Source organism: Lepidochelys olivacea (genome assembly GCF_965140295.1).
Source record: "Lepidochelys olivacea isolate rLepOli2 genome assembly, chromosome: 9".
Taxonomy (NCBI): Eukaryota; Metazoa; Chordata; order Testudines; family Cheloniidae; genus Lepidochelys; species Lepidochelys olivacea.
Window position 1 is genome coordinate 62,712,498 of NC_140419.1, and position 238,429 is coordinate 62,950,926.

The following is a 238,429-nucleotide window of genomic DNA, read 5'->3' on the forward strand; positions in this document are numbered from 1 at the left end:
GTTCTGATCTAATTGCACTAACGCAAAAGTCACACTCTCTGCAAGTCCAACCCTCTAATGGGGATTCCACACCCAGGTGAAATCTGCTGGATTGTATTTGAATTGCAGTAAAGTCTAAGAGCTCTTCTCATCTCCTGGGACCCCCATGGCGCTAGGCGCTGTACAATCACAGAACAAAGAGACAGTCCCTGCCCCAAGAGCTCATGCTCAAAAAATAAGACAAGAGACAGTGGATGTACACACACAGATGGGGGAGTACAAGGAATCGATGTTTCTACCATTTCCCCAAACAACACATTTCCCCAGCTACCTGTAACCCTCTGTGCTCCACTCCAGCTGCCAATCCTGTTCTCTGACTTCAGATGGGTTCCTGCCCCTCCAACTTGATTAGCAAACAAGTTTGAAGTGGCTAGTGTTATTGTGATTAGAGCAAAGGATGCAAGAAGAATTAGCCAGTTATTTGAGAGGCTTCTGGTTAGCGTTGGACACTGCAATGAGTGGACATGGCTACCAAGTGAATGGCAAATGGATTCTTACTAGTGCGGTAATGATAGGGACCTAGACAAATTGGAGGATTGGGCCAAAAGAAATCTGATGAGGTTCAACAAGGACAAGTGCAGAGTCCTGCACTTAGGACGGAAGAACCCAATGCACCGCTACAGACTAGGGACCGAATGGCTAACCAAAGCCCGCGGCTGTACACGCTAGCTTAGCATTTTAGTAGACACCATATAACTGCAACCTCACTCATGGAGCAGTATCAGTGATTTCCAGGGAGCTTAGCATCCAGGGTTCTCACTGCTACTTCATCACCACTGAGCGCTTGCATGATTTAAGGATCGGGCCATCAGATTGCCAGTTACATGCCACATCAGCCCGGGCCACCCTAGTATACACAACAAAGAGAGCTGATATTTGAAACGTGTTTATTTTTTGCTTAATCATTGCTTGATCTCCTTGAGCAGTGGGAAATCTTCTTCTCTGGTGGACAATGGAAATCGATAGAAGCATCTCCTTGCTCACATGCTTATGAACTAAGTGATAGCCATGTGTGGGATCGGGAAACAATTCTTCCTCCCGCAGGGCAGATTGGCAGCAACCCTCGGGGTTTTCACCTTCCCCTGTAGTGGGGGGGGGGGGGGCCACTTGCCAGGATTATCTGGTATATCTCACTTCATAGTTTCCCTGCCTTGCAGGGGCCTGGGGCACCAGTGCCCCTCAGTCCCTCCTATTCTCAGCCAGTGGCAGGTAATAGTCAAGTCTCCTGTGGGCTGGAACACTTTGGTCTAATTTCAGTTATGGGGCTTAGTGTGCGAGTGCTGGGATCTGTGAAATACAGAAGATCAGGCCTTAAACTCTCTGACTCCTGAGCTGGCGTAATCAGTGTAGCAAGGGCTCTGTGCTGATTCATACCACGAACGGAGTTACACCAAGGATGAGCTTGGCTCCCAGTGTAGTTTTCCTGGTCGGGGTGGTGCATACATGTAGATTTCACCTCTCTCCCATAGCAATCTGAGAACACTACTGCTAGGGTGAAGCGCAGCGGTCGACAGCAGCAGTTTGGGTTCTCAGAACTCACAAGTGTCTGCTGTACATGCTGTTCCCCCAAGTCCTGTGACGGGGAATTCAGAGTACGAAGCAAGCAGCACCCCACCCCAGCCGGCGCTGGCAGCGGCACAGCCTGAGGGCTCTGTTGCTGCTCAGCCAGGTTGAGTGCAGGGCAGTGCATGTCATCCCTATGGGCTGACGGCGGTGTACATTATAACCACCATGCTGCAGTTCAGTGCCCCGTGAAGAACTAGATGAGGGCTATAAAGCCACTGCCCCATGGTAGAGGAGGCAGAGATGCACCATGCACAGCAGGAGCCACCAAAGGGATCCAGAGAGTGGATTGAGAACCCTGAAGCCAAGCCCCCTGAACTTTTGGATCTTGATTCAGATCCAAACGCTGCTGTTCAGGCCCATCCCTGGTTTCCTCATTGCTGCTTCTCTTTGTTTTTCATAAGTCCTGACCTGAGTTCTTGTGCCAGGCTGATTTTCACTCTGCATTGTAGAGGACATCCCATGCATGCAAACCCGATCAGAGTGGCAGCCAAGGGTTGCAGAACATCATTATTTCCTTGTTCTCGGTAGCTGCTTGGCCATGCTCCAGATCTATTTTTGATCCGAGATATTAAAGAGATACAGAGGCGGGCATGTGTGAATGAATGTGTGCGCATTTGCATGTATATGTGAGTGCATGCATGTGTGTGTATTTGCCTGTGCACATGCCTGTGAGTGTGTGTGTGCATTTGTGTTGGTGTGTACAAGTGCAGTTGGGAGTATGTGTGTGGGCGTGTATGCATGCATGCATCCGGATGTATTTGTGAGATGTCTGTGCAGGTGTGTGTGTGTATACGCGAGTGCATTTGGGCGTGGGGGTGCGCATGTGAGCGCTTTTGTGGCTGCCTGACTCTGCACGCTCCAAGTCATTTTCCCAACACCCATTTATTTACTACCAGGTTTAATCTTTGCAAACAGTTTGAGTCATTTCTTCGGGGAATTGTGCTTTCCCACAGCTCATTCCTTGTGAGCCATGCAACTCACTAAGGCAAAGGGCTGGCAGTATCATGCACAGGAACGACCTGTCTTCGTCAACCGAGATTCCTGAAAGCTTTATGGGTGGGCATCTTCCCCTCCCCCGCTGCTCCACTACCTTAGGCTAATTCACTCCCGACCTACTTCCCCACCCTCCTCCCAGCTTTATGTAAATCTGTGAGTTGTGCAGGGAGTGCGGGATGGCAGAGGCATGTTGAGCGAGCTTTCTCGGTGACAGGCCATTAGCCCCTGAGCTGTGGGAACAGCAAGGATTTCAGCACTCTGGGCTGTCCAGCTAGCAGGGGGCACCAGCCCTCAAGTGGAAGAAAAAATATTTTTATTTCTAATTAATTAATAGATAAATTAGTTACTTAATGTTACTTGGCCCTTCTCCAGACCCCATAGATCTCAGAGGACTTTGCAACCACTAACAGTAGCCCTGAGAGGCATATCAAGTATCCTTAACCCTTTTACTGCCCCTTTCTTCAGATTCCCTTCTCAGTCCCACGTGGGAGGCAGTGGACTAACTGGGCCTCTCCCTTTACCCTGGTTGTGCACTCACCTGTAAAAGTGAGTGAAAGTTTATAAAGTGTGAAGAACCTACAGCGTGGAATGGCGATGGGAAAAGGTGCAAAAGTGAGACTGAAAGTCTGGATTAGTCCAAACAAAAAGGCCTCCTGAGCAAAGATTGTGCCTGGGAATCAAGAAAAGTGTGGGGCTGGAAATCAGCGAACCAAAATCAGTGCGTTGGAAATGAGGCCTAATTAAGGGATCACTCTCCCTTTGGGGGACCTCACAAAAAGACTGTTTGGGGGTGGGGCTGCCTCCTGCGACACTGGTTCACTGAAGGATGAGAAAAGGAGAAGGAATGAGCTTCACCATCCAGACTGTTACCCCATGATGGCTGCTACCCCCACCATCTCCTGGGAGCCTGGACCATCTTCATCCTATTCCTGAAAAATGTCCTGACCAGGCCAGGTCAAAGAAAGGGACCCAAGCGACATCACCCTTTGGCTAAATCCTGACCAGCAAGGGGCGTGTCCTTTTCCTTCCACACTTTATTTCGTTTCTTTCTTAGCCCTCACCTTTTGCTTTCTGTTTAATAAAAGTCTGGCTCAGCTGACCAAGTCTGTATATTTTGCAACACTGCTGTAAGCCTGTGACCAGAAAGAGACTGCTCTGTGCAATAACCTAAACAGCCCGATGCTGGTACCAGTTTGCCAGGTCTCAGAGCAGCTGATCAGAGCATGGGCTGGGCCTGTGTTTTTCCAGTAGTGAGCTGGCAAGTAAGAGGCAATGCCAGAGACAGACGCTGCACTTTCTATTTCCCTTTTCATCTTAAAGGGAACAAGGTTGGACTTCAACCAGGCCAGCTCTACTCCATTTCCACTAACTTTTTCTCTTTTCCCCAAAAAGGACAATTATCCCCTTTAATACCATCTAAAAAACTGTCAATCCGGGAGGTTTTTTCTTCTAAAAAACTCTCTCCAACTAAAAGGGAAAGGAAACAAGGAATGTTGTTAAAATTAAGGCCTTAACACTCCATATTGCAAATGCTTCACCTGTTTTTCGGTATCCTTAACAAAAGGTTAAAAAGGTGTTTAAGGTGCATTTGCCATGGTAATAAGCAGGCTGAGGTTTCTGTATACCAAACCCCAAGTCTTGTTTAACAGTGTTTAATGTTGACAGTAACAGGGTCAATGTTAACACTGATTCTTGGGCCCTTTATTCCACCTAAATTAATACAAACACACTGTTGCCACTGCAATGGAGTTGGGCTGTATTTTGCAATCAAAGTCTGCCTTTCTCAGAGTATCTCCACCTCCCAGCCCCACCTTAAAAACAAACCAGCATTCTCGTATTTATCTGCTGCAAATATAGCTGTCAGGAAACCTGTGCTGTAGTGTAATGGACTTCTCCAGACTGTAATTTGATCCAGGGTCTATGCAGACCTTCTACACCACAATATGGTGTCAGAAGTGTGCTCACCAGCGCCTTCATATGTGTGATGGCTGCATCACATTGCAGTAACCATGTTCATACTGGAGCTGGGCAATTTCCCCCCACCCCTGCATTTTTCAGGGCACCAAAACTACTTGCATATTTTCGAATTCAGGTCAAGTTTGGGAAATAGTTTTGCCTAGAAAAAAAAAAGAGGAACAAAAAATGCAGACGTTTCTAAACATTTTGTTTTGACATTTTCTAAACAAACACTTGAGACATTTTGTTTTCAAAATGTCAATTTGAACTGACATTCAACATGTTTTGTTTGACCCAAATTAATTTTTTTTCAGATTTTTATTTTGGCAAGAAAACCCCCAAATTAGTTAGTTTTAGTTCTAAACTGACTTTTTTCATTGAATCAAAGAATTTAATTATTTGATCCACTCAGATCCACTTCATCCAGTAATCGCTTCAGGGGTTCTGGAACACTGATGGACATGTTTCAAAGTTTGCAAAATTTTAAATCAGAATTTCAATCTGACAATAACAAAAGCTATAGGGAAAAAAATGTTTGCAGAAAATTTGTTTTCCCCTCCATTTTCAACTAGCTGTAGGAGGCAGAGCCTTGATTTTAGATGATAGACAGGTAATTATAATAGAGTAAAATAACAAAAATATTTTATAAAAGTAACATCGTACATATATATTTCAGATACAAAATAATTTGCATGATATTGGAGTAATTTTTTTTCCTTTCCAAACCTCACAGCTTCTTCTGTATCTTAAATCCCACCTCAGTTTGGTCACCTCATCTTAAAAAATAAAGAGAAGAAAAAGAAATGACCAAGGAAGAAAGCTAATGATAATTATTATAGGCATTGGCATTTCCCTTTCCTCCCTCTGACTGGCGGTGTGTTAATGGACCACTTCACCTTGAAATGTGTGTTAACTACTTATGCTAAACAATCTGTTCCACCTTGTATTTAGCTGTGACACCCTGAGTATCTTCCCAAGACCTAAAGAAAAGCTCTATGTTCGAAAACATGCCTCCCTCACCAACAGATGTTGGTCCAATAAAAGACATTACCTCCCACACCTTGTCTCTCTCATATCCTGTGGCCGACATGGCTACAACAACATTACAAACATGCTCCTAAGGCAGATCCATACACAGACATCAGCTGGAAGGGAATTTTGTATATGGAGGGATTTTAAAAGCTAGAACTCTTTAATACGGACAGGAAAAGTGCAAGAGGAAATATACTAGAGGGATCAGATCCTCAGCTACAGTAAATTGCCATCACTCCAGTGTGGACTAACGACAGTTTACACCAGCTGAGGATCTTTCTCAAGGTATATAAAACAATGAATGTCACAGGAAAGGCCAACAAGTGTTTAACAATGCAATAATCATAAATAAATATTTCTGTAGGTAATGTATAAGTATCTTATGGAACCCACTGCTGGAGGATATGGTTGAGACAAACAGTACGATTTTTTTAAAACCAAGGTTAGGCACTCAGAAATAAATATAGCATCTGCAGTTATAGCCAGCGGGAATAGCAATTAGAAAGACTTTTTTCAATCCTCATGCTTCAGGGTATAAACTGTTCACTAGCTGGAAACAGGAAGGATTTTGAATCTTGGGTGCTGGTTCATACTCATCTTTAAGTTCAGCTACCTTTATAAGCATGTCCCTAGTTTTTTCTCCAAATGTCTTTCTTTAAAATGCTAGCAGGTTGGCTAGTGAAAATTTTCCCTCAAAACTTTTTTGAGGGAAGATTGGTTTTTCAGATACATTAATTTTTTTTGCAGAAACTGTCTACTTTCTTCAAAAATATCGAATAAAAAAAACAAAAAAATGTTCATCTGAAAAAAAAAAATTCTGGAGTTTGGGCTGGAAATTTTTCAGGTTTTGGACAATAGATTTTCTGGTTTGGTTGCCTAAAACCAAGATTTATATATTTTTCCCCCAATAAATAAATAGATTTTCCAAAAAGTGTTTGTTTGGTTTTTAAAAGAATTTTGGGGGTTTTGATATTTTAACAATAAGTCAAAGTTTTCTGCAAAACTCCCCCCAACCCTCATTTTCCAGCCAGTCTTCTGGTAGGTCTACAGCAACTTGCCTGCTTGCAAGGTTTAACACTGCCTTTCTGATTAGGTTTGTGGTAACTTGTATGGGTTTTTTTAGGCACTTGGACCTATTTAAATTGCCCCTTGCAATTTAAGTATAGCTTATACAGGAATTATAGTAAATATTTTCAGACATAGAAATAAAACGTGCAATTGTTAGGAACTATTATACTTTAACTATAGATTAGATACCAGCAGAATCTGCTTGTGCCTATACTAAATGCCTAGGCCCAAATCCTGAGAGCTATTTAGGCTAGGGTTGCCAATTTTCTAATTGCACAAAACTGAACACCCTAGCCCCGCCCCCTGCCCTGCCCCTACCCCACACCTTCTCTGAGGCCACGCCTCCCACTCACTCCAGCCCCTGTTCCCTCATTTGCTCATTCTCCCCCACCTTCACTCATTTTCACTGGGCTAGAGCAGGGGGTTGGAGTGCAGGAGCGGGTCCGGGGGCTGGGAGGGAGTTAGGGTGCGGGAGGGGGTTCCGACCTGGGGCAGAAGGGTCAGGGTGCGGGGTCCGACTGGGCGGCGCTTACCTCAGGTGGCTCCAGTCCAGTGGGGCTAAGGCAGGCTCCCTGCCTGTCCTGGCTCCACACTGCTCCTGGAAGCGGCCGGCATGTCCAGCCCCTAGGCAGTTCCCAGCCAATGGGAGCTGTGGAGCTGGCACTCAAGGCAGCGGGCAGTGCGCGGAGCTTCCTTGGCTTCCCCTGTGCCTAGGGGCCACAGGGACATGCTGGTTGCTCCCAGGAGCTGTGCAGAACCAGGGCAGGCAGCATGCCTGCCTTAGCCCCGCTGCACTGCCGACTGGACTTTTAAAGGCCCAGTCAGCAGTGCTGACTGGAGCTGCTAGGGTCCCTTTTCAGCTGGGTGTTCTGGTCAAAAACCGGATGCCTAGCAACCCTAATTTAGGTTCCTAGCTAATAAAACACAAAAAGGCCCCAATCCTGTAAATTCTGCTGCGCCTGTAAAGAGCACCACGGAAATCAACAGAGCTCTGCATGGACAAAGTGTAATTAGGGTTTATTTTCAAAGCAGGAGACTCAGCTGCCATGCTGTCTGTTGTAATAATTTTATTTCTGTTGGACCACACAAGCAGCGCGCTGTTGTCTTAAACTCTCTGCTGTCCTCCAAATCCCTCTGCTCCATCAGAGCCCTCAACCACAGATGTCTGGCGCAGGAGAGTATTGCTTTTGGGTCTCAGCAGCACCAGCTTACTCTCCCTGTGCCGTTAACCCCACCCCACCACAACACCTGTTTGCATAGAACATGCATCCAAATGCTTGGAGAAATTAAAAAACAGGCTCAACTCAAATGCCCTCTGGGTCCCCTTGCCAGCATCTGCTGCCTGCCAGGCCTTCCCACGTCAGCTGTGTTGATTAATGGGCAATTAAATACCTGGCTTTGTATTTTCTTCTTTTTTTAAAGCAACAAAAATGCCTTCTCAGAGCAGAAGGAACAGGTTTGGATGGTGTCTGAGGCCTGATCTGACTTGCAGACGTTGAGCGCTCTCCAGCCTGACGTGGCTTTGTTTCTCCTGGTTCCCACCAATGGGACAGCACACCATGCATGTTGGCTGTATCCTCTGGTGGTGCTTCTGTGGACACGGCTACACCACAGTCACCAGGTGTGATTACAGCCCGTGCAGACAGACCTGAGCTAGCTTTAATCCAGCTCGCTCAGGTACCGGAGCAGCGAAGCTGCAGTAGCATGGGCTTCAGAGCAGGCTAGTGGTGCTGGTAATTACCCAGAGTTCCAGGTGGGCTTGTACCCACCCCCACACCTCCCTGGACCCAATTCGGCAACAGAGATTAAAGCTAGCTCAGGTCTGTCTACTTAAGCTGCAATCAGCCCCATGACTACAGTGCAGACAAACCCTTCAAGACCCTGCTTCAGCGAACCAGCCCAGCTGGGCTCAGACAGGAGGGTAGATGCATCCATTACAATCATCCATAGCTTTTAAGGCCAGAAGGGACCATTATCATCATCTAATCTCACTTCCTGCATTCTACGAGCCATAGAACGTCACAGACTGCTTTAAGTCCATAACGCCTGGCTGAGCTAGGGCGTATCTAGAGGAGGCGAGGTCCTTACCATTTCTATTTTATACCCACAGGTTGGTAACAGCCTCCTACAATCTCCATATCTTTATTCCTGCATTTACTTGGTCCTTTTTCACTTGGCAGCCTTTGATCTCATCCCCCTATTGCCAATCCTGGTTAGTTAAATGGAAGATAACCCACTGCATGCCATCAGCAGAGCAGAGTTTCATTCCCCGACTGCCCATTGATTTTGCACTAGAGGCAGTGATGGAAGCCTCTTTGTTTAGGACTTTTAGCAGACCAAGCGCCGCATTGTAAAATGGGCAGGAGGGAACAATCAGCACTAACAGAAAGCAAAGCCCTGTCCCATCCTAATGCTAGCTCCTATTGGAGAGGTCTTGAGGGCCAGTGGCTGTGTTTTTGCTCCCGGCTCTGGCACTGAGCTGCTGTGTGCTCCAGCTGGTGAGGGCAAGTCACTTACTGCTGTTGATTCCCCTCCCACCCTGTGGCTGTCTTGTCTATCTAGACGCTAAGCTCTTTGTCTCTTAGTGGGTGTTTGTACAGCACCTAGCATAACAGGGGTCTCACAGAGGGCTTCTTGGGGCTGCAAGAACACACATTCCATCTGTTTGAAACAGTCCCCCAGCTTAACACAGCCTTTCTTTTTTACTTGCTACTTTCTTGATCTGGATCAGCGTAATTACTCATGTCAGTGCAGCCCTAGAAACCATCTCTTACTGTTGCAAAATTAAGACCAGGTGGGGACAGCAATATTTTTATGTAGGACCTACACAAAACACTGATCACAGCAAAAGAACAGTGGGTTTTTTATTTTAATTAAAATAGTTGTACTATAGAGGACATAGCCCAACAGACTCTGAGAACGTTATAAGAATTTTCGTTCCATATCAAGTCAAGGCACTTACAGCTTTATTTTGAGTACTGGCAATACAAAAATATGCCCATAAAATCTGCATCCCTTGCTCAAAAATAAACATGTGCTTAAGTATTTTGCTTAATCAAGGACTTAAATTAAGTGGTCATGGTCACAATCAAATGTGCTATTGGGCACCCGTAACTACACTAGCTGAAGCGCTGGCCCACCTTGTTTTCAATCCTTTATTGCTTCTAATCACCACATTTGGCTCAATACAATATTAGCCCTCTCTTTATTTCTTGCCCTTTGCCAAATATGTTTCAGGTCATAAATAAGGCCTGTTAGAATTTATGAACCAAAGAACAAGACAGATTCAGCTCATAACTAGATTGGGGAAAATATGATCTCTTCAAAACAGGTTTTCTTAATCAGATTTGCTGTAGATAGCTGCAGAGGCTTCTTGGCACTGGTTCTTAATCCTGGAATAGCCCATCTTGTCTATTTTGGGAAGCTTTATTGTGTTTAGGGCAGAGCCTGCTTGTTAAAATGAGCCCCCTTAGGAAAGATCAAGCGATAATTTAATTGGGTGAAATTCTCCCTGAGCAGTGCGCCAGGCTGAGGCTTGTTCCTCTGGCAATAACGAATGTGGGAGGTGGACAGAGTTGAAGGCAATAGATCTTGACTGAGCAAGGTGAGAGGCCAGGAGTAAATGCTGAGGTTCTGTTTGACCAGTAGCAGCAGAGCCCAGCTTGCACTTTTGAGCCTCTGGTGCCACACCACCAAAGGGCCCTCTGGAAAGCTGCACCTCTTTCCCCAGTTCCACCCCCCATATTGCAGCCACAGATGAAAGCTTTGTGCTGTCTCTCTGCCCAGAGGTGAATTTCGTGCTGTGCGATCAAGGCAATCCAGGACCATAGGCACACCACACCATGAGGTGCCCCCCCGCTTTGGAGCGGCCAATGAGAGGCACAGGACAGTTCCCACCTCTGAGAGCGGTCGTTGCAGGATGGCTGCAGACTCAGTCTCTGCACCAATTACACTTGGTTTTCCCTGTGCAGGATAGCAACTTATTTTTACATGGGAGCTGAGGTCCCAAACTAACCAGCTGCCTGGGAGCCACCACACGTTCTCGTGTCCAATATTCCCCCAACTGGGGCCAGTTTATTGCTCCTCACAGTGCAAGACAGCCCCTCAAAGCCCACTGTCCATTTATCCCATAGTGCCCGTAGTTCACAACTGTCCCAAACACAGGCCAATGAGACAGCAAGTTACCTCTCTGCTGGTCTCCTCCCCCTCAGTCCTTGCCAGCCACCCAGCCCTGGCTCACCAGCCTCTCCTGCTCTGGAAGGTCAACAGACGAGGACTCCCCTTCCCCCATGCTGGTCTCCTATCCTCAGCCCTTCCGGGCAGCTCCCTCCAGACAGTTCCTCCCTGCACAACTCCCCACTCTCCTCAGGTCTCCCTCCAACTGAGCCCGGCTCTTCCTTTTAAGCCCCTCCCTGGCAACCTACCTCCTACTCAGTTTCTCAGTGTAGGCAGAGTCACTCATTTCCTCCCTTCCTAGTTCCCATGCCTGAGACTCTCCTGCCCTTCCCCCCCTCCCTACCCACCCCCCCAAGTGCTTACCCAGTCCCCCGCCAGGCCTGTTCATTCACTGGGACCCTCTTTCTTAAAGGGGCTCGGTCACCCTTTGGCACGCTGGCGGGGCAGAATGGCAGGTTCCCACATCACAGAGTGGGGTCAGAAGCCGTGCTGAATACCTGGCCCTAGATTCCTGTAGGCTGGGATGGAGGGGACACCATGTCCCAGGGGGAAGGATTAGCAGGCCTTCACCCCCGATTCTATGGGTGAGGAAGGATTTACAGGTCATGGTGGGTCACAAAATACAAGGAAGGCGAGTAGATTCCTCTGTGGTGGGCCAGCTCAGTGACAGGTGTTCAAATACAAGGGAGTGCCAGGTTTTAATGGAAAAAAAGTTGACATGACATAGACAAGCCCTGCGGCTGTTCTTGTTCCCATTTGTGTGTGTGCGAGATACAGTGAACTTGTCTTCTCATGGAGCGTGCTAGGCCGCCTCCCTGCATTGCCTCATCCCTGGCCTTGTATGCACACGCACTCCTCTGCTGTGCCGAGCGGCTACAGCCGGCTGTGCACGGAGCCGAGGGCAGCATGCAAGCGGGGAGCTCTGGCGGGGTTTGGCTGTTGCCTGGCTAACTGCATTAGCATTCCTTCCCGTTCGCTGCCGCTAACTGGATGGGCCCGTCAGGCTGAGCAAGCAGTGCCAGAGTCAGTCCGGCAAGAACAGCACGAGGGCACAGGTGCCACCTGGCTAAGGAGCGCCCTGCACCACACAGCTTCTGATGCACACCCCATTTAGTCATGTCAGCCATCTCCAGCCTGCTCTTAGTGCAGCAGGAATGGATTAACCCTTTGTTGCCCTTGGCCGAGACTAAAATCCTTGCTGCCACTCCATCCACTCCATTTCAAATCAAGAGAGAAACCCTCCCTATCCCCCTCCCTCACAATCTCCATCTCAGCTTCACTCCGCAGCTCTTCCTCTTGCCATCTTACCTTTATGACTCAGCCCCCTCTGGCCGGGTTAGTACATGGTTTCCCCTCCTGGGGGTTACCCAAAATCCTTCTGTACAAACTGGCTTAGACCATCTTCTCCAGCACTGCCCTGATGGTGCCACTTCCCCAGTGGGGAACCCGGGCCTGCCCATGACTCCAGGTTCCAGGGACTCTCAACTCAGCCATTCTGGGCTTTCTTCTCCCAGCCCTCACTGCTCCTTCCCAGGACTGCTTCCTACCACTCCTGGTTCCCCTCCTGGCTCTGGGAGTACCAGCTCCAAACCCTTCCCAGTGAGTGACTGCTGCCCCCTCTCTGGTGCCAGCTTCCTGGCTTATAAAGGCCCCACCTGTTCCTTCTCAACAGTTAAGTTACAGCCCTCCCTGGCTTCTCCTTCAGGTGCAACCTGAGCAGTTAATAGGCCTACCTGGCCACCTCTCCTTCCAGGCCTGTGTGGGATGAACATCCCATCACACTGGTCCACTTAAATTGCAAGCCCTTTGGAGCACTACCACCTACTACTTGGTGTTTGTACAGCACCACGCACAATGGGGCCCCCATTCTTGGTTGGCCCTTAAGCACAACCGTAATAAAGATGATCAATTATAATAAAAGTTTCTTGCCTTTGCCTCATGGGAAGATGTGACACTAGCTCTGAATTATGCAAACCAACTAAGTGTCATGTGAGGATGTACTGCCCCAGTATCCAAGTGATTAGGGTGGAACCACAGGGAAATATGCACCAGAGATTAAAAAAGAAAAGGCAAATGTTATGAATGAATCTGATGTCACCCTTTGCCATCCAGCCAGCTGCCCATTAAGAGAGAAATCTTTGTTTTTTGTTGCCTTGGGGCAGGCAGTTCTTAAGGTGATGTGTCCCTGTTACAGCTGGATGCAGGCTGCAATGAATCTTGCTTGAATATTCTGATACCTGTCAGCTCTGTGTTCTTGGGGAACCAGGGCGCAGTATCCACCCTGTCTGACTCATGAAAGACACCCCACCACCAGCCTCTGCTTGAGCCAAAACCGATCGGAGAAAAGACTTGCAGAGAGCAGTGAAGGGCAGTGGGAGACACGCCTAGACCGCTTCTGACCGGGGCGGGGGGGGGGGCAAGATTAAAGACAACTCCCCTAGCCTCATCTGCATCAAAGATGGGACAGGGAGGCATCTCCATTAGCATACAGAATGGAGAACAGAGATTCCAAGGCAAGAACCACATGGAACTCTGGGACCAGAAAAGCAGGGAAGCACAGCATGATGGGGGAATCTCTGCTCCAGATGTTAATGAACCTACGCCTGCACACACCCAGCTCAGCAGCTATTAGACCAATTCTAGTAATGAATCATTGATTGATATCCAAAATACTGAAGCAGCCTAATTGCATTGTGAGCTCCCTGGAAGGAACTCATCCATAGCCAAGAGTGATCAGCTCCTATTGTCTAGCCTAAAGAAAACCCTTGAATCATCAGTTTACCGATAAACAAATCTAGTGTTCTCCCTTGAACCATTGTTGTTTCCCTACAAAACCCCTACCTATGTTCAAGTAAGTGTTCTGATGCATGGACCCAAACTCCGTCTAAGTTTCACTGGGATTTCATCTGCTCCTAACTGAGTGTGCTGGGGGCTCTGCCTGTCTCCAGCACTCAGGGCCCTGAGCTACCACCATCACCTGGAAACCCCGACCAGTTCAAGCTTCATGGAGCGATGAGATCCTTCCCTCTCTCTCTCTCTGTTTACCTTTCTACCTCAGGTATTAACCTTTAATAAGGTAACTGTTATGTTGGTTCAGGCTCTCCTTGTGTAGTTATCACTATTATTCAATAAATAACTTTTATGGTTAAGCTGGTTGCTTCTCTGTCTCCCTCTGAACTTTACTCTCTTGTGTTTTTAGCTTCCCCATTTACTCTGCAGCAACGCTTCTTTTACCTAAGCTAAAGATCCCTGTAGTGCCCAAAACTCCTGTGTGGTTTGCTCATCAAGTGGGTTACTACCAGAACAATTGTGACATGAAAGTGGGGATAGGGATGTGCTGAACCTGGGACATATGAGGGTGGCAGCTTGGAAGTGCTGCTCGACCCCGTCCACTGAGTCCAGGGGCACATAAGGGTGACAGCCTGGAAGTGCTCTTTGACCCAGCCTGCTCAGGCTTACTCTGTTCTGGTGCGGTAGCTGTGGCACATACGGGTGGCAGCTTGAAAGTGCTGCCTGGCCCAGCCTATTGAGCCCAGGGATATATAAGGGGTCAGCTTGAAAGTGCTGATTGATCCGGTCCACTCAGATTTGCTCTGTTAATGTGTGTGTGTGTGTGTGTGTATTCATCCGGTTCTGGGGCTGGAGGAACCCAGCCCTGGGGAACCTAGGTCCTGCAGAATACCTCCACTGGGAGAGGATTTGCAGAAGGGAGAAATGGAGCTCCCTATGAAAATACAAGTGACACAAGCAGTACATTGATAGAATTACAGAACCCCCCCACAGAAAAGTAACCCTAATAAATGAACATACCCCAAAGTAACGGGCACATCTGGTAACAATTCCTATCAAATCTGATCTATTCCCAGCATTGTAGTATCATGAGTACTTCCCAAGCATTTAACAATAACCATAATCATCTTTCTCTGTGTCTTTCTTCCTTCCCATCTTGTCAGAGAAATCACTTGATAGGATTCTTTTTTGCTAGCATGTATGGATTGCATGTGTGTATGTGACTTGGCGGTTATGTTACTTACCTGTGTGTGAGTGGGTGGGTGCACTGCATATCTGTGTGTGTTTGTGCATGTGAATGAGTGTGTTTATATCTGTGAGGATGTGTGAGAAGAAATTGAGGGAAAGTCACAGACATATGGTCTGTATTTAGTTCTTAACATGAAGAGGTCCATGATCATTCTTCTTCCTTGTGGCAGAGAGTTCCACAGTCTAGCTCCATTTCTCATGAAACTTCTGTCTCCTGCATTCATGAGCGTCCCTTACTAGCCTGGGGTTTACTTGCTCTGGTGGAATATAGCTGTTATGAGAAAGGGCAGTCATGGAGCTGGGGTGACAGGGGTCTGTATCTCCAGTTGCCAGAATTAAGAACCACCACCCCTATTCATTGCAGCCAAGTCCTGTGTCTTCTCTCCAGGAGCATTACAACATCAGCAATCCAAAGAAATGTCATCGTCCCTCAGGCCTTCAATGGCCAGGGACTGTCCCTCCCTACAGGACTCCAGTGCTAATGAGTAAGTGGACAACCTTGCTCCCTTCACCTCTACTGCTCACTGCCTTAAACCACTCTGCTGCTAGGGACTTTGTGAGAGGCACCATCTTGGTTGACACACCAGGGCCTGAAGCAGGAACTTCAAAGCTTCAAAGCTGAGACCATGAGTCTCCACTGCTTGAGCTAAAGAGACTCAGCATCTTAGGTATTTATGTCTGCCACCCCACCCGCCGTAACATCCAATCTCCTCTCAATCTTTACTGCATTTAGCTTCACCACCCCCTGTGAAGTAGGACAGTGCTATTCCCAACTGAGGCACAGAGAAGCTTAGTGACTTGCCCACGGTCACAAGGGAACTCCCAACTGCTAGACTACTGCCCTAACCATTGGCCCTTCCTTCCTCTCACATTGAGAGTTGTCACAGGACCATATCCTCTATGGAGCAGGTACTGAGGGGACACACAATGTGCACTGACCAAGAGGGTAGCTACTTCACTCCAGCTCTGGGCCTTGGCGGCAGCCTGTCTCTGAATGATGAAGCAGAGCATGGGGTGGCTGCCTCTGCTACGCAACGGGTTGTATTTTCTCTTTTCAGAGCAGCTGCCAACGTCCAAGGTACAAAGCAGGTCTGGAATACGTTGGTGAACTGAGGGGCTGAAGTGCTGGCTGAGCCAGCATCCCAAAGAAAGCGGATGGAGAGCTCTCAGCAGCCAGCTGGAAGGAGCTTAGTGGGGTCTGAAAAGGGTCATGTATCTCACCTTCCCAGCAGGAATCCCTGTTCTAAATCCTCCAGGAAGATCAAGTCACCCTTAGCCTTCTGATCTTCATTATTCCTCAGTTTATTATAGCATGAATTAGGGCTGTTGATTAATCACAGTTAATTGGCACAATTCACTCAAAAAAATTAATTTTGATTAATCTCAGCTTGATCACACTGTTAAAGAATAGAATACCAATCAAAATGTATTAACTATTTTTGGATGTTTTTCTACATTTTCAAATATATTGATTTCAATCACAACACAGCATACAAAGTGTGCAGTTCTCACTTTATATTCTTTTTTTTTAGAAATGTTTGCACTGTAAAAATGATAAAAGAAATAGTGTTTTTCATTTCACCTCATCCAAGTACTGTAGTGCATTCTCTTTATCATGGCTTTCTGACAGGGAAGCAAGGGGAAGCCACAAGACAAGAGCGGTCATGCGACCCTCTCCAGCAGTGTGTTTCGGGTGCCCAGGGCAGCCGTCAGAGAGGTAAATCACTGTGGGGCAGGGGGTGGGACTGGGGAAGACCCAACTCCCTACCCTGCACTGGGCTCAGCTGCTAGTCCTGGCTGAGCAGGATGGGACTTCCTCTTCCCCTGCCCGGCATCCGGGGCTGGGTCAGACCCACCCCCCTGCCCCGATTTCTCCCCCAGCTGCAGGAAGCCCTGCAAACTCCCCCTGACCCCACTTGCAGTTCCTGCACCCATCGCTCCTCAGCTGGAGGGCGAGGGATCTTTGTACATCCACCCAACCCCCATGCATCCAGACCCCCTCATACCCAGACACACCCACCAATCCTCACCCCCCTGCACCTGGACCACCCCAATGAGCCCGTGCCTGGACCACCCCGATGAGCCACCCACACCCAGATCCCCACTGAGCCCCAATCAGCTGCACCTGGATCCCCAGCCCACTGAGCCCCACTTCCCCAGCATCTGGACCTCCCATCCGGACCTCCCTGCCAAGCTCTATCCCCCCACATATCCGGATCCCCCACTGAGTTGCCACACCCAGATTGCCCCACACAGAACCCTCTCAACTCACACTAAGGCCCTCCACACTCTGATCCTGCCTTGCTGAGCCAGCCTGCCCACACCTGATGCACCTGCCACGGAGGGGCAGGGCCCTGGGGTATTTCTGGGGCAGACCCAGTCCTTGCGCTGTGTCTGGGTTGGGTGCAGCATTGTGTCTGGGATGGGGGGAGCTGCACAGTGATCTCCAACCTCTGTGCAGCCAGTGCCCTCTGCTCCCTAATGCCATGCTGGAGCCTCCACATTTATCTGACAAATTAAATTTGCAGAATTTTAAAATATTGTGTGAAGAATTTTTAATTTTTTGGTGCAGAATGTCCTCAGGAGTAAACTCCTGTTTGAAGATCAGATCTGGACTTTTCCATTTTCAGCGCTGGAGAATCCACCACAACCCTTTGTAAATTTTCCTATGATCAGTTCCTCTTGCTGTTAAAAGTGTACACCTCATTTCAATCTCAATGTGTCTAGCTTCAAGTTCCAACCATTGGATCTTATTATACCTTTGTCTGTTAGACTGAAGAGCCCATTATCTAATATTGGTTCCCATGGAGAACACAAGCCTCTCGTCAGAGCCCTGTCTCCTCCCAGTCCATCCAGCACGCTGTTTACCAGTTGTCCTGACAACCATGTACATAGTGTTAAGTTTCATCAGGGTAAGAAAGCAAAAGAAGAGGCAAAGAGGCTGGAAATGCTATTAAAGGGTGGGGGCAGGGAAGGGGCTAGTGCGTCTGACAAAGGAAATGCTGCTCTGGAAGCAAAAACCCCTATGACCTTGGGGAGAAAATGGCCTGGGGGGCCGCCACTGCTCAAGCCAGTTCTCTTGCAGGCCAGCAGTCCTCTAGGGGCAGTTCTGACATGTCCTGAGCTGCTGCCATCTGACCAGCTTCCAGCACACAAAGCCTTACCTTTTTTGACCCAAGCAGTTGGCTGATTTTCAAGGTCCTGTGGTTGAGAGGAGAAGCTGGTGATGGAATCAAGTATTTCTTTGACACCATCTTGTTTATTTATAAAGAACATATAAAGTGCGCTGTTCAAGGAAACAAAAAGAATGACCATACGACTCACAGCTCCAAGCTTATTTCCAGCCAACACTCTGCCCCAAAACTCTCTTTAGTGGGACCCTGAGACAGTGCTACCAGTGTTTCTGTGGCTGTGGCCTTGGCTTTCTTCTGCTTCTTTCACATGATGCCCCAGCCTCCATGTCAGTCCCCAGGAAAACTCCTTGAGCTACTTAGTTCAATTTCTACTCAAGCCTTGCGATCTACCTGTGCTTGGTGATGCTCCTATTGTTTCAGCTCCGTGGTTCTGTAAAGAAGATCAGCTGCTATTTATGCTTACCTTGGATGAATGGGTCTTCTACACAGACCAGCTTGGGGCTCCTCTCTTAGGACCCTCCCCGCCACAGGAGTTAACCCCGCCACCACCAATCCCAATTCCTGAACCTTTCTTCAGGCCCTTCCCCGGAAGAGGAAACTCCTCCTAACTCCTCTCCGCAGCTGAGCTCCTTATACTGCCTAGCTCTTCCTCCTCTGGCTAGGTGGCCATTGCAGAAGGTTTTGCTTCACAGAGAGTTGTGACCAGAGCCCTGTGCTTTTTGGTATGACACCTCCACCGGTGGGCGAACTCAGATGCCACGGTGATAACTGAAGTACACAATGGGATGGGAGTTATGTATAAAAGAAATTTTCCCTCTGAACTTTTTTTTTCTTTTTTTTTTTTTTTGACAGCAAATGCTTTTTGGATCAAAGTGAACATTTTCATAAAAGTTTCCTTCATTTTGGTAAAAAAAAAAAAAGAAATAAAGAAAACCTGGACTTTCTAAAGGAAGAATTTTCAGGGAAAAAAATTATTTTGTTTCGGTGGAAGGAAAACAAATGTCACTTTTTCAAAAATTTTAATGAACACGCCTCTTTATCCCAGTGCAGGGGGGAGAAAAGTTAAAAGGCACGAGAAAGTTGGGGAACATTCATTTCAAACTTTTCCCCTCAAAAACAAGAAATAAAATTTCAAACGAAACAGAAAAAATGATTGTAATTTTTTTTTCACACAATATATTTCCCCTTTTCCCAACCAGCTCTAGCCCAGGCAGAGCTGTGAGTGGGAGCGTGTTCTGATGTAATAGCTCTATTACATTGCTCCAGGAGTGTGCATTGTGCCTGCGACTGCACAGCCAGAACAGGACAGTCCCTAACCCAAAGAGCTTAGTTAAGGTAAAGAGCGCCATCTGCTGGTGCAGAGCGTGCAACATTGTTCATAAATTTTCTAGGCCCAATAAAGTTCTCTCAGTTTTGGCGCACTGCAAATGGTGTCCCAATCACACCCACTGAACAGATGGTAAAGCGCTTTGAGGTACATGATGGGAAAGATGGTCCAGGAGACACACCAAGGAGCTAGTCATGATCAGGGATATGTCAGGAGATTCAGCATTTGTTAGGCCTGGGCTGCTAACAGTCAGTGATTCCTGCGGCGGCCCTGTCTGCCTGGGGTGGGAGCAGATCTTGTGTCCCAGCTAGAGCGATTCTGTTCCATAATGTCAACAGGGAGCAAAGCTGGACACAAAGAACCTGTTTCCAGAGGAACTGACCCCAAAAAGGAGGTCATGGACTCTACCCACTGGGAGAGAAGTCAACTCAGGCGATCTACTGGATCAACCCAATTGGGTTCCCTGCTGGTATCTCTGAGGAAAGGGTTGCCATTGTCTTCGCCAACTGGAACTGGCCTCTCCAGCAGCTCAGCAACTGCCCCAAACTGCATCCCACTGCCTGACATCACGCTGGAGTGACTGTCCTGCCAGCATGCATGGACACACATGCACACACGGACACCCCCCTCCTGCCCCCCGCTAGTTCTGGGGCCAGAGCAGCTGAGCTGAAGAAAGAGACTGGAGGAGTTGCGTTATGGCCTTAGAACAAACCAGGGGTCACCAAAGGGAAACAAATTGATGGTTATTCGAGGGAAGGGTGATGAGTTCAGATTCTTCCTTGGAAATAATAATTGAGATGAGAGATCTGTACCTTACCCAAGAGTGCAGTCTGCAGACAGAGCCAGAGCATAGAGAAACTGACCTTGCAGTTAGCAAAGTTACTGTTGGAGTCAGCATCGTTCAGAGGGAAAAATGATGCAGGGCATTTTTAGGACTATAGTTATCCCTGTGTTTGGTTTGATCATTTACCCTTTGCAACTACCCATTTTGCACACAGTCTTGTGGTAGCTGTGCATTTTGAATGCACTGCTGTTCACCTAAAGTGTTTGAAAACCTGGTGCTTAAAGTGTCACTGCTAAGCTTAAGAATTAGCACCCTAACCAAGCTGAAAGAGGAAAGTATGTATTTCTCTGAGCTCTTGTTTCAGGCTGTCAGCCCACATCGCTGTATCGGTTACACTTGGCTTCAGTTTGCATGGAAATGTAGCTGGGGGGGTTTAAGCAAAAGTGTGCATTCTGCAGATGCTGGATGTGTCTTGGGGCTAGATCAAGACCTTAAGCTGGCCAGACCCAGTCAATGGGGAGGGGCCTCAACACCATGCCTCAAGCAAATGTGGTTCCTGGCTAGAGGGCCTGTGGAAACAGCCTGTTTTAAGCAGCTCTTGGTGAATAGTCAGAGAAAGCAAATTTCAAATGTGTAATTGTGAGCATTCACAGTGGAAACCTGATCCTAATGGGTACCTATAGCCAGTCAGGGAGTAGAAACTTATCGAGGGAGCTGTGTGTCCAATCAAAGCAGCTCAGATTTGAAATACTGAATACTCGCTCATGGGCAAGCTACAGGCCAAGAGCTATTTGGCAAGCGCGTTCGGATAGCCAGCACATCAGAGGAAGTGGCTCTCTGCTGAGGAAGAAGCCAAGGAGTTGCTCACAGGTGAAATTCATAACCACCATGCTTTGTTGGGCATTCTCCACTTAGCTTTTCTGGGTTCATCGCCGGCGGGGAATGCTGTGCTCCCAAGCCCAGGCCAATAACCACACCACCCACCCACAACAAATGGCTCTATTTCGCTAGTTTTGTGTAGGAATCCTAAAACATACACATGCACACACATTCCTGCAAATAAATGTAGCCACAGAGAAATAGGAGCCATTGGCCAAAGGGTCCGATATTTAAGACGCCATAGGCAGGTACAATGTAGTTTGGGTGGAGGTGCTAGAGAGCTTACAAAACACAAGGATTCGACAAGTCTGTTGTGCTGTGATTCCCCCTGGCTACCTGGCAGTGGGTTGGCAGCGTAAGAGGGCAATTCATAGATGCCGAGTGGGAAACAAATCCCAAGCTCTCCGTAAAAGCTGATTTTTAAAATTCCCTTTGCCTTTAGCTCCAACACACACAGCCGGTGGGGGCTTTGTGCCTGGCTGGTCCTGGGCTGCTGTATCAGCCTTTTGTAACCACTGGCAGCTGGAGCAAGGATCTGACACAGCCAGCCAGCCAGCTCAACAGCAAGGCCTCTCCTGCCACTTTGCATCCCCTGCCAAGCTTCTGGCTGCAGCCACAGCAATAGCCGTGTGTCTGCTGCACTTGGCTGGCGGCTGGAACGACCCTTTTCTCTTATCTGTAAGGGCTTTCAAGGACTTCTTTGGAATCTTGAATATTTAGTTTGTTTCTGGGTCCGGACCTGACCCCAGCCCCAGCTCCTCGCATCGCCAGGCTGAAGCGGTTTCAAGGGAGGCCCATGGCAGTGTCCCCAGTGGGCACTGGACCCCTTGCTATGAAACACACACAAAGGAGCTCCACTGTATAAACAAGCACAGACATTCCTAACCGAGCAGCCCAGCACAAACACCCCCAATCCTCTGGGGCGGAGGAGCTTTTCCCAGAATCACTGAGGATCTGCCAGACACATCTCGCTGGTCGCATACCCTCCCCCGCTGCTACCGCCATCAGTCACACCTTAAAGCCAGCACGGTTACCTGTGGCCAGAGGTTTGGGAGCAATGCTACAAGCCACCTAGAGCTGGATTTTAAAAGGCATGGAGAAACCCTGGATCCAGTTGTAGTCACTGGGCATGGGGGTTGCATGGTACTTCTGAAAGTCACCCTCCCTTCCCCCTCCGGAATTGATGTACCCACAAATCACTGGCCATGACTGAGACTTTGGGTGTAAACCTCTTGCAGCTGGAGCCAGGCCTGCCCTGCCCCTATTAGCCTCATTTCAGTTGGGTCTCAGGCTGGACAGTTTGCCTAGTGGTAAGTGCTCTGCCTTCAGTTCCCTCACCTGGCCCCTCCCACCCACTTGTGCCAAGGCAGCTGGCTCTGCCCTTGCAGGGATGGGGTCTTTCCAGTCACCCTAGCATCAGCTACCAGCAACTTCAGCCTCATAAGCACTCAGCTGGCAGGTTCCTGGGGAAGGGGCTGGGAGTGGGATGCTGAAGCCAACCCAGCACCTGAGCGGCCAGAATGCTGCACAGAAATGTTGTCTAGTGGGCTACAAGGAGGCCCCGTGTTCTAATCCCAGCTGTGACACTGATTCCCTCTAGGTCCTGGGGAAAGTGGCTTGAGCTCCCCCTGCCTCAGCTTCCCTCTCCATAAAATAGGGATAACATTGCATCCCCGGTAGCCAGTGCTGCATGTGAGGTTAAAGATCTGCCAGAGTCCCCCATAGTGGACTACTGAATCCTGAAGTTATTGTTTAATCTGTGAAGTGCTTTGAGATCCACTGATGAAAAGCCCTTAGAGACGGGCAAAGAATGATCATTAATTATTACAGTGTTGGGCACAGAGATCAAAAGCGTTTAAAAGAACCCACCCATTTCATAGGATATTTATGGCAAAAACTTCTGCAACATTCAGACCGTTCGGTCCCTTCTGCGCTGAGACAGAGCCGCAGGAGCAGGCCTGGGGTTATATTTCTTCTCCCATAGCCAGAGCATGTGGGACTGAATTGTTTAGAATCTCATAGACTTTGTCAGAAGGGACCATCATGAGCATCTAATCTGACCTCCTGCACATCACAGGCACAGAACGTCCCACTCCTGAAATAGACCCCTAACGTCTGGCTGAGTTACCGAAGTCCTCAAATCATCGTTTAAAGACTTCAAGTTACAGAGAATCCACCATTTACTCTAGTTCAAACTTGCAAGTGACCCGTGCCCCCATGCTACAGAGGAAGGTGAACCCCTCCCCCACTCCCGGGTCTCTGCCAAGCTGACCCGAGGGAAAATTCCAAATATGGTGATCAGTTAGACCCAGAGCATGTGGGCAAGACCCACCAGGCAGCTCCCTGGGAACAAATTCTCTATAGTAAGACAAAGTCCTCCCCATCTCGTGTCCCAGCACCAGCTGTTGGAGATATTTGCTGCTGGCAGTCGCAGATGGGCTACATGCCATTGTAGGCAGTCTAGTCCTACCATCCCCTCCATAAACTTATCACACACAGTCCTGAAGCCAGTTAGGGTTTTTGCCCTCCTTTGGAAGGCTGTTCCAGTCCTTCACTCCTTTGATGCTTTGTCTAGCCTGTGCTCGACAGGCACAGGCCAAAGCCTGGTTTGATGGAGGTTGGCCTAACCCACATTTAAATAAAAGATGGGCTCTTGAATTCAAAGTTTACCACATTCAGATCCACGCTTTGAGGGTTCGGGTCTATCTCAGCTTTTAAGCTAATTCTGCCAAACTGGGTTTCATCCCCAGGGCATATGGGATGGGACGTGCCTAGTGAAACCAGATGCCCTGGACTCAGGGCTCGACTGGAAGGAAGGGAGAGAGATCTGCAGAGAGTGGGACTAGCCTTATTAATCATTTTTAAGGCTGCATATTTCCTCTCCATCTGGCTTGGTTCATGGGAGAGGACAGTGGAAAACAACTGGCTCCATCTCTGTGACAGTCAGTGACGTCCCCTGCCCCCTTTCATAGCACAGAGGGGATATTAACCATGTCCCCGCAGGATGGCCTGTCTGAAGTTCAAGGACACTTTGGCCTTGCCTACTCTTAGATTTCCCCCCACCCTGCAAGTTTACCGGTGTGGCTCCCGGCAGCTCAGCACCAGCCATAGCTGGAAGGGTGGAAAGTCCCTGTGCCTCCCAGGTACCACCGTACCATCTAAGCCTGCTCTGCATAAGCAGGGCCGGCTCTCGGCACCAGCAAAACAAGCAGGTGCTTGGGGCGGCACATTTCTAGGGACGGCCTTTTGGCGCCGGCAATGCCGCCCCTAGAAACGTGCCCTCAGCTCGCCTCCGCTCCGCCTCCGCCCGCTCCCCTGAGCGTGCCGCCACCGCTCGGCTTCTGCCCCGTCCCTCCCTCCCAGGCTTGCCACTGTTCGGCGCGGCAAGCCTGGGAGGGAGGAAAAGCCGAGCGGCAGCGCGCTCGGGAGAGGAGGTGGTGGTGGAGTGGAGACGAGCTAGGGCGGGTCGTTGGGTTGCGGTGGGGGAGCCGCAGGAAGCAATGGGGGAGGGGGGGAATGCGGCACGCCCGGGGGAGGAGGCGGGGCCATGGATTGGGGAAGGGGCGGAGTCAGGGCGGAGCCGGGGGGGGCACGAAAAAAAAGCAGGGGCAGCCAAAATTCTTTTTGCTTGGGGCGGCAAAAATCCTAGAGCCGGCCCTGAGCCTAAGATCAGACAGCATGGTGAGCAAACGGCCCCTAGCCCCCTACCCCACGCCCACTGGCCGGAGCACTGCTGAAGCTGCCCCAGCAGTAGCAGTGGGGGGGGACTCTTTTTCAAAATCTTGGTGGTGGCCCAACCTGTACACTCCAGCCTTGCTAGAGGACGGGGCAGTGTTGGAATCAGGACAGCAGACAACCGTGCCGCAAGCCGGTCTCCAGCCCTGGCTGTAGCTGTGGTGCCGACAGACCCTCAGAGCAGAGACTAGTGGTGTCCCAGAGTCCCCAGCAGCCAAGTGTCTCTCAGCCCTGCAAAGAGCCGGAAGGTGCTGTGAATGCTACTTCACCTTGACTTCCTGCAGGAACGAAGACGTTGCCAGAGTCGGTCCCCAGCCGTGAAGAGCAGCAAGTCCTGCGTTAGGCTGGATTGCCCTGCCATGGCGCAGCCTGCCTGATGGGGCGGGAGGAGACAGGGAAAAGCAGCTGGAGCGAATGGGGCTCCTGACACTACAGGATGGGGAGGCCCAGTCTCCACCCCAATCACCGCTAGAATACCCCAGCGGGAGCAGAGGAGGGGGAATTATAGGCAGTCATGTGGGGGATGGGGGTTCAGACAGCGGGTAGGTCTCTGTAAAGGGATGGAGGTTGGGCTTGGCCTAGATCATCCCCAAAGGGGAAGCAGCCAAATCCCCACGTCTCTGCTCAGGCTGCACTATCATGGACATCCAGGGGAGTTGCAGGTGCTCAGTCCTGGGGGCTCCTCTGAATGAGCTGATATCCTAGTGTCGGCAACAGCAGGCCCAAGCCCGACCCAGCGTGGAGTGCCCTCAGCTTCCACTGATGTTACTGGGAGAAGCAGCATGAGCCGCTTGGTAGAGTCCTGGCCTGGGACTCAGGAGAGCTCTGCCGCTGACCTACTGTGTGACCTTCCCTACTCTGTGCCTTAGTTTCCCTTCCTAGCCTGCACCTGTCTTGCCTAGTTAGCCTGTAAGCCCTTTGGAGCAGGGACTTGCTCGCCATGTGTATGTTCAGCACCTACAGCAAAGTCCTGGAGGGAGCCTCTAGAAAACTACTGTACAATAACGAACAGATGTTCAGTGCATCTCAGGATCAAGGTATGAAGCCAGAAAGACATTTGGAAATGAAATTCCTGCCCTCTATGGAAAATGAAGCCATCAGCAGCCTGGCTGGGGGGTAGGAAGCAGTATTCCAACATCCTTTGAAACTATCAAAGGGGCAGCCAGCTCCCAGGGCCTCTTTCCCAGGGTTTGAGATGTGCCCACGGCATACTAGGACAGGACTTCGGGAGCTTAGTCCATGCTGGGAGGATACTCAGGCAGTGCAGCTGTGATCAATGTGCCCTTAAGTTTGGAGTCCCAATATGTCTGTAGAAGTAGATCCCAGTAGCTGGGGATATAAGAGGGCTAAGATCCCATTGGAAGGAAAAATAAAACAACGTTCCCAAGTTTAAAATACCATTTTATTAATTAAAAAAAAAAACAAAAAAACAGTACAACAATCAAACTGGATAAGATCACTCAATACACAGGGTCACAACAACCATCCCATCCAAACCACTTCATCTTCTCTGGGCTGTAGGAGAGCAAGGCCCCAAAAGAGGGTTGAGGGCGGGGGAAGGAGCGATTGCTTGGTCATGCAAACCTACTGCAGGCTTTTACTCTTCCAATCAGTCTTTCTGTAGGGCTAGGATCTGGCTCAGAGCCACTACTGAACTTACCGTTTGCAGGGTGGGCTTGTGTTCCATATGACACATCACTAAAATAATGGACCCAGGGAAAGGTAAGGAGCAGCAGCAGAAAGGATGCAGAGATAGAGATCGGCTAAAACAAATCCACAGCGCGCAGGGAAAGAACTAACCATGAACAGAAAACTCAACCAGAGTCGCGACAACACAGAGCCAGCCAAATCTGCGTTCCCAGCATGTTTCACTGGTGCCATTAACTCTCTGATCACCAGTTAGTAAAAACACACATTAAATGCCACACCAGTAGGGCCAAGAGGATCTCCCAGGCGGGGCTGGGAACACAACCCAATTGGAGGTGGTGGAAGAGCGGTTTTGGTTTGATCCAAAAATAAGAGCAAAACCCAAGAATTTGGGGAGCTGATTTACATACCCGCCCCCTCCCCTGATGCCAACAACTAGGGCATAAAGGGTCCTTGACAGAGAACAGTGAGGGGCCAGATTTACACGAAGCACCCCCCCGCTGAAGGCAAGCTCAGTGAGGTGCTTCTCTCAGGGCGGATGATGCCAGAGGCAGCTAGTGGGGCAGGGCTGGGGAATCAGGTCTGAGCTGCTGGGGGTGGCGGTCCCATTGCAGCTTCTCAGCTGTCTGGGAAGCACCAGACCCAGGAAGCCAGTATGATGCACAGCTGGAAAGGCGAGGGTTTTGAATGGCGTCACATGCCACTTGCACTAAGCGTCCATCATTGCAGCCTTCACATCGCCTGCAGCCCACACAAGCCCACGGCACGCGCGCACTTCGTTATAAGTTATTTAATATTAAAAATAAAATAATAATACTTTTCACTTCATAGCACCTTTCATCCAAGGATCTCAAAGCACTTTGCAAATATCGAAGGAAGCCTCACAACACCCCTGTGAGGTAGGTTAAGTATTATTATCCCCATTTGACAGATGGGGAAAACTGAGGCACAGAGAAAAAATGACTTGCCCAAGGTCACACCGCACGTCTGCGGCAGAGCTGGGAATAGAACCAGGAGTCCTGAGCCCTGCATTTCTGCTCTAAGCACTAGAGAGAATGGTCTTACCAAGTGAAAGTTGGAGAAAGGCCCAGATCCTCACACATGTTTAGGCGCCTAACTTCCATTGATACTAAATGCCTGGGAGAATCTGGGCCCAAGGGGATCTGCCCCTGTTCAAGTCCCATCGCATGCAACTCACATTTGGACCACAACATGTGAAGAGTGTGATCCCCAAAAGCTCCAGCCCTCACCCAATTTCTGTGGTGGGACAGGGGTAGGATAGGAGTGGTGGGGGCTTTGCTCAGACTGCACCCACAACCCCATTGTGGCTGGATGTTCCTGCAGCTCAAGTAACCAGCACTGACATTGTTCACTGATGCTTACGCTGAATGTCATCACTTCAGAGTTACAGGTTTCAGAGTAGCAGCCGTCTTAGTCTGTATTCGCAAAAAGAAAAGGAGTACTTGTGGCACCTTAGAGACTAACCAATTTATTTGAGCATAAGCTTTCGTGAGCTACAGCTCACTTCATCAGATGCTTATGCTCAAATAAATTTGTTAGTCTCTAAGGTGCCACAAGTACTCCTTTTCTTTTTACTTCAGAGTTAATGGCCCATGGATGGATGAGGCAGTTCACACCTCTGCAAGCTCTAATTTCCCGGTCATGTATCTATTGAGTCAGAGACGCAATACTGGATCAGAAGATGCAGGAGACCTGCTCAACCCCAGCTCACACAGCCACTGAGAAAGCGCCAGGTTTGCCTCATCCCCCTCCATTGCATTTTCCCTTTTGAGCCATGTGCAAGCGGAAGCAGAAGTTAAGTACCCCAGCTGGCTTCAAATTGGGAGAAAGCACGGTCTGATTGTTCAGGCATGCCAACAGACGATACCCTAAACAGCACACATCTACTCTGCCTTGGCGCAGACGGGGTGCAGCAAGCCCTGTCTACAGACATAAAGTTTCAAATCACTGCTGGTAAGTCTGATTTGGGCCCAAGTGTGTTGGAAACAGGGTGATTGGGGGGGCTCCAATTCAAGACAGCTTAAAGGGGCTTGGAAGTGCTCAAAACCCACCTCTGGAAATCAGGCCCCTTTAAAAGGACTCTAAAGCTGGTCAATTCTAAAAACTGAGGCACCCAAAGTGACTTTTGAAAATCTTGACTGGTATTTTCATTCCCACGTGGCACAGAAAAACCCCAGAGTTATAATCAGGGCAAGAAACTCAGTTCTAACCCTGGTAAATATCTAGACAAGAACCCGGGGCCTTAACCTTCCCCCCACCCCAGTGTAAAGAGGCAAAAAACCAATCCGCACTAAAACAAATCATATTTCATAACAGTTTAAACACACCGAGTCTATCTACACTGCAATAAAAGGCCCACGACATGGCCGCAGCAGGCCTGGGTCAGCTGACTTAGGCTCATGGAGGTCGGGCTGCAGTACTATAAAATTGCAGTGTAGACATTAGGGCTGGAGCCCGAGCTCTGAGACCCCGCGAAGGGGGTGGGCTCTGAGACTTGGTGCTGCAGGTTTTTAATCACAGTGTAGACATTCCCAAGGGGCGAAATCCTCTGCTGGTGTAAAACTGTCAGCGGTCTATTGACTTCCATGGAACTATGACCATTGACACCAGCTGAGGATCTGGGCCCAGACTATCCAAGGTATTTAGGGGTCTAACACCCATTGATTTCAATGAGAGAAAAGCATCTAAAGACTTTAGAGGATCTGGGCCCTGGCCCGTAGGGCCCAGTTGTCTGAGATTCTCAGCACCCACAACTCAACTGAATCCATGGGAGTGTGGGTGGGCTTGGGGACTACTTTGAAAATCAGGCTCCTGATTATTTTATTTTTCGTAGTGTAGACGGGGCAGTGAGGCCTCCAGCAGTCTGTCTTTGCATGCTCCTAGCTACTGAATCCAGCAGGCAGCGGGTTAGTAGTTTAAGGAGAGGAGGGTGGAATAGAGCAACTGAGCAAGGCTAAGAACCAACTCATCAATAACACCATCTTTCAATGTTTGTGTATTACAGCTAGTCACAATTTGTTCTGCATCCCAAAAATTTGTGCATGTCCAAAAATTGTATGTTCTGGAAACTTTTCATGGATGTTTTATTTGAAATGTATCATTTTCCTACTTTTACTTTTCTCCTTTTCTTTTGTTCCCCTTCTTTTCCTCACCCCCTGCCATTTTCAATGGGAATGGGAAAAAATGAGTTTGTTGAAAAAGACAAATTGAGGGGCCTGGGAGAGGAATAGTGAAAATAAATGGGTTCATTTTGAGCCTTGCAAAAAGAAAACAATTTCAAAACTTTTTCACAAAACCAACTCTATTAATAATGTAATCTTGGCTACTAACACCATCTCGGATCATGGTATCCAAAGGCAATTTGAAGCATCCCATTCTTCCCCATATCATCTGAGTCTGTAGGCCATCTACAGTTCTCGCTGTCTCAACATTGCCAACTCAGGAAGTCAGTTTCACTTCTGGGTTCCCAGCCCTGCAATGTTTGGGCTGCAAACACTTCAAGGGAGGGATTTATTTGTTTAAAGAAATTTTCAAATGTCTACTTCCAAATTCTACTTCCAAAATACTTCCAAATTCTAAATGTAAATGCTATTTTCTTTAGATTTATATTGTTAAAACTCCATAGAAATAGATCTATTGCTCTTAAGTTTTGTAAAAGCCTTTTTTATTTATTTATTGTGTGGGGGGGTGTTGAAATCTAAATTTTGGAACCCAAAACAGTGCTTGACAACTTCTTCCCTTTATAGAGATCACGCCGAGAATCAAGAAAGGGGGATCTGTTTTTACTGGATTGAAACTACGGCCTTTTCCCTCCCACCAACCAAAAGACAAAAAAGCCTCTTTTTAAAAGCAAGACACACACCAATAAAATGCATCTACTTTCCGTATTATTCCCATGTAGAAAAACGTCAAACAGTTTTGTACAAATATCTCACAGCTCAAGATTTTAAAATATTTCATGGTAAAAATCCCAAAGCAAAGCCTGCCCTGCTCAGACAGAGGGGAGCTACCGTTCCCTTTGACGTCTCTTGCCCTCCTCGTTTTCTTGTTGTGCTCTGTTGCATGTGTGTACGTGTGTGTTTTGCACGGATGCTCAGGAAACAGCAGACTGAAGAAATTAAAATCAAAACACATGGCCTGTCAGCTTCCCAGATCTCATCTCAGTATTGCCAACCCCGAGCATTCAAAAATCATGAGGTTTTTATAAAACACGATTTGGGGGGGGGGGGCGGCTTTTTTCACTTGGAGCCTTTAGAGGTCACATGTTCAAAGTTTGCTCCACAACCAGGAAGATAGGAAAAACTTTGCTCTTCAATGAAAGCTGAGATTGTCACCTGAGTCCAGGACCTGCAGCTTTAAGAAAAACACCAAATACAGCCAGAGTTGGCAACACTGAGGCCAGCCAGGTAACAGGGAATGTGGGGGATGGGAAAAGTCTAGGCAGATCTGTGTTCCTGGTAGGCTGAGGATTGAAGTTCAGATGAAATAAGTTTACTTCCCCATGGAGCTAGCTGCCAGCTGCAAAGTGACCCAGATGGAATTTCAAATGCCAGCCTGTCTGGAACCTCACCCTAAACAATTGTCCTGCAGCTTCAAGCTTTGGAAAGGGCAGCAGGCCCTGTGGGATTTTCCCTCATGCAGAAAGACTTGTTCACGCCCTTGGAGGAAGGGACAATGCCTGGGGAGATCATTTCAGAGGAGGGCTGACCTGCGTCAGAGGCAGCGCTTGGGATCTCGCTGCATAACCCGCAGGCGGATAGTGGCCACACACCTCTTCCTCCCCTGCTATGGACTGGCTCCAGGTTCCACTGAGGCGCAAAGGAGCTGCAGTGGGTGGCGAGTTGATCAAAACACAGGCACTGACTTTTGGTTTTGCGGGTGGGTGCTCCTCTCCACCCCCTGCCTCCCGTGCGAGCAGCAGGCAGGGCTTCGGAGGGGGGTGGAGGGAGAGAGGCCAAGTGACGGTGGGGCCTCAGGGTGGAGCAGGGGGTGGAGCACAGGTGGGGCCATGGTCCAGGCACCAGGGCCCACAAAAGATTAATCAGGCCCTGCAGCTGCTGGGCAACCCCTATTTTTTTAAGTGGGTGCTTCAGCCCTGGAGCACCCACAGAGTCGGCACCTATGGATCAAGAGCCTTCTTAAATGAAAGGGACGCGAGTAAGAAAGAGAATCTGCACAGTGAAATGCAGTTGCGGGGCCTACATGAACTCAGCGCTGAGCTGGACTGGGGAGCAAAGGGGAAACAATGTGATAAGCAGAGCCACACGCAGCACCAAACATTTAACGGGACTCCCCAGTCTCTCCCCTTCAGCATATACATCCTGTCAATACCAGGATTGCTGGCAGACTCTTCGCTTTAGCTGGAACACCAGATCCCTAGCCCAGGCTGGTGGCAGGACGAGGATCCGATTTGCCTCATCTTGACGATCTTCTCCTTCCCGTCTCCCTCCCCCCACCAATTCCAGCCACTGCACTCGCCCCCTCTCCCGTGGGCGGCACAGAGGCTGTCTGGCAGGCGCACTCCATCCCTGCATTTGCCAAACTCAAATCCACCAGAGAGAAAGATGCAGACACAAAAAGGCGCATCTGGAAAAGCAGCAAGTTCTTAGCTCCGCCCCTGCAGAAGGGAAGGGGAAAAGCAATTCTTAAAAAAAAATATATATATATATCAACTGTGCACGGACGTGTGTATTTCCAGCCCCGCAGCCCCCCCAAGATCAAGTCCAAAACGATCCAGTACAGAGCCCCATGAGTCCACGCACAGCACGGGGCCGGCTCAGCCTCTGCAGGCCAGACGAGCAATAGAAAAATGCAACAGTCCGTGTCCAGGCTGCTAGGTTTAAGTTAGAAACATATCTACTGTCCTATTCCTTGGCTCTGCAGCGTGGGCAGAATTCAGGGTCCCCCAACCCACCCCCCCTAAAATCAGATAAAATCATCACAGTTCCGTGTTCCGCAAAGTTTTCCCTTTTCTTTGTTCCTCGGGCCCTCCCTCCTCAGGTAACACCACGAGCCCCTTGTCCTCAAGTAATGAGGCCTCTTCGCTAACGGCCAGTTGCCCATGTGCTCATGAAAGACAGAGATCAAGCCAAGGCCAGGCGCGCTCTCCAATGCCAGCAGTACCTCAGGGAGTGCAAGGGATCAGCTAGGACAAGCCACGTTTGATGTGTCGTGGAACAGGAGAGATGGCAGTGCCAGCTTCACAGGAACGGAGCCCTATTGCATCAGCCCGTGGGTAGGAGACGGCCAGCCCCTCGCCGTGAGCCAAACCCCCAATCCAACCCCCAGCAGCAGCCTTCTGCCTGCAGCGACGCCGTCCGGCCAGTCTGATTCACTCCCCCAGGCCAGGGTCGTGCTGGGGCTGTGCACGCATGTGCTGGACACCCACGGTGTTTCCTGACCCAGGAGGGGAAGGTAATGTGCAAAAAAAAAAATCAAAGCCAGATGAAGAGCTGGGTGCCATTTCGAGGAATCCTGGGGCTTTCCAGCCACTGAAGGAAGGGGAGGAGAACAGAAGAGAAGGAGCAGGGCATCTCTCCAGAGCCTCATTCTAGCTCTCATGTGTGTGGTAGGAGGTCTGCTTTCTCAGGTGTGGGCAGCCACAGGTGCCAAGCTGGCATCCAGCCTGCTGCCAGGCTGAATCAAGCTGGGGACGGTGCCTCCCGTCTCGCAGTCTCTCCGCTGTGGCTGGTGAGGCGGGGGTGGGCAGGCGGGGGGGCAGTGGAGGAACCGGAGGCCCTCCCCTTACATCATGATGTGCCGCCGGCGGTGCAGGGCCAGGTGGTCCGAGCGCGAGAAGCTGCGGTCACAGTCCGAGCAGCGAAAGGGCTTGATGCCTGTGTGCTTGCGGAAATGCCGGGTGAGCTCGTCGGAGCGGGCAAACTTCCAGGTGCAGCCTTCCCAGGTGCATTTGTACGGCTTCTCTCCTGCACAGGGAGCAGAGGGGACAGCTCAGTGCTTGGGCACACATCAAACTTCTACCTATTATGGCAGCACCCACTGGCCTCCGTCCAAATTAGGCAGTATCTATTAGGTGCATTATGGTATCACCTATGGCTGTCAGCAGAGATCAGGCATTATTACGTACAAGGGGCATCACAGCAGTACCTACAAGCCTTAACCAAGATCAGATATTAAGGCCTGTAGGCTCTTAATTAGTAATAATGCCTGATCTCAGTTATTTATTAGGTGCATTACAGTAGCATTTACCTAGATCAGGGCTCCATCCTTGCTGCACAGTCACATGGTGAGGACACAGGCCCTGCCTCTTTCCCCCCGCCCCCCCAGGAAGCACTAGGAATGTCTGCTCTCTCCTGGCTCTGTTGGAAGACCTCAGGGAGGTAGAAGCAATCGGAGCATGCTGTGGCTTGGTGGAAGGCTGTTGAACCTTTAACAAAAACTTCCCTTCTCCAAAATGGTATTTAGTCATTGACGCTAAGCAGATGTAACAACATAAAAATCAATCCACAACAAAAACTGCTATAACCCTCTTGGAACGCCTCTGGGCTGGCATTTCCATCACCTCATGCTGTAGGTCTGCCAGCTCGAGTCTAAACCTGAAGAGCTATCTGAGAAACCAGGAGGCTCTGTCAAGACCTAGGCAATCCTGGCTTGAAGGAGCCATGTACCCCTGCAGAGGGTTGTTATTATTGCTGGCATAAGGGAGAGGGGGAGGAGCCTCCATGAGACTGGGGGCTGGAGGAGTTGCTAGGATACTGGAGGGGTGGCTAGGATACTGGCCTGGGTTGCTAGGATACCTGTGTGGGTGGGTAACAGGATGCTGCTATGAGTGTTGTTAGGCTGGCAGGGCAGAGGTGGGAGCAATAGTTAAATGCCCCTTGGCTGCAGGGGTTATGCGCATGCCACGCAAGCATTTCAGAGCATCCGAGTGCTGTTCAAAGCCCCTCTCCCATGATATGAAATGGGGGTAGGCTGGAGAGCAGGGCGACATCCTTTTGTATAGAAATGGATATTTTTGATTATTTTCGGAGGTTTATAACGGAATTTGTTTTCTCTCTCTCCAGCTGGGCTCACAATACTGAGACAAAGCAGCTCTCAGGCAGGGGGACATGAAAAAGAAACAGTGCCAAGGAACGCTTTCAGAATTCCCCACAAAGTTCAAAATACATTGTTTGCTAAAACACTTGGCATGATCCATAGATGTAATCGCACCCAAGTGGCTATGGCTGTGTGGACAGAGACCTAGAACTGGACTCAGTTCACTAGGAAGATAATGCACGGAGCAGAGCAACTGGAATGTCAGGTTTTGCCATTTTAGCAACTATACTGCAGAGCCATGTGCTTATTAGGGCCAGAGAAACCCGTGACAGAAGAGGCCTGCTGATTAGCCATTCCTTGGCCAGCGCAGGAAAGTTCTCTACTCCACGCCCCCCATGGCACTGTCTATTCAGGTTAGACTCCATCCCTTCCCTCTATCCCACAGCTCTCCCTGTTGGTTTTAGGAGAGCTACACTCGCATTCTGCCTGCCTTCGCTGAAGTAGGTTCAGTCGGAGAGCGGCTGCAGAGAGTGTCATTAGAAGATGGAGAGGAAGATTGGCACTAGCCTGGGCTGTGGCCCAGCCAGATTCAATTCTCTGCTCTGCCACTGACTTCCTGTGTGACCGTGGGTAAGTCACTTAGCCACTCTGTGCCTCAATTTCCCCAGCTGTACAATGGGGATAACAACACTGCCCTACAGCACTCGGATGCTGTAAAAGACTGTCAGCTGGTCAGATGCTGCGGTGATGTGGACCAGAGAAATACCAAAGACAGAAAGGATCAAGCAGTGCAATCCCTGCCTCAGTCTGACTGGGAGCGGGCCGGCTTTCTAAGTCTTGGCTCAAACGGCCTCATCAGCTTCAGGTGGATTTGTGTGGAGTAATGGCGCCATCTCGTGGTCAGACAGATTATTGGAGGAGAGGAAAATCAGGAACAGTCAACATGGATTCACCAAGAGCAAGTCATGCCTGACCAACCTGATTGCCTTCTATGATGAGATAACTGGCTCTGTGGATATGGTGAAAGCGGTGGACGTGATATATCTTGACTTTAGCAAAGCTTTTGATACGGTCTCCTACAGTATTGTTGCCAGCAAGTTAAAAAAGTATGCACTGGATGAATGGACTATAAGGTGGATAGAAAGCTGGCTAGATTGTCGGGCTCAATAGGTAGTGATCAATGGCTCGATGTCTAGTTGGCAGCTGGTATCAAGTGGAGTGCCCCAGGGGTCGGTCCTGGGGCCGATTTTGTTCATCATCTTTACCAATGATCTGGATGATGGGATTAATTGCACCCTCAGCAAGTTCACAGATGACACTAAGATGGGGGGAGAAGTAGATATGCTGAAGGGTAGGGATAGGGTCCAGAGTGACCTCGACAAATTAGAGGATTGGGCCAAAAGAAATCTGATGAGGTTCAACAAGGACAAGTGCAGAGTCCTGCACTTAGGACGGAAGAATCCCATGCTACAGGCTGGGGACCAGCTGGCTAAGCAGCAGTTCTGCAGGAAAGGACTTAGGGGTTACAGTGGACAAAAAGCTGGATATGAGTCAGCAGTGTGCCCTGGTTGCCAAGAAGGCCAATGGCATATTGGGCTGTACTAGTAGGAGCATTGCCAGCAGATCGAGGGAAGTGATTATTCCCCTTTATTCGGCACTGGTGAGGCGACACCTGGAGTATTGCGTCCAGTTTTGGTCCCCCCACTACAGAAGGGACGTGGACAAATTGGAGAGAGTCCAGCAGAGGGCAATGAAAATGATTAGGGGACTAGAGCACATGACTTATGAGGAGAGGCTGAGGGAACTGGGGTTATTTAGTCTGCAGAAGAGAAGAGTGAGGGGGGGATTTGATAGCAGCCTTCAATTACCTGAAGGGGGGTTCCAAAGAGGATGGAGCTAGGCTGTTCTCAGTGGTGGCAGATGACAGAACAAGCAGCAATGGTCTCAAGTTGCAGTGGGGGGAGGTCTAGGTTGGATATTCGGAAACACTATTCCACTAGGAGGGTGGTGAAGCACTGGAATGGGTTACCTAGGGAGGTGGTGGAATTTCCATCCTTAGAGGTTTTTAAGGCCTGGCTTGACAAAGCCCTGGCTGGGATGATTTAGTTGGGGTTGGTCCTGCTTTAAGCAGGGGATTGGACTAGATGACCTCCTGAGGTCTCTTCCAACCCTAATATTGTACGATTCTATTATTATAATGCAGTGTTCCCAATGACTCTCTAAAGGAATGGATCTTTCATCCGTGCACCTCATGGATTACGGGATAGGGTCCCAATCCTGCCTTCAGTTACACCCATAAAACCCCCTTCAGAGTTTGGGGGACCCCTTGATCCTACTGAACAACTAATTCAGAGGGGGGAAATCCATCCCCCCCCTTCAGAGAGTATGCAGGCTTTCCTGTTTGCAGAGGTCAGCTGCTGGACTGTGGGGGGCGCTGCCCTGAGATGGGGGCAAGGCAAAGAGATGGATGGATGGCTCAATAGCCCCCTGATTTCTGCAGCCCAGGGAGAAGTGCATTTAACAGCCTCCATCCTGAGCTGATCCCCTCAAGGGGAGGGGATGGAGAGGCCGTGACTCCTCGTGCTGCACTGTACGCAGGCCTATACATTACGGCCTCGCCGGGTGGGGCCAGACGCAGCAGCCAGGAGGGACAGCACTGCATTCTCAGTCAAACACATGTGTGTTAAAGGAGGACAAAAGCCCTCCCCCATGAAGCAGAGCCCGGAACAGCCTAGGGGATCATGGTCAGCAAAAATAAATCCCCTTCTTAGTCCCAAAGGGCTAATGGTCCTGATCCTCAAAGGCATTGATTCCGATTGGAGTTAGGTGCCTAAATGCCTTAGAGGATCCAGGACAATATCCCTCCAGTATGACATGCCATATGTCCCAGTTAGCCCACTCCAGCAGCTCATCTAGCCCACTCCAGCAGCTCATCTGGAAGCCCATGGCACCCAGTCACAAAACTCCTCTTGCCCCCAGGGGATATGAATCTCCTCCCCTGGCCCCCCAGCTCTCAAGGCCACACATTCAAATCCAATTGTAAAGGCTTTCACAGACAACCCAGCACTTGGAAGCTGTGTCCAGAAGGCAGACGTCTGCCCCCGGGTGGTTATCTGAGAACTACACACCCATGCAAGCAGAGCAAGGACAGTACCATACGCAGAGAGAGTCAGGGCCTGTGCAGATTGTGGGCAGGTTGTGAGCCCGGAGCAGCATGGCTCCCTTCGCAATTAACCCTGAGGGCTGGCAGCTGGAATTTCCCTCTAATTAAAAAGCCCCCTTCAACCCAGCCTGGAGTAGGTTGCACATGGCTCACAGCTTTCCAAACTGAGAACCCTGGACTGGAGTCACTGGGCATTTGGGCTCTCCCGGCTGCAGGGCACGGCCCTGCGCCCACTGAGCTGGGCACAGAGAGGCATGAAGCCAAGGTGGAGATAAGCTCAGAGGCCCTTCCTGCCAGACCACAGGATGGACAGGGTCTTGGAGATGCAGGGCATGATCACAGAGTCCCAGGAATGCTGAACTAGGGCACCTCTGGTTTTGTGGGAGGACTTGGTGGGGATCTCAGCTGTGCTGTCTCTGAGGCTGGAGAGCTCACAAAATGGTTCACTAGCCATTGGAGTTAAACCAAGGTGAACAAAACTAAGCCAAACTGGGTTGTGTGTTCCCTGTTACCCCACAGCACTGCCCGCCCTCTGCCTCCTCTGGGGATCTCAGCCCAAATGCACTGTGTAGGAAGGGACACACCAGCTCCCAGTGCAGCTACCTTCGTGCTGGTACACAGAAACCCCTGCCCGGGTGGGGCAGGGAATCTCATCCATCAGGCACTGCCACTCACGGATTGTACTGGAGCCAGTTCAGAGCTGGTGCAAGGTCAGCCCTGGAGCAGCCCCTCCACAGAGCAAGATCAGCACGGGTCCTGGCAGGGCAAGGTTCTGCCCTGCTGATCTTATCCTGTCCCTAGTAGTAAGGGGACCTCAGTGTCCACGGCCCAGCCATGCCTTGGTCTCTGCTATGGTGAGCAGAAAGGCCGTGGGGGGGCGATGGGCCCGTGGGAGATTCCCCCCCGCAGCACCGAGGTCCCCCGGCTGGGCGGTGGGACGGCTCTGGGGCGTAGCCACCCTGGGCTGGCAGCAGCATGGCACAGGCTGCCCCACCGAGCCCTACCTGTATGTATCCTCCTGTGTGCTTTGAGGTGGGAGCTTTTCGTGTACACCTTGTTGCAGCCCTCGAAGTCACACTGGTGAATCCGCCTCTTCTTCAAGTCGGGGGACTCGGCCCGCTGCATCCGGGCCACCGGCGACCGCGACCTGGGCAGGGGGAGACAGCAGTGTCACACAGCGCTGGTTCCTGGGGGCCCCACCCTCTCCCTCCGGGCTGGCACAGCCCCTCGCAGCAGACTACGCCTGACTTGCAGCAACCAGGGAACCATAGCTCCACCCCAGGGATGGCCTTACCTACCACAGCCGGATTCCACCCCCACAATGGGTAGCACCATGCCAGTGCCCTGGGCAGTCATTTATGAAGCAGCTTTGTGCAGCCTCATCAACGTGGGGGAGGGGAAGCCGATACTCCCTCCCCTGCTGGACAGACCCAACAGGCAAGCCTTGCTTTCTCCGCCCCCAGCCCCGTACTACGCAGGTGCCAATCCCAGCTCTATCACCAAGAAGTGGGCCCACCCCAGCCATAGACCAGGGCAGTGTGTGGCTGGCACTCACTCTCTCTGCAGGTCCTGGAAGGGGGCTGAGCTGCTCTCCGTGACGCTGTCCTCGCTGTCACTGTTCATCTCCAGGGGGTACATGGAGCTGGGGTCAATTTTCACTGGGGAGGAAAGAGACCCACTGAAACCGGAGATAGCCCCAGAGCCACATCCCCTTGCTCTGTCCCCAGCTCTGACCAGGAATCAAAGCCACTGCACCATGGGATAACGCTCCCTCTGCTGACCTAGAACCCACAGGGTCCTCCTCCTGGGCTGCAGGGATTGGTCACCTCACCCCTGCCCAGAGCTGTCTGTAACATTGGCCGCCCCAGCACTGGAGCCCTGAGTCCCCTCTCAATCCATCTCTCCTGCCCCTTGCCCAGTCACAGGGACATGAGCCAGCAGCACAAGGGAGCTGCCTGGCACAGCGGGGGGATGGCACTGGATGGGGTGCGGAGGACTGGACAGACAGGGCATTGGAGTGGTGGGGAAGGTTTCCAGCCTGAGCCCACAGCACTTCACCCAGCCCCAGAGCCCAGCTCCGGGGAAAAACCTGCTAATCTGTCTAGCGGGAAGCAGCGCCCCAAGCCAGCAGGGGGTTGGCAGCATCTCAGCCCCCACCAGTCACTCAGAATGGGCTGAGACAGGCCTACCCGTGCTCTGAGGGGCAGCGGGGCCTTCGACACGCCCAGCACAGGAGTCGGTCACAGAGCTGGACAGGGACCGGCTCGCACCCCAGAGCAGGACACCTGGTACAGCTGATGGGGTTGGGGGAGGGGGTTGGCAGCCTGGGCAGGGATGGGGCCCAACAGTTCCCCGGCCCATCCATGGGATCCAGACCCAAGACCCAGGCCCAGCCCCACCACCTCGTCCCCTCCCCACCCCCTGGGCAAGGCACTGGAGCATAGGTGCAGCCATCAGAAAGAGCTCCCCCTCCCCCCGCTCCTGGTTCATTTCAGCTACTCCCGCCCCCCAACTTCCACACGTGTCCCTGGCCAGAGGGGAACCAGCCAGGGCCTCCGACAGGAAGCGCCTGGGAGTTCTCTGCTCACCGGATGGGAGGCAGGAAGCGCTGGGAGTGGGGGGAGCCAGTCTAACTGGAACCAGAGCAGCCTTGGAGCCGGCCGCAGGGGGGGCCTGGGAGGGGAGGTCAAGACCCCACCCTGTGGTGAGGGAGAAGGCAGCCTGCCAAACCCCCCCTTACCCCACTCCCCAGGATGAAGGGCAGACAGACAGCCTCCTCCCACGGCTGACTGACTCACAGCCACTCGACTGTGGAGCCAGGCAGCTCCCCAGCACTGGGGGGCCCGCCTGCCCCGGGCAGGAATCCCAGCTCTGCCATGCAGCTCCGGGCAGTGTGGGAAAGAAACAGGCACTGAGCCCAAGGTGATGGGTGCAGCATGAGAACTGGAACAGATAGGGTGGAGTGGGGCCTGCCAGGCAGTTGTGAGGGGTGGCTGATCCCCTCCCCACAGCCGGGAACCACCCAGCGCCTACCAGTGCTGATCAGCCAGCTGAGAATCAAACCCACCCACAAACACACAGAGAGCAGGGACCCCTCCCAAGCCTCTGACAGGAATCGCACCCATCCCCCAAACACAGAGCTGGGACCCCGCCCAACCCCACCCCCAGCGTACACACAGAGCAGGGAAACTCCCTTCCTCCAGCTCCAGTAGGAATCATGTTCATCTCCCAACTGGGAAAACTCCCCTCCCTCCCCATCTCCCCCAAACAGGACCACCACCCTGCCCCCAACACACTTAGCCAAGAAATAGCCCATTCAGCACCTCCCCTCCATCCTACCCAGGTGGTCCTGAATTCTGGGTATCCGGTTTCACAGGGCCCTGTTGGACAGGCTAAGGGGCCCCAAGCCAAGCTCCCACGCACTGAGGCAACTAGAGTCAGGGACCACCTGTGAAAGCGTGGCTACAAACCCACCCCTCTCCTGCAACTGGGGAGCCCCCCCTGGAGCCTCCCTTGACCAGTCCCATCAGTCCCGGGCACACTGAACTGCCAGCGTCAGGTGCTGAGTGCCGCCCCATACCCCCAGAGAGCAGCTCCCAGGCAGCCAGAGCTCCCAAAGAACAGGGAGGAAGCCAGCTGAGCCAGGCCTTTAGGGAGAAACCCCCTCCCACCCCCACATCAGTAGGCAGGGTCTGATGTGGCTGCACCTTCTCAGGGGTGGGCTCCCGGGCACACATGCTGTGGGTGCAGGGCGATGGTGCAAAGGGTGGGGGAGATTCGGTGCAGAACCATTGGCACCCCACATGGTGCAGGGCTAGGGCATATGGAGAGGGAGCTGCGGGGCCAGTGGAGGGAATGAGGCTGGGAAAGAGGAATGGCAGGGGGAGGGGAAGAAGAGATCCAGAATACACTGGGGGAAATCCCAACTGCCTTGGAGAGAGCAGCTGGGGGACACAGGCTCCGAGCCCGCGGCCTGCTGGCAGGGGGGATCAGCGATGGGACTCTCACAGACACCATGGGCTCTGGTCAGAGACGGGCCAGCAGAGCAGATCCCGACTATGCTAGTGCAGCTGGGACACCCAACAGCCTTTCCGATCGCCAGGCCGGGCCTTGCCTTCCAAAGCACATGCTGCATTTCCCGGGAAGTGACTGAGCACACGGCAGGGCTGACGCAAGCCCGGCTGGAACATGGAGTTAGACACCTAGCCCTGCTCCCTCTTGCTGGGTTTGAACTCGGAGCCCGTGGAGAAGGGACCGCCCACCTACCACTACCACAACTGGCCACTTGGGGTCAGGGGAGCGTCATGCAGCATCATGCACCTACAGGCGAAGGAAGGAGGCAAGGCATTTGCCCGCTGGGCACCACATGATGCCTGCCCATTGCAGCAGTGCCGGCACGCCAGGCTTCCTCCCACACCCAGACAGATGGGCTTCATCACGCTCTGGGAGCGGAGCCAACAGGACCTTATGAAGCCCTGGCTTGGCTGCTGCCTTATGACGCTAGCCCTGGTGAAAGGTACCAGATGGACAGCTCTGCCACGGAAGTGGGTCAGCGGCAGGGCAATCTTCCCCCATGATGCCCCCAGCTGACATGCTTAAGCCCTAACCAGGAAGGATCCCATCTCCAGGGGTCCAGTCTCCATGGCCCAATCTGTCCATGGCTGGGCCAGTTCTGGGATCCCTCCACGGCTCTGCCAATATCCCTCAAATCCCAAGCTACTGCTTCACTCTGCTAGTCCAGTCCTGGGCTCCCCAAGCCTGACCCACAACCCCGCTCCCCCATCTCCCAGTGGTTCCTGGGCCGGGGTCCCCTACCCACTGATCTCTGCCGATGCTCCTCAAATCCTGCCAACACTCCTCAATCCCAACCCACAGCCCTGGGGAAGGGAAGTGAGCCCTTACCAGATCCGGCGTTCTTGCCATCACCGCCGATGAGGGGCACGGTGATGGCGGCGGTGACTCCGTCTGTGGGCATGGTGGTGTAGACCACGGGCAGGGACTGCACCACCACTGGGATGGTCTGTAGATTGCCCATCTTGCTGGGCAGGTTGACCGAGGGGATTGTGTGGATGACGTGCAGGATCTGCTGGCCCCCGCTGCCCTGCGTGGAGGCCAGGATGGAGCCAGGGGACAGCACGGCGGGGATGGCAGACGAAGAGCCCAGCCCCGTGGGTGACATGGAGACCACAGGGGCCTGGATGGGTGGTGCCACCAGCATGGGCGAGGACCTGATGGAGGAGGGCAGCAGGGTGGAGGACTGAAGAGACACCTTGGGCTTGTTGAGTGACAGGTCCACGGGCTCGGCCTGGGGCTGGTTGCAGTCGCTGGCCAGCAGCTCTTCAGGAGGCTCTGTCTTTATGTCAGTCAGCAGCACCGGGGGCTCTATGGAGCTGTCCTCCAGCAGTGATGAGGAGCTCATCTTGGGCAGCACCTTACTCTGGACTGAGCCTGCAGCCTGGGAGAGACAAGAAATCAACAATGAGGGCACCGGGGCGTGGACTGAGTGAGGCCAGCACATGGCACTTCCCAAGCCCTCCACTGGGAGGCACTGCAGCAACTGGTAAGGGAGAAACTGCCCCACACCCTGGGAGGGAGGGAAATACCAGTGTCCCCCATTTTACTCATGGGGAAATTGAGGCACAGAAAGGGGGAAGTGACTTTCCCAAGATCACCCAGCAGATCTAGGAACTGAACCCAAATGTCCAGATTCCCAACCTAGTTCCCCACCCACTGGGCCACACTGCCCAGCATGACAAAAGCTCCATGCAGCAGGGTCAAGGGGCTCTCAAGAAACGCATCCCAGCACTGTAGCTAGTCACGGATAGAGACACACAGGGTACTGGCTCTGTGGTGTGGGAGGGAAGGGTGAGGTAGCTGGAACCAACCACTTCTTCCAGGTCATTTTGCTGGCAGATTGCTAGCGTCTCCCCCGGCACAGACTCACTACACAGGGGACAGGAGGGAGCTGGACTGCAGCCATCAGACGCACAACAGAGCTCAGCCTCTCAACGCCCATCTGTCCAGGTACTGCTATGGCCATGCTCTCCACAGCATTGGAGCACCTGGGGAGGCAGGGGCCAACACTCCCGTCTTCGAGATAAGGAAATTGAGGCACAAAGGGGGAGAGCAGGTTTCCCACTGCTCACAGTGAATCACTGGCAAGGCTGGGAGGGAGCGCCGGAGTCCTGGCTCCCAGTCCTGTGCTCAGACCATGCTGTGGGCATGGGCATCACACCGCTAAGCACTACACTGGATTAGAAGGGAGAGCAGATGCCGGAGACATTCACCCTGCCGTGTTACACCGTAGCCCCAGACGTACCATGGTGTGCGTGGAAGAACCCTTGCATTAACCCTTGCGCTTCCAGAAGGCTAGCATTACCCGCACGCCCACCAACATCCTCCCTCGGGAACGCGGCATGAGAAACAGCAGCATTCATGGGGTAAGCTTGAGAAATTCCTATTCTGGCTTTTTCTGCATTTCGTTTTTAAAAAGAAAGAACTCCTGCCCCGCCAGTTCCAATGGAATGATCCTTCCAATGCACCCAGCCGGTCTGGCATCCCCTCAGCCAGGGGATGGGAGGCAAGAGTCATTCACTGCATGTGTGCCTGTGTGCATGCAGGGAAGAGAGCCCAGATTCGGTAGGAGGGGAGACAAGGAGTGAATCTGGGTCATGGGATGAGCCATTTGGAACCTAAGCTTCGGGACCCGGAGCCAGCCGGGTGGAGCAGCCACACAGAGCTGGCAGAGGGCCACTAGGCTTTAGGCTCCTGGTCTGAGTCAACGATTCTCTCTCGCTCCCATTGCTTCAAAGCGGGGCACTTGCTAAAACACCCGACAAACACCCCATGGATGCTGCCCCGGGGTACCACTTTACCGAGCTTCCTGGTGTGTGGAGAAAAGAGGGGGGAAGGAGAAGAGGGATGACTTCAATCCACAGCCAAACCCTCCCTCCCCTGCCACTCTAGAGCAGACGAGGAGGGGTGGGGTGGGGAAGGGAGGAAGCACAGCTCCAGGCAGCTCCGAAGCCCTGGCCTTTGAAATCAATGTGCTGGACACCCTGACCAAAGTCAATTAGAAAATGAGACTCCCCGCCCACCCACCAGTTCAGCCTGGTTCCCCGGCTAGGCCTGCTGCAGGGCGTGGGGATGGCTCCATGACTCTCTCCAGTAGGGAGACTCCCACATGCTGCAACATGCAATCAGCTCATCTTACACAATGCTTCTGTCACAATCCAGGGCAACTGCACCTGTTAAGTTCCTCAGCCGTCCCCAATCTTGGGTACAGACCTGCATCTCGCTTCCTCCTGGCTAGGGTTTTCCAGGCTGCACAGCTCCCTGCCTGCACTGGGATATTCTGAGCAAGCCAGACTGCCTGAACATGCCAGCGTCTGCTCTGTGCTTGCTCTCCGAAGAGCTGGAATTGCCAGCAATCACAAGCTACCATGCAGCTCTAAGCAAGCACATTTATTCTTAAGGTAAAAGCATCACAGAGACCATGTCTTAAAAACAGTAAAAAAAACTTACACACCTGCTTACCAGAGCTCACTCCCAACTCCAAGGAGGGCTCTGGTAGGAATCAGCCCTCCAAACCCCCCACCACAAGGTCTTTCCTGTGGTTACAAGTGTACAACAGTCCTCAATCAGAATCAGAACAGTTCAGTCTGTCCTTTGATCTTGGCCTCATGTAACAGGTGATCAGCAGACAGAGGTCCACCCACTGCAAAAGACTGGGTTTGTGCATAACTGGGAGTAGGGAATTGCATTCATATCCCTCTACAAATTTCCCAGCAAAACCACTTCACATATATTGTCCCAAAAGACCATTTGTGTCTGCCACATTGTTCAGTATAGTCCTTGGATCATCCAGGCCCATAATAATACTTAACCGTTACAACTACTAGAACAGACTCCAAAGATACTTAAACTTAATTCAATAAGGTTTTTCCAAGGATACTACAGGAAATCGCCATGTCTGTCACAACCTCTCATCCCAAAAGGCCCCACTATACACAGGCAGCAAATGCAGCCACTTCTGGGGTTGAGAGTAGCGGCCAATGAAAACACAGCACAAAGAGATGAAACGAGAGAACAGGAGTATGTTACAAAGGATATAGGGGCAACCACAAAGGGCCAGGGAATTCTGAATATCATGCAAAGCGGAAAGGACCCGGGTGACAAAGGTCTCATCTGAAAAAATTCCACCCAACCCAGCAAAATGTGGTGGAATGCCACTGATGCACCTGGGAAGTTTAGTTTGGCTGACTTGACTCTGCCTGGATCTGAACCGACCCTTGAAAGGAAACAAAGCAGTTCAATCAGTAAGTCATCCCTTCAGTGCTGAGTTAGCCACTGGAGTGACTGACACTGACGAGCTAGACTTGGGTTGAGTGCTGCACTGAACACCTCTACATAGCGGCATCTTATGTCGTAAGCATCCAGAAGAGGCTGCCTAGCTTAGTGCTTAGCTATTTGATGAGTAGGACAAGAAAAGGGTGATTTTTCAGTTCCCCACAAGCTGCTCCCTGGAACGCTCTAGGTGTGATTGCCGAGCGCTATTTGGACACCTTCCACTCCCAGTGACCTTCAGCCATCAGCCTGTGGGTTATGTAATGCTGCAGGAGTAAGGCTAGCACGTGTGTGGATTTTGTTTAAAGGGCAGCTCGCGTCAGAGAATCATTCGCTCCTTGAGTCAGATCTGCTTCTGACACAAACAAGTTGCTATTCCTGTTCGCCCGGCAAAGCCAAGACGGCGGCCTGCATTCTAGTCAACCTCGTGTATCATCAACACCATTGCAGCCGATCGCAGCTCCCAGCTCGCCGTACAGCGGAGAAGCTGAGTGGATTTTCTGATCCCAGGCCTGGTGGTTAGAAATGTCATCTCCTGCCATGCCAAGCTGATGGGGAAGCCCCTTGGGAGGACAGGGAGCGACAGAGAGACCCGGGGAGCAGAGACACTGAGTAACATGTCGCTTCTGACTGGAGCATTCGTTGACACCAGCTTGGGGCCAATGTGCAATGCCAACATGCCATGTGCGGGCTAAGGATTGCACTAGGTCATTACAGTGCTGGCTGCCCATGGGTAAGGGTAGCCTGGGAACTGGACTCCAGCTACCCTCTTTAATGAGGGGGATGAAGGATCTTGTGCTATGGGACTCTCCTGAGCCCCACTGGCATGGCACCCAGGTCTACCTGCTTCTGCCCAAGATAGAAAACGGGATGCAAAATTGTAGACACCTCGCTATTGGTCTCTCAAGGGCTGAGCACTCTCAACTCCCACTGGCTTGCATGGCAGGAAGAAACACTCAGCACCTTCCAGGATCAGGCCGCAGAGCCCTGAGGCTCTGGGGCAGCCTGTAAAGAATGCAGGAACATACTGACAGCATTCAAGAAGGAGTGTAACACCATGGATGAGGGCTCCCAGGCCCAGCCACCACATCCGTGGAGTCACACTGCTCCCAGTTCAAGCCAGCAGGGGAGAGGGAGGTGGTATTACTTGCTGGTTGGTGCAGATGAGCTTGGAGTCAGGACTCCTGGGTTCTATCCCTGCCTCAGTCACTGTGTGACTCACTCTGTGCCTCAGTTTCCCCAACATGGGTCAGGTGATACTCAGCTGCCTGTCGGGAGGTGGCATGAGGTTTAATTAACATTTGGGAAATGCTTTGAGGCCCTCGGCTAGAAATGCAGGTAATGTTTCCACAGAGCAATCTAATCCCATGATTCCCTATGCAGTGACATGGAAATACCCGGCACTTCCATTGGAGGAGAGCTCTCCCCATAAGCGCTCATTGACCCGCCCCTCTCCACACTGACACACCCCATCCAGCTTTTACACACATAGTTTACCAAGGCACAGAGGTGTGACTGACCAGCCAAGGTCACACAGTGACTCCAGGGCAGATCTGGGAATACAGTCCGGGCCTTCCCGCTTCCAGCCTGGGCCCTAACCACAGCCCCGCCCCGCCCAAAACAGCAGACATCCCAGAAGCACAGTCCTCAGGACACTTTCCCCTTGATTTCTGATGTGCCGTCTGGTCCTGTTCAGCAAGAGTGGGTCAGGGCGGGGTGAGGGGGGAAGCTTGGCAGAGGGATTACGCTCAGTAAATCCTCTGTATGGATGGACACACTCCCTCCCCAAAGCATGGACAGATTTGGGATAGCAGCAGTAATGTGGGGCACAGATCAAGGCTCCTCCATCCAGCAACTCACTCCCAGCCCTTTGGCAGAGGAAGAAGCAGAGGGAAGCGGGAAAGGGAAACGCTGGGAGGGGGAGGGAGATGGAGATGGAGACAACCCCCGCTCAGCTGGGAGGTGGCACAGAATGGCTTGTCACCGGGACTTGGAGGAGGTGACTCAAGAAGGGGGCACTGAGATTTGATGCCATAGGGAACATTAAATAATTGGTACTAACCCGCCTCCCCCTGAACATCACAATCTATTGGCAGCCTCAGCAGAGGCATGGTGACACCCTGGAGATGGAGCTCCCCTCTAGATCAGGGTGGGCAGGGAGGAGCCGGCATCCCCGAGTCTGTCCCCCTTCTGGGGATACAGAGGCCTCCAGCGCTGGCAGCCGGGGGCCTTTCACCAGCACTGCTGCATTCACTTTTGAAAGAGCAGCCCCTCCCCTTCCCTTTGCCCAGCAATGCCCCCCAACCGAGTGCAGTCTGAACCAGCCCTGACAGTAGCCAGGGGAACGTATTCTCTGCCTGACCCAGGTCAGGTGCTGCAAGTCCAGGTGCTGGAAGCTTGCCCGAAGAGCTGGGTGCCCTGGCTCTGAGCCAGAAAGAGGCTACTGAAGACCAGGGCCTGCTAGTAGATTTCCACGGCTAACATGGTATGATGCTAGCAGAGCCCCAGAAGCATCCTGATCAGGGCATTTCTGTGCCGTGAGTGCGGCTGGCGTGGTTCATCTCATTGCAGGCTGGTACCTGCATTGCTGGGCCTTAAGAATGTGAAAGGTCTCCTAATGAACCTTAGTCCTAACCTGTATCACACCTTACTAGTCCAGTCCTGTGCTTCTTCGCCTAACACTGCTGTTCGCTGCCCCTCAATCCCAACCCACAGCCCCCACTCCCATCTCACCCTGGTTGCCCTGGGCTCCCCGCACACAGCTCTCTGCTGCCCATCAACCAACCCACAGCCCCGCATCTAGGAGTCCTGGGCTCCCCACACCTCGCTCTTTGCTGCTACTTGATCTAGACTTGCTGGTTATGAGTGCAGGTCCAGTCCTGACCCCTACGCAGCTCACTCCAGACCAGCACCACTGCCATTCCACACCCAAGCCCCTGGATCAGAACTGGGGAAGGGGGCCAGCCTGCAGAATGGCTTTGCAGGGACTGTGATGAGGCTACCATGGTGGATCTCATGCAGGACCTCAGCGAGGATGTGAGCCTTGATCTCTGAAGGCAGAAAGCCAGGGCACTGACCCACCACCTCAGACTGTAGTGCAGGTCTCGAGCAAGGGGGAGATGGCTGTGTGTGCACCTTCGGGGCAATGGCGGGCAGGGGGAGTCCTGCATCATACAAACACCAGCCCCACTCCTATGCAGCCAGACCCCTGCCCCACTGGCTCTGGATGCCAGCCCGCCCAGGGCACTGTGCTCCAGTGCAGGGCCTGGGCTGGGGAGAGGCAGCAGATGGAGCTCACGCATGCTGAGCCTCCACTGGGGGATGGGGAGGGAGTGGGAGGGAGAGAAGGAACAAAAAGCACCCCCCAGCACACCCCCAAGGCATGGAACAGGCCTGCGGGTTGCTATGAGAACTAGATCACGGCTGTGCGCCCAGGGAGCAGCTCATATGTCCAAACTCCATGCCCCTGCAGAATGGCCAGAGGTCACTGGGGCAGATCCAACTCTTCCCTCCCAGCCCCGCCAAGCCACCCACCTTTTTGGCCCTGTGGTTACACCTTAGCGCTGCGCGGTGGGGGGGGGGGGGGGATCCCGTCCCCAGCCAAAAGGTTAAAAGACACGGCCAATCACAGCCCAGAGCAGCATGGGTGAAGTAGTGGGGTACTCAGCTGCCCCCTGGCAGCAATCAGGGGGTTCCTGGGTGGACCAAGGTGGAGCTGGGCTCAGAACCCTGGGCTCTATTCTGAGGGTCCCATAAACATTTACTTGTCAGCTTCCAAAGGGGCCCCCCGACAGACCAGGGTTGCCACCCCCTTCTGATCGTTAGCAAGGCAGCCACAGCGGCCCCAGGCTGGGCACACTGGCTTCGAGTACAAGACGAACCAGCTGGGGCCTGCAGCCTGCGCATGGACCAAGAGAGGCGGCTGGGGAGAGCGCTGGGTCGGTTTATTGTCCCTGCAGGCCCAAGAGATGGGCCAGGTGGGGGTCAACCCGCAGCCCCCGAGGAGACGACCCTCATGGAGCTTGCAGAACATTTGCCCATCCCTGGCTGCGAGGGGGTGCTGCTATGAGAGAGGACGAGGGCTCCCGCCCAGGCCAATTGGACTCCTGTGAGGGGGGCACCAGCTGCCCCTCCCACAGGAGATACAAGAGCAGGGGGTGAGCAGCGATATCCCCTCCCTGCTCACTAGGGGGTGCCCATACCTCTCCCCCACAAGATTCAGTGGGGAAGTCAGCACTGCGCTCCTCTGGGGCTGTGAGGGGGCACCACAGCCTGGCTACGTGGCACAGAGATGTCCTCCAGTGGGTCCAGTTGGCAAGAGGGGAATGGGCAGAGGTAGGAGTTCACTATCTAGGCAAAGCTGTGCTGAGCATCTCCTTGGGGGCGCATTCCCTATCGCTTTCCAGGCTGCTGAGGAACACAAGAGAATCCCACCCAGCCCTTGGCCAGCAGGATGGGGACTGGGAAAGGATGCCAGGGATCTGGGAGAGGGTTAACCTCAGGCACATTAACCCTTCAGGCACAGGGGTGAGTTGCACCAGAAGGTGGCTGGGTTGTGAGGGGAGGTCATTGTCCCAGGGAAGAAGAGGTCTGCAGCCAGGAGGCTGGACTGGGAGCCCAGGATGGAGCCGGTTTTACCCCCAGCTTGGCTGAGCACTAGGAAGCAGCAGGGACTCAGTGGCAGCAGAAGTTGGCACCACCTGGCATGGAGCCCAGGAGTGCTGGCGGCTGATGCCCAAGTGGGGGGAGGAGCAGGAGCCTTTGCAGGATGCTTGCAAAAGGCTGCCGGCATGGCTGGGAGAGGCATGGCTGGGGAAGCCAGGGGCTCAGACGCAACCCTCTCCTCAGATCCCAAACAGGGGGTGGGGGCATGCTGGGAGGAGATGGTCAGACTCACACCCTAACCCAGCCCTGACCTCATGTGCATGAATTGCCCTCCCCCAGTCATCTCCGCGCTCCCAGGACCCTCGCCATATAGGCCGCTGCTCTGGATAGGTGCACTGTCCTGGGTGGCTCTGATGTGCTGCCTGGCTGCGGCCCAAGCCCTTGCAGCCAGCCTGGTGACAAAACAAATCCTTCCCTTGGCAGGCAAGCCGAGACAGGCCCAACCCACGGCTGTCACTCCCGGAGCGGAGCCACCCACACAGAGATCCTGTTGAGAGCCTGCCTGGCTGCCTTCCTTCCCCCTCCCCGCTCCCTGTGGCAGCCACCTTAGCCCCACCGGCTATGTGCAGCCCCAGGCTCTGCTCAGGGCGTCAGCCAGGCCAGGGATTAGCTGCGCTCTGCAGGCCCTGCCTGCCCCCCAACAGTTATAGACAGAGCTGGGCTTGAATCCCAGGGGGGTTAGAAGCCTCCCGGTGCAAGCCACCCACCCCACAGTCTACAGCCTGGCTGATCCACCCACAGAGCCCTTCTCCACCACAGCCCATCCGACACCCCTTGAGATTTATGGCCTCCTTCAGCCATCCCTCTGCTTCCCTTCCCATCTGTTTTCCACACCCAGGCCCCTCCAGCCAGGCAGAGCACAGATTTCTCTTTGATCCAGGCCCCCCACCTATCCCCAAGCCTTTTATCTCCTGGCCAGCCCTGCCTCTCCTGTCAGTCCCACTCTGTGCAGTGCAGGTGTCTCTGACAAAACCATCCACGACAGTTGCTGTCAGGCCTTTTGCTTCACACCCTTCTCCAAAACCAGACACCAAGGCAGGATTCCACAGAGCACCCCCTGTCCCCTCCCTGTTAACTCCTTCCTGCCCACGCTGCTCTGCACATCACTGAGCAACCTGCCCCATGCTGCTCTCTGCCCCCTCTACCGCCAGAGGCTCAGTGCATCACCCCCACCAGCCTCCAAGCTAAAGAGAACAGGGGCTGGGTCCAAGAGTGGAAGCAAGCTGTTATGGTCAATCAGGCATTACTGCTCTGGGCCACCAGGGACAGCACATGGCCAATGCAGGCCAACTCTCAGTGGGAACAGCAAGGGGCCACCATTGAAAGGATCCAGAGACGCCCCCAATGATTTGGGCCTGCAGAGCCAGGCTGGAAGTCTCACAAGCCCAGCCTGTCTTGTGGTATTTCTGCATGGTCAGGGGCTGGGAGGAAGCAGCATGAAATATACAAAGAGTAGTGGGGACAAGGGGTGTGTGTGTGAGGATTTACGGATTGAGTCTTGGGCAAAAACGGGCAGAGGCAGGCTGGTTCTGTTCGACCCAGGCAGAATCTAAGCACAGAGGAAACCTACCTACGCCAAAGGAAGTTGGCAGGAGCAGAGCCTTTCAAGGCCCCGTACGCATGAGCTGTTAACGCTTAGGAAGCTTACTTAACACAAACATATGTGGATAGGATTTTGTGAGTTTCAGTTCTAAGGGTATTTCTTTCCCCTTGAGCAGTGAGTGAATTTAAAAATTCCCTGGCTGGGATTCCAAATATCGAAGCTTTGGGCTACGGTCAGAGGGAAACAGACTGGAGACGAAACGTGAAACTGACCAGCCCTGTTCCAAAGTGCCTGATGGGTTGAAATTGAAGCCAGCTGCCTCAGCCATTAAAAGGAAATCCATGGTTAAAGCTATTTTGTTACAAATCATCTAATCTGTTAGCAGGAATACCAGGAGCATAGGAAGCACCAGACTGGATCAGACCAGTGAGTCCACCCAGCCCCGTATCCTGTCTCTGACAGGTTTCAGAGTAGCAGCTGTGTTAGTCTGTATTTGCAAAAAGAACGGGAGTACTTGTGGCACCTTAGAGACTAACAAAGGTATTTGAGCATAAGCTTTTGTGAGCTGCAGCTCACTTCATCGGACGCATTCCAATGGATGCTTCAGAGAGATGTGCAAGATACCCCCACAAGAGACAGTTATGGGAGAACATGCCCCTACATGATATTTCCTCCCAGCCCCCAAGGTTATGCTTTGAAGCAGGAGGGTTCAGACCCCACTTTGGAGTTTATTGAAGGAAGATTTTTTTATTTTTTTTTAAACCACATACCTTAAGAAGGGGAAGAAAAAAAGAAAAAAAAAAGGAGTGAGGGCCCCAACCGGCTACCACTTGAGTCAACAGGAGATTGGGCACGGATGTCAAAGGAAGCTGAATTGAGCCCCCAAAAGAGCATGTGCTCTCCAGTTAAGGCAGAGCTATTCACTGCCTCATGGTGCACAGATCCCTGTGGGGATTAAGGGATGTTCAAGAACCAAGATATGCTGGTTTGGCATTTCCTTGTAATCACCTGGAAATCCAGCCAGAATGGCTGTGCATGCATAGCCGGGGAACAGCAGCCTTTGTCAGCTAGCTCTGAAATCATTAGCCACGAGCACCATCCCCTCCTGCGGCTCAGCGCAGCAGGAGAGGGGTTAGACAGGAAGTTGCCATGGGCTACAAGGAGCTGTAGCTTTCAACCAGTAAGTGGGATGCATGTGCCAGAGATCATCAGTCTTTAACCACTAGGGGACTCCAAAGCAGCATAGGAATCCTGCAGCCCTCCCCTGGGGGCCTCTGATTTAGGAATACCATTCCCTGGTTATTGACCCAAATTGCCAGGCTGTGTTTGGTGCAGTCAGAACTGCCTGAGTGTGTGTCATAGTCCCTATATATTATCAGCAAAAGGAGATTCTCCATGAGCTCAACGGGTAGTAGTCTGTGCTGTTGGAGCATCACAGTTGCTACCAATTAGTCACAGCATGTGGCCCTGGGAGGCTGTGGAACAGAACTATGAATTCCTAGACAACACAGGCTTATTATAACAGTCCTCTGCCCGCTACTGAGCAAGCTGTGTCCCCACAGCCCCAGAAATGGAGGATTGGGAACCTGTCCTCGAGCCCCAGGTTAGGAACCCAGCAGGCTCCTTTGAAGGAGGTGACCTCCAGGAGTAACTACAAACCTGCCTCAACCTCCCCGGGACAGTGTGAACGGGGAGCCCAATGCCCCTCAAATGAGTGAGAGGGGGAGCTGCTTTTAATGTTCGATCAGAGTCGCAAATGAACAGCAACAGACCCCAGACCCGCTCCCTCATGGAGAAGCCGGGAGGTACAGAGGGGGGCGATGCAAAGGGCTGCCAGCCAGGCTTGTGTCCTGCGAGCAGGAGTTCACCCGGCAAGAAGAGGGTCTGGAAATCCCTGTGTGGTCAACACCATGCCATCCTGCTGAAGTGCTGCCTCAGTGCATTGCCATGTGGCCCTGTGATTCCAGGGGGCCGGGCTCCAGCTGTCCCTTTCAGCAGTGCCTCACAGCGCACTATATCATGCAGCAGCCAACAAACATTCGGAGCACAGACGCTTAGTGTGGACAAAGCCAACAGAGCACATTGATCCCACGGGCAAGATACAGAGACCCCATAGAAAACCCATCTAGAAGGGTCCCCACAAGACGTGCTACAACAGTTGGTAGCAAACTAGCAGCCCAGTCCAGCCTTCCAACCAGCTTCAGTGACCTTACCGTGGGGCTAACTGTCACCCCAGCTTCCAAGATGGGCAATGGGGCCTCACAGCAAGGAGATCCCAGACTCCCAGCACCAAGGGTCAAAGGTCATGGGGACCAAGCGAAGGGTTGCATTCAGAAGTGGCTCCAAAGGAGGAAACATTGCGAGCGCTCTCAGATCCCAGGGATCAGCAGAGATGGAGATGCCAGGAAACTACAAGCCAAGATACAGCAAAGCTCTTTATATTGGAGGCTAACAGCACTGGGAGGACCAGCATTTCACACCAAAGTATTCCACAGGCTTGGCATAAACACACCACAGCTCCTGAGCATCAACACGGGGCTTGAAATCCAGTCTGCAGAACCCTAGCAGCGTATTTATAACACGCTCATTGCTGGGGTATCCGAGCTCAGCCCAGGTGAGAGTTTCCTAGCTCGTTCTCGCTATTTCCTCAGGGACACAGGAGGCGGATCCATGCACAGCAGAGAAGACTACACCAGACCTGACACAGAGCCAAACCTACTGTCCCACACCCATGCACTTCAAAGCCCTGGCTCCTTCCTAAAGCAAGAGATGAGGCCCATGGAATGGAATTGTCTCTCCAGTCTGCTTCAGCATCACCTTTCTCCTCCCTCACAAACCCCCACACACAGACAGCACCAAGCAGGAAAAAACAAACAAACATACTGCACCCCAAAAGACCCTATCAGACATAGGATTCGCACCGCCTGCAACAGCCTCATTCCCCACGTTCCCTCTCGCTGGTATCCAGCAGAGATTCAGGAATCACACTCAAAGCCACAGAAGCTTACATTTCTATAGTGCTCATCCCCAAGGGCCCTTCCACACAGAGATGCAGCCACCACTGGAGTGAAACGTGGCCACTGTTCAACAGCAACATTCCACAAGAGTTCAGGACAGGAAGTGCCAGAACAGAGCGCGTCAGATCATCCAGTCTGACCCACTGTATATCACGTCAAGCCCAACACCCAGAATTCAGCCGAAGTACTGCAGCCCATGGGCAGAAAACAGGAGGGACCAATGTGCACCAATGCCAAGGCCCCTGCAATGGCAGGGAGTTAAGTAAAACCTACCCAGATGATCCTAGCAATTACCCTACAATCCCATATCCAATTGAAACTGCAGGGGAAATGTAGGGAGACACTATGTAGCTATGGTTAGCAAAACTGGAATAAATCCCCATATTAGGGTTAGTATGATGGGATTTGTAACTCTGGGGTTGGACTGACCATCCCAGTATCTCTGCCAAGTTTTCATCTGATGTTCCAGAATTTCAGTTTGCACAAAAGTAAGGCCTTGTCTAGACAGCAAAGGCTGCACTGATTAATCAAGTTTCAGAGTAGCACCCGTGTTAGTCTGTATTCGCAAAAAGAAAAGGAGTACTTGTGGCATCTTAGAGACTAACCAATTTATTTGAGCATAAGCTTTCATGAGCTATAGCTCACTTCATCGGATGCATAAAGTGGAAAAAGCAGTGAGGATGTTTTATACACACAGACCATGAAAAAATGGCTTTTACCAGCAGGAGAGTGGGGTGGGGGGTTTGAAGTGATAAACACCCATTTTTTCATGGACTGTGTGTATAAAACATCCTCACTGCTTTTTCCACTTTATGCATCCGATGAAGTGAGCTGTAGCTCACAAAAGCTTATGCTCAAATAAATTGGTTAATCTCTAAGGTGCCACAAGTACTCCTTTTGATTAATCAAGTGTAGCCTAACCATGGCATCCGCCTAATGTGGGCACAGTTCAATCAGTTTACACCTGGTTTGAGTCGAGTTAGCACAGGCCTGGTCTACACTAGAAAATTGGGTGGGCACAACTACATCACTCAGGAGTGTGTAAAATCCACACCACAGTTACCCCAGTGTAGACAGCACTAGGCCACCGCCATCTTTCCTGCTGGGAGTGTCTACAGCAGCGCAGTGGTTTAAGTGTGGACATGCCCTATGTCTGCTGAGAGCCTGATACAATAGCTCTGAGAGCTGTGAACTGCCCCATTCCCCTCAATGGCCTTGGAATTCGGAGGGCCCAGGAATGATCATTTAAAGGGCAGCACTGTTAGCTACAGAGGAAGCTTCTCCGTCCTCAAGCCCTGAAGCTTCCTGCTAGTTCTTAGTAGCTCAGCCAAAGACACTTGAGGGGTCCCGGATCAGCTGAATTCAGAGCCCCAAGATCCCTATGGATTTCTTTGTCTGGTTTTCCTTGACTCAGCCATAACCAGATTTGCAGAGGACACCACAAGTGGAGGGGGAAGTGCATATGGGAACCTGGAGAGATTGGAACAGCAGGAGTTGCAGGCAACATGGGGAGATTTGGTTACTAATGAATGCAAAGCTCCCGGCCCCCAGAGAAGAGATGAACACAAAGGGGGGGCAGGGAGAAACGTATCCAAACAGCTGCACCCACTGCTTTAAGGCGAGTTTATTTTCCATCCTGTCCTCTTAGCACTGTCCTGACATTGCCTTTCCATGTAATCAGGTGCTGGCCAAGTTCTGGTGGAGAAGCTGTGGAGGCCACATTGGGATGACATTCAGCATTAGGAGTAGCTCCGAGACTGCAAAGGGCTCAGGATTCTGCCTTGGGGAACAACTTTGCACTGACCAACCATTCGGCTCCACAGCAGGCTCAGCTTTCCTGGCGATCGCCAGGTGATAAACTGGGGAGAGGGCATGGGAAAGGCCTGGCAGGCTTTCAGTGACAACGCTGGAGCCTTGAGCCCTCCATGTCTCCCCAGCACACAGACAGTTCAGCCTTCCCATATACCAACCCTGGCTGAAGTTCTGACCTAGAGAGACAGCACTGCCCCAGGGGCAGGCAGAATTCCACCTGCAGCCACCTGGGCTCCACCACTGCTGCCAGCTGGGAACACCTGGCCCCATTTCCCACCAGCTGGTGATGGATCTCCATCCCTCCTAACCAGAACAGGACAAACTCTAGTGACCATGGGGAGAGAGACCCCAGTCCCATCCTGGACCAAATCATAGCCAAGGACACACTTTCTTTGGGACTCAAAGCAGCTGGGGATGGCTTCTGGGGGAGCTGGGGACTCAGTGGGGAGCCCAGAAGGGCTCTGGTGCGGAGGAGAGATCTGAAGTCGGAAGACTTCACACATGGCCAGTCCCAGAGGGGCACCCCAGATCATCCCACTCGCCTTGTCCTCATCCTCAATGATCTCACAAGTGAGAACAGACGGGACATAACAGCCCAGCATTGCTTGTGTATCCTCCCAGTGGGGCCCTTCCCAGGGCTCCCCAGACTGGCCTGTCTAGCTGGGGGGCAGCACGGAGAAGGACTTCTTGGGAGCAGTTAGAGGCATCACTCAGGAGAAAGAAACACTCTTTTATCCCCTCCTTCCCAAGGGCTTTAGCAGCAGGGAGGTCCCTGACTCTTTCTACACCAGGGGCAACCAACATGCAGCCCCGCAGGCTAGATCCAGCCCTCATGAAGTATTGGTGTGGCCCGCATGACGCATATTCAGGCTGTGCAGAATTGTGGCATTCATTTAAAGTATGTTTCTAGCCCTCCTGGCTGCAGAAATAAAATGGGGCCCACATGTAAAGTAAAGGCACAAGGTCTGCCTGAGTCTGCAGACAGCCTTAAACAATAACTCCAAGGGGTGAACAGCCCTGCCCTACTAATCTCACTGGGGTGTCATCTTTAAGGCCTAATGACAACACTTCTATATTAATATTCACTATTCCACTGCCAGATGGAACAGAAAATGGGGGTGGGGGGAATGGTGCCCTCCAGAGGTGGGAGCTGGAAGCTGCTGCAGGGAAGAAAATGCAGAGGGGAAAACAGAGGAGAGGGCAAGGGAAAGGAAAAGAGACAAAGGGGCACTGGCAGCACCCTGAGGGGGAGCAGATCCCCCACTGCATGATGTTGAATGCAACAATAACCACGTGAGGCAAACCTCCCATCCACACTGGGGGACCCCCGCAGAGGGAGGTGTGTGCATATCCTGGACCATAACAAAACCTGGAATACAGCCCAAACACCCCTTCTCCCCGCCAGTCCTCCCTCCTGCTGCTGCCACCCAGTGTCGGCTGAGGGCATCAGGCTCTTAAAGAGCAGGGGAGGCGAGTGGGTGCGGCACACCTTCCTCCTCCTCCTCCCCTCCTTAAAGGGGCAGTGCACACGCCACAAATTGTTCTCCCATCTGCTCCTTAAAGGTCCCCCATGTCCCAGCCCCCTCTTAAAGGGGCAGTGCACCCTGCTGCCTCTGGCCTTGCAGCCCGCTGGAGCTCTTTCTGCTTTGGCCTCCCATGCACCGGCTTTGGGGGAGGAGACAGGCACACACCCATCCCCCTCTCTGCACACACCCGCCCGCCCTCGGAGTCCAAAGGGGACCGGGGACTCAGAGCCCTCCAGGGCTGAGCAACCATCCCATGGCTTTAAGGCCCAGTGGGTGCCCCCTCCTCTCCAGGGCTGCTATGGCAGAGTGGGGGAGGGGGAACTGGGGCCATGCCCAGGACTGGTGCATGTGTGAATTGGGGGGTGAGAACGGCTGTTAAAAAGGAGAAGGGCAGGATCAGGGATGTACCCCGTGAGGGCTTGGGGAGATATCCTGACCCCCCCAGAAAGTAGCTCGCCTACTCCATGCAGCCCTGGAGTACAAGAGTGGAAAATGCCACCCCAGCATTGCAGCCTGCCCCAAGGGGAGCATCCCAGCTCCCCACCAGAGAAGCAGCCAGCCACTTACCGCCCAGCCGGCACGCGGTGGGCTCCTCCGGTACTGCACGGCGCTCATGCTGTCTGCGGGGAGGATCATGCTCCTGAGCCGGGCTCCGAACAGCTGCCCCTCACCACGCGCGAGGTCTGCACGACGCTCCTATTCCTGGCGGCCGGGAGCAGGCAAAGGAGGTGGGATACCAGCCCGTGTGGGTGCAGTCGGGGTCCCCCTGCAAAACCCAGGGCTCTGCGGGCTGGCGGTCAGGGTGGGTCCACCGTTCTCCCTCACCTCCTCCGGCCTGTACACCTGGCAACTTAGCACGCTATCGAGGTCCCTAGATCCTCAGCCAAGTTTCTTCCCCACACGCCTCTCGGGTGAACAGAAGAACGCGGAAGGGGAATTAAAAAAGAACAAAACAAAAAAGGGAGAGATGTGGCCAATGGCGGCACCTTATTATTGATATACGTTCACGTCGGGGTCTGCACAGGCCCAAGCCTTCAGCCTTCCATGGAGATGCACAACCGCGAAGCAGTCAGAGAGCTCTGCTCCTCCACAGAGGAGTCTCTCTCTGAATAAAGAGCTGCCTGCTGCTGGTGTGTCTAGCCTGCCAGCCCTGGGCTGTGAGGTGTGAATAGTCTGACAGCTCCACCCTGGCCTGACCCTGGGTGGAGCTCCTTAAAAGGGACGGGCTGCAGAGAGGGGAGGGAAGGGAGGGGCTGAGTGCCAAGCCAAGCCTGCGGCTGCCGGCTCCTCCCCTGCCGCCAAAGCGTGCCAGTTCGCCTGTCCCCAGGTGGGGACGCCTCGCCGGGCAGCGTTCGGCTCCTTCCCCCAGCCTCCATCCCTTGGCACCCACGCAGAAGCCGCAGCAAAGTGGGTCGTTGCGCCAGCGAGCGCCCGGCGCTTTGGAAGCCAGGAAGGGGCAGGCAGGGAAAGGCAGCCTGACAACTGGTTGCAATATTTAGACACAATGCTCGCCATGGCAACGGCGAGCACACGAGATCCAGCAAGGACGGGGAGGTCACGGTGTGCTCCCCGCAAGGGGACAGACGGGGGAGGGGACTGACGGGGGGGCTAATCAGAGGCTCCCCTTAAAAGAGATAGATCTGGGCTGCACGCTCTCCCGCAGGGAAGGGAAGGAACCTGTAGGTCTGCAGCCTCCCCTCCCAGCAGAAAGGCAGCCCAATGCACGTCTGGCTAGGAGATTCCTGATAGGGCTTGTGCTAAGGGGGGGGGTAGTGGCCTGTGACACCCCCCAAACCTCCCTTCCAGCCACATGCAGGACATGCACACCAGGCCTGAACAGGGCAAGAGAGAGATTCACACATGCGCACTCTCCCCTTTAACTGTGCCCTGGGTAAGACCCCAAAAGGCAGGACCCTTCAGGGCTCCTTGTGGGATGGGGTGATGAGGGAACTCCCCCCAGTCCACCCTTCCCTGAAGTCTGGGGCAAGGGAGAGGGCCCAATAGCAGACATCACTGAGCCAGCACCATTTCTAATGGACTTACACCAAGGAAGCTTCTAAGAGGCAGGACTGCAGTGTGTCTTAAAATCAAACAGCTGGGGCTGCCGGCCTCAGCGGAGCAGACAGCTTATGCCAACCCGTTGGGCATGCAGCCTGCCTCCCACCCGAGAGTCAGCTGCCCCAGGCTACTGCCCAGACCACCCAAATCAGCCAGATTTTCGGGCCTGCCCATGCTGCAAGCACAACAGCGTTTCAGCAGCCAGCTGGCAACGCTCCTTCGACCCAACTGTGACACGCACCACTTGAGAGAGCTCCTTCTGCCTGGCACCCATGGCTGAGCTGTGCGGACAACAGGGCATGCTGGGAAAGTCTGGGCCGCTCTCTCCCCACGCCCGCAGAGCACCCCTGGGGTGCCTAGTGCACACAGCAGGGAGGGAGGAAGAGCCGAGCTGCTGGCACAGGTACCCGTTAGAGGGTTCTGTCCCCAGCACAAATGGACAGTGGGCCAAGCTGGAAGCCAAGGACACGCCAAGCTGAGGCAGCTGACAAGGGGGATAAGGGATTGGTTGGAAACTGGGACAGCAAGTACGTGTGTGGACACAAGCTACATCTGGAAGTGATCACACCCCAAAACAGATACAAGCTCGGAAGCTGTAGAAAAGACAATGCCCCCCCCCGCCCCACACACCTCCCTAGGCCGAACGCTCCTGAGACACCCCACTGCACCTAACTACAACCCCCTCAATGCACTGACGCACCCCCACCCCACCACTCTGAACTCTCGACTCCCCATTCCACCTACTTGCAATGCCCTCTTTGCACTGACACCCCCACTACACCCCCACAACAGCACCATTCTGAACCCCCAACACCAATACCCCCCCACTCCACTGACACACCCCCTACAACAGCACCACACTGAACCCGCCGAGACACCCCATTGCATCTCCCTACAGACCCCCCACTGCACCGACACCCCGCCTACCACAGCACCATGCTAAACCCCCGACACCCCATTGCACCTCCCTTCAACATCCCGCATTGCACTGACCCACCCCCTACACCTACCCCCATGCTGATATTCCCCTGGCACTTCACTGCACTTCTATTCCACATTCTCTCACTGCACCTGTGTAAGGGGACTGTTGCCCCCTTACTAACATTCAGTGGGGGTGTTTTAGTTGCTAGCTCCCACTACTAAAAAGGGGGAAGGGTCGATGGGGAATCAGGACCCTGAGACTGACAGCCCCCAGGAACAATGGCCCCCAGGAACAATGGGGAGAGGCCAAAGCTCCAGGTCAGCCTGAATGACAGGGTGGGCAGGCTAATCAGGGAGTCAGGAGGCCAGGGAGGCCCCGTCCTCCATGTGAGCTGGATTTGCCTGGGTCAGACAGAGTGGGGCTGAGCCAAGGAGAAAGCAGAGGCCCAAGCTAAGCTGGGGAGCAGAGCTGTGCCAGATCCAGAGGGACCAGAAAAGCAGCCCAGAGAGAGCAGACTCTGTCCTAGGAGCAGAGCTGCAGCAACCAGAGCCAGAGGGGCAAAAAAAGCAGCCCAGGAAGCAGGTCAGTGCTGGGAGCAGAGTGACAGAAGCAGCCTGCAGAGCAGACCTGTCCTGGGAGCAGAGCTGCAGCAACCAGAGCCAGAGGGGCCAAAGAAGCAGCCCAGGGAGCTGGAGGCAGAGCAGCAGCCGCAGTGCAGAGACAGAGTGGGGCAGCTGGGGCTGGAGCAGTCCAGAGCTGGGTGCGGTGAGCAGCTGGGGAGAGCGAGGGGGACCCTGGGCAGCAGGCCCAGCACAGGGAGACGCCTCAGCCACGAGGCTCTGCAGGCCAGGCTTGGATCGTAACCTCGACAGGGCGGGGTGACACTGGGAAGAAGGGTCCTACCACTTAGAGCCTGAGAGCACGTGACCACCACCAGAGCAAGTGTCCAACCCACAGCATCCCTGCAGCACAGCCAGGGCCTGAGAAGGTGGCCTGGGAATTACAAGGAACAGACTGTGAAGTGCCCTGACATTGCAGAGACACTGTTTGTGATGTTCCCTGCCACAGAGCGGGTTGATGTGTTTCCTTTAGCCTTTCTCATTATTCCTTATTCTTTTTAAAATTAATTGTTGATTAAATAACTTGCATTTGCTTTAACTTGTATGTAATGGTCAGTGGGTCAGAGAAGTGCCCAGTGCAGAGAGAGTACCCCGGAGTGGGGACACCCTAGGTGTCCTAGGTGACCACAGCAGGGTTGGGGGTCAAGCCCCCCAGGAATCCTGGGCCCAGCCTTGTCGGGGTTACGAGGACTCTTCCAGGCAGGAGAGTGGAAGGGGAGTCCTCAAGGGCAGGGAGGCCACTGGGTAAAGGAAGTGGGAGCAAGGACTCAGATCCTTTCGCTAGCCCACTTCACCAGGGTAGTGCCGAAGCCAGGAAAGTTCCCCACAATAGCGGGACTATTCCCCCGCTTATCACCTGCATACACCGACCTCTCCCCAAAGCACATACCCTCATAACGCTCCCACCCTGCTCCACCCCCACTCTCCGAGGCTCCAGCGCCCCCGCTGCTACCTAGTTTTAACCCCGGCCATGCCACCCTGGCCAGAGGCCGGCTCAGGTACTTGGTTCCAAAGGCAGCATCTGCCCCTCCCGCAGGGCTGAGAGAGGCAGTTGGGGCTGGTAGGCAAGGGTTAAACCAAGCGTGGCCTAACGCAGAGCAGCTGAGAGGTGTGGAGCCAGACACGGCACTGGGGGGCCCTGGCTGCTGCTGCTGACAGGGCTATTTCTCCAGCCCAGGCTAGCTCCAGCCTAGCCCTGCCCTGGCTGTGGGGTGGGAGAGGCAGGGGAACGAAAGGCCTCCCTGACTCCACCCTCCCTGCTCCCAAGCTGAACAAACAAAACCCTCTGGAGCTCCAGCTGGGCAGGAGGCTTGGGGTGGGGGAAGGCAGAATAGAGAGGAGCCTGTGTTCCCCCGGCACCGCTATTCACCCACGTCACCAGGGCTGGCGCAGCGGCTCCAGCCTGGAACGCCACCGCAGCCCCGGCAGCCGCCTCCTGCGGAACCAGGCACCACTGGGCTGGGCCAGGGCCGCACTGGGCCCACAAAAGGCACAGCACGGGGCTGGAGCTATGCGATTGGCAACGGCTGCAGCAGTATCCAAACCAGCCTTATGGTCCTGGCCTCCCCGATCCAGGGCCAGGCTGCTGAAGGGCGAAGGGCCAGCTGAGAAGCCTGGGGCCTTTGGAAGCAGCGGGTTTGGTTGGGGGCCCATCTCTAGTGACAAAGAGAAATAAATCCCATAGCTGCTGACATGAGAGGTTGGGGGGGGGGGAAAGGGGGGCTGAAGCTCCATTCCTTGCTTATTCTGCCAGCTGGGCAACTAGGGCTCCAATAGAGAGGCCACACAACACACCTCTGTCTGCTTCTCTTGGCAGACAGCCAGGGCCAGCCATATGGGGAGTAGAAGCGGGCAGTCTCAGGAGGCATTGAGCTGCGAGGGATAAAATCAGATCCAAGGATGCAGTGGGCACCACCTCCCACTGACAGGTCACTCTGTTCCCTTGTGATCCCTTTAACTACAAAATGCTGGCCCATGTGGCAATGCCCATTCCCAAACCAACGACCGCTCCATGTCACCAGCCCGCTGCCATGCGCTCCCGGGGACGACGCTTAGCGATGGCTCCGCCCTGGAGGTGAAACCTTCTAGAGCAGGCGACTTGAACGGGCAAAGACAGCATCGCCATGCAGACAGTGCCACCCCAGGTTACCAGGCAACCAATGACATCATTCCACCAATGCCAAGAGCACCAATTGCCTCCGAGGCCAGCACAATGACTGCATTCTGTCCTCAGACGTATTTCGGATCTATTTCAATGTCTTGCCAGCCGAGCTGGCAGGGAGAAACTGGTTCGGGCAGCAACCCCACCTCCTGTACCATGGCGAGGCTGGGCTAAGGGGGAATTCCAAAGCTTCTGATGGGTGTGTGAAAATCCCCACTCCAAATTCTACTCCTGGAACCCTGCACTCGAGACTCACTGGGTGCCCCTATCCACCAGCCCTGATGGCCAAGGCAGCCAAGTAGGTCAGTGGTCATCATGGACCAGGGCTCTCATCAGACTGCCCCAAAGTCCTACTGTCCACAGGCTGCCACGGGAGAGCCCTGAAAAGGGCTGGGAGACCTTGGCCACTTGAGGCTTTAGACACGTGATCATCTCCATGATTTTGGGGGGCACTAGGAACCCAACCCAAAGGCTGGGAGCTGCCTCGACATGCAGGGAAAGCAGATTTGCTCTGGTTTATGTAGGATCAGGCTATTTAGATCACGGATGCCTCCTTCCCTCAGCCACAGGTAAGCGGACTGATCCTAGATTGAAAGCTATCCAGTTTCCTAAAGACAAAAAGCCTTGAAGTGGCTCAGCTGAGTTTAGGTCAGGCACAGCTACCATGAGCCATCTATGCCCCAGCACTTTCCCATGATTGGGCCCACTTCATTCCTGCAAGAGCCCATCAGAGTCCCTGGAGAGACACAGGGGAGGGAATTCACCTGCACACAAACAGAGCCCTTCTGAGGGTCTCCAGACTAATCATGAGGGAACTCCTAGCATGCCCGTAGCCCCACCCTCTTCCCCAGCAAATGGGTGCGGTCAGCTTCTCTGCTCTGCAGAGCTCCCATCCCTCCTTGAATGGGCACTCTCTGACCCCGTCCCGCCCCGTAAATGGGTGTGGGCACATTGAAAGCTCTAGGCATGTCCTCATCCACACCTGCGACTGAGCGTATTCCCCTCCCTGCCCTACCCTCCTGGGAATGGACACAGGCACATCTCACAGGCAACCACAAGTGGAGCTCATTTCCTACACACCATTCCCTCCCCCACAACCGCAAGCAAGGGGCGCAAGACCAGACTATGCTGAGATGAAGAGTCACTGACACCAGCTGCCGTGACCCTTAAACAGCCCACACCCAAGGAAGGGCTTGGGGCCGAATCCCTGTCCTGCATTATAGTCTTGGCCCATGAAGTGCTGACATGTCTGTGGCTGGGGTTCCCTGCCAGGTCGAGGCTGCTTCATCTACGTCTCCTGCAGGAGCCCCAAACACATCCAAGAGGGGCTTAAGGCTACAGAGCGGGATCCCCAGCAAACTCTCCTGCCATCTTAGCCCTAACCCATTGCTGAAGTGGGGCCATCAGCCGAGTAACTGGCATCCTGCAGCTACTGCTATCCCAGCACTGTGCCCTTACACAGCTCTGCTCCTGGCCCTCACTCCTGACCTGCACCCTCCCTGCTATCTCAGCTCTGGGGAGCCACAGCTCGAACCACAAGCTGCAATGCATCCCACTCAGGCTGGGAAATATGCCTGGACATGCACTGAGAGCCACGGAGTGGCATGTTTTAAATAAATCGGAGTAAGTAAATACTCCTGTGCAGAGACTAAAATCACATCAATCAATAGGAAACACCCCAAGGGAGTCTGATCCTATAACAGCTGGCCCATTAAGACATCATCTTGACGGGCTCCATATCACTCTTAATAAAGAAGCAGAATCACTGGGGTTCTAACCCCAGGCCCTCCCCATGTCTCAGCTTCCCTCATCTGTAAAATGGGACAGTGACACTTGTGGACCCTTCCTTAGCAACGTGCTTTGAGACCCTCATATGGCTGGGACCCTCGGAGCACATCATCAGGGTAACTTCCCCTCCGACATGTGTTCTCAGGCTGTAGTGAAGCTTCCCAGGACTGCAGCTCGCCCAGCAGGAAGCTCTAGCAGAGATAGGGCATCCGTGCTCTTACCACCACGCCAATTGCTGGCAGTGGATCTAAGGGTAAAGATGCCTGGGCCTCGTCTGTGCTGGGCCGAGTGCTCCCCAAGGACTCTGGCATGGAGCAGGCTTGTGTGAACTTTCCAATATCTGCTCTGCCCAAGCAGAGGTCCTCCCACCCCTCTGCAGCAGCATCTCCCACTGTACAGAGCAGGGCACATTCCAGTTGCTCTCTTGCCCCTCCACACAGCGGGGGAGGGGGACGGGCCCTGGCAGCAGGAGCTCCCCACCCTCACCTTTGCTTGAGGTCAGTGGCCAATTTCCATCCTGCTCCCGCTGAGCCACAGGCACACCCACTTCCTGCACCCCCCCAGCCCCAGCCAATCCGCTCCTTGCCAAGCCCCATCCCTCCTGGTCTCCTGTCCCCTAGGCGGGGGTAGGGGTGGGGAGAGCGCTGAAAGGGATGAAAGCACATTCCTCTTTTGGGGGAGGTTCATTAGCTTCATGCTGGGCTTTGTGTGCCCGTCTATGGGGACTAAAGGGAGGAGGCCTGGTCACTTAATGAGGGGAGCCTATAACATCCATACATCCCACCAGCCAGGCAAAGGGCCTTTGTGGGGAATCCTCCCTGAGGCTGTGTTCATTAGTGTTACAAACAGCTTTCCAAGGCAGCCATGCCTGCATGCACTCCTCATCTACAGCGGCATCAGGGATCCCCTGCTCACCTGCCGCTAGCCCAGGAGCCCAAATGGCATCAAACCCATACAAAGGGCCTAAGCTAGAGTAGTGGTTTTAGATCAGGGGTAGTCAATTATTTTTTGTCAAGGTCCAGACTCCAGAGAAAACAATAACAATATAGAAATAATGATAGTAAGTAGTAAATAGATTTCAGGGTACGTTCAAAAGCATCTGGCAGTCTGGATTTAGCCAGCAGTCTGCCTGTTGATGACCCCACTTTTAGATCCAGTTTAGCCCCCTACTTCATGATGCGTACGGCATCCTTAGCTGGTGGCGCCATGTTTAGAACTCTCTTTCTAGGCCAGCGCACACAGTCCTAATCCAGCCCATCACCCCCTACCCCATGCAGGGCTGCACTGGTGAAAACATCCCCTTTAACACGCCCTTTTGCTCTGGGCCATTAGAGCTTTCCAGCCAACTGGGCCCGATAAGGCTAGCTAGAGAGAAGCCCGCTGCTGATAGACAGCGTAAGCCTGGCAGTGCCACGGGGAGCATCCCCGGCAGTATGCAAAACAGCCGGACACACTCAACCACATCTCGCCCCCCCAGAGACACTGGCCTGCACCTCCAGCACCCATGTGCCTCCTTTGGGTGGCCTGCCTTTGTTGCCTCTGTTTTCCACCACCACCACCCCCAACACTGCTCAGCCCCCTGAGCAATTTTCAGCCAACAAGCCAGGGACATCACTGCCCACCCTTCTGCCAGCCACTCCCCACCGCCTCAGAGTGGCATCCTGTACCCAAAGGAAAAAACAGCCCACAGGAAAAACACTGCCAACCACACCCTCTAGGATAACCTTACACAAGGGCACAGGCCCACAGAGGTTGTATCTGTCCTCGGGTCCACACTGGCTGTAGCATTACAGGGGTGACCCCTGCTTTAACTCAGCATGGGCCAGCCCTACATGCTGCCTGACACAGACCCCGACCCCCTGCACCCCAGCAGCGTGGATTTCTTTGCCAAAGGTGCTGCATCATGGGATGCAAAATGGGTATTACCCCATAGGGAGGCACCTCCATTGTCCTCCTCGATTGCCACCTAGTCAATAGCTCAAAGGATTATGATCAATTAAAGTAAGGGAACAAGGCAAAACAACTTGCAGTCATGTGATCCTGCAAATCAGACCGCTTAGAATGCTAAGGGTGTGACACGTAACCTACCTATCTAGATGTTAATCCAAGGGCTTTTCTGTCTGCCCAGGTGGCTGATGTCCAACAGGAAAGGCCCTTCTGAATGGGATGGGGTAATCATCCCTCAGTGCTCAAGACCAGAACCATGTGGGTGCTATTGCTGAGCAGTGAGTCACGGCTCTGGTCATTACAGTGACCTTACACCTCACTTATTACTCCAGAGCAATGGGAGATGCCTGCCCTATATTTCAGGATATGGTCTACGCTACGGAGACTATACCAGCAGAGCTACGTAGGCATAGCTACACCTGCATAACCCCATAGCATGTATAGAATAATAGAATCATAGAATATCAGGGTTGGAAGGGACCCCAGAAGGTCATCTAGTCCAAGCCCCTGCTCAAAGCAGGACCAATCCCCAACTAAATTATTCCCGCCAGGGCTTTGTCAAGCCTGACCTTAAAAACTTCAAAGGAAGGAGATTCCACCACCACCCTAGGTAACCCATTCCAGTGTTTCACCACCCTCCTAGTGAAAAAGTTTTTCCTAATATCCAACCTAAACCTCCCCAACTGCAACTTGAGACCATTACTCCTTGTTCTGTCATCTGCTACCACTGAGAATAGTCTAGATCCATCCTCTTTGGAACCCCCTTTCAGGTAGTTGAAAGCAGCTATCAAATCCCCCCTCATTCTTCTCTTCCGCAGACTAAACAATCCCAGTTCCCTCAGCCTCTCCTCATAAGTCATGTGTTCCAGTCCCCTAATCATTTTTGTTGCCCTGCGCTGGACTCTTTCCAATTTTTCCACATCCTTCTTGTAGTGTGGGGCCCAAAACTGGACACAGTACTCCAGATGAGGCCTCACCAATGTCGAATAGAGGGGAACAATCACGTCCCTCGATCTGCTGGCAATGCTCCTACTTATACATCCCAAAATGCCATTGGCCTTCTTGACAACAAGGGCACACTGTTGACTCATATCCAGCTTCTCGTCCACTGTAACCCCTAGGTCCTTTTCTGCAGAACTGCTGCCGAGCCATTCGGTCCCTGGTCTGTAGCGGTGCATGGGATTCTTCCATCCTAAGTGCAGGACTCTGCACTTGTCCTTGTTGAACCTCATCAGATTTCTTTTGGCCCAATCCTTTAATTTGTCTAGGGCTCTCTGTATTCTATCCCTACCCTCCAGCATTTCTACCTCTCCTCCCAGTTTAGTGTCATCTGCAAACTTGCTGAGGGTGCAATCCACACCATCCTCCAGATCATTTATGAAGATATTGAACAAAACCGGCCTTAGGACCGACCTTTGGGGCACTCCACTTGAAACCGGCTGCCAACTAGACATGGAACCATTGATCACTACCCGTTGAGCCTGACAATCTAGCCAACTTTTTATCCACCTTATAGTCCATTCATCCAGCCCATACTTCTTTAACTTGCTGGCAAGAATACTGTGGGAGACCGTGCCAAAAGCTTTGCTAAAGTCAAGGAACAACACGTCCACTGCTTTCCCCTCATCCACAGAGCCAGTTATCTCGTCATAGAAGGCAATTAGATTAGTCAGGCATGACTTGCCCTTGGTGAATCCATGCTGACTGTTCCTGATCACTTTCCTCTCCTCTAAGTGCTTCAGAATTGATTCCTTGAGGACCTGCTCCATGATTTTTCCAGGGACTGAGGTGAGGCTGACTGGCCTGTAGTTCCCAGGATCCTCCTTCTTCCCTTTTTTAAATATGGGCACAACATTAGCCTTTTTCCAGTCATCCAGGACTTCCCCCGATCGCCATGAGTTTTCAAAGATAACGGCCAATGGCTCTGCAATCACATCCACCAACTCCTTTAGCACTCTCGGATGCAGCACATCCAGCCCCATGGACTTGTGCTCGTCCAGCTTTTCTAAATAGTCCCGAACCACTTCTTTCTCCACAGAGGGCTGGTCACCTCCTCCCCATGCTGTGCTGCCCAGTGCAGTAGTCTGGGATCTGACATTGTTCGTGAAGACAGAGGCAAAAAAAGCATCGAGTATATTAGTTTTTTCCACATCCTCTGTCACTAGGTTGCCTCCCTCATTCAGTGTAGATGCTTCCAACACCAGATAGGGTGTTTGCACTGCTGTAGGAACAACACCTCCCTGAACAATGGTAGCATTCTTCTATTTGGGGGGGGGAAGGGGGGTTAAGTGTAGGCCAGGCCTTAAGGTTGTGTGTAGGATTACTCAACATCTATTGCCCCACCCCAAGAGGCCAGGCCAAGTGGGCTCTCAGCTCCTTGAGTGCACTATACCCCAGGATAGTTAAAGCTATACAACTTGCTAGCGTACAGGTTTGTCTGCAGGAGTTATACCAGTCTAAGTAGACCGTACTAGTTATACACCAGCATGACACCCCCCCCACCCCCTTGTGGATACCAGGTGGTATCAGAGGGGCCTTTTTCCAGGTTAGCCTCTGTTGCTTTGGAAGGGTTTAAGTGAAACCAGAAAAAGGTGACCCTGATAATGAGAGCGTCCACACAGGGGTTAGACTGGTGTGACTACAGGAGTTGAAATTCACACCTTACTTCACACCACTATAACATCCCATGTGGACAAGCCCTAAGGGACAGCCTACATTCCGCTCCTGTTTCCAGGGCAAACTTCAGAGGGGAGAGTGAAACACTCCTGTCCTTAAACCCGCCTTGCAGGAAGAGGCTGCAGAGACAGGCTCCAAGACACCATGGGGTGCCTTAATAGCACATGAACTATAAAACCAACGGGGGTGGGGGAAGCACACTGCCATGGGAGCAGCAGTGCCCTGCCAAGGCATCACTTCTTATGTGGCAGCCCCTCTCATCCCCCCTTTGCTTATTGCCAGGAGGACAGGCCATTCTTCGTCTCCTCCACAGCCCAGTCTTTTCCCGCGATCTCAGACTCCCTGCCCCTCCCCTCCCAGCACCTGTGGGCTCTTCCTCCAGAAGGGGAGAGTCTCAGCACATCCCCCTTTCGCCCCCCTCCACCACCAGCCTTGTCCTCATTGACAGCCACCCGTTGAGGTGCTTTATCTCTCATCTAGGATCCCTCCCCCTGCTGCTGGATTTCCAGCTGGGCCCCACCTGGCAGCATTTTTGTCAGGCCTGGGGGAAGGGGCTGCTCAGGCTTTTACCCAGGGGGCTGTAAGGAGGGCCTGGCAGCTAGAGAACTGAATGGCTGCGGGGGATGGTCTGGCGAGGGACAGTGGGGGAGAACCTACAATTGTGAGGAGGGGCGGGGCTGGCCTGGTCCAGTCCAAGGGGCTGGGGCTATTGTCCAGAGAGAAGAGAAAGGGTTAAACAGCACGAGGCAGGATGGGTGTAGGGGGAGGGGACTAGCAGTTTGGAGCAGGGAGTGAGGGCGGCACTAGGGTTAATGTGCAGCACAGCCTCTGCCTGGGCTTTTGTGCAGAGGCCTGATATTGATCTCCTGGGGAGTTTACACCTGTACTAAAACTGCACTGGTAAACAGTGGAGTCACTCCTGATTTACACAGGGGACCAGGGAGGAGAGCCAGGCCCTCCCACTGGATGGAAAGAGGGCTGTTCTGTTCCTTTTGCCCAGCTCAGTGCAGAGCTGGAGAGATGGAGGCTAAGCCATGGCAGCGCGCAAGGATCGGGGAACAGCTGCCTTCATGGCTGCCCTGTTCCTGACCGCGGGGAGAATGGATAGCGAGCCGGACAGAGGCTCCAAGCAGGTTTCCCCCATGGAGGCAGAGGGCAGGCATTAGACCCCCTTTATTTGTTCAGCCTACGTCAGAGATGCTGCTCTGTAACTTCTTACACTGACGAGCCAAGCTGAGCTCCCTGCACCTCCCAGGGCAGCATTACCCTGGAGGGCCTCCAGCCGCTGGGGGGGTGCCAGCCCCTGCTGCCGCACATAGAATATCAGGGTTGGAAGGGACCTCAGGAGATCATCTAGTCCAACCCCCTGCTCAAAGCAGGGTCAATCCCCAATTTTTGCCCCAGATCCCTGAATGGCCCCCTCAAGGATTGAACTCACAACCCTGGGTTTAGCAGGCCAATGCTCAAACCACTGAGCTATCCCTCCCCTAGAATCCCTGCCCCCTGAAGCGCAGACCTTACAAACACCATGGCACTAGGGCCATCACGCAGGGCTCTGGGCGCCTCGCTGGCTGCATTTCCGCTCAGGGATGAAATCCGGTTGAACTTCCTCTGACTCCTGCTCTAAGACTGCGGAGTTGCTCTTGTGACTCCAGCAGAGAGTGGGGATCGGGTGAGCACTCAGCAGTTACAGCAACAGCAAACAAAAGACTCATTTTCTCCAGGGTTCAGTGGCAGTCAAAACCAACCCCTTCCTCCCTCTCTTTGCTGGGCATCTGTGCTGCCTCTCAAAAGGCTAAGTTTCCATCAGCAACCCCCCGCACCACCACTACCCACCCCTTCAGTGGGGAACCTCTCCTGCAGCCAAACGCCCGCCCCCACCCCATCGCACCCGGCTGAGCCAGCTCGGGCCCAGCCTGACTCGCTGCTAACAGAAAAGTCTGTCGAGCCTGGATCCCAGGCAGTTTCCACTGGCAGGTCCAGGAGGAGAGCGGGCTGGAAGGAGAGAATATGGCTAAGCAGTCACTGGCTAAGCTAGTCGGCATCCAGATCCTTTATCCCGTGGCTGGTGTAGCCAGCTCCCCCATGCTCAGCTCAGCCAGGGCTGTTCAGCTGTTAGCTACCCCAGGTGGCAGTGGGGCAAAGACGGTTATTTCTATCAAGCTTCTCAAAAAGGGCATGGACTTCTTTTTTTTTTTAAAATGGCTCACGGTGGTACTGCAAACCCCCCAATGGCCTCCAAAAGACACAGGACAACACTGGAGACCAACCCCCTGCGTCTTTTGCTGTTTGATGATGGAGGAGGCCTGGAAGGGTCTTCGCAATGAAAAACTCCTGCTTTCCAAAATCCCCATTTTCACTGGAGGATCAGTAAATCTTCCCCACCCCCACCTCTTATCCCTCTGCACTGCTGGTGACTGCGTCCTAGTTGGAAGGGGTAATCCAGACACAGAGGTGCGGGCAGGAAATAACCCCACTTCACGGCAGCTAGACCAAGCGCTAAGCTCTGCCCGCCTTACTGACGCCAATCTGCCACAGTCTCCCACGGCTTTTGTATGCCCCATTAGCACAAAGGGTCTGTTCAAGGAAGCCAAAAGGCCACTTTTCACCATCAAGCACAACTTCAGCACAGGTAGATTTCAGGTAAGCCGTCATCTGCCAGGACTCCCCAGGCCATGACCATCCTACAGCCAAAACCAAGCTCGTTAGAGCCAGGCACCGGGATCCAGGACACCTGGGTCCTACTTCCTGCTCTGCAAACAACTCTCAGTGTGACCTCAGGCAAGTCACTTCCCCCCTCAGTCCCAGCGTCTCCCCCACCCCCACTCCGCAAATCTAGAACATCAGGACAAAAAAAAAACAAAAAACCAACAACACTAACATGCCTCACTAAAGCATGGTGAAAGCCTAGGAGGAAAGGACCAAGATCGGCACAGGAAGGAGCCTCCTTGGCACCAGAAGGCTTCAAACGTGATTTCCTCCAGCACGGGCTGCGAGAGCCATGTCTGAGCTGCCAGACTCTATTCTACAGTGGCCTTTGAGCACAGACTGGGCTTGCCCATGCTGGCGCTCCTAGAGCCCCAGCAGGAACTGATGTTTTCACGGCTGTAGCCAGCAGCCACCTCCCTTGTAGCACATCCTGGTGGGCCTATATCAGAGAAGACAAACGCAGCTTCTCCTTAGAAAGAGTAATGGCCCCAGACAGGTGGTGAGACCTAGGGCCCAGGTCTAGTCACATGCTGCCTTACCTCCATTGCCAGCGGGGTTCCTGCCCCTTGCTGCGGGGCTGGAGGGGATCAGGATCGAGTCTGGAGCATTGGGGCACTGTATTTATTAGAGGTAAAAGGGAGCCACACAATGGAAAGGTGCCCGCCTGCCCTCCATTACTGGCTGTCTTTAGTACAGTAAATGAATGCTTTTCCCTTCATCCTGGCTGTAGTTTCAGCTCTGCATCCCCAAACCGAATACTTCTTTGGAGAGGCCCCTGGGTCGTCCCCCACAACACCATCCGCACAGCCCAGGGCGTGGGTGGGTCGCGCTGCTCGCAAGCTGGATCCGGCCTATTGCCCTATGCCTCCCACCCCAACGCACACCCTGCTGCGGGGCCCCTGCAGCCAAGGAAAGCAGCAGAACATGGCTGTTCTGCCCTGGCTCCCTGCCTGGGGTGGGCCCCCCTCATCCTGTGGAGGCCAGAAACTGCCGTGACTTAAATGAAATGAGACTGAGCTGAGAGGGTAGGAAATTCACTCCCTGGAGAACCAGCAGCCCCCAGCCTTCAGAAACGGAGCGGAGCCATCACAGGGGAATGGAGTGGGGTCAGGCCTCACGGGCACAGGGGGAGCAGGCAGCTGAGTCACAGAAACATAGAGCAAGAGCTAGAGATGCAGGGGAAAATGGAGCAGGAACCAGAGATGCCAGCGGCAACCAGGATTCAGTGCAGCTGGGTCACAGGGCAGGGCCAGTCAAGGGGGCACCTGGGATATGAACAACTGTAACAAGAACCCCATCTAACTACAGCCTTTGGGAGCCAGGCCCAGATCCTCAGGTATTTAAGCACCTAACTTCAAAGTCAGATGCCCAGACTGAGGATCTGGGCCCCTGAGGTTCGCCCCAGCACCCCTCCATTAGCCTTCACGTTAGAGGGAGGCTCTTGATTAGCTCCAGGCCAAACACCTCCAGTAATTGGCAAAATCTAATTGGATTAGAGGGGGGCGCTGGGTAAAAATGTCTGTAAATGGCTGAGAATTAATTGGATACAGTCTAGTAATCAGATTGTTGGGCTGTAACCGCCCTGCCTGCTCTGCAGAGCCGCTCCCTGGCTTCCTCCCTGCCCACCCCCGCCCATCCCCTCCCTGGGAGGAGGTGGGGAAATCGGGCAACGAAGCTGCTCCAATGCCTGCGGCGACGGCCCCTCCCTCTCCCCCAAAAGAGTCAAAGGCTCCCTGTGTGGAGGGGCGGGCGCCAGTCTCAAACCATTCCAGCACAGGGGACCGAGCCGTGGGAAAGCAGCCATCTGACTCCCCTCCTGGCTCCATTGGGGCCTCGCCTCTATTCCCGGGCACAGCTGGGAGCTGCAGATATCTGGGCAGCCCTCACAGATTTCATGAGAGCCGGGCTGGGCTGTGCTCTGCAGAAAGGAGACACACCCTGCCTCTTACACGTCCACACCTTCTGCAGGAATTTCCTCCCAGCTCAGCCTCTCCCTCCCTCCTCCCCAAGCAAAACCCCCCTCACACACCACCAAGGGATGCCCTTTATATCTTCGGATTTTAGTTAGTGCCAGGGAGGGAAGAAGATAGGTGTAAGAGGCAACCTTGGCACAACTAACATCCCCCAGCACACCCCAACAAAGCCTTCATTAGGCCAGATCCTCCCCTGGGGTAAAGGAGCATTGTGCCCTTGAAGTCAGCTAGCACCAATTTACAGTAGCTGAGCATCTGGGCCACAGTTACAAAAATAAGATCATCATCCAACAAAACAAAGAGACTCCGTCCTCGATCCTGCCAGAACCAGGCCGCTAAGAAGTAACAGAAGGCTGAATTTGGTGACTTATTTTATTAAAACATCTCCTTATATGTGGAATTAATGCCACTTTAGATTATAGCAAACTAAGGAGTCTACTTTGTAGCATTGGTGTAGCCATGTTTGTCCCAGGATATTAGAGAGACAAGGTGGGAGAGGTAATATCTTTGACTGGACCAACATCTGTCTCTCTCACCAACAGAAATTGGTCCAGCTGAAGATATTGCCTCCCCCACCTTGTGGCTCCAATATTTAGACAGTTGGTTTAAGTCTTGCAGTTCAAGCAGCCCCGGCAATGAAAATAAACTAGTCAGTTTCACCTTGCTACACACTAGACTGCTGCAAGACCTCAATTTTTATTGTTTTCAATAAGTGGCCATCTGAATGTTTAGAAACTAAGTCACAGAGAAATTTCTAGTGATGGTCAGTACTGAAACAACTTGTTTTTACAAGACCTAACTTTGGGGTTGCATTTGGGCTGTTAACATGTGCTGGCTAATCCCCCTTCCAAATCCTGCCCTAAACACCTGAGGGCTTGTCTACATGGGGGAATTGACCTGAAGAGTTATTGTGGAATAGTTCTCAAGGGAGTCACTTTATTCCAGAATATAGTTCGTACACTTCCAAAGCAGAGTAATTATTCTGGATACAGTCATTTATACCGGAACAGACTGTCCCCATGGGGAGCTATTCCAGAAGAGGTATTCTGGTCAGTTTCCTCCTATAGATAAACCCTTAGAAATCACTGATGTCTGGGGGAGGTTTGCTCAAAGATCAAGAGAAGAATACACCTCCATGTAGTAACCAAACCTTTAGCTCTTAGTGTTATTATTTGTTCAATAATTTATTCTCAGTCAGTACACTCAGTACGAATCAGCCCCCCACTTTAAGAGAACTGCTGTTTCTGCCCTGAGTTCCTTTTCTTCCCCCCATCCCCATGCTCCTTTCTCTGTTTCTCTCCCTTTTCCCCATCTTTTGATCACCTTGGTTCTTCCCTCTTCATTTCCCTCCCTGCAGCTACTCCCAATTCCATCTCCTCCCCTACTCCATTCCAGGCTCCACGCCCACTCCTGTCCATTGCTAAAATGCTCAGCAATTAATGTGTGCACTAAATTTACATAATTAGGTTCCAGAGTTAACATCCCAACTACAATTACTGGAGGCAGGGGAATTCTCCCCTCTGGGTTACTGCTTCAGGCTGTCTGCAGACTCAGGAAGACACCACTGCCATCAGTTTACACTTGCTTTCACATTTAGAAGATTCTACAGTAACTCCTCACTTAAAGTCGTCCCGGTTAACATTGTTTTGTTATTAGGTTGCTGATCTATTAGAGAACATACTCGTTTAAAGTCGCGCAATGTTCCATTATAAGGTTTTTTTGGCTGGCCTTGCTCCGCCTGCCCACCCGGCACTCCTGCTGGGGAGCGGGGTTGGGGCGAGGGGGCTTGCCCCACTCCACCCACCTGGCATTCCGGCCGGAGAGCGGGCAAGCTCCCAAGCCTGCTCCCCGGCAGGAGCGCCGGGCGGGTGGAAGGGGCAAGCCCCCATACCTCGACCCCGCTCCCTGGCTGAAACGCCCAGCAGGTGAAGCGGGGCAAGCCCCTGCACCCCGACGCCGCTAAGGCCCTGCCTCAACCAAGCGTCACAATCATCATTGGTGAGTACAGTATTAAACTGCTTGTTTAAAATTATTTAAAACTTGTACTGTATATAGAAAAGCAGTACTCGTGGCACCTTAGAGACTAACAAATTTATTTGAACATAAGCTTTCGTGAGCTACAGCTCACTTCATTGAGGTGCCACAAGTACTCCTTTTCTTTTTGCGGATACAGACTAACATGGCTGCTACTCTGTACTGTATATGTAGATCATGTCTTTTGTCTGGCCAAAAAAAAAAAAAAATTCCCAGGAACTTAACCCCCTCTATTTACATTAATTCTTATGGGGAAATTGGATTCGCTTAACAGCGTTTCGCTTAAATCTCAGAGAATGGCAGGCACCCACTGGCAGCCCCTCCCTCAATGCCTCCCCTCGGCCGTGATCAGCTGTTCTGCGGCATGCAGGAAGCACTGGGTGGGGGAGGAGGAGCAAGGGCGGGGAGAGGCAAGGTGGGGAGGTTGGGGACAGGGGTGGAGCGGGGGGGTCAAGCACCCCCTTGCAACTTAGAAAGATGGCGCCTCTGATGGCAGGCGCCCAGATGGCTTCTTCCCTGGTTCTAGGGACTGCGCCTCCACCCTCAGTTGGAGGCTGTCTGCAGGTTCAGGCAGAGGTCAGTGCCTCCGTTACTTTCTCCCCCCCAACGGCAAGAGTAATTGTGCCAGACTCTCTGCAGATTCAGGCAGACATCACTGTGCCAATTACACTAGGGCAGGGGTGGGCAAACTACAGCCCACAGGCTGTATCTGGCCCTCAGGGCTTTGGATCGGCCCATGGGATTGCCACCCCTGTGATGCTGCGGGCCCCAAGCTGCTCCCAGAAGCGGTGGGCACCATGGCCCTGCAGCCCCTGGGGGAGGGGGCCAGAGGGCTCCGCAAAGCTCCCATTGGCCGGGAATGGGGAACCGTGGCCAATGAGAGCTGTGGAGGGAGGTACCCACAGGCAAGGGCAGTGTGTGGAGCTCTCTGCCCCCCTTTCCCCAGGGGTCACAGGGACAAAGTGCCGGCTGCTTCCTGGAGTGGCGCGGGGTTCTGGGCCAGCAGACAGGGAGTCTGCCCTGGCCCCGGTGCCGCTCCAGGTAAGCGGCGCCGGGCTGGAGCCCGAACCCCTCCTGCACCCCACACCCCAACTTCCTGCCTTGACCCCCCTACCTGCACCCCAACCCCCTGCCCCGAGCCCCCTGCCGCACCCCACACCCTCCTGCACCCCAACCCCCTGACACACCCCGCACCCCTCCTGCACCCTGCACCCCTGCCCTGAGCCCCCTGCCACACCCTGCACCCCAACCCCCTACCCTGAGCTCCATCACACCCCTTCCCACTGCCCTGAGCCCCCTCCCACACTGTGCACCTCCTCCTGTACCCCAACCCCCTTCCCTGAGCCCCATCATACACCTGCACCCCTCCTCTGCCCCAACCCCTTTCCCTGAGCCCCTTCCTGCACACCACACCCCTTCCCATACCCCAACCCCCTGCCCCAGCCCTACATTCATAGCCCTGCGTGCTATTTCCCCACCCAGATGCGGCCCTTGGGCCAAAAAGTTTGCCCACCTCTGCACTAGGGTCAGGTTTTAAAGATTCACTTTGCAAATAGGAGAGCTAGAAAACAATTAAAAAAAAAGAAAGCTAGGGTTCTGACCAGACTGTCTGATAGACCTGGGAACGGGCCTACAGAGTTGCAATCTGGCCCCAAGGTTTCCCTTCCCAAGGCTCAGATCAGAGCAGCATTAAGTCAGTCAGTTCCAGCCGAACTTTGGCCCTAGCTACTCTGGATCCAGCTGGGAAGGAGGGCTGCAGCCAATCTGAACAGGCAGGCTTTGTCCTTTTGGACTGCCGATCAAGTGAACCTGGTGCTCAGACAAAATCCTGCAGGGCGCTGGGAAAGCCTGATCCTCAGTACAAAGGGTTAATGGAGGCTGTGGGGAGCCAGGAAACGGAGACAAAGAATGTGCCCAAATAAACGGGGGAGCTCAATACCTGGATGGCAAAGCAGGGTGAGAAAGAGTGTGCCGCCTGCCCAGCTATGCCAGCGCAGTGCGGTACCACTCGATGGGCTGTTGGCAGCCGGGACCAGACCTGACACCTCTGCATCTTACAGCACGAGCCTCAACTGCCTGAGCTAAAAGGCCCAGCTCTGCTACCCACACTGCAGTTGGCTCATCACCCTCTGTATGTGGCCCAGCCACCAGCCGGAGAGGGACAGAGTGCCACACTGAGCAGGCAGGGGCTGTGCCTCATCATACCCTTCCCAGCCTCTCCTCTCTCCACCTGCCCCGGCACCAAACCATGCTGCAATGCACCTCCCAGCATCCCGCTATAAGGGGCCACACTAACCAGCCACCTGGCTGACCCCGCTATTAGGAACCCCCATCTTCAGGGGGCCCAGGCCCACCCCATCCATGCCTCACTCCCTCACGGGGGGTTGTTCATAACCGCCTCTGCTGAGATGGCAACTCCGGAAGGGGCTAGAATCCCTCAGGAGCGAGCACCTTCTGCGCCTGGGCTGGGAGCTGGAGCCGGGCCAGGCCTCAGGGGCAGACAGGGAAGAGGAAGGCGTTTTATCCCCACTGTGGTTGGAGGCTGCCATGGCTCGTGTTGCCCTGCCCCTCTCCAACCCCAGGGACAGCAGCATGGGGTGTTCCAGAGAGATAGACTGGGGGCCAAGCGCAGCCTAGCCCTGAGAGGAGGGAAGGCCCAAAGAGGGCAGGGGGACCTGTATGCAGTAGGACAATGCTCCCCCTAGTCCCACATTGACTATCCCCAAACTGGCTGGCGTTCTGGGACACCGAGACATCCTCGCAGCCATGAGAATTAAAGCGCGGGGGGGGAAACCCCTACAATGCTGGCAATCTGCATACAACCAAATCACCTACAGACCAGGGAGCAGAGAGTGAAACTGACCAGCCTGGCTTCTCACTCCCACCCCAGCATAGAGCAAGCTGGGGATCCGCACACAAGCTGGCCAGCCTGCCCTGCGCTCCTGCAGATGGAGGGAACGGCATGGTGGAGGTTTTAAAATCCCTCTCTCCAATTTTTATCATGATGGTATCACTTTAAATACATTCTTTTTATAGCTTTTTCCGCAGGCAGGAGGGAGGGGGGACTGGCGTTGGTGTCATGGCAGCACATCTTAACTCATCTACATACAGGCCACTCCACCCAGCCACCGCCCACCCCCACCAGCCGCGCCTGCCCTTCCCATTAGATTAGAAGAGGGATGGGTAATTTGGCTTGAAACTCCTGTCATTTTCCCCTACAGTTTAGGGCTTGATAAATGCCGACACCTCACCCACACCCACACTCCTTTCTGGATGAGCCCGGGGCCTACACAGCACCATGTAGACACAGCTCAGGGGTCGATCCCCAAGCCCTGAGAGGTGCTATCTCTACTCCTAGGGCAGCTGCCCAAGGAGATAAAGGAGCCATGGCCCTGAAGATCCCCAGCCAGGCAATGCATGTTAGGTGGGCTGACAGGGCCGGAGGGAGGGGAATAAAGGGTGGGGATCAGTGTGAATTAAAGTGGGGAGGGTTCTTGAGGCAGGGCTGAGAACCCATCGCCCCCCACCACCCCACGCTGTGGGAGGCAAACAGCAGCCACAATCCTTGCCCAGCTGGGCAGCTCAGCTACTGTCACAAGAGCCCCGCCCCGCCCCCCCCCCCCAGTCCCTGGGGCACAAGAGACTTCAAGGGCAAGGTAATGATTCACACGGCAAGGTCCCCAAGAGCATGCTGGGAAAAGAGAGTCAGAGAATGGGACACAGCCACCAGAGACAGTCTATGCCCCGTTCCCTCTCCCAGCCTGCTCTCAAACACAGCGCACGCCATGCGTGGAGTCCACACTGCCCCCTGCTGGGCTTGGCTTTGTCAAAGCAACAGTAAGATACCAGCACGTGGCTCTAGCCTGCTCCCCAGACACAGCTGCAAGGCTTCCTCTCTCAGGGCTGCTCAGCCCACCCCTAGATCTTCTCTCCCATGGTAACCCAGAGTGGGAGGGGGTTCATGAGGTACTTCCCTCAGAATTCACACCTGCTAACAAACTGAGGGGCTGTCAGCCTGCTACAACCAGCTTGATAGCAGAGGAAGTCTTGGGATTTCAGATTACCATCCCCTGGAAGGTACAAGACTGGCCAGCCCCCACCCCAGCCCCAAACTAGCATGAGTGCCTGTTTAAACGTTGCCCTCCAGGGCCTAGTCAGCATCACGATGCTGCGTCAGCACACATGGAAACCCAAACATCAGGACGCTCACCAGCTCTGGAGCACCTCGCCAGGACAGTTTCCCGCTCACCCAGGTCTGGCTGAAACAACACCCCACCTCTCCCCCAGCCACTCCCATCCCAGCACCTCAAGGTTCTGCACAAGTGTTAATTCAGCCTTACAAACCCCTGCACTGTGGGCAAGCACCACTGTCCCAGTTCCACCAAGGGGGAAACTGAGGCACAGAGCAGAGACTGTTACACACCAGAGCCAGGAATTGAACCCAGACACACAGACTCTTCACCCTGCCCTCAAACATCCAGACCACCCTTCTCCCCCCAAAGTCCCATCCATCCAGCAGCTGCCCCGTCACTGGCCCAGTGGGGTGCACTCGCTCCAGGGGAGGGGTTCGGGAATGCACGCAGAGGCAGATTAGGCTAAATCGGGCAAGAGGTAAATGTGGGGTGTGAAGCCACCCCGCCTTATGGACACACTCGCCTCACAACCTCTCCATAACCCTGGACACAACCTGCCAGCAGTGGAAAAACACACCAAGTTGCTGCTTCCCAACCCAGCCCGGCTGCTCCAGGCTGCGAGCACTATCCAGGGCTGCCTCTGCATGCCAGGCCTTGCAAAGGAGTCGCGCCTGCACGCGGTTGCCTGCGGGGGCAGAGCCTTCCAGCTGGTGCTTGCAATCAATCGGGGAAAGAGGCAGGGGAAACAGGAACAGAGATGGGGGGCACGAGGGAGTGGGAAGGAAAGAGATCTTTGAACTATCAGAGGGATTCCGGTCTCTGGATCAGACATCTTAAAGAGGACCTGCCCTTTTCTGCTCCTTTTGGGTGGTGGGGGAAGGGCATTAAAAGTGTTTCCATTTGAAATTCTGGTCCCGCCTACCCTCAGAGACTCTGTGGAGTCTGGAGATCTAGTGAAGCAATGACATCACAAAAGCCATGACCAATTAAGAAGATGGGATTGTTGGCCAGACTGTTTAAAACTCTGTCTTGGCTTCTATTTAACTCCAATGCCTAATGAACACTGTGGAGAAAAGTAGTCTTTGTTAAATATCTAACCCCTCTGTCTTTTCAAAGGGGACGGGAGAGAAAGCGATCGAACAATAAATATCCCTGAGGCCACTCCAACACATCACCCGAGACCATAACTGATATTCCTGATTGTTCTGAAGGGGAAAAAAAAAGCAAGCAAGAAAAAAAACAGACACCCCCAATGTTGTCGCCTTTCAACACTGCAAGGAAAAGGAAAACCTGGGCTTTTGCTCCCTGCCCTGCAAAATGCTTTGCATTTAAGTTTCCCTCTCCCTTCCCCCACTTCCAGTGAGCCACTATTATGTGACCTACACATGGGTACACAGGACCACTGAGGGAGATCAGAGCCCGTCACAATAGGTCTGTTCAAGATAAAGCCACTCAGGCACAAACCAAGTGATATTAAGAAGCACAACAAGTGGACACTTTGCTCCCCCCAAAACGATGGGCTCATCAAAGCAAGCCCACGTCTTACCTTGCTCCTCCATGGATGGGCAGGGGAGGGGGGGGGGAGACCCTGGGAGGGTCAAGTGATCCTCTCCAGCCAAGTAAGGAGTGGCACCAGAGCTGGCTTAGTGTATATAGCATTACAGCGTACCTGGTGCCCACAGCCCATCCCCTGGGGTAGCCCCCGCTACATGACATGCCGCTTCTCATATTTCTGGTGCCGCGCCCTTTGCGAACCGACCCTCGCGCCCTCTCTAGATCTCCCCTAGCAGGGCTGCTTCTCCATCTCCCCCAAACCCTCAACAGTAGCTATGTCAGCGGGAGAGCATCAGGGGGGTGTTTTTTCACACCCCTGACCGACAAAAGTGCTAGTGTAGACATAGCCACAAACACTTTCTGTTCCAGCATCCCCAATACGAGACAGCAATTCCCTCAAACTACCAGGGATCAGCCAGAGACAGCTTAGCAGAGCGCAGCGATCAAAAAGCCATGCTGACAGATGTGGCATCGGGCTAGAGCCACTTGCCCGAGGGGCATGGGCTCAAGCCCAAACTCAGCATAACCCCCTCTCGGGAAGGGGGTGAGGGGCGGTTGTACCTGCCGAAGACAGACCCACTGTCTTTTTCCTGCACTACTGTTCAGTCTTCCTCAGAGGTCCTAGCTGTGCTGCATCTCGACCCATTACCTGCCCCATGGCCTGATCCAGAGGTGCTGGGCACCCATGTCCCTGGGTTTAAGGAGCTGAGGGGACTCGGACGGAGCAGCACCCTACACGGGTTCTCATTTGTGGGTAACCTCTAATGACCAGCTGGTGCATTATCCACGGGTGGCATCACGGGGCGGTGACATGGTGTCGCCAGGGAGCAGGATGAGGGGCACCTCTCCGGGGCTTCACCACAACACAGTGGCATTTGTCACCATGGCACGGGGCGGTGGTCGCAAAATAGGCAGCTGTAAGTGCTTGAACGGGGGTAGGGATCGAGGGATCAGCCAGCAGGCGTGCCCGTTTCAGGCTGCCAGCTGCACCCTGGCTCCCTCACAGCCCTGGCGTGGCTGAGCCAAGCTGCAGTGCAAGCTCCCAGCCACGCAGAGCAGCTGGCATGGGGCTCCTTTTATCCCACCCTCTTGGTGCTTTACAAACAAACAGCTGGTAACCCAGATCAAATGGTATCCCTGGGATACAGATGGGGCAACTGAGGCACGGAACGGGGCGGTGTTTTGCCTAATGTCACCCAGCAGGCCAGTAGCAGAGATGGGAATAGAACACAGGGGTCCCAACTCCTTGCCCTCTCCTCCAGCTAGCAGACATGCTCCCTCCCAGAAAAGTGAACCGATGCCAGGTCTCCTGGCTCTAACCACTAGCCGATATTCCCTCCCAGAGCTAGTAACAGAATCCAGGGGCTCTGAATCCTTGCTCTACCCTGCTAGCTAACATTCTCCCCCCCAGAACTAACGCACAGGATCTCCCCACGAGACCCCACTCCTTCCGCTGGGCTCTCACTCTGAAATCTCCTGGGGAAAGGGGGGGGGGAAGGGGAGGCCTTACCTGCCATTCATTTTACAGCTCCTCCCCCGCCTTTTTTTTTTTTTTTAAATTTGGAGGACAACGACTGGACTCAACATAACAGCAGCCAGGGAGAAGAGGGTGGACAGTGTGGGGGGAGCACGTGTGTCTGTCTGTCTGTCGGGAAGGGAAGAGATTGGGGCCCCCTGTACGCGCGACTATGGGCGCAGATGGGGGGGCATGTGTGTGATGTGGGGGGGAGGGGGATGTCACCAGGACAACAGGAGTCGAAGGAGAGACGAAGTCACAAGGCTCAGGCGTTATCACTTTGGGGGCAGCAAGACGTGTAGGCTGGAGACAAAGTGCCCAAGGTGCCTTGGCGGGGTGGGGGAGGAGAGGAAGGGACTGTGGCTGAGGCAGGGGTTTCCTGATGGCCACACTGGTGGTCCACGTTCCAGCTGCCCCTGGAGACAGACCAGCACCAGGGCTGAGATCCTCAGGACCCACCCTGCCCCTGCACCCCTTGAATCAGCAGCCACCCGGGCTGGCCTCCCTCCAGCTCTCCATGGGGGAGGCTGCTCTGGTGCCTCACTCATCTCCCCCAGGACTGGCTTGCTGGAGGCAGCCTCCCCCCTCCCACCACACAGGCTCCTGGGTAAAAGCTCAGCTCCCAGAGGCCAGGAGCCCTGGGACCCACCCCCACAATGGGATCCGAGCAGGTGCCAGGACGGCTCAGGTGACTGTAGATGTCTCTTTGATTTTAAAACTGGGGGAGCAGAGAGACTAAGCAGAGGCCAGCTTCCCCCCTGCACTACTGCCGGTGCCTTGCCTTTCACCCCCGACCCGCAGCCCCCCTGTATCCCAGCCTGAGGTGCCCCAGGGTTATTTTATGACGCAGACAATCTGCCAAAAGAGACAAAAATGCAGCCAACAAAACTTGTGCCACCTGCAACCTGATCTGAATTTAAACCCAGGGTCTCCAAAGCCCCCCTCCCCCCCTTGTACCACCCAGCCCCCTAGGGTCCCCGGAGCCTGGGGCACAGGCAGTGCAGTCAGCAGGAGGCGGAGGGGATACCTCCCTTGGTGGATTTCAAACATGCATTTCTACAGCGCTGCACAGGCCTCCGAGGCCACCCCTCTCTCCTCCTCCCCTCCCTGTAGCCAGGGCCAGCTCCAAGCCCTGGGGCTCTGGCTTCCAGGAGCACTCATGGCAGACGGAGTTCTGGCCCCTTCCCCCCAGCTTTATTTCTGGGAGGCCCTGATTACTCCAGCATCCCTTCCTTCCCTGCAGCCTGACATCTGTGCTGCCGCCTTAACCCCCAGATGCCCAGGCTGTCAGAGGCTAGAACCATGCACAAGGTGGCAGGAGAATCTGCCTGGGGATGGCTCCCTGGGCCAGCTGGAGACAGGTTCTCTGGAATGCTCAGCAAGGGGAATCGGGGGCAAGCTCAGCCTGACTCGATTGTAAGCACATGGCAGCCTGTTTTCGGAGCCGCGCTCAATGGACTGGTCCTAGGCTCCGAGAGGGTGGCTCAGGGAAGGGGGGGGGGGGAAATGTGGAGGTAGGGCGTAGGGACCTCTGCATCCCTGGGGCTGCACTCAGGGCAGGGGGAGCAACTCAGACTACTCAACAGCAGGCCCTTGAATCCTGGCCCCAAAGGGAAATCCCAGCTGCCCTTGACCAAGGTGCCAGCCGAGGCATAGCAGCAATGGATGGGGGGCCCCCAGGGATGCACGTGACCCCAGAACTCGAAGGGGGAGGAGCCAAGAGATCATTTGCCACGGGCCAATCCCCCAGCTGCCCCTGGTGGCTCCCATGCCTGATGCCGAGTGTCCTTCCTGTTTGATCTCAGCCACTAATGCATCAGCCCAGAAAGGGTTAAGGGAAGACACAGAGGGGACTGTGGGAAGCAGAAGCATGGGCACTTTGCCCAGCACTGCTCCCTCCATGCCAACACCGCCTGGAGCAAAGTTCAAGGATCCCCCATCCATCCCTCCAGCCACATGCCGGGTGGCTCCAGGGCCAGGGCTGAGCAGAACAGGTGGAGCCCAGTCTAGTGCAGAGGACATAGCCCCCAAAGCTAGCAACTTGGCACAGTGAAGACTCCTGGCTCCAAGGCATCTGCCAACCCCTCCGGCTGGCACAGCCATATCCGCTGGAAAGCCTGGTTTAGGCCCTGGACAGTAGAAGCCAGCTCAGTCCTGCACCAGTGACCTGTCTACAACCCCTCAGCATCCTTCGCCTCAGAGCTCCTCCCCTCAGAGTGTCTCCAACATGGAGCAGCTCCAGGCACCATACCAGCTTGCCAGGGCTCAGGGATAGGGAGAGGACAAGGGTCACTTTGGATGGAAGGACCCAGAGATCCCTCACAGGGCGTGACAGTCTCCCACTGGATGGGGCTCCCTTGAGTTGCTGACATTGGCCAGGAGAACAGGCTGCAGGGCACAACCCTTCCCAGCTCTGCTTTCCATGGTGTCTACACCAGGGTTCAGTGCCATCTCACAATGCCACGTTCTCCCACTGCAGCCCGCAGGGCAGCTCTGCTGCTGCAACCCCCCAGCATAGACAGGCAAAGGCCCGACTGACTCTTCCAGTGCAGGTCTTAGCCCACTTTCAAGCAAGGGTACAGAGAACAGGTACACAACAACGGGATGTTCAGGAATGCAGGCTCCAAGAATGATCGCCCGACACGTCCGTTTATGGAGAGGTTGGGCGTCTGTCAGAGGGATCCACGAACACAGACCTCGGGATCAAAGCAGGGTCTACGCCGTCGGCCCAGCCCCTGCACGGAGGGGTTAAGGACACAGCAATCCACACAACGGCATCATCTCCAAGTTCACCCATGGGACGTCTCAACCAGGAAGGCTCCTGGAGCAGGGAACATGGAGGATGGGAGGAGCAACCCTGAGAATTAGCCCATACGCCAGCTGTGGTATTTCAGATCCAAGTGTTGGGGGCCAAGAACCCCTGATTTAGGGGGTGAGGGAGATGCATGCACCCTGACAGCCCATCTCACTGAGGGGACGGGAAGTGGTTCAAAAAGCCATACCTCTTCCTGGGGCCTGGCATCACAACCAAGTCTCAGTGACTCGGGGGATGCTCCCCATCTGGGGGGTGTGAAGAGGCAAGTGCCCTCCAGATGGCATTTTCCAGCTGGGCTCTAGACAGAAAGGGAAAAGCCACCCTTTCCCTCCATCCTCCTGCCACTGGCAGCTCCCACCCCAGCAGCTCAACCTGCCAGGGCCCGAGGCTCCAGGCAGCACCTGCTTCTCCTCATTATAAGCAGAGGAAAGTCCCCTGGGAGCGGCAGGCCTGCCCAGACCTGGGGCTTTCAGATATCAGGCTGGGTGGGGCAGATTAACGACTCCACTGACCCGAACCCGGGGAGGGGATATCTGCTCCTCCCTCGGCATCTCTGGGACTCCCGTATCTGTCTGTCTGTCCAGCCATCCTAGGAGAACTTCTCCCACGTACGGGAATATTCCCTCCTCTGCCTCTGCGGCAAAGCAATGTTGTCATCTCCTTCCGTGCACGTGCGGGGGCTGATTCCCAGCGACATTCAGGCCCCTCTATGTCAGAAGAAGGGGGTGGAAACAACCTGCTGAGACCCCCGCCCCCCCGGCCCGGTGTGTGCGGCCTCCCCAAATAGTGTGGTGGTGGCGGCAATAGGCCCCAGCTCCCAGGCCCTGGTGTGGCTAGAGTACCTCTGCTTCCCACGGACCACAGGGAGCAGAGCAGAAGTTAGAGCAGCTTTGAGGCTGCTCTGACTTTATGGCCCACAATGTACGTTAGCAATTCAGCTCTGAATACAGGGAGCAGCAAGGTGGCTTACAGCCACTTAGGGCGACCAGACAGCAAATGTGAAAAATCGGGACGGGGGTGGGGGATAATAGGAGCCTATATAAGAAAAAGACCCAAAAATCAGGACATCTGGTCACCCTACAGCCACTGTAACTCCTCACTGTTACCACCCCATGCACAGGAATGGGGAAGAAGAGAATCAAACCTAGCAGTGTCTCTCTTCCCCTCCCCTCATTCATTTCGCCCCTGTAACTGAGGAGCACTGGGGTCGCCCTCTGACCCGCACTGACCCTCAAAGGTGAGCTCTCTAGTTTGATCAAAGGGCCAGAGCAACAAAGGCAGGTGCTCTCCCACCTTGGGGTTTATGCAGCCCATCTGGCACTGGGGGTGGATGTGTGGCTAGATGGCAGCATGACCAGAACTAGCCCTGGATTCAAGTCCTGACTCACTGGCTCGGGCCCCATCACTGATTAGAGAGGGGAGTAAGGCCTGACTGGATGGATTTCCTTCCCCAGTGCCACAAGAACTGCTACATTGAGCCACCTCCGCGCTGGCCGATGTGCCGGGCAAACAGTGCCATAGAGGCATGTGACCGTCCCTGGAAGACCGCGCCAGGACACTGCACAGGGAAAGGACTGAGCCAAGTACCTAGAGTTCAGGTAGGAAGGTTCCTCCTGGGGGCAAACCCGCTGCTACAGCAGGATGGCCCTTGACACTGGGCCCCACAGCTGCAGGATTTCCAAAAGGACCCTACAGCAGGAAGACGGGTGCTGGAAACACCCAGTTCAGGGCAGTTATACAGAACAGGAGGTGCTTGGCCCTGCCAGCATGCCCGGATCCAGGGCTAATGGGCATGGGGGCTAAAGCAGGGGGGAGCCAGTCAGTCAGATGCAGTGACTGACAGGCCAAGGGGACTGACTGGTAATGCAGGGAGGTTTTGGGGAAATCGGTGTTTCGGCATGTGCTTATAGGAAGTCCCTTCTGAGGTGCCATGTGTGCTTCCCCACCGAGCTCTGCTGATGTCTCTTAATCCCAACCTGAAGCCCCCCTCCCCGGCTCTCCCAACACCCGCAGCTCTGCTGATGCCCCTCACTACTGACCTACAGCCCCCCCAATCCTTCACTATTCCAGCTCCCCCCAAGCCTGCAGACACTTTATTTTCTATTCTGGTTGGCTCAGCCCTTGCATATTTGATACCAGATGTCACTGCAGAACGCAAGTCGGGAAACATTAGACCTCATTAAAACTCAACCTGCTCTGCTGCTGGGTGTGGTGTGAGTTCTGTAGGGCATTCAGCCCATGCGCCTCCATCCTGACCTGCAGCCTCCTCTGCTACTCCAGTCATGGGCTCCCCCGCAGGGCTACCAATGCCCCGCAATTCTGAGCCACAGCTCCTCTGCTGTTCTGCTCCTGGGCTCTTTTCCTCCCCAGCCACACAGCTCTGCCAACGACCCACTGCAACCTGGCCTGCTAGCCCAGCCTTGGGCTCCCCCTCCCCCCAGCCCTGGCGATGCTCCTCAGTCCTGGCCTGCAGCCACTCCTGCTATTCCAGCCCTGGCGCTTCTCAAGCCTGCCAACTATGCCCAACTCTCCGCCTGCCCAAACATGCCCCTCCAGCACTACGCCGAGCCCAGCAGACGCCCTGCACGCGACACTCCCAGCAGCCCTGACTCCTGAAACTCCAGAGCACAAGCTGGAGAGGAGCACAACTCAGGAGATGCCAGCTTTGCCAACATCTTGCCCCCAGACAGAGCACTGCCCTGCCTCTCCCACCAGGCCCTAACCCAGAGCATGGAGGGCAAGGCCCAGCTGGAGCACTTGGCCCCAAATCATCCCTACTGCCACAGTGCCAGCAAGGAAACTGAGGCACAGAGAGGGTACGGGACTCTTCCAAGGTCACAGTGCAAGTCAATGGCAGGAACAAACCCAGATCTTCCAACTCGTAATCCACTGACCCAACAGGGACAGACCAGGAGCCCTGGTCCCCTGCTCAGATCACTAGCCTATGTTCACTGGGAGTGCCACCTCACAGAGGTACCTTGCACTTCACCCCACAGTCAGTCCCTCCCCACTCCCAGCTCCATCAGCACATGGCCCTTCCCAGCTATGCCACGAACGACCAATTGGGTAATTACAGGGCTCAGAGACACACAGCTATTTAATAGGGTTTCCATCTGCCAGCAGCGGTGCACGTAGAAATGGCCACAGAATACCTGGAGCGCATGCCAGCTGCATGCAGCAGGAGGCCGGCAGGTATCCGAGCTCCCTGCAGAGACAAGCCCAGGAACAGACCAGCGTTAGAAACATGGGGCTTCGTGCACATGGCTAGAACAGCCACTCATCCCCCTGCAACACACCTCCCTACCCGCTGCGAACATCCCGCCCTCCTGAAATATTCATGGCTGAAAGGGATCTGTTGGCTTTTATATACCAGCTGCATGTGGGACAGAGATCCTGCAGGCCACAGTGGTGGTGTAGAATAGCAGGGCTCTCGAAGGACTGTGCTGTGCAGGGTGTCAGGCCTAGGATAGCAGTGGGGCTACAGATCAGAGGCACCCTGCCTAAAGGTGACGGCACCCAGTAGCGTGTGTTCAAGACTTGATACTGCTGCAGGCTGCCCTGGCGTTCTGCAATAACAACAGGTATCAAACACGCAGGAGCTGAGCCAAGTGTCCCGCAGGTCTGAGAGGAGGTGGCTCTGCCCGTCCTGACAAAACCCACCACAGGTTTCTCCACCCCCAATCCATGTGCCCAAAGAGCCCAAATGCGCCCAGAGGTCAAAGCAAATGGCTCCAGGGAGGATGTGGTGAGGGCAGAGCTCCCCCCCCAAGCACAGAACCTGCATCCCTCCCTAAAAGACAAGCCCTCCAACTGCAAGGTGGCAACACAACTTCATGGACTTCAGCTCAGATCCAGATGGTCTGCTGGTCATAAAACTTGTGCGAGATCCTCAGTTGGTGTAAGCCAGTAGCTCCATCGACTGCCAATGGAGCGCAGCCAATTGGCACTGGCCCATACGTCAAGATGCACCACGGGCGACCCTGGAAGTCTTACCTGTTTTAAGGCAGAGGAAGGGAATTTACCAAAAACCAAACCCTCCTGGGTGATCTCTCCTTCAAATTAACCTAACACTGTGCCCCATTCTCTAGCCCCCCCAAAGCACTTTAAGCACATGAATTAAGTCCTTACCACACCTTCCCCGCCCTGTGCATCGTGTTAGCAATTTTTGTTATTGAGATGGGGGAAACTGAGGCAAGGAGGTCAAGGTCCCCATTTTTGTGCCTACTCATTCAGTGTCCCCGTTCTTTGGGGGAAGGCACCAGGGATCAATTTGCAGGGGTACTTAGCCCCTGAATGTCCATCCGACGTCAGGTGCTCAACACTGTGGAAGAATCAGGCTGCTGGGAGCTTAGGGTGGGATGCCCCAAGCCAACCTCTGCACAGAATTAGCAGCCACTTTTGAAAGTTTTGGCCTAAGTGATCCAGTGGCAGAGCTAGGAACAGAATCCAGGTGCCCTGCCTCAGACGCCTGCTCCAAGCAAGAAACAGAACCCAGGCGTCCTATTAACCCACCCCATACTGTAGGACTGGCCCAGGGATTCCAGCTGCCCCTGCTGCAGCCCTACACACAAGAGGGAAAGGCCCCCCATTTCCTGCATGTCTCACGTAAACAAACCCCAGGCAGTAAGGTACGGTTTCCGGCTGTTCACATGGACACACGGTCCACTGGAAGGGGAAGAGAGGGGCACTTCCAGTTTAAATCTGAAAAAGGATGGTTGGCATAGAGAACAGAATAATGGTCCCCAGGAAAACAAAAACAAGCATTTGCCAAAGCCTCCATGCTCAGATATCCCCCTGAGCCTCGGGGTAGAGGGTGACCCTGTGGTGTGAGCAAAGGGTGTTTCTTCAAGGCCAGACATTAAAAAGGTATGGGGGGGGGGGAATCTGGTGGTTGGAATTGGGGGTGGGGTCAGGATTCCTGGCTTTGATTCCTAGCTCTGGCACTGACTCTCTGGGCACCCTTGGGTAAGTCACGGCACATCTCTGTGCCTCAGTTTCCCCCGTACAGAGGGGACAATGAGCTGGCCAGCCAATAGGTAGGAATCCATTTTTAATGAGGCATTTGGGAGGGGATGCTGGGCTGGATGCTGCCTGGGAAGTGCCCATGATCTCCTGCCCATTTTCAGGCAAAGGAACTTGACCGCATCTCTTCGGTAAGAAGCATCACTAGGACGTGCAGCTCCCCCTTGCTGTACTCTCCTGCACCAGGTCCTGGATGGGCCTGGCTATGGAGAGTGCCTCTCTCCCGGTCCACCCCACCCCTGCTTAGACAGCGGCACTATAGAAACTCCAGGCATGAGATTCCCAGTGACAGAGCTGTCCACCAGCAGGCGGAGAGTTTTAAAGGGCCAGCAGCAACTGCCGCCTCCGCAGGCCTGGCCCCTGTGAGACTGCCTCCCACGGCCACACCTGGTGCTTTAAGAGCTGGATTGGTGCCCACCCTGCGAATGCATTGGGGAGGAGAGATCCCAGCCCTGCACTGGGAGGGACAGACTGGCAGGTCTCAGGCAGAAGCACAGCAACACTGCAGTCAGGATCCCCCCTAGTTCCCCCCCATCCACCCAGCTCACAGCTGTGACCTTCCAAGCCTGTCACAAGAGCCCGCCTCCTGCTCCATGGGAAACTAACCCTATTATTAAAGGCATAGGGCCCCCATTTCCTTAACCCAGGTTAGCCGGCCGGGTGGGGAGGGGGCTGTGGGGGCCACAGGAGGCGGTCACAGAGCAAAAGATGGCTGCAATGCGGCCGCATGCTGTAATGTGCTGCAATGAATCAGGAATGTGCTATCTGTGCCGATGATATGTCTGTACAGCGCCTAGCACAATGGGGTCCTGGTCCATGCACTGGGGCTCCTAGGCAGGATAGCAATACAAATAAGTATGGGAGAGTTGCCCGTGCCCAACTCACTAGCAGCAGGAAAATGGGGTTCGGGATGGGGGGTTGGTTAAACGCCAAAACAGATGAGGGGGAGGGATCAGAAGGCTCAGAGCTCATCACCAGCAGGTCATGGTTTCGAAGACAGCCCAGGCCAAGAACTGTCGCCGTCTGTGGTTTACTGAGTGGCCTGAAACTCAGAGAGAGGTGTGGGAGGGATCTCAGTCCAGTTCTTAGTGGGCAGGTATCTATAACCCACTGTCCCCTCCAATGGCGGCCTGCGTCTGAACCCCCCAGAGAAGAGCTGAGGCACGTCAGCAAGGGCCTTTGGCTGTCTGGAACCTCACGCCAGATCACCATCATGGAAAGGAGCTCAGCCTTCGTGCCCACCAGCCCCATGTGGGCTGGGATGAGAGTGCCAGGCCTGGCTATTCCTTGCTGATGCATGGCCCATCCCAGACTCCAGAGCCAGCAAGAATTTCTGCAGAGCCAGGGTACAAGGCAGCCCCTGGCAGAAGTGGCTGACATGGCCACGTTCCCCAGAGCAGCAGTCACAGGGCTAGCCCTGGGCTGGGTCTGTAAATGGTTGTAAACAAACAGATCTTTCAAGAAGGAAAAGACCGGGGCGCTCAGCCTCAATCACAGAGGGGAACAGGCCAGACGGCCTGCAGGAAGGGGGAAGGAGAAGAATGGAATTTCTCACCAGTGACACGGGATGGCCCTTTGCCCCCAGCAGCTGGTGGGTGCTGGGGTTCACCAGGAGAGGCCTGCCCATGACCCACATTAACATCCCACGGCCCCAGAGTGAGGACAGTGCAGCTCAGCAACCCAATGAGCACCCAGTGGCTGTGCTGTCATGGGCAGGAATCCTGCAGAGGACAGTGCCCAGTGAGGCACACGATCCTTCCGCAGCACGAGCCCGGAGGGCCAGAGGGAGACACACATGGGGAGAGTCGCTCCCTTGTCACCACTGGGGAAACGCTCCATGCCAGGGGGCTGATCCCCTTCGGGGCAGGGGGAAGGGCAAAGCAAAGGCGAACCAGGTGGGCCAGCGGGGACTATTTGGCACTTAGCCACTCCAGAGCGGAACAAAGGAGCAGCGCCTATGGAAGAAAGCAGCCCAGCTCATGTTTGGGACTCCAGAAAGGAGGCAGGGAAGGGGACAGAGAGCTGCTGAGATGCCCAGAGCAGCCAGGTGGTGGGGGACAGACCCAGCTCAAGAGGAATTTCAGGGAGAGAAGAGACAGGAGTTTGCCTGGTTCAGCGGTGACTGAAATACCACCCCACCCTGGCGTTACGCTCCCTCCCGGCGTTGACAGCAGGTGCTTTATGCATGGGTGGGGCAAAGAGAATTCCCAGGCAGTTTCTTGGAACTACCAGGGCTGTAGGCCAGTTCCCCCTCCATCCCAATGGGGTAGGAACGCCCCTGGCCAACACACCCACCTGCAGAGGAGCAGGCAGCCTCTAGAGCGAGAGAGACAGGGCAACTTTCCATTCCCAGCACACGCAGTCACGCTCTGGAGGCTGAGTGGCAGCTCCCCTCAGCCACCAACTCAAGGCCGGAATTCACATGCAAGACGGAAATGACCCCTTAGAAGAATTGAGCAGATCTCTGCCCCGTGAGCCCTCCTGGCCGTGCTTCTCTCTCCAACCCCAAGCCAGGGCACGTGGGAGGGAACAGTCCAAAGGACCAAGCATAGCCATGTGAGCCAGCAACTCCTGGGTACTAATTCCAGCCCTGCTACTGAATCCTGCAGCCTTGGGCAAGTCACTTGATCCCGGTCACTTGCCCCATCTGTAAAGTGAGCACAACAATCTTTGCCTACCTGACAACGGGGAGCTAGCAGCCTGAATGCGTTCCCAATTTTGGCTGGAAACGCCATGGCCAGTGGGAGCTGCAGAGCAGCCGATCGGGGCGGCGCCTGGGGGCGGTGCATGAAGCCACCCTGGCCGCCCCTCTGCCTAGGAACAGAAGGACATGCCGCCACTTCCTAGGAGTTGTACGGACTTCTGTCCCTGGGAAATGCTGGGACCACTCTGAGGTCAGCACCGCCCGAACCCCACACCTGTTTCCGTGCCCCAACCCCCTTCCTAGAGCCTGCACCCCACACCTCAACCCCCTGCATCAGCCCTGAGCCCCCTCCTGCACCCCAAACCCCTCATCCCTGGCCCCACCCCAGAGCCCACACCCCCAGCGGGAGCCTCACTCCCTCCCACACCCCAACCCCCCTGCCTCAGCCCAGAGCCCCCTCCCACACTCCAAACCCCTTGGCTCCACCCCCAGCCGAGCCCCCTCCTACACCCCAAACCCCTAATTTCTGGCCCCATCCTGGAGCCTGCACTCCCAGCCAGAGCCCTCACCCCTTCTTGCACCGCAACCCCCTGTCCCAGCCCAGTGAAAATGAGCAAGTGAGTGAGGGTGGGGGAGAGCGAGCAACAGAGGGAAGGGGGGATGGAGTGAGCAGGAGGGGGCCTTGGGGAAAGGGGTGGGGCAGGGGGTGGAGCAAGGGGTTGGGTTTTCTTCAATTAGAAAGTTGGCAGCCCTCGCACAGCGAGAGCACGCTGCACTGCCGTTATAGGAGTGAGATGGGCGAGATGGAGGGAGCTCTTATGTGCCCCCAAAATAATACTTGGGGGACAAACGTCTGGCTGAGAGTTCCCAAAAGTGACCCGTAGTTTTGGGGGGTCTCAGTCTTGGGAGCCCAACTCGAGACACCTCAAAGAGGCCCGATTCCCAGAGGGTGGGTGCGCAGCACGGTCTGAAAAATCAGCCCCCCTGCCCAGGTGTCTCAAGCTGGGCCCCCCCAAAATCATCAGCCACCCACACCAATCTCAAGCTTTCAGTGTCCAGGCTGACGTGGAGACCCCCAGTGTGGAATCCTCTCTGCGAGAAGCAGTGTGTGGTCACAACCGCAACGGCATCAGCACAGCTTCCCAGCTCAGGTCCCTCTTCGGGCAGCTGTCCACTGGGAGGAGGGGGAGGTGTCGAGACTCTTTTTCCTGGGACCAGAGCGGGTGGAGAGGAAGAGGCCGAAACAAGAGTCAGAGATGACAAGGAACCAGAGGAAAGAGACCAAAGATTATGATGAGGGGAGCGGCAAAAGCTTAGAGAGCAGAGATCCCTTCTAGGGCTCCCTAAACAGGGTCATTAATAGCTTCGGGATGGGCGCCTCCCAAGGACCCCTCAGGATGAATGGCTAGAATAGGAGCATCGTTAGATAGATGCCAAGTTTTCCCTCGAGTCTCGGGGTAGGGCCATTGACTGACACTGGTCAATTGGTTACTTGTTATTTTGTTAGCGAACCGCCCTTGATTAATCTTGATTTATGGATCCAAGGTGCGCACTTTAGAAATTGAAAGCAGCTTTGTTCATTTACTGCCCCCCCCGCCCCGCCCTTAATTCACCTAATATAACACAATCCAGACACCAGCAGATGTCCCACAGCACAAAACCACAGGGCTCCTGCCCAGGGAGCTCCCTTGGCAACCCCCAACAGCTAGATCAGCCCGTGTCCCACCAGCCACCTCTGCAGGAGAGCCCATGAACGTCCTTGGGGCTGACAGCATAGCAGCATGCATGGGGACAGTCGCTGGCACAAAGGGCGACTCCAGTGCCATGGAGCATTGTGTCAGTAACACCACTACAGGACCCGCTGTCCCACAGGCTCTAGAGAGCAGTGATGCACCTGCTAGACGCAAGCCGTTGCAGGGAGACTTCACTGGACACATTAGAAAGCTTAAAGGCTCAAAAGAAACTGGATTGATCTGGACTGAGCTACAGCAGATGTTCCATACCCTTCGCCCAACCTTCTTAGGCCTAGTCGAAACACAGCACCAAACCAGTTTAACTAACAGGTCTGATTCTAAACTGGCACAAGCCCTTGTATGGACACCTATATTGCTTTAAATCTGGCTTCTAAACTAAATTGATCTCAAAGCTAAATTGCATAAGAGAGACAAGGAGGGGGAGGTAATATCTTTTATTGGACCAACTTCGGTTGGTGAGAGAGACAAGCTTTTGAGCTTACACAGAGCTCTTCTTTAGGACGGGGCTTTACTGACATAAGCAAAGAGCGTCCACAGAAAGGTTTGCAGCATGGGAATTAAAGAGGTCTTTGAACGGACGTGGCCCTCGGAAGTGTGTCCTGGGAGCTTAAGTATCTACCCAGGGACTTTTGTTTATCAGGAATCACTAAAGACTCAGAGTCAGCCACATGTAGTCCAGTTTATCGGCCTGAGAAGGAAGAGACAGCCCTGCTGGGCTCAGACCCTGCAACACCAGCAAATTCCAAACCTGCTGCTTAGACCACTACACCATCCCCCAGGGCCAGGAATGGGTCTGTAAGGGTTGAGTCGCTGTGTTTGCGACTCAGCCTGGAACCTCCCTATCTTCACACACCCTACAGATGTGCGCATGGTGTTGCACATACCCCACACACCATCATCCATCCAATGTGGGGCAGGAATGCCCAACATAAACCCCCCAGCAGGGCTGGCCAGACCTTGGCTGACACCCATAGGAAGTTTGTGGAGACAGGCCACATAGGGTATGCATACACTGAAAAGAACGCCCACAGGAATGACTCTCCGAGAACAGGTCAATGGACTCAGGCTCATGCTGCAGGGCTAAAATAGCAGGGTAGACGTTCTGGCTCAGGCTGGAGCCCTGGCCCTGAGACCCTCCCCATCGCCAGGTTTCAGAGCCCAGGCTCCAACCGGAATGCTTACACCTACGCTGACCCTATGAGCCAAAGTGAGTCGACCCAGACTCCGACTCGCTGCCATGGGGTTTTGTTTTGTGGGGTTTTTTTTTGTTTTTTGGTAGCGTAGACATACCTACAGAGTCATCTCAGGGACTTCCATGCCAGCAACAGGAGCAAGGTCTAGTAATGACTCTGCGCCCTGCTATAGCCCCTCCCATTACAGCGGATACAGGTGTGATGCTGGCAGACCAGATCACGCTGGAGAGTATTCAGGTCAGTTCACTTGTGTATTAGTATAGATCCAAATGAGTCGAAATGTCAAAGTGTATTCAGATGTTTAAACTTCATGAAAGCTAGTGGAATGTTACTTACATTGTTTTCACTCATCTGTTTCTGTTATAATGTAATACATAATGTAAATGTTTGCTATACCCCTGTAACTAAATAACCCATCAAAGAAATCTTGGGAAATGCTAAGAAAGGACTTAAGAACTTTAATAGAAAATGCTAATTTCCAAGCAAGAGGCCATTATGTATGATGGTTGCAGGTGAAAAGACTAAATGCATTCCTCACTCACCGTCATCAAAGGAAAAGCCCGGGTGCGTAGAGATACTGTCAGCTTGCTTTGTGGGTGAAGAAACTCTAAATATGGATTCAGAGAAAGACCCTTTATCTCTGAGCTGCTTGGACTCTTACAGGGAAGGGTACCAGATGCAAAGTGGAGATCTCCAGAGACAATCTGGGAGATGTTTGGGAAACTGGCAGTTTATTACATCACTGCCACCATTTGGAATTACAAAGTGTGACTTACCTGTACATATATTTGACCTGCTTTAATCTCTCAATATCTCACCTCCTTTTCTTAGCTAATAAATCTTTAGTTAGTTTACTATAAAACTGGCTGTCAGCACTGTCTTTGGTGTAAGATCCAGAGTACCAACTGATCTGGGGTAAGTGACTAGTCTCTTGGGACTGGGAGCAACCTGATGTGATGCGATTTTTGGTTTAAATGACCATTATCACAAAATTCAGTTTGTCTGGGTGGCACAACAGACTGGAGAGTCTGAGGGGACTGTTTGTGACTCCATAGTATGACTGATATAGTGATCCAGGAGTTCCCATTTGTTATTGGCTTGGTGAAATCTAATTATAGAACATACCATCAGTTTGGGGTGACTGCCCCATTTCTGATTGCCTACCTCCCAGCAGACTCTCACGGTCGTGAGCCATTCCAGACAGTGTGATAACAGGCACCCACAAATCCTCACAACCCCCCCTGTGGCGTGGGTATCACCTCTTTGTAAATGGGGAAACTGAGGCACAGAACTTAAATGACTTGCCCAAGGTCACACTGAGCCCATGACAAGACCTAGGAACAGGTCTCGTGACCCTCCTCTCCGATTTATGCACAGTCCCCACCCCAGACCCAAGTTGGAATTTCCCTAGAGGAAACGTATCCTGTTTGCACTAAAGCATTAGCCCATCTAAGAGCTGTCCCCAAGCTGTGACTCATCCTTTCTCTGCACAAAGCTCCAGCTGGGATCCAATGCGATTTCTCCATAACAGGATTTCTTCACTGGACCAGCCCCACGTCTCCCCTCCCCCCAACACACACACAGGTACCAAAAAACCAAGAGGAACTACTGTAAAATCACCTGTGCTGGCAGAGAGGGCTCAGGGTTGGAGGAGGGGGGAGGAAGAGAGTTTAGGCTCAGAAGGAGGTTGTTTGCTTCACAGTCATACCCAGGATCCACTCTTCATATTTACAGCTCTTCCCACAACTGCAGAAAAAAAGTTTCCTAGTTAGGTGGCTACGGCCAGCGATGCAGAGGCACCAACAGCACTGTAAAGGAGGGATGCAATTCACGGCAAAAATTGGGGCAGACTCCACTGGAATAAAACCAGATGCCCTTGGACTTGAATCTGAAGGCCTCCAAATGTCTCAGCACCTCTGTTCTCTACTATATGGCCATGTGATCTAAGGGCTTGTCCCATGAAGGGGGCAAAGCGATCAGTAATGAGTCAAGGCTCGCAGCTGTTCCATGTCTCTTCCTACATTCCAGTAACCAGGCTGTGTGGTGTTTTCATGCCTTTAATTCCACCTCTTTGGACCCCAGGAGAGTCATTATTCCTCACTCACATGTACTGGTGGTGAGAAAGATGAGACACCATCCCTGCCCATCCTGGCTAATAGCCGTTGATGGACCTATCCCCCGTGAATTTATCTAGTTCTTTTTTGAACCCTGTTACAGTCTTGGCCTGCACAACATCCTCTGGCAAGGAGTTCCACAAGTTGATAGTGTGTTGTGTGTAAAAATACTTCCTTTTGCTCGTTTTAAACCTGCTGCCTATTAATTTCATGTGGTGACCCCTAATTCTTGTGTTATGAGAAGTAAAATAATACTTCCTTATTTACTATCTCCACACCTGTCATGATTTTATAGACCTCTATCATATCCCCCCTTAGTCGTCTCTTTTCCAAGGTGAAAAAGTCCAAGCCTCATTCATCTCTCCTCATACTCCATCCACAGGATCTGCTACCATTGATGACTGTGCTAAGGAAAGGTGGGCCCAGGTGAGTTGTGAAATAAACTCACTGCCAGCCCAGTCAGAAACCCACAGGACCGCTCCTCTCACTCATGGCAACAAGTCATCAATGAGAAAACATAGAAAACCAAAGCCTCTATGAACAGACCATGAGCTTGCAACTGGTGTCTGACAGGTTCAGACATAGGTCATAAGGATTTCTGATGGGCCACCCGGTGGGCTGGAGATTTATGAGACGGATATATCACCCAGTGATTGAGACAGAATTTGCACAAGACATGCTATAAAATATAAAACTTATATTGTAACAGTCTTGTGAATTCACACAGAGCTTTTCACCTGAGGATCTCAAAGCACTTTGTAACACAGGGATGACCTTTCATAGATGGGGAAAACTGAGGCACAGAGAAGGGAAATGACTTGCCCAAGGTCACATGCATTGAACCATCAGCAAGAGAGGTTTAGATTAGAACCCAGTTCGCCTGATGCCTGCTCTAACCACTATACTCACTGTCTTTTCTATAACAGGGAAGTTCAAATTCCAGTGTCTCTTTAATCTCCCTTCCTATTAGTTAGCTTGAAAGATCACCTTTGTCTAGACACGGGCTGTGACAAAGCACCAAGGATGTTTGGTTACTTCTCTGCAGACCTACAGCCTGACTGGATGCACCCAACAGATGCTGTTTTTTCCCCCCCAGTGCTGAGCAAGGCCCGAAGATACATAATCCCCAAGTGCATCGGGTTCCAAATATCTCAGCTCCTGGGACCCACAGGTTCAGATTTGAATGGGGAGACTCCATCCTTGCTCCTCCCCAGATAGACATCCCCCAAGATCCAGGCTATTTGCATGAGGTTGGGTGGGTGAGACTGGGGAGGTGAGAGCTTTTAAACCAAGGTCCTCACCACGGCAAGGGCATTAGCGACCCAAAGGCCTTTTCACAGCAGGGTAGATTTGCCCTGGTTTCCTTGACCCAAATGTGGGCATGGTGGAAGAGCCACCCCAGCAGCAGGTGCCTGGGAGGCAGGGGTGTCGAGGAGAGGCACGATATACACCAGAACAGCTGATTATCCAAAACAGAAAGCGAGACCGCCCTCCCCCATGAGCACATGTGTGTTACACAGCCGTACACACCTGCAAACCGCAGGATGCTGTCTCTCACCCCATGCTCCCACCCCCACCTCACACACTCAAGGCAGGATGCATTTGCGGGGACTTCCTCACCCTGTGCAGGATGTGAAACCTGAACACCAGGGAGCAGCGTCGAAAACCACCTCCAGACCCAGAGGGAGGCAGACTTAGAGGAGCTGGGATCTCTACGGCCTTAGGACAACTGCTCCACATGACCTCAGCAGCGAGGACAATGGACCTGGCCACAGCGTGGAATGGCTCAGCCCAGTGCATGCTGGGTCTGGAGAACTGAATCCCCTTCAGCATCAACGTAGTGGGAGACCTGGGAGGCAAGGAACACCCAAGTCCCACCAGGAATCGGAGGTGAAGCTGGAGAATACTTGCCCCACTGGCGATGGAGGAACGAGTGTCCCTGCTCCTCTGGCAATGGGAGAGGCCAGTGGGGAAGCTGCCCAGCTCATCTGGCAGTAGTTTGCTATCAGGGATGGCTCCTTCCCAATCCGGAGTCAGGCCAGCCACTGAATAAGAGGTCTGAGCCCTGGATCCTGGAGGAGAAGATCAAATCCCAGGCTCAGCAGTGTCTGTGGGTGGGGAAGTGACAGACTGAAAGGAACTAGAGGTGAAATAAAGGGAGTGCCCAGCAGGGTTGGCACCATCATGGCTAGTACAAGGCGGGACCTGCTGCAGCTGATGTGTCTGATCACATCATAAGAACGGCCATAAAGGACAGACCAAAGGTCCATCAATCCCAGTATCCTGTCTTCCGACAGTGGCCAATGCCAGGTGCCCCAGAGGGAATGAACAGAACAGGTAATCATCCAGTGATCCATTCTCTGTGCCCACTCCCAGCCCTTGGCAAACAGAGGCTAGGGACACCATCCCTGCCCATCCTGGCTAATAGCCGTTGATGGACCTATCCCCCGTGAATTTATCTAGTTCTTTTTTGAACCCTGTTACAGTCTTGGCCTGCACAACATCCTCTGGCAAGGAGTTCCACAAGTTGATAGTGTGTTGTGTGTAAAAATACTTCCTTTTGCTCGTTTTAAACCTGCTGCCTATTAATTTCATGTGGTGACCCCTAATTCTTGTGTTATGAGAAGTAAATAATACTTCCTTATTTACTGTCTCCACACCTGTCATGATTTTATAGACCTCTATCATATTCCCCCTTAGTCGTCTCTTTTCCAAGGTGAAAAAGTCCCAGCCTCATTCATCTCTCCTCATATGGTTGCTCTTTTCCAATTCCAATATACCTTTTTAGAGACGGGGCGACCACATCCGCACGCAGTATTCAAGATGTGGGCATACCATGGACTTATATAGAAGCAATAGGATATTTCCTATTTTATTATCTATCCCTTTCTTAAGGATTCCCAACATTCTGTTCGCTTTTTTGACTGCTGCTGCACATTGTGGATAGTTCTCTGAAAACATCCATTCAATGACTCCAAGATCTCTTTCTTGAGTGGTAACAGCTAATTGAGACCATCATTTTGTATGTATAGTTGGGATTATGTTTTCCAATGTGCACTACTTTGCATTTAACAACATTGAATTTTGTCTGCCATCTTTGATGCCCAGTCACCCAGTTTTGTGAGATCCCTTTGTAGCTCTTCACAGTCTGCTTTGGATGTAACTATCTTGAATAGTTTTGTTATCATCTGCAAATTTTGCCACTTCACTGTTTACCCCTTTTTCCAGATCATTTATGACTATGTTGAACAGCACTTGTCCAGACCCCTGAGGGACACCACTATTTACCTCTCTCCATTCTGAATACTGACCATTTATTCCTACCCTTTTATTTCCTATCTTTAAACCAGTTACTGATCCACGAGAGGACCTTCCCTCTTATCCCATGACATCTTATTTTGCTTAAATAGCCACGTTGACTCTTCCCCAAGAAATAGTGTTCATCTATGTATCTGATGAAGTTCTTTACTGTAGTTTCAACCAAATTGCCTGGTACTGAAGTTAGGCTTACCAGCCTGTAATTGCTGGGAATCTCTCTGGAGCCTTTTTTTTTAAAAAATTGGCATCCCATTAGCTATCCTCTGGTCATTTTCACTGAAGAGCAGAGCCTGGGGTTCAGGCTCCCAGTTAACACCCCCTGGTCGCTGGAAGGGGAGCGGGACAGACAGGAGCAGAGAGGAGGCAGGAAAGGTTTGGGATGTGGTTTGAGGAGGAGGTTGCTGCCCAACAGAGGCATTAGAGATGGTGCCCGGTGCAGAGCAGCAAGGGAGGACCCTGGGGAAGAGGGACACGAGAACCAGGTTTCCTCACAGGCAGAGCTATGAAGGCCAAAGCGCAGGCTGTACTGGGGATAGCGAGCAGCAGGAGGGGCTCAGGGATGGCAGAGCAGGTGGCTGAGGGGGCCAGCTGGAAGGAGCAGCAGGTGGGGATGGGGAGACGGCACACAGATGGTTTGGGCCAGTGATGGGGACAGACACATACAATATGGCCAGAGCAGAAAAGAGCAGGGGGGCATTGGAGTAAGGAGGAGTGGACATGATGGGGGTGACTAAGGGAAGTGAAGGAGGAGGGGGATCAGCAGGGACTACCATGGGCTCAGCACTTGTGGTTTGGTGCCAGGATTCCTTTCCAAGGGAAGCTGCAGCAGCACTGAAAGGAGGGAGGGGACAGGCAGGTTCCAAGGAGACAAAGAGGTCACAGAATACTGGCTCATGGCGCAGGGTGGCAAAGCAGACGGGAAGGTTACAGGCTCCACAGAGGGAGGAGACCTCAGTCATTCAGTTCCCGGGATAGGACCCAATATTCACGTGCTCAGAGCGTACGGTCCACACAGGCCAAAGGTGAGGGATAGCTGCTGCAACTGGAGGGCTATGCACTCAGGAGAGGTTACACCCTAGGAGCAGCAATTAAAAGCATGATCAACTGAGCAGAGAGGGCATTACAGACAAGGGAGTGCTTAAGAGGCCGGATTCATATAGGGATGAGGGCTGATCTGGGGCAGAGATAAGGGGAGATGGAGGCCTGTGAAAAGGAATGGGGCCTAGTAAGACCACATGCAGTACAAAAGGAACAAAGGCAGGGCAGGGAGGTGATCCCAGGGAATGCGCTCCTGGAGGGAGTTAAGATTATGGGCTATTGAGGTATGGACGATTTTACTGGAATCGATTGTGTGAGTATACTACACGTGACATGGCTAATACAGGGCTCTGAAGAACTGCCTACAGAAAACAAATTAGCAACATACTGAACCTTTCTTTCCCTAAAATCTGACTAGACTAATTTAAACACATGTTAATGTCACATCTGCAAATCCTAGTCTAGACACTGCCTAGATTACCCTGGTAAAAAGGCCTAGGTTACAAATTAAATCATTCATTGCATCACAGAAGTCCCCAGTTCAGATCAGGGCCCCATTGTATGAGAGAGTCCCCACCCCAGAGAGTTTACAATCTAAACAGACAAGCCAAAGGAAGTATTATCCCCATTTTACAGATGGGTAGACTGAGGCACAGATACTAAGTGACTTGTCCCGGGTCACTCAGGGAATCTGAAATTAGAACTTGCATTTGCCAGTGCAGTCGTTAAACCCTCACACAACGCTTCCTTCTTCCACTGTTGATTTTCTACTAGTGCTCTACTTGGGACCAGACCAGTCGGTTTTATTCTCAAGTAGTCATGCACTCTATGGTATCTCTAGTCCAGCACTGTACAATTCCAGGCCAGCATTACCATCTCCATTTTACTGGTAGGTAAACTGAGGTGCAGGGAAGGGAAGTGACTCACACAGCAAGCTTTCAGCAGAACCCAGCTGGCAAGCACTTTGGTAAAGTATGAGGCACAGAGAGGCCAGCAGGAGTTACGTGTGATCGGAGCAGATCTGATCAGGATTTGTACAGCGCCAGTAAACAGAGTCTCACCACTTCCAGGTGACCTTGCAGAAGGAAACCACACACTAAGAACGCTCCGGGTCAGTGACTGGGGGCGGGCATTGGCCCAGCAATGGTGGTACCAGGAAGGGACAATTTTAGCTAGGAAACAGCACTAGGTACCTTGATGCAAGGCCACACACAGAAGCAAAGCACAGCCGCCCCACAGCCCTGCATGACTTCTGTCTGAGACCGGGGATGGAGGGGGAAGAGAACAAGGCCATGAGTTGCTCCCCTGTTCCCAGAATTCAGGCGGGGCAGGGAGGAGGGGGAGGGGAGGAAGCCAGGCAGCCTTTTGCGGAAGCTGAGCGGTTGTTGTGCGCAGAGCCCGGCCCGCAGGCAGGCGAGGGGAAGGCAAACATGCTGCAGGGCTGTGCAACAAGCAGCTGTTGCTGGGGTGGGGGTGGGGGGGCGGATTTTATGTTTGTTTGGCCTAATCCTCTGACCCATCGGCTGCTACACCTCCTGAACCTGGGACCGTTGTGCAATGCTGGCTGGGGGCCTGCACTGGGCTGCGCACAGAGACGCAGCTGGGTGTGGTTAGCAGGTTACCACACCCCGCAGCAGCCCAGCCCTGCTAATCCCAGGCTGAGAGGGGAGGGCGGGAGCATGGGGCCCAGGCAGGTGCTCTCCTGGGGACGGTTTCTTTTGGCTCCAGAGCCACAGAAAATCTGCCCTTTTTTGGGGTCCCAAAAAGACAGCTGGGGAGGAGCTGGAGGGGAGAAAGCAGCCCGGGCTCACTGCTGACAGCTGGAGAGGGGGTGGGGAGGATGGTACAGTGGACACAGACCCAGGGCTGGCAGGATAAGCAGCAGCTCACATGGCGTCTGCCTGACAGACCCCAAAGCCTAACCTAGTGTGGCTGCAGAAGCAGAGAGGGGCGCTCACCCCCGGTGCAGGGCCTGGGGTTGAGTGGGAAGCAACAGAGGGGAAGCCCCCAGTTTATACCTATAAGAAGCAGGAGACTAAGCCCACTTGGCCCAATCGGATCAGAGCAGCTGCCCTCCCTCCCCCAGCCCCACTGACTCTGACCAGAGGAAGGGGCAGCCTCCAGCCCACCAGGTGTCAAATCCCTCCCTGAGCCGGCAGCATGTGCCCTGAAGCACAAGAGTTGGGAAGAGGCCAGGTTGAAGTGAGCGGAGCCCTAGTGAGAGGTCCTCAGTGAAGAGCCTAGGAGACCCTACATCATCATACAGCACGGCTGGCAGAGTACACATCCCCATGCAAGACCCAGCTCCTTGGCCCCATTGCCAAGACAGCCAGAAAGGGGTTAACCACGAAGCAGACACCTCTCCGCAGCAGACTGAGGGGAGGCCACCATATCCTTCCTCACGCCCCCAGCCACGGCAACTTGGTGGGCTCGGGCTGGCACGGCCTAGACTTAAATGACTCCTCTGTCCCTTTTCTAATCCCCTGGGTCTTTCGCTCCTGGATCAAACGACTCCAGAAACCCAGCTGAGGCCACTATGTTGGGCTGAGATCTCACACCAACATGGGTGGATTTTGGAGATGACCCGAACTGCAAGGCTGGGATCTAGGTCACGGTCACACACACACACACACCCCTCTGTTCAAAGAGTCAGATCCTCTGAGAGCCTGGCCCCAATATTCCACCGAGGCAACGAAACCAGCTGGACTGGTACACCCAGGCCTGCCCAAGAGTGGCATTGGGACCTCTACTGCCCCCTGCTGCCCAGCAGGAAGCACCTCTTCACCCCATGCCAAAGCTCCTGCAGCACGAAGTGCTTTGTTTCAAAGGGGCAGGCACGGTGGCAAGAGCCAGAGCGCAGCCTCCCTGCTGGGGCTCCCCTTCGCCAAGGACATCTGCGAGCCCCACGGGGGCCTGCTGCAAGGTCTCAATGTCACACAGGCTGCATACGCCTATAAACGGCTCCGAAAGAGGCTGGCAAAGACCCTGGAGTAGTCCGCTGCTGACAGGCCCAGAGACAGTCAGGGGTGTGCAGCATAGGAATCATGTACACTTGGTACCGGGGACAGAGTTTGGCCTCCTTTCAGAAAGGCGTCACAGGGTTGGGACATTAATCATTGTTATTTACTCTTGTTGCAGACGCACCTAGAAACTCCCAGCTAAGATCAGGGCCCCATTGTGCAGAACACTGCATCTGCTTGCAGTGTATGAGACATCCCCACCCCATAGAGCTTCAGTCCATACAGACAGGGCACGGGAGGAGAAACTGAGGCACAGAGAGGTGACGTTACTTGCCTAAAGTCACCCAGCAGGCAGAGCTGGGGTAAGAACCCATGTCTTCTGAATCTCCGCCATATCCCCTAGCCACTGGGCCACACCAGCTCTTGGTTCAGAGGAAAGTTTGCTTTGGAAAGTGAATCTTTTATACTGCTTCCTGCTTCTGACCAGGCTCCAAGAGCTGCTGTCTTGGGAGCAGAAGCATTTCCAAGCCCAGCCAAACACCAAGCAGCAGAAACTAACACTATGGGAACCTCTCGCCTACTGGGTTTGGAAGTTAGCAGGCCTGGTTCTGCCAAGTACTCGCTCTGCAGCCTGGGACAAGTTTCTTCCCCTCATTGTGCCTCAGTTTCCTCATCTGTAACGTGGGAATAGTCATGTTTTGGAATGTGCTTTGCGATCCCAAAATGAAGGCAGGCAAAGTTCATGAACAGAGAAGTTCATGGAGTTTATTTATCCCCCTCAGGTTTGAATTGGGTTCAGTCTGGGTGTGAAGCGATGGGGCAGGAACATTTGGACTCCAACCAATCCACCCCACCTTCCCCCGTTCTGGAGCTAGGTGGCCTTTGCCCAGTGCCTCAGTACACAGGGCACAGGCACAGTCACGCCATCCAGTGCTGGACAGTTACCAAGTCCTGTGGGTTTCATTTGATGGCAGCAGGAAAAATACACCAGGCCAAACCTGGGGTTAATGCTCACCGCTCTGCAAAGCGCCCTCCCACGAGCATTCCCTTGTTTCCAGCTACTGCCGGGGAAGGGACCATTCTGCTAGGGAACATCCGCCTACGCCTCAGGTACAGACAAAGCAGAGGTTACCCAGTCATCTTTGAAATGTGACAGCTTGTCCATGGCGACCGTCCTTCTGCTCAGCGAGGCCTTGCCAAGACTACGGTTTGGGAGGCGTTATAGGTGTTTACCTTTACATCGCCTTGTCTACACATGCTGGCTAACACCTTTCCAATCCTAGCCTAGACAAGGCCTAAGGGCAAGTCTTTACCGCACATGTAACCCAGCTGATCCACAGCCAAGTTAGCCCAGCAATGGTGCGAGCCCCTCCAGAGCAAAGGCCCACCCACGTCCCATGGCCTCCCTGTTCCTGCACTCACCCACGTGAGTCTTGGGGCATGGACCATGGTGCTCTGTGCTGAGACACTCCAGGATTCTTTCCCAGGCAATTGTTGGAGACTTTGTCCATCCTCCGGGGAGGACTGTACCAGCACCCAAGTGATTTTTGCCTGTCTCCTTACTGCAAAGAGGGCAGGGTCCGGCCCAAGTTAAACTGGACCCAGGTTCTATCCCCCAGCTAGATCAGCAAACCGGGGCTTAAAGCATCGCCACACCCAGGTCAAAGGTTTTCTACGTGGACTGTAGTGGAGGGAGAGGGTTTGACCTAAAATCCAGGTTAAGTAGGATAATGAAGTATCAGAGGGGTAGCCGTGTTTGCCGCTTTTACAGATCCAAACTAAGAGTCCTACACGGACGCATCTGAAGAAGTGGGTATTCACCCACGAAAGCTTATGCTCCAGTACGTCTGTTAGTCTACAAGGTGACACAGGACTCTTTGCCGCTTTTATGGTAATGAAGACATCCCTAAGAAACCAAGCAGCACCTGTGCTGAAGCTTAAGCTCAACCTAATTTCTTTCTGGAGTGCCAGTCTATTGGAGAGTGGGAATGGTGGGCAGAGACCAACTGTCCTGCAGAGCGATGTCCTACAGCCACAGCTCAGAGACAGAGCCTCGACTAGAGCTGGGTCAGGATTTGCCACAGAACACGGACAAAGAAATGGGAAAGTTTTCATTTCGTTCAGGGGATTTGCCAACAAATCAAAATGTTCACAACACGTCTAAGTTTCCCTTTCCATTTGGGGCCTGTCCTCCCCTCCCCCGCAGAGGAAAACCCCCCATGCTGCTAAGAATGAATGAGAGGGCAATTCAGCAGTATTGAAGCCACTCTGCTCTCCAGGACCCCAAGAACTTCTTCTCATATCTAAGGAGACAGAATATCTCCAGCAGGACCTGCCAGCTCCTCATCTGATTTGCCTTCAAATGGTTACACCTCTCTAACCTGAGCATTCTGCATTACAGTGTTGGTAAAACTTAGACTGAGTTCTTCGGGGGAAAGGGACTGTCTTTTGTTCCATATCCATGACTGGGGCTCCTAGGCACTACAGAAAACCAAAAATAATAATATTAGTCTAGTAAACCCAACCAATATCAGTGCCTCATTGTGCTAGGTGCTGTACAAACCTAGCAACAGGCAGTCCCTGCCTCAAAGAGCTGACAATCCCAATACTCAGACACTACAGTGATGAACGCAGCACAAAAGCCTATACAGAACAGAATCTAAAAGACGACAAGACAGAACGGGAGAAAGGGATACAACCACAAGCAGAAGACGGGGACCAGAGGCACGACGAGATTAAGTGATTTACCCAAGATCACACCAGAGCTATGTATTTATATATCAGTCTGTCTCCAAAACAGATTTTTAAAAAGGAGGCACCATTTCGGGGTGACATAGCAAAAAAGCACATGCAACCATTGCTGGGTTGCACCGAACTAATGGCCAGGACCCTGGTCCTGCAGACAAGACTGATGCACAGGGACTGGGGAGTTCAAATATATTTGCCTCAATTTAAAATAAAATGGGAGCATGCGCCAGCTAGGAATGGCTGGAAGGAGCAGGGAATCCCCGAGAACGAGACAGGGCAGCACAGAGAGAAAACCCAGTCGCAGAGCCCCATTCTCCTTTGGTGATCTCTGGCAAAGCCAAGGTGCTCCCTTCGCTCCAGCCCCAGTCAGCACGCACTGGGCCCTACGGACGCACACTGGTACGTCTCAACAAGAGCCCTTTTGTTGAGGGGCTGAGGCTAATTCCATTCAGCTCCCTTTAAAAAAGAAAAAAAGACCCGGAGCAAGCAGGGCAGCAGGCTTAGAGCAGAGATCGGATTTCCCAGGACGGCATGTTCTATGTCACCCTGCATGCCAGCAAGGGATCCCGAGGTTGTGAACTCCAGCCCACACCGACAAGGACACACTGTGGGGAGCCGGAGAGCAGTGACCGAGGTGGGCTGCTCCAGCCGGTGAAGGGCAATGCTGCAAAGAGAATCGAGGCTCATGTGGGGAGCCTAGGGTGACCAAACAGCAAATGTGAAGAATCAGGACAGGGGGTGTGTGGGGGGGGGGGGTAATAGGAGCCTATATAAGAAAAGACCCAAAAATCGGGACATCTGGTCACCCTAGGGGAGCCCGATGGGAGGAAAGGGCCAACAAGCTTAAAAGAAACAGCTGGAAATCCCTAGGTCTCCCATGGAGGCTGCACTGGCGAAGACCAGCCGTCTTTGGTCAAGGACTGTCAGGTAGAACATAGCATCACATGGGTCAGACACAAGCTTCCTGTTTGTTCACTTTGGCCATGGCCTGGGACCCATGCCAGATTACCTCCTCCAGGAGGAGGCAGTTTGGATTTGGCCTGCACCGGGGAGTTTTGCACCTGTTTTAAACCTGCATAAGCAGAGCAAGACCTATATATCACCAATGCAGTGTTTTCACTAAGGGTTTGACCTGCAGCAGTTACATTGGTGCAAAAATCCATAGCACAGGCAAGCTTTAAATGACCCAAGCTTAAGGCATGGCATGTAGAGACTCCCAGGAGCCACAGGTTCTAGACCAGGGGTGGCAAACTACGGCCCGCGGGCTGGATCCAGCCCGTCAGGGCTTTGGATCTGGCCCGCAGGATTGCCCCCCATGGTGCCGCAGGCCCCGTGCCGCTCTCCCTGCAGCTCCCGGGGGGAAGGGGAGGGCAGAGGGCTCTGTGCATTGCCCTTGCCTCCAGGCACCGCCCCCCCGCAGCTCCCATTGGCCGGGAACGGGGAACCGCGGCCAATGGGAGCCTTGTGCCGCCTCCCCGGGGCCACGCAGGGTCGTGGTTCTGGGCGCTTCCCGGAGCGGCACGGCATGGAGCCAGTGCAGGCATACAGGGAGCCTGCCCTGGCCCCGGTGCGTGCCGCTGCCACCCTGGAGCCGCTTTAGGTAAGAGGCGCCAGGCCGGAGCCCGAACCCCTCCTGCATCCCACCCCTCAACTCCCTGCCCTAAGCCCCCTGCCACACCTGTCCTGCACCCCAACCTCCTGCCCTGAACTCCCTCCTGCAGTCTGCACCCCTTCCTTGAGTCCCCTCATATACCCTGCACCCCTCCTCTGCCCCAATCCCCTGCCCTGAGCCCATTCCTGCACACCACACCCTCTCCCACACCCCACACTCCCTCCCGCACCCCAACCCCCTGCATACAATTTCCCCACCCAGATGTGGCCCTCGGCCCAAATAGTTTGCCCACCCCATTCTAGTCCCAAGCAGCGGCTGCACTACAGCGAGGTACAAAGCAATTCTTGGACATAACGAGCGTGACATTCTTTAGGAAGACGTGGCAACGTTTCTGGTGCCATGGTACGTAGCAGGTATTGCTTGACATCCACAGATTGCAAAGGAGCCATGCAGAGAAGGAGTTAAAAAAAAATGCAAGCTCAGGATCTCAGTTCCTAAAGCCTACAGAGGCTGGGCGTGTCCCAGAAGGCATACCTCAGAGGAAGAATTATAGTCCAGATGTTGTAGCAAATATCAGCTCCAGTTCATGCAGCCACAGATCCAGATGGCTAGGAGGTACCTGCCTTGGGAGGAGTAGCCAGAAGCTCAGCAAAGGTTCTCATCCCAGCTTCCCTCTCCTGCCTACATGAGGCTAGGCAAGACTGCGTCTAGCCATCTAATTCTTAAACAAGTAGTTCAGCCTTGAGAGTGGTCCCATTTGGGATGATCGCCTTAATTTAAATCCATTCACGCCAATGACAACTTCCACGTGCATTTACACGAGCCAGGAACGAATCCATGGGTATGGGGCTTGGGCACAGGATTTATCTGCTGCAAGCATGTGCCAGATAAAGCATGTCCCCAGCCCCTGGCAGCACAGATTGAGAGGGAGCACTGCTTGTTGGAACGTGTAGTCTCCAGAGTTTGCAATGCTACTGATGAGACCTGGGAAAATTGGGCTTATGCCCTTGTTTTGCATCTTTAGAACGGAGAAGGGTAGATATTAGACATTCAGGTCTTGTCTATCCCAGGAAGCCTCTGTGATGGAGAAACACAAAAACAGTCCCATCACAAGAGTCCACAACGTGAAAGTTGAGCAACAGAGAGGAAGAGACTGAGCAATGTTGAAATCTCAGGATTTTTGGTTGTTGGTTTCTTTTTACTACCTGTTTAACTCCAATGCCTAACACACGTGTGGAAGAAAAGATTCAGCTCCTCTGAACTCAAACTAGTCATCGCCAAGCCAACTATTCCCCTCCCCCGCCATGAGTCCTCCAGAAAAGCTAGGAGAACCTAGATTTGACAGCCTCAATATTCCAAACATTTTTAAATATTAGAATATACATACCTGTCACAATTCAGAGCAACTACATCTGTGCCCCCCCTTCATGATCCCTTGAGGGCACCCACTCTAGGTTCCTGGCCCCCCAGGCATCACCTCTCTTAGGCAGAGAAGTATGTCTCTCCCCTCCGGACTGGAGTTTTTCCAGGTTGCACAGTTCCCTGCCTACACTGTGTTATTCCCAGCAAGCCAAACTGCCTAATCAGGCCAGCGTCCGCACTTTGCTTTCTCTGCAGAGGCTATGAACAGTGTAATTGCCCTCGGTTATGTGTTACTATACAGCTCTTTCTAACTGAGCACGTTTATTCTTAAGGTGAAAGCATTACAGAGATAATATATTAAAAACAGTAAAAGAATCTACATTCATGTTAACTCTAACATGGGTCCTTCAAACCCCACCAAGGAGTTTGCCCTGCGGTTACAAGTTCAGAATGGTTTTAGCTCAGAACTAGCACTCCCATGAATCTTTCCTTCATACAGCTTTGGCCTTCGATCTTCAGATTCCAGGGCCAGGTAATCAACAGGCAGTGGACCCCTCCTCAGGAATTAGCTTCAAAAGATGTGAAAATTCACATTCGCTTCTCCTCCCACTAGAGATTCCCAGGCAAACCACTTGACACTGTCCAAAAGTCCATTCTTGTCTGGCCCATAGCTCAGTATAGTCCTTTGATGTTCGTAACGCTTCCCAGGGCTCACATCCCATCTGCCCCCTCAAGAGGTTACATACAATTCCAGCCCACATTCATACATCAACTCTGTATTTAATATACTGGACTTCACAGATACTTTAATTTAATTCAGTACGGTTTTTCAAGGACATTTCGCTCTCTGTCACAGTACCTTTTAGGACTTCTTCAGAGAGAGAGAGAGATTAAAAAAGGGCACCCAATCTATCTTTGAAGAAAACCTCTGAAAAACCCAGGGAGCTGGAATTGGCTCTATTTCTATTAACTGAGAGGCTTTCCTTGGGTTTCTGTCACTGGGGGAAATGACTGGGCAGCCCTGCTAAATGAGGCCCCATTACTTGTATCTGAGCAGCACCCAACTGCCCCCCAATCCACTGTACAGACACAGTGAGAGACAGTTTTGCCCCAAAAGCACAGAGAGGGAAGGTGACTTGCCCAAGGCCACACCGCAGGTCAGTGGCAGATTTGGTAATAGAACCCAGGTCAAGTTCTAGTCCACTACCCCAACCACTAGACCATACTATCTCCCAAATGAGCCCTTTCACAGATAGGAACATTGTCAAGGTAAATAAAACCGGGCACTCATTTTAAAGCTAACCTAGCTCCACAAAACACTAAATTAAAAGCCTCAGTTCCACCCTGTTTGCCAATGGCATTCCGGGAATTAGAATCAAATTCCTATGGAGGGTATTTCATTAAGCAAGCCACATCCTCTTGCAACCACGCTTCATAACGCTTAGAAGTCAGAGAGCTAGACTCTGAGTCTCTGCAGCTGACAGTGAAAACTAATAAATGTATCTTTAGAGAGTGGGATTCAGAATGCAGGAGGCCAGTACCCACCAACCAGACTGGGAGACACATGTCCACTCCAGCATAGCAGCTGGAAGGATGCTTGACAGTCATATTGGGGGAAACAGACAGTGTAAAACATGGAAGGATTAGAGTAGAAAAAGAATGGATAAGACACCTGACCAGATTGGCATGACCAAGGAAAGGAGGAGGGTTAAACCAACGGAGGTTACAGGAGACTGTGCCACTGGGAAATGTCCAGGCAGATAACATGACTGGAGAGCAGTTCATCTGTAACCATCCTAGCACAGCTCCACTGACAGTAGCAACTGTGGGAACACTAGTATAGACCAGCCACCTCCTTGCTACCAGCACAGCACCTATCGCTGTCTAGAGCAGATTCGTCAAGGATTGGAGAGAACCAGGGCAGTGACAACCTCACATGAGTGTGAAAGGCAAGTAACTGAGGGGAGGGGATCAGCAGAGGTTTTACAACCTTGGCTTTTGTTGACTCCCGTTAAACTTCTATGCCCAATTAACATTCTAGAGAAAAAGTATTTGTGAAGATTAAACATCCCCAGTCTGTTCAACGAAGGTAGAATAAAACTCCTCTCTGAGATCTCCCAACAAGTCCTCCAGCAAACCCAGGGAAGCCAGCCTTAATTTTCCCGATATCCGTACAGGTAAAAATAAAATGAACGGGATTTAAAAGGCATACAGCTTGCTGACCTTCTTCCATCAAAAAAGCTGCAAAAAAAACCCAAACAAAAAAAAAACCACAACAACAAAAAGGCATGAGCGCAATATTTTATTTTTGTCATAATCATTTACAAGTCACCTTTTAATTAACCAAACAAATACAGAGCTATACACCAAGAGCCAACTAGGCACAGAAATGTACCTGTTCCAGTCAAACCAGGGAATCTGGGTCACTGAAACTGGGCCTCTGGTAACATCCATCTAAACCCTAGTAGCAAGTCCCTCATTCAGATCCCAGGATGCTACAGTGGATTGTCTTCAGAGATGTATATGTGAATTACAAAGGGTGGGATGACAGGTGTGACTGGGCTTGGGCGACTGGTGCAAACAGAACACACATCCATAGTGATCACAAAAAGACGCCATCAAGTATCCGATATACTAGCAAGCAGGTCAGCACTCCGGATTCCAGTTTTATGCTCTCCGGTGATTAAGACTACTCTGTATATATTTTTCTTTGGTTCCTGTTTACACTAGTTCCACCTGTCCCTAACTGGGAGCTGAAGCACTGTGGACCAAAAGGACAGCAGAAGTCTGAGACTCTGTGCAACCTAAAGCAAAATCACAATCTCTCTGCCTGCACTTACTTATACAGCTGTGGTGAAGCACCCAGACAAAAACAGTACCAAAAGGTGATCCTCAGCACCCCCTGCAGTGTTACCATCCACAGGGACCTGAGGCACATGGAGACTGACTTGCCCAAGGTCACACAGAGAGTCAGTGGCAGAGCTGGGAATGGACCCGAGATCTCCTGAATCCCAGCGCAGGGCTCTACTCCTCTGTGAAATGGAGATAATGATATTTGCTCTCCTTTCTACAATGCTTTGTGATACAGATTGCTCTGTAAATGCCTCCAGCTTCTCTGCTGAAATGGTGCTTTAGGAACTCTGCAATGCGAGATTCATCAGGGAATCACTACAGGAGATCCTTACACTTCTAAAATCACGGGCTGAGAAAATAACTCTACTGTCCAGGAGCAGAAGTTCGTGAGATCGTAAAGGCTGCATCAGGAGTTTAGACTTCTCTTTCAACACACTGTCAGAACTAGGATGGAACACCAATGATCATCTTCAGATGCAAGGGTCGAGAACAGGCACCATGCTCTTCTTCTGAGGTAGAAGGCTTCCCACCTCTGATCCCATTCAAATCTTCTGTGTACAAACTCCCTCTCCCCACCCAGGTGATGGAAGAATTCCAAGAAGTTAACCCTAAAACTAAAGTTTCAGCACTGTCTATAATGTGCTTACACAACAACACACTAATTAAATTAAGTTGCCCAATCAGCCCCCTGGCAAGAAGGTAACAATTATCCCTATTTTATGGATAGAGCAACTGTGGTACAGAGAGGATATGTGACTTGCTCCCAGCTCTCAGTCCAGCCACTGGACCACACTTCTAGTTAAGAAGGTCTGAATTCACATGGACCCCAGCTGTAGAACTATACAACATTGCAAGTACTGGCACACACATGGCTGTATGAGTCTCCAGTTTTCTGAATTTCAGGGTGTGGAACAAAGACTGTAAATCAAGGCTTCCAAAAGTGACAAGTGATTTTGGGTGCCCAGCTGGAAGGGGACTGATTTTCAGAGGGCAGGTGGCTCAGCATTTTCCAAGAGTCTCAAGTTGGTGACCCAAAAACCACTGGTCACTTTTGAAAATCTGGACCTAAGCTATTCAGAACATGGACCAGGCACTGATTGGCAGCATGAAAACATAATATGTTCTCTACTAATATGTCTCAGTAGTTTTCCCACCAGTGTTTAGCCAAGAGAGACATGCCTAGAGTCCACATTTATTCATACATGCATGTCATTTTTTTCCTTCATTTTTCAGCTGAGGTCCTTTAAACGGCTATCCCCAGGCCTCAATTCAGATGATGCAGACAGCCAGCTCTCTGAAAGATATACCATTGAGATGCACCTGTTCCATATGCACCACTCTCCCTCACCTGAGCTTGGCTCCAGCTCCAAAGCCAGGGCACCTGGCTTTGCCAGCATCTCTGCCACACTCTGCAAGGACCCAGCCTGAAAGCTAACTCATGCAATAGCCATCTACACCAAGAGGGCAAGTGGCAACTACCCTGTGCCCCTGAAATTCTGTGCCCAGACATTCTAGCCAGATTGACTCACGCCAGGCCACTTGCCCAGATCAATAAGAGACACACGCACACGCTTTACTGCATTGCACTCCAAAAGCAAACAATTGTCAGACACATAGGTGTCTAGCAGTCACTGCTACACGCTCAGGAAGCTGTTAAACCACGCGACGCACGGTTAATCTGTCTCCTAAATCTGCAGCTCAAACGATGGGAGGGCAGGGAACGTGGCAGGGGGCACCCCCCCACACACACACTGAACCCCAGATCACCCTGGGGGCAGAGGGAGACTCTACCGTGCAGGGCAGGCCCAGCAATGTCACTGACTGCAAGGAAAGATCTCACTCGGCACCAAGGGAGCTTCCACTCCTTCTGCCCTGCTTCTGGAATGACTTTCCAACCAGCGCAACCTACTTCTCCCTCCTTCCCTCCCAAGCGGTGCACTGCCCCTTTAAGAGGCCAGGCAAGATGGAGCCCTTGCCTTGTCCACTGCATTAAAAAAAAAAATCCCCAAACCTGACCCCCTTCACAGCGCCCCGATCCGCAGCGCGGGGCAGCAGAGGCTCCCGTGCCCTGGCTGGGTGTGCACAGCCCTCCCCCGCCCCCCAGGGGACACTGAGGCTTGCAAGCAGGCCCCACTCCCGCTGATCTGCAAGAAAGAGGCTGTTTCTTAAGGTGGATCCTCCCCCTCCACCCTGTGACCACATGGGGGCAGGGGGGGGGGACCACAGACAAAATGAAAGGGACTTACTTTCTCTTTCTGCTCCTCGGAGTGCATCTCCTCCTGCTCCCCCTGGGCTCGCTCACGGGGGGGGGGGTCCTCCCTCTGCCTCCCCCTGGGCTCGGGCAGGCACGGGGCGAGCTCTGGGTGCTTAGCTGTGCTGGAGGGAGGGGAGGGTGGAGTCGGTGGGTGGAGGAGGCTCTAGGCTTCTTAGAAAGGCTCTGCTCCCACCCAGCCTTCCTCCTCTTCCCCCTCTCCTCTTCCTCGCCTTGGGTTTGCTGATGGCAGGGGCGGGGGTGGGGGGTAATGTTGTGTTTTCCCCCCTCTCTCTCTTTTCGTTTTCACCAGCTGCCTGTCCCTGACCCCACCCAGCGGCTCCACCCCATCCACTGCTACATGCCCTGTCAATCACCAGCCCCTTTAAAGCTGCAATGCACAACTTGGGCTCCCTCCTGGGCTCATTTGGCCACCCCCACGGCCAGTGCCCAGCGCTGTCCGCATAGGCTGCAGGACCCTTCCGAGGAGGGTAGAAGGAGCCCCCCCCTTCCCCTGATCGCCTCTGTAGGGGGTGATTCCTTGGGGTGGGGGAGCTGCATGGATGGAGCTGCTACTCCCTGCCTGACTCCACCTACCTCCTGTGCATAAGACGGACTGAGCGGCTCGGCGACACCCTAGCAGCTAGTTCTCCTTGCTCGGCCCCTTTCAGTTTCATCGGGCTGGAGAACGCGGCTCCCACTGAATTTGGGGGGGGGGGGTGTGTCCCCAAGGCTACACCCTCCTCCTGCCCCCACACCCATTTCTGAGTCCAGAGACTTTCCACCGCTGAGCCTAGATCAGGACAATGAACTCTGCTCCCACGCCCTTTGGGGAACAGGGTGTCCAAGGAGGGGCGTCTCCCCCAACCCCCCGAGATCTGGGTCGTTAGAGCTCACTTTTCGAGGGGGGAGGGGGCATGTGCAATGGAGCAAAGCCCGGGCTGGGTGTGGGAGGAGCAGGAAGCTGGTCGGTGCCCAGCTCAGGGGTGGTGTCTGCAAACTCCAGGGAGGGGCCGTTGTTTTCCAGCCCTTTAGCTCCATCTGCTTCTCCTGCGCTCGAACAGCCCGGCTGCTCGCTCACACCTTGCTAGCCTGGGAGCTGCTCTCTGCAGAGAGGCTGGATGGCAGCGGTTCCCCAGGGCTCCCCCCAGCCCAGTGGGTTGGTGCGGCATGGCCCATGCAACCTCCTGCCCTCAGGCTAGCTAAATAAATTGCCTAGATCAGATGGGTTTTTTATGTCCGTCCCCTCCCGCCCCCATGTAAACATTGCTTTGCCTCCCCTGAGTGCACTTGTGCCCTTATAGATGCTACTGTTCTTGACCAAGCTAGGCATATATGGTTTTTTATGAGTCTTTCTGCTGGAGCAGCCAGTTCAACTGAGACATCCCTGGCAGACAATTCACCTGCCATCAGATCCGCAGAGGAATAATAAGGACAGTTGCTCCAAGCACCTCGATCTATCTCCCATATGAAGGACAGAGGGAATTAATGCCCTGTGGGCTAAAAGCTGGGTTTCTAGTTAAAGAGGCATGAAGACTAAGGCTTCTCCTGCAGCTCTTTGATTTCCATGGTAGCCCCTTTCAACAGAGGGCACTTTACAGGTGTTCCAGAAGGGGTGTCTCTTTCACCTGCCTCTGGGGTGCAACTGTGGTGGCTCTTTGAAAGCAAGCTCAGTGCAAAACTGTGCTCTCGGGCAGGAGACAACCGAGCCCCTGAAACAGCAGGTGGCACTGGACTCAAGTGGCATGTAACTGCCTAAACTGGAATCCATCTAGCACACAATGGAGGATCTGGGTGCTAATTGCCCAGGGATCATTAATAGCTACTGAGGACACCTCAATTCTACATCTCAAAAAGGTGGAAGCAGCACCACCCCCCTGACACCATTAGCCAGACATTGGCATCATCCTCATAGTATCTGAGCCATGCATAGTCAATGGATTTTATCCTCCCAACCCCCCTGGAGATGGATTAGTCTCCTTTCACAGATGGGAGCTGAACCACAGAAAGGGGAAGGCCAACATCCTTGAGGCTCCTAACTTCTAGGATCTGGGCTGGAATGACTTAGTCCTGAGGTCAAATAGTGAGATGATGGCAGGGTCAGGACTAGAACCCAGGGTTCCTGGATCCCAGTCTAGGGCTCTGGCCAGGAGACTAGCGCACACGGTCTCCGCCTCAGGGGCAGTGGTTTAGGGAACTGCCTGGTAAGGGGTAATAGACTAGGGGAGTTTCCCTCAGAAGTCTCCCATCTAGCCAAGAGGAGGGCTTACCCCAGCCCTGCTGGCATGGCTTCATGCCTTTGAGGTAGAACATACAGGGAATGTCCACCCAGATCAGATGAGACAGGTCCTCTTGGGGCATGGCATTACCTTTCGACAAAGGGTAAGTGGGGGGCACTTATTTCCATCTTGGGTGGGATAGTCCTTCCTCCACATGGCCACCCCTGCAAGTCATCCAGTGACCTCTCCACACCCCCCTCTGGATCTAGCCCCTCCACCCTCCATCGCCCCTGATGTCACAGGTTCCCAGGGCTCTGAAGGATGCTCTCCTTCCCCAGCCAGCTGGCTTGCCTGCATGGACAGACAGCTGTCAATGGCTCTGAGGATGAGGCTGCCCACAGGAAGTGGCAGGAGAGGGGACCTATCTGCCCCTTCTGCTCTGTGACCACCTCTGTCCTTTTGGGGAGGTGTCCAGGGATGAAACTGCAGGGCCCAGGAATGTCCGACTGGTCCAAGCCCCAGCTTCCTGCCCCCCTCCCCTGACCCACTGGTGCCTGGATACTGGGTGGAAGGGTGGAGTGTTCTCTCTCTGTCTCATTGGTGTCTGGATCCTGGGTAAACAGGTGGGGGCTCAGCTGGGTTGCTTCCCCTGTCCTCCCAGCATCTGGCTCCTGAGTGGAGGAGGCGGGGGAGGTGTTCTCACCCTGTCCCACTGGTGCAACAGATGTGGCTGCTGACAGTGCAGTTTCTGGCTCCTGGGGCTGGGAGGGGAAGCTGGCCTCACCCGTGGGAACAGTTCTTTCTCATGGCTGGGAGGGAAGGCAGCTGGGGACCTTGAGCCCCTGGGTGGGGTGAGAGGGGGGGCTCATTGTTGCCATGGATACGTCTCTCAAGTCACATTTCATTACAAAGGGTGTTTCCAGCATCTGAAACTCACACTAAGAGAAGCAGGGAGAGCTCGAGGAACCAGCCTGGCGAGCAAACACCCTGGACCTTTGGAGATGTGCTTGTTCAGTTGCTTTTCTAAGGAAGTTTGCAAGAGTGGTGAGGGCTTAAAGGGGCACTGTCAGGCTGAACAGCATATAGATCTGTCTGTGCTCCGCACTGCTGTCAATCATGGTGCTGTGTGCAAAGCACTCGGAAGTAGGAGCAGGCTATGTCAGGACCAGTCACTGCTAGTAATTAAGCCTAACACCCTTTAAACTCCTCTAGCTCGCTCTCCTCACTCCTGCCATGAGTTTACTCTTTGTAGCTGCTCGGCTGGGATGCAGATGCGGAAGCCAGATGGGGACTGTACGGTCAGTTTCACTTCCAGTTTCACCCTCTGGTGAACTCAGAACCTTACAGACCTGTGGGAACTCAGCTCCCCCTTTCTCTTGGTGTGGTCAGTGGGGAAACTCAGGCTCAGAGGAGCAGGCAAGCGATTCTCCCCAGGTCACGCCGGGAACTCATCTCACTTTATTGTGCCCAAGCTCTAACAGGCTGTGTTGTCTGGGTTCATGACACTGCAGGAGGACATGTTTTTAACCCCGCAAACTGTTGTAATTTTCCTTGTAATTTCATAGATTCATAGAATTTCAGATGGGAAGAAATCACGCTGATCATCTAGTCCGACCTCCTGCATAACAAGGGCCAGAGAACTTGACGCAGTCATTCCTCTATCAAGCCTTTCATATAAAGATTTGCATTCAGTGGCCCTGTACTATGGAGTCAGTCATTGGCCATAGGACACAGAACCTTTCACCTCCAGATCGCTGGTTCAGCTGCTGCCCTGGGCAATACAGAGCGGAGACCTAGAGACGTGACCATCTAGCAGTGGCTCAGAGTTCACGTGAAATGATCTGGGACAGGTGACTCCATAACAAAACTATTGGCACTAAGGAGTTCTCTTGGTGCTCCAGTAGAGAGGCCAAGGAGTGAATGGGCCACGGACACAGGGTGGAAGCATTGGCACCAACACTGCACTATTGTTAAGGGGACTGGATGCTTAATGCAGCATATTGCCCTTGGACTCCGTTGAAACTTTGGTTTCATTTAACATGGCAAAATTCCCCTGCCTGGGGTAATTTACAGGCCATTCACCCAGATCTCCACTGATGCGGACTTTGTCTGTCAGGACAATAAGACTGAGCAATAACTGGCCAGAAGATCTCCCCTTCAGTGTGCAAAAGGGAGTCACTTGAGGCATGAACCACTGAACTGCAGCCACTTCTGGGGGTGGAGCATAGCAGCACAGCAATGACACGCCATGATTTTCAGGAAGGGAAGTAAATAAAAAGTCCTCCAGGTAAAACTGAAGGGGGAATCTCCGCTCAACAGAAGTAATAATCATACAGAGAGTCCAGGCAGGACAATGGGATTAGCTACACCACAGGCTTATGAAAAGTGCCCTGGGATCTATTGAGATGACAGTCACAGGGGGCATGGCTGAAGGCTTTAGTTGGGAGGTTCCATTTAGTGCACTCCCTGCTTGCCTCCCATGCCTCCTGACTCCCTGATTGTGGGGTCCTGTGTTCATCTGTTGCCTGCTAATCCGATGGCTCCCCTCTTTGGGCATGTGTGTTTGACAAAGGCAGGCCAGCTCAGGATGGGCCTACAGAGGCCTGCAGCAGGCGGCTCTGAAGGAGGAAAGTTCCTCTGATGCTCTTGGGTGGGCCTCTGTAATCTGTGCTACCTTCCAAATCCCCCCATGCAGCCATAACAGAAAGGAAAGTGCATGATATTTGCAGGTTGATCAAACATGGGTCTGGAGTGAGAGACTCCCCTTTCCTTCCAGCCTGTCCCTCCAGACCTCATCTATCATGTGTTCTTGGCCTGCTGATCCAGCCGTGTTTATGAGGGAAGCATCCTAGCAGCAGGAGATGTCACATCCAGATTCCTGACTGGGAACAACCGAAGAAGATCTTGGCCCTTAGTGAAGCCATCCCAGGTTTTACACTGAGCCTCGTGTAGGCTAATATGGGATTTGGGGGGTCCATGCTGTGGGGATAGCCATGATTAATAAAGCTCACGACTCAAGTCACAGATTTGTGGAGTTCCCACAAAGCCTAGGACACCGTATCTTCAACATCATGGCCTGTGAAAGTCCCCAGGAACTGTGTAACTGTGTGCTCAGAACCACTTTGCAGGGGACCAGCGCTTCACTGCAGGTCTCTCCATGTCCCAACAACAGGGGCTGTGGACATTGGGGAGGGGTTGTTCAGTGAGGATGTGAAGAGACCCACACCCCTCCACATGTTCAGGAGCATGGCATTCACCTGGGGCACTGCCTGCTGCAGGGAGTCATTGATACCAATAGCTTGGGCTTATTCTGGAAAGAACCTGTCACTCACAAGAGCAGCTTCTGCATTCATGGTCAGCTGGGCTCAGAGACCCACTCCTCGTGCTCCAGGGCAGGAGCCAATGGTATCAATCTCAGCCATGGCTCAGGAGGGAGGCACCCCTGGGGACAGCTTTGCACTCAGGTGCAGTGGGAAGAGGGCTTCGTGCACTCAGCGCTTACCTCCAATGGGCCCTGATGGCAGCCTCCATTGCCTGCTTGTTAAATTTCCAAACAGGTCCCTTTGTGTGTGGGAGGAGCGCCTCATACGCTTCTGCAAAGCTGCCTCATCATCCCTTCAAGCCCCTCCTTAGAACTTGTCTTTGCTGTGACGCCTAGAGAAAGCTTGACAACAGCAAGGCTGCAGACGTGCTGAGCTCACTGCCTGTCATGCTGACCAAGATTGTCTCAGGGTTCCCTTGTACTCTCCAGTCTGTCTGTCTGGATCCATCTGTTGCCGCTTATCTTATACACAGCTTAGAAGCTCTTTGGGGGCAGGGACTGTCTTTTTGTTCTATGTCTGTACAGCGCCTAATGCAAGGGAATCTTGCTCCATGACTAGGGCTGCTCAGCGCTATGGAAATACAAATAATACACCTGGCCCTGAAGCCTCCAATGCTGCTCAATGGCAGAGCCAGGAAACCAGTTGAATTGGACCATTGATCTGCTGAGGAATGTTGTAAGATTGGTCCCCTACCCCACCCTATTGGAATGTACCACCTAGCATAGGCACCGACTCCATGAGTGCCCTGGGGCTCATGCACGCACCGAAAAAGATTAGGGGGTGCTCAGCACCTGGAAGGCCGCATTAATCTTTTGTGGGCCCCAGCACATGGACCATGGCCCTGCCCCCCCCCCCCCCCCGGCCCAAGCTCTGACCTGAGGCCCCGGCCCTGCTCAGCCTCTTCCTCCCCGAGACCCTGCCCACGTTCTCTCCTGAGCCTACACCTCCACTCAGCCTCTTCCCCACAAGGCCCTGTCCATACTCTGCCTCTGTTCAGCATCTTCCCCCACCACACCCCCTCCGTGGCCCTGCTCGCGCTGTGCCCCACCCCCACTCAACATCTTCCCCCCGAGGCCCCACCCAGGCTCTTCCCTGCCCCCACTCAGCCTCTTCCCCCAAGTAGGGTTGTCAACTTTCTAATTGCAGAAAATTGAACACCCTTGTCCCGCTCCCTGCACCGCCCCTTCTCACAGGTCACGCCCCCCGCTCACTCCATCCCCCCTCCGTCTGTCGCTCACTCTGCCCAACCGTCATTCACTCACTCATTTTCACCAGGCTGGGGCAGGGGTTCGGGGTGCGGGAGGAGGTGAGGGCTCTGGCTTGGGGGTGCGGGCTCTTGGGTGGGGCTGGAGATGAGACATTCAGATGTGGGAGGGGGTGCCGGGCTGGGGCAGGGCTGAGGCAGGGAGTTGAGGTGCGGGAGGGAGTACGGGCTCTGGGCTGGGAGTGTGGGCTCCAGGGTGGGGTCAGAAATGAGGGGTTCAGGGTGCAGGAGAGGGATCTGGGCTGGTGCAGGGAGCTGGGGTGCAGGAGCGGGTGAAGGGTGCAGGCTCCAGGCAGCATTTATGTCATGTGGCTCCTGGGAAGCAGTGACATCTCCCACCGGCTCCTAGGCGGAGGTGCGACCACATGGCTATGTGCGCTGCCCATGCCTGCAGGCGCCGCCCCTCAGCTCCCATTGGCCGTGGTTCCTGGCCAATGGGAGCTGTTGAGCTGGCGCTGTGGGCTGGGGCAGCACACAGAGCTCCCGTGGCCGTCTCTCCGCCTAGGAGCCAAAGGGTGATGCTGGCAGTTTCCCAGGAGTCACGCGGAGTTGGGTAGGGAGCCTGCTTGCGCCGCCAACTGGATTTTTAATGACCCGATCAGTAGTGTTGACTGGAGCTGCCAGGGTCCCTTTTCAACCGGGTGTTCGGGTCGAAAACCGGACACCTGGCCACCTTACTCCCGAGGCGCCACCCGCACTCCACCCCACCCCCGCTCATCCTCTTCCCCCGAGGCCCTGCCCTGCCTCCCACTCAGCCTCTTCCCCCCAAAGGCCCCCCCCACTCAGCCTCTTTCCCTGAGGCTCCACCCATGCTCTGCTCCGCGCCCCCCCCAACTTGGCCTCTCCCCCCTGACTCACATGGGTGGGGGAGACAGCAGAGAGGAGCACCCACCAGCAAAAACAGAAGTCCACGCCTGTGCCACCTAGGGTGGGGCAAAATTGTTCTGACTGCCGTCTCCTCCCCTTACCACCTGGTTTGCCATTTGTCCTTGAAGGGCAGGCTTCTGATGCTAGCCCCATGCCCCTGGTGGCTGTGACAATGCCACGCCCAGCCTGTTGTAGCCGCTTAGCCTTGAGTCTGGTGCAGCAGCTCCGGGGGCTGGTGCTATCTAGCAAGCTCACCATGTCCTGGGTGAGGGGGAGATTAGTCTGTGCTGTGGGGTTGGAGAAAGGGCAAGGGTGGGGCAGGGAGGGGCAGAGAGAGCACCTGGCATTGCTCAGTTGCTATAAATTCTTTTTGCTAATGATCTGATAGCGCAAGAGAAACACAGTAGTGTGCAAATGCCCTGGGGCCGGGTGAGGGAGGAGAGTTTAAAAGGTAAAGGGCACAAATCTACTGGCGATCTGAATACATGGGAAATGGGGAAGAGAGGTGGGACTGCAAGACAGTCTTCCCCTGCTGAGGGGCTCTCACTCTACCATTTACACCAGCGGGAGTCACTCCTGATTTACACCAGGGCCAGGGAGCACAGGGGCTGTTGAGCTCTGGGTTGAAGGCAAAGAGTGGGACAGCAAGGAGGCAAAGGAGGAGGAGTGGCGGGGGCGGGATCCAAAATGGAGGGGAGAGGCAAACAAGGAGAATGGACTCCAGTATCCGGGCTGGGTGAAGATGCTTCATCTCTTCTCTTAAGAAGCCTGACCAGTAGGGGAAACACTGGTGGCTCCCCGGGATTCTTTCCATTTCTGATGTGCTACAGCAGAGCTGGATGGGCATCGTCTCCACCCAGGACCCTGATGGAGATGACTCAGGGATCCCATAAAGTTGCCCTAGCTGACAGGGTTGATGGGATCTGGAGGCTTGAGTGAGTAAGCTTTAGCACAAGTGACCAAGCCTCCATGCCCTCAGGGAACCCCCATGGAGAGTCCTAGCCTCTGCCTTCTGCAGGGAGGGCACCGGGTGGGAAATCCAATCAGCTCAGCAGATGAGGAAAACAGATCTAGAGAGAAGTGCTGTTGAATTCCACCCATGGAGGGCCCATGGAGCTACCCTGTCTTACACCAGCCGAGGAGCCAGCCCCTGATCTCCCTCAGGAACCCGAAAGCACCCATCTCCATGCCATCAGATCAGCGTGCAATTCATTACTGCTAAAGAGGGCTGATCAGAAAATGTGGGGGTTTCACCAGGGGAAACTGTCAGCTTTTTGTTGGAAAGGTTTCCTCAAAAGGCCGAAGGTTTCCAGGCAAGCAGACCCCTTCTGTCAAAATCCACCCTTTGCCAGAAACCCAGTTTTCCATCCTCCAGCAGTCTGGATGCACAGCTGAATGCAAAGTGTTTGTACGTTGTTTCTGTGGCACACTGGCCCAAGCAGCTCAGAATACTTCCAGGGCTCGTCAGAGCTGGGTCACATGACTTCAGCTCTGGGAGGGGTTCAAGGTGATGGTCCTGTGACTTCAGCTCCTGAGTCAATTTTAAAGTCAATAGTCTTGCCAGGAATATTCAGTTTCAGCAATTGTGCCTTCCCCACTCTAAGGGCATCACAGATATATAGGATGAGCCGGTCCCTGTGCCCTCTTAATATCCCCAGGGGAAGGGCTGAGGGAGGAGAGGCGGAAGCGCCCTAAAAGTGTGTGTGGGGGGGGCCACAGGTGCCTGAACCGCGGCCCCACCCCTGCTTCCACACCACGCCTTCTCCCTGAGCCCCCACACCACCGCTTCCCCCAAGACTCTGTCCCCACACCACCCCTTCCCCCAAGGACCCGCTCCCTCACTGCCTCTTCCCCCAAGACCCCACCTCTGCTTGCTCCTCTCCACCCCTTTCTGCTCGTCACTTGCTCTTCCACCCATAAAAAGTGTGGGAGGCATGGCCCCCTGGCTCCCTGTTCCAGCACCCCTGGGCTGAGGTCCCATTTCCCCACTTTATACTTGGGAAACAGACTGTATATTTCCTGCAGGAATTTCAGAGGCTCTCCGTCTTTCTGCACCCTGCAGCTGTGGGTTCTGCATGGGTATAGCAGCATGCTGGTCTCGCCTGGCCAGGGAGGTAGAGAGGAAGGATGGCCGAGTGGTTTGGGTGCTGACCTGGGTTCAATTCCCTACTCTGCCCTTGATGAGTCCCTTAGTCTCTCTGTTGCCCGTCTGTAAGATGGGGATAATAGCGCAGCATGGGGCGGGAGTGTTGCAAGGATAAATTCATTGGTGACTGTGAAGTCATGCTATTGTGATGGGGACCAGATCGGCACATCAGCTCCTTTAATGCTCCGCCCTGTAGGTAACTAGTCCTGAATGATTTAGTTGGGGATTGGTCCTGTTTTGAGCAGGGGGTTGGACTAGATGACCTCCTGAGGTCCCTTCCAACCATGATATTCTATGATTCTATGATTCAATGAATGTGAGAATGCATCTGTGGTTATTAGCCAGGAGAGAATAAAGGTAACCATGGCTCAGGGCTAACAAACCCCCAGGAACTCCCTGTGTAATTCTTAGGCCACATGTCCCCCTCCCTGTGTTTGCAGGCTCTGTTATCTAGAAGGGGCCCCTTTGGGGCATGCACTATTTTTGCTGATCCATTTCACCCATCCCTACCCATCACAGTACATGAGTTGGGCTCAGCCCATGGAGTTTTTCTCAAGACCCCAGGTACCCACTTCAGCAGCCCCAGAAATCAGAACTGCCCAGTTCGCATGCAGGTCTGAATTTCCCTGAGGTTCCAGTGGGTTTGGATCCGGGTGCTGGTTCATTCCCATCTCTGTACAGGGGTCTGTGGCCTCCTTCTGCCACACTGTCTCTATTCCCACCTCCTAATGCCCTCCTCTGCTCTGTGCATCCCAGAGACAGAGACCCACACTGGGCTGCAGACACCCGGGCAGATCAGCGCGTGCCACGCAGAAGCCGGGTGTGTTGCGCCAACTTGGGAAAACCTCCCTCTAAACGTGGAGATGCATGCACTGCACATAGGTGACGTCACTGACAGCCAATCAGAGAGCTCCAATTGTATCTGGTGTTGCCATGGAAATGGTTGTGCCCTTACAAGTTCAGCGCTGCCACCTCACTGCAGGATCCCGGGGGTGGAGGGCCATGGACTAGGAAGCAGCAAAGGCGGAGGTTCACACGCAGCTCACAAGCACATGAAAGGCTCCATCTTGCAGCTTGATGGCCTGCAGAGCAAACTGAGGCCCTGCTCCTCAAAGATTGAAATCAAGGGGAATTAAGCACCTCAATACCATTGAGGATTTGGGCCCGAGTACTTACCCATCCTCAGCGGAGCCAAGACCCTGACCTAGAGTCCAAACTCACGCCCCTTCCTAGGGTAACTCCAGCTTCCTCCCTTGGGCTCCCCTTTAAGACCTTCTGCCCTGCTATCTTCCCCCTAGAAGGCCACACCATCCCCATATATCCCAGGTGCAGTTCAGAAGCTGCATGTGCCGCGGTGAGCCGCCCCTGCACTCCCCTCCCCCTTCTCAGCTTCCTGCCTGCCCCAGCTCTGCGGCTGAATGGCTGAGGGAGCCTCCACCCTGCTCTTCCAGGCTTTGCCTTCTGCCTGGCTGCCCCAGCAAACCTGTCCAGAGCACAGAGCAGCAGCTGTGATAAACTAGGGGGTGGTTCTGTGAGGATAAAGGAAGTGACTGAGAGCCACATGTGACCAGTGGCACACCTGAGCCCAAGCATCTAGCCATGCAAGTTTATAACCTGTCTCCCGGGCCCTTTGCATTCTACAGCACAATGAGTGGGGTGGGGGGGTGTTATTCCTCAAAAACAGCACAACCATTCAGCACTGGGTGTCAGGGGTTCTACCCTTCATCACCCAGAGCTCACCCCAGGTTCCATTGGGCTACCTGCCAGTTCCAGGGGAGGGCAGGAATATTCTACCTAGAAAAGGCCCTGCACACACCTCTGTGCAATAGCTCCTGAAGACGTGCCTGCTTGGACCAATGGTCCCTTAGTCAAGGAGTGCAGATCTGGACCCGGCGGAGCTCAAATGGCCAGAAATGCAAAGGTCAGATCTAGTTCTGGATCCAGGTCTGGATTTCCCCAACATTCGGGGGAGGGGGATTGCAATCTGGTGTTTGGACCCTTCCCTACGCCAGGAATGGTGATGGGTCACGATGTGCAAGCTCTGCTGCTAGACATGGCAACGCCCTGTGCCTGCTGGGAATGGCTGACCAAGGCACATCACGTCCTTAGCTTCTTTCCTTCTCCTTAACCAAACCATCTCCACACAGAGGAGGTCTCCTGCTGCTGTTAATGCTCATGGCCACTAGAGAGCAGCACAACTTCAAGAACAGAGCCAGCCTGGTGTAGCTTTTCAGCAACCTCCTACACTAGAGCTGGAGTCTGGCCCAGGCAGGGTAAGACCATGTGTTTGGGTTTCAGTTTACCTTTAGAAGTGCATGAAACTATATCCCAGACACTGTATCCCAGGAGAGTAACCTCAGGCCTAGCAGAGACCACGTGCAATGCAATGACATAGGGTATCCCAGTCCTCAGCTACTGACTTACCTCCTTGGCTTTAGCATCTGAACCACATAGATTTACCTAGGGTGGGCATAGGCACACAGCTGTTCTGGAGCAGGGCAGTGGTTCTTCTAGTCTGGTCTCCTGTCTCCAACTTCCAAACATCCAACAGTGGATGTTTCTGAGGCGATGCCAATGCCCATGATACACCTGGAACTGTGCTTGGAGATCCCAGCAGTCCACCCTTGCTGGAGGATATGTGCCATATGCTGGCCTGGAATCAGTGGTAACAGGGCATTCCACAAGGGCATCCCCCACCACCCCGACAATGCCCTCCCATTCTCAGGGGGGCACCAGAGTCGTTCAGAACATCAGAGAGTCCAGGATGCCACTGGGCTAGCGAGGAGATCCCACTGTCCATAAGGCTGAAAAGCGACTGTGGGTGTTTAAATTCCCTCTGCAGTGTTAGCATTACTGTATTGAGTGTGTCCAATTGCTACTCAGCCCCATCACCTTTAACCTCGCCATGGAGTCGTTGCTGCGAGCGATCTCCAATGGCACAGATGGCTTCAACCTCCACGGTGAGAGGTGAGCATCCTGGCTCATGCGGATGACCTGGTCCTGACCGCGGACAACCCAGAGAACCTCCAACGTATGCTAGATGCCACCAGTCGAGCTGCTAACTGGATGGGGCTCCGCTTCAATGCAAAGAAGTGCGCAACTTTTCACATTGACAGCAGCAAAAGGGACTCGGTGCAGACGACGGGGTTCCAGATCCAGGGCGAGCCCGTCATGCCCCTGGCAGAGGGGCAGGCGTACCAGCACCTTGGCATGCCGACGGGTTTCTGTGTCCGGCAGACACCCGAGGACACCATCCAGGAGATCTTGCAGTACGCCGCCAAAATTGACCCCTCCCTGCTAGCACCGTGGCAGAAGATAAACGTCCTGAACACCTTCCTGATCCCCCGCATCTTGTTCATCCGAAGGGGTTCCGCCGTGGCGAAGGTACCCCTCAACAAGGCAGACAAGATCGTCCGGCAGCTGGTGAAGAAGTGGCTGTTCCTTCCCCAGAGAGCCAGCAACGAGCTGGTCTACATCGTCCACAGACCAATGTCAGTGCCAATGTCTCCCGCATGTGCGACCTGTGTGACATCGTGGTGATCACTCACACCTTCCGCCTGCTGACATGTCCCGACGCCATGGTAAGGAACATCGCAGCAAACGCCCTCCATGACGCGACAAAGAAGCAGATTGGCAGAGCCCTCTCCAACCAAGACATCGCCAGCTTCCTGAGCGGTTCCCTGGATGGCGAATTCGGACAGGACGGGCACGACATCGCTTCACTGTGGTCCTGCGCTCGCAATGCCATGCATTGCCTGGGGAAGTGCATCGGCTGCCGCTGGGAGTGGTGTGGGGAGCAGCATGAGCTGGGAGTCCTGGTGCCACAGATCAGGTCTGACGACAACACCATCGTCACCCCAAGCGCCAGCGGCATGCTGGAGAGGACCCTGAAGGCAGCCATCCACTGACTGTACATGGAAACCCTGAAGCGTAAACCGGACCAGGGTAAAGCCTTCAAACTGACCAGCAAGTGGGACGCCAGCAGCCACTTCCTTGCCGGGGGCAGCTTCACCCATTTCGCCGACTGGCGGTTCATCCACCGTGCCCGGCTCAACTGCGTTCCGCTCAACGGAGTCGTCCGCCACGGGAACCAAGATAAGCATTGCAGGAAGTGCGGCTACTCCAACGAGACCCTGCCCCACGTCCTGTGCAGCTGCAAGCCCCGCTCCAGAGCCTGGCAGCTGCGCCACAATGCCATCCAGAACCGCCTGGTGAAAGCCATCGCACCGCGCCTGGGGGAGGTCACCGTGAACTGCGCCATCCCCAGTACCGACAGCCAGTTGCAACCTGACGTGGTAGTCACCGATGACGCCCAGAAAAAGATCATCCTCATCGATGTCACGGTCTCCTTTGGGAACAGGACCCTGGCCTTCCGCGAAGCCCGAGCTCATAAGCTGGAAAAATACGCCACCATGGCCGATACCCTGAGAGCGAAGGGCTACAAGGTGCAGATGGATGCCCTGATTGTCGGAGCCCTGGGCGCTTGGGACCCCTGCAACGAGCATGTGCTGCAGACCTGTGGGATCGGTCGACACTACGCACGGCTCATGCGGCGCCTCATGGTCTCGGCCACCATCCGATGGTCCAGGGACATCTACATCGAACACCTCACCGGCCACCGACAGTACCAGGAGGTGTGAGCCGGAACGACATCGTGCATCAACTATGGGAAAGGGACTGAGAGACTTTTTCCATTGGACCATGTGAACTGGAACCATAAACTCACTGAACATTAAATCTCACCAAATGAGAGTAAATCCATCCTCATCATCATATCCACTCATTATACTCCATACCTGAACATAGCCATTATATGAACAACATACCCCCATATCTCAACGTCTGTACTTTGACCCGTTAACCTTTTACCCCCAATTGGGGAGATTGCAGATTATGTATTCCTTACACCACCTGTTCCTAAACCGAATTTTGCACCCCTTGATAATCTGTACCTTATTCCCTGATAACCAGAAACTTCTATGCTTAAACTCTGTACCGTTTTCTTTTTACTTCAAAATCATCTTAATAAAATTATTAATTCTGCCAATGAGCTCACTGAGGTACAGAGAGGTGGAGTGATTTGCCCAAAATCACCTGGTGAGTCAGTGGGAATGGAACCCAGGAGTCCTGACAGCTGGCCACCTGGCTGCCACCAGTAGACAACATGGCCTCCCAAACAGGGCAGGTACCAGAGGAATTCAGAATTGCACCCCTTCTCTAAGGGTCTGCATCTGAGCTGGAGCTGGGCAGATGCTATTTCTTTTCCTGAGGCCAATAATTAACCAGAGAGCTTGGCGGGGATATATTTCCTGAGAAAGGAGCACCCAGAGCAAGTCGTTTCCTTGGTAACGGATGTTTCAGCTGGAGCAGAAATAGTTTCCCCACAGACCCGCGATATGGATTGGCAGTAAGGGTGGCAACCGATACCTTGGGGAGAGGAGACAGTGCTAGAGCAAACAGGTAGGAAGGATGCAGCAACCACATCTGTACAGGCTTCATTGGCCAAAAGCAAAGGAGGAAGGGTGAGGAAAGCAGGGACCGGAGAAGAGCCCCAGGTCAGAACGTTGTTTCAACAACACAGGCAGAGCCAAATGTCACAGTCCCAGTGCCCAGAATATCCTGAATGTACCCACATGGACGCATACACCCTGTGACACTCTGTATTTCGGGGGAACCCCCTGAACCCCCATGTTCATCCTTATAATATGATTGTGTGGTATCCAATGCAAAGTTTGTCATGTCGGGTGTCTTCGGAAGGCGCATGATGCACTGAGCATTGTTGTTATAGTAATGTTATAGGTTGTAATTTAATGTATATAGTCATGAGGCTGAAAATGTGTCCTCATGCCTTAAAACAAGCCCAGGCAAAACTCTCCAGGAACAGAGGGACAGTTTACACCTCATCAGGGCATGTATGGGACAAACCTAGCCCAGCCTCACAGGAACAAAGGACACTGGCCTAGACAGCAACAAAGGATCTGTTGGACTCTCAAGTGAGTCACCCCCCTTCCCTTGGTCAGACAGGGACTACGATGAGGTAATGCTCACCTGACCCTGAACGGGGCGGGGGGGGGGCGCAAAGCCAAGAGGGAAGAAAGAACATGATAAAAGGGAGACGTTTGCAATGCTGGCTCTCTCTCTCTCTCTTTCACCTCCATCTACAGACATCACCACCAAGCGACTGAAGTGCTGATTGAAGGAGAGAGCCTGGCTGAAGGGCAACCAGCCAGCCTGAGGTGAGAAGCATCTAAGTTTGTAAGGGCACTAAAAGCATTAAGATCAGCTTAGAATGCATTTTGCTTTTACTTCATTTGATGAAATCCGACTTGTTGTGCTTTGACTTATAATCACTTAAAATCTATCTTTTGTAGTTAATAAATTTGTTTGTTTATTCTACCTGAAGCAGTGCGTTTGGTTTGAAGTGTTTCAGAGACTCCCCTTGGGATAACAAGCCTGGTGAATATCAATTTCTTTGTTAAACTGACGAACTCATATAAGCTTGCAGAGTCCAGCGGTCATAACTGGACACTGCAGGACGGAGGTTCCTAGGGTTGTGTCTGGGACCGGAGATATTGGCTAGTGTCATTCAGTTGCACAATCCAAGCAGCTTACATTCCAGCGGCTGTAAATGAACAGCCCAGGAGTGGGGGTTCTCACAGCAGAGCAGGGTAAGGCTGGCTCCCAGAGTCAAGGATTGGAGTGACCTAGCAGATCACTGCTCCAGATAACAGTCAGGGAAATGTCACACACCACCAGCTATGACAGGCATTTCCTCTGTTCTGTGAATTGTGATTTTAATTAGGATGGTGGAGGAAGGAGTGACATCATCCAACATGTGGTGTGAGCTGGACCTCCAATGGCGAGCCCAGAGACTGAGCGTTACTGGGAACATTCTGCTGAGCTCGGACAACACAGATTTGCAGTCATCACCGGCAACCACTCAGAATTAGAGATTTCAAAAAGAAAAAGCTGGTGTTTGAGATGGGGGTGGGGCTGGCCACAAAGGGCTACTTGGGTGGATGGATGGATCTGACACAGCTCATCTACACCCTGTTGGAGCATGCTGGACAAACAAGGGTACCTCTGATCATCTCAACAGGGTGTAAGTTACACCCAAAGTGCTGCTACTACATTGTCTCAGGGGAACAAAGAGGGAGACATTTGCTGGCTCACCTTTCAGGGGCACAATTCAAGAAGTGGGAGTGGGTTCCCAGGAAGGAGAAATGGTCAGAGCTAAACAACTTACTTGGTAGATCACTTCCAAGAGCTGTGTGAAAAGGGAATCAGCTAAAGCTGCTCATGGGAGCTTTGAAAGGCACACTTGCTCCTCCATGCATAGACGACAGCAGGTATGGGGTGTTGGGGGGGGTCCTTGGGAGACTCTGCATTCCAGCATCTGACCCCTGTTCACCAATGTGGGTCTTTGTCCCACTTTAGTGGCTGGACTTCATAAAGAGGTTTATAAACACTTGTCTACACAGAGATACTCAGGAAAATTAATCCAAATTAACTAAAGGTGTAAATTTAAGTGGATTTGTTAAATCACATTACACCTGTGTGGACACTCTTTTTCAGAATTAAAGTGGCCTTTTTTCATAGATTCATAGATATTAAGGTCAGAAGGGACCATTATGATCATCTAGTCTGACCTCCTGCACAATGCAGGCCACAGAATCTCACCTACCCTCTCCTGCGATAAATCTCTCACCTATGTCTGAGCTATTGAAGTCCTCAAATCATGGTTTAAAGACTTCAAGGAGCAGAGAATCCTCCAGCAAGTGACCCGTGCCCCATGCTACAAAGGAAGGCGAAAAACCCCCAGGGCCTCTTTCTATCTGCCCTGGAGGAAAATTCCTTCCTGACCCCAAATATGGCAATCAGCTGAACCCTGGGCATATGGGCAAGATTCACCAGCCAGATACCCAGGAAAGAATTCTCTGTAGTAACTCAGATTCCACCCCACCTAACATCCCATCACAGGCCATTGGGCTTATTTACCATGAATATTTAAAGATCAATTAATTGCCAAAATCATATTATCCCATCATACCATCTTCTCCATAAACTTATCAAGATAAGTTTATTTCAGTGAATACAGCTAAACTGAATCATGGCCATTTAAATTCTGAATAAAAGTGTCCACACAGTGGTTTAATACAATTTAACTAATCCACTTTAAAATTTAATTCAGATTAATTTTCCTGTCCCGTTTAGACAAGCCCCAAGTCTGTCTCCAAGCTAAGGGGTCTGAGTTTTCAGCACAAGAAATAGAGTCATGCTTTTAGATCCAGAGGTCCCTACTTCTATCCCTATAAGCAAACCCACTCATAGGTTGTCTTCTTTAAAGTGATTAATGCAAGACAAGACTTGTTTGCCTTCTAGATGACATGCTGATCTAGTGCCAATAGACATTCAGCCGTGCCCATCTGTACTGGGCTGTGCAGACTTCACTTGTACATCACCAAGGGTGGGGGGTACTGTCTCCGTAACAGACTCCTCAGTGAGTGTTATGGGCATTACTGTTTACTCAGTTTGGCATCAGAAGCATATACTGCCTCAGTTTACCTTCTGCCCCAGTCAAACATATGCCCCACAACTGGGGTTTTTGCTTTAACCCTCCCCTTGTGGAGTCTGTTTTTTTAACATCATGTAACCATTTAATTCAGAACTAATTTTCCAGCCTTTCCTTTGGCTTAATAATCTGTTCAGGCCTTACCAAGAACAAGCCATCCTCAGGACGCTCTCTCTGCTGCATCCTTGGCCAAGCTGCCTGGTGGGGAGGGAGAGGGTTTCCCATAATAAAATCCACCACCAGTAAGAAGAAATCCAAGGACATGCTCCTACAGGCAGAACGTACTCAGCAGGTGCCTTGTCTACACTGGGAACTTGCTCTGAGTCCAGCAATCAGTGACCGGCAACTGACATAGCTGCATCAGTGCATCCTCCTTTTATTAACTGACATTAGGGCTGCATTGCATGAGACTCTCTACAGACTCATAGTGAGAGACTGTTTCTGCTCCAAGCAGAAGGAAACTCCGCCAGTTCAAATCGCAGTTTTTTTTGTCTGTGCTTGGAGAGACACAGGTGTAGCTATATTAGCGCTGGCCATTGATTGCTGGTAATTCCCAATACAGACAACGCCAGAGGCAGTAAGAGCATCTGGCTCATTCGGAGGAAGTGACAGAGCCATATACTGTGTCTGGATTTTTTTTAAAAAAAAAGAACATTGTAGATATTCATGTTAAGAATGGGATGAACGAGCCTGATGCTTCAGGGCATTATCAGCTGATCAACTTGAGGGTGGGGGTCAGGAAGGAATGTCCAACCCCCTTGCCAGTCCCCCCAGCAGAGCAGTGCACAGCACCCCAGAGGCCTGGTTGGGAACTTGGGCGGTTTTGTGCCAAAGGTATCAGCACCACTGTGAGATGTGGAATTCCAGATTGGATGGCCCCCTGGTCTGACTAGATACCAGACCGCATTGGTCTGATGAGGTTCCATCCCTATGATTTCTGTCTAATCTACTTCAGTATTTTTCATGCATCTGGAAGAGGCTTTAAAAATGATGCCATTGCTTGAGCCAATGCCGCTGGGATGGAAAATCCCCTAGCTCGGGGGAATCCCCAGCAGAGATTGACTTGATCTCCCAAAAGTGACTTCTGTCTCCCCGTCCAGTTTAATCACAGCTGCACAGTGGAAGCCTGTTGTATAATTAGGGGTATTTTTAAATCCAATTATATTGATTCCATGTTCCACGACCAACTGCATTTGTCGTCTCCTCCTGCAGAAGATCCAGCATGGTTTTACCTGCTGCATTGCTCCAGGGTCCTGTTGTCAGAGGGACTGGGAGTGCTGTTAGGTAGGGCTTGGAGTTAGTATAGCCTCTGTAACCAGTCCTACCCATTTGGGATGTGGTCACAGCTGGTCAGCATGGCAATATGGTCACAGCTGGTCAGCATGGCAATGGCTATCTCCCTAGGTACCTACTGTGACGTTGCACTCCATATGTTTTATGGAAATATGCTTATAAGTATGAATATGATGTAACTGGAATATACTTTATGCAAAAGGTCTCTTTTAAGGTATCATTCCAAAGCTTATAATCTACTGAATCTACTCCTCCTATTTGTATGTATGTATCATTCTTGTATCTGAAGCTAGAAATATGAAGTATAACTCTGAGGTCCTATTGTAATTATGCAAAGTGTGGGCCATTAATGGTGGTTTGGAAGCTTGATGGCGCCCATTGACTAGGACAACCGGTTGTAAATGGTCTGTTTACTTGCAAACCTTCCTGGGTGCGAGCCGGTCAGCCCTGGAAGAATGGAGACTGCGGTCTCACAGGACATGTGATCATGTCATCTGATACTGGAATCCATCTTAAACCTGGTGCTTTTCCATTTAGAAGGAGGGGTGGGGATCCAGAGAGACAAAAAATTCCTGCCTTGTGCCAAAGCTGTAAAAGGGGGTGGAACAGAACAAAGCGGCTCCCAGTCATGAGAAAACCCCTAGTTTCCACCTAAGATATCTGCTAACAAGGACTGTACAAGGGGAAAGGATTGGGCCCAGACTAGGAAGGAGTCTAGTCTGTGAAAGAAACTTATTGGAAAATCTCTGAGGGTGAGATTTTACCTGTAAACAGTTTCTTAACGTATTAGGCTTAGACTTGCTTGTTTTTGTTTTATTTTGCTTGGTAACTTACTTTGTTCTGTCTGTTATTACTTGAAACCACTTAAATCCTACTTTTTATACTTAATAAAATCACTTTTGTTTATTAACGAAACCAGAGTCAGTGATTAATACCTGGGGGAGCAAACAGTTGTGCATATATCTCTATCAGTGTTACAGAGGGCAGCCAATTTATGAGTTTACCCTGTATAAGCTTTATACAGAGTAAAACGGATTTATTTGGGGTTTGATCCCACTGGGAGCTGGGTGTCTGGGTGCTGGAGATAGGTGACCTGCTGAGCAGTTTTTGGTTAAAGTCTGCAGCTTTGGGGGCATGGACCAGACCTGGGTCTGTGTTGCAGCAGGCTAACGTGTCTGGCTTAACAAGACAGGGTTCTGGAGTCCCAAGCTGACAGGGAAAATGGGCTCAGAGGTAATCTCAGCATGTCAGGTGACAGTCCCAAGGGGGTCTCTGTGACCAAACCCATCACACATAGTCAGTCCCCATCACCAGCTGAGCACCGTATGGCTATCAGGGGAGTATAGCCTTTCAGCAGCCCCATGAGGTAGGAAAGTATTATCCCCATATTACAGATGAGGAAACTAAGGCCACCATGTGGTTTAATTGACTTGTCCAAGGTCACACAGAGAACATGTGGCTAAGCTGGGAAAAAAACCCAGGTCTCTCGAGTCTTGGCTAAGTGCCCTACCTACTAGACCATGCTTCCTACCCAATAGCTGGTGAGCGTCCTTTCCAGAATCTTGATTGGGAGTTTACCAGCCCTCAAAGAATCTACCTCTAGGTTTATACTGAGCCTGCTGCTCACTGAGCCAGGATTTGGGGAGAGCAATCCATCCTGCATGGCTACCCCAGGCAGTGCATGTGATCAGTAAAGCTCCTAACAAATCAGCAGCTGATCAAAGGATGGATGTTTAAACACAGTGCATAATTAGCCAGTGGAGCTCATTGCCACAAGATCTCCTGGAGGCCAAAAGCTTAGCAGAATCCTGCCTAAAAATGAATGGGTTTTTATATGGCTAATAGGAACATCCAGAGTTATAACAGGAAGGATTAACAAAGCAATTGTTTTGGAAGGGATATAAACTCTCCTGCTTCAAGGCATAAGCCCCAACTTCTGACTAAGAGGGGTTGGCAAGAAACTTTCCCTGGGACAGGTTATCCCATAACTCCCTTCTCACCTTCTGGGGTCTTTCTTGCACCTTCCTCTGATACAGCTGGGCCTGTCTGCTGTCAGACTCAGGCCCCTGGTCAAGATGAACTATTGGTCTAATCCAGGATGCTAATTCCAGGCAGGTCTCAGCGCCTTCACTTAAGGTTCTCCCTGTACGCAGCCAGGCCTTGGATGGGAATGGGAGACCTCCAGGGGAAATCCTGTGCCAGATGATGGCTGGCAGGTCATCCAGAAAATGGGGCTCTCTCTTCTGAGTTAGCACTGACTATACTCCAAAGTAATAAGCACTGAGGAATGCCCTCCCCCCCGCAGAGCCAGGCTAAAGTGAATAGGAACAAAGCACCATTATTCTGGAATAAGAGTGTCCACACAGGGAGTTAATCAGGAGTGACTATTCTGGAATAATTCCATGCAGAGACAAGACTTAATGGCAGGGGGGAAGAGGAGGAATGCTGAGTCCTTGGCACAGGGAGGAAGGGGAAATGGGGGGCACACAGAATCCCTCACAGGGGAGGAGAATGGGGGAGGAGTACATGGGGAAAACAGAGTCCCTGGCATGTGGTGGAGGTGCACACAGAAGGGGAGATGGGGGGATGGGGGAGGGATGGGACACAAAGTCCCAGGCATGGGGGATAGGGTAGGGAAGTTGCAGGAAGTCCCTGAAATAGAGGGGGACCGCAGGATCGCACACGGGGAGATTTTGCATATGGAACGGAGGGATGCAAAGAGTGTGCCACGATCTTGGCCTATACAGGCTATGAAGTGTGGGTCCCCCCATTAATTATTCGTTAACATCTCGACACCAGCTAACAATCACCCTTCTGTGTCACTGCCTTTGGAAATACCTGCCTGGTTTCTGTTCAGACTGAGGCTGGATCACATGCCATGGGGGAAACTTGGCACTGGTTTGCTTTGGCAAAGCATGGCTTCTGTGAGCTCTGGCATGCAACAGACATTTCGTGTCAGCTCCAAGGTGAGCTACCCACTTCCCTGTTTGGATCTGTGTGTGAGGAACTGTGGTTGGTCTTCAGCACAGAGCTAGATCTTCCTGGGAAATTCCTGATTCCAAGAGGTCTTCACCCCTCTTTGCTGCAGTCTGGGATCACATCAGCTGGTGGTGTCACCTGTGATATCACAATGCTCTAGGACTCTGGGCATGGCATAGACTCATGCCATATTGTAGCCGAAAGCCCAGACCGTGATCCCAGCGACGACTGAACTTGGTGATTTTCAGAACAAAGAGAGCTCTCAGCCATGCTGCTAGCTGTTTCCATCGATTCACACTGACTCAACAGACATTCTAGGCTTCAGAGTGACACACACAGCAACACTCCTGGAATCTTATGATACAGACTATGCCTGGTCACCTATGGGCATGCCACCCTCATATGATCACTGTCACAACACAGCCTTGCAACACCCACTTGGGATTCTGGGAAGCTTGGATCCCAGCAGGTGGGACAGATCCATGGAAATTTGAACTGTGCTCTGAATAGCAGCTGAGATGGTCCTAGGGGCATCGTGCTAAGGAGCACAGCTCAGATACTCAGAGATATTTAGGCGCCTACCTCCCATTGAAATCAAAGGGTATTAGGTGCCTAAATACCTTTGCAGATCTGGGCCCACAAGCCTAGGGACTGATTCTCAGTTATACAAAGCACCTTTACGCCACTCCAGCAGTGTAAAGGGAATGTAAGGTAGGCAGAGATAGCTCCCTAAGGATCCCCTGGTGCAGGTCCCCAGCCAGCACAGAGTTGGCATGAAGGCTCTGCACCAGCCCCTGGTATGGTGGGGTGGGGGGATTGGGGACATGGCAGGATGCACTGCACTATGGCTTTTCCCAGCTCTCCAGGGCTTAGAGGGACCATGAAAAGGGAGTGTAAGTTAGTGCGGCCTTGAGGCTGCTCTAATTTGCACCAGGGCTGAGCAGGCTCCTGCACGGCCCAGAATACAGGGTGGCTTCCCTGTCCCAAGCAGGACTGGAGTAATTGAGAATCAGCCCTAGAGAATGCAGTGCCCTGAATGTCCATCCGGTCCCAAGAAGAAATAATGGCATTCCCCCTTAAGAGGCGGGGCCCAAACACAGCTGGAGGAACAGGACAGAAAGGGTTAAATGTGAATACAGAGTGTCTGTGTTTATATAGATCTATACATACTTAAAAAACAAGGCCAAGACTCTTCCAGCCCCTCCCTCCCTCCCCTTGTGGCATTGCTAGAAGACAGGAGAGGGGGGTGATTCCCCAGCTCAGCGGAAGAAGCCACACTGATCTGTTTATAAGTTGCACATGTGTGGGTGGATGGTGGGAATTGCCTCATTCACCTTGATACTCCCCCAAAGCCTGGAGGGTTTGTGGGTTGTGAAGACCTTGTTTCCTCTCCCTCCCCCATTGATTCCACAGCCGCTCCAGTGTGAAGAGTTATTTACCAATAAGGGCTGTCACAGAGCGCAGGGCTCCAGGAAATGGTGCGGGTGCTTCTGCATTTCGGCTGCGCGCTCTCACCTCGGAGGCTGCTGAGTTGGAAATTCCCAGCCGCGGCCACTCATCAGATGCAAAACCCCTGAGTTGCTCCTGTGTGACTTGGACATGGGAGGAAAGCAGAACCCAAAAGCAGAAATTGGTAGCTGTCTGTCTGTCTGCATGGATATCATGTGCCAGGAGTGGAACAAAAGACAGCAAAGCCAACAACCACTGACCCACATCATGGATGGCCTGGCTAGTGGCTGCCTAGACAGTGCTGGTAGTATTCACGTTCCAGTAGCACCTCGAGGCCTGACCCGGATCAGGGTCCCATTGTGCCAGGCACTATACAGTGACACAGTGAGTGATTGGTAGCTCCTGTCCTGAAGTAGGATGATCCAGTGGTTAGGGTAGTAGGGTGGGAATTAGAGGACCTGGGTTCAGTTCTCTGCTCTACCACCAGCAAGTCCCTTCGCCACCCTGTGCCTTAGTTTCCCACCTGTACAATAGGGACCATGGAGCCTCAGGGAGCCCTACCTCACACAGCTGTTGGGGGCGGGGGCAGAGCTGTAAAGATGCGGGGGTGGGGGAAATCAGGTACTATGGTGAGGGGGCCAGCTGAGTCCTTGCGAAGAAGAATCTTACAATCTAATTCAGGAAAGAGTGAGAGGCAAGGATTATTAATTACCATCAGACCTGTTTTTCTGAAGACCAGACTCAGCCCTCCAGTGCTGTGGGGAGGTAACCTGCCTCTCTCCTATTAAAAGACTGCTAGGAGCCCCTATAAGCCACAGAATCACTGGAGATGGAGGCAGTGTCCCTGGGCAGGGTAAAGCCACCAGTACCCTGAGCCATTCAGCCCCTGCAAGTGCCCCTTCTATAGGAAGATAGAGACAGGCCCCTCACTGTAACTCTTCTCTCTCTCAGTATGTCCACACTGCACTGAAAACCCGGGTCCGTGAGACCTGCACTTGCGGACTCAGTGTTTCCAAGTCTGGGCTTGAGTGTCCACACTGCATTATAAACCTGGGTTTCCAATTGCTGGACCCACGTCTCACAACCGTGCTAATATGTCCATATTGTACCACGCAGACCTTCTTGGGTCTGCGGCTTGAGCTGTGTCCACACCAGGGGCGCCAGAATGGTGGGGCCAGCGGGCCATGGCCCCCATCACTTTTAAAAGTGGAGGGCACTGCCCCCCCTTTTTACCTGCTGTAAGGGTTAGCAATGGGAGGAAAGGGGGCAGAGAGGAGCAAGCAGGGGGTGGGGTCATGGATGGAAAAGGCAGCGTGAGAGCAGGGTCTTGGGGGAAGAGGTGGTGTGGGGGCAGGGCCTCAGGGGAAGAGACAGCGTGGGGGCGGGGTCTCAGGGGAAGGGGCAGCAATGGGGGTGGGGCCACAGTTCGGGTCCTGGTGGATCCCACTTTTAGGGGGTTTCCACTGTTCCTGGTTCAGGCTGTAAATGACAGGGCTTGGACCCAAGTCACAGCAAGATTTATGCTCTGACCCCCCCACATTCCCTCCAGCAGGATTGTAGGGGTTTTGAGTGCTTGCTGAGCAGAGTCAGACTGATCTGTATGTGGACCAAAAAGGGACTTGAGCTGAAACCTGGGTCATAGCCTGGGCTTAGTGTACAGTGTGGACGTACCCTCAGTGTTTAAGCAGTTCCAGGTTTCTGTTAAAGGAAGCTTTATTGGTACCAGGTGCCCACGACATGGAAGACCCCTCACAGGCGAGCAATGTCTCTGCAAAAGCTATAAGCAGCAGCAGTTAAATTGTGTGGGAGGGAGGGGACAGAGGGGGCACAGTTTCCCTCTCAGCCTGCCCCACCTGGTGGGGTGAGCACAAGGATACCCCTCCACAGTGAGTACAGGGAGAGCTCCCTCCCTCTAAACCCCCACTCCTTCCCTTAATCCCTTCTAGGCAGTGCTGGAAAATGCCCACACTGGAGGTGGGGGTGGGAAGTGCCTAGGGAGGGCCTGAGCCACAACCTCAGATTGTCCTGCCTGGCCCTTGAGCTCCAGGCCAGGGAGGCTAGTCCCTGGCCCCTCCCCTGCTGTCCCCCCTCTCCTGCAGCCTCAGCTTGCCACACCGCCAGCACTCTGGCCCACCGCTCCTGCCAGGCAGCACCGGGCGGCGAGCTCTTGCTGCTCTGATCGGCATGGTAAGGGGGATGGGAGTGGGGGGGGGTTGGATAAGGGGCAGGGGATTCTGGGGGGCAGTCAGAGGACAGGGAGCAGGGGGCAGTTAGATGGAGTGGAGGTTCTGGGGGGGATGGTCAGGGGATGGGGAACGGGGGTGTTGGATAGGCATGGGAGTCCTGGGGGACCTGTCAGGGGGTGGGGGTGTGGATAGGGGTCAGGGCAGTCAGGGGACAGGGAGCAGGGGGGGTTGGATGGTGGGTGGGATCCTGGGGGGTGGGATCCTGGGGGGCGGTTAGGGGTGGGGGTCCCGGGAGGGGATGGTCAGGGGATAAGAAGCGGGGGGGGGGGAGGGATTGGATGGGTCAGGGGCTCTGAGGGGGGCAGTCAGGGGGCGGGAAGTAGGAGGGGGTGGATGGGGGCAGGGGCCAGCCTTCCCTACTCAGCCCTCCATACAGTTTCACAACCCTGATGTGGCCCTTGGGCCAAAAAATTTGCCCACCCCTGAGGCAGACAGACTTTGGACCCAGGATCAGCTGCTAGAACCCATCTCTAGATTTTACCAGCATACTTGACAGCTTCCAGCTGCCCTTGGACTGGACCACCCTGGTCTCAGCGTGTGCTCCTTCCGCTAAGTGGCCCCTGCTGTGGAGCAGGGAGAGTGCTATACAGATGGTACTGGGGATGGCCTGGATCACACGGATTGCCGAGGGTGTGGAGCAGCCAAACCTACTGAAAATGCGTCATTTACTGGAGTTTCTTCTCATACCAAAATCCCGAGCAGTCGTATCGCTTGGGGTTGATACGATTGTCCTTTGTGGCCACTGAACCTTTATGTCTTGTCAATATACACTCTTCGGCCACCCACTGACGCCCTTTGTTCTTTGTGGTTGATTTCACTCTTACCCACACCGAGATTATTATCACTGGGTAACTGGGCTGCTTTCTCCACTCAGAACTCTTTCAATCATCATTGGTTTCAGTTGTTTGCTTGCTTGTTACAGTATGCAGCGGATAAACTATGTGAGAAAAGCAGAGGGTCTAGCATACCTCAGCTGAAATCAATTTTCATGCGGTTGGTACGACAGGGCTTACGGTGCATCCTTCAGTGGCCCGGCTTGATTGGTGTTTTTTTCAGGCCTTGGACTCCTTACAACTCTCTCCTCTTTAAGCACCGATTGTGTCCACATGTATGACAGGAATTGCATGTGCTCTTCTGTGTCTGTGACTGGAGCTGGGCAACTAACTGATTTTTCAAAATGTCAAAAAAAATTGTTTCAGGTTGGATTGAAAACAAATGTGTTTTTTTTTAAAAAAAAAGGTCATTGAATCAAAAAGGAAACAAAATAGTTTCAAGTTGAATGAAGCATTTCACCTCAATTGTGACCAATTTTCAACATTTTTTACTTTAAAAAAATAAAATTAAAGGAGAATTTGAAACTAAAATCAGTTCCAAACGAAAAATTGAAAAATGAAAGCTTTATTTTGAAGACGCCCGCATGAAACACTTCAATCATTTCAGATTTTGGGAAGCATTTATTTTCAGAAATCAACTATTTGGTGGAATCAACAAAAATTCACAACCTGTGTCACCAAATCTGCATTTTTTTGCAGATTGGCAAGTGTCAGCTAAAAACTGTTGCCCAGCTGTCATATGAAATGAGGATAAGTTGTGTGTCTGCATCTGGTGTATGAATTGTGTGGGGTCTACAGTGTGCAAGTATAATTTGTGTAATCAACTGTGTGTGCACTTGTGCCATTGCACCTCTGCATGAATTGTGTCTGTGTGTGTGTTTGTGGGCACTGTGCGTCACTCTTTGGGTGTTGTACGTACTACTGTATGTGTGTATGAATTGTGTCACTCTGTGTGTGGGTATGTGTTGTATGAACGCGTGTGTGTGCGACTTGTGTTTTTGAACATGTGTGTTACCGCACATGTGTACGTCTGCACTGGGCGAATATGTCTGCATCCTGTGTGAACTGTTGTGTCTGGAAATTCTCAATGAAAATATTCAGGGTGCAAATATAGCCCAGAAGTGACGTCCCTGGAAACTGTAACAAGGGTCCCCCCTCGCAGACCCCTGGAAAGGCCAAAGGTGGGATGTGCGTGCCTCTCGGGGACCTTAAGTTTCTTTGCAAACTTCCCACTGTTGCGACACTGAGTGCGTGGGCAGGCACCCTCTGCCCTTTGTGTGTGCACGGGGGTGTGTGTGTGGGGGGTGGGGAAGGGAATGGAACAGGCCATTGAGAAATTCAGCGGCGCTGCGGGCGTGAGTAACTTTCTCTGCTCACCCAACAGCTGACGATGACGAGCAGCGCCGCTTCCTGGTTGCGATCCACAGCGGGACCCATGTGTGACACCACCGACACGGAGAGACCGGGGCGCTAGGGGCGTGACATCAGGGGCGTGCCCCGCGGCGGCGGCTCCTTGCCCGGCACTCGGCATCGCCCCTCCAGCGTGCCGGACAGCCCAGCCCCAGCCCCGAGCATGGAGACGGGCCCCCTCCTCGCCCTGCCGCACGATAAAGCAGAGCTCCTGCCTGAGCTGCAGAGAGGGGCCCCCACGCTGGATTTCTGCCTAGAGCAGGGCCCCCGGCTGGCCAGACCCCAGGATGATCTGTCTCTCAACAGGTAGGTAAAGCTCCGGCGGGGCCGGGGGCTATTGGGAGGGGGCGTGTGGCGAGCGGGGCCTGGGGGTCTTAGGTCCCATCAGAGCTTTAGCTGTCAGGGAGCGAGAGGCATCAGCTGTGACCCCCCCCCCCCTCCAGGTGCTGGAGCGGGGAGCTGGGAGCGGGCAAGGGAGCTGGGAAGTGAAACAAGCCCCAGGAGCTACCTATACCACCTCTTAACGCCCTGCCCTGTTCTTCTGCGCGGGGGGCCAGAGAGCCCCTCCAGGGGGCTGTTTAAAGGAGTGCTTCGTGGTGCCTTGAGAGCAGCAGGAAGTTTGAGAGAAGGGCTGAAGCTGGTGGCTGTGTGTGAAGGGGAGACATAGGAGTTAGGCTGCCAGGACGTATATAAAGAGCAGAAGGGTGTGTGTGTGTGTGTACATAGATACACACTGGCATGTAACCAGGCCAACAGGCACCGGTTGGTGGTTGTGGCCAAAGCTGTGACATCAGTGCTGCTACGAAACAGGTGTGGACTGGGAGTTCTGTTCTGTGGGAGCCCAAATCCAATTCTGGATGGCTTGGCAGCTTCCTGGCTCACTGCTGAACCCAGTGGTTCCTGTGCCCCCAACACACACACCTCTCCAAGAATCACAATATAAACCCACGTTGCTGGGGTAGGCTGGAGACCAGCAGAGTGAAGGAAAATCAGTCCTATGAATATATCAGGAAGACTGTGCTAGGTCACTGTTTCCAGCAACCATTTTTAAAGGGCAGCCCAACTCTGAACCAGTGACTGAACCAGTGGATCTGCATGCTTCCCTGTTTGTCTCAATAGGCTTGGTCTCCCAGTCAAGAGATGACTTTCTGTTTGTCAGTCTTACAAACCTGGGAATCACCCTGGGCTCTTTCTAAATTGTGCATCATCATAACCCGTAATAAGGATTCCTGGAGCGAAACTTAGTTATTAATAACAATAGCGACAGATGAGCCAGACTAGAACCTAGCTCAGCTTCCCATCACTGTGGTGGCTTGGCTGAGCTGACAGGAGCAGAGGCTGTCAGTTGCAGGAAAGGCATCTATCTAGGTATTTATTACTGTACTCAGATCTGATTCTCAGTACACACAAGGGATAGTGCTGTGGGATCAGAGGGAAACTTTTCTATACAGTCATTTTCCTGCTCATAACTACCCATCAAACACTCTTCTACCTAGCATAGCTTCAAATGCAGCATGGACAGGAGCTTGCTGGAAATTGGGATACAATTTCAGGGAAGTAAATTCTTTTTGATGAACAGCTTCACTCTGAGCACAATGACTCAGATCCCCAAAGGAATTTAGGTGCCCAGTGATTTACATGGGAATGAGGCACCTAAATACCTTTGAGAATCTAGGTCAAAACCACTATAGCTGGAATTTTAGGGCCACAGTTAGAGCCAGATTTTTCAAGAGCTCAGCATGTTGGGTGGACATTGAGTGCTGAAAATCTCAGTCTGAAAATCTGGACTTAGAGTCACACTGGGAGTTGCTGGCTCTGAACTGATCCTTATTTAGGAGCCAGAATGGGAACTGACAGCTTGAGAATCTGGCCCTATAACAAGCAGCGCATCACAATGCATTGGAATAACCTGGGATGGCCATTATACTGCACTAGATATACCAAGATTCACCTTTTAGTTTACTTTACAACAGGCACCACTAGATAGATTGATAGAGCCAGTTCCTAATTTGCTATATATCGATGTCATTTCAATTACTCCAATGGAACTGTGTCAATTTACAGCAGCTAAGGATTTGGCCCATAAAATTTTACTCTTTCTCTCTCTCTCACACACACATGCTTTTGTTCAGATATTTGAAGGTAGTAAATAGCAGCTTTCTGCCACACAGCTTTCTGCCACATGCAATGTTTGTTACTGACCTGAAACTCAAACAAAATTGACCAGCTACACGCCTCTGGGCAGATGGAGCCTGTACATTCTGCATATCAATGAGCAAGTAATTTGCATAAGCCCTCTGTGAAGTATACAGAGCCAATGATTGGTGAGTGTGGTCACCTCCAAGCATTGTTTAGGTGGCCCATTGTTCTCATAGACTCTGGCAGGCCCCGTATTCACACATTGCCCTGTTTTCTTTAATAGACAAGATACCACACAATCACCAGAGATTTACATTATCATTATTTTGATTGCAATAGCACTTAAAGCTCCCAGGCAGGGATCAGGACCCCAGTGGGCAGGGACCATCTTGTCTATGCAGGAGACTGGCTTTTCTCAGAGGCTGGTCTAACTAAGGGCCATCACAAGCTACCTTCCACTCCAAGTGCCAGGCGGAGTTGGGACTTGGACTACTCCTGCCTGCCCTCTCTGACACCCACAGAGCAGCATCAGCATTTAAAAAAATAAAACCCAAATCAAACCCTCCCAAAACCAACCATTCCACTGCACCCACAGTTCTCCCCCTGGGGAGAGGATGAGAGAGAGAATGAACCACATGCTTAATGCATGACTGGAAGGCAAGGCCAGCTCTAGGATTTTTGCCACCCCAAGCAAAAAAATTTTTGGTCGCCCCGCTTTTTTTTCGTGCCTTCCCAACCCCTTCCCTAAATCCCTGGCCCCGCCTCCTCCCCTGGGTGTGCCACATTTCCCACCCCCATTGCTTCCTGTGGCTCCCCCCCACACCCTCCTGCTCTAGCTCACCTCCACTCCGCCTGCTCCCCTGAACACGCCGCTCCGCTTCTTCCCCCTCCCTCTCAGGCGAGGGAGCAGCAGCGCGTTCAGGGGAGCAGGCGGAGCGGAGGTGAGCATGGGGGGGAGAGCGCAGGAAGTAATAGGGGGTAGAGGAACCGCTCCCCGCCCCAGCTCACCTCCGCTCCACCACCGCCACCTCCCCCTCCCCCAAGCGCACTGCCACTTGGCTTCTCCCCCCTCCCTCCCAGGCTTGCCGCGCAAAACAGCTGTTTTGCACGTGGCAAGCCTAGGAGGGAGGGGGGAGAAGCCGAGCGGCGGCAGCACGCTCAGGGGAGCAGGCGGAGGGGGCACATTTCTAGGGGCAGCATGGCAGGCACCGGAATGCCACCCCTAGAAATGCGCTGCCCCAAGCACCTGCTTGTTTTGCTGGTGCCTAGAGCCAGCCCTGCTGGAAGGGCAGATACTGCGGTGACGAAAGCAGGACAAGGGCCTCAATAGAACTCTGTGTGTGTACAGCACCTGACACGATGGGGTCCTGGGCCATGCTTGGGATTCCTTGGCGCTATCACAATACAAATCACAATTGCACCGGACAGACAAATAACACAAAAGCAGCCTCTGCCCCAGGCAGCTCACAATCTGGGATTTAGACAGAAGGTAACAGGTAAATGGGCAGTCATGGAGGGCAGGTTGGGAGAATAAGATTCCACTAGAGACAGGTGAGTCTGTATAAGCTAGTAGTCAGGGAGGTCTCAGTAATCACAAGTGACCACTAGCCTAAGCAGTGCCAGCTGCGCATGATTTGTAGGGATCAGCAAAGGCAGACATTAAGAAGAAATTTAGAAGAGGCTGAGGTCATGGGAGAACAAAAAAGAAAATATGGGGTGAAATCCTGGCTCCATTGACTTCTATGGGAAGTTTCCCATTGATTCCACTGCCAGGATTTCTCCCACAACCCCTCCAGTCTGGGATGCCAGTGGGAGCTGTTACGGAAGGTGAGAGGAAATGGAGTGGCTGGCTCCTCACCACTCTACAGTTTCAAGGAGGCCCTGGGAACTGGAAAGCAGCTTGGGTTGGGAAGGAAGGCTGGTTCTTGTCTCAGGCTGGCATGGTGACATGTTCCTAGTTCCAAGGTGCTCAGTCTCCAGCCAGCCTGCCTGCCAAGTTTTGTTCTGCTCCACCTGTGACATTTCATGCAAATGGTTTAACAAGATCATGCCACGTGTGTAGTTGAAAAGAATTTGAATATGTGTAAGCTTTTATGGTCAACACGCTCTGCCCTGAGCAGTGGCTGGGGTAGGGGCTTGAGTTTGTAGGGGAGTGGGAATCCGACTGAGGAGCTGGATGGGTTGCTACTGGGGTTGTGGGGGCTAGAGAGGTCTGGGGGGCAGCAAAGCTACCAGTGAAGGAGGAGGGATGGGCGGACTGCTTGGTGGGTGCTACAGCAGCCTATAGCGGCCAAAAGATGCAACTGCAGAAAAATACTCCCAGAAGAATGTGAGAGGTGTCAGCTGAGATGCAGGAATGTGTGACAGGGCTGCCTAACGCATGCCCTATTTGTATTTATTGTTACTGCTTGTGCCGCGGCCATGGCTGGAGGCCCCCGCCCCACTGTACTGGGTGCTGTGCAAACACATAACAAAAAATGGCCCCTTGTCTGGAAGAGATGACTGCAATGCTCGTAAAAGGTGCTGCACGATTGGACAGACCTGGAGACTGATGTCCTATTGATCCCAAGAACAGAGGCAACAAAGGCAGACCGTGTCTAAGATTCCCCACTAGTGTGCATCATTCCTGCCCTAATGGCACCATTAGGTATCTCCACACTAGGTGTGTTTGTCAAACCTGATAGCTAACACATCATAAAATCCTAGTGGGTAGTTGGTGCCCAGGCAAGGCAAAGGGATTTAGGGGACACCCAGATTGTGACCCTGCTAAACTGCTATGTCCCTGTCTACACTGGGATTTGAACACAAGAGCTAGTATTAGTGTAAACCACTCCCACTCAAGGTGGCACTGTGTGTGTCACCCCCTAGTGGTGGCTGTGTCACATAGAGGGTGATCTCCTGCTACACCCTGACTTGCCCAGCAAGGCCTTTTAGCTCAGGCAAGTAGAGGCTCATGCCTGTACATCCAGAGGTGCTAGGTTCTTTCCCTATTGCCAACAGCTTACTCATTTTAAAAACACCTTTTATCCTGATGTGGACAGACCCTTTGAGAATGACAGGGGAATTCTGTCTTCATAGACAGTTCGATCTTTGTTCTCCTTGCTGGGACTACTTATAAGGCATGTATGTGGTGTGTGTGTGAGAGGGTCAGTGCTAACTGTGGTGAGATCCCACCTTCTCCCCCCCAAAAACAACCTACATCTAGGCCTCTCCTCTGACAGTGCATAATCATAGGGCTCACTGCAGAAGCACTCACTGATCTGTTTAATACGCATTGACATTTCTTACCTTCTAGCTTTTTGCTGAACCCTGTGGACATGGGAGTCATTGTCTAAGCCTCCTGCCCATAGCAGAGACTGAACCTCACAGCCCAATCCAAAAATCAAAGGCCCTCACGTGGGTCCTAGTTCTCAGATTGGACTGGTTTATGCCTGGGCAAATAACCCACAGTGATGCTGATCTAGTTAGAAATGTAGTCCATGCTACTCCTATGCAGGGTATTCTGGGAGGAGCTAGCTAGCTGGAGCACCTCTGAGAATATGCAGAGTTACAAATAGACACCGTGGTGACATCATTGCAATTAAAGCTCTGGCACCTGTCCAGGGGGATTTCCCAGCTCTGGTCTCCAAGGCTATTTGCTCATGAACAACAACAGAGATTCATTTGCACAGGTGAAATCTTACCTGCAACCAGCAATTATTTAGTTCTTTCCGATCACAGGTTCCAGGGCTGATACTTGAAGGACTTGACTGTTCCTGAAATCATGGGTAGTATTAACACTGCTCAGCACTGACACCGTGCTTTACTGCACATTTTCAAAGCACCAAGGTGACTCTGATCCTAGTAGATCACAAGATGCCAGATGATAAAATCACATCATTCTGATTAGCATCCTGTTTCACTTACACAGAGAGAGAGAGAGAGACCGACAGACAGACAGACAAACATATCCTGCAAACTCTCATACATATGAGTTGGCATTATTTTAGTGGGTCTATTTGTGTGAGTGAGTTACTCACAAGAATCAGGGTGTGCAGGACTGGTCCCATTACATCATGCTAGTAGTAGCTGATATTTAAGGAACTGATGGGGCAAATGCTGTGTGCTATTTCCAAGCAGAGACTCAGGCTGCTTTTACAGGGCAGACAGAATTAAGTCCAAATTTTAAAAAATGGAGCCCATGATTTTGGGTGCTCAACATGAGACAGTGTGGCCCGATCCAAAGAAGTGCTGAGCACACATAACTCTACCTAATGTCAGTGGGGGCTGAAGATGCTCTGCACTGTTGAACATTAAGCCCAGGGTTTCTCAAACTACAAGCCTGAGTTGAAGCCCAATTTAAATACAGTTGTGGCTCAATGGGACTTGAACACAGGTTGGCGGAGTAGTGTGAGAAGGGCTAACCCTATGTGAATATCATTCAAGAATCCTAAACCCTCCCTCAGGTTGAAGCCTTGTGTGTCTAATACATATAAGAACCCCACCACTATGACAGGTTTCAGAGTAACAGCCGTGTTAGTCTGTATTCGCAAAAAGAAAAGGAGTACTTGTGGCACCTTAGAGACTAACCAATTTATTTGAGCATAAGCTTTCGTGAGCTACAGCTCACTTTATCGGCTGCAACTATGCTCCACCACTATGGATCATCCTCAGTGATCTTCATTGCCAAAAGCACAAGCTTCTAACACTTGCGCTAAAGGAATAACTCCACTAGTTAGTAACAGGAGTAGGCCACTATCCTCTATTAAGCCAGTCACTAGAAGGGGACATACAATCGGGTCAGACAGCATGGATACTGCTAAACTGTACCTACTCCTCATTTCCTCTGGTTATCTCATCCCAAGCCTACAGATGGTGCCTCTCTGTCTGTAATACACTAGCCAAATTGTCATTAGAGTGGGAGATGGGCCGAAGCTGCACCCAGATTCCATTATACCCCTATGTTTGGGCATATTTGGGTGTGGGTTTTGGCTCAGGCCCATCTCCATTTACAACCCCACTTGATGACATTGGAGTTTAAATCCTTTTAAAGTGTGGTTGCTTACAGTAGTGCTGATGGGGCCTAAGAGACAGATTTCCAAAGCGATTTAGGGGCCTCAAGGTGCAGATAACAGGTGCGGCACCTAACTCCCATTGAAAGTCACTAACTGACTAGGCCTCTATCTGCCCTTCAGTTCAGAGCCAGCACCTAGCTCGCCCTAGCCCTAGATTCATAGATATTAAGGTCAGAAGGGACCATTATGATCATCTAGTCTGACCTCCTGCACAATGCAGGCCACAGAATCTCACCTACCCTCTCCTGCGATAAACCTCTCACCTATGTCTGAGCTATTGAAGTCCTCAAATCATGGTTTAAAGACTTCAAGGAGCAGAGAATCCTCCAGCAAGTGACCTGTGCTCCATGCTTCAGAGGAAGGCGAAAAACCTCCAGGGCCTCTTCCAATCTGCCCTGGAGGAAAATTCCTTCCTGACCCCATATGTGGCGATCAGCTGAACCCTGAGCATATGGGCAAGATTCACCAGCCAGATACCCAGGAAAGAATTTTCTGTAGTAACTCAGTTCCCACCCCATCTAACATCCCATCACAGGCCATTGGGCCTATTTACCATGAATATTTAAAGATCAATTAATTGCCAAAATCATATTATCCCATCATGCCCACCTTGAATGCTCATGTGCAACTCCTAGGAAAGGGAGATAGCTACACATGGTTACATCTCCTTATACACAGCAGTCTCATGACAGCTCCTGGCTAGAGATGGGCTAAATCTGCCAGCCCTCTAAACATCTGAACTAACAGGCCCAGAACACACATGCCAGGAGTGACAACAGTCAGCCTTGAGTGGAAACAAACCGGGCGGCCTTGTCTGTACTAGGACAGTGAGATATGTAGGATTTAAAATTCGATCTAGACAAACTAGGGCAGCCCCCTAATGTAGGTGCATAAATCAGTTTCACTCCTGCACCAGTAAATTACCTATTTAAGTTAAAATCGATATAAGCAAGGGTTAAACCAGTTTGTGTGTGTCTGTATTGGGGGTTTGTACACATTTAACTGGCTCAAATTTTAAATAGATTTTCTTAGGCAAGCACTCAACCTCATTGTATCTGGAGCGAGACAGCCAGGAACAATGCAGAGCTAGTGAGAGAGTGAAATTCCCCTGGTCAATCAGGTTTGATAGTAGGATCACCAAGCTACATATATATATATAGCCAGTTCCCTGTTAGTAACGCACCTCCTCCCACCAGGTATGCCACTGATTATTCCACTGACAGGGAACTGGCAGCAGGCTGCGTGAGAACAAGTCACACAATGAAGATCGAGCTCTAACTTATGTACATACTGGCTTCACAATGCCCTGGGTGCTGGAGATCAATATAGATGCACTTTGGAGCTCCCTCGCACAACAGGTTGTTGTAGCACAACACAGTCAGATACCCAGTCAAAGTATTGTCACTTACACTGTTACCATGATACTCCCCCCATGGACTCAAGTAGAGAGGCTATTAGTAGGGATGGGAGAGCTGGTCTGGACGACATGAGAACCAGGGCCGAGCCTTTGAGTTTTGGTAAAAAGGTGGAAATGGGGCCTGGATTTCACATTCCATGTTTCTGAAAACAAAGTGTCTTTTCTTGTATTACTGGCCCCCTTCCCCTGTCTCTGGAGTACCCCTGCTGGCCTTTCTTGCTGTATTCCCCTTGCCCGCCCCCCCCTCCCCCATTTTCTGCTTCTTCCCTTGAACTGCCTCCCTCCAGCCAGCCATGCTGGCACGGCAGCTCACGCTGCATAAGTGACAAAGGAAGGACGGGGTTCAGCCACTGGGAATAAGGACTTGGAAAACCAGCACAGGATATCAGTGCCCAACTGCCTGGACTCTGCCTGCTACACCTGCTGGGAACCCAGACTCCCAGGCTCTCCTATTGCCATGGTTTGAAAGCCTGAGTATGAGAACGTACCAGCTGATGACAGGGTCCTCACATCAGTGAGTGGGGTGAGAAAACAGACAGCGCCCACCAGCTCCAAAATAAACCAAAACACAGCTCTGTTCTTCTGCCTCCTGGAATGTCTCCATTCCTGCATGAGAACCGATTCTGCTGATGCTACTGTGGGCAGGGCAGAGGGCTGGGCATCACAGCTTCTATCCGCAGCTCCCTGCATGAGGTCAGGCCCTGCCACTCTCTGTGCCTTTCTGTTTCCCACTGAAGTCACGATATCAAGCTTTCCTCTGTAAAATGCTTTGAGATCCCCTGCTGGAAGATCTCCTCCGATCATTAATGCTAAGGACTCTCCCCATGCAGGACTCCACGCAGGCCACGGACTGGCCAAAGTTGGTGACACCAAGGGATAATCTGGCAAGTGATCCAAGCCCAGGGGCTGCCCTGTGTTTGCAGTCCCATGCTGTTAACAGCAAACAGGCTGCTTTTTCTTAACAGCACTGTTATTTCAGTATTGTCACACCAGGTGACAGCATCCCAGGGTGCAGGCGTCATGGCAGGGCAGCATGGGAGAAAGTTGCTGTGCAGATAAGGAGAGGTCTGCAGTCCCCATGGAGATAAAAGGATCTCTTCCTCCAGCACTAAGTTACCTTAGAAGCCAGAGGGTAAAGGCTGCATTGGCTAAGGTTGGCCCCTTACACAGGAACCTTTCCACCCCAGTGGACTTTTCCAGCCCATTTACTGGGCTCGTTGGCAAGATTTGTCGTGAGTGCACCTTACTGGAAGTGTGATGGGTAGGGGGGCTTTCCACCCAGCAGGGGGAACCCCATCGTTGCTCAAGTAACTGGGAGCAGGGTGGGTTTTTCAAGTCCTGTCTCGTGTCAGAGTTTCCTGTCACCGGGGCCCGTGCATCCTGTATCAGCATCACCACTTCCTTCCGCCATGAGACTGGCCTGGTGAAGCTGCTGCCTCAGAAACAGATTCTTGCGCAGAGGAAGCTGTGCCACCCCAGTGGAACCTCTGAGTTTTAGGGGTGGCTGGAGGCACAGGGCATGCGGGGGAGTCCGAGAGGTATCCGAGTACCTGCTTGCAGAGGGCCTGCTGATTTTGAGAACAGGGTGTGTGTGTGTGGGGGGGAACCTGCTTCAGTGCTACCCCTCAGCACACCTGCAGGATCACAGTTATGATCAGCTCCAGTTCCAAAACCCAGCTTCCCAGTCTTCTGGTAGATCTGGCCCAGGCTCTAATGACTGGCTGGTGTGTGGTCGTAAGGACCATCCTGGAAAGAAGTGAAAGGCCTGGCTCACTTCTAAGAGTTGCCAAGTGTATGAGACAAATGCTGCTTGCACTGAGCACCTCCTCGATGGAAAAGACAGTACCAGAAATGCTTGAGAAAGATCCGGCAAAGCATCCCCATGGTCGATCCAATGAAGAATTGGGTAGTGAGACTTTGGACCTGAGATTCAACATAAACAAGGTGGTAAAGATCCTGGAGTTGAGCCTGCACATCTGTGTTTAGATGCAACACACACATAGCCCATCCTGTCCAGCCAAGTGGCCTCGTAGCACATGCAGAAACTCAGGGATGGGTAAGGTGGGTTTCATGCCCCGGAGCTTGGTTACGTGGACGGATCTGGCATCCAATACACAAGTGCATCTGGCACCTGGAGGGGGAGAGACTTCATCCATGCTCCTGATTTATTCCAGTGAGGATACCTGGGTAAGACTGGGCTGGTTTGAAGGGTAGTTGGGAATGGAACACAGACGTTTCAAGACATCCCCGTCCCAGGGGCATGAAGGGAAAGAGTCACAATGCTGTCCACTTGCAACATGCCTGGCCTGTTTGCATGGCAATGGTGCTTAGGTCAAGGAAGCAATGTCGGTTTCACTGGGCTGCAAGCAAAGGAGGGAGGATTTGTATCAGTACATGTGAGAAACAAGCCCAGAAACAATAGTAGAGTCATGGGCTCACTGCACCAATGGGCTATTGCCTTTGGCAAGCCCACAATGCACCTACCTCTGGAAGGCAAAAGCCTACAGTAGAGATTCCTGTCTGTAGCATGGGCATCAATGGTGGAAATACTGCTTTGGTGCTAAGACAGTTTTGCTAGGCACAACACATCTTAGAAATGCAAGAGCTGAGTTTTCTCCCTGGGAAGACACACAAGCTTGGCAGTGCCCCAAGGTCTGGGCATTCATCAGATCAGTTTGCACCCTTTGGGACCCAACGGGCAAATTGGGATGACACACTGTGCTGGATATTAGTAGTTGTGTTTCATTTGAGAGAGCATCCAACATTAGTGATCATCAGGGAAGCTGTGCCTAGTGAAAACACTGTTGCAATTTAAGGGATTCTTCCATCAACACCTGAATGAATCCCAAAAGGATTACACTGAAATATGGTCTAGCACTTGCTATATTTGGCCAGTAGTCCAAGGGACAAATAAAGGTCGCAAGGTCCCACAATACATACACCAGAAGGACTGGGGTGGAAAAATTGGTGAATCTGCCTGGCAAGCTGTTGGGATTTCCAGCTCCCTGCTGGTACAAAGCAATCCTTTCCAGACCTGGCAAACCAAGAGATAGAAGCCCATAAAATTCTTCTGATTCCCATCTCACTTTCCCCCTCAGACCTGGTTTTAGTGCCGTGATCTCAAGCCCGGGCCCATTACTGAAATTCAGACCTCTCGGTGTTTCCACAAAATGCAAATATATGTTAATATTTGTACTTCTGCTCCAATTCCCCCTTCCAGTGAACTGCAAGGGGCTGTTTGAGTCCCACGAGGCAGCTGCTGCTGCTGTCCTAAGCAGTTCCAGTTTCAATCATCAAGGGGATCTCAAATAACTCAATAAAGTGGAAAAAAGAGGTCACACTGTGATTTCCACTGGGCAGTTTTCTCCCATTGCTGATGGTCCCCTAGCTTAGCTCATGGTAAGGACTCTATGGGGCTGCCCTGCTGGCACTGAGAAGGGATTTGGCTTTGATTCATGACTTTGTGACCATTCCCCTCCCCACTGAGAGGTAAAATTGCAGACAGATCCGCTCTTAGTTCTGCTTTTGGAAGCACGTGGGGAAAGGAGACAGCTATTCTGGAGGCATTGGTCATGGATCCTTTGTTAAGGTTTGTGCTCAGTGACAGAGAGGTTTAAATCCCTTTGTTAGACATGACAACACTTCTTGGTCAGAACCACTTATTTACTCATAAGCAGATGGGTTTTTTTTTGGAAGGCTACAAGTAAAAGTGTTTAGGAGCCTTTGAAATGTTAAGGGGTGTGTGTGTGTGTGTGTGTGGATTTCTGACCTTCTGGGCTTAGTTTTTAACACCATAGATCTGCTAATAAAGATTTGAACAATACCTCACTAAGACCCATTGACCCCCAGATGTAGCCTGACAAATAAACAAGGGTCACTTAATTTAACAGGTGCACCCTACCTATGGTTGTTTACAGTGCCCCCATAGCATAACAGCAAAGGCACGGTAGTGCTGTCTAGGTTACGAAAGTCACATGGATCAGTGAGAGGACATTTCAGTATAGCACTGTGCTGGGCCATGGGGCAGGTAGGCTGCGTGTAACCGTGCCTCAGTGGGTCACAACTAAGAATACCAAATTCAGGACAAACTGCCGAAAAAATAGGGCAGACACTCTCCAAAACTGGTCGTTATTCTTCCATGAGATATACCAAATCAGCAACTTTCTGTTTCACCACACTTGCTAACCAGAAGTCAGAAAAGCAGTTTCCTTCGGTAATCCAGTCTTTGTATCACCACCAAAAACACTAGACTTATAGATGAGTGGTTCTTTAAAACAATTTAATCAGATAAAAAATTCTTCTGATCCCAAAGGACCAGCCACACACCCAGGTCAATATATAAGTCAGATCTTACCCAAAAATGATGCCGTTACCAATCCTTTAGTATCTAAAATTGAAAGGTTTATTTATAAAAAGAAAGAAAGGTGAGAGTTAAAATTGGTTAAAGGAATCAAATACATACAATAAATGCAAAGTTCTTGGATCAAGCTTTTAGCAGTGATGGAATAAACTGCTGGCTTGACAAGTCTCTGGTTGCTTCCAACTCATTGGAAGGTCCTCAGTCCTTTGGTTACAATGCTCCCATTAATATAAGTCCAGAGGTTTGATGGAAATGTTTCCAGCGCCTTTTATAGCTTCTCTCCAGGGAAGGGAATCCTATTGTTCTTACTGTGGAAAGTTACAGGTAAAAGAAAAAAGTAAAATTACAGGTCTTCTGCAGTTTCCACGGTATGCATCCGATGAAGTGAGCTGTAGCTCATGAAAGCTCATGCTCAAATAAATTGGTTAGTCTCTAAGGTGCCACAAGTACTCCTTTTCTTTTTGCGAATACAGACTAACACGGCTGTTACTCTGAAACAGGTAAAAGATGGAGTTTGGAGTCACATAGGCAAGTTACATGTCCAAGCATAACTTGGCTTAGTCATAGCAGGAAAGTCCATTAAGAGTAGATAGGTATCTTCCATTGTAAGTTAAGTGTTCTTTAATGGGCCATTCTACTTGAATAGTTCCTTCATAATGTGCTGGCTAAACACCTTGTTGGCTAAACACCCAGAAGCAAACACCTTAAAAATACAGGTACATAGTTAATATTCCTAACTTCAACTACAAAACTGATACATGCATACAAATGGCACAATCATATTCAGCAATCTATAGCCTGTCCATAGACATCTTACATGCCACATTTTGTACAAGATGTGTTTCAATTAGATAACAGTGGTAGCAACAATGATCTACATAGTCATAGTTTAATCAGATAATGTCACGCTGGGTTTGCAGGTTAACACACTGAGAATTACTGTACGGGATGACAGTGGGCAGGGCATACTCATTAGAGGTGATTTGTTGGATCTTGCTCACGACTCCACTCACAAACCTTCCAAGGGACAGTTTCTGGTGACACACTGTTCACTGTTGTGTGCGAGGGCCTGCCTGGGTGAGGCGCCGAGGGGCGGCCCTGGGAGATGTGAGGGCTCAGCAGTTTGAAGAATGAGGCCGGTAGGAACGAACCTAGGCTCACAGTGCCTCAGTGTCACACACACTTCTCTCTAGCTGAATTCCCCTTCAAAACCCCTTTTCAATGAAGCTGATTATGCAAATCTAGGGTATGCAAATACCACTTACCAAGAACTTCCCCAATTTCTGTGTGAGATCAGTGTAACTCTACTCCTCTGAGCCCTCCTCAGTATGTGACTGTGCTTGTAGTGGACAGGGAATGCATCAGAGAGAACTTGTTCTCCAGCTGGAGGCTTTGAGGAGCCTGCTAAGCTAGGCTGGGTCACAGCCCCCTATGTTGACACCCGGGTAAGGGGAGAGCTTTCTGTGCACAGATCTAGCCCCGTTGTGTTTCTTGGGTGCTGCTCCTGGGAAGCCAGGGTGGGGGAAGAGCAGGGCATAAGCTGGGGCCCTCATGTCACTCCCTGGAGAGGACGCTGATGTGAGCATCAGGGCAGTGCTGGCAGGGTGCCTGCACAGAGAATGGGTGCGGAGAGGCACCCTGGGGTGAGGGCCCCAGAGAGGAGTGGGTGCTGATGCTGGGGCCCCTATCCTGGAGCCAGACACCTCAGTGAAGAATGGGAGTTATGCCCCTTCCTTCCTTTTCCCCTCGTTGACTTTCCTCCTCTCTTGGTGATGCTGGCAGGGAGGGTGCACCCCAAGTGCTCAGCGAGTCTGCCATCTCCAACCAGCACGACTCAGAGGAGATCGTCACCTACATCTCGGAGAGCATGACGGTGACCTCGGCTGACGAGGAGAAGCTGCTGCTGCTCAACAAGAACACGGAGCTGCGGCGCATCAACAAGGAGGTGAACAAAGCACAGGCACCCCCGTCTCAGCTCCCTGGGCCATAGACCGCCTCACGCAAGCTACAGGCGTGCCTTGAGCCGCCTCTCTGTGGCTGGTGCACCCGCACACCCCATCTGTCCCTGCAGTATGCTCAGCCCTCACACCCTCCTCTCCAGCGCCCTGTACTGAGCTATGCTACGTCAATCAGGGCCAGCCAAGGGGAAACTGTTGGTCCTTCCAGGGTTTGCCCATGATAGCGAGGACCAGACTCGTTGACTCAAAAGGTCCCTTCCAGTCCAATGAACAGCTCCCTCATTATCTCCTTGGCTAGCAGGGGTGGGGGGGTGGGTAGGGGGCAGAATAGTTCCTGCATGCAGATGTACAGTCCTCCTCATGCACTAAGAGCCCTTCCAGATCTGCCCCTCTTCCCAATAGCACTGTGTGGGTCCGGCTGTGCTCTGTTCTCCAAGTCCTGCCCTCGCATATCACAGTAGTGAGTGCAGTTACATCCCCATAGAAGCCAGGTCTTCATCTTTAGTCTCTTCCCTCCCATGGGACCATGCAGCTGACTATGCAGCCGCATACTGGACTTAGGGTACAGAGTCCAAGGCAGCAGCACCAGCAGAGGGTGAGCTCCTGTGTATCAAATCAGGCTGTGATCCTGCTGGATCTTGTCTGCCAGCTGGGTCATTGTCGTCGTCGGCGGGCGGGATCCAACCTGGGACCTCTAGAGCTAAATGCATGAGCCTCTACTGCATGAATTAAAAGCCACATGGCTCTTAGCTAAGGCTGTAGCAGACTCATTAGTCTCTAAGTGGTCTCAGAGCCACTAGAGGGGACAGAGCACCACACCCAGGAGGTGTGTAGGTTACAATCACACGAGTTTAACCACAACCCCCAGAATTAATGCTGAGCACAGCTCGCCCTAGTCTACACTGGGTACCATTGTGTTTGCTACCATGACTCCCCAACGTCATGTACCAACAGGAGCCAATGTTCTAGTGAAGACAAGACCCTAGACTTACCCCCCCCCCCTCCCCGACTCAGTCCTGCTACCACAGAAGCCCCTTAGAGCCAGGACCTTCCATTGTTACATGCCTAGGAAGTGCCCTGGGGCTAGAATCTATAATAATTAAATAGCCCATAGCCAGAGCAGAGTTATTAAGACAAGTGTCCTGGGCAGGTCCTTTCCCCAATCCCTTCTGTCCCCATCATCTCCCTAGAAACTCCAACAGGAGAAGCTATTTCTCATTCGGCCTAGAATGGCTGAGTGACGTTCACCTGTGATGGGTGAATGGGCACATAACCTGTTGGGGGTTAGTCCGGCGCAGAGAACACTCACTCCCTGTGTGGAAAGAAGAAGGGCAATTAAACTCACCAGTGGCTTTTCTGCCCCACTCTTGCAGCTCATGAAGCTAAATCAGGAGTGGGACCAAATTTACCACACCACTACCCTGGGGCTGCAGCAGAAGATGGGGGCCCTGCAGGAGGAGGTGGTCATCCTCAAGCAGCAGACGGAGAGGCTCTCCATGAAGCTTGAGCATGAACAGGTGAGCAAAGGAGCCCCTGCTACTTTCTGGGCATGCAGCAGAGCGCCTAGGGCTAGGCTTGTGTTGAGAGCACATGACAGCACAGGGGAGGGACTAAGGCAGCAAATCCTGAGACGGTGGTTCTGTGTAGAGTTCCAGGTCAGCCAATTTCCTCCCCTCGAGTCTTATTTGGCAGGTCAGTTTTTCAGTTGTGTAGCAACATTCTCTTGCCTCCCTCAGGGGCTCTTCCCTTCTCCCCCCAAAGGCAGAGCACTGCCATGCTGTGTTCATCCAGAGAGACTGCGTGGGGTAGAAATGAAGCACCAGGGGCAGAGGCACTAGCCTCCCCTGCAGTCAGAGCTACAGTGGTAGGTGAGCCCCTAGGTTACTTGCACTGGGAAAAGCTCTGATTCAAATCTGTCTTAGATGACAAGAGACGTGAATCTGATGGGCCTTTGCCTAGTCCTAAAAATACTGGTGGCAGGAGGAAGGGATACATAATACCCAGCTCGTTTTCCAAACCTACTCTCCTCATCTCTAATACCAAATTCATCAGGGAGTCATACCATCTAGAGGAACTGTACGGGGACAGAGCAAAGCCCAGCGAGCCTGATTCAGAGCTCACTGAAGACACTCTTTATTTAGCACTTTACAAAGGAAGTCAGTATCATTATCTCCTTGTTAGGGAAACTGAGGCACAGAGAAGCAGAGCAACTTGCCTAAGGTCACCGAGCTGGCCACTGCTAGAGCCTCATCCGGTGTACTATCCCTGCGGTGACACTGAAGACACCAATGGTTTAGCTGACTGTGAGGGAGCTGGGGAGGTAAAGGACATAGGTTTGCTGCTTGCAAAAGACACAGTGCAGCTCCCTTCTTTGCATAGATTTCCAGGAAGTGGCGCAATAAGGCTGGGTGGAGAAAGGTCAGAACAGAAACCCCTCTCCTACCACATGTGAGTTTAGGATGCTGCAAGTAGCATCCAGGGCCTATCTGCTTCCTTTGACTGTTAGATGCTGTTCTGACTGTGTCCATCCCCATTGCAGAACAAGAGGGAGTACTACGAACAAACCCTCATCCAGGAGCTCAAGAAGAACCAGCATTTACAGGAGTACGTGAGGCAGCTAGAAGGCAGACAGCACCACGGCAGGGAGAAGAGGACCTCGGCTGTAAGTTCATTGTAAACCCTCCTCCTCCTCCCATAAAGAACGGGGACTGTACCAAAGCTGCAGTATTACAAATACAACTGACAGTGACTCATTGGATTGGGAGAATCCAGCTTTGTTATTGCACTGAAAACAGCCACCACCTCCATTTTCACTCAGGGAGGGCAAGGAACCCCACAGTCTTTAGACCAGCTCCTAGCTGTAGACTCAAAGGCCCCCTGTGCTTGGCATTTGTCATACTGGTAGGAGTGAAAGACACTAGGTCAGTGCTGATGTACAGCCATGGCTTTGACAATGTCCCAGGGCCGTGCAAGTTGCCAGAGCATGTAGCCAACTCTATTAACAAAAATGCATTAAGCAAGTTTGACTCAGCTATAATTACTGAGGTTCAGGATGCAAAAATCAGAATGAAAGAAGCAAAGAAATATTCTCAGCAGCACAAAGAGTCCATCTCCCACCACAACCCTGTCCTCTAACAGCTGGGGATGGCCTGGTGCTCGGAACGGGTTTAGAGGACAGGGAGATCAGCACACCCAGTCGGCACCAGCATTCTCTGGGTGGGGCTAGAACAAGAGTGGGAGAATTATTGACAATGTATATGCCTCATTATGTGACCCCACCAGCCAGTCAGCACCTATAATTTCTCTTTCTTCCCTTGACTTTCCAAAGGACTCCGGTTCCATCTATCCTGGCTTTGAAGTACAATTGCACCCAAATGCGCTCCAGAATTTGGCTGGCGAGCATGGATGGGGATCCAACTGTGTTAAAACAACAAACCTGGCTCAAACCTGGCTAGGAATCAAGGCTAGATCAAGGCTCCCCTATAGCTTGGCCCCATACACACTGGCCAGCCAAACTGTACTAGATTATTTCAGCTACAGCCATGCTGAAGCTTTCAAACACCGCTTGAAAGCCAGTGCAGACATCTTATTTTGTTATTTGTATTAAAGTAATGTCTACAGGCCCCATGTTGTGTCCCTGTTCTGCTAAGCCCTGGCCATACACAACAGATTTTACATTCTGAACAGGAGGGGAAACTGAGGCACAGTGAGGAAGTGACTTGCCCATGGTCACACAGCAGGTCAGTGGCAGAACCGAGACTAGAATCTACTTCTCCCAACTTCCAGGCCACACCTATCCACTGGACCACCTGTTTCCCTATATCATACAATAGTCTTATTTTGCTAAGCCCATTGTTTCAGGTGGCTCTTCGATGGAGTTGCTGGTAGCAGAGAGATGTGGTCTTGAACAGTTTAGTTGCTCTCTTGTTGGAACGGCTCATGATCCAAAATTATATCTGAAACAAACCAAAAAATGCAGAGGAGATTCAAATCTCCCCGGAGAGACTGACAGTAAATGCACGTCTTCAGGAGCAAGCTTCTCTGGTAGCACAGAACCCCTTTGTTAGGCTGGGCACCAGGAGACCTTAGCTTTACCTTCATGCTTTTCTGACTCATGCATGGTTCCTTCTCCTACCATGGACATGACCTGATTTAGGGCTTCTCAGCTGTTTCCATATTGCGATGCCACATGCAGCCACTCTGAACTGGCCTCTCTTGCTGGCTCCCTGAAGGCTGTAGGCTGGCTCAATGCGAGGGTCTGCTACCCCAAGAATGACTTTGCAAGAAGCAACAAATTCAGTGTCAAACACAGCCCCACCCAGCCCCTCCCCCTATTGTCACCTAGAGACCAAACTGCTGTCCCTTATCCTAATGTATTGTGACCAGGAAGAGAATGAAACACCCAGGGCTCAACGTACATGTGATCATTTAGCATTTCTAAGAAGCTGGTCACCAATGCGCTGGATGATGCCAACAACTGACCTTTAAGCCTTTCCTTCCTTAGGGCTCCGAGGTATTGGCATCTGTGCCCTGGGAGGAATTTGTAGATGCTCAGTTCCTGCTTCCCAGGAAGAGCTTGAAGGAGAATTCATCCAAAAAGCATGAAGAGGCCAGTCAGAAAGTGCAAGGGGGTGAGACCTACAAGCCCAGGAAGTGCAAGCACTTGGTCCACGTGAATAATAGCTCGGATCCTGTGAAAGAGGTGACTGACTTGAAGGACCAGCTGGAGGCCTTGAAATGCCAGGTAACCAGGGCTCAGCAACGTGTTTGTGGTAAAAATGTTGAGGTCTGTGGTAATTTTTCAAATGACTGAATGACCTAACTCCCCCACCCCCAACATCCGTCACTAAGTACGATAATTTTGTCAAGTGTCCGTCACACAACATGGTGGTGCCGACCCCTGCAGGTAACTCAGCATCAGTCATGAAGGATGGGTGCTCATGGGGAAAGGGACTTCTGCGGGGGGAAGAAAAGAGAACCTCACTGAAATGTTTGGTAAGGCAGGTGGGAGAGGGAGCTAATCTCAGGCGAACGTCCAAGAGCGGGGCAGTACTCCTCTCCAACCTTTCGCAGGAAGGACTGAGTATTGGCTCTGTGCTTTGCTCCTTCACCAGCTCACACCACCCCTCTGTATCTATTTAATCCCCCATCCTCCCAGCTTGGAGCGACCCTGGAAGCATTCTTCCAGCACCACCTTGTTAGAGTTCAAACAGTGTTGCTTAGTTGCTAGCGTACTGGACCAGGACTTGTGAGATCTGGGTTTTAGTCCCAGTTCTGCCACTGGGCTTCTGGGTAACCTTGGGCATGTCACTGTGTCTCTCTGCCTCACTTTCCGCATTTGTAAATTGGGGATAATGATCCCTAAGTGCTTTGAGATGACTATATAAGAACTAGGTAGTATTATTGGAGTAGCAAGGGGAAGACATTGGCATAACCAGTCTCCAAAAGGTGGCAGTGACCTTTGCATGACAATGGGCATAAGACTGTAGAACAGAGGTGGGCAAACTATGGCCCGTGGGCCACATCCGGCCCGTGGGACTGTCCTGCCTAGCCCCTGAGCTCCCAGATGGGGAGGCTAGTCCCCAGCCCCTCCCCCACAGCACCACTGCCTGGCCCACTGCTCCTACTGGGCAGTGTGGGTGGCATGGCTGGCTCCGGTGGGGCTGCTAGCCCCTGCTGCTCTTAGCAGCATGGTAAGGGGGCGGGCAGGGGGGAGGGTTGGATAAGGAGTAGGGGGTCCTAGGAGGCAGTCAGGGGATAGGGAGCAGGGGGTGGTTGGATGGGCATGGGAGTGCCGGGGGGGGGAGGGGCTGTCAGGGGGCATGGGTGTGGATAGGGGTCGGGGCACTCTGGGGACAGGGAGCAGGGTCCCGAGGGGTGGTTAGGGGCGGGGGTCCCAGGAGGGGGCAGTCAAGAGACAAGGAGCAGGGGGGGGATGGATGGGTCAGGGAGTGGGAAGTGGGAGGGGGCAGATAGGGGGCAGGGGGCCAGGCTGTTTGGGAAGGCACAGCCTTCCCTACCTGGCCCTCCATACAGTTTCATAACCCCCATCTGGCCCTCAGGCCAAAAAGCTTGCTCACCCCTGCTGTAGAATGATCATCCCTCCCTAGTGTACTGGCCAGTTACCCGGCAGTGACAGGGCTTCCAAGCCCCTACTGACAGGCATCTCTTCCTGCTTTCACAGACAGAAATTTATGAGGCGGATTACAGGACAGAACACAAAGACCGGGAGCGAATCAAAGCAGAGAACGAGAAGCTACGGAAGAAGGAGGAGGAGATGAGGCAGCAGATGGTACTTCTGAGAGAGCAGGTGAGTCCCCCCCCCCCCAAGTGCACTGGTCAGCCTGTTAATGCAACTCAGCTGCAGGGAAGGAACAGCAACAGCCAGCAACTAGGCTGTATTTGAGGCTTTCCCAATGAGGGCAGAATGGATTTAGGAACATGGGGCTTGCCATACTGAATCAGATCACTGATCCTGCTGATTTAGCCCCCTGGCTCTGGCATTGACCAGTGCCTGAAGCGTGAGAAAATGTGAAAGACCCTTCCTGATCTACCTTGCAAGTTTTTCTGCCTCTAGTTAATGTAGCTGTATGTGCAGGGGAATCCTTTCTGAACCCTGAAGGGCCCACCCTAAGCATGAGATGTGATTCGCCGTATTGTCTCTTGGTCTGCAAGTTACAACTGTTAGCAGGTCCCATTTTCTTATAATGCGGTGAAGATCGAAGAGCACCTTACCACTCAACAGATCTGTTCCTGATGGGCATTTAGAGCCAGCACTGAGATATTATGGTGATTGATGCTGTAGAAATGCTGAGAGATTAGATCTGCTGCTTTTAATAACAAAACTTGACTGCTGGCTCTGTGGAGCCAACACAGCTACTGGGGAACGAGCTGGGGTCGGGTCTGGCTTATGGATCACCAACTTTGTTAGCGAAGGTCCCTCTAAAGTGACATGCTCTGCCCTCAGTTTAGAGCTGAATATTCCCAGTAAACACAACAGGTGCAGAGGAGAACGCTGCTTGACTTTCCAATCCCAGCAGGAGGCTGAACTGGCAGTTAGAAAGACATCCCTTTCCTTGTGAGCAGTCAAATGGAGGAAGCAGCCACAGTCCCAGTGTCCTTTCAGCCATGGGCTACTTAAAAAATGAAGAGGGTTGCTTTTTGAAAGCGACGTAAGAAACCCATTCCAGCCAGTCTCTCCTTACCATCTGCAACTTTCCCCGATCTTCAGGGCTTAGGGAGTCTGTACCAACCGTCCATCGCTGCAGTGCACTGCCAGGCTCCATGCAGTTTAATGGCACAAGGCTGCTTGTCCCGAAACACTCTCTTGAAGCTGAAGGATTCTCACTAGTCAGGGATGCAGATGATACAAGGGGACTATTTCCTAATCCCGGATGGTCTAGATATCTAGTACATAAGAACGGCCATACTGGGTTAGACCAGTAGTCCATCTAGCCCAGTATCCTGTCTTTCGACAGCAGCCAATGCCAAATGCTTCAAAGGGAATAAACAGAACAGTGCAATTATCAAGTGACCCATTCCCTGTCGCCCAGTCCCAGCATCTGGTAGTCAGAGGTTTAGGGACACCCAGAGCATGGGGTTGCATCCCTGATCATCTTGGCTAATAGCCATTGATGGACCTATTCTCCATGAACTTTAGTTCTTTTTCTAATCCAGTCATAGCTTCAGCCTTCACAACATCCCTGGCAATGAGTTCCACAGGCTGACTGGGTGTTGTGTGAAGTAGTACTTCCTTTTGTTTGTTTTAAACCTGCCACCTATTAATTTCATTGGGTGACCCCTAGTTCTTGTGTTATGTGACAGAGTAAATAACACTTCCTTATTCCCCTTCTCCACACCATTCCTGATTTTATAGCCCTCAATCACATTCCCCCCTCAGTCGTCTCTTTTCCAAACTGAAAAGTCCCAGGCTTTTTAATCTCTCCTCCTGTGGAAGCTGTTCCATAGTTGGAGTCATTTTTGTTGCCTTGTCCTTCTCTGTGCCTTTTCCATTTCCAATATATCTTTTTTGAGATGGGGCGACCAGAACTGTACACAGTATTCCAGGCATTGGTGTACCACAGATTTACATAATGGAATTAGGATATTTTCTATCTTACTATTTATTCCTTTCTTAATGGTTCCTAACATTGTTAGCTTTTTTGACTTCCGCTGCATATCATGGATAGTTCTCTGAGAACATCTGCTCCACGATTCCAAGATCTTTCTTGAGTGGTAACAGCTAATTTAGACCCCATCATTTTGTATGTATAGTCTGGACTACATTTTTCAATGTGCATTACTTTGCATTTATCAACACTGAATTTCATCTACGATTTGGGTGCCCAGTCACCCAGTTTTGTGGGCTAACACAACTACAGGGGAATGAGCTAGGGTCAGGTCTGGCCTATGTATTTATATAGTACCCAATCACCATGCCAAGTGCTAAGTAGCTGAATAGCTGGAATTGTTATTCTGATCTTTGGAAAGTGCTAGCCACTTGGGAAAAGCAGATCAGAAAATAGGAGATGGGAATTATTCCCTCCCCAAATCAGTGTGGACTGAATTTAAAGTGTCTTCAAAAGTGGTTCATGGTTTTAGCTGCACAATAGCTAGTGCCTCAAGTTGCACAGAGCTGGCCAGAGCCACCTCTGGGCTCACCTGCCTCTCCCTGCTCAGTTTTGTTTTTCCTTTGTCTTCCCTGCAGCTTAAGATCTTTGAGGATGACTTCAGGAAGGAGCGGTCGGACAAGCAGCTGCTTCAGCGCCTCCTGAAGAGCAAGGCCAGCCCCAAGGAGCCCATCCTGGTTCATCGCTGCAACAGCCAGGAGAGGCCAGTGGTACCCGCCTCGCCTGCGCACTCCACTGCCACCACATCCAAGAGAGGCAACTGCAGCAAGCACTGTGAGAAGCACAGCCCCAAGCAGGGGGAGTGTGCCAAACACCATTCGCGGGATGCTGAGGCACAGGCATCCCCATTTAGCAGAGACTACTAGGAAGGAGAGTCATGGATCTTCCAGGTAGCACTTCTTAAGCTAACACTCACGGTCTCTCCAGCAGTCACCTGCTGCTGGATGCATGTCTCCAGCCACAGGAACCAGCACTGCTCTCCTGCAGAGGCCATCAGGACATTCTTTCAACACCGTAGATGCTTTCAGCAGCCACATCTTCCATTGGTTATAGCTCAGACCAATCAGGGCTTGAGGTTTTGGCAGCCCCGTAGAGCAGAAGCCCAAGTTAATTTACTTGCTTCCTCCCTATTTTTCTCCAAGCTACTGAAATAAGAATGGAAGGTTTGTGCCTGGATTGGAGCTCATCTCTTAGAGCCATCCAAGCACCTTCACCTTGTTCTGGGGCATCACCAGCTTAAATCCACCTTGCAAGTAATTCTGGGGCAGGGAACGCTTGACAAGAAGCACGTACGTTGCCCCCCACATCAAGAAGAGTGTCGATAACAAAAGGCCCTTGGACATTGTGGGGTGATGCTAGTGTCTGGAAAGGGCTCATCTCCCCGCCCTTGAGTCCTTAGCTGTAAGTCATCCTATATTCTAGCAATGCCTCCCAGTGCAGCTGCTGCTCCAACAAAGGGATTTCAGCAGCTCCCCACTCCAGCCTCAAACTCAGCCAGCGAGGACTGGGGACAATTGTTACCTTTATTTATTTTAACCAATCTCCTAGATCCCACAGAGTTGGTACTTTATACAAGTGATTAAAAATGAAATAAATACAAATGCCCTTGTTTCTTCTGCTTTCTATATGCTTATAAGACTCAAGAGCAAAGACATGTTCTTCCCTTCATTAAAAGCTGACAGCTGTGGATTTAGGAACCAGCTCCACAGCACTGGAGATGGACGCTATTTACGTACAATGGAAGCAAAGCATGGCCAGCAGCAGGGCAAACTTCCCCAAGCCTGTCCTGAACAGTCCCCTGCTAGGGGAGAATTCTGTCTGGGTAGCCTCTCTCTGCCTCCTAAAGAAGTGGTCAGCAGCCAGCTGATTGTGGCCACACTAGGCTGTTTGTGAAGTAGACTGTTGTCCATTAGGAACTGGACTGAACAACTTACAGACTCTGGTTGGCTAGGTCCAGACCACTAACCTAAAAGCCCCAAATTCCACTAAGGGATTTAAAATCCTTTTTGAGGCAGATCAGGCTCTCATGATCCTAGGTACTGCTAACAGCTGAACCAGTTAACTTTGAATGGCAACCACTGACTGGGCCAGGTTACCTGCTTTCCAAAGCAATACCAGGAGAATTTTATGCAATGTTATTTGTGACACACCAGATACGCATGTGCTTATGAGATGAACATAGATCTCTGCTCAGATACCTCAGTGATAAAGGTGGTATAACTACTTAGAGTGCAGATAGTAGGATCAGAGCCATTGTATCAGGGTGACAAGCACTTCAGAAAATCCAGCTTGTGCATCAAGAAGTTCTAGCTGTGTGGAAAACATCCAAATAGTGATGTATGGGTTATTCTGGTTCAGCAAACTAGGACCACGCTTGTTAAAAACTGTCTAAAGTTCTGTTTACCAGACAGAGGGGGAAGGTCCTATGGGCAAACCTTTGGGCTTGTGTAGGGAAGTCACCAAATAAAGCATCATTGACCTTAGTGTCAAGTGTGAATCTCAACCCAGAGTTGCATCATAGCCTAGCACCTTCTGTTAACGGTTGGAAAGGTTCAGTTTTCCTGAATGCCATCTTCCTTTGCTAGTCAGCAACATAAGAACAGCCATACTGGGTCAGACCAATGGTCCATCTAGCCCAGTATCCTGTTTTCTGACTGTAGCCACTGCCAGGTGCCCCAGAGCAAATGAACAGAACAGGTAATCATCAAGCAATCCTTACCCTGTTGCCCATTCCCAGCTTCTGGCAACAGAGGCTAGGGACACTTCAGAGCATAGTTTTACATTCCTGCCAATCCTGACTAATAGCCATTGATGGAACTAGCACCACCAAACTGGGTTGAGCTTGATTTTTTTTTTTTTTGGTCCCAGAGCAGAGCCACCTATTCTCCAATTCCCATCTCTGCAGAGCATATATCATTTTGCACTGACACCTCAATACTCCACTCTGCCCATCTGCCTTGGATAAAGGTGCATAAAGGTGGCGTCAGCATGGTTGCTTCCTAATGTGGTTTTTTTTTAATTAATAACTAGATGAGCCTTTCCTAAATGATTTTTTGCCCCCAAAATTGTATCTTGGCAATTGAATACCAGCATGACAAGTACCTCAGTATTGCTTATTAAGTAGAAAAGCTTTATTAAGTAGAAGAGCATATGTCCCCTCCTTCCCAGCCCACACCCGTACTACCACCCTGCCTCTTGGCATAGTTCCTGTAGCCTTTTAGAAAGATGTATTTTCCCAAATAAGTTTGTTCAAATGCCACATATGGCGGCAACACAAACCCAAAAGAAAGATTCATAGTTACAGCTAAGCCTCTCCTTCAGGGGCCATCTCAACCCACTTCCCTCACTCTATTTTATGCCAAACCCAGCAACACTTTGCGATCCTCCTGCAGAAGGACAGAGGAGGGCACAGTGGTTCACAGAAATTCATTCACATTCACAAAACTGCTGGGAGAGAGCTGTCCTTATCTGATGTTACAGATGGGGAAACTGAGGCATGAAGAGACAATGTGACCTGCCCAAGGTCACACAGAGAGGCAGTGTCAGAGCTGGGAATGGAACTCAGGTCTCCCAATTCCTAAACCAAAATGTCCAACTTTTACAACTGTGCTCCACTGGACGACTCCTTTCCACAGCTCGGATCGCACACTATTGTTGGGGAAAAGAGTGCATTGTTATATGAGGTAGTAACACTGTGAGGGTATTAAAAGAGCTCAGTCTGAAAAGACCATGAAGGCATCACTGTGACCCTCTGCAGTACACAGGCCAGAGAATTCCCCCTTATATTTGCTGCAGTGGAGAGAATTATTCCTCTTTGCTGTGTAAGTGAATACAATCAAGTCACCCCGCAATGGGAGCACCTGCTAATGGCCGCTCCTGTGGCATAGAGCTTCAGACTTAATAGGGCCAAACCTCCCTCATTACCTGCAGCCCTCACTGATCTAATCCCCCTAAGTCAAGTTAGTTCTAGCCTCATGTCCATTTGCTATGCCTCCAGCTTCAACATCAACCACAGATCTGATCATCATTGAACATACAGCAAAGGACAACTCAGCAAGCCACCACACAGGATTGCAAAAGGAGACCAGGCAATGACCAGGATGGGGGGAGGATCGGCACATTAGCCATAAATTACTCTCCCCCACCCCCAAACCTGTGGATTGAAGTTGTGATTTGGCCATCACTTTTGGCCACTTGAATCTCAGTTTATAGTACAGCCACTCAGCCCCTCCAACTGGATCATTCTGCAGGTCAGAGACCCTTGTAGCCCAGCCAAATGCAGTACGTTGCTAATAACTCTTGGTGTGCTGAGCAAGTACGCAAGTCATAAAATCAGCACAAATTACAGCCTTCCTGATAACACTGCTTATATGCAACCCTTCAGTTCTGTTGGAGACAGCACCCCACTATTTGCATAACCATCCCAGGTACAAAAGTCACGGCCATACGTTCACTAGGATTCCCCACCTCCTGCCCCATTTTACTGAAAGCCTCTTAGTTTGCTATGGGGTTGTTCCCTACATGGAAATCCTGATTTGACTTTCAAGGAGGTTGTAAATTTCCTCCTTACACTAATTATACAAGATCTTTCAAACAAATGTGCTTCACAAACTTCATACACAGACAGAAATGCAGGCACCTCTGGGATAGAGCGCAGTAATCCATCAACACAGAGCACACTGTACAACAGAGGGACATGGGAGGAATTTGGGGCAAGGATACTGCAGGAAACTTCAGTTAAATAGATGAGTCCTCGGTTAAAGTCACAAACCACATACAACATGGAACTCCAGGAAGGATAAGGGCTGAATCAATGCTGCTGATAATGATAACGTTGTTCTTTACATAGAGTACTTGCAGGTTCTTTGAGTCCTAAAACTTTTTACATCAAACATCTATTAGTTCATTTGCCCTTCTGTGGCACCACTGAATAGTAGCTTGTTCTTTTCTATACACCCAGAGTGTACTGCATGTAATGCCCTGCAGTAAGATGTCTAGCCAGGTACTAGTTTAGGCCTAACAGTTGCTAGTGAAAGTCTGAATGTGGTTTATTGCTACGATAGTGACCATTTGATAGTTCAGCAGAGAGCGTGTCCTGGGCCAGTAAGTCTTTGGATGGCCCACATCCACAATCATCAGCAAACTCGATGCCAGTTCTAATGGCACAGTGAGAGGCCAACCCATACAGGACTTGCCAATCTCCACGTACACTCAGTGGGGAAGAGGAGGAGATGACAACTTTTCAACAAGACTGTGGCAAGGGTGCCTTGAATCAAAAACAAGGCACTATCACCCAACCAGAGATGCTGCTTTCAGTGTTTTGTACTTCTGATCATCAGAGGAGGCAGGGAACAAAAACCAAGCGAGAATTTTAAGCACCTTACCCACGAATGGGAAAAAAAGTTGCAAACTGTGTTTGTCGCATTTCAAGGACAATGCCCAGCCTTCGACATCCATTAAATGCCCAGAGCCTCATGCCATACAAGGATAAGGGGCTGCAGGAACAGCTTTATAAAATAAAAGGGGTTCTCTGAGAATCACCATAGACACCTTCATGATCATCACATCAGTTGATCTTGCAAAATTCTGATAGGAAGTAAAGATTCATTTTTATAAGCCACATTTAAAGAAGGGTAAGAGTTCTACTTTGGATAATAAGTCTTTTCCTCTATGCTGTAGCCTAATTCAGACAGCAGGGGGAAGCAAGTGGCTACAGTACAAACACAAAAAGAGTGGCAGCACTAAGAATTGTACCAAAAGACTATTATAACCTGTACTTTTAAATTTAGAAGGGAACAGCTGAGCCTACAACACCTGCCCCAGCCTCAGCCCTGGCAAAACTATGTAGATTAAAGACAGGTTGCACAGGAGCAATAGAGATGAGATGAGATCGTGGGAAGAAAGGGTCAGGAGGAGGAGCAGCTTAGAAGGAAAAAGTTATTAGCTACCCAGGTACACTGGGGTTTTACAGTAAGGATTAAGAGTGTTTTTATATAGCCGGTATCTGAGTGGTTAACCCAATGTAGCATGGTATTCGTCTTTAACCTGTTCCCTTAGCATGCAGGCAACACAGAGTAATGTTAAATCCTGCATCTACCTGAGACACACAAAAGGCAGCAGAGAGCCCTGTAAAATTTAGTTCCTGCAACATACGAGTTGCATTTACATCTTTCACCAAGACTTCCGTTCCATTCACGAGGTTGAGCCAGGCTAGCCACAGAGGTACTGAAATGGTGATTTAAATGCTGTTAGAACAACTCTGTGTGAGGAGCCGATCCGGGTCTGTGAAACACTGCTTCTGTAATAGCTGCTGTTTCGGAATTTCAGCCATCATGTTGCAGGGCCTCACAGATGGCAAAGCTAAACACTGCCCCCTGCCAGCAGCACTTCTACCTCTGACTATAAGGGTGCCAACAGATTTTAAACTAATGGTTGCTACTGGACTAAATGCAGAAATAAATACCATCCAATGTACTGACAGATAGGTAGAGTAATCCAGTAGCAATTCAGCCTTTGGAGCAGCTGGGGGATGACAACATTCAGAAAAGTACGGAAAAACCACCAGTTTAGTCCACTTTCACCACAGTTTAGTGTGTAACTTGCACCTGTTAAACTGACATAAAAGCCCTTCCAGCTGAAGGATCCATGTCCAGATGCTGCTGCTTTGGCATACCAGTACGAAAAGTGCATGTGTCAGCCACAGGACAGCAGCCAGGGGCCTGCTTGAAAGGACCCTTACTAAGCACAAATACACCTCAGATGACTTACAGTGCCCCAGCTAACACCACTGTGGGTTTCTATCATAACACTTGCCCTGAGAAGTTTACAGAATGCAAAGCTGAGCATTAGGCTTCACTTCAGGCTCACATTGATCTGTACAGTAAACAGGTATGTGGAATGAGGAAGAGGACCCTTCCAGGGCAGATAACATTTTCAATATTGTTCTGCTTTCACATGCTAGCCACAGCCCCATTAAACTTTCCTGCGAGGGAATCAGAGATAAACAGTTTTCAAACTCAGAGCTACTTTTCCATTTTTTTAGCATTCATTTTAGTAATCATGGGAAAGTAACTGTGAGGCTTTCTATTCCCGCAGCCAACTCATCATATTTCATCCTCAGAGGTCCAGCATTCAAACATTTCCCCCAACACACAACTCCAACCTGCTCTAACCAGAAAAGAGTACTGTTTAGCTGCGTCAGGGGATGGTGAGATTAAATCTAAGGCAAAACGACAGAGGTCTCAGCCTTCAGAGGAGAATGTTCAGAATTTGTACCTACAGGCCATTTTCTGCTTCCTCAGCAACGTTTGAAGTTTGCAGGAGGAAGGCTCTCAAGTACAGGCTCAGAACCCTTCTTGCTAATTGTTTGGAGGTTTCATGAGTTGAAGTTCCCTGAACTCAGCCAGCATGTTAGCATAGCAGATAAGGACTGAGTCCACCTCCTTTGTCAGAAGAGCACTGAGGATAGTTCTTGGGTGGAAAAAAAGAAAAGCAGGAAGAACTCCACTGATTGAACTTAGAACAGAGATAGTAGTCAATAAAATGGAAAAAGGCGTGGCAATTTCACTGCTTGCTACTAAAAGTAGGGACCAGATTAAGCTGCTAGTGGCTGGTATATCCCACACCAACACTTCACATTCCACGTTCTGCCTCTGTCCTCCATATCCTTCTTCCTGGAAGCACTACATACTACTAAAGCTTCTTGTACTTTTATAGTCCAGTCATAAGTCTCCCAGGTACTCAAATGTCTGACTCTTCAATATACACATGGACAATAGAGAATTCCACTCTTGCTGGGATGCTGGTTTGACAGCTATTTGATTGAAGATCGTGCTAGTCATACAGAATCTTTATGTAAACATGCCTGTTGAGTAGGCTGTTTGGGGCACTAGTATAAAATAATGCAAAGATTTAGAGATGATAAACATTTGGGGGCATCTTATTAGCTTGTGTCAAGCTAAGATACGCACTTCACATTTCAGTGCTCACATCGTGAAAAACTTACCGTTTACTAGCTTGACTTTGAGGCAACATGATAGAGTGAGGGATTATATAAAACAAGTGCCACACCTGTTTTAGATTCAATATGTCCTCTTTTTCCTAGAGTAACATCACTGTGTATGCAGAAATAATTGCTCAAAGGAACATCAGCTCATTCAACAACTCTTAGAGGTTATAGGTTTCCCTAATTGACAGTGCTTTAGTTTTCCTGCGTTTAATGGAGAATCAAGCACAAGTCCAGTAAAACAAATTAGACCATAATGTAGAGTCACATTGGTGTCTAATATTGTCAGACTGCCTTTTTGAGATCACAGATGACCGACTGCAACATTTTCAGCAGGGCAATGAGATCTGTTATCTCATCTGACTTCTGTACACTTGTCCCTTGCCCTTCTCAGCATCTCTCTGCTCAGGAGGAAGAAAACCTGAATGCCAGGACTACTATCTTGTTAAGTGGGAGTATTACTTTCAGCTCCTTTCATATAACAAGGATGATCTTCATTCTGGCATGCCTAAAATCATAGCAAAACAAAACAAACAAAAAGATTAAGATGACAAATAAATGGTCATTCTGACTATGACTCTTCTGGATTAAATGAATTTTGACACAGTAGAAACTCTCTCTCAAATGAGGATCTGGTTAAAAAAGGCCCAGGTAATAAGAAAGGAGAAATGCAGCTATGTACCTGTTTGCCTGTCCAATGGCAAAGCTTCAAAACAACATTTTAAAAGGAAAAATAATCACTTCCAGAGCTCTGGGAATCAAAGTCCCTGGTAGCAAAAATTTATTTTCATGACTGAAGACAAGGAGAAATTTATAAATGTATCCTAGCAACTTGCTGATAAAATAGTAATATTCCATCCTTGTGATTTATATGATCACCTGGAATACAGGAAAACATCCATAAAGGCTTCAGTGTGCGTGACTATGGCAACTAGGCTTATCAGGCCAAGTGCAAATCACCTGCCCTTGCATCTTCCCCAACCCCTAGTGTGCCAGGAAGTCTCTCTTAAAGTTCCACTGTGTATCCAGACATCATCCAAATGACTAGTGTCCAATGTTAAAAGGAGAAAAAAATAAAGAAGATTGCGGTGGTAAGCAGCACACTCATTTCAAAGCCCACAAAGACACCCACATTGTTAGATTCTCCTAAAAAAACTGCAGTTCCAACTTTTCTCCCCCAAAGACCATGTGGCTTGGCCAGTGTTCAGCGCATGAGCAGACTGTGCTTTGGTCCATCCACTCTCTCCAGCTTCTCAAAGTGTTTCCTAGCGTTGCGGATGTTGATCAGTGTAGCTGCAGAAGCTAGTGGGAAGAAGGGGCAAGAGAGGAAAAACCAGAAAGGATGTGAGTAATTAGCTCACCAGGAGTTAAAAGCTGCCTGGAAAGGTTAGCTAGGAAGGCTCCCTGTAGTGTAAATCGCAGGAGTTTTGGTTCACAGCAGCAGGACTGAAGCCACAAAGCTCTGTGTGGTTTTGGTTCATGTTTCCCCTAAAGCTCCATAGCTACAGGTTTCACCAGGAGTGAAACAAACAAGGCAAGTTGCCACCTTGTTTAGCACTGAAAAGGGAATATTTTACATTGACCAATGTCAGATTTCACTGATCAAACTCTCGAGAGGAAAACTAACATACGGAAACAGGACCTCTCTTCCTAAAGGGTCTAGTGCTTATGAAAAAGTACCACTAATCTAAAAAGTGAGTTCTACCAGGTCTGTTTTGCTACTCTCAGGCCACTGAGGATGTAATATAAGGGGCAGAGCAGGCAAGATTGGGTTGCCCTGCTGGATGATCCCTGAGTGGTGCTGTCTGAGACCCAAAGGGAGCACCTAGTGAAGGTATACTGTATTGATGCAAGGTTTGTTAACAGGAATTGTGATTATGGAAGGAAGGTCCTTCAGCTTTTTCTTAGCTTCCCATTTGTGAGCTTCCAAAGGATAATGTCACAGCTGGTAGCAAGCCCCCAGACTGGTAGGATTAAATGCATGGGGCTAACCAAATACAGTAAAGTAGTTTTTAAAAGGTATTTTCTGCTCTCAGGGAATCACAGCACTAGGCCCATGTGCCGTATGGCTATCTCACTTAAAATCCTCAAATAGCGTAATACAAAAAGCAGTTTCATAGTGCGCAATAGGAAAACATGTTACCAAAGAACATACAAGGGCCTGCACCCTTTGGCTGTAAGCAATGGTAATTTTATCTATCAATTTCTTCTTGAGTTAAAAAGGAAAATGCATCCATAATTGGATCTAACTAACAAAGCACAACAATTCACCTAGAAAATGCCCACATTCAAGTTTAGGCCTAAAACTCACAGCCCAGCTGCCAGATTAGATCTGGCAAAGAATATTTACTGTGCGCAGCTTTACTAGAATAGACATGTTAACTGACATTGCCTGAATAAACTCCCACCTGTATTAATCACCATGCTGAGAAACAGCAGAGAAGAACTTGATTTGCAAAGTCTGGTGCTGTTTGCACTGCATGATCAAGCCATCTTTTAACCAATGTTCCCAAACCATGGTGAAGCACACTTAACATGTGTAAGTCCTATCCACAATTCCAGAATTAAACTGTTTTAACTGTCTTAGGGGCTTCACTGATTGTACAGTGTAGGTGGGTACTCATTTATGGTATCAAGAGCCAAATGTAAGTTTAACTAGCTCTTGGTCCCTGTAAAAGCGACACAATAGATGCCTATGCTCTATTAAACTTACGTATGGAAGGATCAGACATGACCACCATCACATATGTATTTGATGTGAAGATGTCAATGAAAGCAGCAAAGTTAGAGTTCCTGACTTCCATGCTCTGGAAAGAAGCAGCCAGCTTACTGTGAGGAGGAAAGAAAAGAGTTAACTCCTGTTATGTGACCATTTCAAAAGCAATCACTGTATTTACAAAGCACCTCATACCTAGAGATCACTTTAGTCACATCATGTATTCATAACTGCACAGCTTTCTTTGTAAAATAAGAACTGAGCCAGTAGGTGACACTAGGTTTTTGTTTTTGACAGATACAAAATCTGTGGCTATATTTTTTATTTACTTCATGGTTACAAAACTTGAACACAATTTAAGCAAGGCTCTCTGTTCAGTACTGACTAGCCATGGTGGGTTAGTGTTCTCTTTTTACACTTAATAAAAAACAGCTTTTGCACTGCACAATAGTGACCAACACCTGTTTGAGTTTGCTACACCCCCAACAGTCAGTGTCTCCTGACCAGTGCATGCTGGAACCATTCAGCACAGACTGAAAGTCAACAATAGCAGAATGACTCTGTGGACCAGCAAGAGAAGAGAGTAGTAAACTGAAGACTCTGGAAACAGCCTACTAAAGCACACATGTAGCTATTCATCTGCTCCTACCCTATTAGTGTTCTAAATCTTTTCAAGTATTAGGGATGGAAGGGCAAAAGTGGAGCAATTTTGGGAAAAAAAAACAAAAACCTATTTCAAAGTTTAACTTTGTCTTAAGTCTTCTGCTTTCCTTTTGTGACTGTTGCTAAATTTGTTTGAGCAAGTGCTTCCTCTCTCAAACCAGCTTTTTGGTTCTTGCGCCCATAACTAAGTGCTTTTCTTAGATTTGCAGTGCCTCTAAGTGTCATCAGTAACTGTCATTAGGTCACAAGCTCAGTACTATAACTTCTCTGCAGAACCCAGAAGAAAAAAGGATGGGAGCAAAACTGTTTCAGAACCTCTTTCAATGAACACCCCACTCACCCCCCCCAAAAAAGATGAAAGGCATGAAAAACTGAGTCATGATTAAACAGGATACATTCTAATACCTTTCTGAATAAGAACTTCTCTAGTGGCCTATTATCCATAGAACCATAACTCAATTCAAGGCCAGGATGTGCTACAGAGAATTTACAAGGCGTGTCTGGTTGACAAAGTTATCATTTATGCCTAGCCAGGGTAGATGGACATCAACACAGCCAAGTCGGGCTGATGGCACTCACCCAGAGTCTAAAGATTTCCAGTTCTTAGTAACGTAAATACACAGATAATTCATCTCACCTGCAGCTCAGCTTGAACTGTTTAATAATATTGCTGATTTTCTCAAATCTGTGGATATCGCGCTGTTCTTTGCACTGATAATGGGAAATAACCTGCAAGGAAAAATCACTAACTCAGCAATCAAAGCAGAAGTTCCCATCCACCAGCACATCTCCTAATGAGTCCTGAGGATCTCCTCTTCCTTGCCCTGCAATTGCCCATGCTTCATCTTGCCCCCACACTGAGACAAGAACAAGCAGAATGTCTTTTAGAAAGCTGTCAAGAATGCACTAAATAGTTTTAAATTTAATTTTTAAAAAAATCTGATTGCATATTCAAACAAACGTGCATGTATCTGGACCCAGCTAATCCTCACACTGCATCCATGTCCAGTACGATTACCAAATACGCATAATGATGTTTTTCAACAGAGTTTCTTCAAGTGTGTCAAACAGATTTCTCCTCGAGGAGGACTAAGTCCATGGCGAAGTTACAAAGATATGAGAGTGCAGAAAAATCCAGAAATTTATATTTTTTGTAAAACAGTCACTTTTAAGCTGTGAGCATGAGAAGCTTCTGTCCCAAAAATAGCTGTTTTCAAGAGTTATGTGAAAATAGGGGTTTATTACAATGCTGTCAATCACATTGATCATTAATGTCATACTAATTTACAAAACCCCTCAGAAACTAGTAGAGCATATTGAAAGATGGCAATTTCAAGAAAGATGTGGTTCCCTAAATTTTCCATTAAAAAAACAAAACCAAAAAATTTTGTTTAAGTGGAAAGTTCCAAACAAAATAACTTTCTACAAAAGTTTTCATTTAGAAAGCACGACATTGTGTCAGGAAGAAAGTTTTGAGGAAAGTTTTCAACCAGCTCTCAGGATTAGGTTTATATTGGATCAGGTACTCAGCAACAGAGGGACCCTGAACGGTTTAAGTACCACCTGGGAGGAAGTGAAAATCTGCACCATAACTCTCCACGTGGACACGTTTATTCCACACTGAGTGTGCCTTTGTTTAGTTTGGCTTAATCCACATAAATAGCTCTTGTGCATTAAATTCACATCCTACCTTATTTCAGAATAGCTTCCCTGCCTAGGCAAGCCCTTACTCCCTCTGTCATAAAGGCACTGAATGAAGAGTTCTGCAACCTGGAACTTCCACCTAGCATGTGTTATGGTCATCAACCCCACCTGAGTCCTTTGCACTCTACAGTGCTTTTCATACAAGGACCCTATGCATTTTATAATCATGAATCTGCCTCCTTAAGGGACAGGGCCAAGGAGCAAATGGACACAGCAAAGAGCAGGGACGGCAGTTCTCACCAGGAAAGTGGCTCTCTCAAACAAAAGAACTTCATCCGCTTCTATAATCTGAGCAAAGTTCCTCAGGTTCATTTCTAGTTGCTGGACATTAGGAATCAGCTGATAGACTATACTGGACCAAGCCTGTCAGAAGACAAAAAGTACAGTGAGTGCTATGAGGATTGCATAAGGGTGTCCCCATCCTCCCTCTCTTGTTATGCAAAGTGCTTGTAAGAGTCAGCGAATTCAGGCTACAGTCAATGATAGCAGAGACAGGAGTTATGCAAGCTTCTCTCATCTCTCTGTGCCCACACACTTCAATTATGGTTATGGCCCCCACTGGTGTTCCAGTCCCACACTTTTTCTTGATCAATCTACCAGCCACGTCAAATTGTGATACATGCAAAAATCTTGCAGGGACTAGTCTGATACCATCTATTTGCCAGGTGATGTCTGGGCTGAATTTGAACCCATGTTTCCAGAGGAGAAGCATTTGTTTACTGCTCCCAGCTAACGCCTCACAGGTTTCTGTTTTCTTGCTTGGAAATAAGCAGATCTCTGCTGTGTACCCATAGAAGTAACAGCAGAAGGCTCTGAACCACTGCATTAACTCAGGGACCGATCCCCAGAGATGACAAGCGCTCAATTACAGTTGGCTCCAGTGGAGTTACAGGTGCTCAGCACATCTCAGGATCAGGCCCTCAGTCTGTAAGGGCTTCACCTCACTGCCTATGCCAAGCATAGTATACAGACAGTGATTTGCTTGTGTATTAGAATTCCAACATACAAGCAAATTGGGCAAAACCAAAGCTTTTTTATATTTAATTGGCATTTCTCTGGTGCTCAAGGGAACAGTTGAGGTTTCACCTTGTCTGAAGGCAGAAGGTCCAAAATATTCATTTTCAATACAGAGCTCTTATGGGACTGTACCTAGAATGATGCAGTTCTGCCTCTGGGCACTTCAATATGAAGCATAAACAAGAGCATCCACAATGACTGACCGGCTGGCTGCAGGGATCCATTTAAGAAGAAAGGTTAGCCAATCTGCATCTAGTTGGCTCTCAAAAGGGAAATGTGCTAAATGCCTACAGTATGGGACCAGTGTACACACTAAAGACACAGAAAAACTAATTTCAGGAGGGTGCAGCCTGGATCAGCTTCATTCAGGCTGATCCCACATACTGTAGGCTGGGGCATTCTTTGTACTCATGGATAGATTTTAGAAGGTGCCCAGCTTCACCTCCCACTGAAGTCAAAGGGACTGCCAGAAGATCAACTCCTATGAACGTCAGTCTATCAAGAAGGCTAATGGGCTCTCACTACCTTTGCCCATTGAGACGGTTGTGGCACATTTGTAGAACCATAATTTTCTCTCAATCTGATCCATGTAACATCCATGACCCCAATATCTGGAGGGAGATCTTAATAGGTAACTGAGAAGCATGAAGGTAAGGAAAGTTTAGGCTAGATATCAAGATAAGCTTCCAGACTATGAAGTAGTCTCCCAGGCAGATGTGTGGAAGCCTAAACACTTGAGTCATTGACTACTTGACAATGTCCTAGAAAATAGAACATGGAAACAATTCTGCACTGGCTGAACACATTATTGTGTTAAGTGGGGTGGAGGGTCCTTCTAAATGAATTGGGCAGAGAGTATGTGGGCAGTATTAACAGGAAGATACAGGACTATGAACCAGAATACTGATGGGAGAAAGGAAAGGTGGATTTATTTTATGAAGCCAGCAATTTAACTGCGATCAGCCCTACCACTTGAACAGCCAGAATGGAACCACTTGTTTCAGAAAACATTTAGAAGTTAAAGGGTTAGGGGAGTCCAGTCAAGCTATGGAACTCTGCAGCAACTGACAATGCAGCTTACACAACAGTAGAGCAGGAGGAAAATGAAGGGAAATCCCACCCATGAAGAGAAGCAGCCATTCAAACCTTATAAAGTGTTTCATCCCAGATGGACGTTCTAAAGCATGCACACTCCAGGGGGCGGGACAGTCGCCTCAGGTCTTCCTCCCTCTCTTTAAAAATCTGGAAGACAGAAGTTTGATATTTTTAGATTAGTGATACTTAGACCTCAGTGGTTCAGGAGCCAAATCAGCAATTAACATTACCCAAAAGAGCAACAGTAGTGTTAATTCATGGTTTCATTTACTATTTTTATATACATAATTTTTTTCTTGATTATTTTGACTAAGTATTATTTTATCAACAATTGGTTAATAACATAGTGAAAGCATCCTGATTGGTTAATAGCTTACATTGGTTAATAATTAATATCACACTGTGTTTTAATATTATATGCTGCAAAGAGCCACAAAAGACACATTGAAGAGCCACTTGCAGCTCCCGAGCCTCAGTCTGAGCACCACTGTCCTAGATGAACACATACATTCCTGTTTTTTGGTGAATGCTTCTGCTGTGGTTATTTTACCACATTTATAGTAAGAACTTTGCATTTCAAAACAGAACTCAAGGGCGCACAATATTTTCCAGTGCCAGAGCAGCTGAGGATGCTGCAGGCCAGAATAGAGGTGCACTAGTAGAGCTGTCTGAGGGATCCATGACTGGAAGAACAGGGGGCTGCAGATCAAAACTGAGTTACATCAGCAGAGCTGGGTGGGACCTCAGGACTGGAAAATTGTGCGTGCTACAGGTTAGGAACCAGGTGAATTGGCAGAGCTGCGCAGGAGAAGTGTGCACAATTGCTGCTTGTACATGCCTGGCTCCGATAATAATCATTAGTCATGTTATATTTCATGAGTTCCAAGTTTACTCATAGATAGGGCCCTACCCTACTGTGAAAAACACTGTGAAATTTAAGGTTTAAATATCTGAAACTGTGAAATTCAAGGTTTTAAAAATGCTATGACTGTGAAATTTGTGAAAATGGACCGTGAATTTGGTAGAGCCCTACTCAGACTTACAAATGTGAACAAGGACTTAATAGGCATTCAGGTTAAAAGAGAATGGGAGAAAACCCTTACAATGAAGTGTGCTGCATTAACTAAGCTGCCATGGGTTAAGTAGTCACTGCATAACCCCACTGTCCCACACCTTACTCTGCTCTTACAGGTTATGGTTTAAAAATAGCTGAGATGGGTCAAAATAAGACTTTCCAAGATATCAGAACTTAAGAAATCATTACAAAAGCAAGGTAAACAGCTAGCAGTGAGCCCCCTGGTGTGGAAAAAGTAAATTATTCATAGTAAATTCACTGGCAAAATCCAGACTGTCTGTTCCACCCACATCTATGAGGCAGGAAGCCTCAGAAGTGGACATTAGGAATGAACAGGGATAGGGAAAAAATCATTTCTATCCCAGCCCAGTGTGTTAACAACATGCTGAAGATCAACAGCATTTTGATTTCTTTGAGGTTTCTCCTCTTTTTCTCTGATATTCCAATCCACAGGAGACCCCAACCTTAAGACATTTGAGATTCGTATGCTTAAGAAGGCCCCAACCTGAAAGCTAACCCACGTCACAGGGTTTATATTCCTGATTTCCACAAGCTATTTTTAATCTGTTTTCAGGAACGTGAAAGCAGGGAACATCCAGAAACCTCCTGATCGACTACGTAACCCAATACACACAAGACATCAAGGTCCACAATTTGGCACTACTTTCAAGTCAGGTCAACAGTTAGGCCCAAGCAAACAGACAGAATCCCTGACTCAAAGGAGACTAGTAGATACCTCAAAGCAGTTCCTACTAGAGGGGCTGCAATGCTTGCAAGTTGTGTCACTGCACTATTTCACCCCCCATGCCTTTCCTTATTTCAGAGAATGGTTAGAATTCATATGCAGTTGGTTGGTGTGGATACCGATGTTAATAATTACTGGACAGCAAACTGAAATATCAAGCATCACAGCCCTATGGAACCAGCTTTCATTTAACTTATGCAGAGTCCAGGACATTCCTGACCCCTTGCTGGGGAGGATGGAAGGTAACATTCAAACAAGCTCCAGAAGGAAAATGCTTTAAGTTACAGCCAGGTCGAGCTAGAGTGACAAAATGAGGCTCAGAACACTAGCTGGTATCTGCTGATTTGTGAGCCAATTTGTTTCATTGAAGAAGTTTGTCTACCCAGGGAAGACCAGCCTGCGGCTTCACCCACGTGGCCAACTTGCTCTTCTCTGAGCCCTTCGTTGCACATCCGGACACAGATGTATCAAGCTGGAAGTGACGAAGAGTTCAGTGCGTTGAGTACGCTAGACCAGCGTTTCTCAAACTGGCGTCTGCCAGGGGGTCCACGGACCCTGCTGACCAACTCCTCCCCCTCCCATCCCAGTGCTTCCTGTACACCAGGGAACAACTGTTCCCGGCGTGCAGGAGGCATTGGGAGGGGAGTGGGAGGAATCATGTCCGGGGCTACTGACCCCACTGATCAACTCCTCCCCCTCCCTCCCTAAACTCCTCCTGCTCCTCCCCAGCGTGCAGGAGGTGCTGGGAGGGAGGGTGAGGAGGGGAATGGGGGCACTTGGGGGAGGTGGCAGAAAGAGGCATAGAAGAGGAGGGGCAAGGGTAGAGTGGGGGCAGGAAGAGGTGGGATGGGGTGGGGATGGGGCCTGGGGCTGAGCTGCAGGCTTAGGGGTCAGTGGCAAAAATTTTAAACCAAAATGGGGGTCCTCAGGTTACTAAAGTTTGAGAACCGCTGCACTAGACCAAAGAAGTGATCTCCAGGTCTGAACCAGGTTGATGATCAACTGCAGAGCTAGGGGTGTGCATGTGTCATAAAGAAATGTATCTAACCCAAAAAGTTAAATTTCTCATCTAACACCAGGAGTTGGGTATAGCTTTCTCACTGAAAGATTACCATGGCCCAGATTGAAGACAGAGTGCAGCATGCAACAGCTGCCACTGAGAACAATGGGGAATCTCACTCCTGTCCTAGGAATAACAGGAGCTGCTGGGCACTTTGGAACTCCATCCTTAAGTGTCTCCGCAGGTTTTGCGCCGAGTGCTGGAAATACTTGGCTGTACTTCAGCCAGCACATACATCTGAGCAAGAAGGCAGGTCAGACTCAATGCCAGTTCATAGTCCATGGCCCCTTTGCTTACAACTGTCAGTCTCTGTGTTGGCTAGTGCCAACTGTGATGTGGACATCTGTCCACTAGGATTGAGATTGAGACTTCCTCAATTTACAACACAGGCTAAACAGCTGACACGTGGTAACTATTTTTATTCAATACGCAGCTGAGCTGGATTTGAACCAGCAGCATAATGGTAATAGAATTGATCACCTAAACCTTTGACGTACAACAGGGAGGTTACACCTTTTGAGTTTTTCTTTGTGCCACCTATCCCAAAAATTGGTAACGATGCTAAAACTGACACCATAAAGGAGAAGATTACAGGTAATTTGGCATGGAGAGTCTCTTCTCTGTGTAGGTCATTAGACAGGCATTATACAAAATGGGGCCAGCAGTAGCATGGAGACTACAGGTTTGGAGGTTGGGAGCAACTCAACTTTTCAGAGATTTTCCCCACACACAAACCTGAAAAAACCTTTCTGGAGAAAGTGCGGGTGTGACTACGTTTAAAGTGAAAGATGGAAACAACATTATGCGTGCTCTCTGTTACAGAGTCCACACTGATAAGGCAATGCTTAGCTCCTTACCAGATCACGCTGGTCCTCCTGCACTAGATCCATCTTGTGCACTAGGCAGAAGATCTTGGCATCAGGAGAGTTCTGCAGGATAGCCTCCAGACACGACTGGTAGTAGTGCATGTCCTTCTCCAGCTCGCGACTCTCCACGTCGAAGACATAGATCAGGACTTCCACATTGCGGAAGATGTTGTCCCGCTGGCTGGTGAAGTAGTTCTCCATGAAGGTGTCTTGTCTGAGAAGGGGCATAGCAGCAAGGCAAAGGGACTCCAGTTAGATCAATCAGACCAGCTTCGTTTACCCATTTGTCTGCATTGCCAAGAAAGTCTATTATGTATGAAGACTGAGCTATCAATACAGCAACTGTAGAAACTGAAGTCCTCTACTTAGGCACAGAACAGGTACAGTATGGGCGGTGTAAGCTTACTCTTTCAAGTGAGCCCCATCCTTGCCCCACTTGAGTATATCAACTTTTTATAGGAAACCAAGTCCATTCATCAGAAGGCTGTTCAGCCTTTATGCCTTTCCCATCTCTGCTGAGTGCCAACGAGAGGGCTTCTTCTATGGACAGCTACCCATCAGGAACCACAGTGCCACTCCCAATTCATTTAACAAAAGCTAGTGGGCCAACACTACCAGTCTGGTCCTATCTGAAGCAATGACCCCAAAACAAAAAGTACTAGAATCCATTTCCAGCAACAATTCTGCAGCCCTAGAGGTAGCTCATCTATTTTGCAAGGCTCAGAGACATTGTTTTGACAGGATAAAGAAGCAGTGAGGGAAGGGAGAGGCAGTTTACTCCCCATCCCATGGAGAGGTTACTTTGGGCTCCATGATCATCAAGTCAGCACCTTTCACCCCGCCCCCAAGTCTGAGTTTATGATGTGGTTTATTAATTATATGGGTCCATCTACAGTTCTATAAGCCTTCATCAACAGTTCACTTAATACACAGAAAGCATTCCTATCCCACTTTAGCTAAAAGGACAGCCTCCTAATGTATCAGATCACCATCCTAGTTGCCACAGCCACCTCCATGGGTTTCACAAGCAAAAGAACAGACAACACCTACCCTCCACAGTCCCACAGGTTCAGCACCAGGTTTCCCAGAAATCGAACATGGGAGTGCTCCACGTCAACTGGAAAGAGACAAGAGAAGTCTAATAACTGTTCTTATGTTGTCCCTGTAAAATTGGGACATCTGGTAACCCCAGTGTGGGGCGAACACCTTAACACAGAGACCAACACTCAGGCTCCGTAATCTGATACCACATGTACATGAAACACAGATCAACTGAAAAGGGGAACTACTGGAAAGTTACCATCCAACACAGTTGAAAATGTGATTTACGGTGACTCTTTGAAGCCCAGAGCTGTAAGTGTGGAATTCCAGCTACTCAGCTTTACTAGGTATATTCTGCCATGGATGAATATAGAATCATAGAAATGTAGGGCTGGAAGGGATCTCATGATGTCATTAAGTCCAGCCCGCTGTGCTGTGGCAGGACTAAGTAAACTTAGACCATCCCTGATAGATGTTTATCCAACATGTTTTTAAAAACTTCCAATTATGGGGTCTCCCTTGGAAACCTATTCCAGAGCTTAACTACCCTTATATTTAGAAACCTTTTCCTAATATCTGTCCTAAATCTCCCTTGCTGCAGATTAAGACCCCATGTCCTACCTTCAATGGATATGGAGTATTGCGTATTGCAGAATCATCTATGCAGAGGTCTTTCTGCTAAGACCACTGAGCCCCACTCTCTAGCAAGTTTATTACTGCCCAAAATCATTGTGTTGGCATAGAGAAGTCAGGTCTTCTCTGGAGGGTTCATCAGCAATTCTGAACACTTCTTCGTGGGAAGGCAGGGTCAGTGGAAAAGCATTAGCATCAGAACTCTATTTGCATCAACATTTAAAGTTACCCTCTGGCCCACAGCTTAAAGGAGAGGGATCAGTCCACCTCACCCACATCCAAGGTACTTTGGCTCAGATTTTCAGCCAGACCCCTCATGGAGGGGCCCAGCAGACAAAAGAGACACCCTATTACTCCATCCACAGAGGAAAGGGGAGAGTCTCAGTGGGTAACTGCCTTGCATCTCTGTGCAGATGGTCTTAAATGTTAACTCAAGTTCAAGAGCACAGGCATCAATAAGGAGTCAATAAGAGACCAAGATCTTACTTGTGGCACCAAGGCGCCGTGTGTCTCTGGCGATGTAGTTTGCAAAGATAATGGATCTCATGCTGGTCTTTCCAGACCCACTTTTACCCATCAACAGCACCTGGTAAGGAAAGGCAAGAGAGAAGAGTTCAACTACAGTGAACACTGGCTTCTCCATGGCTCTTTAATGCCTAAATACTAATGGTGTAAAGACAAAAGGTTTTAGTAGCCCCATGCACAGAGGACTTGACCTGTGCATATCGTGATTTGGACGCCTCAAAAAAGGCTAGCAAACAAAAGTCTTAAACCTGAATGACTGGAAGACGTGTTCTTAATTCCTTGATATCCATGGTCAATTAACAAGCATTACACACTATAAAACTCTCACTGTCACTTTACATGCCTTCCATTTACTCAACACACAGAAGGACCATTCCTCTTCTCCTTGGCTTTTGCTTTCTTCCTTCCCCATAGTCAGATCACTCTCAGGGAGCTGCATACCCTGTCCCTAGTATTGATTGTATAGTTTCCTAAAATCCAGAAGAAAAGTTACTGTGGTTCTTGAAGCTTATTCATTCTTCTCATCTTGACCCCCATGCCAATAAAAAACAATCACAATGCATGAATGTGTCACAGAGAAAGTCAACCTGAGATCATTTCTGCTACATACATTGAGAAGGCACTCTGCAGAGTTCACAGCTGGATTTCAGACATCCAGTGAAGAGCTACATTTATTTTTGAAGTAGTTTTTAATCTTTCACTTCCCCAGCCTCCACACATGTTCTCCAAACACACTGGCACTTAAGATGAAAGCTTGCTCTTCCTGATTCATCAGAGAACAAGGATTTGATGAGCCAAAAACATTTAATCCCAAACATTTTAAAAAAAGCACTTGACCATTCCATGTCCTCTGCCCTCCCCTCACCACTCTTCTTATGTTTTGTACAGTCCACCTCACAATACAAGAATCAGATTCTCCTCCCTGACTGTGAAATGAAATCCACATCTGGCTTTTAGATGTGAACATGCTGGAAGGCAGAAAGAAGTTTAAAAGCAGACGGACCAGTATAATTTGACTACCCAGTACTCCTACACAGGAGGCACAGATGCAATCCCAATCTCTTGCTTCCCAGGTCAGCAGGCCATGAAAGAGCAGGAGACATTGTGATTAGGTTTTTGGTGGGAGATACAATTTGAATGGCTCAGTAGCAACCCTAAATGATTTTATAGCAGCAGGGATTGGCTCACACTATCAAAAGAATCATTAGCCAAGTTCCAGTCCCAAAACAAAAGTTCTGCCTTTGGAAATACCTCTGAAATCCTATTATAGACAGCAGGGTTTAAAAAAAAAAAAAGATGCAACGCTACGCTGAAGCTGTCCTACAGAACCTTTGACTGGCAATAGAGTATGAGTCAGGAAGATACCCGCTTGATTCTCAGATCCCAGAGTTTACAGATCTCAGAGCATGGTTTACAACTAGAAAACAAATTTCAGACTTAACCAATTGACATGGAATCCCACCTTGCTATTTTTAGTCACTTTTCTGAGAAGAATCACATTTATAGGCTAACTAGTTCCCTTCCAAAAGCAGCTCACCACATCATTAAGGTACAGACTAGTTGAAGTGCTCCCACAGCATAACAGAGTTCAGGATAACAGGTTTTGGTGGACTTTACAGCAGAAGAATGGCAACATACTCTTCTTCAAAGATGCAGACAGGCCCTGTAATGTGTCTCAGACTCTTTGAAGCTAACCCCCAAGTATAGTGTTCTCTGGTGATTGCATATAAGAGGCCAAAAGAAGGAGAGATATCTGATCTTGCTTCACAACAAAATTGGTGAAGAAATGTCTGCATGAGCGTCAGCCTGTTGTAATAGTTAGACATAGCGCTATCCAATTTAAAATCAAATCTAAATTCAAAGGTGTGAGATTCCACCACCAATTCCTCTGGTGGCTTTTCAAAGGGACTAGACCCCAATATGGGGGAAGAGGAGAAATCTGATCCAAGTAAAACATACAAGAGTAGTCACATTCTTTAGTTAGCAATCTTAGGCATTTCTAATACAGTTATCACTGTAATATCTACACTCCTAATTCTGAGTAGAGGAGCTATATTTCCATCATTGGCTTCCAATCACTATTGAAGACAACCAAACTTCCCTCTCCAGATAAGATATCACTTGAACCCCTCAATGCAAATATAACCTTCCAAAGCACATTTCTATGACAGAGATCAGGAGTGTTTCATTACATACATACATATAAACTAGAGCATAACACATTTTCTCCCCTTAACACTAAATTTTTACTTAAGTATTTGCCATGAGTGAGGTGTATTCAATTAGTGGTTACTATGGCAGGTTCCACTTTGCACAAGCCCAGCTGCTCTGATTATCAAAATATTTGAGAAATACTAATTTTCAAGTCCTATCATGTTAAGTGAAGGACACAGCAGCTATCACTACCGCAGGATGCGAAAGAGGTCTTTGAGTATTAATGGTCACTTGACAATCATGAAGATCATACCATGAGACTAGTGCAAGCACTCACACCAAATGGGCTTCCACACCAGAAGGTATCTGATGAGCCCTTTGGGATCTCAAAGGTATTTTGCTAGGTTCAAAGGGAAACTTGATCAGCATTTGCCAACGTAGGTAGCAAAAACAGAGAGTGTGTAATCCAATTCTTACCTTTTTCTTCATGGCTGTGCTTGGCATCACCCACCTACAGATTTAAGACAAAGACAAGCATCCCTGTTACACTGCTGTACTTTCCTCTGCTCCAGTTAACAACTTCATCACAACCCAGATAACAGGGAGAGTTACAGAAGGCACTTTACAACTTTTGTCTCAGGCAAAAGAGCTGAAGGAATCTTTAGCAAAAACATCCTATCATAAAGAGATCCTTAAAACACCCATGCTTACACCTCTCTTAACTATGTAGTTAAATTAGACATAAGAGAAATTCAGTGTGTGGTGGAAAATGACAGGACACCCTCCACCAGCATGTCAAACTCCTAATACCCCCACACTCTCTCTCTCTCCATTCCCCCGCAGCACTGTCAATTAGCAACACTTCTATTCCCACATTTAAATTAACCCCCACATTACTGTTCCACATAGTACCCATTCTCTAAACCCCAACAGTAAGTAATTCCAACCAAATGCACAAATCCCCATGACCCTTCCCGTTCACCATTGGTCACTCATGTACACACTAACCACCCCAAGGCAAACTAGTCACATGCTCCCACATACCCTAATATCCCCCATTATCCTCTAACCACCCCACAACCTCTGACATTACACCCGAAACAAATTAATCTTTAGCCCTATACAAACCCCCTAGTTACACCCTACACAGCGTTCCCCGCACCCCAGGTTATTACACAGCCATTCACATACTGAGCCCTGCCCATCGCAACTCCCCCTTCATGTCAGTGATCCTGCTCTACCCCGTGCCTTTTAAACCCAGATACTCATACCCCCCTCACCCCAGCCAGCCACACTGACCCCCTCACAGTCACTGCATCCCCACAGCAACCCCAGACCCTGCTGCCCCGGCCCCTCGCCCCCGTTACCTCTGGCTCTGAGCGCGGCGCCGCCTGGGCCGACCCCGCGGTGGGGCGGGGGGTCCCTGCTCTGCGCCCCAGGCCGCCTCCCTGGCGAGCGGGGGCTGTGCGAGCGCAGCGGGTCGGGGGGGTCTCTCCCAGCCCGCGCCCAGCGGGGGGTCCTGGGGGCAGGGCTCGGCGCGCAGAGAGAGACAATCCCCCCGCTAGGCCCCGAGGCCTCGGCCTTGCCTGAGCCAGCCGCCCGGCGGGGTCTCTCCTCCTTCGGATGCGGCCCCCGGGACACCCCCTGCGCCCCTGGCTCACGAGACTCGGGACTAGGCTGCCTCAGCCGGTCACGTGAACAGCCGCCCAGCCCTCTCCTCCCCCGCCCGTCAGGTGACTGAAGGCGGAAAGGCGAGAACTGCCGCAGGGCCGCGAAGGGTAGGTGAAGCCAGGGCGGCCATCTTGCGTAGGGGCAAATTGCCCATAAGTGAGGCACTGCTTCTGTAGCAGGCATGATCACTGGCAGCCTGGCCCAGGGGATTGGGGGGCACCACCAAGCCCGCTGTTGTCAATGGGGGTCATGGGTGCTCAGCACCTTGCAAGTCTGGGCTCAAGTGTATGACTGCAGAGAGCCTGGGGTGCATATAGGATACAGACTTGGGCCCTGTCTGCCTGACTGGGGTACCTGTGGTGTTCTGTGTGTAGGATGCAGAGTCAAGCCCCATCTATATGACTGTGTATAGGGTGCAGGATTGGGCCCCAATGTTTGATTGGGGAATCTGGGGTGTGGCATATGCAGTGGATATTGTGTCCTGAGGGATTCATGTATGGGGTGCAGCATCAGGTCACATGTATGATTAGCATGTATGGGTTGTAGCTGATGGGGTACAGGATTGGGCCCCGTGGGAATGATTGGAACATGCATGGAATAAATAGCGCATGGAGTGAAGGGTTGGGCACTGTGTGTATGATTGCTGCATGCACCTGGTGCTGTATGATCAGTTCCCAGGGGTATGATTGGTGCATTTGTGGGGGCATAGTGTGTGATGTGCAGGATCCAGTTCCATGTTCATGACTGACACCTGCTTAGGGCATAGAAGCAAGTCCCACACCTATGATTGGCACATGTACAAAGTGCAGAATTAGGCTCAGAGTGTAGGATTTGCACATATGGGACATCAGGCCTCAGGTGTAGGATCGTTGTGGGAGAGGGGAGCATTGCAGAATCAGGGCCCAAGTATACATATTAGAGATGGGCCTTAGCTGCAAAGTTTGGATCCAAATTTTCCCAAGATTTTGTTTGGATACAGGATTTGTCTCAGCCATTAAACAAACATTTCCAAACATTAGCACCATTTGGAGGTATTTGGCTCCAAGATTTTGATTTGGCCCATGATAGAGACTGGACCAGTCCGGTTGCAAAATTTGGATCCAAGTTTATGGGTGTCTCACTCCAGGACTTTAGTTCACACCCAACCTGGGAGCATATTGATTATTCCATCCAATACCACAGATAATGCAATGTAACCTATGGCTGGGGTGAATACAGGCCTATGTAGAACCATGCTTGTTATAATCCCATATGGGCATGTCTAGATGGTGTGCATTAGGGCAAGTCAAACTGGTTAGACATGGTTTGTGCATGCACACTGCAGGAATGTTGCAGGTTTGCATTTACCAAAAACTCAGTATTATTCAAGAGGCATCTATTTTCCCCATCTGATCACTTTTCCTCAGTTTAGATACAGAGGACAATTTTACCTGGGATGATATGATTAGTCCTAATGCCTATCGCCACTATAAGGGAGTGCTACAGTCATATCATAGGCTTGTTTGCTAGAGCCAAAGGCAAGTAGAAAGGGACCGAACAGATCAGTAAGTAGGACAAATGAAACAGCAGAGAACAACTATGAGAGAAGCGGACAGAGGCCTTCGTTCAGCGCCTCCCATATGGTCTAGCGGTTAGGATTCCTGGTTTTCACCCAGGCGGCCCGGGTTCGACTCCCGGTATGGGAAGTTTCACTTTTTCGCCCTCATAATTTAAATTATGTCTAGTCGGGTACACTAAACCCCGCCAACAAATACTCCGCTTTTTAAAGGGCGAACCACGGTGCTTTAAACAGGTAAAACCCGCGCAACATGGGCTTGGAAACAAGGCGCATAGCTGAGACGCTGGCGGCACGTGGCCACTAGATGGCGCCTCGGTCCATGCCGGAGGCTAGTTGCGTAGCCCGAGCCTCGCCCGGGACCTTCCGGAGCGCAGCTGGGCCCAGGCTGTGTTACCGCTCCCTGCTGTTTCTTATTTGCTGGAATAGGAAGGGACTCTTCAGCGCTCTGGCTTTGCAACCTGAGATGCAGGTAATACCAAGTACCTTCGCTGATTTCCTCTTAGTACCGGTGGATTTGGGATAAATTATTTTAGTTTATTTGGCAAACCGCCCGTACTGGATTTAAGGAAACCAGCTCAGGTAGATTTGGGGTGCTTTCCTCCTCCTTGGTACAGTTCCCCCAGGAGGGATATTGGCAGGGATCGGGAGACCAGTTCCCAACTTTTCCCCAGCTGCAGAAATCCATCCCAGGTCGAGGTGCTGCATCTGGAAATACTGGCTGCTTTCACCTGACCTCCGGCACAGATTGTGTTTGAAAGCAGAAACAGTTTTTCATCCCTGTCTTCTTTGGATCCATGCAGAACCTCCACTATAGCTCCTTGCAGTAGTGCCCAGGAGGAGCCAAAGTCAAGGAAGAGAACCTCGGTGTGCTAGGCGCTGTACAGATACAGAACCAAAAGGCGGTTTCTCTCGCCCCCGCCAAGGGTTTAAAATCTACATACATAAAGAAGAATCCATAGTAAAATACATACATAAATAAAAAGGAAGAATCTTGGCCATCCACAGGGCAGATGTCCTTCCGAGCTGTGAACACTGCTCTACTGCCTGAGCTCCTGCATCACTGACAATGGAGAGAGAGCATTTCAGCCCTTTGTATTTCTTGACTTTTAAATGCAACAATACTTAGCACTTCTTTACATTTGTTGAGTGCTTCACAGACACTTAGGTCTGGTCTACACACAGGTTTTGTACTGATTTATTGGTGTAGGCTCGGGGTGTGATTTTATACCAGTAGAGTTATACTAGTACAACCCCTAGTGTGGATACAGTTAGACTGAGAGAAAGGTGTCTGATACTGTAAATTTATGGTAAGAAGGCCTGGTCCAGACACAGTTTTTGTACCTACTTAATTATTTCAATGAAGGGCGTGATTTTCTACCAAAATAGTTAATCATTATAACCTGGAGACCTGGTCTACTCGAGGAGAGTTTTGCCAGCATAGCTATGCTGCTTTGCCACACCAGCAGAGGGCTCCTAGTGTGGACACAACTTGTACTGGCAAAACTGCACTTTTGGTCATATACAGCAGCTTATTCCAGACCCCGCTAGCAAAATGAACAATGCCAGGAAATGCGCCTGTATAACTGCGTCTCCACTAGGGCTGCTGCTGGCAGTGGGCACAAATCACACCTCTGACTGACAAAACTCTGCCAGCAAAGCTAGTAATGTAGGCCTGGCCCTAGTGTGGCTGCTGGTATACTGGTGTAAAGGTACCTAATAGAAATTTGTGGGAAAAAGCTAGACTGGCATTAGCATCTTTATACCGGTATAACTGTGTCTACACTACACGGTTGTACCACTTTAACTATACTGGTACCACTTTTGAGGGTAGCCATGTGTCACAGAACCACAGGATCGGTGCTCAGACTCAGAGGCTGTAAAGCCAGTAGGGACCATCGTGATCAGTCTGACCTCCTGTAATTGTAGGCCATTGAACTTCACCCACCCACTCCTGTAATAGACCCATAACCACTGGCTGAGTTACTGAAGTCTGGAAATCATGATTTAAAGACTTCAAGTTACAGAGAATCCACCATTTACATTAGTTTAAACTTGCAACTGACCCATGCTGAATGTTGCAGAGGAAAGCTAAAACCCCCTACGTTTCTCTGCCAATCTGACCTGGCGGAAAATTTCTTCTCAACCCCAAATATGGCAGTCAGTTAGCCCCTGAACATGTGGACAAGACCCCCCAGCCAGCAAGACCAGGGCCGGCTCTACGTTTTTTGCCACCCCAAGCAGCAAAAACAAAAACAAAAAACCTGCTGAATACGCCACCGCCGGAGAGAACAGGAACGTCAGAGGGAGCTGCCGCCGAATTGCCGCAGACGGCGAGACCTGAGCCACAAGAGTCGCCGCTGAATTGCTGCCACGGGAAACAATGGAGAGGAGCTGCAGCCGAATTGCCACCGGGGCTGCTGCCAGAGTGCCACCCCAAGAACAGCCGGAGTGCCACCCCTTTAGCAGCGCCGCCCCAGGCACCAGCTTGCTTAGCTGCTGCCTAGAGCCGGCCCTGAGCAAGACACTAGGGAAAGAACTCTCTATAGTAACTCAGAGCCATCTCCATCTAGTGTCCCATCACCGAGGCCGTTGGTGCTATGGCCTCGGCTTTGGAACAGTCTCTAGGGGGAACCTCTTCCATGGGCCAGGTCCCCAGTGGGGTCTCACACTTCCTCCAAGGTAAGCCATGCATCTTCACTGCCTCCTTTGACTGGAGCTCTGGGCCTGCAGCACTCTTGCTTCACACTGCGAGTGCCAGTCAGGAAGTCCAGCTGAGACAGACCCCTGATGGAGACTTGTTCACTCTTCAGAGGCTAATGCACCTCGCCAAGCATTTGCAGTGACACTTACACAGCGTTGTCAAACCAGTGGGGTTTATTAGTCATCTGTAATAGAGCATAGGAACTCCTTAGGTTAGCATAGAGGAATGTAGGTTAAAGCAAAGTCCAGTCTGGGGAGCCCAGCACCCAGCCAAGCTGTACCCCATTGTGCAAGCTCTGTGTGTCTGTCAGTTTGATCTCCTTGGGCTGAACCCCAGGTCAGAGCCTCCCAACTGCCTCCAGCAGCCAACACTTATCCTGAACCTCACCTCTCTCCAGTCCTTTGTTCCTGAGCTGGGGAGATGTGGCTCAGCCCCCCCACCCCAGGCAGGGAAGTCCATATCTCTCTGGGTCACTGGTTGCTAGGTATCAGTGTCTGGGCAATTGGATTTGCCATTGTCTTCTCAGATGCTCCAGTGATATGGGAATTAAGGCCCAGATAGCTAGGTGACACCCATATCTATGTCTCTTAGCTGTGTCCTTTCCTACCTGCCAGGTAATAATGCAGCACACAGGGGAAACTGAGGCACACACAGGCTTCTTAAGAATATTACAAAAAATTTGCACTTTGTCTCACCATGACTGTAAAGTGCTATGCCAGTATAAGCACCTTATTATTTTTCAAATGCACAAGTGGTATAATAAAGATGGACAAAAGTTCAAACAATAAAGTATAAAGTAGGAAACTAAAACAAGTGTATAAGTCAAAAAGAAAATATCAAAAGTGTCAAAAGGACTTAAATAAGAATCACAGGCATTGTCACTGTTCAAAAGCATTGGGGTCAGCAGTGTGGCATCTAGGAAGTCCTCATGATAAACTAGCCTGACCACCACACCTCTGACATGGTTGAGCTTGCACCAGAGGTAGCATGGCAGCTCAAAACCAGGCAGTCTCTCATCAGGCTGAGTGATGAGGAAGGAATTTCTTACAGAGGGAACTGCTGGTTCCCATTCTGCTTGCCACAGTGTGGCCGCATCCACTGTGGGGACGGTTGGTAACACAGTGCAGACTGGTCTTGTGCTGGTCAGTCAATGGCAAGTGCCTCTTGTATATCTTTGAAAAGTGACAGTTACGTCTTAATATCCGTATAGCTGTACCTACACTAGGGGGTTGTGCTCTGTGTCTTCAAGTCTTACAGCAGCACAAAGTATATGAGAAAGAGAGACATGGAAGAGGAGGTTGTTAATTTAACTAATTTCTGGCATTGTGAGTTATGGCTGAAGAGCCCCCATAAATTTCACCTTCTGGCTAGATCTGAATTAGAGGAGTGGCTGTTGTTATTTTCTTCTCTCCTCCCTGCTGCTGGACATGGGGTTGTCACAACTTCTTTCAAGCAGGGTGGTTAGCCTGGGGCCACACATCCAGGCAAAATCCCTCTGTTTACAACTCCCATTGTCAACAGGGGAGTTCCATGTCCGGAAAGTTTGCAGGACTGGGCCCGTAGGCCTAGTCTAGGCTAAGATTTAAAGAAGGGATGTCAGAACATGTTCTAACATTTGAAAAGTCTAGTGTAGACAAAGCAGTGTAGCCTTTAACACATGTTAAACTGATCCAGTGAAAGCCTGGGCTCCTTCCTTGGCTTCAGTTTGACCAGTTTAGCACATGGTAAAGGCAATCTACATCAGATCTTTCAAATGTGTTAGTTAGAATGTGTTAGCTAAGGTTCTACCATCATACCTTCAAACCCTAATCTATACAAGTCCTTTCTAAAGACTACACTCTATTAGATTTGAAATATTTGAATGGTCTCTGCATCCATGTTCTCTTATATGCAACAATGTTTGTGTTTTGTTTGACTGATGTAGGGTTGTGTGAAATAGTCACCCCAAAATCTGAACCCCTCTGAATTGGAGGTGTTGGCATTTCATTGTGATTTCATCAAAATGATCTGATTTCATCTCCAGAAAGTCAGCGTTCGAGGGAGTGTAACAGGGCGGTCTGCCCTTTTAAGGGTCAGGGTGCTTGGGGCCAGCCAAACTTGTTCAATGATGAGACCCATCTGGGAAGGGATCAGGTGATGCCTTTAAAGCTGGAAGGGAGGCTGTGTCCTGTGCCTCATCCCTGGAGCAGAGAGCATTCCAAAGGGAAAGACCTCTGGGTCCTGGAGTCCAGTAAACCGTGCCCTGAGGGAAGGGCCTGAAAGAAACCTGAACATGGAGTTGATCCTTCCTGGGCTGGGGGAGACAAACCAACAACGTTAGATGGGAGTTTACTCAAAATTCAGGTTATTTGGGAGTGAAAAGCTCAGTGTTGTTAAAACATTAAAAATCTCCTCCTGACTAAGGTCAGTTTCTGCCTGAAGACACACAAACACATTTGTGAGGAGAGTGTTAGCTGGAGGCTGGGCAGTTACATCTCCCGTGAGGCACATCCAGTCTGGGCCAGTTCCTGTTCTGGCCTGCAGCTCGCAATCCACTAAAGTAAGTGGGTAGGAATAATGGCGCTCCATTCACCTCTGCTCCTCATGTCCCGGGGCTCTTCAAAACTTACCAGGATGGCCTGGGGAAACCCTCACCCCCCTCTACCTTCCAGCAACCTGATTTTTCAGATCCCTGGCTGGAGTCTAGATGCATGTTGATAGCTAGTATAGCAACCAGCCAACAAGCTAAGACTAAGGCTGTGCTTGGGGCAGAGAGGTTAGAGACCTTTGCTTGCAGTGGGAAATGTTAGGGTACAGTCTCATACAGTTTCATGTATAGACCCTGAAGCAGTCCACTAAAAATGAAACCATCCTAAGGCTGGATTGTGTGGTGCTAAGCTCTCAAAGGCACTGGGAGCCTTTCTTTCATACAGGTTTCAGAGTAACAGCCGTGTTAGTCTGTATTCGCAAAAAGAAAAGGAGGACTTGTGGCACCTTAGAGACTAACCAATTTATTTGAGCATGAGCTTTCCTGAGCTACAGCTCATTAGGATATGGATCGGACCAAGCACGGCCAATTATCTATGTGAAATTAACCAATCCCTTCCAGAGTGTCCTGTCCTAGCATGCACTGGGTCTGGTGTAAAACCCAGGCTGGATTCTTCATTCTTCTTTGGTTATTTTAAAGTCCTGGTCTGTGGCGTGGAAGGGAGATCATTGTGGTCCCATAATCCCCTGGGACAGCTGACACAAAAGTGGGTTAAGGGCATGTGCTTTGAGCATCTAGAACTGATTTCATGGTCCGCCTCTGAGCCTGTGCTAATCCCATTTCTTAATGGGAGTTCTGTGTTCGGCTCCTATAATAGGTTTTGCGTTTCATACCCATGGTCTCCCGAAAGCTCTTAATACAGTGATGAGCTAAATGCTGAGAGCGCAATCATGGTTCAGACAAACATTGCCACCAGCCCAGGCTCAGCCACGGCTCCCACGTGGCCTTCGACCTTGAATCCTTGTTAGTGAGAGAATCCGGGACACTAAGGTTAACTCCTTTTCTCTTCTCAGAGCCCTGGGGACTTTAATTGACACCATAAAGGATCATGATGCAATGTCTGCTCTGAGAGATGGTGCCTCTAAGAGCCCACCACATGTACTCTTAGCAGTGATGAATGAACCCTTTTTGTCACTGAGGGACAAGACTAAAAATATCCTCCATACACTCCAGCCATGAGAAAACCAAATGAAATGGACACCTTTTCCTCTCTTTCCCCCCTCATTTCTGTTTGTCTTTAGCCTTGGCCCATCCAGCCCATAGTTAAAGCCACCAGTCCAGCTGAAAATATGGATTGGAAATGAGATGAACAACTCTCCCCTAAATATAGGGGGCCAAATTCTCTGCTAAACTCCATTGGGATCAACGGTGCTGACTCCACTCCAACAGAGAATTTAGCTCAGTGGCTTCTGTTGTGGTGCTTTAATATCCCAATGCACAGAGGTGAAATATGGATACTGCAGGCAACACTGGATGAGACAGGAGTTGTTTAGTGATACTTCACACGTTGAACTGGGAACTCTTGTGTTTGCGGCAGGATGGCACCTGCTCTCTTGATTTTTCTCAACCACAGGCTGCTTTAGAGCCTCAGAGAAAACTGTCGCAAAGAGGAGTCATACACTCCTCCTGCCACAGGGTGTCAGAGTTGGACAGAATTGGGCTAGGCAGCTCAGGAGTCAGGGAGTTGAGTTTCATTTCAAAGGAAAGGGATATTGTCACATTGTCACCTTGTGTTAGGGCCTCCGTGTTGTCAGGTCATACTGCAGGTAGCGGGTTTTCCACAATCCAGGATGTTTTGTTTTTGCCTCTGGCACAGGAGAGAGCAGCGAACATCTGGAGCATTCAGCAATACTCAGGACGGGTGGGAACCAAAGGATTTAATGAAGCAATCTGTGTACATAGGCCTTGCTTCTGAGCATGCTAATGCTCTGGACAGCTTGTCCTGCCTTGAAGGAAAGGCTGCTTCCTTCAGAAATAACAGCTGAGCTGCTAGTATTCCAAGGGATAGATCCAATCTGGCAAAAGAGTGATAACTCACATCTGTCTCTCAGATGAGATATAAAACCAAGGCTCTGACATCGTGAAAGTTAAAAAGCCCAGGAACCATTTAATGGGGGCATCAACCGCAATTCTGTCTTGGGGAACATGTCCATGTGGACATCCCCATGTCATTTCAATCAGAGATCGAATCACAGAATCATGGAACTGGAAGGGACCTTGAGAGATCATCTAGTCCAGTCCCCTGCACTCAAGGCAGGACTAAGTATTATCTAGACCAGTGCTACTCAAAGTGGTGGTCCGCGGACCGGGGCCGGTCCGCGAGCCATCGGCTGCCGGTCTGCGCGCACATTGGAAAAAAAATTGCCGGTCCCCCACATCAGATAGCTTGAGAAGCACTGATCTAGACCATCCCTGACAGGTGTTTGTCCAACCTGCTCTTAAAAATCCCCAGTGATGGAGATTCCACAGCCTCCCTCAGCAGTGTATTCCAGTGCTTAACCACTCTGATGGCTAGGAAGTTTTTCCTAACGTCCAAATTCTTCACTCCCCCTCCTGAAACCTGTTGCATAGTGCTTCTGGCAAATCATCGCAGTTGGAAACACTGCCAGTGGCATTGCATTGAAAATAATGGAGTTAGTCAGCTGCTGCATTCCACCCCAGAGGGTCCTGCACTTAAGAGCTTAGTGAGTGATCCCTACATATGCAGCATGTACATTACTTTGGGATCCTTCCAAATGAAAGGTGCTCTATAAATATTGCAATTAATAGGCTTGCAAAGGGTGCAAACGACCCCTTTCACTTCTTTCCTGGGTCTTCATAAAACTCAGCCTCTACAGTCAGGATTTAATGTGCCAAGTATCCAGTGAGGGGGCACAGGCCCTAGACCCCTGTGCCAGTCACCATTGGTGTCATTCAGCTGGCCCCAGGCCCCCGTGCCAGCCACCACACATGTCACTCGGCTGGCCCCAGACCCCTGTGCCAGTCACCACTCATGCCAATTATACCCATGAACCGCTGCTATATGTTGTATCTCATTCCCACCTCTTTTGTCTGTTCATGTGTCTCTTCCCACTGTAAGGTTGGTGGGCAAGGGCCTCAGCAGCAAATGTGGAAGTGGGCGGGACCTGCACACAAACTGCAGGGGATTGAATTGCTACAACAGCTCTTCTGACTGAGCCTAGGACTAACTCGAGCTCATCTTCTCCCTCTCCTGGTGAGGTCAGCATGGCCTCGTCTCTCCAGATGGGAACCAAAGAGCTGTGTGAAGGCAGCTGTGAGGCTGCACAGCAGAATTACAGATAGCCAGGAACTACAAAAGCCCTAAGCCAGCAGCACCAGGAGCTCACCTGTATTGCACATGTTCTGTGCATTCTGCAGCAGCAAGAGTAGTCAGCAGGAATAGAAAATAGCATATGTGAAACACCTGCATATTGGGAGCTTGCATTTTCCATCTCTGGCATCTCATCATGCTGCTCTACATTACACCAGAGCAGATGGCCAGTCCCAAATATTCAAAAAGTGAAGAGTCAGCCCCCCCCAAATCGTAAAACTGGCTTAAAAAATCACAAGATTTCTTAAATAAAAACTTAACTTTTTGGTTCTTTTTCTTTGCCTTCTGGCTTCTGAGTCTTCAGAGTGCATTCAGGTCACATTTTTAAACTTTTCTCCACAAACAGAGCTTTTTAAATGGAAGCTGAGATTCTCCTACCATCACATGACTCCAGCTGCTGGTGTCTGAAGCAAAACACTAGGTATCACGAGACTTGAGATCAAATCATCACAGCTGGCAACATTGCCAGTGGTACTGCATTGAAAGTAATGGAGTTATGTCAGCATAAACCTGAAGCACTGGAGAATCAGATGCCTTCATTGTGTGTGATTTTAACTCTGTAACCTAATGCTGCATAAATGCTGGCTTGATTTATTAGGTTTTTTGTTTCTTTAAAGAAGAAAAATATGGAGCTCCCAGTCTTGCGGCACATATGGACTCCCATCTCTATAGCTGTTCAGCTGATGGAGCTAACAAATTCATTGGTTTTATTAGCAGAACTTGTAAATTCTTTAATTTAGAGCTCTACTTGACTTGCAGAACTTACAGGCTTTCTCCGCTTCGCCAACGGAGTTTTTAAATTCTTTGAACCAGCTGGTGTGTTCTTAGGACTCAGTTCTGCTTAGTGCTGAGCACCAGGGGTGTTGAGGTCACTCACTCAGCACCCATATGGTTAACACCTCAATCCTGAATTCAGATCTGGGTTGCAATCACTTGCGCATGCATAGAGCTCTGTGTGGGCACAAACATCTGCTCACTTGTAACTGATTGCAGGAGCAGGGTAGATTTCAGGACATGTTCCACCATTTATGCTAAGGGCTTGTCTACACAGGGAAATAGCCTGGAACAGCTAATGTGGAAAAGTTATCGCTCTTTAAATTCACACCCTTGCTTATTTCGCAATAGCTTCCCCATATAGAAAAGCCCATTGTGTGTGGCTTTCAGACTTTCTTGTCTTTGCTAAATACGAACCAGGGGTTATATTTTCAAAAATCACAAGTGATTTTTTGGGTGCCCAATTGGAGGGACTTTAAAGAGCCTGATTTTCAGACAGAGCTGGGCACTCATCTTCTGAAAATCAGAATCATTTATAGTACGGAGACTGGACTCCGTAAAATCAAGGCACACCAAGCATGAGTCATTTTAAAATGCAGGCTCCTTTTTTTCCAGACCAAGCCAGACCCTTCGTCCTCAGTGACATTAATGGCAAGTTTCCACTTAGAAACTGAGTGAATTGTTTTTCTTTGCACCTTCCCCCAAGTCCTGAATTTTTGAGTTTGATTTAATTACAAGGAAATGCATAGCATTGTACCAGCAGTAGTTACAGCTCATGTAATCAGATTATGAATTTATCCTAAATACTCAGATCTGTGTCTTAATTGTGAACTAGCACCCTCAATGAACAGACACAGAAGGAAGCCAGTGTTTTCAAACAGAACAATTTGGGATTTACTGGTAGAAACAAGAACTACGGGAAACATGCAACCTACCAAAGTAAGCATGTTAAACTCAGCTCTTTGACAAGTGATTTTGCTTTTTAGTTTGCTTTTGACATTGTTAATTGGAGACTTGGGACCAAAGAAGGCACTGAGAAAAGGGTGATTTTACTGACTGGTGAAGTCCCCCACCCCCTCACCTGTCTGAATAGTGCTAAAGCATTTCTGCCCGGAACATTTGAAGCCCTCTTTTCATGAGCTCTCAACTGTAGGAGGGTGTTATGGGTCCGTCCATAAATTATGTAACACATTTTGGGTACTTTACAAGACTCATCCACGCTGTGTAATGCTGAAAAGGGCCCGTCCCCCAGCTCCTGCTCTCAGATGCCTCCACATACCACTAAGGGATGTATCCATCCCCTCTGCTAGCACCCGGACTGAGCACTCTTCCTCGTGCATACACACGTTTTAGTCTACCATCCCTTGCAAACAGTCCTGGACACCTTTCTTTCCCTCCCTCCCGTATATGTTTCATCCTCGCTCTGTCTAGATACCCTGCGAATCACCGCCAACAGCGGCTCTGCCTTCTCCTAATACCCCCCAGACACATCACTGCCTCACCAAGGCATTATTACACCCAGGCACCTCCCACCCCCCCGATTTCAGTCCTCTCTGCAAACACCTCCACTATAGAGTCATCAAGGTTTTCATCCTTTCCGCCACGCCCTCCAGGACTTTATTCTCTCCTGCAAATTGCTCCACACCCCACGGGTTAAATACTCCTACGCCTCCGGTCTATAAGCCCCACGGTGCCCTGCACTGGCCCCGTCGGCAGGATCCTGAGCGATCGTTCGGTGCCGCGGCATGTATCGTTTTTTGGCCAGACATACGGCATTCTTTCCGGGACGCACGTTCCATTCCATTCACAGAAAACCCCCTTTTTTCAGCCGTCGCTCCTTGACAGGCTGCTGGGGTTTGCTAGGCGGAGCCCCGCGAGCGGCCCTCTGATTGGCTTAGCGCGAAGGAGGGGGCAGGGCCGAAAGCACAAAACTTGCCGCGCCTGGGTGAAAATAGCTCTTAGAATTTAGTCATTTTCACATTGTGACCTATTGTCTTCCTGTGCAGAAGAGAAGAGCGTTTCCCTCGCTGATCATGGCCAGCCCCACAGAGAACATGAACAATGCAGGTTAGTGCTGCCTCCTTCTGTATTAACTTTCCCCCTTCTCCTGTGAGTTATTACAAGTATATTTGATCATTGAAATGCAAATGAGTTTCTATTCATTAATGTATTTGAAAACTCTTATTGACCTTTTCTGGCTGTTTTGTTAAAAACCTCGTAGCGCTTTATATGTTTAATCTTGCCTGTCATCCTTGGAAAATCCAATTTCTAAAAAGGGATAATATCGAAGAGGTTGGTGTATCGGTTTGAATGCTATAGTATGAATTAGCTGCATCACTACCTCTGATCTTCTTAGTGGGGAGAAGTAATTGTTCAGTGCGTTGGTATTTTTCAAAAGATCTCTCTTCACCCTCGCTTATAGAACTTCTCTCTATTCAATATAATTTGTTGCTCTAGATTAAAATCACAATAAAGCATCATCATAAATGGTGTTAAATAACTGAAAAAAGGTTTTATTGAAAACAATTCATATCACAAAAATTATTTCCACATGCTATTTTAAAGAATCCAATATGCGGTGTGTATTTTTGATTATTTGCCCTTAACCTAAAACCTGATCAGAGGAAAAATGCCAGACTTGTTTCTTTATTTTTAAACCAAGTACAGTGAGCTTGCTCTTTCATCTCTTCACTCATACTAAAGAGGGAAAGGTGTTCTCTTAGATATACATTTTGTATGTGTATTTACTTTGTTTGTGTACACCGTCCATGAAAAAGGACAGTATACATCCGATGAAGTGAGCTGTAGCTCACAAAAGCTTATGCTCAAATAAATTGGTTAGTCTCTAAGGTGCCACAAGTACTCCTTTCCCTTTGCCTTAAGTAATCCTTGCCATATTTTAAAAATAAAGTTACACAAATAGACTCTTTCCCCAATAATTAACATAAATCATCACACAGCAACTAAAATATATATCTCTGATCTTTATGATCTTGCAACAGTATCCTCCCAGCATCTCTCAGCCCCAGAAAACAAATGTACTTCAGACCAAATTTCAAAAGAAAAGAAGAAAGAAATAGATGTGTTCCTAAAAGTCCAGGTCACAGGTTTGTGTCATGAAGAGACATTCCTTTTATTGAAATAATAATAATGTGAACAAAAAACCAACTGGCATTAATAATAAAACTCTGCCTCGTTTCAAAAAGCCATCAGTAACCAGCCATCCAAAATGTCACAAATCTTATAGTGCTTTATTATGTTTACAGATAACTGCAACTTGGGTTCAATTAACATTTTTTTTTGTGGGATCATAATAAATAAATAAAACCAACAACCCCAAAGCCCGGCAAGCTTTCCTCGCTTTCTCCAACCCATTATGCTGTTCCACAAAGCTAGTGTGAGTTGTTTAACATTTCTAAAGAGTAAACTTCCATGTGGAACTGTGTTTTCACCCTTTGGATAGAATTTTGTGGTCTGATCCTCAGCTCATTGCACTGGCTTCAATGGATTAAGTGTTCCAGGATCGTACTGTTGTTATATTTCTTCCTTCTTCTCATGAATGTTAAAGGATGGGTAAAAACAATGGGGAGTCCTTGTGGCACCTTAGAGACTAACAAATTTATTTGGGCACAAGCTTTCGTGAGCTATAACCCACGCTCTTGTGGATTTGTGTCCCTGCATGCAGGGAGCAGTATCCGTACATAGCCACATTTTGATAAAAATCCCCCCTGCCCCAATTTTTTTTCTTGATCGTGTACTGATAGGCACTGACCATGAGAGGCAGCTCCAGCTGCCAGACTTAAAGGGTACAGAGCAGTGGCTGCAGCATTGAACCTCAAAGCCTGTAACGCCTCTCTCATGGGCAGGCAAGTCAGCTGTCTCCAGTGTTAACCCTGATTCCTTCCAAGGCTGTGGGGGGAAAAAAACCCATCCTGGAATCACGCTCCTGTAAACTGTTTACTAGCCATTAATTATTCCAAGCAGCACCTTCTCTTCGGCAGCTTTCTCCCCATGAAGCCTATCTGCATTGTGTTTCTGCCGAAAAGAGCAAATGCATGTTGTACAATGGAAGGGAAAAAAGGTAGACTGCTTTACTGAAGATTAGGGAAATATTCTAAGGGTTTTCCCCTCTAAACTGTGGTAAGAACCACAAAACAAGTTATTTATTAGGGACTTTCAGAGAGCCAAGATATGTCACTCAGAAGGCGCTCTTGCAGCACAATTCTACCTCCTCTTGCCATACTTTAACTAAAAACAGTTGCTGGTGGATAGAAGTTGCATTGTGTATGTTTCCTGCCATCTGCAGATACCCTGTGTACCGTTAGCCTCATTCTTGAAATGGCACAAGGATCGGGGCAGTAACCGTTATCTCTCACTCATATGCACACACCCGCACGTGCCCGGGCACACCCACACAGAAGTCGGGCTTCATCACATTTTCGATTATCTTGTCTGTGCTTGTGTTTGTAAGTGGTTTTAATTATAAGCTGTAAATGCAGCAGGAGAATTTTCTGATCTTTCTGAAAGCTGTTATGCATGGGTGACCGATGAGATCTTCCTCTGAGAGTGGTACTCTCAATAAATAGCCATGAATTTACAAAGATAGAGCTGGATCGCAGCTAAGCTAAATCCAGAGTAACTCAGTGGATTTAAACCTGATTTATACCAGCATAGATGAAATCGGAATCCAGCTTGTGGATCTCCCAGTAGCTCACCAGGATCCATTTCAGTTTTGAGTATATCAGTTCTCATACAGGTCGGAAGGGTTTTTTGATTGTGTGTTTTTTTTTGTTTTTTTTAAAGTCTACTGTCAAGAAAACCTCAGTGGAAATGAGCACATAGACAATAGGCTCTTGTATGTGATTATGATTGAACTTGAAGCCAGCAAGGCAAGGAGGCTGATGGGTAAAGGAGCAGGATGGCTTTCCATTTTAAACTTGCCCTAATCTTCATGAGTATTGCAGGGGGTCTCCAACTCACAGAGGAGAGTGTATTCCATACAAAATCTAATCATAACAAGCTTTTCCTTGCTCAAGTTGGCTTGCATCAAAACCTTTGGGTCTCATAAACACATTCTATTGTGGGTTGAGGAGGGAGTGCGTGTGAACAGAAAAAGCTTTCAATAGTCTTTCAGAGATCAGAGCAAATGTTTATATTGTAAACTCTTTGAAGCTAAGATCTTATTTTAAGCTCTCTCTGCAAAGTGCCCAGTGTGTGCTGATGTGATCCCAAGAACATTACATGCTTTCTGGAGATAATTAGCCTCTTCTGGAGGGAAATGATGAGGCAAGGTAGTTTTGGGGGTCAAGGCATGGACCTGGGATTTGGGAGATCTGAGTCCTATTCCAGACTCTGCCACAAGCTTCCTGTGGGACCTATGAGAAGTCACTTGGTCTCTCCGTGCCTTAGTTCTCCATATGTAAAATGGGGGTGTCAGTGCTGTCATGGGGATGCTGTGAGGACAAATCCATTGGGCAATTAGCTACACAGGTTTCCAGCAGTTGAGGATCTGGCCTCTTAATGTTTGTGAGCCAGCCATCTACTATGGTGATGGGCCTATATATAGGTGGCTAGAGAGACCCAGCTGACAGGCCTGTTTCTGCTCACACACCAGCTTCCCAGTGGAGGGACTCCTGACTTACCCCACTCTGAGGGAGAGCAGAATCTGGCTCTGTGTAGTGTAGAGTGGTGGTTTGTAAATGTGCTGAAGACTCTCTTGCGGTCCTGTGGTGCATCAGCTCAGCTCTTCTTTCTGCAAGTTTGTAATGTTTCTTTATTACACTCCTAGGCTACTCTGTAAGTTTCTCAAGGCCAGCTGTGTGGGGGGAAAATGGCAGTGGGTTAGTGTCTTCCCTGCTGTAATTCTCCTGAGGGCAATGGAGTTAAACCAGGGAAGACTTTGGCTCAATGGGTCAAAGTCGGTGATGTGACTGGTTGTGACAATTAGTTTGGCTACAAGCCACAAAGTGCTGATGCACCAGCTGGTGGGATGTCCATTGAAGTCAAAGGAAATAGCTTTTATTTGCTCCCAGCTGCATTTGGCACATTCTTGCTGGTGGAGCTGCAGAAGGGACATGCTCACTCCTCAGGGGGGAAGAAGAACAGTGCACCATCCATCAGCAACCCTGCTGCTCCTTAGCTGGCTAGAATTGCTGGCTCTCTTACAGCCCTCATTAGCCAGAAAGCTGGTGCCCATAGCAGTTGGGTGGAGTGAGGCTGAAAAAGTTCTGAGGGGGGTGAGGAAGAGTTGTCTGTCCAGTTGCTGAAGCTGGTGGTCTGGGGTCGGCTCAGATGCATCCTGGAGTACATCTGCTGCTCTACCCCAGGCTGAATGACTGCGCGGCTTTCCCAGCACTCCCTGCTGCATTTCAGATTGGCAATTCTGTAGGAGGAAAAAAAACCCTAAGCTTACAGTCCCAGCTCATAGCTTCGCAACAAGGAAGTCAAATTATAGAGGAGACTCTGCCAATTGTATTTATATTGCTTGATTTGCACGTAGCTGGAGGGCTGGTCCTGGAAACTCACTCAGCTCCCAAGGAGTAAATACAGGGCTCCTTTAAAATCCTGACAAAGTTTCCTCTACAAATTTACATCCCTTGGTTTTCCCCCTCCCATGCCCATTTAAAAACCACTGGGAGGAATCCAGTGAACTGGCATGATCTGATTCTGATCTCACGTTGGTGGAAACTGGGAGTAACTATTGAAACTGGTGACATTACTCTCCGGTAAGGCAGTAAGTGAGATCAGAATCAGGCCCAGCATCTGTCTCAGATTCTCTGCTGCACAACTGCATCCGTGCTGTTGCTGGCACAGTTTCAATCATTCTGTAGACAGAGCCCTGGTGTTCTCAGGTCACACTCATGAGCACCACTGCAAATGGGTGGCTGCACAGTCATTGGCTGATTAGGACATGTTGGCCAGTCAATCACATGGATAACTGAGAGCAAGGGGTTGATATTCATATCTGACCCACTAGTCCATAATGCTGAGAGCATAACTGGGATTGGCTGCTGGGGTGTACATGGCGGGGAATGCTGGGGGTGGATAAAGGCACGCCCAGGCAGCAGCTCCTCCTGTGTTCCATTTTGTACATGGCTAAAGGTGACCATCCTACGGGAATGCTCTTCTGTTCTACAGATCACTTCAAAGTTGCTTTTCTAGTCCCTCCCCCTTACTCAGATCCAGGGTCTGACTCTGATCACTCTCACATGGGCTCGACACTGGGGTAACATCACTGACCTCTGGCTCCTAGTCTGTCTGCTCTACTCAGGGCACTGAATTCCCAGTTCTCCCCCAAAATCTGGCCACTGTTGATGCGAGAGCCTTCTCCCATGCAGCTCCCACCACCCAGGACAACTACTGTCTTTTCCCCATGTCATCTGATTTTCAAGCTTCACAGCAAACCTCTTTCCTCCTTTTCCCCATAATTTCCCTCTCCTTCTGATATCCTGATCCCCTTTCCCACCCTGCCCAGAGTACTCCTGGGTTCTGTGTGTGTGTGTTTGCCTTTGCCTCCGAATGACTCACCGGGCTGATCTATTGACTCTTCAGTGCTGCCAGACGACCTCCATGACCTCCTGAGGGAGTTTGACGAGGTGATCGAAGACTTTGACAAGGGTGAAGTTTGTCAGTATGAGCAGCATCTGGAGGAGCTGAAGAGAAGGACCGTCCCCAGTGTCTATGACAGTGGCATCGATGAGCTAGAAAGTGAGTTTTGGGGGCTGTCGGTGCAGAATAAAAGGAGTCATGGTGTTCACCTGGGGCGGGGATGTTTCATCACTGGGGAAAATCCCACTGGGAGGGACAAGGGGAACTTGTCTGCCTCTTCCATCCCCACCCAACTGCTTACTATCTTGCTGGAGAGCCCTTGAACGTGGCTGCAGGGCTCCTGCAATTTTACTTCCTCAACAGTCTGTAGCTGCACCTCTGGTTTGTTCAGTGATTAAACTTCCAGGTCATTCCATCTTTGAGCATCCCCATGTTGGCCACACATTCATGGGTCTCTTCCCTCTAGGGCTTTAAGTAGCATCTGTGCTTACTTTGAGGGGCTGTGGTATTTGTGTGCCTGACAGGTGCATCTTTAAAGTCAAGGGTTTGTCAGCCTCTACATTGTATCCCCCATGCGAGAAGGGATTTAATGGCTTCACTGCTGCATAACATGCCAGGGTCTTGGGCCAAAACCCACCTCTCTGATCTTTCACTGCCCTCATGTGCCTGTGATAATCCCACTGAAGTTCCAGATCACTCTGTTCCACCATCACACCCAGACTACAGAAGATGCCGTTAGATTGAATTTGGCCTCTGCTGGGCTGGTAAAAGAGCGTTGTTCCCTTTTGTAGCTGAGATTTGTAGCAAGAGTGATGCAGTTCAGCAACTCAGCTGGCAGAAAGTGGGACCCAGCAGCTAGATTTGGGAATCCATGTTGCACCATGTTGGCCCCTGTCCCCTGCTGGCATCTTTATAATGCCCCTGTGGTTCTTGGAGCTAGATGATGCCTCGGTGCAGTGACTGATCTTGTTCTGTATGCAGGTACCAGCACGTCTCCTGGGAGCAGTTTAAACTCCAGTGAAGAAGATCTCAACACGTCGGCCAGCACTGCTAACTCCAAAGGTAAGACCAGGACACCTCTCCATCAAAAAGTCCCCTTCAAGGGGTACCATGGGGAATCCTATTTAAAGTGTCCTCAGGGTAGAAGTATGCAGGATCTGAGCCCATTTCCTCAGCAATGGCCCTAGAGAAATTGAATGCATTAAAGGTAAGGTGCATTCAGTTCAGTAACTGCAGCGTATCCACGTTTTTATGTGGGAATCCTCTCTAGAGGGGTGTGTTCTGTGAGGAATGGAGAGGAGAGTCGACTCCCTCTGGATTGCAGAACATGCATGATGTTACCGAGCTATGTTTCTGATCCAGGCTGGAATCCAATCTGATGGGTCCATTCAGAGCTCATGGATCCCAGCCCAGAACCTTGATACTGAAAGGGTCACCCAGCCCTGGCACTGACAGAGGGCCTAGCAGAGGGTGATCTCAGAAGCAGTGCCTTGCACAGGAACAAAAGCAATACTTGGGTCTGTAGCCCTGATTTTCCTTCTACATCAGAACGCCACTGATTTGCTTGGAGTCACTCCTGACTCACCCCAGTGAATGTGAGAGGAGAAGGGGGCCCTTGCCTCCAAGCTGTCAGTTCCTCCTAATATTCAACCCGAATTTTCCTTCGCTTAAATTCAGCCCATCAGTCCAGGTGACACCCCTTTGGGCCACTCCAAACCCCAGGAGCATGTTGGCTGGGCTGAACTGGTTGTGCTAATGGGGATACAGGCTGGTGGTTGCACAAGGACCTCTAAGGAGGTTTGTTCTGGGGTGACATCCTGTGTCCCCTGTAGAAATGAGACTGGAATCTGTATGAGGATTCAGAGATTAGGGAGAGTCCCCTACACACACTTCCATGCCACAATAAAGGAACCATGGCTTACGTGTCTGATGCTCTCCCAGGCGTCTCCTGGGGACACCACCATCATCCCTCAGGCTCTTCAATTCCTAGTCAGGACTTTGGAAAGGCTATCCCCAGGAAAATCCATCCCACATTTTGCCCTAAAACGAGAGTGTACAGTGCAGGGCCTTGAGAGATTAATAAGTGCTCATGCAGGGCTGATGTGATCAGTAAAGATCACAGTATATGCATCTTACTGTCAAGTCTCCGTGCGTTGGTTTAAGGCGTTCCCAAGGACCTGGGCCGTAATGCCAGGCAGAACAATCATTTTTACTCCAGACTGGCCATCAGAAATACCCCACAGCCCAGTTAGCTTTCACATTAAGGCTACGAGCTAGGGATGCGATTCCCCGGCTCATGTACACGTGCTCACGCCAGCTCAGTGAGCACTCGTATGAGTATAAAGAGCGGTGTCGTTGTGGTAGCCCAGGTCGTGACTGAGGAGGCACGCCTGAGCTGTGCTGAGTGCAGACCGCCTTAAAACAGCGGGTACGTGCTTGGCAGGGCTCAGCCACCTCTGCTGCAGCCACCCGTGAATACCGGGCCTCCGCTGTTGCAGCTGCATGGAATGAGCTCCAGTGTGTGTGCACAAGCAGGGGAATCCCACCCCTAGTTCACGGTGTAGACCTAGCCTGAGGCTAGTCTATAAACAACATCCCAGATGTTCCAAATCCTTGTGACAAGATGCCCCAATGGGTGATGTTATGAAAGCAGTAATAGTAGCATGGCCTGAGCAGCCATGGGCAGAAGAAGCTTAGGAGAATCCCTTTTGTGACCTGCACTGGGATGGGTGTGGCATGCCGAGCATCTGACCATGGATCTTTCTCTCTGTTAGCTAAACTCGGGGACACACAGGAGCTGGAGGAGTTCATTGCGGATCTGGATAAAGTGCTAGAGGGTATGTATGGAGCCTTGATCTCTGCCATGTTTTGGTGACTGCTGAAAGCTAGATCCTCCACTGGTGGCCATCAGTGCAGCTCCCCTGAAGTCAATAGAACTACGGCAACGGACCCAGGCTGACGATTCGTCCCTAGGCATGACTGTGTCTGACCACGCCTCTCCCTGTTCTCCACCCAGTGCAGTCCCTTGCAGGAGCTCCGCCTGTCCTGTGGCGGCTGCATCCTGCTCTCCTTTAACGTTAGGAATTGTACCTTGACAGACAGCATGGGAATCTGGCAGGTGTGAATTCTGGCCTGCTGCCTCCAGGGCTGTACAGCCCCTGGGCTGGAAGGTGGTGTCTAGGCTACAGTGTGTCCTCCTGGGTTAGTCTGGCACAAGGCAGCCATGGCGGGGAATGTAATCTAGTGTTTAAGGGTGGGGTTTTCAATGGGAGTTAAGGGCCTGAATCCCCTAGAGCACCACTCAGCTCCCATGGAATCAATAAACCTGGGCTTCTAAGTCCCTCAGGCTTGTTAGAAACACCAGCATTAAACACTAGTGGAATCTGGAGATCTTGGGTGAAATCCTGGCCCCATTGAAGTCCATCGCAAAACTCCCCCTGACCTCAATGGAGCCAGGATTTCACCCTGGGATTCCAGTCTAGTCTTTTCCACCCAGTTGCTGGGGTGACCTTGGGTGAGTCTCTCCTTTCCCCTCTCGCACCACCCTTTCCCATCTGTCAAGGGGGGGGTGATGATACTGTCCAGCCCTGAGGGAGGTGGCTGGGGGGGGCCTGACAGTTATTGGTGAAGTGCTGGGCATGCCGCACTAAATTCTACAGTCTCCATCATTCAGGGCTACATTGGCCCAGAGTGTTCAGGGCAGCCCTAGCATGCTGCCGCCCAAGCTCTGCACCCCTGCTGCTTCCTTGCAGCCCCCCTCTAGTCTGAGGGGAGAGGGGAAATGACAGCACTTCCTGATTACATTTGTCTTGCGCTGTGCTGGTGCTGGCAGGAAACCCCCCAGAGAGAGCTGGCCCAGGTTGGATTTCCCCTCACTCAAGCAGCCGGCTGCAATGAAAAAAAATCAAATCAGTGTGGATGTCCAGCATATAGGATCATCTGTGGTGACAGCAGGAGCTCAGGATAGCGGGCTGGGGCTGGGCTGGGCTGCTATTGGACGAACACTGACCAAGGCCTGTAACACTGGCCTTTACTGAGCAGGGCGAGAGATCTTTCCTGCAACTCTTTGCCTGCTGCATTGCTCCCTGCTAATGAAACCTAGGGGAGTTTTACATATGCAGGTGCGAGAGGGTTTCTAGCTTCAGTTTTGTCTAAGGGAAATCCTTGCTCTTTTCTGCTATCCATATGCAGGGATACTGACTGCAACCTCTGGCCCACTTCTCTAGAATGAGTAAAAAGCTGTAAATGGAATCCTCTCCCATTCCTTATGGCTCACTTGGAAGAGAAGCGGTGATAACAAAACGCTGCTCCCCTCCAGCACTTGGCACCCAGGCATCTCCACGCTCTTTGCAGGATGGCTGGTCTCCATCTTTACAGATGGGGAAACTGAGACACAATTAAGGTCCAACTTTCTAAAGTCATTTTTTGGTGCCCAGCTTAAGGCAGTTAGGGTCTGACTGTTTTCAGATGTGTTGAGCAGCTCCCCTGGAGTTCCTTTGTTACTCAGCACCCCTGAATGTCCCCCCACAGAAGTCAGAAGTTCAGCTGGTCATTGTTGAAACGTTGGGTGTTAACCCCAAGCAGAGCCAGGAGCCGGATCCAGGAGGCCTGATTCCCAATCTCCTGCTTTAACCACTACACACACACAGCCTGGCAAAACAGGGTTTGGGTTTCCTTTGCATTGGCTGAGTTCAATGGCCTAACAATACATTTTCTTCTTCGCCCTGCAGAGATGTGAGATGCTGTCTCTGGCCAGGAGCTCTGAGAAGAGGTTATGGCAGAACTGAGATGTTCCACCCCATCCTTTCATGTTCTGCTCTGGAAGAGCAGGGTCTAAAATTCATACCCCGTGGGGCAAGGATAATACAGACACGCTTTCCATCTGCAGAGCAACTGTCCAGCAACAACAGACCTCAAGTGCAAATCCATCATGCCTGAGAATCCTGGCAGGTTTCCTTCTGTCATCTGATGGTCCCTCTTCAGACAATCAGCATACATGGCAAATACTGATTCATCTCAGGGTGGGGAGACCTGCGAGTTGGGATTTATTTAGGTACTGGCCTTGGCATGTTTCCTTCTGCATTTGGTGGGCTACTAACCACAAACTTTCCACTTTCAAGGCAAAATTTCTCCAGTTGTTACCCATAGCACTCCTCCACCCTCCTCTTCCCAATGTATTGTCTCCCCATCTCTGAGGGTAGGGTAGAGTGTTCTGAGGAGACCTCTTTACTCTGAGCAGAATTGCAAGTGCTGGAATTGTAAGCCAAGGTAAGCTACCCCTAGAGTCCAGAGTCCCATCTGTAATGAGAAGGAAAGCAGGGTGAAGCCTCTTTATTTCCCAGCTCCATCAGGGTCCTCTCTGAGACATTGTACAGTATTTCCTGGGCCTGTGGACAATGGTTTTGCTCTTAATGAACCTCCTGGCTCCTGCAGTACTTTAACACTGCAGGGCTCTTTGGCATCAGTGGTAGCTCTTCTGGCAAATACCACCTGCAGCAATTGAGGGGCATCTCCATTTTAAAGTTGGCTAAATGTCTGCTCATGCTCTAGGCACCTTCCATACGGGTTTCAGATGGGTTAGGCTAGCAATGGATTGCCATTTATCGTAGTTTGAGTAGAGAGAGACCCATACTAACCCTCTGGACCTCCATTAGAGGTATAATGGGACTGTGCAAACCACCAGAGCTGAACATCCCTCAGCTTTGGATTTGGGTCACAGCTTTACAGCTGATAACACCAAATTTTGTGTTGATCCATATTGACCAAAGGAGGCTGTTGAATCCTAACAAACGGCCTTTAATAATGATTCCAAGCCAGATCTTCAGCTGCCATAAATTGACGTATCTCCGTTGACGTCCATGGAGCAATGCCAAAGTACCACCAGCTGAGGATCTGTGCAATGAGGTGTCTCTCTTCAGGTTCAGGAAGATAGCTATTGCCTAAATTAGTGGCTTTCAACCTGTGGCCCATGAACCCTTGGGGGTCCATGAACTATGATTTCCAAAGGGGTCCACATCTCTATTTGAAATTTTTTAGGGGTCTGCAAATGAAGAAAAAGTTGAAAACCCCTGGCCTAAATAAACAGATAATGGTTCTTACTTTTTCATAAGTCCCCAGCTGTTTACTGGATGTCTTCAGACCAGACCCTAAGTGCCTCTGTCTTGAATGCTTGTATTCTGTTGTAAATATTGTAAAATAAGGACGATTCTAAATTTTTTATATAGACATGCATGTATTTTATGAATAAAAGGATTTTGTGGAATTTTTGCTTTGTGTGGATTTGCTCTGTGAATGCTGTCTCCAAGGCTTTCCCATTCCTGGAGTTTCAGAGCTGTGCACTCAAGTAATCTTGTAGTTATAGGGTTGCACCGAACTCCATGGACAAAGGATCTGTGATGGGAGCTGGGGCTAAGTGATTCTCCCAAAAGGGATATGTTTGACCCTTGGGTCACCCTGAGAAATATCACAGCATTCAGACAGAAGTAGCCAAGCAACGAGGATGCTTGAAAAAGACTTCAATGGGCATGGTGGCTCATATGCAATGACTGCGTCCTCTGACCCCTGGAGCCCTTATTACAGCAGAGAGGTGACTCTGTGATAGTTGAGGCTGAGACTTGTTTTTTTTATCTACAGTCTCCAAAAACAACATGCTGAGTCAGATGGTCTTGAACATGACTGTGCTTCAGGGGAGTGTCAGCAGTCCAAATCCGAGTCCATTTCACCAAAGGCTTCTTGAGCTACATCCCCCTAAATAATAAATCCAATGATATCCCAATGTTATGGTTCTGATAAAATTTTCTCACATGTGGGGTTCAAACTATGTCTCTGATCCTCCCCAAACTGCTGTTACCTGCTGGGGATTGTTCTCAGCTACTGTCTGGCAAACCACTGCCTCTTTGAGGAAACACTGTTTAGAGTTGTTTGTGTTGATGAGCCAGAGGAAGGCACTTGCATGGCCGCAGCAGGACAGGGCGTTGAAGGCAAGTCCAAGTGTTCATGAGCAGCCTGACCTTAGCATGCGATGGCCATTAAACCCAAACGGCACCTATGCTACTGCAAGTCTGAGCATTGCCCTTGTCAGCTTTGTAAAACGTGTTTGTGCACCTGAGTTGCTCTCTGCATATGTTCTCTAGGACTACTTCAGGAACTTCACTGCTGGTTTACAAGCCAAGAAACTTTCCTAGGGAGACAGGCCACGTGGGGTGGGGTGGAGAATCAAACTGGAGAACAGGAGTGTAAGACTGCAAGGGACAGGATGAGGTGTGAGTGTGACAGGCTGTGCACAGATGAATGTCTGGATGTGTAGGTGAATGTCTCGGTGTATGTTTTTGAGTCAATGTGTCTGAGAAGGGGCGTGTGTGGGGGGGGGAGGTGTGAACTCTGTGCCAGGGGACTGGCCAGCTTAAGTCAGGCCTCCTACAGCTGGTGCCTTGGAGTGGGTGGCTCTGATCTCACAACTGAGCTGGTGGGAGTTCTGCAGCATGGACCAGCTGAGTTTCACAGAGAGCGGAAGCAGGCAGTGCTTGGGCTGAAGCTGTCTGGCTCTGTGTGTGTTTTAAACAAATGTTGTGTACAGAACAGGACATTAACCCTTGACATGATCAGAAGAGATCATCAGTGGAAGGGCAGAATGCCAGCACCAGTTTATAGGGCACCAAACTGATATTATTCATCAAATATTAGGAACATGGGGACTCTGAAGGGAGCTGAACTAGGATTGGGTACTAGAAGAAATGAGGATGAGTGCTGGTACTGAGGGTAGATGGGAAAAGCAAAGAGACTGGGTGTGGGAACAACAGCGTTTTCTCTCAGGGGCTGGGGAAGGTATCTGACCACTTCTCACATTTCAATTCTCTGTTTCAGTCTTTTTCTAGTTCTTCCCTTTTTAACCCCCCACAAATTTAAACCTCACTCAAGAGGATTGAGTCCCCTTCCTTCGCTTCTTGCCACCTTTGTCTTTGTTAAAAGGAGGATGAGCCCAAACCAAAACCTCAGACCCTGAGCTGCCCTAAAGGTGTACATTGGTGGCACTTGCTTCCCTGATGTCAGTGGAGTGTTACTGATTTACATCAGCTGTGGCTCTGGCCCTTGAGCTGGGTGGGAGGTTGAAACTGGATCCAAGCTTGGTATCCATTGGCTCACAGAACCGTGTGTCTCCTGGCAAATCATTATTTATTTGTACTACTGTAGCCTACAGGAGCCCCAGGCATGGCCCAGGGCCCCACGGCATTAGGTGCTGTACAAACACAGAACACACCGATGAGCTCTGCCCCCAAAGCTGACCACCTAAGAGCACAGCTACGCTCCCCCTCAGGCAGGCCAGTTCAGAGCCTGGCTCCACTGAATTGGGCTCACGCTGCAGGGCTAAAAATAGTTGTGTAGCTGCTCCTGCTACGGGTGGAGCCCCCGTTCTGAGACCCAGCCCCATCACCCGACTTTCAGAGCCTGGGCTGTAGCCTGAGCAGAAATGGCCACACTGCCATTTTTAGACCTGGATCATGAGCCCCACGAGCCAGAGTCAACTGACCTGGGCGCTGCAACTCCCAGCCAGGGGCATTTTTGGGCAGTGTAGATGTACAGTGCCTATTGCCATAGCAACAGATGCCTGGGCAAAGGTGCATCCACCTGCATAAGTACCGTGCAGGGAAAGCGGCAAGGACCCCAGAGCGGTGGGCAGGTAGGGCACTGCTGGCATGGCTCAGTGAGGCTCCCTGGTGCTTGGGGTACTGCACTGGTGATGGGAGATATGGGGCTTTGCCCTGCGGGCCGCTCATTGAGATGTGGGGAGGAGGAGGAGACAGAGAAGCAAGCAGGCCCTAGCCTGATCTCCAAGACATTCTGCAGGGCACTGAGGGCATCTCCAGTCCACTGTGGGATGCTCAGTGAGGCTGGGTGGGCAGCTATAGGCCATTTTGGTCACAGCATGGTTTTATAGAACAACTTGTTCAGACTTTGGGCGCTGAATACATCCATATCCACATGGCCAGGACACAGACTGACTCTGAATCATAGAATATCAGGATTGGAAAGGAACCTCAGGAGACTCATCTAGTCCAGCCCCTTGCTCAAAGCAGGACCAATCCCCAATTTTTGCCCCAGGTCCCCCCTCAAGGATTGAACTCACAACCCTGGGTTTAGCAGGCCAAAGCTCAAACCACTGAGCTATCCCTCCCTCCGTGAATAAACATGTTCAAATTAAACTCCTGCTTCTCTTTATTCCATTGCACAACAGCCTGAATGAAAGGGGCTTGTCTCTCATTTAAAATGGCCTACAGTGAGAATCCGGGGGCCTGATTCTTTTCTCACTGCTCCTCCCACTCAGAGTAACCCATTGACTTAAATGGAGATACTCCCAATTGGCAGTGGGATAAACTGGAGAAGAATCAGACCCCCAGCCCTGGAACCCATCTTTCTGCCTATGGATTTTAGTTTGACTGTGCTTGGAAATACGGGTGTATTGGAATCTCCTTCCTTAGATATTTTTAAGGTCAGGCTTAACAAAGCCCTGGCTGGGATGATTTGGTTGGGGATTAGTCCTGCTTTGAGCAGGGGATTAGACTAGATGACCTCCTGAGGTCCCTTTCAACCCTGATATTCTATGATTCAACAATTTCCATCCTACCATCTATTGGTCCCAGATTGCTTTTTTTCTGAATGAGTCCCATCGAGTTGCTTGTGCTTAAGAATGGACCTGGAATTTCCCTCCTTTCTTGCTTGCAGGGGTAGCCTGATTTGCCAGAAGATACCAGGACTTCTATAAACTTGCTGCCTCTGTGTTCTCACAGGGAGCACTGTGCCCTTGATTACGCCTGTGCAATCTCACTGCCTGCCAACGATAACCTCAGTGGCAGCTGGCAGCTCCCTTGCCCTCAGTGCATTTGCACACATGCAACTGATTGGCCCTGTAATGGGAATTTAATCAATGATCCCATTGAGGCTGTACAATGGAGATCAGAGCTCTGCTGAGCTGTACTGCTTCTTCAGGACTTTACAGGGATCAAAGCTATTAACAACAGCCCTTAGTTATTCGTCAGGAGCTAGTGCTCAGAATGCACCCAGCAGGTCTAATGACCCCTGTGCAAGACTGTGCACCCCTCAAGCTCCAGTTTGAGGGTTTCCACTGCACTTCAGGGATGCGTAGGCTGGTGATGTCCTCTGTATGGAGCTGAGCCGACCCTGGGAGCAGATCTGGTGAGTAAGCAGTCTGACACAGTCACTTGTCAAAGTATAACCACAAACTATAGCTAAGAGTTTCCCTTGTAAATAAATATCAGCATCACTTTCCCCTCAAACTATTTCTGTCCCCTTCTAGCTATATGTCATGATGCCCTGTTCCTCATGATTTCCTGCTGATAAAGTGAAACGATGCACAATTATGTTTGATAAGGAGATGCCATCAGAACAGGAGAGCAAGAACATGTTTAGAGTACATTTGCTATCAGCAGTTAATTGATGGCATTAATGTTATTTAAAGCCTCTAATTATGATGTCACATGATCTGATAGATCCATTTCTAACAACATCCCCAAAATCTACACTAAAAGAACCTTAAGGTTGCAAAGTTACGCACTCAGAAGTTAGGAAATGCCCCAATTAAGGTTGCCTGCTGAGGCCTTCCGCAGCTGGGGCAAGATTTATAAATATCCAGCAGTCAACTGCTCTTTTAGAAAAAAGGGATCTATGGTGTCTTTAAAAAGGGACTGACCAGCACTCAGCTGCAGATGGGAACGTGAGCTTTGTGATGCGCTGGCAGGGGAAGGAGACCTTTAGACTACCTAGTTCCTCCTCTGATTGCACAAGCCCTGCCTCTATAACATGGAAACACCTGTTTTTTTCATGGCTTCCTGGGACATGAGGGGGCTGCAGCCAGCATGAGCTGTGTGTCCAGGTGCAGGGGCTAGGGCAGCTCAGCTGCAAGCACAGATGGTACTTCCTGTGCCAGGGACTCTAACCTGGAGTCATGCAGGCAGCCCAGCTACAAAGCAGTCTAGTTCTGAGCCCTGTAGCAAGCAGTGGGCCAAATGTATGCTGGGTGTTGCAGTGGATTTATGCCAGTTTGCAGGCCTCCAAGTGACCCTTAGGCATCTGCCACCATCACTATTGCAAAGATGACCATCCATTACAGAAAACTCCCACAAAGTGAGATCATTGAACCTGAAAGAACAACAATTGCTATGGCCCTATCCTATTTCCCTGGAGGAAGTGTAGCCTAGTGGCCAGAGCACTGGTCTGGGACTCTTAAGACCTGGCTTCTACTCACTGATTTGCCATTGGTTGATCTTGGGCAAGTCATGTCACCTCTGTGTCTCAGTTTTCCCTCCTCTCCCCCAACTCTGAAATGGGTGTAACGATACTGACTTCTTTTATAAAGTGCTTTGAGATCTACCAATGAAAAGTGCTGTACAAGAAAAAGGTATTACATTATTATTTCAAACTCATCCTTTCACATATACCCATATGAGATGGAAGTTATTGCGCTTGATTCTCATTTCCAGAAAGGCCCATTTATACCATTCCAGTTGTGTAAAGGGGTCTTAAAGTGGGAGTGGAGGACCTACAAGACTGCCAGAGTGGTGTGGATGGGTCTGGATGTAGATGACAGTCAGGCCCATTCTGGCCAAGACTTTCCTGAAGTGGTGAGTTTCTGGGTGGTTTGTTAAAGGGGATGACCTTTCAGCGGGCGGGTGCTCGGTCCTCCTGGAGATCAGGCCCCTTTATGGTATCCCAGCTCAGGCATCCCAAATCCCTAGCCACCCCTGAAATCTTGGCCTAGATCCATGTCAAAGATCACTACTGGCAAAGGGCCATGTGTACAGGGGAAGCTTGTGCTGCCCCTGGCCATGCTGTACCTGATCTGAGGATGAATCTGTCCCCACTGCTGCTGCTCTAGTGCCTTTCAGCAGCCACTTAAAGGACAAAAAGGCAACTTAGAGGTGGTCAGTGAGACACACTGAAAAGGCTGCAGCAGCTTCTATGAAAGGTCAGAAGATGCCATATTCAGAGCTGCTCAGCATACTGTGGGAAGATGCCATATTCAGAGCTGCTCAGAAGTTTGCCATGCGGTGCCACGCAATTGGGAGAGCAAAGTGGATTGGGAACCACAGAGTGGTAAAAGACTCAACACTTAGGCTATATCAGCTGGGACAGGACAGAGCACTAGAGAGTGTGTTATAGGGACTCACCCTGAACTGGGGAGGGCTGGGTGGGATGGGCCAACTGTCACCTAGTAGGTTTCACCACTTCTATGAGTCATTCTATGTAGCAGCATCACCACCAACACTGTCTCTGCATACCCCACCCACATCCCCTGCCCCCTTAGTCCTGTGTCTGCAGTTAGCAGCATGTGGGAAAGTATTTAAAAATTCATCTCCAGCAAGGGTTGGAAACCAGACCTCTCCCTACTGGGCTTGCCTGGCTATGCATGCTATGCAGAGCCGGTGAGGTTAGCCACTTCCTCGCATCGGAGCCACGCATGATGTCAAGATTCCCAGAAGACATCTGCTAAACACACAGCGCAACGTGACTCGAGGAGTTGCCAAGCAACCGCTTCTATAAATATACGCAAGCCCCAAAGGTTCTTTCTAAGCAGCAAAATAGTAGGGGCAGCAAAATGTGTTAGTGATTGTTTAGTGGGTGAGTTGCTGGGAGGGGTGGCTGTTTTTGCGCAGGGCCTTTGGCAGCACAAACCCTTGAGTCAGTGCCGAAAGCCGTCCGTTAAAACATAAAAGCTGAGCAAACTCACCCTAGGACCTGTGGGCAATGCTGGCTCCCGCATGTTCTGTAGTGATAAAGACCCCGCAAGGAGGATCCAGTCACCATTCTGTTGCTGGTGCATGAGCCAGAAGAAATGGAGATCTTTTCTTCCCTGGCTGTGTTGGCTATCCCAGGCTAGCCAGGTGCAAGATGTAGGAAAACTGACATTTGCCATTAACACCAGCAGATCTAACCCTGAATCCACGCAGGCAGGAGGGACATTTTTACAGCTTCCTGTGATCACAATCTAGGGGTACAAACAGGTGTTTGCTCTTAAATGGGAAGTGCTCTTCACTGTCGTGCGTGGCTGTCCCGCGGGACATCCCACTTAGCAGGTGTTTGCTGTACCTTCCTTTAGAGCTGGTCGAAATTTCTCACATTTCAATAATTTGATGCAAAATATCCACAAAAAATTGGCAAAAAAAAAAAAAGAAAAGAAAAAAAGATGGAACAAATTTTTTGGGAAAAGTCTTTTTTTTGCCATTTGTCCCAACCAACTGGTTGACGTTTTTCAAATTTGGATGAAAATTCTCCTTGAAATTTCAGAGAAAACAGCCAAAACTTCAAATAAAATAAAAGAAAAAGCCAATGAACCAGCTCTCCCTTCCTTTAGCATCTCTAACATAAGGTGTTAAAACCTGCGCTGTCCTCCCAATGTAGGGCACCAGCAGCAAGTGTGACATCCTCTTTGCTATTGGGTCCTTTGCACCCTCTTTCTTTAGGGCATGGTCCAATGTCTTGTCTACTGAAGTCAACAGAACGACTCTCATTTCTTAACTTCAATAGGGTTTGGACAGGCGTTTATTGCCTACAATTTAGGCCCTGATCCAGCAAAGCCCAGAAGCACATGCTTAACTTTCAGCTACCGAGCAGACCCATTGATCTCCGAGATATGCAACACCTGCTGTGTGGAAAGGATGCCCCTTATCCTGCAAGAATTCTTCACCCGTGGTAAGTGAAGAGCTGTGGAGGAGCAGGGTGTACCCAAGCATGATGATAGCTTCCATTTAATTTCACAGGCCAGAGAAAATGTGGTTTTGAATATGCAGAATGGAGAGTGAGAAAATAGTATCCCTCTCACATGTCTGTGGTGGACGTGGTGCAAAGTTTATCAGCCCCGATTGCATCCGCTTGAAAGCAGCATGTGACAGGCTGGGTGTTTGCTACTCCCTGCAAGCAACATAGTTTCCCTCACCAACCTGGTTCTTTGCTGGAGGGTGGGGGACAGCTTGTGGGACACTCCCAACAACCAAACAGCTCTGCAGAGAGAACAGAGCTATTCAGACTTTGTTTAAAACTCCACAAGGCCTCTGAGATCTCAGTTTTGACCCCAACCTGCCCCTGGATCTCAATTCCTGAACCACCTTTAGCCAAGATCTAACCCTACACCTACCTGTGACCCACGCTCCAACCACTAGGCCTGATTATCAGAGGCAGTGCCAGACATCAACGGCTTCAAAAACTATAGATTAAAATGTTCTAGATGGGCTAGGTATTGTTACTAGCCGGCTGCTGTTGCTAATGGTGCACTAAGATCACTTTTAATTTCACTTCTTCTTTGGAATTAGGAGTCTTTCCTAACCATCTCATGACCCTTGTGATCAAAATCTCCATTACCCCTTTGTGAACAAGCCAGGGAAGAAATCCCCACAGTTGTGGTTCTCTTTTTCCACATTAAGAAAAGGAGTACTTGTGGCCCTTAGAGACTAACCAATTTATTTAGTCTCTAAGGTGCCACAAGTGCTCCTTTTCTTTTTGCGAATACAGACTAACACGGCTGCTACTCTGAAACCTGTCTTTTTCCACATTGCGAGGTGGGAGGAGGTAGTTACCCACTGTCCTGCCCAGACATTTCACAAAGAGACAGAGCTGTTTCCTAGCACCTTGAAATGCTGCCGTGCAGCAGGGTGTGTTGTCTTGCACACCTTCCTGCAGAAGAGGGTGAAGCAAAGGTCGTCTTCTGTAAAGCACTAAAAGGGAAGGAGCTCCCTGCTCCCTTCCGTTCCCACAAAATATCCTTGGACCAGCTCATCGTGATGTAGGGGAGTTACACCAGGGATCAGCCTGGCCCCACAGATCAGCAGCCCTTGCTTGGTTCCACTCTTGTCTCTGAGCCTGAATGTTCCAGCTCCCAGGTCTACACAAGCACTCGTGCAGTGGGGTGGAGGTGCCATGCTGCAGGTGACATCACTTGGGTCTCTATATCTGTTCTTCCTGGGATGGCTGAATGGACATAAGTTGAAGTTCCCCTGGAAACCCCAATGACCTGAGCAACACCCGCTCTTGTTTAGGTCCAGGGCACAAGGGGCTAGGTGTGATCTGCTGTTCAGGGCAGGGCGATTGTTGATCCAGGGTGTTTCTATCTTGTCCTGAGATCTTCAGTCTGGAGGGTCTCTGGTCCCATCCTCGAGTATTCACAATATTAGAAACTTGTGTCATTTCATCACTAGGGGGCCAGGTCAAATCCAGCCCAATATGGTGTCCCTTAGGATAGAGAAGAGTAAAGATGCAGTAAGATGCAGTAAACCCACCAGGTATCCTGTAGTTGGGGTGTTGCACCCACACACAGACCCCCTGGCTCCCTGCCTGTCCCCTTGCAGACTAGGGCACACAGCTTTGTTGGGCAGTGTCGCCCCCTGGGGCCTCATCTGGATCCTGCGGTCATGAGGATTGCTGACCACAGGCTGCAATGCCCCCATATCCCTATCACCCAAGTCAGTTTCCTAAGTGATAGGGATATGGGGGCATTGCAGCCTGTGGTCAGCAATCCTCTCCGTGACCGCAGGATCCGGTCAGTTTGCAGGAGCTCATTCCCTTCTCTGGACTCTAGCGAAGAACCACCACCTGTAGCAGTTCGTCGGCAGTCTCAGCAGAGAGGCTGAGGATTGAACAGGGCACAGAGACCTTCTGATGCCATGGAGGGCCCTCTGAGTGAGAACTGAGGGGCACAGACACATCCTTGGCAGGGCATGCTGAGTGGCAGTAGTATCGCCCTGGACCCACCGGCTCTGCAGAGACCTTTACTCCCCAGGGCTGTCAGCCCAGCGCCTCCCACCAGTGCTGAATGGGCCGTTTGACGGTAACGGACAACAGGACAGGTTGCTTGTAGCCCCGTGAGCTCCTGCAGAGGAGACAGAAGTGATGGAAACCACCTGTCAGACCAGAGCAGGCAAGTGGGACTCATGAGTAGGGTGACCAGATGTCCCATTTTTAAAGGGACAGTCCCGTTTTTGAGGACTTTTTCTTATATAGGCACCTATTACCCCCCACCCCTTGTCCCCTTTTTTCACAGTTGCTATCTGGTCACCCTACTCATGAGTCCCCTGGCACGCCTTTGAGGCTGCCTGTTTCTTTACACCACAGGGCAGGTTGCCTAGCAACTCTTGTTGTCTTGCTGCCATCTGCTTTTCTTATAAGCCATACGTCACACACGGGGCTGCCTTGAGGCAGGAAGTGGCTAACCAAGAGCCTGGCAGCAAATCACACCGACCCAGAACAACACCTGCCTTGGGAGCTCCGCTGTAAACCTGTGCTCATTACAGAGAGATGCCCCATCTGCACCCGGCCGGGAGCCAGGGTCTGTAATATTATTTATGGCCATAGGGAATCTGCTCTGCCACTGCCCACGGGCCCTGGGGAACTGACACCATGAGCCAGATCCCCTGCTTGTCCAATAGACAAGTCTCCATGTTGGGAATTGGGTGAGGTTCATCCCCAGTCCCCATTGGTAGCACAGTTCCAGCTGGCCAGACCTGCTGAGCTCATATGTACCACAAACGTCTGAGTTTTTTTCAGGCCAGAGCTCCTGTGGTCACATTGACCGAATGTTTCCTCCTATGCAGGAGCACAGGTGCAATGCTCCGTTGGTGCTGGCGGCCTCTCTTAAGAGGTGTGGGGAAAGCATTCCCACTAAGACATAGGGACTGACCTCCTCCCTCACATTTCAGAATCTCCCCAGTCCACACCCACATAGGAAACTCCCGTGACATTGCTATTGGGCACAGCACTGAGGTCTGTCAGAACCCTTGAGAGATGGAATTCGTGGCTCGGTGAAGTAGCACATTCAGCAGCGGCTGGGTCGCCCCTCCCCCATAAAACACCCACAGCGCACAGTCATCCTTTGCGATAAGGGTGCTGCTACTCACAGTGTGAATGCTTTGGCCACTAAGCGAAAGCACCATGGCAAAGGCAGTGCCCTGGGGAAAGGCGCGCCCAAAGCACATGATGCTTACAAAGCCGTGAAGCTGTTAACCACAGATCTCCAGAGACTGGGGCCATATTCCCTCACGCTTATCCTGCTCTTCATTTAAATGGAACTAGTGGGCTGTAGCTCACGAAAGCTTATGCTCAAATAAATTGGTTAGTCTCTAAGGTGCCACAAGTCCTCCTCTTCTTTTTATGTGCTCTAAGGGACTGTTCCTTGTCCTGGTGTTGCTAGCAGGGGGCTCCACTGACTCCAGTAGCATTGGAGCCTAAATTTGCCACATCACTCAGGCTCCCATTTATATTTAGACTTCTAGCTGTTGTAGAAGGAAACACTTTTTGGACAATTAACCTAGTTCTCTTCTAAAACTGCCCCCCCTGGCATGTGGTGTTGTTGTAGCCATGTAGATCCCAAGATATTAGTGAGACAAGGTGGGGGATGTAATATATGTTATAGGGCCAATTTCTGGTGGTGAGAGAGACGAGCTTTCAAGCTTACACAGAGCTCTTCCTCAGGTCTGGTCTACTCTACTCTACAGACTTACATCGGTATCACTACATCACCCAGGGGTATGAAAAATCCACACTCCTGAGCGACATAGTTATACCAACCTAAACCCTAGGGTAGACAGTGCTAAGTTGGTGGGAGAGCTTTTCCTGTCAGCATAGACAGCACCTCTCATGATTAACTGCGCTGACAGGAGAGCTCTCTCCTGTACACATAGAGCATCTTCATTAAAGTGCTTCAGCAGTGCAGCTGTTTAGCTGCCCTCTGAGAGTCACAGCTACATTCAAGGTACAACAGATTGTTTAGCATAAGTAGTTAATGCATACTTCAAGGGACTATTCAAGGTGAAGTGGCCCATTAACTTTCCTCTAGTCATATGGGGGGAAAGGAAGTGTGTGTGTGTGGCAGGGAAGCAGCTGGGGGGGGGAAGGGGGAGAGATTGTTAGTGGGTTTCAGATTGCTGTAATAAGCCATAAATCCAGTGTCTCTGATCAGTCCATGATTTTTAGTTTCCAGCAAAGTTATGAATTTAAACTCCCAAGCTCATCTTTTGAAATTGTTGTACAGGTTTCCTTCGAGGATAAGTACCGAGAGGTCAGATATAGAGTGATCACTTTGTGAAAAGTGTTCACCCACAGGTGATGTGGTGTTTTTGTCTTTTATCGTTTTCCTATGTGAGCTCATTTGAGAGTGCAGTGATTGCCTGGTTTCACCCACATAGTTGTTATTGGGGCATTTAGCGCACTGGATGAGGTATACCACTTATTGTGATAGGTATGCGTAGGACCCATGGATCTTGAAAAGTTTGTTGTGGAGGGTGTTGATCATTGTAGGAATGGAGATATGTCTGCGGGTTTTGCATCTGTTGTTCTGGCAGGGTCTGGTGCTGCTTTGAGTTGGTGGGTTCTGGTCTGTGGGGATCTTGCTTCTCATGATGCCATTGGAGAGGTTGGAGGGTTGTTTGAAGCGCAGAAGAGGGGGTTCAGGAAAGATTTCTTTCAGGGTGGGCTCCCCATCGAGTATTTGTTGTAGCTGTTGATACCTTGTATGTGTCCCAGTGTGGGAGGGTGGGTGACTGCTAAGAGTGTGTAATCAGAGGGGATTTTACTTCTGTATTGAAGCAAGTTATCTCAGGGTATTTGGGTGCCAATTCCATGATGTGATCTACTTCTCTGCTGGAGTCTCTTTGTTTGGTGAAGGCAGTTTTGAGTGTGTTAATGTGTATATCCTGGACGTTCTCCTTGGAGCATATTCTGTGGTATCTGAGCGCCTGGCTATTGAAAACAGATTTCTTGGTGGTTACTGGATCTGTGAAGGTAGGTGTGATCTGTGGGTTTCCTGTATATAGTTGTCTGCTGGGTTCCATTGTTGAAGCTGATCCTGGTGTCCAGGAAGTTGATGCTGATGTGGCAGTGTTCCAGAGAGAGTTTAATGGATCAGTGGTGGTTGTTGAAGTAGTGGTGGAAATCTCACTGACTCAGATGTGGATATAGGGGCAGCTTCAGGCCACCAGAGGCAGGCTAAGGATATGATTGCTACCCTCAGCCCCCAAAGAAACTGTGGGATCATCAGCTGCATTTCCATACTTCAGACCTTCATTGAGTCTGGTGGGCCCTTGGAGTTGAGCTCCTGAAGAGCAGGTGAGCAGGAGTCATCCTCTCTGACGCTGAGGCAAAGCAGTTGGTTTCTTTGCTGGATGTGAATTAATCAGGGCAGAAGAGATTCATTATCTAATCAAGAGCGCATAGAAAGGGTGGGAAGAGAAAGCTTCTGAGAGAGACAGCCTGACCAGGATTTATCCCTGGTCCTTATGTACCCCATACTAAAGCACTGTGGTTCTTTGTCTCCCTTTAGTGGTTGGAACAAGAATAGAGGTTGATGAGTCTACTGTTGCATCCAAGATGAGGAGCTTTGCCTTTAGTTCAGGCAGGAGAGGCTCATATCTTCAGAGCCAAAAGTCCTGGGTTCAATCCTCTAGCAGGGATGTTATTACACATACAATTGCACAACCATGTAGCTTCTGTACTAACTGTTTGCTGGGCACCCAGAAGCTGAGGGTGACCATAGGAATGGAAGATGCTGATGTTATCTGAGTGGAACCACAGCAGTGAATGTGTCCCCTGCCTCTGCAGAAAGTTTGTTTTCCTGTGCGACAAACGCTCCCATGTGGTTTGTGGGGGAAGTTCCAGGATTAATGGGGGCTGCAGAGGAGGCACTAGCCTCTGTGCACTACTTTGTTTCTATTTGAAGAGCATGTTTTCTAGAACGTACTCTGGCAGAGAGTGAGGAAGCGTTTGAGTGCAGGGAGTGGATCGATTTGTACTGCATTTATTCCCCCCCACACACATGCCCCAAAGAGTGTTGAATCTGTTCCTACCTCTCAAGATCCAATTCTATCTGGAGATGGTTTTGTTACTTTGGTCCCAGTTTCATTTGGTTCCACGGTTAAGCTGAACAGTTTAAGGGCAGGGTGGCAGGCAGACAGCAGACCTGTTCTGTGGAGTCTAGGGCAGCCAGAGATTCTTAGATAGTGAGACCTCTATGATCATTTAGTCTGATCTCCTGTGTAACACAGGCCAGTGATTTCACCCCGCGATTCCCTGGACAGCTCCCTCCAAACACTAGTGTGTTATTAAATGTCTAGTAATGCAGAACAAGCCCCGTAGACATCGAAATAGTTTAATTCTTGATGAGTTGGAGAATTTAAGTCAAAGTGTCCCTGAAAGATTTAGCTGAAGCACCAGGGCAGATTGGAAACCAGTCCTGCATTCTTGACACAGGGAACAGGGCCAGAATAAAACAGGAGCTGAGGTACAGAGCCTATCTCCTCTAGATCATTGGTCCCACTGCAGGTAGATGGTAACTGAAAGCTGGCTGTTTGGGAGCCTTTGTGAAGTGCAGTGTTGGGTGTCAGGCTAGTTTCTAGAGACTGGTCTCCACAATCTATTCAGCCCTTGACCTCTCTGCTGAGAGAATCGGTTATGGTGCGGTTTTGGGGGTGTGAACACCAAACGGCACTCTCACCCCGAGGGGTGGTCCCTTCATTGGTAGGCCAGGGTAGTGGACTTTTGTACTACCATGGCCAGTGCAGCACTTGTTCTAGGGACTTGAGTCTCCAGCATTATCGATCTGGCACCTTTCATCAGTGCTGCATGCACCAACACCTACGCTAGAGTGTATGGGCTCAAGGAAAGCGTCTTTGTTGCGCCTCAAGAGAGTCTCACTTGGCATACAGTGAGAGAAATGAGAACATGCTGGAGACTGGAGTGGGTACTTCATCCTGAAACTACCCAGTGTGAGTAATTTCCTGTGTGGAGCTGGGAAAGCAAAGTGCTCGTATGGCCACACGTCCTCCAGCTCTGTGCTTTCACTATGTCACCATCACAGCTTTCCTCGGTGGAAGTGGCAGACCTCAGCAGCATCCAGGGAAGAATCATAGACTCATAGACTACCAGGGTTGGAAGGGACCTTGGGAGGTCATCTAGTCCAACCCCCTGCTCAAATCCCCAATTTTTGCCCTAGATCCCTAAATGGCCCCCTCAAGGATTGAACTCACAACCCTGGGTTTAGCAGGCCAATGCTCAAACCACTGAGCTATCCCTCCCCCCCAACGGGAAGGGAAGGGAAGCGAAGCCCCTGCGGGAATGAGCTTTTAGGGGTGTTGAGATTTTATATGGAAAGTAGTACACAGTATGATTTGTCCTATTAAGCATGCAGCAGTCTGGGTGATCTTGTAATTCACATGGGGAGACAGCATTCACTGAGAATCAACTATACATACAATATAATGAGGGCTAATTTAGCTACAGCTAATCAGGAGAAAGATCTTGGAGCGATCGTGGATAGTTCTCTGCAGACGTCTGTCCACGCAGTGTGCAGCGGCAGTCAAAAAAGCAAACGGGATGTTAGGAATCATTAAAAAAGGGATAGAGAATAAGAAGGAAAATATCTTATTGCCCTTATATAAATCCATGGTACGCCCACATCTTGAATACTGCATACAGATGTGGTCCCCTCATCTCAAAAAAGATATACTGGCATTAGAAAAGGTTCAGAAAAGGGCGACTAAAATGATTAGGGGTTTGGAACGGGTCCCATATGAGGGGAGATTAAAGAGGCTAGGACTTTTCAGCTTGGAAAAGAGGAGACTAAGGTGGGATATGGTAGAGGTATATAAAATCATGAGTGGTGTGGAGAAAGTGAACAAGGAAAAGTTATTTACTTGTTCCCATAATATAAGAACTAGGGGCCACCAAATGAAATGAATGGGTAGCAGGTTTAAAACAAAGAAAAGGAAGTTCTTCTTCACTCAGCGCACAGTGAACCTGTGGAACTCCTTGCCTGAGGAGGTTGTGAAAGCTAGGACTATAACAGGGTTTAAAAGAGAACTGGATAAATTCATGGAGGTTAAGTCCATTAATGGCTATTAGCCAGGATGGGTAAGGAATGGTGTCCCTAGCCTCTGTTTGTCAGAGGGTGGAGATGGATGGCAGGAGAGAGATCACTAGATCATTACCTGTTAAGTTCTCTTCCTCTGGAGCACCTGGCATTGACCACTGTCGGTAGACAGGATACTTGGCTGGATGGACCTTTAGTCTGACCCAGTATAGCCATTCTTATGTTCTTATGTTCTGATGCTGGCATGTCTGAGACTGGCTAGACAGTGCATAGATTCAGCCATTAGGGCATGGCTTGTCAGGGAAGGGGGCCCTCAGGGGCCACTTGTGAATGGCGCAGATCTTCAGAGGGTGTCATTCTAGCAGGGCCTGGGGTCAGGCTTCTTGGGTAGGGCTGCATGGAAATCTGCTCTAGCCAGAGGCGAGCAGCAGTGGGAGAAGGGGACGGAGAGAGACACTTGGACACTAAGGCCAAAAGAGAGGGCAGCAAAGAGAGAGGAAAAGGCAGTGTGATTTGAAGGCTGCATATGGAACAGCGACCTGGAACCATGGAGCTGGGTGATAACGGTCCCTATCTATAGGGCTGTGATGCCTCGTTCTCTGGAACACTGAGTTCAGTTCTGGATTCCTCAGGACCGGAAAGATGTCACAAAAAATGGAAGCAATTCAGAGAAGAATGGTTATTCTGGGTCAGACCAATGGTCCATCTAGCCCAATATCCTGTCTTCCGACAGTGGCCAGGGCCAAATGCTTCAGAGGGAATGAACAGAACAAGGCAATTTATCAAATGATCCATCCCCTAACATCTAGTCCCAGCTTCTGGCAGTCAGAGGCTAGGGACACCCAGAGCAGGGGTTGCATTCCTGACCATCTTAACTAGTAGCCATGGATGGACCTATCCTCCATGAACTTATCTAATTCTTTTTTGAACCCTGTTATTGTCTTGGCCTTCACAACATCCCCTGGCAATGAGTTCCACTGGTCAACTGTGCGTTGTGTAAGAAGTACTTCCTTATGTTTGGTTTCAGAGTAACAGCCGTGTTAGTCTGTATTCGCAAAAAGAAAATGAGTACTTGTGGCACCTTAGAGACTAACCAATTTATTTGAGCATAAACTTTCGTGAGCTACAGCTCACTTCATCGGATGCATACTGTGGAAAGTATAGAAGATCTTTTTATACACACAAAGCATGAAAAAATGGGTGTTTACCATGACAAAAGGTTTTCTCTCCCCCACCCCACTCTTCTGCTGGTAATAGCTTATCTAAAGTGATCACTCTCCTTACAATGTGTATGATAATCAAGTTGGGCCATTTCCAGCACAAATCCAGGTTTTCTTCTCCCCCCTCCACTCCCCCACACACAAACCCACTCTCCTGTTGGTAATAGCTTATCTAAAGTGATCACTCTCCTTGCAATGTATGTGATAATCAAGGTGGGCCATTTCCAGCACAAATCCTGGATTATCATACACATTGCAAGGAGAGTGATCACTTTAGATAAGCTATTACCAACAGGAGAGTGGGTTTGTGTGTGGGGGGGGTGGAGGGGGGAGAAGAAAACCTGGATTTGTGCTGGAAATGGCCCAACTTGATTATCATACACATTGTAAGGAGAGTGATCACTTTAGATAAGCTATTACCAGCAGGAGAGGGGTGGGGGAGAGAAAACCTTTTGTCATGGTAAACACCCGTTTTTTCATGCTTTGTGTGTATAAAAAGATCTTCTATACTTTCCACAGTATGCATCCGATGAAGTGAGCTGTAGCTCACGAAAGCTTATGCTCAAATAAATTGGTTAGTCTCTAAGGTGCCACAAGTACTCCTTTTCTTTTTCCTTATGTTTGTTTTAATTCTGCTGCCTATTAATTTCACTGGGTGACCCCTGGTTCGTGTGCTATGTGAAGGGGTAAATAACACTTCCTTGTTCACTTTCTCCAGACCAGTCATGATTTTATAGACCTCCATCGTATTCCCTCCTTAGTCGTCTCTTTTCCAAGCTGAACAGTCCCAGGCTTTTTAATCTCTCCTATGGAAGCTGTTTTGTGCCCCTCATCATTTTTCCTGCCCTTCTCTGCACCTTTTCCAATGCTAACATATCCCTTTGAAGCTGGGGCGAGCAGATCTGCACCGAGTGTTCAAGGTGTGGGCGTACCATGGAAGAAGAGGGCAGGAAAACATGAGTTTCATGAGGAAGGGTCACATGGACTGAACAGCTGATTCGGGACCGCAGTGATGAGTCAGGCCCTAGATATGTGCAGTTTGGCTGGGGATGTGCTAACCATCCACAAGCATCTGAAGAGGGTGACCCTTTAAGGCTGGAGCTGGATTGTTTAGGGCGGTCCAGGGAGTGAGGGTAACTGGGAGCAATGGGATGAAACTGAGCAGAGGAAACCTCTGTGGAATCATCTGCCAAAGGAAATGATGTTAGCTCCATTGCTTGGGACGTTTCGGCCTGGCATATTAGTTGGGGATATACCGAAGGGAACAATTCTGCAGTGCCCAGGAGGGAAGTGGCAGGCTGGATGGTTTCTCCTCATGGCATCCCATGGGAGTTGTGATCACGAGGCACTCGAGCAAACAGTGCTGGGACCGCCAGGAGGGACTGAAACCTGGGACCTCTCTGCATCTGCACCAGCTCCATCCCCAAACTGAGCAGGTACCCAGAACAACCTTGCCCTTTGGTGTGAGGCTGTGCCCGAGACAGCCCGGCCTGTGGGAGCTTTAATGCGGCTGTGCAGGGACTGGTTATAAACTACAGCAGGGGCTCTGAAGCCTGCGGTAACCCCACAGTGCGTGGGAGTGTTTGGGACTGGAACCAAGACTGTATGGTGCAGCACCCAGAAGGAGAGCACTGGAAAGAGGGCGTGAGTGGGTGTGAGCTATACTCTGCTCCAGAAAGAGAAGTGGTCACGGCCACTTGCTCCACCCTCGGCTCTGTCCCACGGCAGTTCCTTTGGCTGTCCCGAATGTGCCACACTCTCCTGCAATGTGTCTCAGTGTCCTGATCCCCCAGATGATCCTGTGACAGTCACTGCTGCTGCTGACTCACTTGCCATAGCCTCCTCCCTGGCGCTCTCTCCAGCCGGAGGGGGTTTGGACGGAGCCGTGCTCTCCCCACAGCTTGGCTGTGACCCTGCTGTGCTGAGCAGTCCCCTGATCAGGAGAGAGGAGGAACATTGCTCAGCCAGGCGAGTCACAGCTGTCACTTGGACTCAATGTTTCTATTGCTAATGGGGAGAGATGAGTTGTAAGCTGGG

The 238,429-nt window shown here is 50.8% G+C and overlaps 4 protein-coding genes across 9 annotated transcripts; 2 read left to right on the forward strand and 2 right to left on the reverse strand.

The window, feature by feature from the left end:
• Nucleotides 1-32,323: 32,323 nt before the first annotated feature.
• Nucleotides 32,324-118,915, reverse strand: KLF8 (KLF transcription factor 8). Of its 4 annotated transcripts, XM_084639519.1 has the most exons (6): nt 118,841-118,860; nt 118,239-118,368; nt 42,462-43,014; nt 39,115-39,217; nt 38,564-38,706; nt 32,324-33,324 (listed from the first exon to the last, which is right to left on the reverse strand). In XM_084639519.1, the coding sequence occupies exons 1-6, from the start codon at nt 118,849-118,851 to the stop codon at nt 33,143-33,145; spliced, it is 1,122 nt and encodes a 373-aa protein (XP_084495645.1). In that variant the 5' UTR covers nt 118,852-118,860; the 3' UTR covers nt 32,324-33,142. The 4 variants fall into 4 exon arrangements, with proteins under 4 accessions (XP_084495645.1, XP_084495647.1, XP_084495646.1 ...); XM_084639521.1 differs by lacking the exon at nt 118,239-118,368 and having other exon boundaries at nt 118,841-118,915; XM_084639520.1 differs by lacking the exons at nt 118,239-118,368; nt 118,841-118,860 and adding an exon at nt 59,036-59,695.
• A 15,363-nt stretch (nt 118,916-134,278) lies between these two features.
• On the forward strand, nt 134,279-172,768 carry LOC311525967 (uncharacterized protein). Of its 3 annotated transcripts, none has more exons than XM_084638504.1 (8): nt 134,279-134,298; nt 146,819-147,150; nt 161,597-161,759; nt 163,146-163,289; nt 164,312-164,434; nt 166,277-166,516; nt 167,957-168,082; nt 170,480-172,768. In XM_084638504.1, exons 2-8 carry the CDS (start codon nt 147,008-147,010, stop codon nt 170,765-170,767), a joined length of 1,227 nt encoding a protein of 408 aa, XP_084494630.1. In that variant the 5' UTR covers nt 134,279-134,298; nt 146,819-147,007; the 3' UTR covers nt 170,768-172,768. The 3 variants fall into 3 exon arrangements, with proteins under 3 accessions (XP_084494630.1, XP_084494629.1, XP_084494628.1); XM_084638503.1 differs by lacking the exon at nt 134,279-134,298 and adding an exon at nt 144,459-144,542; XM_084638502.1 differs by lacking the exon at nt 134,279-134,298 and having other exon boundaries at nt 146,756-147,150.
• Nucleotides 172,769-178,664: 5,896 nt separating this feature from the next.
• Nucleotides 178,665-194,914, reverse strand: LOC311526068 (ras-related GTP-binding protein A). The gene is made up of 10 exons (XM_084638734.1): nt 194,568-194,914; nt 193,678-193,711; nt 191,008-191,107; nt 189,898-189,964; nt 188,839-189,061; nt 185,153-185,248; nt 183,230-183,352; nt 181,923-182,014; nt 180,620-180,735; nt 178,665-179,208 (listed from the first exon to the last, which is right to left on the reverse strand). The coding sequence occupies exons 2-10, from the start codon at nt 193,702-193,704 to the stop codon at nt 179,111-179,113; spliced, it is 942 nt and encodes a 313-aa protein (XP_084494860.1). The 5' UTR covers nt 193,705-193,711; nt 194,568-194,914; the 3' UTR covers nt 178,665-179,110.
• Nucleotides 194,915-207,703: 12,789 nt separating this feature from the next.
• LOC311525757 (regulator of cell cycle RGCC-like) lies at nt 207,704-219,563 on the forward strand. The gene is made up of 5 exons (XM_084638097.1): nt 207,704-207,829; nt 213,314-213,469; nt 214,292-214,372; nt 216,085-216,147; nt 218,041-219,563. The coding sequence occupies exons 1-5, from the start codon at nt 207,796-207,798 to the stop codon at nt 218,046-218,048; spliced, it is 342 nt and encodes a 113-aa protein (XP_084494223.1). The 5' UTR covers nt 207,704-207,795; the 3' UTR covers nt 218,049-219,563.
• The last annotated feature ends 18,866 nt before the right edge of the window (nt 219,564-238,429 follow it).

Bases quoted from the DNA above. Each gene is read 5' to 3' on its own strand.
- LOC311526068 (XM_084638734.1), bottom strand. From the start codon at position 193,704: ATGCCAAGCACAGCCATGAAGAAAAAG. The intron at 191,108-193,677 runs GTAAGAATTGGA...TTTCCTTACCAG, and splicing joins GCACAGCCATGAAGAAAAAG to GTGCTGTTGATGGGTAAAAG. The intron at 180,736-181,922 runs GTGAGATGAATT...TCCTCCTCACAG, and splicing joins CAGTTCAAGCTGAGCTGCAG to TAAGCTGGCTGCTTCTTTCC.
- LOC311525967 (XM_084638504.1), top strand. From the start codon at position 147,008: ATGGAGACGGGCCCCCTCCTCGCCCTGCCGCACGATAAAGCAGAGCTC. The intron at 161,760-163,145 runs GTGAACAAAGCA...CCACTCTTGCAG, and splicing joins TGCGGCGCATCAACAAGGAG to CTCATGAAGCTAAATCAGGA. The intron at 164,435-166,276 runs GTAAGTTCATTG...TTCCTTCCTTAG, and splicing joins GGGAGAAGAGGACCTCGGCT to GGCTCCGAGGTATTGGCATC.
- KLF8 (XM_084639519.1), bottom strand. The intron at 39,218-42,461 runs GTAAGGGCTCAC...TTTCCTCCCCAG, and splicing joins TGGCAAGAACGCCGGATCTG to TGAAAATTGACCCCAGCTCC. The intron at 38,707-39,114 runs GTGAGTGCCAGC...CCCCCTGCCCAG, and splicing joins TTCCAGGACCTGCAGAGAGA to GTCGCGGTCGCCGGTGGCCC.
- LOC311525757 (XM_084638097.1), top strand. From the start codon at position 207,796: ATGGCCAGCCCCACAGAGAACATGAACAATGCAG. The intron at 207,830-213,313 runs GTTAGTGCTGCC...TTGACTCTTCAG, and splicing joins AGAGAACATGAACAATGCAG to TGCTGCCAGACGACCTCCAT. The intron at 213,470-214,291 runs GTGAGTTTTGGG...TTCTGTATGCAG, and splicing joins TGGCATCGATGAGCTAGAAA to GTACCAGCACGTCTCCTGGG.